The 288,358-nt window shown below is 37.8% G+C and overlaps 1 protein-coding gene and 1 pseudogene across 1 annotated transcript; one reads left to right on the top strand and one right to left on the bottom strand.

Annotated features, from left to right (window-relative positions):
• Positions 1–71,903: 71,903 nt before the first annotated feature.
• On the bottom strand, positions 71,904–260,894 carry LOC149167265 (WPP domain-associated protein-like). The gene is made up of 3 exons (XM_089430429.1): positions 260,891–260,894; positions 260,269–260,846; positions 71,904–72,086 (listed from the first exon to the last, which is right to left on the bottom strand). Exons 1-3 carry the CDS (start codon positions 260,892–260,894, stop codon positions 71,904–71,906), a joined length of 765 nt encoding a protein of 254 aa, XP_089286555.1.
• A 639-nt stretch (positions 260,895–261,533) lies between these two features.
• Positions 261,534–262,259, top strand: LOC149167264 (uncharacterized; annotated as a pseudogene).
• The last annotated feature ends 26,099 nt before the right edge of the window (positions 262,260–288,358 follow it).

Below are 288,358 nucleotides of genomic sequence, written 5' to 3'. Positions count from 1 at the left end.
TGTCCAACTGAAGTTTAACTGCTGATCTTGTAGGACAGTCATAACTACTGTTCCTGTAGAACAGTTATAACTGTTGTTCCTGTAGAACAACTGGCTGCTTCTAAGCTCGATGGGGAGATGGATTGGAGCTCGGAGCTATGGTGGGAATCACGAGGAAGGTCCCCAAGACCGTGGACATCCTCTCCTAAAAACCAGCAGTGCCACCTCATTGTCTCCTTGTCTCCTTTCTCGTTGTCTTTTCTCCCTTTTAATGCCAAAAACCTGAAAGCATCATGCATTAGTCACGTAGATAGAATGTCTACCCTTCTTCCTACAAACAACACGAATAAACCAAGAAATGAATGCATAAGCAATAAAAAATGAATGGTTTGAGCAGAGCAAGTAGGCCAAATGAGCCCAAATTGTACCAAAAATTGGGGCTCATCAGAGGCCGCAGCAAAACTGGAGGTCCTCTGAGAACTATCAATGGAAAACTTGTGCAAATCGCCAACTTCTTGGCAAGACTCTCAAGGCCAAGGCCTTGCTGTAATTTTTGATCTTTTTGTATAATAATAGAAGTAGTCAAATTCAGAAAAAAAAATAAAATAATAATAATAATAATAAATAAATAAATTATTCTTTACCCATAGGTTTCCTATTATTCTCCCAGCATTTTGTTGGGCATAATGTTGTCATTGACGACAACCAATGTCATGTTAAACGAAATATGATGTCTTGGATGTCAAATGAGGGAGATTGTTAGGCATCGCGTTGTGATGTCAAGAAGATATGATGACATGAATATTATTGATTTTTTGTTGAAGTTGCGATGATCAAATGAGTAGGTAGATAGTCTAGTTGGATAGTCCTCTGCAAGACCTTTCCATTGGTCTATTACACTTGGTCAAACTCCTCTAGAATGAGAATATAAGTTAGTTTGAAAGTAACATTGGAAAAAAGGATCAAAACACCAAATTTGTTAATACAACATAAAATTCATTAAATTTCATGCCTCGTTGCGATAGATATATTCACTCATATGAAATCGACGATTGTTGGTATGCAGACTTGTGTAATGTTAATGATGTTATCTTTGGCACAACTCCAACCAAATCTAGTGGTCATGGATGAATTTTCACACAAAAATGGAGGATTGTGTGTAGAATTGCATGACATTCATCAGAGGTTGTGCCCCTACAACGACTTCCATATGGATCTTCTCTAGCCAATGAAATGGTAACACGTGGCAGGTGTTAGGTGGACCTGTAACTAGATGCAGAATGGAATCCCCAATGAAGGAGATTGATGACATGGCCCCAATGGAGGAGATTGATCAATGCTACTTGATTGGTAGCACAGTGACAAGTGGCCGCATGAGATTGGTACATGGGTGACAACATGGACATACACATCACTAATAACGTGGTGGTACAATGGATGATGTGGAAGCATGGAAGGGTGCCATGTGGCCTATAGTATCAAAACTAGGTGACACATGGCACCACTTAGAGAATGCCACGTGTAATTAATGACATCATGCTAACATTAACACATGTTTGACTATGGACCCCTAATGACCAAGTCACATAGTATGGTCGTATGAAAGTTTGAAGGTCAACCCTATATCAACGTCGACCCCACACACATGTGTGTGTGTGTGTATGTGGTGCGATGGCATAGAATGCGATATGGATTTTTATTGCATTGTGTAACAAGTGAATGGTGTGCCCTCATGGTTTGAATGAGGAATTATAGTCCTAGGCAAGAGGAAGTCGTGAGGTTGATACTATATTATGGTTAATGTTGTTGTGGTCTAATGTTTCTCTCTGTTATAAGGTCTAGCTTATGGTTGGCGTTGTTGTGGTTTGACTTGGCTGGTGTAGTTTTGCATTGGTGTAACTCTCTGTTTCATGGTTGACACTATTATGGTTTGAATTGGCTCTCTATTGTGGTGTTTGGCTTATGGTTGGAACAACTTTGGTCAGACATAGATCTTTGTTGCATGGTTGGCATTGTTGTGGTTTTACATGGCTCTTTATTGTGAGATCTAACATATGGTTGGTATAAATTTTCTCTAACACAACCCTTTCCTACATGGTTGGCACTGTTGTGGCTTGGCATGGCTCTCTATCGCAAGGTATGAATTATGGTTGGAATAGTTGTGGTCTAGTGTAACACTCTTTTGCATGGTTGACATTATTGTGGTTTGACATGGTTTATGTTGCAAGGTGTTGTCATTCTGTATTTTTGATGTTGAGGGAGTAAACACATAGGACAACATCAAAACCACTTTGGAAGTTGGGATCTAACCCTGCCAGCTTTAGAGAGGGATCTCTCTGTAAAATTTAGCTACGATTGATGTGAATTTTAGGTTAGTTATTACTGTACTGATTGTTTTTATTGGACTGTTTGGTTGATTAAATTGCTATAATTCCATTGGGCTATGGAGTCTAAAGATTTAACTGGACCTGAATCAAATTTGAGAGGAGTTTCACAGGGAAAGCTAGGTTTCACTAGTTGGATCTTTCAGAATATTAAATGGATTATGGAACAACATAAATGTAAGATTTAGTAGAAACTAAGGAGCAAGGAAGAATTCCTTAATTTGGCTTTAGTAGAAAACATGTAAATTACTAATAGCCATAATAGGGTGTTCTATGTAACATATCCTATTCATCACAGTTTATGTTATGTAATTAAGATTTTAAAAAATAACAGAGAAAGAAAACAATGATCAAACACATAAACTAAAGAAAAACATCACCATTTGGTACACCACATGAATCCCGTGAAAATGTCTTTGTATTGTTGAAGTGTCCAACAACTGGGAAATTGCAATTTGCAAAGGAAAATTATATTCAACAATCAACATCTCTTACTTCAAATGATGAAGTATTTATAAAAATTCTAAACTAAAATATCTTGAAAAAATATCAAGATTTGTTACAAATATCTCAAACTGTATTACACAAATAGAACTAAAATATAGGAAATTCAAAACTAATGAATCTACTTGGCACTATCTTTGTGGATTTTTGGTGACAAAGAAGAGCAATTCGAATTTGATTGCAACTCTTATTGATGAGGTGGCATCCAAGTCACTAACTGTATTTTAGTTTTTTCCTCCTGAAATTATGAAAAATATGGTCTTGTAATCCTTTTGTATATCCCAAACCGTAATATATGTTAGAAAATTGAGAGAGATTTTTGTAAATGATGATGTTGGAAACTAAAACCTCTTTCAGTTTTTGAAAATTCCTTTCCACCTATTCGGAAACCACATTTGAAAACATTGGGTGAAAACATGAAAATATACTTGCAAAGATTCATCTGAATCTCCCAAAGAATGACAACTATTACAAAACTGAGAGATTTTTTTTCTGCATGAGGATGTTAGCAACAAAAACCTCTTTCTGATTTTGAAAATAAATTCTTACTGTTTGAAAACCATATTTGAAATTATTGTGTTGTATAGGGAAAAAACATAATTTAACTCACCATGAAACAGACATATGACATGGAGGCGGGAGGTGACATGGAGATGGGGGATAATGTGGAGGCACATGGTTGACGGACATATGATTAGGTGGCAGAATAGGAGTGGAAGATGAGGAAGGAAATTTCGGGTGGCCGTTAGCGTGGGGGTAATAGGCAGAGGATACATCGCAGTAGAGTGGAAGTGGGGGATGACGTAACCAAGAAGGTGGTTTGCGACAAGGAGTGGATACTGAATTTGAACATTGGTAGAGGCGGATTGTGGTATTAGTGAAGGAGGGTCTGAAATGTTTGAGGATCGGACACGTAGCTGTGGGACCCGGTGGGGAATACCTCATTTTCGGACCCCCCCGACAGTAAAGCTAGTATAGAGGGGGGGGGGGGGGGGGGGGGGGGGGGGTGGGCGAAAATGAATGTGCGCCATCGATCTAAAAGATATGAGGATCCATTGGTGGATAATTACCGCTCTTTTAACCATAGGCAACAAATCTCCTTTTGTCGTGATCAATATTTCAATAAATCAAAGCTATGGTACCAAAGCCTTATTACAATTTATTTAATCACATTTAAATGTTGTGATTAAATTAAATCTAAACACACCTAAATATTATCTAATGATGCATTTCGACTTGCAAGAATATATATATATATATATATATATATATATATATATATATATATATATATTTTTTTTTTTCTCAAGGTTTTGACCTTTTTTGGAAATAATTTACAACATGGAATATTATTTACAATATGAGATTTCTAAGATAAAATACTCAATCACCTTGAGATCCTATAAATTATAGGACCCTAACAGTGGCTCTAGCTGGGGATGGCACTCTCCATGTGAGGTGCCAAGAACACCATATAATAGTAGCCTAATCCATTGGGATGTTCCCAAGTATGTAACCTATTCTATCATTAAATCTCTGCGACTAAAAAACTCTCAAACTGAAATCAAAACCATTCTGCACACTAAAATCTAAAATATACATGGAACTGAAAGTTGTACTGCAATCTAAAACTGAAATTGACAAAATGCTTGAAAAAATATGCTCAGAGTGCTGATCTTATTTGCACATTGCTACCTACTCTACACTGTTGAAAATTATGTTGAATCAAATAATACAAAAATGCCAATGAATCTAGTCAAGTAGCTGTTAAAACAAGTGGGCCGCTTGATTGTTTGTAGCACAATCAAAAGGATAGCTTGACTTTTTGTCCATAAAATCAAAGCTATATAGTGGAATGACAACTGCTGTTGGATTTGGTCATGAAAACATGATTGAACACTTGAGCTAAAAATAACCTCCATGTAGTTTGTTATAGGATTAGTAAAGGCATGATTAATTAGTTTACCTTGCAGGCCTTCATTGACCAATTGAGCATGGAAGATTTCATCAGTTGTATTCTCAAGGTTAAACCCTGATTCCCACTATTCAGTTTCAATCTTGTACTCGAAAACATAATTCTCAGCAATCTGCAAATCAAAAGGCAATACAATCTCCTCTTGTTTTGGAGAAGGAAGATTTTCCAAGAATTGTTTAGGATCTTGGAAATTATAGGACTGAATCTGATAATCCAAAAGTTCAATATCCTTCTCAAATCTTTCAACAACTAACTCAAGAAAACAAACTTTACTTTCAAGATAAAATTTGCTTAATTTCAAACAACGAAACACGACCATTAAAAAATATTCATCAATTTGAAAATCGACTAATTCATCCCTGACTTCTTTTAAAACTTCACAAGACAGAGGATTTTCCACATAACCTGTCATCTTGTTTAGCAAGAAATATGATCAACTTGCAGTGGAGTCGCCATGAGTTTTCTACAAATATGGATTCTTTGACAGTGGAGTCACACTAAAAAATTTGAAGCTCTGGATACTTTGAATGTGGAGTCGCCAGGTGAATGATACAACCTTCTTGTGTCTGATCACTGTCCATTGATAGTAATCAGATTTGGAACTTGATACACTTTTCTCAGGAATTTGAAAGGTTCCTCCCCAGTATGGTCGACACTATGTTGTCGTTCTTTATTTTTGAGGTTGAGGGAGTAAACACATAGGACAGAATCAAATCCACTTTGGAAGATGGGATCTAGACCTGCCAGCTTCAAAAAGGGATCTCTTTGTAAAATTTAGCTATGATTGATGTGAATTTTAGGCTAGTTATTACTGTACTGATTGTTTTTTATTAGATTTTTTGGTTGATTAAATTGCTATAATTCCATTGGGCTATGGAGTCTAAATATTTAACTGGATCTGCAACAAATTTTAGAGGATTTTCACAAGGAAAACTAGGTTGCACTAATTGGATCTTTCATAATATTAAATGGATTATGGAACAACAGAAATGTAAGATTCAGTAGAAACTAAGGAACAATGAAGAATTCTTTAATTTGACTTCAGTAGAAAGCATGTAAATTACTAACAGCCATAATAGGTTGTTCTATGTATCATATCCTATTCATCACAATTTTTGTTATGTAATTAAGATTTTCAGAAATAACAGAGAAAGAAAACAATGATCAAACACATAAACTGAAGAAAAACATCACCATTTGGTACACAACATGAATCCTGCGAAAATGTCCTTGTATTATTGAAGCGTCTAGCAACTGGGAAATTACAATTTGCAAAGGAAAATTATATTCAACAATCAACATCTCTTACTTCAAATGATGAAGTATTTATAAAACTTCTAAACCAAAATATCTTGAAAAAATATCAAGATTTGTTACAAATATCTCAAACTGTATTACACAAATAGAATTGAAATATAGGACATTCAAAACTAATGAATCTACTTGGCACTATCTTTATGGATTGTTGGTGACAAAGAATAGCAATTCGAATTTGATTGCAACTCTTATTTGATGAGGTGGCATCCAAGTCACTAACTGTCTTTGAGCTTTTTCCTCCCGAAATTCTGAAAAATATGGTCTTGTAATCACTTTGTACATCCCAAACCATAATAGATGTTAGAAAAATGAGAGAGATTTTGTAAATGATGATGTTGGAAACAAAAACCTCTTTCATTTTTTGAAAATTTCTTTCCAACTGCTCGGAAAACGCATTTGAAAACTTTGGCTGAAAACGGGAAAATTCGAGAAAATATACCTGCAAAGATTCATCTGAATCTCCCAAACCATAATAGATGTTACAAAAATGAGAGAGGTTTTTGTGCATGAGAATGTTATAAGAAAAATGTCTTTTTGATTTTGAAAATTAATTCTCAGTTGTTTTTAAACCATATTTGAAATCACTGTGTTGTATAGGGAAAAAAACATAATTTAACTGACCATGAAACAAACATATGACGTGGAGGCGGGAGATAATATGGAGGTAAATGGTTGGCGAAAATATGATTAGGTGGCATAATAAGAGTAGAATATGAGGAGGTACATGGCGGGTAGACATTAGTGCGAGATTAATAGGCGGAGGATATGTGGCTGTAGACTAGAAGTGGGGGATGACGTAACCGGGAAGGCGACTTGCGGCAAGGAGTGGATACTGCTTTTGAAGGGGGGTAGAGGTGGATTTTTCGTATTAGTGAAGGGGGGTTAGAAATGTTTGAGGAACAAACACATTTTTGTGGGACCCAGTGGGGAATATCGCCTTTTCAAACCCCCCACCCTGATAGTAAAGCTATGATGGAGAGGGGGGGTCGAAAACGAATGTGCACTGTCGATCTAAAAGGTAGGAGGATCCCTCGGTGGATAACTATCACTCTCTTAACCATAAGCAACAAATATCCTTTTGTCGTGATCAATATTTCAATAAATCAAAGCTATGGTACCAAGGCCTTATTACAATTTATTTAATCACATTTAAATGATGTGATTAATTTAATCTAAACACACTTAATTATTCTCTAATGCCGCATTTCGACTTGCAAGCATATTTTTTTATTTTCTCAAGGTTTTGACATTTTTTGGAAATAATTTACAACATGGAATATTATTTACGATATGATATTTTTGAGATAAAATACTCAATCACCTTGAGATCCTATAAATTATAAGACCCTAACACAAGGTCTAATTTAAGTTTGGCGAAATTTATGCCTGACGTAGCTCTCTGTTGCATAGCTGGAATTGTTGTGGTTTGACATGGCTCTCTGTTGCAAGGTCCAACTTATGGTTGGTGCAATTTTGGTTTAACATAGATCTTTGTTGTGAGGTTTGTCAGTTGGCATTGTTGTACACGGTACTTTGGTGTGGCACACAGTTGCGAGATCGAGTCTCGTCTCTGCCTTTGGTTTCAGTTGTGTGGTTTGACTCATGATTAAAATAATTTTGTTCAGATGGATTGAAAATGAACATGGTAGAAAAGTTGGTATTGAGTCATGTTGTGCCTTAGGAGGTCACAAGTTCAAGTTCTATTGAGCTCACCAAAATCTTTTATATTTTTTTGGCCTTAAGAATGAATTCTATTGAAGCTTTTGACATGTTAGTGGAGTGCATTTTATCAAATGCATGCTAGAAAGAGCATTTTGTAGACAAAAAACTAGAAAGGTGCATCATGTTGAATTCTTAACTTTTATAATGTTTTATGGGTTATTTTGAACATCAAATTGATTTTTGGAAATGGGAAATGGCAGGGATTTTCTTATAATTTGAAAGGGGGACATGAAAAGTCATTAAGACAATTTTTTGAGGACAAGAAGTTGTATTTCCTTTATTTTTGTCAAAATGTTTCAGGGCGTATGAACATGTTTAGTCTTGGTACAAGAAATGAGGAAAAGGTGGTTGTTGATGATTGAAGAACTGGTTGAAGTTGCATTGAGATGATCATATTTGGAAGAGGTATTTATTTTGTTGAGCTTATGGATCTAGTGTGAAATATTGTGAAAGGTGATCCATTATGTTTTGGCGAAGAAGTTGGGTGCCTCCATTAGGTTGGAGCCAAAATCATGTTGGTTCCTTAATCAAGTTGGAGCCTACAACAAGTTGGTGCTTGAATATTTCATAGGTCGTTGCTTCAATCAATATGGAGCCTATAGAAATTTGGTGCTTCCATATGTAAGATGTTTTTGCCTCAATCAGGTTGGAGCCTACAACAAGTTGGGTCTTATATATTTCAGAGGTTGGTGCCTCAATTAGTTTGGAACCTATAGAAAGTTGGTGCTTGCATATTTTAGAGGTTAGTTCCTCAATCAGGTTGTAGCCTATAGCAAGTTGGTGCCTGCATATCTTTGGGGTTCGATGCCTCCAGCGGGTTGGTGACCACAAATCTATTTTTGGGTTTGGTGCCTACAATTGTTTTGGGGTTTGGCGCATCCAGTAAGTTGGTGCCTGCAAACTAATGTAATTCAATATTTAAGAATACAAAAAAATTAGTGGTTTTCTCTCGCAGGGGTTTCCACGTACACTCTGGTGTTTTCATGTTTTTATGTGATGATAATCTATATTTTTGGTTGTTATGTTTACATTTACGATCAATAGTAAAATTGTTTAAATTGGTTAAATTGGACATTACGTTGATTCACCCCCCCTCTCAGTGTAATCATTAGTCTAACAATTGGTATCAGAGTAGGTTCCTTTAGGAGAAATTAAACACTAGAAGGTTGATCACATGGAACATGGCCAATCTAGATATTCAAGCAAGCCTCCTTAGTTTGATGGACCAAACTATGATTTCTAGAAAATAAGAAAGGAAACTTGCATCATGTATTTGGGCACTGATGTATGGGATGTTGTTGAGAATGGTTTCCAATTACCGACAAGTCCTCCCTCTATTGCAACTTGTAATTTATCTATACATTTAATGCAATGACCAAAAATGCCATTTTAAGTGGTTTATCAGATATTGAATTTTTCAAAGTAATGCATTGCAAGTCAACCAAAGAACCATGAGACAAGCTCAAAAGTGTTATTAATAGGATGAAAAAATAAAGGAAGCAAAGTTTTAAACATACAGAGGTCAATTTTAAAGTTTAAAAATGGAAGAAGATGAAAATATTGTTTCATATTTCCTTCGAGTAGATGACGTTGTCAACTCTATAATAGGTCTCATTGAAATAGTCAAGGAAATTGATATTGTTTGTAAAATATTAAGATCACTTCCTTTAAGGTTTAATCCTAAAGTCTCAACCATTAAAGAGTTATCTGACATTCAAAAGTTAACATGGATACCCTCAATGGAACTCTTACTACATATGAACTAAGGGTAGAAAAGGAAAATACATGATATAAAGAATTCACATTCAAAGAAACCGAGGAAGGAAGGAAGCATGGGACTCGAGAAGACTCCAATCATGAATCAAATGAAGAGGAAGTCGAGTTTGTAACAAAACTAAAGAAGGGAACAAAAATTTCAAAGATAAGCTTCCATTTAAATTTTTTGAATGTGGAAGAATAGGACAATATGCTTCTAAATGTCCTTGTGCAAAAGTAACTAATAGTGATGATGAGGTAAAGTTCAAATCTACTAATTATAAGAGAAGATGAAATTCCAAAAGGAGAAGCTTATAATCCAAAGAAGACAGTGATTGTGAAAGCAATGAAGGCATGATTGATGATGGAAAAAGGGATTTTTCTCATAGATCAAGAAGAAATTGAAGCAAAAGTAGACTTTGAATGAGAACTCATAAATACCTTGGAAGAAATAAGATATATAAGAAATAAGGTACATCAATAATAACAACAATTGAAAAAATATAATGATAAAGATTGTGATGTAGATTGTGTCATCTCTCTCAAAATTGATCTGGAAGAAACTAAGAGTGTAAATGAGATTATGTCAAAGAGTTAACAAAAAAGGATGAACATTATGAAAAACTAGAAGAAGAAATTGGTCTTTTGAGAGAAGAATTAGAAAAGACCTTAGGTCAACTCAATCAAAACTTGAATCTCCTTAATTTTTTTGAGTCATTAGATCAAATCCTTAGCTACAAATACCCCCCCTCAAGAAAATAGGCCTCAGTTATTGGGAAAATCATGATACATCCAAAGATGAAGCTCCCTCAAGGGCACAAAATGGAGAACAACTTAAGAGATATGTTGATACATTCATAGGATCTAACAACAACACAATTCAAGCCTCCAGTTAAGTAAAGGATAAACCTAATCACCTTCACTTCATCATCTCAGGTGACACTTAGAAAGGAACCAGGAATCAACAAAATACAACTATCTGAGGCAAGCAAATAAACCAAGATGAGGGTGTAAGAATTGTTATAACACAAGATATTCTCAAGGGATATACAAGCAATAGTTGAATAGGAGTCGAAGATCATCAAAGAGATGAATCTCTTCAAAAGAAATTTTTTAGAGGAAATGCTTCATTAAGATAGCTCCATTTAGCCAGGTATCAAAATATATTTGCTGGTCATTGTTTCTCATGCACAGGATTTGGACATAAATCAAGGGATTGTAGAACCTATGCCATGAAATATTATATTAGACATAGAGGATATTATCAAAGTTCTAGGAACAAATATGTGGGCAATCAAATCAAAAGTTACAACCACAGATCATATGGGCCATTCCTACCAATATTCAAGCCCAATATAGAATGCTACAAATGCTACAATGAATGGCATATAACCTATGATTATAGGACTAATTTGAGATGGCTCAAGGAAGACGATTTCTCTATTATCCCAAGAGAGATCACAAAGGCATGGAAAATGAAATAGGGAGAACCAATGATAGATGTGGGCACTCAGATCTAATTCACTGAAAGATTCTTCAAGGATATGGATGGTTGAAATGAAACTTGAATAAGTAACAATACACAAGTTAGAAGCATATTTAAAAAATGAAGCCCATGCATAGGGGGAACAATTATTAGAAAGAGCATTGGAGCAGTCTAGGAAAGTCATATTGATATTAAGAATCTTGTGTTGGATCATGGTTTTGTGCAGGTGATATCTTCGATGTAAAAGGAATATTGACAGAGGTAGTATGATTGATGACACATGATAGGAATAATTCATATGAGAAGAATTTATCCTCAAGGGGAGAGATCATTCACATGGGGATAAAATCCAAAGGTAGATACAGGAGCAATTGTGCAACATTGGCTCAGAAATAGGAAGTTTCTAGACTAAAAACCATTTTAATTAGGTCTCTTTTGCATTGATTTAAAAGGGGGAGAGAAAGCAGACATTAACTAATGAAAAGGAAAGAATATTTTGGACCAACAACTTGACAAGGGGAACTAACTGCATTTCCATCAATGACCATGAAAGTCTAGTGGTGTTTCCATCAATGACAAAGGGGGAGATTGTTGGACATAGTGTTCTCATTATGACAACTTATGTCATGTCATTGATGTCAAAGGAAGTACAATGTCATGTCAAAGGTAGCAGATTGTTGGGAATAGTGTTGTGATGTCAAGAAGATATGATGACAGGAAGATTATTGATTTGTTGTTAAAGTTTTGATGTCAAATGATTATGTAGATAATTTGGTTGGATATTCCTCTCTGAGACCTTTCCAACAATATATTACACTTGGTCAAACTCCTCTGAAAAGAGAAGATAATTAATTTGAAAGTAACATTGGAAAAAATGATCAAAACACCAAATTGGTTAATAAAACACCAAATTCATTAAATTTTGTGCATCTTCAAGGTGGATTTGTTCATTTATATGCAATCGAAATTTGTTGGTGTGGAAACTTGTGTGATGTTTAGCGATGTTATCATATGTGCAAATCTAACCAAATCTAATGGTTATGGATGAATTTTGGCAAATGAATGGAGGATCATATGCAAACTTGCATGAAAATTATTAGAATTAACACCCCCACCTTGAATTACATTTGGAGCTTCTCTAACCAATGAAATCAAAATAGATAGCAGGTGTCAAGTCAAGTGGACCCTTTATCTGGATTCCAAATGGATCCCCTAGCGCAAGTGATTGATAACGTGGCCCTCCAATGTGGATGCACAGGTGGCGGAACTAGATTGGTCTTAGGTGGAAGCACTGTGACAAGTGGAAGCACAATCACAAGTGGAAAAATGAGATTGGTACATGGGTGATGACATGGATTTATACATCACTTATGATGTAGTAGTACGATGGATGATGTGGCATCACGACAGGGTTCCATGTGGCATGTCCAATCAATATTTTTTGATGGTTAGTAGGATCAAATATGGGTGACATTTGGCACCACTCAAAGAGTGCCATGTAGTATTGATGACATCATGCTCACATCAACACATATTTGACTATGGACCCCTAAGGATTGGGTCATAATGTATGGTCATATACAAGTTTAAAGTTCTGACCCATATCAACATTTTCCCCACACATGTATATATATATATATATATATATATATATATATATATATATATATATATATATATATATATATATATATATATATATATAGGGTGTGCCCTCATGGTTTGAATAAGGAATTATAGTCCCAAGAAGTAAGAAGTTGTGAGGTCAAGATTGTCCTATGGTTGAAATTGTTGTGGTCTGGCGTGGCTATTTGATATGAGGTTTGGCATATGGTTGGCACCGCTATGGTCTGACATAGCTCGCATAGTTTTAGTCTGATGTAGCTCTCTCTTGGATGGTTGGCACTATTATGGTTTAACATGGCTCTCTATTATGAGTACTAACTTATGGTTAGTATAGTTTTGGTCTGATGTAGCTCCTTGTAGCATGATTGGCATTGTTGTGGTTTGACATGCCTCTTTTTTGCGAAGTTTGACTTATGGTTGGTGTAGTTGTGGTTTGGCATAGCTCTTTCTTGCATGGTTGGAATTGTTGTGGTTTGACATGGCTCTTTGTTGCAAGGTTTGACTTATGGTTAACATAGTTTTGGTTGAACATAGCTATGTTAAATGGTTGCCATTGTCATGGTTTAACATGGCTATCTGTAACAAGGTTTGACTTATGGTTGGTGTAGTTTCATTCTAACATATCTCTTTGTTGCATGGTTGGCATTGTTGTGTTTTGACATGACTCTCTGTTACAAGGTCTGACTTATGGTTGGCACAGTTTTGGTTTAACGTAGATATATGTTGTGTGGTCAGTTGGTTGGTGTTGTTGTACATAGTACTATGGTGTGGAGCTCGGTTGCAGGTCGAGCCTCGCCCCTTCCTTTGTTTTCAGTTGTATGATTTGACTCGTGATTTTTTTATTTTTTTTTCCAGATGGATTGAACAAGGAACCCAACACCAGAGTTGGTATTGAGTCTTATTGCACCACGAGATGTCACAGGTTTGATTTTTATCGAACTCGTTGAAATATTATTTTTTTTGGCCTTAGGAGTGCACTCTATCGAACCTTTTGACAAACCGTCAGCGTACATTTTGTTGAACATGTGTTGGAAAAGTGGATTTTATATACAACAGACCAGAAAGGTATATTTTGTTGAACTGTTAACTTTATAATGTCTTATATGATATTTTAAGGGTCAAATTTATTTTTGAAAAGGGGAAAATGGCAATAATTTTCTCGTAATCTGAAATTGGGACATGAAAAGTCATGAAGAAAAATTCTTGAGGAAAAGAAGTTTGTATTTCCTTTATTATTGTCAAAATTTTCTAGGGCATATGAACAAGTTTAGTATTGGTACAAGAAATGAAGAAAAGATTGTTATTGATGATTGAAGAACTAGTTGAAGTTACATTAACATGATTAGGTTTGGAAGAGGTATTTATTGTGTTTAGCTTGTTGATCTAGTGTGAAACATTGTGAAAGGTGATCCATTATGTTTTAGTGAAGGAGGCGGGTGCCAGAATTAGGTTGGAGCCTACAACAAGTTGGTGCTTGCATATTTTAGAGCTTGGTGCCTCATTCAATTTGGAGCCTATAGCAAGTTGGTGCCTACATATTTTAGAGGTTGGTGCCTATTGATGGCCAAAATTACATCATCAACATTTTGGGAATCCACCTGGTCAAGGCCCCAGTTCGACCTTTTTGCGTAGAAATTGGTGGTTTCGACTAGTTTAAATGGGTTTCTGGTTACCCATTCAAAAAATAAATGTCGGTGAGGTGAATTGGGTGATAAAATGACTATAAAAGTGATATGTGAAAACTTAATTATTTAAAACTAAAATATAAACTCTCTATATTACCCAGGCATAAAAATCGCTTGTGCTAAAATGATAATATTGGTTCATAAATGAAGATCACTATAAATCAATATTAGAATAAATATTTGTATTATTGTTTTGATTAAATACTTAATCAAAAAAATATTAAGCTTTCCACACATGATAAATTGAAAATATTGTTTTTTGCAATTAACAGAGTTAATCCTGACACATCCAAAGTGGTAAAGGACAGAATTAATATAAAAAAATATAGAAACAATATAGAAATATTCTATAACAATTCTTTTAAAGAAAGAATGCAAACATATAAGATAGAAGTACCAGGTCAGATATCAATCTACTCATTTCCAAAATTGTAGTGGTTCAGATATATATTAAAAAAATAAAGTTGAGTGCAGTAGTGCAACAAAAGCTTAATTTTCATTAAAAAATAAAGAACTCCTCTCTCAAAGCATGAAATGGGTATTTATAAGATTTTTTTTAAAAAGAGAGGATATAAAACAGATCTTTAGGGGAAGCTTAACTAAATTTAACAAAATATGCATAAAAACAGATTTGTCATAACTAACCCGGCGTAGTTGAACTTGAACTAATGGTGCTTTACCAATGCTTATGGAGTTCGAGTAGCGGTACCACTTCTAGAGGAATTTGGGGCTTCATCAACATTTGATAGCTAATGATAGATTCTTTGAATTGTGGAAGAATTCGATCGGTGTTTTTTGTTAGTGATTTTAATAGAAACCAATGACTGTGGGGCTTTACCAAAAATCATCAATTGTCCTCCAAACTCACCTTTTTCAATTGTTCGATTTCCTTGGTAATATCCTTATGCTTTTGATCCAACGGCTCTTGTAATATCTACATATATGGCAAATAATCCTCAGGGAATTTTGAAATTTGATGGGCCTCAAGCAAGGAGTCATTCGCCGCATCTACTATGGGGCTAGAAATATCTCAGGCATCATTTAGAGAATTCTTAATTGCATGAATTCTCTCTTTCCAGCTTTTAAGAACAATCTTGGTTTGTCTTTCATCGATCTTTAACCCATCTAATGTTTTACCCTCCTCACTATTCTACCATTTTAAAAATCCTTTGAGTCAGTTAAAGTACCACCAAATTTGCATTGGATTTCCATTAAACTGAGCTCTTCAAAGAATAACTCTTGCCGCTTTCTGAGTTGACTGTTAAGCTCACGAGATTCATGCTTGAACTTATCTAGCTGAAATGAGCTAGCTTGTAGTTGTTTTAATTGCTTCCGAGATTCCTTAAGTTGACTTTCTTTTGCATTAATTTGTTCTGTATGTTGAATTTTCAATGAAGCTAGCTAATTTTGCAACTCTGTAATGGTAATATATTTTGATCTTAATTATGTATGCCATTGAAATTTGAGCTGCTATTTTTATTTTTCAAAATCTTCCCGCATATTAGCAATCTTCTCGTCCTTTTATTTGACTTGATTTCGTACTTAAAAGACTTTTTCAATTGTAGAAGAAACATTGGCACTGGTAAACTGACTTAACTTGCCTAGCTCATCTATGGAGTCAAGAGAGGATCCTTTCCAAACAACTTCAATATGTGTGACTTAAGAAGTTTTTCCATAAACTAAGGCCTAAGAATTCTCAATTTTCTTTCTTCTTCCTTCCTCCTTTTACAATTTCCTTGTGCTCTGGACTATAGAAAATATCTAGAGAAGGGATTTCTTCGATGTTAAGGAAAATTTCATAAGTGGGATGAGCTAGAATAACCTCTACATTTGTAGATGTTCTTGCATATTTCTCTTTATCCTTAGGAGTGTTCTGGATGGTAGTAGGATTACTCTGAATTATAGTCTTTTGAGGGACTATTTCAACTATTAATTCTACAAATTCTTGTTCCTCGGTATTCTGCTTTCCTTTTATAGTTCGATCAAAGTCATTCCATAATTTCTCCATCTCAAGATTGACTGTAGAAATTATACTCTTAAGCTCTGTTGAACTTGATGTTCCTATTTGCTAATGCTGAAACAAAATTTCTGGTTGTGTAGACGTTGATGTGGCCTTCTGAGTAGATATAGTTGTTGTTATGAAACCAGCTCAAGAAAAGATAGAAAAGATAGATCAACGCCTTAGAATTCAGCCTCTTCGAGGGGGCAACCTCCTTTACATTACATAAATGAACAATTCTTGGATGATTCAAATGAAAAAACCTCCTTTCTATATATAGGAGTCTAAGGAGTCACAATATAATCCAGCCAACCTAACAATAATAATATAAAGCCACAAAAATAACAATAGAGGAATTCTATGGGGCACATTAATAACAATATGGGGGCAATAAGGGCACAACAATATTAATAAGGGGTATAACTACAATAGTAATGGGGTAGTCACTAGTATTATAGGGACCCAACATGCCCCTCTCCTTCAAAAAAGTGTTGTCCTCAACGCTTGAGTAGTTCTAGATACTTCTGCATAAAATTCTCATCCTCCCATGTGGAATCTTCAGCGGATAAGTTCTTCCACTTGATAAGATACTCTGAAATTGATCAATTTCGTAGTTGTCGAGTTCTTGTTTCTGTGACTGCTTCTGGTTCCAATATAATTTTTCCTTCCTCGTCAAGTTCTGGAAATATTGTTTGAACTGGGAGCTTGTCGCCTATAACGTTCTTTAAACATGAAACATGGAAAACTAGGTGCAATAGAGAAGCTGCATGAAGCTCCAATTTGTATGCCATAGTACCAATCTTTTGCAACACCTTGTACGGACCATAATACTTTGGTGATAATTTATTATCCTTCTTAGCTTGCTTGAGGGACATTTGCTTATATGGTTGTAGCCGTAGGAATACCCAATCACCTACATCAAAACTTCTTTCACTGCGATGTTGATTTGCCTATTGTTTCATTCTATTTTGTGCCAACACGAGGTTATCCTTTAAGAGTTGGAGGACTTGTTGTTGATGTTTGATGTGATGTTCCATTGCCTGAACCTTAGAATTTTCTCTTAAATATGATGTGATGGATGGTGGTTGATACCCATAAAGTGCCATAAATGGGGTCATTCTTGTTGTTGTATGGAAGGAAGTGTTATACCACCATTCAGCCAGAGGCAACCATTTGACCCATTGTGTCTATTTACCAGATACAAAGCAACGAAGATATCCTTCCAAACATTTGTTTACTATCTCAGTTTTCCCATCAGATTGAGGATGATAAGATGAGCTATGAGCTAACTGAGTACCAAGACAAGAAAATAATTATGTCCAAAAATTTCCAGTGAAAATGGGATCTCTATCACTTACAATAATCTTTGGGTTTCCATGTAGCTTTTGAATTGTTTCCATAAATGTAGTAGAAACTGTACTGGCTTTAAATGGATGTGATAATGCACAAAAGTGTGCATACTTGGTAATTCTATCAACTACCACCATGATGATACTCTTTCCCTCAGACTTGGGTAAACCTATGACAAAATCCATTTGAAACCTCCTCCCATCGTTGGATTGGAATGGATAAATGTTGAAATAGACCCGGTGTCTTAATTGTTTCAACTTTATTTTGTTGGCAAACCAAACATTCCCCCACAAACTTTTGAATATCTGATTTAAGGCCATCCCAAAAAAATTCCTTCTTAACCCTGTAGTAAGTTTTTAAAAATCCTAAGTGCCCTCCTAAGGGAGAAGTGTGCAATTCCATAAGAATCTTTTGTTTTAGCTGGGAATTCTTACAGAGGTATAAGCGATATTTGTACCATAATGAATCATTTTTCCAGCTAAATGTATCAGACGTACTGGAATCTTGTTGTAACTTTTGAATAAGTGCCCACACTTCTTCGTCATTCTTCCATTCCTCCCTTGCTTCGTTTATCCAGTCTGGTTGGATAATAGAAATGGTGCACAACAATGCTTCCACATCCTCATCCTTTCTTGAGAGTGCATCTGCCACCACATTTTGCTTCCCTTTTTTGTAGATGATTTCAAAGTCATAACCCAACATCTTTGTGACCCACTTTTGTTTCTCTTCAGAGGATAATCTTTGTTCTAAAAAGTATTTAAGGCTATCATGATCCGTTTTTACCTTGAAGTGTCTTCCCATTAGGTAGGGTCGCCATTTCTTAAGTGCATGGAGTATTGCCAACATTTCCTTCTCATAAATAGTTTTTCTTAAAAACTTTCCCTTGATTGGACGAATTTAAAAAGCAATGGGTCTTTCATCTTGCATTAGAACAGCACCAATTCCATTTCCTGAAGCATCACATTCCACAATAAAGGTTTTTGTGAAGTCCGATGTAGCTAAGACCGGTGCTTGGCACATTGCCTCTTTAAGATGTTCAAAGGCCTTTGTTGCTTCCAGAGTCCATGAAAATGCATCTTTCTTCAATAATGCTGTTAGAGGTGCTGCTATTCTCCCATAATTCTTAACAAACTTGCGATAATACCCTGTCAACCTGAGAAATCCTCGCAGATGCTTTATGGATGTGGGATTTTCCATTCCTTAATGGATTTAATTTTGCTAGGGTCTACCTTAACTCCTTCATGAGATACAATATGACCCAGATGTTCCACCTCCTAGACTCCAAAGAAACATTTAGATCTTTTTGCATATAATTGTTTCTCCTCCAATAGTTGTAGCACCCTGTCAACATGTTCAACATGATCCTTCCAAGACTTGCTGTAGATTAGTATATCATCAAAAAATACTAACACAAATTTTCTAAGGAATGGTTTGAAAATTGAATTCATCAAACCTTGAAATGTTGAAGGTGCATTGGTAAGGCCAAAAGGCATGACCAAAAATTCATAATGACCCTCATGAGTTCTAAATACTGTTTTCGGAATGTCTTCAGTCTTCATTCTGATTTGATGATATCCTGAATGAAGATCCAACTTGGTGAAGTAAATTGATCCATGCAATTCATCCAGTAATTCATCAATGACAGGAATGGGGAACTTATCTTTAATAGTGAGCTTGTTGAGCTCCCTATAATCCGGACACATGCGCCATGATCCATCCTTCTTGTGCACCAATACTACTGGAGCAGAGAAAGAACTTTGACTCAGTTGAATTATACCAGCCTTTAGCATTTCTGCAACCATATGTTCAATTTCACTCTTTTGGACATAGGGATATCTGTACAGCCTGATGTTTGGAGGAACACTTCTTGGAATCAGATGAATAGCATGATCATGATCACGCATAGGTGGGAGACCTTTGGGAGTCTCAAATACCTTGGAATGATTGTCCAGGACTTTTTGGAGATCTGGAGAAATAGATGATTCCGATGTGGAAACATCTAGCGAACATAATTGTGCAATTACACCTCTTTGCTCCTTTTTTAGAAGCTTTGTCATACCATTAGAGCTGATTATCTTTCCTGGTTTCCCTGCAATACCCCTTAATTCAACTTCCTTTCCTTCCATAAAAAATTTGATGAAAAGTTCTTGAAAATTAAAAGCTATTGTACCCAAGGATTGTAGCCATTGGACTCCTAGTACAACATCAGCACCTCCCATTGGAATGGAAAGCATTGGGCTAGTCAATACATATTCTCCCATGGATAGCTTGATATTATGGCACTTTCCAGAGCAATTTATTGTTCCTCCATTTGCAATCATCACTTGACACCATGGTGCTGGATATAGGAAGCAATTCAATTCTTTTGCTACCTTACAATGAATAAAATTGTGGGTACTTCCTGAATCAATCAACACTATTACCTTTTTCTTCTTGATTTGTCCTTCTATCTTGATGGTTTGAGGAGTGGTAATTCCCGCCAATGCATTACAAGATATGGTCGGATTTATTTGTTCTTCATCTAGGCTTTGTTCTTGGAGTATATCCTCTTCTTTTGACCTTTCTTGCTCCTTTTCTTCTTCCTCTTCACAATCTATGTAGAATAATTTCTTCTCAGAACACTTATGACCTTTAGTGTATTTGCTATCACAACTGTAACAAAGCCCTTTTGCTCTTTTTTCTTCCAATTGTTGTGGTGTCAACCTTATAGGTTGTGGAAGACTAGGGGCAACAACACTTTCGTCTTTATAGTTGTGAGTGGTATGCTTCCTGGTTGCCATAATTTTGCTTTCCATTTTTCTTGCTAGCCTAAATGCCTTCTCTAATGAATTAGGTTCCCAAAGGCGAACATCATGTTGGATATTATCCTTTGAAGACCCTATGAACACATCAATCCTATGCTCCTCTGGAATATCTTTTACCCTTATGTTCAATTTTTGGAATTCCTCAATGCGCTCCATGATTGAACCCTTTTGTTTGAGACTTATCAATTGGCTAAAAAAATTGTTGCTTTTTGTATCCTCATAATGTGCTATCAATTCTTCCGTAAAAATTGCCCAAGTGATAAATTGTTTACGAGAGAAAAGCCATTGATACCATACAAATTGATTTGGTTCCAAATATAAAGTTGCCATACGTACCTTTTGTGTGTTTTGCACATTATTGAGATCGAAGAATTGCTCCATCTGTAATATCCATGTGGTGGGATCCTTGCCATCAAACTTCCTCATATCGATTTTTGGAATATGGTGGGTCTTCAATCCAACATTAGAGTCTATGGAATCATGATTAACATTTCTTTTGTTCACATCATGAGCTTCCTTTACAACCTTTTCACCATTAGTAAGTATTTCTTGTAGAAAATTTGTCAAATCTGTCTTCAAATCTGCCATGTCTGTCTTCAAATCTGCCATGTCTCTCTTCAAATATGTCTTCGAATCATCCATATTAGCTTCCATGCCCTTTATCTTAGATTCCACGCCATTTATCTTAGCTTCTATTAGCTTTTGTGAGCGTGACATTTGTTGCACTTGTTCTTGTAATTTTGATATATCATGTAGCATTTCTTCCTCTTCTTCATGAGTCATGCTAGAGCTTTCAGGTTCCTTACTAGGTGTTTGCATTTTCTTTCCTTGGGGCATCAGTTACCGATAATAATGCTTTACTATGCCCTTTGAATTCCTTCAAACCAAGCTTACGCAAAAATTTAAAAAAAAAAAACTACACACCTTTTCTCACTTTGTAGAAGCCTGATATTAAATCTGATGTATCTCTGTAATTTCAGATCCTCTAGTTCTGAAATTTCAACCTGTAGTAGCCTTCTGCGTCCTCTTTCTAATGCCACAAATCTGACCCAAATTGGATTCTCCAAGGAAGAGTTATGCGAAATCTCCCACAGTGACTTGATTATAGACTAGTTCAGTAGAGCGAACTTGTACAACGTGCCACGAGTCACCGTTTCAACTTTTGGATATGAAAAATGCATAAAAGAAACTACAGTCTGTCCTCTTTTTGTAACTTCTTACGAAATTTCAATCCGATCCACAAAGAGAAAGTTATGACGATTTTCCCCAGGTCACTTTTTTGGAATGTAATTTAGGAGTCTGCAAAAAGACCAACTTCCTCAGATCATATCTCCGCAAATGTAGCGCAAAAATATCTGAAATTTGGACCCAAGGTTCAGCGCGATTTCTTCTCAAATGGGTTTTTTTTTCAACTTCTGAAACGTCACAGAAGAAAAGTTATAGCGAAAATTCCACGATGACCTGTTTGGAGCAGCAAAACCCTAGAATCCAAAGCTCTGATACCAAATGTTATGAAACCAGCTCAAGAAAAGATAAAAAAGATAGATCAACGCCTTAGAATTCAGCATCTTTGAGGGGACAACCTCCTTTACATTACATAAATGAACAATTCTTGGACGATTCAAATGAAAAAACCTCCTTTCTATATATAGGAGTCTAAGGAGTCATAATATAATCCAGCCGACCTAACAATAATAATATAAATCCACAAAAATAACAATAGAGAGATTCTATGGGGCACAGTAATAACAATATAGGGGCAATAGGGGCACAACAATATTAATAAGGGGTATAACTACAATAGTAATGGGGTAATCACTAGTATTATAGGGACCCAACAGTTGTTCCCGTGTAGGAAGTGCTAGTGCATCCATAGGAAATGTTTCTAACCTCGAAATTCTGAAAACAGAGAATTGATCACATTCTTCTTGTGGTAATGTGTCCATCACCTTTTGAAATATTGAATTTAAAGAAGAGGCTTGAGCAAAGATATCATGAAATCTGTTCCGGTAAGGGCAACTACTTGCTTTGCTTATTTATTAGTGTCATATGCCTGGAAAGGCATAATAGCCAATTTGAGCTCTTATACAGGTGATATTTATTTCTATACATGTTGGTAGTTTTCCAGGGAAAAAATGCCAAATGATAATGGAAATTGAGTCCAAACCCTCTTGGAAATTGAGTCCAAACCCTCTTATTGCTTTCCCTCAAAGCTCTAGTTAGACTATGGTTGACCAGTTAATAGGCCACTTCCCTGCGAAGCAACTTATCTAGAATATAAAGTGGCAAAACGTGTGGTGCAACATAACTCCCCCAAGCCCAAATATAGGTATACAATTCCTCCCTAGACCAAGTTACAATCTTCCTCAAATTATCTATATCCTGTAAAGACAACCTTGGTGGTTTATTTTCATACACCAACTCATAAATATCAATTATTACCTACTGGCAAATTTGGTAAAACTGTTCAAAATAGTTGGTTTCCCATAGGGTATTATAGTAGAAATGAATGGGAAAATAATTAGAAACAGTCCATTTCCATCCCATTGAAGGGAAATCCAAAGCAAAACATTGGCAATCCATTATATATGCAGACATATAGAAATGGACAATTTTGTTTTCAGAGATAATGCGGGATTTGCAGAATGCAAGGATATGTTCCACTAAATTATCAGACAATGTATTAGCCCAGTCAAAAATGTCACCCTTTGAAGCGCCATCAATTTGGGAATCCAATCATCTGGGAATTTTAAGGAATTTGGCGATGCATATAGCCTACTCAACATAGCAACGACTTGATTTTAAGGGGTGGCAAGAGAAGCAATTGGGTACTCATTGTCAACCTCAATTTTATGATAGTTAGGGTTCCATCCCTAATCTTTAATTAAATATGTCGGTACTTTGTGCTTTTTGGTGAACTTCTCCACATACTGTTTGTCAAAATGATACAGTGAATTTGGAAGCTGATACATAACCTGAGGTCTTCTACCGCAAATGAACCAATAATTGAGCCCTTCCTAGTATGAATTTTCCTTTCTGTGACTATAACATCCTCAACCACCCATATTATCATGTGTGTATATGGCATGAGCCTCGACTTGGCAACAATTCTGTGCAAAAATGAATTCGCTACATCTTGTATAGTGACCTCAGAAGTAGGAGTTACATCATCTACTATTGGTGTTTTTACTGTGACTCAGAGCCCCTCATCCTCGAAAAACTTACAAATGTTTTCCCATGATGAATTTCTAGAATCCATAGTGCAAACTGTGTCAAAGAATAAACCTGCCTCTGACGATTTTTCATCTATTGTTTCTCTGTATGGGCCAGTCGTCTTAGGCACAAGAGTATTTCTTTTGGTTTAGCTTTATTCATTTCTTCCCTAGTATAATCTCTCAAATTTGCCTGTAGGAGTAAAATAGAGGTTTTAGCAGAGCAGAGTGGTTTATCACGGAAATAATTAATAATAACTGAAAATTAGGGTAAATCGGAGTTAAAAGTAAGATTAATTTTTTACTATTAATGTGCCATATTGGACCATTATTAACCATATTAATTAATTAAATGATCGATGGCAGGAAACCACGTGAAATTCCATGTGCAATAGCCACATCATATCCTGGATCTTAGATCCAGGAATTTCTTAAAATTTCATTTTTTGTGAAATCTCTGGGATTTCAAAACATTAAGGTCACAAGACTTATCTATAACAAGCAACTCTTGGAAAAGAGTGAAGTGGGTCCTAAATTCCCAGATCCTATAAGGTTTTCAAAATTTCAAAAATAAATAATTTCTGGGATTTCAAGATTCCAATTTATGCAGGGGTGAGATAAAAATCTTGCGGGATATTGTTTTAGTCAGAGAGCAGGTAGCGGGGACTTTTATTGATAATCCTGTATCTCGTATCCCATAAGGTTTTCAAAATTAATTCATATAGAGTTACATGATCCCAAGATTCCTTTGATTTTAAATGTTTTTCTATGTTTTTTCAAAGGTTTATTTGATTGGAAAAGGAGGTTAGAATTGTCCTATATCCATTTTATTCATCAAACAATAAACTCTAAAAATTTTGATAAACAATCTTATCACTAAGAGAAAATCAATCACTTAGAGAAAATTTTAAAAGGTCACTATTTTTTATTAAAGATAAAAACTAATGGGGGGTTGTTGTATGTTACAACAATGCCTCAATCAGGTTGTATCCTACAACAATTTTGTACTTACATAAATTTGGGGGTTGGTGCTCTAACAAGTTAGTTCTACAAATTTATTTTGGGGGTTGGTGCCACTAGTAGGATGGTCCCTACAAACTGATGTAATTAAATATTGAAGAAGATAAAAGATTTAGGTTTTTATCACTCATCTTAAATTTGATAGATTGGAGGTTTTGATCCCATTATAAAATCATTTAGAGAGGAAAACATATAGGCCTATTTCTTTATGATAAAAGTCCTCATAATTCTCTTTATCAACTGAAAATAAAAATTCCACGTATATCCTTCCAGACATAAAAATAACTCAAGGAGGCTCGTATGCTTCTCCCATGGTATTGAGTAACACATTTCCTTCAACTTGATTTCTAGTAAATCAAACCCTCAAAATCCAATTATAAATTAGGTGGGAAAAGGCGAACAATATGCTCTGATCTATTTTTAAAAGTTATGATTTCAAGGCCTCCAATGCTCATATAAAAATTCAATCCTTTTGTTCTTACTTCCTTAAGAGTACAATGGATCCATAATTTTTATTAGAAACGCCTGAAAGCTTGGACAATCATTCAAAAGGAATTATGAACTCAAGGATAATCCCTAGATAATAATTTTCAAGGGATTATACATTCATCACTAACAATCATAATTTCATGAGTTCTTTACTGTTCTTTTTAGCAAATCATTCTAGATGTTCTATGAAGACTCCTCACACTGAGTCTTCACTATCAAACTATGCCTTTTACTCTTAGATTTATAATTTTTCTAATTTGTTTATCCTCAAGTGACATATCAAGGACCATTTTATCATATTTATTGCAAGAAAAATCCTATGATTTAATACCATTTTAGAGTCTTCTATTTCAAGTTATCCATCATGGCTATTCAAGAGGCTAAGGGGTGGCATTCCCCTATCTTTTCAGCCACAAAATTTCCTTTCAAGAGGTCTATTACAACCCTACCATCAAATATATCAGAGGATTGATATTTATGATGAGTCTTAGGCTCAATAAATCCATTAAATATTATATACATACAAGCACACCTATGCATCAACAGAACAACCTTAAATTTTAACAAGCAATCATATATTTGTTACACAACCATAAACAAAATTTTCATTAATAAAATTTACATTGCAAAATTATTTTTCCAAAAGTACTTATCTAATTAATTTCAAAGGTTTCATGCAACTAATGAAAAGTGAACCATTTTCGACCCTTACTTGTCTACTCAAATCCTTTGCAATTGATTGCCCCCTAGCCAAACCATGAATCCATCAAGGAAAATTTCTACCATTCAATAAAAGGTAGAAGTATGTAGATCATTCTCCTTCATAACAAAAAATAAACAAGCTTTCCCTCCAAACCCCTATGAGACAAGAGCCTACTCAAACCATGGGTGGTTTATCAACTAGCTTGCACTCTACAAGGGATTCCCTTCATTTCCTCGGTGACCTACCTTATTAGTGCTTCCATGCATTGCCTAGAAAGCACCAAAAAATGCAATTGTTTATTGTAGCTCAATTTTATTATACTTGTGCTTGATCTTCTTAATCCAAAAATGGATTTGATGATCCCTCATGGTTCTACCATCAACCAAAAATGTTTTTGATATGATTTTTCATCCATATTTGGTCCCCAAACACATTCATGTGCATCCCACACTCTCTGCATGTGAATTTCATCTATTCTCTCTAGATTGGGATCTTGTGGGCCATATACACAAATTTGTTGGTTAAATCATAAAATTTTGGATGGGTACTTTGTCAACACCTTTGGTTCAAGTTTGTACAAATCCCAACTATAATCATAATTATGAGAAACTGGTATTTCAACTACCAATTCCCACCCAATCATTTCTAGAAATGGGCTAATTGGGCTTTTATATTTTTAGCTCAACAAAATAATTCTTTGCATGTGTTAGTTTAGAAAGTACAATTCCTACCATTTCCCCTTGTCAACTCCCACTCCTAGCTCATGGTAAGTGTAGGTGCTCCATCCATTCACTCAATTGTTTGGAATTTTTCATTAATAATAAACATAATTTCATCATTATGAGTTTAGCAAAATGTCCATGCCAATATTTCTCTTAGAAACACATGTCTTAATGATATTCATACTGTTGGGTTAATAAACAAGGTGTTACATGCTTATTAGGCCAAAGGCATAATTGAATCCTTTGAGTCACTAAAGTGATATAACATTGTCCCAATTAGTGATTCGCTCCAATGTCTAAATTGGGCCTTCCCCTTAATATTTGTGGTGCCACAAGATGCCAATTTCTCAATCATCTCCCTTTCCCACAAGCTCTTATTTCACATGTGTAAATATACCATTGAACCTTTTGCACATGTGAACCCTTTTTAAGTTTGATTGTAGTCAGTCCTTTCCAACACAAATCTCAAGATACAAGGAATCAATTTTAAAATCGGTCCTGACTTTTCAATTAGACCCTCACTAAGAAAACCTTTGGCTCAATTACTCAATTTGACCCTATTTCGAACTTGGGACATCATCAACAATGATAGTGATGATGAGCCTTGATTTTCTCTATTGGCCTTGATTTATTGACCATCCTCTCCATTGATTTTAAATTGTGCATGTGAGAAAAATTTAGTGAAGTTTGAGTTGGCTTATTCGAAGTATGTAGGTTACTTGTACTTGCATGTACACTTTATAGCATGAATTACCAATGCCATGTGCTCAATCCATCAAATTTTGAACTTGAGTAGTGAAATGATTCTTAAGAATAATTTAAATTGCACATATCATGAATTATGCTTTGATGTGAGTGCGAATATTTTCACAGTTAGACATATTGCTATAATACTATTTTGAGATCAGTTGTGTTTAGAGTTTTGAAATGTCTGATATCTCAAGTGGACACTCCATCCATCATCAAGGATGAAAGAAGATATAATGTTCAAAAATGAGTATCGAGAAAGGAATATAAAAGAGAAGTAAAAAATTTAATTGTTGAAAATATAAGGTGGTCAAATTTTGAGAGAATAATAAGAAACCTATTGGTAAATAATAAAAGATTGAAATAACTATTGTGAGAAAAATATAGATTTTTTAAGATGTTATGATAGAAAAATATAAAATAAATATTATTAAAATTAATGAATATAACAAAAAAATGATTATAATATTAAATTGAAGAATATTTTAATTCAAGAATTTACCAAGAAAGAATGTACAAAAAATGAAGATGGAAGATTTTATTTCTAATGATACAACCAAGTTGAGACTAGAGATGATGAGCAGGGAACAAAAATAATATAAAAGGTAAAAAGTGGGGGGAAGGAACAAATAAGAAAGGGGGTTACAATGAATGGGAATATTGTTCTATTGATATATTGGAATGGATTAAATAAGGACCAACCATGAAAGGAGAGGAGGGGCAATATTGAGAAGGAAACCAAAATAGTTTTAGCAGTCAAGACGATGCATAGAGGGCTTCCAAAGCTAGCTAAGTTTATAGCCATCTTCTTGAATAAAATTATCATGGTATTTATCAATTTTATACATAGGAAAAGTAGGTCATTCATTTAAAGCTTACTTGAAAGAGCATATCATGGACACAACCCATAACTGCATCTCCAAATATATTTTTGGAAAGCACTCTTTTAAATCAAATCATCTCATTTTCTTTGACCAAAATAAAATCTTAGCCTCCACTCCCTATTACACTTCATGTATCATTTGAGAATCTCTAGAAATTGAGAAACATCTACAAATTTTTAATTGATAAGATAGTTATAAACTTATCTAGTCTTGGAAGCTTGTCATTCACTAACTTGATTACTAAGCTTATTTGGTTTCCTTCTTGATATTATTCCCCCTATTATTTTGTTATTTAGTGCTTCTTTAATCAATTATAATGTGTAATTAAAATAATATTCTCAATCCTCCTAACACCTCCCGCTTGCGCGCTCCACAACAACCCACTTTCATATGTGTTTCTTTTCCCCTTCATTTTATCTTTTTTTTACTCCCCACTCATTTCCTATAGTCTCAACATAGTTGCATCATTAGAAAGAAAATATTCCATCTTGATTTTCATAAATACTTGCTTGGTAAATTATTTAGTTAAAATATTCTTCAATTTAAGATTATTATGTTAAATAACATTATTTTGAATATAATCATTATATTTTCTATTCATTTGTTTTAATAATATTTATTTTATCTTTGTCATATTAAATTATCATAGCATATATATATATATAGATATATTTCTCGCAATAACTATTTTAATATTTTATTTTTTACCCATAGGTTTCCTATTATTCTCCCATCATTTTGTTGGGCATAATGTTGTCATTGATGACAACCAATGTCATGTCATTGATGTCAAAGGAAGTAAAATGTCATGTCAAAGTAAGTACGATGTCTTGGATGCCATAGGAAGGAGGTTGTTGGGCATAGTGTTGTGATGTCAAGAAGATATGATGTCATGAATATTGAGTTTTTGTTGAAGTTGTGATGATCAAATGAGTATGTAGGTAGTTTGGTTATATATTCCTCTCTAAGATCTTGCCACTGGTAATATACTACACTTGGTCAAACTCCTTCGGAATGACAAAGTCAGTTTGAAACCAAAATTTTAATAAAACACCAAATTCATTAAAGTTCATGCATCTTTAGGGCAGATTTGTTCACTCATACACAATCAATAGTTGTTGGTATGAAAATGTGTGCAATGTTTAATGTTGTTATCTTCCACACAACTCCAGCCAAATCCATTGGTTATGGATGAATTTTCATAGACAAATGGAAGATTGTGTGCAAACTTGCACAACATTTTTCGAAGGTCACCCCCCTCCCTTGTGACTTTCATGTGGATCTTCTCTAGCCAATGAAATGGAAACACCTAGCAGGTGTTAGGTAATTATATGCCAAATGTAATTCCTACTGTAGGTGATTTATGACATTGACCTCTGACCTGGATGCACAGGTGGCAACATCGGATTGGTCATAGGTGGGAGCATAGTGACAAGTGGCAACATGATATTGGTACATGGGTGATGACATGGATGTAGACATCACTGATGATGTGGTAGCACAATAGGGTGCCATGTGGCATACCCAATCAACATTTTTAAATGGCCAATAGGATCAAATCTAGGTGACACATGGAACCACTCAGAAAGTGTCATATGGCATTGATGATGCCATGTTGATTTCAACACATGTTTGACTATGGACCCTAAGGATCGGGTCACATAGCATGTTTGTATGAAAGTTTGAAAGTCATCCCCACATCAAGATCAATCCTACTATTGTATATATATTTGATACGATGGCATGGAATGTGACATGGATTTTTGTTGCATTATGTAACAAGAGAAGAGTGTGCCCTCAAGGTTTAAATGAGGCATTACAATCCTAGGCAGAAAGAAGTCGCGAGGTCGAGAATGTCTTATGGTTAATGTTGTTGTGGTCTAACATGGCTTTCTATTATAAGGCCTAGCTTATGGTTGGTGCTATTTTGGTATGGTGTAGTTGGTGTAGTTTTTCTTTTACATAGCTCTTTTTTGCATGGTTGGCACTATTATGGTTTGATGTGGCTCTATGTTGCGAGGTATGACTTCTGGTTGGCATAAATTTGGTATGGCATAACTCTCTGTTGCATTGTTAGCACTATTTTGGATTGATATCGCTCTCTGTTGCAAGGTATGACTTATGGTTGGCGTAATTTTGGTCTGACATATCTCTCTGCATGGTTGGCATTGTTATGGTTTGACATGGCTCTCTATTGCAAATTCTGACTTATGGTTGGCGCAGTTTTGGTCCGACGTAGCTCTTTGTTGCATGGTTAGAACAGTGGTGGTTTGACATGGCTCTCTCTTGCAAGGTCTGTCTTATGGTTGGTGTATATTTGGCTCAACATAGATATTTTTTGCAAAGTTTTTTGGTTGTCATTGTTGTACATGGTATTCAGTTGCAAGGTTAAGTCTCACCTCTGCCTTTAGTCTAGATTGTATGGTTTGACTCATGATTAAAACATTTTTTTTTTTTCATATGGCTTGAATAAGGAACATGGAATCAAAGTTGGTATTGAGTCTTGTTATGCCACGAGAGGTCATGGGTTCGACTTTTGTAGGGCTCCCTAAAATAATTTTGTTTTTTTCCTTAAGAGTGAATTCTATTAAAACAATTTGGCAAATTCGCAGAGTGCATTTTGTCGAATGTGCGTTGGAAAAGTGAATATTCTAGGCAGTAGACAAAAAAAGTGCATTATGTTGAACTATTAACTTTTATAATGTTTTATGGGTAATTTTAAGGGTAAAATTAATTTTTGAAAAAGCCGAAATAACAAGAATTTTCTTGTAATTTGAAAGGGGGACATGAAAAGTCATGACATTTTTTAGGAAAAGAAGTTATATTTCCTTTATTGTTGTAAAAAAAAATTGGGGTAGATGAACAGGTTTAGTCTTGGTACAAGAAATGGAGAAAAGGTTGTTATCGGGGATTGAAGAACTACTTGAAGTTGTATTGATATTATCATATTTGGAAGAGGTATTGATTTTGTTGAGCTTGTGGATCCAACGTGAAATATTGTGAAATGTGATACATTATGTTTTGGTGAAGAAGGTGGGTTCCACAATCAGTTTGGATCCAACAACAAGTTAGTGCTTTCATATTTCATAGGTTGGTGTCTCAATCGGGTTGGAGCCTACAACAAGTTAGTGCTTACATATTTTATAGGTTGTTCCTTCCATCAGGTTGGAGCCTATAACAAGTTGGTGCTTGCATATTTCAAAGGTTGTTTCCTTAATCAAGTTGCAGCCTATAACAATTTGGTGTTTTCATATTTCAAAGATTGGTGCCTCAATCAGGTTGGATCCTATAGCCACGGGGGATTCACTTAGGGAACCTTTGACATATCGTGCGCATTAATGGCATATTAAACAATGCCCTTAATTTGACTACATATTGGAAAATCCCTCTAAAAATCACATTATTTAAACCCCCTACCAATATGAACTCAATACAACTTCCCAATTTAGAAAACCCCTACTTTCACTAGATATTGCAGGTATCCATTTTTTCGTTAACATTTTTTATACCCCTTTATATTTTTCATTAACTTTAAGCTCCATTTTTTATATTTTCCAATATAAAAAACTTTACCCCCTATATATCCCCCAATATATTATCTCATTTTTTCCTCAATATATATCCCCTAATATGAACCCATGTGGTATGATATTTCTCCGCACGTGAAGCCCCCGTGCCTATAACAATTTGGTGCTTGTATGCTTTAGATGTTAGATCCTTAATCAGGTTGTAGCCTACAATAAGTTGGTGCTTGCATATCCTTGGGGTTCAGTGCCTTCGACATGTTGGCGCTCACAAATCTATTTTGGGGGTTGGTGCCTACAAACTGATGTAATTAAAGATTGAAGAATATAAAATATTTGTGGTTTTCTCTCACAATTAGGGTTTCCATGTACATTTGTTATTTTCATGTTTTGATGTGATAATAGTCTTATTGATGCATTATAGTGTTTATAGTTATGATCAATTGTGACATTGTTTAAATTGATTAAATTGGCCATTATGTGGATTCCCCCCCCCCCCTAGTGTAATCATTACTCTAACAATTGGTATAATAGCAGGTTCCTTGAGGAACAATTAAACATTGGAAGTTTTATGATAAGGAACATGGCTAATCTTATATATTTAGGAAAGCCTCATTATTTTGATGGAATGAACTATACTTTCTGGAAAATAAGAATGGAAAGCTAAATAATGTCTTTGGGTACTTATGTATGGGCAGCTGTTGAGAATGGTTTCCAAGTCCCTGCAACTCCTCCCTCGAATGTAGCGCGTAAGGCTCTCTATACATTTAATGTAATGGCTAAAAATGGAATATTAAGTGGTCTATTAGATATTGAATTTATCAAAGTAATTCATTGCAAGTCAGCTAAAGAACTATGGTACAAGCTCAAGAGTTGTTATGAAAGGGATGAAAAATAAAGGAAGCCAAGTTGGAAACTTACAGAGGTCAGTTTGAAAGTTTGAAAATGGAAGAAGATGAAAATATTGCTTCATATTCCCTTCGATAAGATTGTATTATCAACTCTATGATAAGTCTTGGTGAAAGAATGAAGGAAGTTGATATTGTTTGTAAAATATTAATATCACTTCCTTCAAGGTTTAATCCTAAAGTCTCAACCATTGAAGATTTATTTGACATTCAAAAGTTAAACATGGATACCATTTACGGAACTCTTATTGTATATGAACTAAGGATGGAAAAGGAGAATACGTGATCCGAATAATCCACATTCAAAGTAGCCAAGGAAGGTAGCAAGCCAAATTTGTAAGAAAACTAAAGAAGGGAATTGGAAAGTTCAAAGATAACCTTCCATTTAAATGTTATGATTGTGGAAGAATAGGACAATATGCTTCTAAATGTCCTTATGCAAAAGTAAATAATAGTGATGATGAAGTAATGTTCAAATATAATGATTATAAAAGAAGACGAAATGCCAAAAGGAGAATCTTATACTCTAAAGAAGACAATGATTATGAAAAGAAGAAGAAATTGAAGTAGAAGTAGAATTTGAATGAGAACTCATATGTGCCTTGGAAGAAATAATATCTCTAGGAAAGAAAGTAGATCAACCAGAACAACAACTGCAAGAATATAAAAATAAATATTATGATGTAGATTATGTCGTCTCTCTCAAATTGAACTAGAAAAAAACTAGGAGGATAAAGGAAATTATGTCAAAATCGTTAACAGAAAAGGAAAAACATTGTGAAAAAATGGGAGAATAAATTGTTCTTTTGAGAGAAGAATTAGAAAAGGCCTCAGATCATCCCAATAAAAACTTGAAGCTACTTAAAGGTTCTAAGACATTAGATCGCATCCTCGGCCTAAAAATATCTCCCCTCATGAAAATAGGCCTCGATTATTAGGAAAATAGTGATAAATCCAAAGATGAATCTCCCTCAAGGACACCAAATGGAGAACAAATTAAGAGTTATGTTGCTAAATTCATAGGATCGAGTAAAACGATAATTGAAGACTCTAGTCAAGTAAAGGATCAGTCTAAGCACAATGACTTCAACATCTTAGGTGACACTCAGAAAGGAACTAGGAATTAGCAAGATACAACTAGCCCAAGCAAGGAAAGAAACCAGGATGAAGGCATATGAACCATTATAACATAAAAAATTATCAATGGATCTACAAGAAGTAGTTGAATAGGAGTAAAATATCAACAAAGTGATGAATCTCTTCCAAGGAATAACTTCAGAAGAAATGCTTCATCAGGATAGCTCCATTTAGCCAGGTATCAAAATATGTTTTTTGGCCATTGTTTCTCATGCACAAGATTTGGACATAAATCAAGGGATTGTAGAACCTATTCCATGAATGATTATATCAGACATAGAGGATATTATCAAACTTCCAAGAATAAATGTATGGGCAATCAAATCAGAAGTTACAAACACAAGTCATATGAGCCATTCCTACCAATATTCAAGCTCAATAAAGAATGCTACAAATTCCATAGTGAAGAGAATATAGCCCATGATTATAAGATTAACTTGAGATGGATCAAGGAAGAAGGTTTCTCTATTGTACCAAAAGAGATCACCAAGTTATGGAAAAGGAAATAGGAGTAAACAAGGATAGATCTAGTCAATAAGATCTAATCCATTGGTGAAAGCGTCTTCAAGGATATGGATGGTTGAAATGAAACTTGAAGAATAAATAATATGCAAGATAGAAGAATATTTAAGGAATGAATCCCATGCACAAGGGGAGAAGCTATCAAAAAGAGTAGTGGAGAAATATAGGAAAGTTGTATTGATATTGAGATTCTTGTGTTGGATCAAGGAATATTGCCAGGGGGTATAACTAAAGCCACATGATAGGAAGCATTCATAGGAGAACAATTTATGCTCAAGGAGAGAACTCATTCACAGGGGGAGTAGATCCAGAGGAAGATACAAGACCAATTGTACAACACTAGCTGGGAAATAAGAATTTTCTAGACCAATAACCATTTTCCCTTTTCTATTGACGTCAAAGGGGGAGAGAAACAAGACATTGATTAATGAAAAAGAAAGCAGATTTTGGACCAACAACGTGACAGTGGGAACTAAGTCCATTTCCATCAATGAAAAAGGGGGATATTGTTGGGCATAATGTTGTCATTGATGATAGCTAATGTCATGTCAAAGGAATTATAATGTCATGTTAAAGGAAGGAGATTGTTGGTCATAGTTTTATAATTTCAAGAAGATATGATGACATGAATATTATTGAGTTTTTGTTGAAGTTGTGATGATCAAATGAGTATGTAGATAGTATGGTTAGATAGTCCTCTTCAAGACCTTTCCAATGGTATATTACACTTGGTCAAAATCCTCTGGAATGAGAAGAGAAGTTATTTTGAAATTAACATTGGGAAAAAGGATCAAAACACCAAATTTGTTAATAACACACAAAATTCATTAAAATTTGTGCATCTTCAGGGTGGATCTGTTCACTCATACACAATCAAAATTTTTTAGCATGCAAACTTGTGTGATATTTAAATATTTTAATTTATGTGTAACTCCATCCAAATCTAATGTCTATGGATGAATTTTGGTGAATGAATAGAGGAACATTTGCAAATGTGCACAACGTTTATCGGACATCGTGCCCCGGTGATAACTTCCACGTGGATCTTCTCTAGCCAATGAAATGGTGACACATGAAAGGTTTTAGGTAGACACTTTAATTGGATGCCAAATGGATCCCCTAACATAGGTGATTGATGATGTGGCCCTCCAACGTGGATGCACAGGTGGTGGCACCATATTGGTCACAAGTGGCAGCACAATGACAAATGGTAGCAGGATATTGGCACATGGGTGATTACATGGACATATACGTCACTAATGATGTGGAAACACAACAGGGTGCCACATGGCACATCCAATTAGTATTTTGTGATGACCAATAGGATCAAAACTGTGTGACATATGGCACCACTCAGGATAACATCACCACATGTTTTACTATGGATCCCTAAGGATTGGGTCATATAGTATTTTCGTATGAAAGTTTGCAGGTCATCCACGTATCGATGATGGCCACGCACATGTATATATATTCGATCTGATGGCATGAAACATGATATGGATCTATTGTGTAAAAAGTGGAGGGTGTTCCCTCATGGTTTGAACAAGGCATTATAATCCCAAGCAACATGAAGTTGCTAGGTCAATATTGTCTTATGTTTTATGTTTTTGTGTTATGACATGGCTCTTTCTTATGAGGTATGGACTATGGTTGGTGTTATTGTGGTATGATGTAGCTAGTGCAGTTTTGGTCTAACATAGGTCTTTGTTGCATGATTAGCACCATTGTGGTTTTATGTGGCTCTCTATTGCGATGTATGACTTATGGTTAGTGCATTTTTAGTGTAATGTAGCTCTCTGTTGCATTATATTGTTATGGTTTGATGTGGTTCTATATTGCGAGGTTTGACTTATGGTTATTACATTTTTGGTCTGATGTAGCTCTCTATTGCATGATTGACACTATGTTGGTTTGACATGGCTCTCTGTTGTGAGGTATGACTTATGGTTGGTGTAGTTTTGGTTTGGTATAGCTCTTTGTTGCATGGTTAGCACTGTTGTGGTTTGACGTGGCTCTCTATTACAATGTTTGACTTATGGTTGGCATAGTATTGGTCTCATGTAGCTCTTTGTTGCATGGTTGACATTACTTTAGTTTGATGTGGCTCTCTATTGAAAGGTATGACTTATGAATGATGTATTATTGGTTTTACGCAACTCTTTGTTGTATGGTTGGCACTGTTGTGGTTTGACATGGCTCTTTGTTGCAAGGTTTAACTTATGGTTGACATAGTTTAGTTTAATGTTAATCTTGGTTTCAAGGTCTATTGGTTGGCGCTATTATACACAGTACCCTAGTGTGGCACTTGGTTTCGAGGTCAATACTCACCTCTACCTTTGATTTCATTTGTATGGTTTGACTCACAATTAAAACAATTTTTTTCAAATGGCTTGAACAAGGAACATGGCACCAGAGTTGCTATTGAGTCATGTTGAACCACATGAGGTCATGGGTACGAGTTTTTTCAAACATGTTGATTTTATTTTTGGACTTAAGAGTGCATTCTATCAATCCTTTTGAGAGGCTATTGGAGTGCATTTTGTTGAACATGCATTGAAAAAGTTCATTTTGCATACAGGGGATTGGACATTTGTATTTTGTTGAATTGTTAACTTTTATAATGTTTTATGGGTTATTTTAAGGGTCAAATTGACTTTTGAAAAGGGGGAAACTGCAAGAATTTTCTTGTAATCTGGAAGGGGGACATGAAAATTCATGAAGACAAGTTATTGAGGACAAGAAGTTGTATTTCCTTTATTGTTGTCAAAATGTTCTGGGGCATATGAACAAGTTTAGTCTTCGTACAAGAAATGAAGAAAAGGTTGTTATTGATGATTGAAGAACTTGTTGAAGATGGATTGATATGATCAAATTTGGAAGAGATGTTTATTGTGTTGAGCTTGTGGATCCAGTGTGAAAGATTGTGAAAGGTAGTCCTTTATGTTTTGGTGAAGGAGTGATCTGGACTTAAACAAGAACGCAACAAATTATAGAGATAACCATAAACACGAAGATGCAGTGGAAATAATACTTCATTTCATTAATGTAAAATAATGAAATATTCTTACAAACAGAAATGGAAATGAACTAGCTAGGGTGATGGTAGCTTATCTCTGAGAAGAGATGTGGCAGCTACATGCCTCTGAACTATGTTACAATGAAGCTCGAAGGCCTATTTATTGTTGAGAAACAATGGAAAATCCTAAACATCCAAAAACCTAACCCTATAAGATGAAACACCAAACTGTGGGCCCCGTTGGGATAAATTGGTACATCAACTTCCCGGGGTCGTAACTTTGGCATATGATCTTCGTTTGATGCGCACAATATCTCGTTAGAAAAATCTATCCGAGAACTAAAATTTTGGGAAGAGAGACATCAGTCTATGGACCCATGTTGCTCCCATTTTTTCCAAAAAAATTCGTTTAGGGCCTCAAAACGGCTCCCGAAGTTCAGGACCCGAAAAACTGCTAAAAATAGTAAACTGTGCTACAACTAAGGAAACTGAAAAGATGAAAGAAAGAATGGTGTGTTGAAAAGTGTGCAACAAGAAATGCTTGTTGAGATTGCAACAAGATGATGGAGCTTAGTGAAAAGAGTCGCCTTCACTAAGTGGGCCCACAGGCTATTTTTGGCGCAAGTCTATTTTTAGACTATGTCTATTTTTAGACATATGGATCATGTCTATGGATTGCAGGTTGTTGTTTATGGATGATTGGTCAAGTTGGGAAAAATAGATGGGCTTCTATTTTTGATCAAAGTGTGAGTGATCACAGTGTGAGTGATCAAAGTCTATTTTTAGACTGGCTGTCAAAAATAGAAAAGTCAAATATTATTGTCTCATAATAATATTTGGACTATAAACTTGATCTTATTCTCTTGGAGCACTTCAGTTTGAGCTACAGAGGTGGCACATGCAGCGGTCAAAAGGAAATACGCTTTTCTTATGAGTCAGTTGAGTTGTTGCATGCATGACTTCAGTTAGAACTCAAGTGAGTTGAGTTTAGTGGACTGGAGGTACAGTTGATGGAGTTGTGTTCAGTTTAGCTTTGTTAAACTAGTTGTATTTAGTCTAACTGATCAATAGACTAGAGATGAGTTGGGTGAATTAGTTATTAATTAATTCACAAGTTATTAACTCATAATGCAACTATAGAATACATCAGTTAACTCAGTTGCATGTCAGTGCATGTTCAGTTCAATAGGGACAGGTGGTAGAGAATCAGATTGTTATCAGTTGTGACTATAGTTGTGCACCAGATCTTGCACAATCAAGGGATTGAGTATGCCAATGAGTTTGCTCATGTATTTTCCCAGTATTGTAGCCTTTGCTCACGTCCAACAAAGTGTGAGTGATTATTTTGAGGTGAAATACGAGTTTGGGAAGTCATTCTCATCAGTTCTTGAGCAGGTATTGAGCTGGAGAGGCAGGCAAGCAGAGGAATAGATTTGGAGATCAGATCTGAGCTGTATTGTGTGTAACAGGTGGAGCTGGTACTGGATTGCTTGTGATAAGCATTGTACTTTGTAATGTTACATGATTCAATCAATATAATATACAAATAGTGTGGGGTTTTTAGCGAGATGCTTTCCGCGGGATACATACTGTGTTAATGAGTTTGATTGATGCTTCTATGTGCGCCTGTGAATGTTTCTGCTTCTGTAAATTGATGATCAACGTAGAGGAGATTATGTATTATACATGTTCTGCTTATAATTGTATGATCAGGATAATCTCTGTGAATATGTGTTAAATTATTCAAAATTTCTACATGGTATCAGAGCTGCTTGATTTGTAGAAGAGATTTTTAGAGGATATCAAGCGAGGATTGATCAACAGATCTACTATTCTGGAAGTGTTTACATTCTATTTCTTCAGGCAGAGTCTGTAATTGGGCCAGGTAGCCTCTGGATTCATCCTTCTTTTGGAAGGTGAGATATCCGGTGAATACCCATACAGTCGATCTCTGTACAAGAAATACTTTGTTCTCACGAATTCTAGATCAGAAGCAGTTGAGTTTTGAGCTGGTGGAATTCGAATTTAATTCCAAAGCAAGAGATAAAAACTCAGAAACATTCAGTGTGAGAATGGAGATAGTATGCCCCAGTATCTCACGAAGTTCACCCAATGCCGGGATGAGCTGGGAAGTATGGGGGTGATTGTTGGATGAGGATGGTGAGTCTAGCACTCCTTGACCTTCCTAAGAGTTGGCATAGCTACCAGGACTTGGTGAATGGAAGGGAGAAACTGCCAAATTGGGAACGACTATGGTCATATTTGATGCAGGAGGAGATTAGACGGAGCACCAGAGGCGGTTCTTCATCCATGCAGGATGAGGAGAACTGTGCCTTAGCGAGTAAGACGAAGAAGGGGAAGGGGAAGGTTTCTCTTTCCAAATCTTGTTCTTCCAATGATGGGAAGAAGGTTGACAAGGCGAAGGTGAGATGCTTTCGTTGTCATGAGTTGGGTCATTATGCTACTAATTGCCCAAAGAAGAAGTCAAAGAAGGGATCCGGGGAAGGATTTGAAGGTGAGGCAGCCTCACTTGCTTCACAGTTTGAGTTGGACTTCACACTCTTCGCATGCATGGTTTCATCCATGATGGGAAGTGGTTGGTTTCTTGACAGTGGAGCTTCTTTCCACATGACCGGTGACAAAAGTTTGTTCAGTACTTTGGAGGAGAAAGATCTCCAGATACTCATAGGGATGGGTAATGATGAGAAGTATAGTGTCTCAGGTGTAGGCACGGTTATTTTTTAGAGGGAGCATGGATCCCGCCTTACCTTGACCGATGTCAAGTATGTACCAGAACTGAAGAGAAACTTGGCGTCGATCACGATGCTGGAAGACAGAGGCTATGATGTAGTCTTCAGTAAGGGAAAGGTTTTCGTTAGACACATCATCACTAGACAGGTGAAGCAAATTGGTTCACGGGTCAAGAACCTGTATGCTCTTGAGGTTCAAGATGCATGCAAAGCTTTGAGCAGCGAGGCAACTGATGGAGACTTGGTGGTTGAGAGGGAGTGTATATTACCTCTCAACATGCAGAGCCAGAAGAAGTCTCAGACGATTGTGGAGGAGCCACGATTGGTGCAACAACTTCAGGAGGTTGTGGAGAAACCACAACAGGGGAAGCTGAGAGGAGATCGAGTAGAGACATCTACTCATCCAGAGACCTCCGGTAGGGGGAAACTTCGAGCCAGATGGGCTGAAGGATCGCATGCAGGCATACCTCCAGGTAGGAGGTGGGATGATGTGGATTGATTGTCCCAAGGAGGAGGGACAGGATCCTTGAGGTACCCAACCTCTTGGATGAGACCTTGCTACGGGAGCCCCGATGTGTAGTAGCAGGAAATGACTGATTAGGTAGAGACAGATGCGGATGGAGCGGCAGAGAGAGCGACAGTGCAGGGAATCCCAGGACAGCGCATAGCTAGCAGGCTGTAGCAATGCGAGAGGCACAAGTGTTTTGCACAGTGCTAAGTGGCACAGAGAGGTGTGCAATGGTGCGAGATGCATGGAGATGTTGCAGTAGCGCAGATGTTAGAGAGGGAGCACTTGTCAGCAGCAGGTAGAGCTTCAGCATCAGAGGATGTTTCTATCCCAACAGGGAGGTCAGTTGGGAGGTGCAGTGCGGATGCAATGCTGGGAGATAGAACCAGCAGCAGCACGGATGTAGTCAGAGATCAAAGTGACAGAGGCTAGAGCAGTCAGATACTGAAGAGCACAGAGATACAGAGTTTCAGTCGACAGAGGCAATAGCAGTCAGAGACTTTGATGACAGAGCAAGTGGACCGGCCAGATGTGTTGCATGGAGAACATTCCAGAGTTACAGGATCGGGTTTGAGAGGAAGCCTTTCTTGTTGAGAGGGAGTGTTGAAAAGTGTGCAACAAGAAATGCTTGTTGAGATTGCAACAAGATGATGGAGCTTAGTGAAAAGAGTCGCCTTCACTAAGTGGGCCCACAGGCTATTTTTGGCGCAAGTCTATTTTTAGACTATGTCTATTTTTAGACATATGGATCATGTCTATGGATTGCAGGTTGCTGTTTATGGATGATTGGTCAAGTTGGGAAAAATAGATGGACTTCTATTTTTGATCAAAGTGTGAGTGATAACAGTCTATTTTTAGACTGGCTGTCAAAAATAGAAAAGTCAAATATTATTGTCTCATAATAATATTTGGACTATAAACTTGATCTTATTCTCTTGGAGCACTTCAGTTTGAGCTACAGAGGTGGCACATGCAGCTGTTAGAAGGAAATACGCTTTTCTTATGAGTCAGTGGAGTTGTTGCATGCATGACTTCAATTAGAACTCAAGTGAGTTGAGTTTAGTGGACTGGAGGTACAGTTGATGGAGTTGTGTTCAGTTTAGCTTTGTTAAACTAGTTGTATTTAGTCTAACTGATCAATAGACTAGAGATGAGTTGGGTGAATTAGTTATTAATTAATTCACAAGTTATTAACTCATAATGCAACTATAGAATACATCAGTTAACTCAGTTGCATGTCAGTGCATGTTCAGTTCAATAGGGACAGGTGGTAGAGAATCAGATTGCTATCAGTTGTGACTATAGTTGTGCACCAGATCTTGCACAATCAAGGGATTGAGTATGCCAATGAGTTTGCTCACGTATTTTCCCAGTATTGTAGCCTTTGCTCATGTCCAACAAAGTGTGAGTGATTATTTTGAGGTGAAATACGAGTTTGGGAAGTCATTCTCATCAGTTCTTGAGCAGGTATTGAGCTGGAGAGGCAGGCAAGCAGCGGAATAGATTTGGAGATCAGATCTGAGCTGTATTGTGTGTAACAGGTGGAGCTGGTACTGGATTGCTTGTGATAAGCATTGTACTTTGTAATGTTACATGATTCAATCAATATAATATATAGATAGAGTGGGGTTTTTAGCGAGATGCTTTCCCCAGGATACATACTGTGTTAATGAGTTTGATTGATGCTTCTATGTGTGCCTGTGAATGTTTCTGCTTCTGTAAATTGATGATCAACGTAGAGGAGATTATGTATTATACATGTTCCACTTATAATTGTATGATCAGGATAATCTCTGTGAATATGTGTTAAATTATTCAAAATTTCTACATGGTATCAGAGCTGCTTGATTTGTAGAAGAGATTTTTACAGGATATCAAGCGAGGATTGATCATCAGATCTACTATTCTGGAAGTGTTTACATTCTATTTCTTCAGGCAGAGTCTGTAATCGGGCCAGGTAGCCTCTGGATTCATCCTTCTTTTGGAAGGTGAGATATCCGGTGAATACCCATACAGTCGATCTCTGTACAAGAAATACTTTGTTCTCACGAATTCTAGATCAGAAGCAGTTGAGTTTTGAGTTGGTGGAATTCGAATTTAATTCCAAAGCAAGAGATAAAAACTCAGAAACATTTAGTGTGAGAATGGAGACAGTATGCCCCAGTATCTCACGAAGTTCACCCAATGCCGGGATGAGCTGGGAAGTGTGGGGGTGACTGTCAGATGAGGATGGTGAGTCTAGCACTCCTTGACCTTCCTAAGAGTTGGCATAGTTACCAAGAAGGGAGAAACTGCCAAATTGGGAATGACTATGGTCGGATTTGATGCAGGAGGAGATTAGACGGAGCACCAGAGACGTTTCTTCATCCATGCAGGATGAGGAGAACTGTGCCTTAGCGAGTAAGGCGAAGAAGGGGAAGGGGAAGGTTTCTCTTTCCAAATCTTGTTCTTCCAATGATGGGAAGAAGGTTGACAAGGCGAAGGTGAGATGCTTTCGTTGTCATGAGTTGGGTCATTATGCTACTAACTGCCCAAAGAAGAAGTCCAAGAAGGGATCCGGGGAAGGATCTGAAGGTGAGGCAGCCTCACTTGCTTCACAGTTTGAGTTGGACTTCACACTCTTCACATGCATGGTTTCATCCATGATGGGAAGTGGTTGGTTTCTTGGCAGTGGAGCTTCTTTCCACATGACCGGTGACAAAAGTTTGTTCAGTACTTTGGAGGAGAAATATCTCCAGATACTCATAGGGATGGGTAATGATGAGAAGTATAGTGTCTCAGGTGTAGGCATGGTTATTTTTCAGAGGGAGCATGGAGCTCGCCTTACCTTGACCGATGTCAAGTATGTACCAGGACTGAAGAGAAACTTGGTGTCGATCGCGATGCTGGAAGACAGAGGCTATGATGTAGTCTTCAGTAAGGGAAAGGTTTTCCTTAGACACATCATCACTAGACAGGTGAAGCAAATTGGTTCACGGGTCAAGAACCTGTATGCTCTTGAGGTTCAAGATGCATGCAAAGCCTTGAGCAGCGAGGCAACTGATGGAGACTTGGTGGTTGAGAGGGAGTGTATATTACCTCTCAACATGCAGAGCCAGAAGAAGTCTCAGACGATTGTGGAGGAGCCACGATTGGTGCAACAGCTTCAGGAGGTTGTGGAGAAACCACAACAGGGGAAGCTGAGAGGAGATCGAGTAGAGACATCTACTCATCCAGAGACGTCCATTAGGGGGAAACTTCGAGCGAGATGGGCTGAAGGATCACATGCAGGCATACCTCCAGGTAGGAGGTGGGGTGATGTGGATTGATTGTCCCAAGGAGGAGGGGCAGGATCCTTGAGGTACCCAACCTCTTGGATGAGACCTTGCTACGGGAGCCCCGATGTGTAGTAGCAGGAACTGACTGATTGGGTAGAGACAGATTCAGATGGAGCGGCAGAGAGAGCGACAGTGTAGGGAATCCCATGACAACGCATAGCTAGCAGGCTGTAGCAATGCGAGAGGCACAAGTGTTTTGCACAGTGCTAAGTGGCACAGAGAGGTGTGCAATGGTGCGAGATGCATGGAGATGTTGCAGTAGCGTAGATGTCAGAGAGGGAGCACTTGTCAGCAGCAGGTAGAGCTTCAGCATCAGAGGATGTTTCTATCCCAACAGGGAGGTCAGTTGGGAGGTGCAGTGCGGATGCAATGCTGGGAGATAGAACCAGCAGCAGCACGGATGCAGTCAGAGATCAAAGTGACAGAGGCTAGAGTAGTCAGATACTGAAGAGAACAGAGATGCAGAGTTTCAGTCGACAGAGGCAATAGCAGTCAGAGACTTTGATGACAGAGAAAGTGGATCGGCCAGATGTGTTGCATGGAGAACATTCCAGAGTTACAAGATCAGGTTTGAGAGGAAGCCTTTCTTGTTGAGAGGGAGTGTTGAAAAGTGTGCAACAAGAAATGCTTGTTGAGATTGCAACAAGATGATGGAGCTTAGTGAAAAGAGTCGCCTTCACTAAGTGGGCCCACAGGCTATTTTTTGGCGCAAGTCTATTTTTAGACATATGGATCATGTCTATGGATTGCAGGTTACTGTTTATGGATGATTGGTCAAGTTGGGAAAAATAGATGGAATTCTATTTTTGATCAAAGTGTGAGTGATCACAGTGTGAGTGATCAAAGTCTATTTTTAGACTGGCTGTCAAAAATAGAAAAGTCAAATATTATTGTCTCATAATAATATTTGGACTATAAACTTGATCTTATTCTCTTGGAGCACTTCAGTTTGAGCTACAGAGGTGGCACATGCAGCTGTCAGAAGGAAATACACTTTTCTTATGAGTCAGTTGAGTTGTTGCATGCATGACTTCAGTTAGAACTCAAGTGAGTTGAGTTTAGTGGACTGGAGGTACAGTTGATGGAGTTGTGTTCAGTTTAGCTTTGTTAAACTAGTTGTATTTAGTCTAACTGATCAATAGACTAAAGATGAGTTGGGTGAATTAGTTATTAATTAATTCAAAAGTTATTAACTCATAATGCAACTATAGAATACATCAGTTAACTCAGTTGCATGTCAGTGCATGTTCAGTTCAATAGGGACAGGTGGTAGAGAATCAAATTGCTATCAGTTGTGACTATAGTTGTGCACCAGATCTTGCACAATCAAGGGATTGAGTATGCCAATGAGTTTGCTCACGTATTTTCCCAGTATTGTAGCCTTTGCTCACGTCCAACAAAGTGTGAGTGATTATTTTGAGGTGAAATACGAGTTTGGGAAGTCATTCTCATCAGTTCTTGAGCAGGTATTGAGCTGGAGAGGCAGGCAAGCAGCAGAATAGATTTGGAGATCAGACCTGAGCTGTATTGTGTGTAACAGGTGGAGCTGGTACTAGATTGCTTGTGATAAGAATTTTACTTTGTAATGTTACATGATTCAATCAATATAATATACAGATAGTGTGGGGTTTTTAGCGAGATGCTTTCCCCGGGATACATACTGTGTTAATGAGTTTGATTGATGCTTCTATGTGCGCCTGTGAATGTTTCTGCTTCTGTAAATTGATGATCAACGTAGAGGAGATTATGTATTATACATGTTCTGCTTATAATTGTATGATCAGGATAATCTCTGTGAATATGTGTTAAATTATTCAAAATTTCTACATGGTGGGGGTCCAAGCGGACTTGGCGGGTGGCCACCAATATCCACCCGGATCAAGGAAGTGCGTGCTCAAATAGGTTGGAGCCTACAACAAGTTGGTGCTTGCATATTTTAGAGGTTATTCCCGTAATCAAGTTGAAGCCTACAACAAGTTGGTGCTTTCATATTTCATAGGGTGGTGCCTCAATCAAGTTGGAGCCAAAAATTAATTAGTGCTTGCATATTTCAGAGGTTGGTGCCCCAATTAGGTTGGAACCTACAACCAGTTGGCACTTGCATATTTTAGAGTTTGGAGCCTCATTTAGTTTGCAGCCTACAAAAAGTTGGGACTTGCATATTTCAAAGGTTGGTGCCTCAATTAGATTGTATCCTACATCAAGTTGGTCCGTACATGTCTTTGGGGCTTGGTGGCTCTAGAAAATTGGTTCCTACAAATTTATTTTGGGGTTTGGTGCCTCTAGCAGGTTGGTGCTTGCAAACTAATGTAATTAAATATTAAAGAAGATAAAATATTTATGGTTTTCTTCCACGAGGGTTTCCAAGTACATGTGGTGTTTTATTGTGTTGATGTGGTGATGGTGTTTATTGATGCACTGTTATGTTTACAATTATGATCAATTATGAAATTGTTTAAATTGTTTAAATTGTACATGGGTGATGACATGGATGTAGACATCACTGATGATGTGGTAGTATAATGGATGATGTGGTAGCACAATAGGGTGCCATGTGGCATGCCCAATCAACATTTTTGAATGGCCAATAGGATCAAATCTTGGTGACACATGGAACAACTCAGAAAGTGTCATATGGCATTGATGATGCCATGTTGATTTCAACACATGTTTGACTATGGACCCTAAGGATCGGGTCACATAGCATGCTTGTATGAAAGTTTGAAAGTCGTCCCCACATCAAGATCAATCCTACTCTTGTATATATATTTAATACGATGGCATGGAATGTGACATGGATTTTTGTTGCATTATGTAACAAGAGAAGAGTGTGCCCTCATGGTTTAAATGAGGCATTACAATCCTAGGCAGAAAGAAGTCGCGAGGTCGAGAATGTCTTATGGTTAATGTTGTTGTGGTCTAACATGGCTCTCTATTATAAGGTCTAGCTTATGGTTGGTGCTATTTTGGTCTGGTGTAGTTGGTGTAGTTTTTCTTTTACATAGCTCTTTGTTGCATGGTTGGCACTATTATGGTTTGACATGGCTCTATGTTGTATGATTTCTAGTTGGCATAAATTTGGTATGGCATAGCTCTCTGTTGCATTGTTAGCACTATTTTGGATTGATATGGCTCTCTGTTGCAAGGTATGACTTATTGTTGGTGTAATTTTGGTCTGACATAGCTCTCTGCATGGTTGGCACTGTTATGGTTTGACATGGCTCTCTATTACAAATTCTGACTTATGGTTGGCGCAGTTTTGGTCCGACGTAGCTCTTTGTTGCATGGTTAGAACAGTGGTGGTTTGACATGGCTCTCTGTTGCAAGGTCTGTCTTATGGTTGGTGTATATTTGGCTCAACATAGATATTTTTTGCAAGGTTTTCTGGTTGTCATTGTTGTACATGGTATTCAGTTGCAAGGTTAAGTCTCACCTCTGTCTTTAGTCTAGATTGTATGGTTTGACTCATGATTAAAACATTTTTTTTTTTTCAAATGGCTTGAATAAGGAACATGGAATCAAAGTTGGTATTGAGTCTTGTTATGCCACGAGAGGTCATGGGTTCGACTTTTGTAGGGCTCCCTAAAATAACTTTGTTTTTTCCTTATCAGTGAATTCTATTAAAACAGTTTGACAAATTGGCAGAGTGCATTTTGTCGAATCTGCGTTGGAAAAGTGAATATTCTAGGCAGTAGACAAAAAAAGTGCATTATGTTGAACTATTAACTTTTATAATGTTTTATGGGTAATTTTGAGGGTAAAATTAATTTTTGAAAAAGCCGAAATAACAAGAATTTTCTTGTAATTTGAAAGGGGGACATGAAAAGTCATGACATTTTTTAGGAAAATAAGTTATATTTCCTTTATTGTTGTCAAAAAAATTTGGGGTAGATGAACAGGTTTAGTCTTGGTACAAGAAATGGAGAAAAGGTTGTTATCGGGGATTGAAGAACTACTTGAAGTTGTATTGATATTATCATATTTGGAAGAGGTATTGATTTTGTTGAGCTTGTGGATCCAACGTGAAATATTGTGAAATGTGATACATTATGTTTTGGTGAAGAAGGTGGGTTCCACAATCAGTTTGGATCCTACAACAAGTTAGTGCTTTCATATTTCATAGGTTGGTGCCTCAATCGGGTTGGAGCCTACAACAAGTTAGTGCTTACATATTTTATAGGTTGTTCCTTCCATCAACTTGGAGCCTATAACAAGTTGGTGCTTGCATATTTCAAAGGTTGTTTCCTTAATCAAGTTGCAGCCTATAACAATTTGGTGTTTTCATATTTCAAAGATTGGTGCCTCAATCAGGTTGGATCCTATAGCCACGGGGGATTCACTTAGTGAACCTTTGACATATCGTGCGCATTCATGGCATATTAAACAATGCCCTTAATTTGACTACATATTGGAAAATCCCTCTAAAAATCACATTATTTAAACCCCCTACCAATATGAACTCAATACAAATTCCCAATTTAGAAAACCCCTACTTTCACTAGATATTGCAGGTATCCATTTTTTCATTAACATTTTTTAAACCCCTTTATATTTTTCATTAACTTTAAGCTCCATTTTTTATATTTTCCAATATAAAAAACTTTACCCCCTATATATACCAATATATTGTCTCATTTTTTCCTCAATATATATCCCCTAATATGAACCCATGTGGTATGATATTTATCTGCACGTGAAGCCCCCGTGCCTATAACAATTTGGTGTTTGCATGCTTTAGATGTTAGATCCTTAATCAGGTTGTAGCCTACAATAAGTTCGTGCTTGCATATCCTCGGGGTTCAGTGCCTTCGACATGTTGGCGCTCGCAAATCTATTTTGGGGGTTGGTGCCTGCAAATTTATTTTGGGGTTTGGTGCCTACAAACTGATGTAATTAAAGATTGAAGAATATAAAATATTTGTGGTTTTCTCTCACAATTAGGGTTTCCATGTACATTTGTTATTTTCATGTTTTGATGTGATGATAGTCTTATTGATGCATTATAATGTTTATAGTTATGATCAGTGACATTGTTTAAATTAATTAAATTGGCCATTACGTGGATTCTGCCCCCCCACCCCCCCTAGTGTAATCATTACTCTAACAATTGGTATAATAGCAGGTTCCTTGAGGAAAAATTAAACATTGGAAGTTTTATGACAAGGAACATGGCTAATCTTATATATTTAGGAAAGCCTCCTTATTTTGATGGAATGAACTATACTTTCTGGAAAATAAGAATGGAAAGCTAAATAATGTATTTGGGTACTTATGTATGGGCAGCTGTTGAGAATGGTTTCCAAGTACCTGCAACTCCTCCCACTAATGTAGCTGGTAAAGCTCTCTATACATTTAATGCAATGGCAAAAAATGGCATATTAAGTGGTCTATTAGATATTGAATTTATCAAAGTGATGCATTGCAAGTCAACTAAAGAACTATGGGACAAGCTCAAAAGTTGTTATGAAAGGGATGAAAAATAAAGGAAGCCAAGTTGCAAACTTACAGAGGTCAGTTTGAAAGTTTGAAAATGGAAGAAGATGAAAATATTGCTTCATATTTCCTTCGATAAGATGGTATTATCAACTCTATCATAGGTCTTGGTGAAACAATCAAGGAAGTTGATATTGTTTGTAAAATATTAATATCACTTCCCTCAAGGTTTAATCCTAAAGTCTCAACCATTGAAGAGTTATTTGACATTCAAAAGTTAAACATGGATACCATTCATGGAACTCTTATTGCATATGAACTAAGGATGGAAAAGGAGAAGACGTGATCCGAATAATCCACATTCAAAGCAGCTAAGGAAGGTAGCAAGCCAAATTTGTAAGAAAACTAAAGAAGGGAATTGGAAAGTTCAAAGATAAGCTTCCATTTAAATGTTTTGAATGTGGAAGAATAGGACACTATGCTTCTAAATGTCCTTATGCAAAAGTAAATGATAGTGATGATGAAGTAAAATTCAAATATAATGATTATAAAAGAAGATGAAATGCCAAAAGGAGAAGCTTGTACTCTAAAGAAGACAATGATTATGAAAGTAAGAAGAAATTGAAGTAGAAGTAGACTTTGAATGAGAACTCATATGTGCCTTGGAAGAAATAATATCTCTAGGAAAGAAAGTAGATCAACCAGAACAACAACTGCAAGAATATAAAAATAAATATTATGATCTAGATTATGTCGTCTCTCTCAAATTGAACTAGAAAAAAACTAGGAGGATAAAGGAGATTATGTCAAAATCGTTAACAGAAAAGGAAAAACATTGTGAAAAAATGGGAGAATAAATTGTTCTTTTGAGAGAAGAATTAGAAAAGGCCTCAGATCATCCCAATAAAAACTTGAAGCTACTTAAAGGTTATAAGTCATTAGATCGCATCCTTGGCCTAAAAATATCTCCCTCATGAAAATAGGCCTCGATTCTTAGGAAAATAGTGATAAATCCAAAGATGAATCTCCCTCAAGGACACCAAATGGAGAACAAATTAAGAGTTATGTTGCTAAATTCATAGGATCGAGTAAAACGATAATTGAAGACTCTAGTCAAGTAAAGGATCAGTCTAAGCACAGTGACTTCAACATCTTAGGTGACACTCAGAAAGGAACTAGGAATTAGCAAGATACAACTAGCCCAAGCAAGGAAAGAAACCAGGATGAAGGCATATGAACCATTATAACATAAAACGTTATCAACGGATCTACAAGAAATAGTTGAATAGGAGTAAAATATCAACAAAGTGATGAATCTCTTCCAAGGAATAATTTCAGAAAAAATGCTTCATCAGGATAGCTCCATTTAGCCATGTATCAAAATATATATTTTTGGCCATTGTTTCTCATGCATAAGATTGGGACATAAATCAAGGGATTGTTGAACCTATTCCATCAATGATTATATCAGACATAGAGGATATTATCAAACTTCCAAGAATAAATGTATGGGAAATCAAATCAGAAGTTACAAACACAAGTCATATGAGCCATTCCTACCAATATTCAAGCTCAATAAAGAATGCTACAAATGCCATAGTGAAGAGAATATAGCCCATGATTATAAGATTAACTTGAGATGGATCAAGGAAGAAGGTTTCTCTATTGTACCAAAAGAGATCACCAAGGCATGGAAAAGGAAATAGAAATAAACAAGGATAGATCTAGTCAGTAAGATCTAATCCATTGGTGAAAGCATCTTCAAGGATATGGATGGTTGAAATGAAACTTGAAGAATAAATAATATGCAATATAGAAGAATATTTAAGGAATGAATCCCATGCACAAGGGGAGAAGCTATCAAAAAGAGTAGTGGAGAAATATAGGAAAGTTGTATTGAGATTGAGATTCTTGTGTTGGATCAAGGAATATTGACAGGGGGTATAACTAAAGCCACATGATAGGAAGCATTCATAGGAGAACAATTTATGCTCAAGGAGAGAACTCATTCACAGGGGGAGTATATCCAGAGGAAGATACAAGACCAATTGTACAACACTAGCTGGGAAATAAGAATTTCCTAGACCAATAACCATTTTCCCTTTTCTATTGACGTCAATGGGGGAGAGAAACAAGACATTGATTAATGAAAAAGAAAGCAGATTTTGGACCAACAACGTGACAGGGGGAACTAAGTCCATTTCCATCAATGAAAAAGGGGGATATTGTTGGGCATAATGTTGTCATTGATGATAGCTAATGTCATGTCAAAGGAATTATAATGTCATGTTAAAGGAAGGAGATTGTTGGTCATAGTTTTATAATTTCAAGAAGATATGATGACATGAATATTATTGAGTTTTTGTTGAAGTTGTGATGATCAAATGAGTATGTAGATAGTATGGTTAGATAGTCCTCTTCAAGACCTTTCCAATGGTATATTACACTTGGTCAAAATCCTCTGGAATGAGAAGAGAAGTTATTTTGAAATTAACATTGGGAAAAAGGATCAAAACACCAAATTTGTTAATAACACACAAAATTCGTTAAAATTTGTGCATCTTCAGGGTGGATCTGTTCACTCATACACAATCAAAATTTTTTAGCATGCAAACTTGTGTGATATTTAAATATTTTAATTTATGTGCAACTCCATCCAAATCTAATGTCTATGGATGAATTTTGGTGAATGAATAGAGGACCATTTGCAAATGTGCACAACGTTTATCGGACAACGTGCCCCGGTGATAACTTCCACATGGATCTTCTCTAGCCAATGAAATGGTGAAACATGAAAGGTTTTAGGTAGACACTTTAATTGGATGCCAAATGGATCCCCTAACATAGGTGATTGATGATGTGGCCCTCCAACGTGGATGCACAGGTGGTGGCACCATATTGGTCACAAGTGGCAGCACAATGACAAATGGTAGCAGGATATTGGCACATGGGTGATTACATGGACATATACATCACTAATGATGTGGAAACACAACAGGGTGCCACATGGCACTTCCAATTAGTATTTTGTGATGGCCAATAGGATCAAAACTGGGTGACATATGGCACCACTCAGGATAACATCACCACATGTTTTACTATGGACCCCTAAGGATTGGGTCATATAGTATTTTCATATGAAAGTTTGAAGGTCATCCACATATAGATGATGGCCACACACATGTATATATATCCAATCTGATGGCATGAAACATGATATGGATCTATTGTGTAAAAAGTGGAGGGTGTTCCCTCATGGTTTGAACAAGGCATTATAATCCCAAACAACATGAAGTTGCTAGGTCAATATTGTCTTATGTTTTATGTTTTTGTGTTATGACATGGCTCTTTCTTATGAGGTATGGATTATGGTTGGTGTTATTGTGGTATTATGTAGCTAGTGCAGTTTTGGTCTAACATAGGTCTTTGTTGCATGATTAGCACCATTGTGGTTTTATGTGGCTCTCTATTGCGATGTATGACTTATGGTTAGTGCATTTTTAGTGTAATGTAGCTCTCTGTTGCATTATTGGCATTGTTATGGTTTGATGTGGTTCTCTATTGCGAGGTTTGAATTATGGTCATTGTATTTTTGGTCTTATGTAGCTCTCTATTGCATGATTGACACTATTGTGGTTTGACATGGCTCTATGTTGTGAGGTATGACTTATGGTTGGTGTAGTTTTGGTTTGGTATAGCTCTTTGCTGCATGGTTAGCACTGTTGTGGTTTGATGTGGCTCTCTATTACAATGTCTGACTTATGGTTGGCATAGTATTGGTCTAATGTAGCTCTTTGTTGCATGGATGACATTACTTTAGTTTGATGTGGCTCTCTATTGAAAGGTATGACTTATGAATGATGTATTATTGGTTTTACGCAACTCTTTGTTGTATGGTTGGCACTGTTGTGGTTTGACATGGCTCTTTGTTGCAAGGTTTAACTTATGGTTGACATAGTTTAGTTTAATGTTAATCTTGGTTTCAAGGTCTATTGGTTGGCGCTATTATACACAGTACCCTAGTGTGGCACTCGGTTTCGAGGTCAATTCTCACCTCTGCCTTTGATTTCATTTGTATGGTTTGACTCACAATTAAAACAATTTTGTTCAAATGGCTTGAACAAGGAACATGGCACCAGAGTTGCTATTGAGTCATGTTGAACCACATGAGGTCATGGGTTCGAGTTTTTTCAAACTTGTTGATTTTATTTTTGGACTTAAGAGTGCATTATATCAATCCTTTTGAGAGGCTATTGGAGTGCATTTTGTCGAACATGCATTGAAAAAGTGCATTTTGCATACAGGGGATTGGAAATTTGTATTTTGTTGAATTGTTAACTTTTATAATGTTTTATGGGTTATTTTAAGGGTCAAATAGACTTTTGAAAAGGGGGAAACTGCAAGAATTTTCTTGTAATCTGGAAGGGGGACATGAAAATTCATGAAGACAAGTTATTGAGGACAAGAAGTTGTATTTATTGTTGTCAAAATGTTCTGGGGCATATGAACAAGTTTAGTCTTCGTACAAGAAATGAAGAAAAGGTTGTTATTGATGATTGAAGAACTTGTTGAGGATGCATTGATATGATCAAATTTGGAGGAGATGTTTATTGTGTTGAGCTTGTGGATCCAGTGTGAAAGATTGTGAAAGGTAGTCCTTTATGTTTTGGTGAAGGAGTGATCTGGACTTAAACAAGAACACAACAAATTAAAGAGATAACCATAAACACGAAGATGCAGTGGAAATAATACTTCATTTCATTAATGTAAAATACTGAAATATTCTTACAAACAGAAATGGAAATGAACCAGCTAGGGCGATGGTAGCTTATCTCTGAGAAGAGATGTGGCAGCTACATGCCTCTGAACTGTGTTACAATGAAGCTCGAAGGCCTATTTATTGTTGAGAAACAATGGAAAATCCTAAACATCCAAAAACCTAACCCTATAAGATGAAACACCAAACTGTGGGCTCCGTTGGGATAAATTGGTACATCAACTTCCCTGGGTCGTAACTTTGGCATATGATCTTCGTTTGATGCGCACAATATCTCGTTAGAAAAATCTATCCGAGAACTAAAATTTTGGGAAGAGGGACATCATTCTATGGACCCATGTTGCTCCCATTTTTCCCAAAAAACTTCGTTTAGGGCCTCAAAACGGCTCTGGAAGTTCAGGACCCAAAAAACTGCTAAAAATAGTAAACTGTGCTATAATTAAGGAAACTGAAAAGATGAAAGAAACAATGGTGGGGGTCCAAGTGGACTTGGCGGGTGGCCACCAATATCCACCCGGATCAAGGAAGTGCGTGCTCAAATAGGTTGGAGCCTACAACAAGTTGGTGCTTGCATATTTTAGAGGTTATTCCCTTAATCAAGTTGAAGCCTACAACAAGTTGGTGCTTTCATATTTCATAGGGTGGTGCCTCAATCAAGTTGGAGCCAACAATTAATTAGTGCTTGCATATTTCAGAGGTTGGTTCCCCAATTAGGTTGGAACCTACAACTAGTTGGCACTTGCATATTTTAGAGTTTGGAGCCTCATTTAGTTTGGAGCCTACAAAAAGTTGGGACTTGCATAATTCAAACTTTGGTGCCTCAATTAGATTGTATCCTACATCAATTTGGTCCGTACATGTCTTTGGGGCTTGGTGGCTCTAGAAAATTGGTTCCTAAAAATTTATTTTGGGGTTTGGTGCCTCTAGCAGGTTGGTGCTTGCAAACTAATGTAATTAAATATTAAAGAAGATAAAATATTTATGGTTTTCTTCCACAAGGGTTTCCAAGTACATGTGGTGTTTTATTGTGTTGATGTGGTGATGGTGTTTATTGATGCACTGTTATGTTTACAATTATGACCAATTATCAAAATTGTTTAAATTGGTCATCACACTAATTCACCACCACCCCCTGCCCCCATATCAGTGTATTCATTATTCTAACACATTTAATTGTTGTATATATTCTTTAATGGTTATATTCTTTTTACCTCTTTTTTATATTCCTTTTTCATCACTCATTTTTAACATTATAATTTTTTTTTTTTTGTCCTGGATGATGAATGGAGCGTCCATTCAAAACATTAGATGTTTCAAAAATTCGGACACAATTTATTTCCAAAAGTTCTTATAGCAATATGTTTTTATGGATAAGTACTATGCTCTGATAATTTAATGAACTTAATAATCCTCAAATCCATAAAAATCTAAAATGTTTCAATTCAAACATTCATGGGTATATGTTTGGTATCAATTGATCTTGCATGCCAGCCTCATCTCCCAAGGTTGACCCTGCATTAAGAGTTTGCATTAAATACCAAAGAATACATCCAAATTGATACAACATGTTCAAGTTAGGGTTTATATTCTTGAAATTTTGTAAACTTCCCTAATTCAAATGGATTTAGGGGGCTCTAGTGAATTTCGGTTAGTTTAACTTTCAAAGTTAACCTTGTATGATATTTTTGGATTTTCTGACATTTTGCAAGAACTTCTAAATAACCATCAAAGGATGCGGGAAAAGGAAAATAGGTCCTCAAGAAATATGGTTGTAGGTCAACCGTGAGAGGTGATTAAAGTACTAGAAGACCCCAAGGAAATAACACCAATTAGTGAGAAAGATGTTGAAGTGAATAGATAGAGAACAAAGTCTAAATTACAACATATCGATGAAGGAGAAGAAGAAGCAATGGGAAATCATGACACCACTTGAATGAACAAAATTAATTTACCATGAAAAAAATCCAACATGAAAAGGTCAATAAACAAAAATCCATAAACAAAATATATATGAAATAGTGAATAAAATTATGAATGAGTGATACGATTATAATTATTTACATAATAATATATATTCACATTAATGGGTCATGAGGTCAATAAGAAAGTATTTGTTGACCAATATTGGAGCCCTAATGCTACAATTAGGAGTGTCATGGAAGTGCCTTTGAATTGACATTGAGCCTCCTCAGTGACAGGCAATAGGTCTACCTATTATCCTAATTAAATAAAAATTAAACAAACAAAAATAAAAACCAAACACTTCTTTCTTGGTAAATTGTTCTAATCTATTATGCAACAACTTCTTATCATTCTCTATCTTCTTAATCTATGTGAGTAATCATTGATTATGAACCTTTAGGGATAAAATTTCTTTATTAGCCTCTAACTTATCAACTTTATTTTTATTTTTGCCTTATATTGTTTTTTATTTTGGTTAAAAAAAAACTTTGACTTTCAATTAATTTTGAAATTTTTAAACATATTCTATGAAGTTTATTAAAATTTTGAAAAAAAATTAAGATTGAACTTAATATTTTGAAAATTAAAAAATATTTTTTAATTTTTTAAAATGTAAATTATTTTTTCTAATTGGTTGATGACTATTTTTATGTGGTTTTAAATTGAATTGTCAACTATTAAAATTATACTAAAAAACAAAATATCTAAAAAAAGTTTCTATTTGCCAAGCATCATAATAATTTATGCTTTGCTACAATATCATGGGTCAATACTATGGCTTATCAATACCACAGCATAGTCTAACTTATCGACGAAATAGACTTTTTCACCGGAATCCGGTAAAACAATTTCAAGAAACAATGTGATCTTTTGTTGTTTAAAATGCATATTTGAATGCATGGATTCAACACTTGAAAAACCCCTTGGAGCACTCGAATTTTACAGATTAAACAACTTAAACTCAAGTTTTTAAAAATCTCTGCCGGATTTTGATTAAAATTAACCATAAAAATATCATGAAAAGGGCCATTTTGTCTATAAGCTAGATTACACCATCAATACCACATGCCCAAAAACCATTTGAAAATCAAAATATGTTTATTTTTATTTTAATTTAATTTTCTAACATTTTTTAAATTAAAACTTAATACTTACAATATAACAAGATTATTAACCATGGATATTTACCCCCATTTTACATCATGGGCCAATAACATGGCTTATCAATACCACTTGCCTAAAAACCATAACTCATTTCAAATCAAAATAATTTATACGTACCCAAAAAAGCCTTTGACTTTCAATAAGTTTTGAAATTATTATGTTAAATTATTATATTAATTTTTAATATTATATTAATTTATATGTGTGTGCGTGTGTGTATATATATATATATATATATATATATATATATATTTAAATTTATCAGTTACTTTTTGTATAAGAGGCATGCACTAAGCAACAACGTTGCATATGTCTCTAAATTATCAACTTTATTGTTAAATTCTTTTATTCTTTGGTGTCTCATCTTTTAACATTTTGTTTTCTTTAAGCAACATTTTCTTAAGGTTTCTTAAGTGGGGAATTTTCTTCATCATTTTCTAATAATTTGTTTTCTAAGAGTTTGATTCTCTTGTTCCAAATTCTAAATGTACTACTTTATATCATTTGACTTCTTGATTTGTGCAAATAGTTTTTATCTATGATCTTTTATGTGAGAAATTTCTTCATCTTTCTTCAATAATTTATTATCAAATTTCTTGTTGAGATGTTGATTTTCCTATTGTAGTTATAAAGTCCTTCATCTATATGATCAACTCATTATAGTTTTTCTTTTGGTGTCAAAATCATTTTCATATACTAAATCCTTAAAACATTTATTCTTATCATTCTCAATTTATAATTTTTTAATATTTTTAAGTAATACTTTAATTAATTTATATATAAATCTCAAACTTCTCTTGATTTTAGATAGAGGAGGAATGACCTGTTATAGAGTTTCTGTGAACCCATTGTGGTTCCTACATCGACTGCAAAAACCCTAGATCTTCACATTTACCTACTTTTACAGGCCTTCTAGGGTAAACATGAGCTCAGAGTCACTATGACATGACCTGACCTCCAAGTTCTAGTTATGGAAGTGGGGCCCACAATCTAGAAGCAAACCGACATCCCTCAGAAACTACATCACTCAGGAGCCTGTCAACCACCTCAGGGGATCAATCCTTCATCTGGAACTCTTTTTCACTAGCTTAGCTCCATAATCGCATGCTTGACCCTTCAAACATGTGGTTATGCCCCAACCCCACACACAAGCCCGTCTATCAGTGGTTATGACCCAAAATCCCTTGTTTTGTGCATGCAGTTGTGAGATCTATGCCACTTTTTAGGCTAACTTCCAGACCACTGCCCAAAACTACATGTAACTTTCTATAATCATAATTAATATGATAACAATGCTAATCATTCAAAACTTGAACAAGATCTTAACCTAGACATGCCAAGTACATGAGAGGAATTTCATCAAACATATGGTAAACATATAAGCTACATGTCATGAACGAATATATTATCATAAACTTATGAACTTCATCTAAGAATCACTAAGAAGGCTCAATTCTCTCTCAGGCTAACTACAACAACACTTGTTAGCCCATGCATTCATAAACCATTCAATAACTTATCAATTCATGATCAAGAGCCATAATTAGAGCACATCATAAAACCAAGCATATAACTATCATATAACCAGAATAAAAACCATGAAAAAACAACCATAGGATCACATCATAACCATTACATGTGCTCATAAATCATAATAAGGAAAATAACTTATATTAACATATCCAAAGTCCAACCAAGTTAGGGACTTCCATGTACCACCCGACCATAGAATGAGCTTAACCAAATCTTTCTTTCAACCAATCACCCTCGTGCCATATTCCAAGCATGAATGTGGGATCTCATGGGATAAACCAAGACATAATCAAACGGGGAATCCAGAGGTTAAACCACCTCTACCCTCAATCTACCGTGGTCTCACCTAAACTGGTCCCGAGATCATAAAACCAAACCAAGCTTGGATGCCTCATAATTCCTTCATCATACCTTGAGGAATTTTCCTGTCTCCACCCACCTATCGAGGGCTTCTTGGCGATCCGAAGCTCAACCAATAATGAATCCAATTACACCACGGCTATCTAGGAAATGACAAGGCAAGGCTGAAACCATTGTCAAGCCAGGAAAAACCCATGCCAATGACAGAAAATGAACCAAATAACCAAATGCATGTGCCATGAATTCAGGTCCTAGTAGGGAAATTACACATGCAACTTGTTGCCTACAAAATCGTCTTGTTGAATATATTGATCTAACTTTCTCCTTGTGCTCCCTTTCTTTCCTTTGTTTGTCCCTTGCCTACTTGTGTGCCTTTATCCAAATCCAATTGAATGCTAAATTGATTCAAGAATTCTCTAAGTGTGCAAGAGTGAATGAGAGAATGAACAAGAGCTCCACACCAAACTGTAAAAAAGATAGCAATTGTTTCTTTGATGCATTTTTATTATTGATGTCTCCTTTTTCTTCATTTTCCTTCATTTTTCCTCTAATTTCCCTTGCATGCAAATTTGTGTCTCTTCACCTTCCTTTTCTCCCATTTTCCTTTATTTTTCATAATTAAATGCCAATTATTGCCTCTTTTCCTTTGCAATTCCTTAGACATAATAAACCACAAGAGATGCCCACTATAATGTTTACCAAACATTCATCTTGGCATGTGTGTCCCATTGATCCGAACTTAAACAAGAACGCAACAAATTACTGATATAACCATAAATACAAAGATGCAGTAGAAATAACACTTCATTTCATTAATCTCAAATACTAAAATATGCTTACAAACAGAATGGAAATAAGATTAGCTCGAGCGATGGTAGATTATATCTAAGAAGAGATGTGGTGGCTACATGCCTCTGAACTGTGTTACAATGAGGCTCGAAGGCCTATTTATTATTAAGAAACAATGGAAAACCCTAAACATCCAAAAACCTAACCCTAGGAGTTGAAGCGTCAAAACTCTATGCCCCGTTTGGGTAAATTGGTACATCAAATTCCTAGGGTTGGAACTTTGGCATACGATCATCGTTTGACGTGCACAATACCTTGTTATAAAGATCTATCTGAGGACTACAACTTTCAAGTAACCAACATGGGTTAAACACCCATGTTAGCTTTGGTTTTCCCAAAAAAATGTCGTTTAGGGCCTCAAAACGGCTTCGGAAGTTGAGGACCCAAAAAACTGCCAAAAATAGTAAATTGTGCTACAATTAAGGGAACTGAAAAACTGAAAGGGACAGTGGTGGGGGTCCAGGTGGAATAGGTGGGTGGCCACCACATCCACCTAGATCAGTCCTCCCCCCTTAACAAGCAATGGTCCCCATTTCGTTGAGTGCCTCCATGCGATGGGGAAACTTCTACTGAACTTGGTCCCCGGTGAGCCACTTGCCTTGGTGTAGGAGTTGGCCATCTTTGACAACCTGATATAGTTGGATCTTCTGTTGGCGAGTGTTCTTGACCTGTGTGTCCATAATCTGATTAGTTGTGGCTTGTTCCATGTAGTTATGGTTTAACTCTGTTGGTGTGAGTTGTTCTGCAATGTCAGATGTGTCTAGTAATGGTGGGAAGTATGGTCGAAGGCAGTCCATATTGAACGTTGGGTGTAGGCTAAGGAATGGGGGAATGTTGAGATCAAAATAATTATCTCCCACAGCCTTGCTAATGGTGTAAGGACTATATTGGAGTGGTATGAGCTTTTGATGGGCTCCGGTAAAGCGTTCTTTCTTAAAATGCAACCAAACTTTGTCACCCACCTAAAACTTGTATAGCACTCTTTGTTGATCATGTTGTTTCTTGTACTTGGAATTTGACTTCTCCAAGATGTCATGAACCTGCTGGTAGATGTCTTGGATGCGTTCAATAAATTTGGTCACTTTATTAGCCTCAGAAAATACATGTGTGGATTTTTTCTGTGTAGTCCCATGGGGCATGGTGACATCAATCAGACACAATGGTTTAAATCCTAGACCCAGTTGAAAGGGACTGCGATCAGTCAAGCTATGGAGAGATCTATTATAGTTGTGATACACATAAGGAAGACTCTCATCCTAGGTTCGTGGATGCTTGGATTTGTACATGTGGAGTATGTGCACTATCATCCTATTGTCTACCTCCATCTAACCATCTGTCTTGGGATGGAAGGAAATCAACTTGGTCAGCTTGGTGTCCAATAGGGTCTAAGGGATTGACCAGAATGTGCTCAGGAATCTGCTATCCTGATATGATATAATGGTCTACAGGATCCAAAAATGTGCCCATAGTCATTCAAAGAAGAGTTTGGCAGTTTCCTCTGCTGTGATACTCTTCTTGTAGCCCACCAATATAGCCATCTTAGAAATTATGTCCATGACCACAAATACATAGTCATTACCATGATTGGTAGAATGGAGGCCAGACATATAGTCCATGGAAATGGATTCCCACAGCTAGCTGGGATTAGATAGAGGAGTGTACAAGCCTTGTTTATTAATGGTTGGCTTTGTGATTGCGTAAGTAGTGCAGGATATGATATATTTCCCAACATCTAGTCGAAGTTTGGGCCAATAAAAGTACTTTTGTAGTACAACCACAATTTTCTCCACACCATAGTGTCTTGCGAACCGACTATAGTGCATCTCCCAAATCAGCTTGGCACGCTCACTTGAAGGAACACATGTGTCCCAGGTAGCATAATAATGCGTCTTGGAGGTGGAAATCAGGAACTTTCTTTCCATCTACTAGCATCTGGTATGTTGAGGTGAACTCTGGACCATGTTTGTATAGTTTCGACCATCCAAAGATCTCATGGCCACAAGAGTTGAGAATAGTAATTAGTGTTGCAACTGGGGGTCGGCTGAGGCAGTCTGCAACATGATTGTTGCTGCCCTTTTTGTATTTAATTTTCAAGTGGAATTGTTGCAGATATGTAGACCACTTCTTATGGTGATCGTTCTGGAACTTCCCTTCTGTCTGTTTAAACTGAAGACATCAGTGATCATTTTGGATGACCGTCTCCTTCCCCAGAATTTAATGCTTCCATTGTCGGAAAGCCTGTACGATGGAATACATCTCTTTGTCATAGGTGGGGTACTTCTAAATTGTATCGGAAAGTGTCTCACTATGATAGGCCACTGAGTTCCCGTGTTGAGTGAGGACTGCACCAATAGCATAGTCTGAGGCATCTATCTCAATTTCAAATGGTTGTTGCAGGTCTGGCAGTGTGAGTACCGATGCAGAGCAGAGTTGGTGCTTCAACTCAACGAACACCTTCTGTTGGGACTCGGACCAAGAAAATTTTTCTTTTTCCCCACCCTTAGTAATATGACTAAAAGGCCAAGTGATATGGGGTAATCCCAACACGAACCTCTGATAAAAATTTGCAAGGCCCAAAAAGTTTCGAAGCTTCGTTAGAGTGGTAAGGGCTACCCAATCCAAAATGACTTGGATCTTAGTCGGATCCACATGCACACCATGTTCATCTATGATGTAACCCAAATATTGGTCCTGGCTCATGCCAAAGGTGCATTTCTCTAAGTTGGCACATAATTTGTGTTGTTGAAGGGTTTTAAGGACCTATCGAATGCATTGCAAGTGTTCTTTCCAACTCTTGTTGAAGATCAGGGTGTCGTCGAGATAAAAAACCACGAACGAGTTGGTGAAGGGCCGTAAGATGTCATCCATTAGCCTCATAAAATTAGTATGGAAATTTGTCAACTCGAAGGGCATAACCAACCATTCAAAAAGGCGTTCCTTGGATTTGAAGGAGGTTTTCCATACATCTCTAGGCTCTATTGGAACCAGGTGATAACTAGACTTCAGATTGATCTTGCTGAAATACTTGACCCCCTTGAGTTGGCCCAGAAGGATATCAATCCATGGGATTGGATACCTGTTCCTGATAGTGATTTTGTTTAGTGCCCGATAATCAATGCAGAGCCTCCAGGTCTGATCCTTCTTCTGTACAAGTACAATCCAGCTCCCACAAGGCAAGGAACTTGGCTGAATGTTCCCTTTTTGCAACAACTCCTGGATTTACCGTTTGATATCTTCATTTTCCATAATGGAGCGATGATAGATTGGCCCATTGGGTAGTGGTGCTCCCAGAGTCAGATAGATCGAATGCTTGACCTGACAATGCAAGGGTACCCGTGTGGGTGAGGAGAAGATGTCCTTGTATTCGTCCACGACCGTATCCACCTACTTCTACTGCATGGAGGAACCTTTCCCAGGGGCCATGGATGTGGCTACGATCTTCCCCTTAATTTGAGACCGTATAAGAAAGAAAACAAATTTACTAGTCTGGGAGATGATCTTACTGCATTGCTTAGTAGAGAACAAAGAGATGGCGATAGGCGAGGCTACCTTTGGCATCCTGTATAACTTACTACCTAAAGAAATAATAACATAATGGGGTCTAGACTCATATAAATCATGTCTCTTTCACAAGTATGGTTGTCCTAATAATGCATCACAAACTTCAAGAGGAGCAACATCACATAGTACCTCATCCGTGAAGGGCTTGATGTTGTAGAGAAGGCGACATTGCTCGCTGATGTGGAGATCTCGTCCTTGTTGAAACCACCCGATAGTGTACGGTTGCAGATGTGTTGTAGTTAGTAGGCCTAGTTGATTCATGACCTCTCCTAAAATGGGGTTCTTTTGTCTCTCGCTATCGACAATGAACTACATCAGAGAACCCTTCACCCACATCTGTGAGTGGAATAGGATTTACCCCTCCTCTGGATCTTTAGGCTCAATCTTCTGGATCTTGGTAGTGGCCACAGTGGCACTGGGCTCCACGCCAATGATCTCCTTCCCTTTTTCATTCCCCTTCTTGGGTTTTGACTCAGAGTTGAAACATTCGTATGACTCTGAAGCCTTCAACTCGACCACCAGTGACTGCTTGTCCTGACACTCACTTGTGTTTTGAGTGGAGCTCTTATGGAACTCACACCACTTTATTGTGTCCTTCTTTATCTTCATGGTGTTTTTCTTTTCTTACAGCCTCAAAGGGTTATCCTGGGTCGCCCTGCCTTGGGTTTTCCCTTTTCTTTATGGTTTGGGGGTGCCTTTCCCTTACTTCGAATTTTCATATAAAAAATGTCGTTTTTTTGTTTAAACTTCTGCTCAATCTTTACAACGTATCGATACGTCGTACCGAGTGAGGAGATTTCCAAGAACTCCATTTCATCCTAGATGTACATGTGTAGGTAGCCACGGTACTTGAGTACCAAATGTTTCTCATAATCCTTGATACCCAACTTCGTGTGAAGGGTATGAAAAACAATGGTAAACTCTAGCATATCTTGGTCCCTTTCCTGCCGTAGCGTTGTTCACTTTATGTATTTATCCTCATAGCTCTCAATAGGGTAATACTTCTTCTTGATGGCATCTCGGAACGAATTCCAAGTGGGTACAACTGAAAATGGTGAGGGTGTACTTTCATCCTTCTTCTCATAGTAGGTTTCCCACCAGTCCTTGACGTGGGGGGCAGCTTGGAGAAGTGCAAAAGTAATCTTTTTTCGGCTGGAAAAATCATGAACCGAAAAATATCCTTCTAACATATTTAACCATTTATCTACAACGCCTACATCTATCTGACCCTCAAATATGGGGATGTCAAAGTTAACATGTACCTTAAAGGGTGTGGCACTTCTAGAGTAGCTGCTGGAAGAAGATGTGTTGCCCTTGTGTATTTGCTGAAGGATATCGGTAAAGTTGTCCATCATCGCTTTCCTCTATCGCTCGAGGGATTCTTCGAGAAATATTTTGAAAGGATCTCCCACCCCCTCGCCTTTCTTCTCTTCTTCCATGGGAGGCCGTCGAGATTTGCGAGGTTTGTCTCGCAAAGGTTCGATCAGTTCAAGCCCTAACTCCTTATATCTCAACCTCGTTGGGGACATGCAAAGAAAAACAGAGAAAGAGAATAATGCTCTAATACCACTAAGCCAAAATTAAATAGGAAAACAACAAATTATAGATATAACCATAAATACAAAGATGCAGCAGAAATAACACTTCATTTCATTAATCTCAAATATTGAAATATTCTTACAAACAGTATGAAAATAATACGAGCTCGGGTGATGGTAGCTTATCTCTAAGAAGAGATGTGGCGGCTACATGCCTATGAACTATGTTACAATGAGGCTCGAAGGCCTATTTATTATTGAGAAATAATGGAAAACCCTAAACATCCAAAAACCTAACCCTAGGAGATGAAACGCCAATACTATGGGCCCCATTTGGGTAAATTAGTACATCAACTTCCCGGGGTCGTAACTTTGGCATACGATCTCCATTTGACACACACAATACCTCGTTAGAAATATCTATCTGAGGACTACAACTCCCGAGTGACCAACATCAAGTATTGACCCATGTTGACTCTGGTTTTCCCAAAAACCATCGTTTAGGGCCTCAAAACAGCTTCGAAAGTTCAAGACCCGAAAAACTATCAAAAATAGTAAACTATGCTACAATTAAGGAAACTGAAAAACTAAAAAAGATAGTGGTGGGGGTCCAAGTGGAATAGGCAGGTGGCCACCACATCCACCTAGATCACCCATGACCTTGGTCCTATTATTTTTGCCTTTAATATCCTTTATTACATGAAAATTTAACGTAGGTTGTTAAAAATCCCTCCCACTTGGGGAAACACCTCGTCGGTGTTTTATGACACTTAGGACAAGAAAACCACTGAAAATAAAAAAATATTTCCTATGGTGCTTTATAACACAGCTCGATGTAGTATTTACAATGAAAACTATATATATATATATATATATATATATATATATATATATATATATATATATATATATATATCTATATATATATATATATATATATATATATATATATATATATATATATATATATATATATATATATATATATATATGTATATATATATATATACAAAAAAACTCATTTGCCTCAATCAAAAAATTATGAAGGATACAAAGCCCGCATCTAATTAGCCATCTCCCATGTAGCTTCATCAAGTCCAAAGTTCTTCCATTGCAATTTAACTTGCTTAATTGCTCGTCGCTTTTTAGAGATTTATAACACAACTCATTACGGTATTTACAATGACAACCATATATATATATATATATATAGATATATAGATATATAGATACATATACAAAAAAACCCATTTGCCTCAATCAAAAAATGATGAAGGATATAAAGCCCACATCTAATCAGCCATCTCCCATGTAGCTTCATTAGGCCCAAAGTGCTTCCATTGCACTCCAACTTGCTTAATTGCTTAATTTCGGAGCATGAGTTGTTTCCAGTACAAAATTCACTATGGTTTTGGCTGGAACTATTCCTTTGGTTCCACTTGCAATACAAAACAATCAATCACATGATCAACATCCTGCACATATCTCTTAAGCAATGAAACATGGAAAACATCATGGAATTTCACTGTTGGCGGCAGTGCAAGTTTGTAGGACACTGGTCCAATCCTCTTAAGCATCTCCAAAGGCCCACAATATTGAGGTTCCAACTTGGCACATGACCCAATCCTCAAGGAATTCCTCTTGGTCTTAATGTGCAATTACACATGCTCCCCAACCTGAAACACCTTGAATGCCTTGTGTTGATCTGCATAATTCTCCTGTTTGTCCTATGATGCCTTTAGATTATGTATAATAACATGCATCTCCTTCTCCATATTAGCCAACATATGTGGTCCAATCAACACCTTGTTCACTGGATCACTCCAGCTGATAGGAGTATTACAACTCCGCCCATAAAGAACCTCAAATGGACTCATTTTCAAGGATTCGTAATACCCAGTATTATATGCAAACTCTATGAGTGGAAGATACTCCTCCCACTTCCTCTGGTGATGCATACCATGCATCCTCAATATGTCCTCAAGAATCTTATTAACCCTCTCTATCTATCCATCTTTCTGCGAATGATAAGTTGTACTGAAGGCTAACTCTGTCCTCAAACCTGCAAACAAATCCTTCAAAAACATGAAGTGAACTTGGCATATCTATCTAATATGATCTTCTTGGGAACACCATGCAACATCACTATCTCCCTAATTAAGATTTGAGCTACCTCACTAGCTGAATTAGTGGACTTTACTGCAATGAAGTGAGCTACCTTGCTCAACCTGTCAACCACAACCATGATGGAATCATGCTGTGTTGATTTCTTTAACAGACTTGTAATTAAATCCATGGAAGCGACCTCTCATTTCCATTTTGGAATACAATTAGGTTGTAATAGAATACTTGTGTTCTTACACTCAAATTTTACCTTCTAACAGTCAAATATATAGCAACAAACTCAACCACTTCCTTCTTCAAGTTTGACCAATGATAGAACTTCTTAATAGTTGTGAAAGTCTTATGATATCCCAAATGACCTAAATATGGCTTCACATGAAACTCCACAATAATCTTCTTCAATTCACTATTATTTGGCACATAAATCCTATTCTTGGATCCCAACAAGACATCTATCGTGAGGTGATACTCCTCATCCCTATCACCGTCACCCTGCTGCTGCAACCTCTGCTTCAGTTGTTGGTACCTCTCTTCATAATTCCTTGCCTACATGATCTACTCCTACAAGTTTATCCCATAAGAGCTCATAGATGAAATATCAATTACTTGCCCTCTCCTACTGAGAGTATTTGTAGCCTGATTCTCCTTACCCTTGATGTATTTGATCTCAAATTCAAACTCACCGACGATAGAAAACCATCTAGCTTATCTGGCATTCTGATTAGGTTGGTCAAACAAATACCTCAACCCACTGTGATCACTCATCAAAACAAACCTCCTTCTAGGGAGATAATGTCTCCATATCTTCAATGCATGAATAATAGATTCCAACTCAATACCATGAGTCACATAGTTTTACTCATGCCCATTCAACTTCCTTGACTCATAACATACCACATGTCCTTCCTACATCAAGACGCCAACAAGTCCTTTATTGCAAGCATATGTACACACCACAAACTCCTTTTGAAGATATACAATTCTCAAGACTAGAGCATTTGTAAGCAAATTCTTCAATTGCTCAAAACTATTTGCAGACTCCTTAGTTCATTCAAACTTCTTTCCTTTTCTCTACAAAGATGTGATAGGATAGCCAATCCTTGAGAAGTTCCTGATGAACCACTTGTAATAACCTGCTAGTCCCATGAATTATCTTACCTCATCCACATTCTTAGGATTTGGAAACTCCATGATAGCCTTAATATTTTCTAGATCCATTGTTATCCCCTCCTTGAAAACAACATGTCCCAAGTAATGAACCTTAGCCTAAAAGAAACTGAACTTGTTGAGCTTGGCATACAACTGATTCTCTCTCAACAATATTAACATTGTTTTCAGGTACTTTGCATGCTCCTCCTCATTTTTGGAGTATATCAATTTATCATCAACAAATACTATCACAAACTTGTCTAGGTAAGGACGTAACACATTGTTCATTAAACACATAAAGGTGGTTGGAGCATTAGTAAGACCAAAAGGAACCACCACAAACTCATAATTCCCATACCTGGTGCGGAATGAAACCTTGTAAATGTCTTCTTCTTTGATGTGCACCTGATGATATCCTGATCTCAAATCAATCTTTGACAATATTTTTGATCTCTTAAGCTAATCAAACAAATCATCAATTTGAAGCAATGGGTGCCTATTCTTGATTGCCACCTTATTCAGTTGCATGTAATCAATGCACAATCTGAAATTATCATCCTTTTTCTTTACAAACAACACCGGTGCACCCCAAGACGATACACTTGGCCTTATGTATCCATTGTCAAGCATTTCCTTAAGCTGCAACTTCAATTCCACCAACTCTAGAGTGCTCATCCTATAAGTTTCCTTTGATGTTGGTGTTTCTCTTGGTACTAACTCAATAGAGAAATCCACTTCCATATGAGGTCGTAACTCTGAATATCTACAGGAAACACATCTTGAAACTACTAGAAAACCAGGTACCTCTTCAGGACTTCATCATCCTCCACATCCTTCCCTTTGTCACTCGAAATATGCACTGCAAATAATACACACCCCTTCCTGCAACTTCGTTTAGCTTGCATAGTTTTAACCATTCTTAGTGATGTAGGATTCTTCTTTCCCTACAAGATTCAACTTTCTCCATCATCATCTAAACACTCAATAGCCTTCTCATAACACTATACCTTAGTCGTATGAGTGAACAACCAATCGATGCCCAAAAGCATGATATATGAACCCAAAGGAAGCACATTTAGATGTGTTGATGTAGGCATACCATTAAACTCAAATGTACAAGCTCTCACCCAATGATGAACTCTTCTCTTGGTCCCTGTTGTTATCACTCATAACTTTTCCCTAAAACTTTTCAGAAGAAGGAAAGGACCGAGGTAACCACAAACCAATCTTTTAAGTATAGGCTCTAGCCAACCTATGACTTAGAGAGGGCTCTCTCTTTATGATTTAGCTTTGTTTGTTGGGCTTTTAGGCTAGTTCTGAAGGTTCAGGGAGTTTCGATTTGTATTGAATGGTTGGATAGTGGAATCCTTAAAACAGATGGATAGATTGATGTCTTTGGACCATTGGGCTATGGAGTCAAAGGAGGGCAGCAAAACTAGAATTAACTCACTAAAGGGAGTGTTCAAAGGGTATGCTAGCAGAGTAAAGTGCAGGCCTTTAAGTCAGATGGGTGAAATGATCTTAACCAGGGTGAGAGAGCACTTAAGAATTCTCAGACCAGGATTAAAATGAGGAACAAAGGATAATCATGAATAGAGGGAAACTAAGAATCCCTTGTTATAGATTAAAGGGAGACTACCTAAACTAAGGAGCAATCAAGAATTCCTTAATTTAGATAATTAGCAGAAAAAATTAAAATGCATAATAGTTAAAACAGAGTGCAATGAAGCAAATTCTAAGATATCATTCCATATTATAGCATTTATATTTTAGATAATATTGTGGAAAAACTTTTAAAGAAAGATAACAACACAAGAGAAAATACTTGTCTACACTTCGCTCTACACATGAATCCAGTGAAATGTCTTGTCTTTATTCATTAATCCAGCTTGCTGGTCCAAACAGTGATACAATAGCTTACAATCTTTGATCAAAATGTCTATATAAATGTCTAAGAATCCACCCTGCATACTTTGAATGGTGAAGTATTTATACAAAAATTATTACAAAATATCTCAAAACAAACTTGAGATTTATTCTAGGAAATACAAATATCTTCTTGCAAGAAGATAGAGACAACTATTGAACTGTTTCACGTTGTCCCTTTTTTTGTGGTACTGTTGGCTTTTATGGTTGGATTTGTAGCCCTTTATGCTGGCTTTTTGTTTTGGTCTTTCACGTTGGAATCTTCTTTGACTTTTATCTTTTATTTGATACTCTTTGAACCTAATACTCTTTGACCCTATTGTCTTGTTTTCATCTATTTACTTGGATACTCTATTTTTACTATGCAGTGACTTTTTACTTTAAACTTCTCATAGTAAGTCAGTCATGCCTTCCCACCATTCTGCATCAGGTAATTTGACATTCATCATCCTTCGATATATCTCATCAGCGTCAGTATACTTGGAAAAATTGGGCTTGTTGATGAATAAGTGTTTTACCTCATGTTGGAGGAAAAATAGGTTTGTTTTCCTGTTGGCAGGGCTTTAATAGATGAAGTGCTAGCTTGTTCTTTAGCCAACTGCCTGAGCCTATTATCATAGTCCTACTGTGTCATAAGCTTGTCATTGATGACCAATGGACTGGGCAATCCTTTTTCCCTCAAAATTTGGAATTTGGCCATGAATCTATCAATGGCCACCTGCATGTTCTTGCACTTTTCCTCCAAGTTTAGCATTAGGTTCCTTTTGGAAAGAACCTTTCTTATTTCCAAAATAGTTTCAGTTCTGTCTTCTATATTTAGCTCCTGAAGCTCATATCTGTTTTTGCTGTTAAGGAAATGGATGAGTCTATTGGCATCCTCTGGCATGTCACCCAATTCCTCCTTGACTTTCTGAATAGCTACTATAGCTATCTTTATCAGTCCCGTCTGCTAAAAAGTAACTTGAATAGATGGCCAAATATCCTTGACGGAGTTAATGATATTGGCCCATAATAGTTCCTTGACCTATCCAAGGGGTTTCTCCAATGTCAAGTCTTTCTCCATAGTTTTGATTCTTTCATTCATCCTATTGGCCTTCTGAGTTTCTCCTTTTTGCATAAGTTGGGAAAGTTTGTAATCAATTTCTAAACTTGCCACCTTTTCCTTCAGTCTGTTCATTTCTGTAGTCTGAATTGACATCTCTTCCATGGCTCTGACTAGTTTTGTTTCTTTTTATCCTGATGCATCTGTTGCTAATGTAGACTCTATTGTGACTGGCCGTGCTGTAGCGGGTGGAGCTGTAGGTGCTAGTGTAGTTGCCAGTGTGGAAGGGACAATTGTAGACACTGTAGGGATGACGTTTGCAGAAGTTGATGCAATGTCAGTTTGTTTCATTTGGATTAAAATATCCAATTCTTTTTCTATTCCTTTAGCTGATCATTGAGTTTTAGGACCAAGTCCATCAACTCTTCATGTCTGGTTTAGCCCTCCAAAACTTCCAGCATTTGAGGACGTTGCATCTGGGGAATTTTCAATTGCTTATTCAGTGCAACAATATCCTTGTTCTTCTTCTTTATCAACTGCTCAGTAGCTTTTATATCTTTGGGATCATGTCCCAACTCAATAACCAAGTCTTCCAATAACTTAATCCTTGTATCCTTGGCCTGCAAGGAGGCCTTCTCCAACTAAAACTGTGCTGAGATGTTGTTTACTGAGTTTTGTAGCTGATGGCAGTGATGGCTTTACCTGTCAGGGTGGAGTATATCATTTCTAAAGTTTGTTTGTGCAATTCTATATGGTCTGTGGGATGAATATCTCTTGCCAACACATCAAAGTCAACCCTATTGCAATCTGATGAAGTCTTGGGCTGCTGTGTTGTAGGTTTGATAAAGGACATCTGCAGCTTTCCCTCCTTGATGTCAAAGGCTGACATCAACCTTGTTTGATTTATGTGAGTGAGCTTTAGGTATTGAGCATATGTTTAGGCTTTAAGCTTCTCATTCCTCATTTTGATTTTTTCATACTTATCCTTTATGTCTTGGTCTTTGTCAGCAAGCCTACTGAAGGAAGACACTTCCACACTAAGCTGCCTTTCCAACATCTGAGTCCGTGATGTGGAAGGCTCTTGTATGTCTTCAGATGGAGTTGTGGGCCTACTTCTGTCTACCTCTGTGTTGGTCACTTGTGCTGATCCTTCGTATATTCCTGTTCAGAGGCAGGATTGAGCCTTTGCCTCTTGCCTCATGGGGAGGTATCTTGGCAACTTATATGGTGCAAGCAGGCAACCATATATTCTGATTTCATTGTGGTTTTGGTAAAGGTACCAATCTCCCACTTTGGTTTTCTTGGAAAGTTAGAGGACTCTTTTTATCTCTGGACTTATCCTAGGCGGAGGATTTTGAGTGAGCATAGTCATGATTGGATACCCAAAAGAATCTATGAGGTCAGAGTATGTATAAGGTGATCTATACTCATGGAAAAGTGGGGTCCAAAAAATGACAGAGCTGGGCTGGCCCCTGGTGTCAAGCTTCTGGAGAGTAAAAGGAAACTTACCAGACTTATAATACAAAAATAGATGGTACAATATAGAGGAGTATTTGAATACTCTCTCATTGCCCATTCTTGTGAACTGCTCATGCATCCTATCAGCTATGAATTTGGCAAAGTCATATATGGTTGCAGGAGGTTGCTCTGGGGTATAAATGCACATGAAGGCAAGAATAAGTTCATCAATGTATTCACTGGTAGAGTAACCCAAAACACATGATATCATGGTTACAATGTACTGGCCCCATTGAGAGAAAATAGTTGATACATATGGAAGGGAGTCCTTAGGGATGTGTTTTTCCTCTCTAATGAAGGTTTGGAACAACTAGGTCAATATTGATGGGCTTAGCTTGGGGTACTCGTCCAACAGGTCTCCAATTGAAAGTGGGGTTAGGTTTGGCCCTAGTTAGAACTGCAACATTTCATTAATGGACTCAGCTATGATAGTGAATAGAACCTTATGGTCATGAGAGATTATGGCTCTATGGCTGGGGACGTAGCATGCATAACACATATGAACAATTTCAGGAAAGATATGAACTTGGGGGAACTGGTATTTGGGTAAATTGGACTCCCAGAGGCCAATATCATCTATATGGTTCATGTGTTTGTCTTTTCTTAAGCAATGAATTTTTAGCAGGAGCTCTATTGAAGTTGTGTCCTTGATTTGGAAATCCTTGTCAGCCAGGGGAAGATGGTCTAGGTCTAAGTGTGAAGTGATAATGGGTCTAATGTCCATGGCGATAGGGGCAGCCATTGTTCAATTCTTGTGGATTTGAAATAAGCCATGGGGGTTTACTATGAGGTTTTGAACATAAATTGGAAACTTCAAAGGGTTTGGACAGAGTTGTTTGTGATTTTAAGTAATTTTCAATTAATTGGACTTAACGAGAATATTAAACAAGTTGAATGTTTTCCATTTTGCATAGGGAATGGTATTCTATGGTGAAATACCTAGAAATTGGGCGAATTGGCTTCAAATTGATGGCTCTCAGTGGCTGCAGAGGTTTGTACGGTTCTAGTATGGATTGAAAGGTCAGCTGGGTTGTCTGCAGCGTCTTCTGGAGCGGACTTGGAAGTCTAGTGGTAAATTCGGCTTTGGCAGGGATTGCAATGGTTTATAGAGTTTACACAGAGAATGCACGGAAAAAAGGGTGAAAAAGGGCTTCATGTCCTTTTATAGAAAAAATGATTAATTTTGGCGAGTTCACTTTCGGATGAACAATTGACGGTTTTTCAGTTAAATGGTGAAAGCGGTTTTGGAGGGCCGTCGCACCTCTTTTGTGGTGCAGGCGGTGTTCAGGAGGGGTCACTCAATGCGATACAACACTTGACACATAGCATCTGCGAGGTTGGGAAAACCAATTTATCGGGTGTTTAACGTTCAGCCATTGGGTGCAGCCGATATAGATGTGCGCCGTTGGATGAGGGGGTTTGATGATCAGTGATAATCAGGTGGAAGAGCTGCACGGGGGAAATGAAAGGAGTTGATGGGGGGCCTAGGGATTTAATCATGCTAATTTGGGATTAGTTTAGGGATAAATCGAAGGTTTAAAATGATCGGGTCGGGCTTAATGAGGGATTAGGGAGTCGGGTGAGCTTAATACTGGGATTAACTTAAGTTTACCGGGATTAGGTAAACTAAGTAAGATTATATGAGGATATGGGTAATTTATATAGTTTTTATGAAAACTAAGGGTGGGGGTATTTACGTAAGGGAATTAATTTAATACAAGATAATGGGGATTTTGGGAAATTTATATTATAATATTAGAAATTAATATGAAATTGCAATGGCAGAGTGGGGTTTTCCTTAGTACAAGGGTAGATTAAACATTTGCGCACTTAGATTTATACTTAGGAAAAAGGGATTTTTTGTGGGTTTTTTGGTGAAATAGGATTTACACGGGGTTGATTCACTTTTCCTAGGTAAATGGTGTCAACCATAGGAAAGAGTGCTTTTATTAGGGAAATGTAGGGAGATGAATTTTTTATGAAGGGGATTCTAGCACTTATGCCCATAAGTCATCGAGCCGAGGGTCTGGTCCCTCCAAAAGTTAGAGAAATGCTCTAAGCCTCTTTGACTTAAAGGATTTGAGCACTAAGAACTTATTTGTGGGAAATTAGTAAGTAAAGGGGTGAAATGAATGAGGGGATTCTAAATAAACCAAGTTGTGAACCATTCTCTTTGCTTTGTTTACTGCCAATGAACATTTGAAGAATGCATTTAAACATGACATAAGTGCTTTTTTGTAATCATTTGATATTTCTGCAACCTTTCTACTACTTACCCATTTACTCATCCTACCGTTTTTTCTTCATTTTATTTGGATGCATTTAGGCTAGCAAACCCTTATCAATCCTTTTCTTTTACAAAGCAAACTATCTAATTCTAACCTTATAACATCCAAGGGCTCAAATTTAACTGATGAGCTCCTTTTATTTACTCTACCTATCTAATGATATGCCAAGGTTAAACTGTTTGGTCAGATTTTATTCTCCAACTATAAACATAAAATTCAAAGCATGGTATAATCAAGATTAAATAGTTTGATTACCATGGATTGTGGCATGAATAACAAGCTACACACAATCATTATTATGCATAAAAGTAAACAGTAGTGGCATTTTGACTTTCTCACTTTCATGGTCTCTTTTTGTTTTTTTGGGGTTCATATATTTTCATTTTTTGAGCTTTTCTTATTCTTTTTGTCCTTTGATTATTCTTTTAGGACATACCCTCTTTACATTTTTTAATTTTTTAATATGGAAAACATTTGCAGAAAGCAAAGGTATGTACAATATTACAAGGCTTAACCTTATTCATTCAAAACTATGACTCATATTGGTAGAGGAACCTAACACCTGTTATCAAGTGTTGCATAGATCTGAGGAATTCTTTGACCAACATCCACAAATGTTTGTGCCTCCTGAGCATTGTAGATGTCAGACCTACCACCCCAGTACAATGGAAAATCCTTCTTGTGATTCCACAAATCCAACACTGCAATGGTTCCCTATTGTTACCTTTATTCTGCTGCTCTCCAGACTGAGACTAGTTTCCTTTCTCAATTGCATTAAAATTCTTTTGAGGAGCCACATTTTATTTCTCACTTGCATCTTGAGATCTTCCCCACTTTTGAGGCCATTTTCCATTTTCCTTCTCATCCCCTTTCCATTCTTGGTTGTTTTTAGGCTTGTGCTTTGACTACTCATAGCAATAATTCAATTTCCTGATGGCTTCCTCTAATGACCGACGCTCATCAAACTCAATCTGATCCCTGAATGCTACTAGAAACTCATTGATAAACATTTGAATCTTAGCTTTCTCATCCTTGAGGTAAGGCACATACCTCAACAACTCCAGGAATCTACTAGTGTACTCATCATCTGTAATAGAAACCATCTTTATCTCATAGAACTCCTTGGCCCTATCATCATAGTATCTTTTGAACAAGTATATCTTCTTGAAAAGTATCTCAAACTCATCCCAAAAAATATCCTCTTCTCTAATGCTTCTGACATTCTTCACATCTTCCCACTAAATATCTTCTTTCCCTTTGAGACTGAAGGTATCTATCTTGTATTTCATGTTCTCTATGTAGCTATGCAATCTAAATAACTTCTTCATCCCAAGAAATTATGGTTATGCATCCTATGATTTCTTCATCTCTCCATCAAAAGTAAGAGGCTTAACTTTCTTAAAATCCTCTAGCAAGTACTCACTCCTCCTTTGGTGTTGCAGGTGATGACGATGACGTCTCTTGGAAGAAGATTAGAATAAAACCCATACATACCAGTCCTCATGTCAGGTGTATCCAAGAATATGCCACTCTTCACTATATCCTCCCTAACCAACTTGTGTCTCCTCTAAGACCTACTATCATATGCCCCATTAGTCTTCTCCTCCTATCCATGGTTGATCCCTATCTGTCCTTGATTCTACAAATCTGAAAGACTTTGTAGAATTACTGCGTTAACCTCTGCCTCCTTTTCTTGAGCTATAGCAAGAATTTCCTATGCCTCAATCATCCTGTTATTCTCTGCCTTGCAATTTTTGATTTATGTCCTTAAAATCCGCAGTGTATTTTCTATATAAGGAGAATACTCTTCTCCTTGTTGCTTAACTAACCTTTCCCATTCAACTAATTTCATATCAGTGTTGTAAGGAGAGTCACGTGAACTGTAGTCCACCATTTTTCTCTTCATCTCTAATCTTCTATTTCCTTCAATATGCCATGTTAGATAAACCAAATAGAAATAACAACCAAAATCGTACCTCAATGTATTTCAAGGGAGGCTATCTTGTCTGCACAATCAGTCCACATTAGCACAATATAGATCTATAATGTCATCAACATATCAACAGCATGCATGATAACATAAAACTACAATAATAACCATACGCATGATAACCATAACCATCACAATGCATGTTGTTATGCATGCATTTAGCCCATCCAGTCCAAGTGTTTGAACTTGGAAGCTATGATACCAATTTGTGGTATCAGATTTCACCAAAAGAGAACAAAACTTGCTCTAATAGCAATCGGTAACAACCCATCCTACATTTACCCTCTTTTACAGGCCTTCCAGGGTAAACATGAGTTGGGAGTCACTATGACATGACCTGACGTCCAAGTTATAGTTATGGAAGTGGGGCCCATAAACCAGAAGAAAACTGACATCCCTCAGAGACTACAAATCACTTAGTAGCCTACCAACCACCTTAGGTGATAAATCCCTGAGCTGGAACTCATTTTCAATGACATAGCTCCACAACCTCACCCTTGACACTTCATGCATGCGGTAATGAGGCCCCAACCATACACACAAGTATGTCTACTAGTAGTTATGACCCAAAATCCCCTTGTTCTATGCTTTTGGTCCTGAGATCTATGCCACTTTTTCAAGATAACCTCCAGACCACTACCCAGAATTACTTGTAACTTTATAGAATCATAATTAAGATGATAAAAATGCTAACCATTCAAAACTTGAACAAGATATTGACCTAAACATGACTAGTACATGATAGGAATTTTGTCAAACATATGGTAAACATATAATATACAGTTCACAAATGCATACTGATCATAAACTTCTGAACTTTGTTTGAGAATCACCAAGAAGGTTCAATGACCTCTCAAGCTAACTTCAACAACACTTGTTAGCGCATGCATTCAAAGACCATTCAATAACTTATCAAATCATGATCAAGAGCCATAGCTAGAGCACATCATAAAACCATGCATATAACCAACATATAACCAGCATATAATCAGAATAGAAACCATGAAAAATTAGTCATAAGATCACATAATAACTAGTACATGTGCTCATAAATCATATTAGGGAAAATAAATTATATTGACATATGAAAAATTAATAATTGCAACTTCTTCGCTTACTCTATGCTCCCCTTGAAGCTTTCTGAAACCCTAGGCTTCTATGGCTCCCACAGAGGGGGTCACTCTTCCTCCCCACCCCCCTCATCCTCCTTCCTCACCTGAATATGAATCATCGACCTTTCGAGTGCTAGGTTCTTCCATTCACAAATGCACAAGAATGTTTGATTCATAATAAAAAATTGTGAGGAGAAACGATGAGATCTACGACATTTATTTTCCAACAAGTGCTCGAAGAACTTCTTTGGCCTACTCTAAATGAGCCTTAATAAGGAAATTTACCAGAATGTGGCCATCTCCAAGGTCAATGCAAGCTTGGATCGACAAAACCTAGAAACCAAATATGAGATGTAACATAGCCCTGTATGCAGTGGGTAATGTATTTTTTCCCTTTTTGTTTGAATTTAAGGAAGAGCGAGATATAATATTTATAAATTGAACTTATTTCTTTGGATCTCTTGGAATCTACTTGAATAGATGGAATCTCGATTTTATCCTTGATGTGGACATTCCCATGGTGATACCAATCTAGGTCACACTTCCTTATCTCCCATTGTTCTGTTGGAGCGATGATTGCTTGAGTTAGTGGGAATGGGGTTGGAAAATATTTGGACAAAGCAGAACCCAAAGGTTCTTAGTTTGCCTCTGCAAATATATGTGTGGAGGTTGATTTAGAAAATGGTCTCCCAATGAAGATCAACTTAATCCTAGGTGAGTGGAAACACTGTCAAATCCCGGACTATGAGCAGATCTCGTTTAAGTGTCATTTTTGTCATGAATACGAGCATTTTGCTTGTGATTGCACAAAAGCTTCAAGAAACAAGGTCCTAGAGAAAAACCCTCCTCCTGAGGAGTCGTGGTAAACCCAAAGGAAAGGTGGGAACAAAGGGAAGGGTGCAACTAAAAAACCCAAGCCTTGAAGGGAAACAATTTGACATATACCTCTACAAATCCATTTAATGCCCTTCTAAATCAAGATCAGGATAATTCAAGGGATCACACTAAAAAAAGGAATGAGGAATATAAGGAGAAGGATTTTTTAATATCAAGACACCGAGGAAGGAGAAATTAATGAGAACGCGCCTCTCTAGCAACTCTCTAATCCCCGAATCCTGACACACACAAAAAAAGATCTAGTTAAACCAACCCCACCTGATGTCAATGTCGCAGAAGAAATTGTTGGCATAATAACTAGGCATATGGCCCAGAATCTAGTTTGGGATGATGAAGGAAGTAGCCACGAAGGAGAGAGTTCTAGAAAGAAGGGACAACCCAAGCATAAAGTAGTAAGAGAAAAGGAAGTGTAGGAGAACAAAAATGGGGAATCAACCAGTAATAACAAAAATCCTAAAAGGAAAAGGAGGCAAAACTTGTCAAGGAAATGAAGCGGGGACTATTTCTGAAAATCCCTCTTCCAAATGAAAGTTTTATCATGGAATATTAGGGGTTTGGGGGGCTCACAAAAACTCTAGCAATAAAATATATAGTGAAGCAAGAAGCACCGTGGTTTCTATTTCTTCAGGAAACAAAGCTAGAGGAAAAAACAATTTTCAAATCCGCAGAAGTATTCTTGAAAGGAAGCGTGGGAATGATTCAACAATCAAGAGGAGTTTTAGGATGGCTAGGTATATTATGGTTTGAACTGCACTTCTCCCTTAAGGATTTTCTAAAATATCTGTATTAAAATATGGTGTTTCTAGAGTCAAAACTCACAAGAGTTCGAATCCTTTTTATTAATATATACACCTCAGTTTTGTATAGTATGAAAGCAGAATTTTGGGACTCTTTAGATGATTTGAAAAGTAGATATCTGCACCTCAGTTGCATCCTGGGTGGAGACTTCAACACAACTTTGAGTGCTTCTGAAAAAAGAGGAGGAAGTATAGTGAGAGATCCATTTAGGTATCGTATGGAGGAATTAATGTTATACTGGGACCTAGTTGTTGTAGTGTTGAAAGTAGGAAAGTTTACATGGTCTAATAGAAGAACATGAAATAATCATATTGCAACTTGAATTAATAGATTCCTAATTCATAGCAGTTGACTGACAATTGACAAAAGGGTTGGAGTATCTCTCCTTTATTAAAGCACAAGGGGATTCAGATCATCCTCTGATTTCATTGCACTTGGATAAGGCTGAGAATGTTGGGCCCATTCCCTTTAGTTAAAACTTATATTGGATCCATGATGGATCTAATCTCACAATCTTGGAGGCTCCTAGTTCAAGGGTCTCCAAATTTTGTCTGGGAATCCAAATTGAGAAATGTTAAATCTAATCTTCTAAAATGGGTAAAGGAATCATATCATCCCCTTGGAGAGAAAAGAAAGGATCTTATCAAAACATTAGAATACCATTATAGAAAAATATGAAGTTAAACTAATAGAAGAATGACACTTGGAAAAAGAAAAGGAGTTAACGAGAAGCATTTACAAAGTGAGCAGACAGGAAGAACATCTATGGGGACTTGAATAAAGGAGTTTTTGGCTCAAGGAAGGTGACTCAAATACCTCATTCTTTCACAAGAAATAAAGGGCAAGGGAGCTAAGAAATCGAGTCAAGGAAATCACTTCAGAAGGGAAGGGAAAAATTACATCATTTGAGGACATAAAAAATAAGGCATTCCTCCTTTTCAAATCTCTATACAGTGCAAAATGTACCACTTTGGATAAACAAATGAATTTCTAAGAGATATCCCTACTATGATCTCTTCACTTTCAAATGCGCAACTTCTCGAGAAAATTGGTGAAGAAGTCTTGGAAGCAATCTGGGCTTTGGTCCCTGATAAGGCTCTAGGCACTGATGGATTTCCCATTTGTTTTTATCGAACATTTTGGCCCCTAATCAAAAGATATCTACTTTGGATGCTCAATAACTCAAGGGTGAAGAATAAATTTGGAGGAGGAACAAATTCATGTTTTCTTTCCCTTATCCCAAAAGAAACAAACCCTATTACTTTTGCTCACTTTTGTCCCATCTCCCTTTGTAATTATTCTTATAAAATATTGAGCAATATCATAGCTAATCATTTGAAAACCTTGCTTCCCCCTCTCATATTTGAAAATCAAGGAGGATTTATGTTGCATAGATATACCTTCAATAACATAATTTTGGTGCAGGAATCCATCCACTCAAGAAAAGAGGCATGAAAAGCGGGAATGATCATCAAACTAGACATGGAGAACATGTTTGACAAGGTAAATCAATGTTTCTTATTTCTTATTATGAAAAAAATGGGATTTTGTGAGGAATTCATTGATTGGATTAAGGCATGTATTAGGGATCCCTGGATAGCCCCTCCCATCAATGGTTGTCTGATTCCTTTCTTCTCTGCCTCTAGAGGCCTTTGCCAAGGATGCCTTCTTTCCTCTCTCTTGTGTATAATTTTATAAGAAAGTATAAGTAGAAATCTAGAGATAACTCGGCTCCATGGAAATTTGTTGGGGTTGAGTATTACTCATAATGTAAAAGAGATAAATCGCTCCTAGTTTGCATACAATACTCTATTACTGGGAGGTGCATCAAGAATTATTGTTGTTTGATTCAAGAAACTCTAGAAACCTATCTGATTTTATCGGGAGGTTTAATAAATAAAAATAAAATCCAACTTTTGGGATGGAACTGTTCTGAGGCAATTTTGTAGGAAATATCTTAAATCTTAGGCATACCTATGGTAAAGGACTGGAAATCATTTTCCTACCTAAGTGTTCCCATTTCGATAGTTCCTTTGGATGGATAAGATTGGGAGATTTTCCTCCAGAAAATTAAAAAAAAAGGATTTTGTCATGGGGGGCTCATTAGCTAGATGTTGTGAGAAATGAAATTATAATTAAGTCAGTGATATCTTCCCTTCCTTTGTACATTGGATTCAGGCTTCTTGCACCTAAGAGTGTAATCCAAAGCATAAGTAGCAAGATTCATAATTTTATATGGAAAGGATGGAAAAGTAATGAGGGATGCTTTCACTTAGTAAATTGGAATTTAGTTTTCCTACCAAAAAAATAGGGAGATTTGGCACATACAAGATCCTGAATACATGAATTTAGAAATGGGGGTCAAATTGGTGTGTCACCTCCTCTCTGAATCAAAAGAGTGGCAGAAAAGGACATTTACAAGGAAATATTTCCATAAAAATCACCTCTTCAAGCCAGAACTAGAAACATGGGAAGGCCAGGTTACTAAAATTTAGAAGTTATGCAAGGTAGTAGCTCCAATGGTCTTGGAGCATCTTGGGTGGCAGTAAGAAAATGGAAATTGTATTCATATATGGAAAAACAGGGTACCTTCAACTCAACTTCTGAATAGAGACGAGGAGCGTCATGGTATGGCTATCTGGATGGAAGAACAAGATCTTCACACCCTTGTTGATCTCTCAGTTTGGGATGAAGAAGGTAATTGAGCAAGTTGGTGCCAACTAGATTGTCCTCCTCATCTTTCTCAATTGTGGCTAGCATTACTTCAATCCTTGAACGAATATGCACTGGTCACTTCCTCTCGACTGGATAGAAGAATTTGGATAAGAGGCAAGAAATTGTACTACTCAGTAAAAGAAGGATATGAATCCCTTCTCAAAAAACACTCGCACCCTCAACCATCCAAAATATGGAATTTTATCTGGAACAAATACGGGCTTCCAAAGGTAAATATTTTTTACTGGGAAATGCTTCATGGAAAGATTTTAATAGTGGAGATTTTGAAGAAAAGAAAAACTCAAGGTCCCTCCAAGTGTGTTCTTTGCAAAGAAGTCAAAGAGGACATCATTCATTTGTTTTGTCTATGCTCTTTCTCTCTTGTTGTATGGAAAGTGGCTCTCCACCCTATTGGAAAAATCCAAGACATTCCATTAGGAAGGTTTGAAATGTTTTATAGATTGTATCTCAATATCCTCTGTGGTGTGGATCGGAATTGGTAATCATGAGATGTTGGAATTCTATTGAAAAATATTTACGTTGGGAAATCTTGATCACCGACAATCAAGTCATCTTCAATGATGAAAATTCGATTTTGAATTCGACGGCTCTGAAGGCCACTCAAATGTTGTTTGAAGTGATCTCCTCAAGAGGTTTCGATCCAAAAGAACTAGAAAATCTAACAAGTGTTGAAAAATAATAGCTTCAATTAGAAGGACCTCTAGGTCATGCTGGCAACTTCAACCCTAACAATACGAACCCCCCTTTCATCATTAGAATGAAAGGAGATCAATTTAGATAATGTTATCCCTCTTCAGGTAAGAATCTTATTTTATTTAATGAAGATTTGAAAGGTAATTTGGTGGAGCCACGAGTGGGAGGGGCCTCTTTTTTCCGTGATGGAGAAATAGAGATGACTATGAATCCCTATCCCTTTGGCAAGTAATGAAAATTGCAAAAGCAAAAGGAATTTTTCAACTTTGGGTAATTGGAGACTTAATCATCATCATTCAGAAATGCTGAAATTCCTCAAAAAAATCTTCAAATCTCTTCCCTCCCATCCTTCAGCGGATTGGGTCTATAACTAGATGGTTTGAAAACATTGAATTTTATCGTGTCAAGTGAGAAATCAATCAGATAGTGAATGCCCAAGAAAATAAAGGAGCTTCTCTTGACTAAGGAGTATTAATCCCTAATTCAGTGACCCCTTCTTTCCATCATATCCAATGAATAAATCACAAAGGAATGATCCACCATTGGTATTATTGAGTGGGGATATAAGGTAGGATAGATTAATAATGCAATGAGCTCATATCGAGATATGGGTGATTATAAAAAATCCCACATTATTTATGCAAGACAAAGGATTTTGTGTTTACACCCGAGAGCCAGGGTGGGAATGCATCATACAGATGGACAATAAGCAGATGATAGAGCAGGAATTAAATCCTCACTCTTATTTGCATATGGTAGGTATCTTGAGTGCATTGTATGTCATTACACCTCATGCGAGGGTGAGCAGATCAGTGGTTATAAAAATGGAAATTTTGGAATTGGGCATACAGAGCAGGGACATTGACATTCAATGCACTCCCCTCTGCATTAGTGGACACATTGTCTATGGTAAGAATTATATAAGTGGTAAGACGGTTGTGAAAACTACATTAAACATTTCCAGAGCCCTTTTCACCCATATCATGGTAGCTTCAATGAGGAATGGAAGTCTTCCTGCAACGAAGGAGAAAATGGATGGCATAAAATTGGAAATTTCCTCTCTGGTCACTAAGGCTAGTGAACAAATTATATCTGAAGTGTGGTCGCACTTCGCATTGGTTTCCAATCAATTGGATAATTTGTGTGAGGACATGATCCATCTGTAGCTCATGGGGGAGAACTTGGTCTCAAAGTGGAAACACTTTCAAAGAAGGTGGAAGGCAGTGAAGTGACTATTGATATGACCATTTTGAGTGTCCTCAAGGAATTTTTCAGCCTTTCTAAAGTTTGCCAGCGCAGTGCATTAGAAGCTCGAAAGAGAAAGGGACTATGGGAGAAACTGTTGACACGTAATCCTCAGCGGTTGGGTGTACTCGGAATGTGAACAATTATCAAGAAGATGAACTGATCAGTCACATTCATGTATATAAACAATAGTTACCTAATGAAATATATCAATCAGTTTTTTCTGCCAAGTCTGGAGTTACCCTGGCCTGACATGGTATCAGAGAACAGGTCCCAGGTTCTAAAAATAGTCGTAACTCCCTCTGTCCTGAGCACTGCCACTGTCTCTGTCCATAACTACGCTCTGTCCATAACGCTTGTCTCAGACCTGCTCCACCTGCGATTTAGCATTATTCATTGCCAGACCTGCTCCATCTGTGATTTTCCATATAATACGCTGCTCAATTTTCCATATAATAAGTTGCGCTGCTGATGGTGTCAGCTGCCTGAAGCTGACTCCAAAACCGTTCTGTTGGATGAATATCGTTGGTCCAGGCGCGTTCTAGCCTGACACATACACATGTTGTTTGGTCACACTCCTGCCACAGGGACATAATCTCCAGTCTCTGCATACCAATGTATATCTTCCTGTAGGCCGTAATATTGTTCAACTGGATTTTATCTCAGTTTCTTTTCACGGTCAAATGCCATTTCTCATGTTCAATTATTTTCCAGTGAAGCAAGTGGATTGAGCATGCAAAGAGTTATATGATTCGTTCCATTATCGTTAACGTTCCCTGTTGGTGCTCAACGCATTCTTCTGTTAGCTCTGGCTCTCCATTCACCTTTTATACTTTCTTATTTGCTAACCTTCTGCTCTAGAATTCTCTCTATTTTTTGGGTCTTAAAGGCCATTTTACTGAAGGCTGACAGTAACTGTAATACGGTTTTGTTCAAGTGAGATTCCATTCTGAAATTATTGCATTGTTTAAAATATAAATTTTGATGTCCAAACGTATATTTTCTCTGGCTTCTGCGCTCGTGCAAAAGTTGGATCAGGGATCAATGACAATGGAGGATTGATTGGTCTGCGAAGATGCCTGAAAACTTCTTTTACCTTTGAATGACCGAAGCTGGGACTCCACTGCGTGGGAATGTGAAAAGATTGATGCGTTGTTTTTGCTGATGAGCGGTGCTCCTCTTTGCTAAGATAATGGTGCTTGATTGATGCGTTGTTTTTCTGATACGTTGAAACATGGCTATCGTGCGGTGTTTTTTATTTGAGATAGAGTGCTGAATTAATGCGTGTTGCTGTGGCTATATTAAAGCAGTGATTTATATGTGCGCTAAAGCTGTGTGCTATATTGATCAGTATATATATATATATATGTATATATATATATATATATATATATGCGTTGTGGTTATCACACACACACACATATATATATATATATATATATATATATACTGGTTAAGATAACCACAACGTGCATATATATATATATATATATATATATATATATATATATATATGGTTTTCATTTGAATGAGTTATGAACTGAGTTTGTAGATATGGAATATAGTGGATACATTATCCTCGGAGGGATTTGAAGAAACAGTACATAAAAGTATTTGAAATCTGTTGCCTTTTTGAATACTACTTCACTGTATATCAGCAGAAGTTTTTTTTTTTATCAACAGAAGTTTTTTATCAGCAGAGACATTTTTTTACAGAATGCATTCAATCATCTCTATGGTAGGGATAGTTCTCACTGGCAAGGAGAACTATCCTGAATGGTCCCAGATGGTAAAACACACCCTCATCTACAATGAGTTGTGGAAGGGAGTGTGTGTCGGAGAAGGAGACAATGACCCAGTACAACCTACATCAGACAAAGAGCTCGTCATTTGGGAAAACAAGAACAGCAAAGCCTATGCATTAATCGCAGCATCTGTAAATGAAGAAGTAAGTCGCCATATTTCATCATATTCAACTTCCTTTGAAGCTTTACAAAAGCTGAAAGAATTTTATGACTCACATTCTGCACTTGAAGTTGTTCAGCTCATGATTAAACTCTTCACTCTTGAACTAAAAAATAATGATCCTCTTGCTCTTGCATCTGAAGTAAAATCCATAATGCATGATATCAAATCCACTAAGGTTGAGCTGGATATCCCTCTTATTGCTTTTCTCAAGGCTCTCTATCCTACTTACTCCAATTATCTTGAGTCTTTACAAGCAAATGGAAATCTTAAAGATATAACCTTTGACTCTCTTGTGAAAAAGTTCGCTGAAAGAGAGAAAGCCTTTGGAAAGAAGACAGTCCCTGAATCTTATGAAGAGACTGTTTTCCTTGCTCATAAAGAAAAGCATCCTGCTTAATATTCTACAAGAGGAAGAGGTGGACGAAGAGGAAGAGGAAGATACTTCAGAGGCGGGGGGGCAGACATTCTCAAGCAGAAAAAGCAGATCTGCATTGCATTCGCTGCAAACGAAATGGATCACATGATGCTTCTACATGCAAGCTACCATGGGACAAAATTAAGCAGAAAAGAAACCAGCAGAAAGGTAAAACTGAAGATACAGACAAAGGTAAAGCACCTGAATCCGCTCACTATATTGAGGCACAATGTAACATTGGAGTAAATGAAGATTTGTTTAATGCTTCACTTGCTTCTTCGAAAAATGATTGGTTGCTTGATTCAGGAGCAACCTGTCATATGACTCATAGGAAAGATTTTTTTGAAGATTTCATTGACAATGTTGATGGAGCAGTATACTTTGCAGATCAGTCAAAAATCAAGCCATCAGGGCTTGGCACAATCAGGCTTAAACTGCCTGGTCTTCCAGACTTTCTTCTGGATCATGTTCTATATCTCCCATAGCTCAAGAGAAACTTGTTGTCCTTGGTCCACATCCGCCAGCAAGGTCACTCCATTCATATGTTTGATAGCAAGCTTGAGGTAAGAAAAGCATCTGATCACTCACTTGTCATGAGGGGAATAGAAGAAGAAAGGCTTCTCAAACTGCAAGGAACCTCTGCTCATGCGCAACATTTCTCATATATTTCTCATCATGAAGAAGGTACACTTCCATCAAGTTTATTATGGCATGCTAGATTTGGACATTTAAACTATGACAGTCTCCGTTTATTGAAGAAAAATGGTGTTGCTGGTTTGCCTACAATTCCTATAAAACATAAGCAATGTGATGCTTGCATTCTAGGAAAGAATAGCAAACAGTCTTTTCATGATTCACATTCAAGAGCACATAGGAAGCTTGAACTCATTCATTCAGATTTATGTGGTCCAATGCCTGTTCCTTCTGCAAATGGAAATAAATATATCATGACATTTATTGATGATTACACCAGAATGTGTTGGGTTTATTTATTGAAGAACAAATCTGATGCTTTTCAAACATTCAAGAATTTTCATAAATGGATTGAAAATGATGCACAATCTCATATTGGGTCTATTCGCACTGATAATGGAAAAGAATATACATCAAATGAATTTGACAACTATCTTCGCCAACATGGAATCAAACATCAAACAACTGTACCTTATAATCCCCAACAGAATGGTGTAGCAGAAAGAATGAATAGAACAATCTTGAATATGGTACGATCCATGCTTTTCTTAAAAAATGTAAAGATAATGTTTTGGGATGATGTTGTTCTATGTGCTGCATATATAAAGAATAGATGTCCATCTAGTGCTATAAGAAACAAGACTCCTTATGAATTGTGGTATGGACATGTTCCTTCGGTAAAACATCTCAGGATCTTTAGTTCCACCTGTTATGCTTTAATACCAAAGGTACATAGAAACAAACTTGGTGCTAGAAGTCGTAAGTGTATCTTCCTGGGGTATTCAAACACCGCTAAAGCATACCGTCTCTATGATGAAGCAAATAAAAAGTTTGTTGTATCTAGAGATGTCATTTTTCTTGAATCATCCAAATCTGACAATGTTGTTGAGCGACAACTTGATCGCTTGGATAGATTCACAAAAACGAAATCATTTCAAGAGTTTGATAATCAGATTCCACATCTTGAAGGGGGGATTCCTATACTAGATCAACATGTGGAATCTTCTTCTGAAGAACAATCTCCCCTGCATGAAAATCCAACACCGGATGATCCTTTAAGTGATGTAATTGATAGAATTGGGAGACTCAATCTTGATTCAGTCCCAACTCAATCAACAGAGCAGCCTGGACCATCTCAAAAAGGTCCCCCAAAGTGGCTGACAAAGACACTTGAAAGTGTTCATCCTGATGAAATTGGAAAAACAGGAACCAGAAATTCAAACCGACAAAATGGAGGTGATGTAGATGACTCTAATTCACCTGTTGATATGGATGTTACATATGATTGTGAATTGAACTTGTCTACAGATTTTGAACCAACTTCCTTCAAAGAAGCTGCTTCTCATGATGAATGGAAAGAAGCGATGAAAAAGGAGTATGATGCCCTCATAAAGAATGGCACTTGGAAGCTGGTTGACCCTCCATTTGGAACCAAACCAATTGGCTGCAAGTGGGTCTACAAGAACAAGTACAAAGCTGATGGCTCACTTGACAAGCACAAAGCTAGGCTTGTGGCAAAAGTTTTTGCACAGAAGGAAGGGGTCGATTATGAGGAAACTTTTTCCCCCACAGCAAAATGGGCCACCATCCGGACACTCTTTGCACTAGCTGCTCAGAACGGTTGGAAAGTCCATCAAATGGATGTAAAAACTGCATTCTTGAATGGAGATCTAAAAGAGAATGTTTTTATGTCCCAGCCTGAAGGATTTGCTGTGAAAGGACATGAACATAAAGTATGAAAACTTGTGAAGTCCTTGTATGGCCTCAAACAAGCACCACGAACCTGGTATGAAAAACTAATAGAGCATCTTCTGAAACTTAACTTCAATCATTTTGATCTTGATGATGCAACTTTATTTGTCAAGAAAGTTGGAAAAACAGTTGTATATCTTGTGGTATATGTAGATGATATTTTAATGACCGGGAACAATGAAAGCTATATTGCATCCATAAAGAAGGAATTAGGAAAAAGTTTTGAAATGACTGATTTGGGCTATGTTCATTATTATCTTGGCATTGAAGTAACCCAACATCCAAAATCCATATTTCTTTCTCAAAAGAAATACATTGGAGATTTGTTAAACAGATTTGGCATGACAGAGTGCAATCCTCTTTCTACTCCAATGGAACAAAACTTAAAGCTCACATCTATTGAAGGAAAGGAATTTGAGGATGCAACAAAGTATAGACAGCTTGTAGGAAGTCTCATCTACCTCACTACTACCAGACCAGACATTTCATTTGTTGTTGGAATCCTCTCCAGGTTTATGCAAAAGCCGTGTGAGGGACATTGGTCTGCTGCAAAAAGAGTTCTAAGGTACTTGAAGGGAACTCAAGACCTTGGAATCAAGTATACACAGGTGGACGACTTCAACTTGATTGGATACTCTGATTCAGACTTCGATGGAGACAAAGAAACTGGGGTATCTACTTCAGGATATGCTATGAGTCTTGGATCAGGAGCTGTCTCCTAGAGATCACGCAAACAATTAGTTCCAGCAGATTCCACAACAGAAGCAGAATACGTGGCAGTAGCTAAAGCAACGAAAGAAATTGTGTGGCTCACGAAAATTCTTGAAGATTTGCAGGTAAAACAAGTACAATCAACTCCACTCATGATTGATGACACCTTTGCAATAAAGTTGGCCAAGAACCCAAAGTTCCATGATCGTACTAAGCACATCAATACTAAATATTATCTGATCCGACATCATGTTGAGGCCAAAACAATCCATCTCCGTCATTGTTCCACAAATGAGCAAATTGCAGACATCTTCACCAAAGCGCTTGGAAGAGAAAAGCTTGAAAGATTCAGAACGATGCTTGGACTCACCAACATCCCTTCCGATTAAGGGGGGGGGAATTGTTGACACCTAATCCTCAGCGGTTGGGTGTACTCGGAATGTGAACAGTCATCAAGAAGATGAACTGATCAGTCACATTCATGTATATAAACAATAGTTACCTGATGAAATATATCAATCAGTTTTTTCTGCCAAGTCTGGAGTTACCCTGGCCTGACAGAAACATTAGCGCCTCTCCTTTAGATTGAAATGGATAAAAATGAACCAGCTGACATCCCAAAAAATTCAGATATGGGAAGCGGGTAGTTTATAGTTTTATCTATTCGTAATATTGAATGTTTTTGTTTCATGTAGAAATCAATGCTGTTTCTTTGGAGGATATATAATATTAATGATGTAAAAAATCTCATAAAATCAAGGCAGGGTAGGTATAGAATAAGAATTGATCAATTTGGGAAATTTGATGAAGAAAAACATATTCTGGATGTAAAAAGGAGTTGGCCTATTTTCCAGTTTTATTAATAGAAACCTACCCGTTTCTTTTGAAAAAAAATATCTGCCAAAGTCAGCCAAGTCAGGGACTTCCACGTACCACCTAACCATAGATTGAGTTAAACCAAATCTTCCCTTCATGAAATCACCCCCATGCTATATTCCAAGGATGAATGTGGGATCTCATGGGATAAACCAAGACATAATCAAACAGGGAACCTATAGGTTAAACCACCTCCACCCTCAAGCTATTGCAATTTCACCTAAACCAGTCCCGAGATCACAAAACCAAACCAAGCTTGGATGCCTCATAATTCTTTCACCATACCTTGAGGAATTTTCTTGTCTCCACCCACCTGTCAAAGGCTTCCCATAGAAAACCATCTCCACCCACAACCCTTGGGATTTTCTCGAGACCACCTCACCTGGTTCCAAAATCGTCCAGAAATCCAAAGCTCAACCAAGAATGAATTGTTGAGAAATGTCCACAAGAAATTCCAATTTAATTTGTCCTTAAATTAAACTGAGAATTAAGATCATATTTTATTATCGTAGCCACCTGTAAATAGTTAATTAAGTTTAATTAACTTAATTAGCTTAGGAATTTTGAGTTGGATGTCTTTCTGTGGTCATGTATATGTTCTCCCTAAGTTTTAGGGGTCCAGTATGAGTTTAAATTGAGTTGGATATTAGATCACTCAGATTAATGAGTTAAGTTTAGTTAAATTAGTTCTAAATTGTTTTTGGAACTAATAGAGGACTAACAGTTAGTTGGTGCACTAATGCATCCACAAGTGCTACTCCAGTTAACTAAAGATTCGCTCATGAGAAACTCATGCATGTCAGTTCAGAGAAAGACCCAATTGAGACTAGAGTGCAGGGACAATGTATTATCAGTGGTACTATTTACTGGAGTGTAAATATCATACATGCATCAGAGATTGATCCTATGTTTGGATTGTGCAGCTTTGGAAGCATGAATTCCCTTTAAATACAGGTTATTTATCCCAGGAATTACGCAAGATATTAGGAGCTTGGAGAGTTGCAAAATTGGCTAAGTGTTGGCCAAGAGCTAGCTTGTGAGCTAAGAGAGTTGAGCATACTTGTGCAGAATTGTTCTAGTGAGAACAAGCTTTGTATCTTCACTCACATTTATGATTAATTCAGTACAAATAGGTGGGGTTTTGAGTAGTGGCTTTCCTTAGGAAAACTTATTTTTTTATGTGTGATTGACTTATCTTCTTCTTGTTCATATTGTTTTCATCGATCTATTGGCTTCCGCTGGTTGAAAGTAGAAGTAGATTCTTGTCTTTTGTTTTAGTACATTGCATGAGCTTATGAATCTATAAGATTTTCTACATGATATTGGAGCTGAGAATAGTATACTAGAGGAGATTTCAAAGTTTTGAGTTTTGGGTTACATGTGAAATTTAAATTTGCAATACATACTTTAGGATCGGCAGATGGTGTTCTATTGTTTGCAGCTCAAGTATGCCTTGGAAAGAAACTCGAATTTTATAGCCCGGAGGGATAGAATGGAGGTTGTGCTGGAGGATAATGGCTTGAAGGAATTCGTTGATCAAGAAATTCCTAAGCCAATAGCATCAGATGTAGAGAATTTTGTCGAATGGAAGAAGTGTGTGGCGAAGATGAGGCAGATAATCCTTGAGGGAGTTCGAGACCACATTATCTCAAGTCTCCATGGAAAGGAAACTTCGTATGCTATGTGGAAATAATTGATCGACTTGTATCAGAATAACAGTGACCAAAGGAAATTGGCACTGAAGGACAAACTTTCAAAAATCAAAATCGAGAAAGGCAAGACTATAACAAAATACTTAACCAAGTTCCCTCAATGTCATGATGAACTTGGAAGTGTTGGAATCACAGTTGCTGAGGATGATATGGTGAGTCTTGCTATTATAGGAATCCCAAATAGTTGGCATAGTTATCAGGACTCTGTCAATGGTTGTGAGAAGCTACCAGATTGGGAATAACTGTGGTTGGATTTGATGCAGGAGAAGATCAGGAGGAACACCAGGGATGGCTCTTCATCAAAGACTGATGATGAAGAGAATTGTGCCTTAACGATTAAGGCGAAGAAGGGGAAATGGAAAGCTTCCCATTCCAAATTGGATTCTTATCATGGAGGTAAGAAGAAATACATGACGAAAGTTAAGTGATTTCATTGTCCTGAGTTGGGCCATTTTTCTACAAATTTCCCACTCAAGACGTCCAAGAAGAAGTCCTCAGGAGGAGCAGTACGTGAGGCTTTGGCCTCTCAATTTGAATTGGAATTTTCCCTGATTACATGCATGGTGTCATCAATGATGGGAAATGTATGGTACTTAGACAGTGGAGCTTCATTCCACATCACTGGCGAAAAAGAGTTATTCAGTGACCTAGAGGAGAAAGATCTCCATATGCATATTGAGATGGGTGACAATGGGAAGTATAGTGTTACTGGATTGGGAATGATTACTTTTTAGAGGGAGCATGGGGCTCCACTCACCTTGAAGAATGTTATGTACGCGCTCGGGCTGAAGAAGAACTTGGTATCCATTTCCATGCTTGAGGATAGAGGCTATGATGTGATCTTCTCGAAAGGAAAGGTTTTCCTTCCAAACATAGCCATGGGTTAGGTAAAGGATATAGGGATTTGGGTGAAGAATCTTTATAAGCTGGAGCTAGAGGAGTGTGCTACTTTGACCAAAAAAGAAGAAAAGTTGCAGATTCGAGATGTTGGTGAGTTTTGGCACAGGTGATTAGGCCACTTGCATCATGGGGCTTTGAAGATATTGCAACAGATCTCTATCAATCTTCCCAAAAGTGTGCTTGATCAAGTTGATACATGTAAGGGGTGCACTTTGGGAAAATACACCAAATATTTCTTTCACGATAGAGACAGTCGAGCAGAGGCTATTCTAGAGTGAGTCCATTCAAATGTGTGTGGACAATTCTTGATAGCATCCACAGCCAAACACAGGTATTATGTTATATTTGTTGATGACTTTTCTCGTAAATGTTGGATATTTTTCATGTAGAAAAAGGATCAAACCTTCACAAAGTTCTGTGACTTTAAAGCATTGGTGTTGGGATAGGATCCCTGGGGTCATTTTGGTAAATTTTGTAATATATTTTTGTAACAAATATAAAGTCTCCATGAAATGTGGAAGAGGAGCACGAAGCTAGTATGAGTCAAAGGGGATTTAGTCCCTTGGATAGGTAAGTGATAGAGTGGTTTTGAGACCCGCCCATGGTTCGCGGACCATGGTATTGTAAGAAAAATGCTATATATAGATGAGTTAGCGAGTCTAAAGAAGTAACTTTTGGAGAAGAACCATTGTAAGGGAAAGGTGCTAAGGCAGGAAAGGTTTGTTTCCTATAGTTAGGCAAACGGGGAAGGCTCCTGCAGCTAAGTGCACAGAGACCTTGGTAAGTTCGCAAGCTGAGTATGCAGGAAAAAGAAGTCTGTATTTGAACGATTATACTTAAAAAAGACTGTTTTGAGACAATTATGATGCATATGTGCCTTATTTATGTATCGTCGATCTTTGTTATGATTTATACGAATTAATGCTTATTTACTGCATGAAACTAGTAGATCTATAATATTTATGCATGATAAGTATAATTAGGAAAATTCGCGAAGAACTGGAAGTTGTTTAAAGAGAATTACAGTAATTATATGTTCGTAAGGGTTAGAGGTGCGCAAAGGTAGATCTAAGCCATAAGGATTGCAAGAACCCATCACACATGCCTCTTGATGTAGAAACCTGGTTGTGTCATCCCCCAATATTGCTTCAGGTGAGACTGCATCCTGCGCTACGCAGGTTGTTTCTGAAAGGGCCAGTAATTAGGATTTTATTGGTTGACACAGATAAATATGAACTTGGGTTAGGCCCCATCAAGCCAACAAATGGTTTCATTTCTAGGACCGAGTTCTGTCTAAGGAATGTGTGATGTCGAATAAGTGGTTCCCTACTAATAAAGAAATTGAAAATTGGCTTGATTGGAAGTTGTACATGCTTTTAGCTCAGGAGAACAGAAACCCACACAGACGAGATTGAAGCCTTCTTTTGTTTTTTTCCTTGCGAACTACATGAGTGGCTATCCAGATTAGCAGATAGTTAGGGTAGGTGGAGGCTTAACAGTCCTATTGTGTGGACCCCAGAGCTGGTGAAGCGCTTGGAAGCTTCAGAAAATAACATCATGTCAGTCGTTGACCACTGGATTGATCGTATATTGGGAGGATTCATTACTGATCTCACGATCAATACAACCATCAGCTATAGCGAAGCAGAGTGCAGGTTTTTCAAGGGACCAAGAGGTAAGTATTTAAATCTTTGAAAACCTGGATTAAGATGTTGTTGTGGAGAAACAGATTATGCCATTACATTGATTTTTGGGACTACGCAAAGTGGGAAACATTTCAAAAGAAATGGAGAATCAGGATTTGAATACAATTCATTATTAGGATCTTCTTATAGTGACGACGAAGGAACTGTTCTAAGAACACCGCGAAGCACACTGCAAATAGTAAGCCAGGGTATCCCGGGGATACCCCATCCATCCACTCCACCACCACCTCCACCTCCGCCTCATACACCTACACCTCCACCTCTGCCTCATACACCTACACCTCCACCTCCACCTCCACATCAACAATTCAACATGGCGAACACGATGAAGATGTTGATCTTTAAATGGGTAGGAAGCGAAGACCCCGAACAACTTTGGTTCGTTGCAGATGCTGTGTGGAACACACATTAGATTACTGACAATAATATGAAGATAGCGCAACTGGTCACAATGCTACATGAAAGGGCATTGACGTGGTATATCAAGTTCTGTACGGATCAACCCGACGTGATGATGGCAGAGACTCAACAGGAACTAAACAATGAGTTTGAAAAGCATAAGTCTTAGGCGCATCCTGTAACAGAATTTAAGGAACTACAACATCAAATAAATGAGTCTGAATGGGACTTCGATCAGAGGCTAAAGTGCTTGATCCAGAAGGCTAATATGAAGATCACAGATGATCAACATAGAGACCGGTATATCGCTTCACTATTTCCTCATCTGAGATTTACATTATCACAGCAGAAGATAGGGACACAAAAAGAGTCTGTGGAGATTGTGATGAGGTTGGAAGCCTCACCAGTACAGTATACAAACATTGGAGTGCAACAAATTGAGTCGTAGCTAGCAAGCCTGCACATGGAATTACAAAAACCTGAAGATAAGGAAGCTCAGTCTGAGGTGCGCACAGAAGTATGGTTCATAAAATGTAAAGACAAGGGACATGATAAGGATTACTGCTCTATTTATCAGAATTACCTAATTGGAGGAGGTCTTGTTCCTTTTAAGCCTGAGAACATTGCAAGACCGAGCACAGGAGTACCCTTATGGTGCGCTATCTTCCAGATAGACGGAACCACACAACTGACCATTGTCACCTCTTGCAAAAGTTTGTGCAGACTCCGCAACAATTATTTTGTACCTTCTACAAGTCAGTTGGACATGATGAGAGAAAATACTGAAGCTACAAATTAATGATGGAGTGGACCCCTATGTATCAGATGCAGGAAGAAAATCGGCACCAGGACCAGGGCACAGGTGCAGTGCATGGAGGATTCCAAGGCCACGGAAGAGGAAGAGGAGGAGGGGTTGGACGAGGTCGTGGACAAGTTATTTGCTACAATTGTGGACAAGCATGTCACTTTGCGCGCAACTACCAGAACCCAACGCATCCATCCTGTCAGTATTGCAGATAGTTTGATCATGTCATAGAAGATTGTCTGGTGCTGATAGCAAAGATGCAAGAGAAAAAGACGTCAACATCCCACGCAAAACATACATATGATGAGGGCAAAGCCTTGCGAAGAGGACCATGGCATCAATATAGTGAAGCGAAGTGGTATTGCCATAGGATAAGATAAAGGAAAGCAACCAAAAACTGAAGGCTGGGTTGCAAGGTTGCCAAAAAAGAGGTTGGATTTGATTTCAACAAGGCTAAAGAAAATTTTATGGAGGCCAAGAATAACTTCATTGAGGCTTCTACATCAGGAATTCAGGAGAAACTGAGTGACAATAGTGAAGTGTAGGACGTGGATCCCTTGCTACTAGCTACTTTTTTGGAAACCTGTATGAAGTTGTTGTGAGATCGAAAGCTAGTGGAAGGGCTCTATGAGCTAATCGACAATTGTACAGGTAAAATAAAGACTCCTCCCGAACAACATGCTGTGAGGAAACTGGGTAAACATAAGAAGCAGACAGGGCATGAAATGAGGTTGACCGTGCATATTGGAGAATACAAAATGGATCAAGTCATCCTGAATCTAGGATATTATGCGAATGTGCTTCCAAAGAAAACGTGGGAAAGGATGGGGAGACTTGCGCTACAATGGTCTCCTATACATCGACGTATGGCCAATCAACAAAAGATCATTCCTATGGGGCACCCCAAGGAATTGAAATCGTGGATGACAACAATCCTTACCCTATGTTATTGGGGATTGATTGGGCCTTCGACATGGATGCCATAATTAACTTAAAGAAGCAAAGGATGACATTTGAAAGGAAGGCGTTACGAGTTATCGTACCACTAAATCCGGCTGAGAGAGCACACTACACTGAACCAGTCTGCGACTATGAAGAGGACAACGATTTGGACCAAATATATAAGATTACTGTGTGCGATGAATATTGGATCAATCACGTTGCAGATTGGTGAATTACATGGGATAAAGATAGCTCATGTACTTTAGATTCAGATGAAGAACTCGAGGATTGGTAGAATGGGTTGCATGAAGTTTCAACAATGCGCTGCAATATGATGAAAAAATCTTCCTCGTTATGATGGCTTGGATGATGTTAGTTTATTTCTAGATAAGTTTGAAACGGAAGTTCCAGAAGAGCATCGGTTCCAGGATCTTGATCTAGTGTTGCATGCTACGCCTACCCGTTGGTGGGGTACGCATAAGGATAGCTTTTATGACTGGAAAGAGTACACGTGAATGATGAAGCTAAGGTTCGAGTACGTGAATACCCATGTGACAGAGAAATATTCAGGAAAGGATGATCCACGCGAGAATTTGGCGCGATGGACTAAAGCATGGGGGGAGGAACGTCAACTAGAATGGGTACATATGTTTTGTCACACCCTAGATACTATTCCAATGAATTGGTATTTGGAAATAGAGCTACGCCATGGGACGGATGAGTGGGATATCCTGAGGGAAAGTTTCTTGTTAAATTTCAGTTTTGAGGATGGATTTGCCTACATTGATGAAGCGCTCTAAGAAATGAAGGTTGTCATCTTCAGAACGCCAAAGGAGCCAGTAGAATGGGTTCAACCGGACTGGAATACATAGCTGCACCATGCGTTGGAATTCTACAGCATGACTATAGAGGCCGAAGAAGAGGATCCACGAAATATCAACATTCCAGAGACCAGGCAAGTAAACATTGGATCTGACGTGCAACCTAAGTTTGAAAAGATAGGCGATTATTAGGATGAAGATACAGTCGATAAAGTTGCAAAACTACTACATGAATATTAGGACTTGTTTCCTACCAAGTTCTTGGATTTGAAGAGAATATTAGGGCATCTCGTTGTGATGAAGACCACTCTAAAGCCTTATGTGAAGCCTGTGAAACATAAACCCTACCGTCTAAATCCCAAGTATAAGGAGAAGGTGCAGAAAGAGCTAGATAAAATGTTGGAGGTTGGAATCATTGAGCCAGTGGAAGAATCTGGCTGGGTGAGCCCTATGGTTGTTTAGGAGAAGAAGCAACAAGATGAAATCAGGATATGTGTAGATCTACAAAATCTCAATGATGCGTGCATTCATGACCCATTTCTAACACCATTTACATATGACTTTTTGGAGAATGTTGGAGGGCAGGAAGCCTATTTTTTCACTGATGGGTTCTCAGGGTACCATCAGATTAAGATCGTACCGGAAGATTGCAACAAGAATACCTTTGCAATGAAGTGGGGATGCTTCCATTTCATAGTGATACCATTCAAACTAAAGGCAAATGAAGCGAACCCCTAGCTCACACAAATCAAGGATGTGGGTGTCAACCTCGCGGCACTGCCTATCCAGACCCTCCATGAATTACATCAAGGAGTATTCGATGAGCTCAGGGTTAGGGACCAGTGTGTACTAATAGTAATCAATGAAGTGAAGACGAAAAATGAACAAATATTCATAGAAAAGGTGAAATCACTGAAATAAAAGGAAGAACTGGCTATGCGCAACCAGAACGTGGAGGCAACCATTACACAGGCATGTAATGCACTGCCAGAACTCAACATTCCTGAAGATGCAGCCTCAGCAACAAAGATTCAAAAGTTGGTTGCCACAGTCTGGGAATCAAAGGAGGAAATTGGCCAAGTCTGATTTGAGTTACAGATATACATCTCCGAACTATAGTTAAAGTTGCAGCCAACCACTCCGCCGAAAGTTCGAGAGCTGTGTGGAGCAGCCATCAAAGAGGGAATGGCCACTTTAAGTGCAACATTCAAGGACTGAACAAATCTCATTGGGCAGGCAATGGAACTATGGATGTCTATGTAGGAGGACCCAACTCTGCAGAAAATTAGTACAGATATCCAGAAGAAGCAGCAAAAATTTGACCAACTCAGGGTGACTTCATGCACTTTGGTGCTAGTCCAGTGCTTCACTCGATTAATGGAAGGAAAACAATTGCAAACATAGATTGAGGAGCTACAAATAAAAGAGGCCATATTGAAGGCCAGGACACATCCATGGATAGAGGAAGCTAGCTAGCTCACTCCATCAGTTCAGGAAAAATTGAATACCATCCAACAGACACAAAGGACGATGGGCGTCGTGGTGGAAGGCCATACTACAAAGAAGCTGGTAGAGGAAGTACAACAAGTTGCGGTGCAGGGTACTGTTGATTTTCAGGTGCTAAAGTTGGAGCTATATGAACTCTAGAACAAGATTGTTGCGCCAGTCGAGTGACTTGTGGGCAAGTCACCCAATTTATGTTGGGGAATTGTTGGGATAGGGTCCCTAGGGTCATTTTGGTCAAGTTTTGGTAAATTTTGTAATATATTTTTCTAAAAAATATAAATTCTATGTGAAATATAGAAGCGAAGTGCAAAGCTAGCATGAGTCAAAGGGGCTTTAGTCCCTTGGGTGGGTAAGTGATAGAGTGGTTTTGAGACCCGCCCATGGTCCACAAACCATGGTATTGTAAGAAAAATGCTATATATAGATGAGTCCTAACGAGTCTAAAGAAGTGACTTTTCAAGAAGAATCATTATAAGGGCAAGCTGTTAAGGTAGGAAAGGTCTGTTTCATGTACTTAGGCGAAAGGAGAAGGCTCCTACAATTGAGTGTGTGGAGAACTTGGTAAGTCCACAGACTGAGTACACGAGCCCCTACAGCTGAGTGCGCAGGAAAAATAAGTATGTATTTGAAATATTATATTTAACAAATATTGTTTTGAGCTAATTATGATGAATTTGTGCCTTTTTTATTACTTCTATAAAGTTTATGTATCTTCGCTTTGTGTTATGATTTATATGAATTAATGATTATTTATTGCACGAAAATAGTAGATCTGTAATATACATGCATGATAAGTATAATTAGAAACCTTCGTGAAGATATGGAAGTTGTTTAAAGAGAATTGTGGTAATTATATGTCCGGAAGGGTTAGAAGTGCGTGAAGGTAGATCTGAGCAATAAGGACTGCAAGAACCCATCATACAAGCCTTTGGATGCAGAAACCTGGTTCTATCATTCCCCAATACTACTTCGGGTGAGATTGTAGCCTGTGCTATGCAGGTCATTACCGAAAGGGCCGGCAATTAGGGTTTTGTTGGTTGGTGCAAATAAAGCTAAACATAGCTTAGGCCCCATCAAGCCAACAATTGGTGGAGAAAGAGTGGGGAAAGAAGGTTAAATCTCTACAAAGTGATAATGATGGTGATTATGTCTCAAACGAGTTTAAGAACTTTTATGCAACGGAAGGTATTAAATGGGAGTTGACAGCACCCCATAACCCTAAGTAGAATGGGGTGGCCGAGAGGAAGAACATAAGTGTAGTAGGGACATCGAGGGTGATGTTGCATGATCAAGGCCTACCACTACACTTGTGGGCTGAGGTATGCAACACAACGGTTTATGTTCAGAACCATAGCCCACATTGGACACTTGAGATGAAGACACCAGAGGAGGCTTATTCTGGTAAGAGGCCGGATGTTGGTCACTTCAGGATTTTTGGGTCATAGGTATATTTCCATGTGGCCAAAGATGCACAGAAGAATCTTGAGCCAACAACAGAGTTGGCAATATTTGTGGGGTACATTGATACACCTCACAACTATCGGGTGTACTTGTTGACCAACATGATGACAATGGTTCACAGGGATGTCATATTTGATGAGGAATAAACCATTCGAGTTTCCCTTAAGAGGGATCTTGAGATACATGTGGATGAGGAGCTTTTAGCTCCTAAGATTGAGGAGCCTCAGATTGATGTGGAGAAACCGCATGCAGAGGATCCAGGAGTGGAGAAATCCATTCAGGCAGAGTCTTCCAGAGAGGGAAGAAAGCGCACCAGAGAGGTTGACATATTGTTGGATGATGCATGGGAGAATGTGGAAGCACCCACTTCTCAGCACAGGAAAAGGAGGTCACCTAAGAGGTACATTGGATACATGGCTCTTATGGGTGAATGTGTTGTGATAGAGCCATCTTCCTTTAAGGAAGAAGTGCATAAATTGGTTTGGGTTGATGCCATGGTGGAGGAGTATGACTCCATAGTTCATAACAGTGTTCGAGATGTGGTTTTGAGACCGAAGGACAAGTCAGTGGTGAGATCTCATTGGATTTACAAGGTAAGTCAAGCTACAGATGGTAGTGTGGAGAAGCATAAGGCTAGATTTGTGACACGTGGCTTTTCACAGGTAGAGGGGATTGACTATCATGAAACCTTTTCTCCTGTTGCAAGGTACTCATCAATCAGATCTATATTAGCACTATCAGCATAGATGGGTTGGAAGATGCATCATATTGATGTGAAGACAACCTTCCTTAATGGCATGATTAAGGAAGAGGTGTACATAGAACAACTTGAATGTTTTGAAACCTTTGCCCATGAGTCGCATGTGTGCCAGCTCAAGAGAGAATTGTATGGGCTAAAGCAAGCACCTCGTGCTTGGTACACCATGATAGATAGATACTTCACTGGGTTGGGCTTCACGAAGAGTGAAGCAGATGTGAACCACATAGTGGTGGAAGGTAAACTATTGATCATTGTACTTTGTGTTGATGATCTCATACTGATAGGTGATGATCAGTTGATCAAGTCTTTCAAGGAGGACCTTGCAAGAGAGTTTGAGATGAAGGACATGGGGATCATGCATTACTTTCTTGGCATCGAGGTATGGAGGGGAGATGGGGATTTTTTTATGTCTCAAGGAAAGTATGCCAACAAGATACTCAGGAGATTCCACATCGAGAGTAGAAAATCCATGGAGACTCCTGTAGAAGGTAATTGGAGGAAGGAGGATGCTACTTTAGGGGAAGTAGTGGAAGCTACTATTTATAGGCAGCTTGTGGGTTCACTCATGTACTTGGTGAACACACGTCCAAATATTTGCTATGCAGTTAACCATCGTAGTCAAGCGATAGCTAGGCCTACCAAGTTGTATTGGAAGGCGTCAAGGCATGTGTTGAGATACCTCAGGGGAACTTCTCAATATGGATTATGGTACATACGTAAGAGGGAGTAAAGCTTCAAGGCTTCACCAATGTAGCTTGGGCTGGGAGTCCATCCAACAGGAAGAGCACATCAAGAGGGATCTTCAGTATTGGGTCAACGACAGTTTCTTGGTACAACAGGAAATAGAGGTCGGTTGCACTCAGTTCGGAAGAGGCAGAGTACATGGCTACGAGTCAAGCAGCATGTGAGGCCATCTGAATGAGGAGGATCCTGGTTGGTTTTTTTGGTGAGCAGATGGATCAACTTGTGATTTACTGTGATAATTAGAGTTGTATCAAACTCTCTGAAAATCCAGTTTTTCATGATTGGCCCAAGCATATTGATATCCGATATCATCATTTCAGATATTGTGTATTGAGGTGGATTATGTTGTTACAGTACATTCCCACAAATGAGCAAGATTCTGAAATTTTGAAAAAGGCATAGTCAAGATGTAAATTCGAGTTTCACAGAGATAGGATCAGGGTAGCTAATAATTCCTTTCTTGTTGAGAGGGGGTGTTGAGAAATGGCAACAAGAAATTCCAGTTTAATTTTTCCTTGAATTAAACTGAGAATTAAAATCGAATTCTATTTTCATAGAAACTTGTAAATTGATAATTAAGTTTAATTAACTTCTTTAGCTTAGTGATTTTGAGTTGGAAGTCGTTATGTAGTCATGTATATGCTCTCCCTAAGTTTTAGGGGTCCAGTATGAGTTTAAATTGAGTTGGAAATTATATCACTTAGTTTACTGAGATAAGTTCAATTAAATTAGTTATAAATTATTTTTGGAACTAATAGAGGACTAACAGTAAGTTGGTGCACTAATGCATCCACTTGTGCTACTCCAGTTAACTGAGGATTCCTTCATGAGAAACTCATGCATGTCAGTTCAGAGAAATACCTAGTTAATACTAGAGTACAGGGACAGTGTACTATCATTGGTATTATTTACTGGAGTGTAAATATCATGCATGCATCAAAGATTGATCCTATGTTTGGATTGTGCAGTTTTGGAAGCATGAATTCCCTTTAAATACGGGTTATTCATCCTAGGAATTACACAGGATATTAGGAGCTTGGAGAGCTACATAATTGGAAAAGTGTTGGCCAGTAGCTAGCTTGGGAGCTAAGAGAGTTGAGCATGCTTGTGCGGAATTGTTCTAGTGAGAACAAGCTTTGTATCTTCACTCATATTTCTGATTAATACAATATAGATAGGTGGGATTTGAGCAGTGGCTTTCCCTAGGAAAAATTATTGTGTTATGTGTCATTGATTTATCTTCTTCTTGTTCATATGTTGTCATCAATCTATTGACTTCTTCTAGTTGAAAGTAGAAGTAGATTCTTGTCTTTTTCTTTAGTACATTGCATGAGATTATGAATCTACAGGATTTTCTACATGAATCCCATCACACCATGGCTATCTAGGAAATGGAAAAAAAAGGTTGAAACCATTGTTAATTCAGGAAAAACACATGTCAACGATAGAAAATGAACCAATAAACCAAATGCATGTGTGATGCATTCATATCCCAGCATGGAAGTTACACATGCAACCAATTACCTGCAAAATCTTCCTATTGAATTTGTTGATCCAACTTTCCCCTTATGCTCCCTTGATTTCCTTTTCTTGTTACTTGATTGCTTGTGTTCCTTTCTCCAGTGAATGTTAAAGCGCTCTAAAATTTATCCAAGTGTAAAGAGTAAATGAGAGAATTGACAAGAGCTCAAATCCAAACTGTCAAAAAACTAGCAATTGTTTCTTTGATGCCTTTTCATTATTGATGTCTCCTTTTTCTTCATTTTCCTTCATTTTTCCTCTAATTTCCCTTACATGCAAATATGTGTCTCTTCACATTCCTTTTCTCATATTTTCCTTTATTTTTCATAGTGAAATGCCAATTATTTCCTCTTTTCATTTTCCAATCCTTTGCCAATTTCCTTAGCCATAATAAACTACAAGTGATGCCCACTATAATTTTTACCCAACATTTAGCTTGGAATACATGTCCCATGACCTTGGTCCTATTCATTTTTCCTTTAATATACTTTATTACATTAAATTTAACCCGAGGTTGTTACATCTTCCTTCAATGGAAAACCTGGATGGGGGGCCTCCCCCTCCTCCTTCGGAGGCCGATGAAGCTTATGCCTTCCAAGCATTGGTCGCTTCTCTTCCCAAGTGCATGGATCTTCTGAGGCGAAGTCAAAGTTCGTGAATGAGAATGATGAAGCCTGACATATTTCCCTATCTATGGGAGAACAAAGAACCTTGTTGGCCAATTCAAAGTGTGCACTGATAGGAAAATTTACAATAATGTGGTCCTCACCTAGATCTATGGAGGTATGGATTGAAAAAACTTGGAAATATAAGATGAATGGGAACATAGCTCATTGTGCAATGGGTAAGGGTTTCTTTGCCTTTCTATTCGAGCTCAAAGAGGATATAGATGTGATTTTTTGAAATGGGCCATTTTTCTTCAGATCTCATGGAATGTGCTTGAATAAGTGAACTCTTGAATTCAATCTTGATGAATACATCCCTACTACCATTCCAGTCTAGGTTAAGCGGCCTCATCTACCTCTCTCTTGTCAGAGCAATGAATACCTTTGTGCCATTAGGAACAAGGTAGGAAAATACGTTGACAAAGCAAAACCAAAGTGTTCGTAATTTTCTCGTGTAAAGATCTCTATGGAAGTAGACATTGAGAAAGGGCTCTTGGCTAAGATTAACCTAACCCTTGGAGATTTGAAGCATATGAATATCTTGGGCTATGAATAGATCTCGTTTAAATGATGGCATTGTCACAAATATGGTCACTTCACATGGGATTGCTCCAAGGTCCCAAGAAATAAAGGTCCTAAACAACTTAACATGTACAATGGAAAACATAGAGGAATTGAGGGAGGGGACCAACTCACAAAACCCTAGGCTAATCAAGGTATTAATACATTTAATACCTCCATAAACCCTTTCAATGTTCTTAGGAATCTAGATGAAGTAATCCTAGCAGATCCAAATCCTCTTAAGAAAGTTGAAGACCGAGAGAATGAAGAAGATTATAAGGATTCAGAAGCAGGTGAGATCAATGAGGAAGCTCCTCCTCAAAAGACTCCCAAGACACGATGAAGAATAAGCTCTCCGTAAACATCTAAAGGTCCTTGTCAGCCACAAAATCCTCTTTCCAATGAAGTAGAGGAAATTGTGGGGGTTATCGCCCATTATATGGCCCATAATCTCTCATGGGTAGACAAAGGAAGTAGCTACGAGATAGAAAGAACCAAGAAAAAAAGACGGCCAAAACAAAAGATTGCAAGGGAGAGAGAGCAGAACAAAATAAAAAGCTTTGGAATTAACCCATAATCACTAAAAAGGAGGAAAAGGATGAGAGGGAGCTAAAGTGGGGTCTCTCAATACCATACTTCTAAATGAAAATATTATCTTGGAATATCAAGGGTTTTGGGAGCCCTACAAAATTCCTCGCTGTAAAACATATGGTGAAAAAATAAATCGCTTGGATTCTTTATCTTGAAGAAACCAAGTTGGATGAAAAATAAGTTTTCAAAGCAGCAAATCTATTATGGAATGGAAGTTCAAGGTTGGTTCAATATTCAAGGGGCGATTCAGGAGGATTGTTCATCTTTTGGTCAAATAAACATTTTTCCCTTGTGGAAAGCTAAAATATCAATTTTAGATCATGGCTCTCATGGAATTCAAAGATACAATGGAGTGTATTCCATTTATTAATATTTATGCCCCTGTTACATACAACGCAAAGGCATAATTCTGGGATTCTCTAGAACAAATTAAAAGCAAATATTTTCATTAGAATTGTGTTATTGGAGGAGAATTCAATACCATTTTGAGTTTTTCTGGAAAAAGAGCAGGAAATATTATTTTATACCCCTTTAGATATAAAAAGGAGGACTTAATTTTGATTGGGATCTATTCGATGTAATCCCAAAGGTTGGAAAGTACACCTAGTCGAATCAGAGATCGGGGGACAATCATCTTCCACCTGCATTGATAGATTCTTAATTCATAGTAGTTAGATTTTCAAAGGGCTAGATTGTCTCAGCCATAAAGTCTCAAGTATATTTTGACCATCATCCAATAATATTGCATCTGGAAAATACGCAAAATATTGGTCCAATTCCTTTCCACTTTAATGCAGCTTGGATCCAAGAAGATGGAGTGGTTGATCTGATCAAGCAAGCTTGGATCTCTCCAGTGAAGGGATCCTAGTTATTTTTTTGGGAAATTAAGCTATGAAATGTTAAAAAATCCCTTAGAAAGTGGTTGAAGGACCCATATCAACCTCCTCGTCAGACGAGGCAAGTTATGGTTCAACAGTTAAAATACCATGACCAATCAATTAAAGAGGATCTAGTTGAGGAAAGGCATTTGTAGAAGGAAAGAGAGTTAACTCGACATATATTCTCAGTAAGTAGGCCGAAATAAAATATTTGGCACCTAAAATTGTGTAGTTTATGGTTGAAGGCAAGAGACTCAAACACCTCCTTCTTCCATAAGTAGGCAAAGGTGAGGGAATCAAGAAATAGAGTAAAGTATATTACACTATAGGTAGACCGAGAGTCAATTCTTTTGAAGACATTAAGAAGGAGGCATACATTCATTATCAATCATTATATATTGCAGATCAGATCCCCCTAGATTAAGCAAATGAATTTCTTGGGTTCATTCCTAATGTGATCTCACCTCTCTTAAATCAAAATCTCATTAAGGAGATTGATGAGGATGAAGTTTTTGAAGCAATTTGTTCTCTTGATTCAGAAAAGGTTTCAGGCACTGGTGGTTTCTCAGTCATCTTATTTCAATTGTTTTGGCCCTTAATGAAAAAGGATCTTCTTAGAATGTTGAATCACTCATAGATAAAAAATAAATTGGGAGGAGGAACCAATTCCTCCTTCTTATCCCTCATTCCAGAGGAGTCGAACCCTGCCAACTTTTCTCGCTTCTGCCCAATCTCTCTTTGAAACTCCACCTACAAGATATTAAAAAAAATTATTGTTAATCGATTGAATTTTTTTTCCCACTTTCATCTCTTACAATCAAGGTGGATTCATGTAGCAGTGAAACATTCTTGATAACATCATTTTGGTATGGGAAGCTATTCATTCCAGTAAAGAAGGTGAAGAAGGCATGGTCATCAAGCTTGACATGTCTAGTGCATTTGACCGAGAGAGAGAGAGAGAGATACGCAGTAGTGAAACATTCTTGATAACATCATTTTGGTATGGGAAGCTATTCATTCTAGTAAAGAAGAAGGCAAAGAAGGCATGGTCATCAAGCTAGACATGTCTAATGCATTTGACCGGGTGTGAGAGAGAGAGAGAGAGAGAGAGAGAGAGAGAGAGAGAGAGAGCAGTGAAACATTCTTTATAACATCATTTTGGTATGGGAAGCTATTCATTCTAGTAAAGAAGAAGGTGAAGAAGGCATGGTCATCAAGCTAGACATGTCTAGTGCATTTGACCGGGTGTGTGTGTGTGTGTGTGTGAGAGAGAGAGAGAGAGAGAGAGAAACATTATTGATAACATCATTTTGGTATGGGAAGCTATTCATTCTAGTAAAGAAGAAGGTGAAGAAGGCATGGTCATCAGGCTAGACATGTCTAGTGCATTTAACCGGGAGAGAGAGAGAGAGAGAGAGAGAGAGAGAGAGAGAGAGAGAGAGAGAGAGAGAGAAACATTCTTGATAACGTCATTTTGGTATGGGAAGCTATTCATTCTAGTAAAGAAGAAGGTGAAGAAGGCATGGTCATCAAGCTAGACATGTCTAGTGCATTTGACCGGGTAAGAGAGAGAGAGAGAGAGAGAGAGAGAGAGGGTTTGAATTTTTTTTTCCCACTTTCATCTCTTACAATCAAGGGGGATTCACGCAGTAGTGAAACATTCTTGATAACATCATTTTGGTATGGGAAGCTAAAGAAGAAGGTGAAGAAGGCATGGTCATCAAGCTAGACATGTCTAGTGCATTTGACTGGGTGAGAGAGAGAGAGTGAGAGAGAAGGCATGGTCATCAAGCTAGACATGTCTAGTGCATTTGACCGGGTGAGAGAGAGAGAGAGAGAGAGAGAGAGAGAGAGAGAGAGGGTTTGGGCTCCTTGCTCCTAAGAACATATGGGGGAGAGAGAGAGAGAGAGAGGGTTTGGGCTCCTTGCCCCTAAGAACATTATTCAAAATATAGGTAGCATGATCAGAATTTTTTTATGGCAGGGGGGAAAAGAATGAGATCCACTGTCATTTGGTCAATTGGAACATTGTGAGATTTCCAAAGAGATTAGGAGGATTAGCAATAAAAGATCCTGAATATATGAACTTAACCTTGGGTGCAAATTTGGTCTGATGACTCTTGTCTGACTCAAAAGAGTGGTGGAAGAAAGAATTCATTAGAAAATACTTTCATAATAATAGGTTGGTTAGACCGAATAAAGAATATTTGGAAGGAAAGGGCACCAAGATTTGGAAGTTATGTAAATTTGTAGCAGCTGTTGTACTGGACCATCTAGGATGGAAGACAGGGAACAGAAGATGCATTCATCTCTAGAAAGGTTGAGTTCTAACTTCTCTTATGGATAATGAAAATCAAGGCGTTCAAGAGCCTTCATCAGGGATGGAAGAGCAGGGTCTTAATATTTTGGTAGATATATTAGTATGGAATGATGTCGACTCATGGAGGGGTTGGATTTGTACCAAATGCTTACCCCAACTTTCCCAATATTGGCTTGTTTTGATTAGATAATTAAAAGGCTATGCTCCAGTGGCCTCCCATCATCTGGATTGTCGAATATAGTTGGGAGGTAAGAAGTCCTATTACACAGTTAAAGAATGGTATGATTCTTTACTTAAACAACTCCCAAACCCTCCCTTTTCTCGGATATGGGGCAAGATTTCAAACAAGGTTGGACTGCCAAAGTTCAACAATTTTGTTGGGACTTGGTGCATGGGAAAATATTAACTATTGAAAATAAAAATACAAGGTCCCTCACAATGTGCTCTTTGTGTTATGGATGAGGAAGATATTAAACATGTATTATGTTAGTTCTCCTTCACAACCAAATCTTGGAAACTTGCTTTGCAGCCAATTTCTCAAATCCAAAGTATTCCCTGGAATTGGTCTAACATGTTTGTAAACTTGATATCTCAGTATCCTATACATCATAGATCTGATTCAGTTTTAAGTCGATGTTGGGTGTCCATTCCCAAACACTTATGTTAGTCAGTGTGGCTACCTCGAAATCAGGAAATATTTAATAATGTTGATATGATCCCAAATTCATTTGCTTTGAAATCATCTCAACTTCTTTTCTAAGTTATATCTTCTAGGAGGTATGATCTGTTTGAGTTGGAAAATCTCTCAAAAGAAGAAAAAGAGTGGTTCAAGTTAGATAGACTATTTGATCATGTTGGTAGCTTCATGTCTCGCAACATAAATCCTTCCTTTTTTATAAGAATGATAGGGGAACAGTTTAAAGAATGGTGCAGAACCTTAGGAAAGTATGATATCTTCTTTTATGGAGCATTGAAAGGAAATATGGGGGATGTAGGAGTGGTAGGGGTTCTATATCACCCCGATGGAGAAAAAGAGAGGAAATTTGCATGCGGAATAGGTATAGCACAAAACGATCAAGTTGAGGCCTTAGCTCTATGGAAAATATTGAAGATAACATCTTTAAGGGGACTCCAACAAATAAGTGTGATTGGTGATTCAATGATTGTCATTAAAAAATGTCATAAAGTTAAAGAACAGAAGGAATAATATTTGCCTCACATCTTCCATTGAATCTGGTTTCTAATGAAGGAATTTGGCATCTTCCATGTTAAGATGGAAAACAACCAGCCTATTAATGAACAAGCTAATAAAGGTGAAAATATTGATCAAGGGGTGACGATCATGGACCACGAGGATCCATTCGTATGCCACATTCCATGAATAATATAAAAACTTGGATAAGGTCATTTAAGGATTCGAATGATCTAGAATTAAGGTCTGACAGACCACTATTGGATTTTATTAATTACAAGGCACAAATGGGTTTCCTCAGGCGACGACCTATTGTTGTGAAGTCACAACCCCCCCTAGTTTTAATTTTCTATCTTTATAATAATAATGGGGACCATTTTGGCAAAGGATCGATATGTTAAAATAACATGGAGAACATAAAGTGGGGTAACTAATGGCAAAGAGGATGCAGGAACAGCTAGCGCGCCCACGACCTGACACGGGGTAGACCATCCGGATGTACACCTAGGGCCTAAGTGCAGACGCAGATCGAATTTCATTGCACTCTTGGTTGTAACCTGCCTGGGAACCCCGTTACTCTCCCCATCCAGCTTACCCCCGGCGACTTGAGCTTGTGAATGCAGTTTTAGGGTATTACGTTTGTAGGGTTTCAGTTCAGCCTATGTCGGTTACTCCGTTCACAACGACAGCTGGCGTAAACACCGGAGCAACATGGAGGGCAACCTAATAGACTATTTGGAGGACCCCCTCGAGGGCATCTCCATCCTCGATAGACCATCTAACAACGATGTGCTCTTTCCCTTCAGCAGTGAGCTCTTGGTGGTAATTTCCCCTCTTCCATCGCTTTCGGGATAGCCCAGCTCTATGATCGACCTTCCGGAGCTACCTGTGACTTGGACATCTCTCTCTGCACCTTCCCTGATGCCATCCTCCCATCTCACTGACCTCGACCCCTCCACATCTGTACAAGCGGTTGACTCCTCTGACCTATCCTCTCTCCATCCCCCTGTGGCTATTCACTACCCTCCTCATTCCCCACTCAATGAAGCCCTCCCTTCGCATTCCTTCCCTCCCCTAGAGACGGCCTAGCCATTTGGAAGCTACACCGTCGTTCCCCCCCTCCTTGGCTCCTACCCGTCTGAATTTGAACAGTTGCCTCCAATCCCTAACCCTAACCCTAACCCTAATCCACCAAACCCTCGCCCTGAAGATCACCGTGAACAAGCGAAGATTGCAGAGCTATCCTAGGGAAAGAATCAAAGGTGTGTTAAGCCTAAGACACAAGACATTTTCATTGACTAGGAAGAGGATTTCCAGTGGTAGGACACCATGGATATGGCAGTGATGGTCCTGGTAGGCAGAGTCAGAGGAAGGATCTACTCTGCAGCTACACTGAAACAATGGGTAGCTAAAATATGGGGCGATCACTTAGCAGGCCTACCTATTGTCCAAACCTTTGTCCACGGCTAGTTTGCTCTCAGGTTTGTGCGAGTTGACCACACAAACTGGGTTCTATCATCCTACTGGCACATCGAACAAGCTCCGGTCATGCTAAGGAGATGGAGCCCGTTGTTCGACCCAGACAGAGAACAACTCGGGGCAAGGCCAGTCTGGGTTAGACTACCTAGTCTGCCCCTGCACTTCTGGACTGAAGAAATCTTCAAAATAATTGGAAATACCCTAGGAATTTACCTGTATTATGACAGATCCTACCTTTCCACAAGAGTCATGACCTATGCGAGACTGTTGGTGCACCTAGATATCAGAGGAGGCTTACAAGAAAAAGTTACCCTTCGCTGTAGAAATTATGATTGGACACAGATCCTGGACTATGAAGGGGTTCCCTTGTGCTGCAAACAATGTCATAAAGTTGGACATCTCTACAAGGACTGCCCTCTCCTCACAAAAAATAAGTCAGGGTCCACAGGGAAACCCACATTTGTTGAGGGAACACAGATGTGGAAGGAACAATCGAATGAAGTTGATATGATCAACACTGAGCCAGATGCATCCAGACCTAACCCAAATACATTGAAGAAGTGTGGTGTTTAAAATGCAACAAGATGATGGAGCTTAGTGAAAAGAAGTCACCTTCACTAAGTGGGCCTGCATGCTATTTTTGGCGCAAAGTCTATTTTTAGACTATGTCTATTTTCAGACATATGGATCATGGTCTATGAGTTGCCGGATGCTATTTTTGGATGATTGGTCATGTTGGTAAAAATAGATGGACTTCTATTTTTAGACATATGGGCGGTGTCTATTTTTAGACTACTAGGCTAAAAATAGAACAGTCGAATATTATTAGCTCTTAATAATATTTGGACTATAAACATTATCTTATCCTCTTGGAGCACTTCAGTTCGAGCTACGGATGTGGCACATGCAGCTGCCAGAAGGAAATATGCTTTTCTTATGGGTCAGTTGAGCTATTGCATGATGGACTTCAGTTAGAACTCAAGTGATTGAGTTTGGTGGAGTTGAATGAGGAGTTTATGGAGTTGTGTTCAGTTTGACTTAGTTGAACTAGTTGTATTTAGTCTAACTGCAGAATACACTAGTGATGAGTGATGTGAATTAATTCACTAATTATTAACTCATAAATCAACTAAAGAATACATCAGTTAACTCAGTGCATGGACAGTTCAGTGGAGACAAGTGTTAGAGGTGGGTGAAAGAGTGAGACTGCTATCAGTTGTGACTATAGCTGTGCATGAGATTTGCACAATCAATGATTGAGATTGCCAATGAGGATTGCGTAGTACAACAAAAGGTAATTTGAACTTGAATCATTCCTATTCTCACATTGGATTGCGCAGTAGAGGCAGGCAGATAGCAGAGGAGATTTGAAGCTCTGACTTGATTCAGATCTGATCCAGTTTGTGTGTAGCAGGTGGAGATAGTACTGAGTACTTGTGAGGAGTATTGTACTATGTATTGTTACATGTTCTCTATCATTATAATATACAGATAGTTGGGGGTTTTCAGCTGTATGCTTTCCCCAGTACATACTGTGTTAATGTGCGCATGCGATTGATGTTTCATTGTTTTTAATTCCGCAAAATTGATGATCAATGTAGAGGAGGTTATGTATTATGCATGCATTCCGCAATAGTGTATAATCAGGATAATCTATGTGAATAAGTGTTATATTGTTCAAAATTTATACATGGTATCAGAGCCAAGTTGATCATCAGATCTATTATTCAGAAAGTGTTTACATTTTATTACTTCAGGCAGAGTCTGTAATCGGGCCAGGTAGCCTCTGGATTCATCCTTCTTTTGGAAGGTGAGATATCCGGTAAAATCCCATACAGTCAATCTCTGTATGAGAAATACTTTGTTCTCACGAATTTTAGATCAAAAGCGGTTGAGTTTTGAGTTGGTGGAATTCGAATTTGCAGCAGTGTTTTCTTGGTGTCGAAGTTGAAATGTCTTTCAACGGATTGTGATTGGAGTATGCCCTTGAAGGCAGCTCGAATTATATTGCATGGAAAGAAAGGATGGAGGCAGTGTTAGATGACAATGGGTTGAAGGATTTCATAGATGCTGAGGTCCTAAAGCCTACTGACGCTGCTCACGTTGAGGTTTGGCAAAAGAAGACAACAAAGTGTCAAAGGATTCTGTTGGAGGGTGTGAAGGATCACATTGTATCCAGCCTGCATGGAAAGGCTTCTCCATACTTGATGTGGAAAGCGTTGACAGATTTATTCCAAAGCAAGAGTGACCAGAGGAAGTTGGCGCTCAAGGATAAACTCAGAAACATTAAGTGTGAGAATGGAGACAGTATGCCCAAGTATCTCACGAAGTTCGCCCAATGTCGGGATGAGCTAGGAAGTGTGGGGGTGACTGTTGATGATGAGGACTTGGTGAGCTTGGATCTCCTTGGTCTTCTGAAGAGTTGGCATTCCTATCAAGACTCTGTCAATGGTCCAGAGAAATTGCCAGGATGGGAGAGACTTTGGTCTGATCTTGTGCAAGAGGAGATCAGGCGGAATACCAGGGACGAATCTTCTTCAAAGGCATCTGATGAAGAAAATTGCACTTTGGCTGCCAAAGCAAAGAAGGGGAAGGAGAAGGGTTCTCTTTCTGAATCCAGTTCTTCCAATGATGGGAAGAAGGTTGACAAATCGAAAGTGTGATGCTTTCGTTTTCATGAGGTGGGCCATTATGCTTCAAATTGTCCATGGTGGAAATCCAAGAAGGGATCCGGGGAAGGATCTGAAGGTGAGGCGCTTGCTTCACAGTTTGAGTTGGATTTCAGACTCTTTGCATGCATGGTTTCATCCATGGTGGGAAGTGGTTGGTTTCTTGACAGTGGAGCTTCTTTCCACATGACCGGTGACAAGAGTTTGTTCAATACTTTGGACGAGAAAGATCTCCAGATACTCATAGCGATGGGTAATGATGAGAAGTATAGTGTCTCAGGTGTAGGCATGGTTATTTTTCAGAGGGAGCATGGAGCTCGCCTTACCTTGACCGATGTCAAGTATGTACCAGGACTGAATAGAAACTTGGTGTCGATCGCGATGCTGGAAGACAGAGGCTATGATGTAGTCTTCAGTAAGGGAAAGGTTTTCCTTGGACACATCATCACTAGACAGGTGAAGCAGATTGGTTCACGGGTCAAGAACTTGTATGCTCTTGAGGTTCAAGATGCATGCAAAGCCTTGAGCAGCGAGGCAACTAATGGAGACTTGGTGGTTGAGAGGGAGCGTATATTACCTCTCAAGATGCAGAGCCAGAAGAAGTCTCAGACGATTGTGGAGGAGCCACAATTGGTGCAGCAGCTTCAGGAGGTTGTGGAGCAGCCCCAACAAGGGAAGCTGAGAGGAGATCGAGTAGAGACATCTACTCATGCAAAGACCTCCAGTAGGCGGAAACTTCGAGCCAGGTGGGCTGAGGGATCACATGCAGCCATACCTCCAGGTAGGAGGTGGGGCGATATAGAGTGATCATCCCAAGGAGGAGGGGCAGGATCCTTGAGGTACCCAACCTCTTAGATGAGAACTTGCTACGGGAGCCCCGATGTGGAGTAGCAGGAATTGACTGATTGATTAGAGACATATTTGCATGGAGTGGCAGAGAGAGTGACAGTGCAGGGAATCCCAGGACAACGCATAGCTAGCAGGTTGCAGCAATGCGAGAGGCACAAGTGTTTTGCACAGTGCTAGGTGGCACAGAGAGGTGTGCAATGGTGCAAGACGCATGGAGATGTTGCAGTAGCGCAGATGTTAGAGAGGGAGCACTTCTCAACAATAGGTAGAGCTTTAGCATCAGAGTATCTTCCTAGCCCAACGGAGTGGTCAGTTGGGAGTGTTTTTGTTCCAAGTGTTGTTGGAGCAAGTGGACCGGGAAAATGTGTTGCATGCAGAACATTCCAGAGTTGCAGGATCGGGGTTGCAGATAATCCATATCTTGTTGAGAGGGAGTGTTGAAAATGAAACAAGATGATGGAGCTTAGTGAAAAGGAGTCACCTTCACTAAGTGGGCTCGCAGGCTATTTTTGGTGCAAAGTCTATTTTTAGACTATGTCTATTTTTAGACATATGGATCATGGTCTATGAGTTGCAAGATGCTATTTGTGGATGATTGGTCATGTTGGTAAAAATAGATGGACTTCTATTTTTAGACATATGGGCGGAGTCTAGTTTTAGACTGCCAAGCTAAAAATAGAACAGTTGAATATTATTAACTCTTAATAATATTTGGACTATAAACATTATCTTATCCTCTTGGAGCACTTCAGTTCGAGCTACGGATGTGGCACATGCAACTGCCAGAAGGAAATACGCTTTTCTTATGGGTCAGTTGAGCTATTGCATGATGGAATTCAGTTAGAACTCAAGTGATTGAGTTTGGTGGAGTTGATTGAGGAGTTGATGGAGTTGTGTTCAGTTTGACTTAGTTGAACTAGTTGTATTTAGTCTAACTGCAGAATACACTAGTGATGAGTGATGTGAATTAATTCACTAATTATTAACTCATAAATCAACTAAAGAATACATCAGTTAACTCAGTGCATGGACAGTTCAGTGGAGACAAGTGTTAGAGGTGGGTGAAAGAGTCAGACTGCTATCAGTTGTGACTATAGCTGTGCATGAGATTTGCACAATCAATGATTGAGATTGACAATGAGGATTGCATAGTACAACAAAAGGTAATTCGAATTTGAATCATTCCTATTCTCACATTGGATTGCGCAGTAGAGGCAGGTAGACAGCAAAGGAGATTTGACGCTGTGACTTGATTCAGATCTGAGCTAGTTTGTGTGTAGCAAGTGGAGATAGTACTGAGTACTTGTGAGGAGTATTGTACTATGTATTGTTACATGTTCTCTATCATTAGAATATACAGATAGTTGGGGGTTTTCAGTTGTATGCTTTCCCTAGTACATACTGTGTTAATGTGCACATCCGATTGATGTTTCATTGTTTTTAATTCCGCAAAATTGATGATCAACGTAGAGGAGGTTATGTATTATGCATGCATTCCGCAATAGTGTATAATCAGGATAATCTATGTGAATAAGTGTTTACATTTTATTTCTTCAAGCAGAGTCCGTAATCGGGCTAGGTAGCCTCTGGATTCATACTTATTTTGGAAGGTGAGATATCCGGTAAAATCCCATACAATCAATCTCTGTATGAGAAATACTTTGTTCTCACGAATTATAGATCAGAAGCGGTTGAGTTTTGAGCTGGTGGAATTCGAATTTGTAGCAGTGTTTTCTTGGTGTCGAAGTTGAAATGTCTTTCAACGGATTGAGATTGGATTATGCCCTTGAAGGCAGCTCGAATTATATTGCATGGAAAGAAAGGATGGAGGCGGTGTTAGATGACAATGGGTTGAAGGATTTCATAGATGTTGAGGTCCCAAAGCCTACTGATGCTGCTCACGTTTAGGTTTGGCAAAAGAAGATAGCAAAGTGTCAAAGGATTCTGTTGGAGGGCGTGAAGGATCACATTGTATCTAGCCTACATGGAAAGGCTTCTCCATACTTGATGTGGAAAGTGTTGACAGATTTATTCCAAAGCAAGAGCGACCAGAGGAAGTTGGCACTCAAGGATAAACTCAGAAACATTAAGTGTGAGAATAGAGACAGTATGCCCAAGTATCTCACGAAGTTCACCCAATGCCGAGATGAGCTAGGAAGTGTGGGGGTGACTGTCGATGATGAGTACTTGGTGAGCTTAGCTCTCCTTGGTCTTCCGAAGAGTTGGCATTCCTATCAGGACTTTGTCAATGGTTGGGAGAAATTTCCAGCATGGGAGAGACTTTGGTCTGATCTTGTGCAAGAGGAGATCAGGTGGAATACCAAGGACGGATCTTCTTCAAAGGTATCTGATGAAGAAAATTGCGCTTTGGCTGACAAAGCAAAGAAGGGGAAGGAGAAGGGTTCTCTTTCCGAATCCAGTTCTTCCAATGATGGGAAGAAGGTTGACAAATCGAAAGTGTGATGCTTTCGTTGTCATGAGGTGGGCCATTATGCTTCAAATTGTCCATGGAGGAAATCTAAGAAGGGATCCGGGGAAGGATCTAAAGGTGAGGCGCTTGCTTCACAGTTTGAGTTGGATTTCACACTCTTTGCATGCATGGTTTCATCCATGGTGGGAAGTGGTTGGTTTCTTGACAGTGGAGCTTCTTTCCACATGACCGGTGACAAGAGTTTGTTCAATACTTTGGAGGAGAAAGATCTCCAAATACTCATAGCGATGGGTAATGATGAGAAGTATAGTGTCTTAGGTGTAGGCACGGTTATTTTTCAGAGGGAGCATGGAGCTCGCCTTACCTTGACCGATGTCAAGTATGTACCAGGACTGAAGAGAAACTTGGTGTCAATAGCGATGCTGGAAGATAGAGGCTATGATGTAGTCTTCAGTAAGGGAAAGGTTTTCCTTGGACACATCATCACTAGATAGGTGAAGCAGATTGGTTCACGGGTCAAGAACCTATATGCTCTTGAGGTTCAAGATGCATGCAAAGCCTTGAACAACGAGGCAACTAATGGAGACTTGGTGGTTGAGAGGGAGCATATATTACCTCTCAAGATGCAGAGCCAGAAGAAGTCTCAAACGATTGTGGAGGAGCCACGATTGGTGTAGCAGCTTCAGGAGGTTGTGGAGCAGCCACAATAAGGGAAGCTGAGAGGAGATCGAGTAGAGAAATCTACTCATGAAGAGACCTCCAGTAGGGGGAAACTTCAAGCCAAGTGGGCTGAGGGATCACATGCAGCCATACCTCCAAGTAGGAGGTGGGGCGATATAGAGTGATCGTCCCAAGGAGGAGGGGTAGGATCCTTGAGGTACCCAACCTCTTGGATGAAACCTTGCTACGGGAGCCCCAATGTGGAGTAGCAGGAACTGACTGATTGAGTAGATAAAAATGCGGATGGAGCGGCAGAGAGAGCGACAGTGCAGGGAATCCCAGGACAACGCATAGCTAGCAGGCTGCAGCAATGTGAGAGGCACAAGTGTTTTTCACAGTGCTAGGTGGCACAGAGAGGTGTGCAATGGTGCGAGATGCATGGAGATGTTGCAGTAGCGCAGATGTCAGAGAGGGAGCACTTGTCAACAGCAGGTAGAGCTTCAGCATCAGAGTATGTTCCTAGCCCAACAGAGTGGTCAGTTGGGAGTGTTTTTGTTCCAAGTGTTGTTAGAGCAAGTGGACCGGGCAAATGTGTTGCATGCAGAACATTCCAGAGTTGCAAGATTGGGGTTCCAGATAATCCATATCTTGTTGAGAGGGAGTGTTTAAAATGCAACAATATGATGGAGCTTAGTGAAAAGAAGTCACCTTCACTAAGTGGGTCCGCAGACTATTTTTGGTGCAAAGTCTATTTTTAGACATATGGATCATGGTCTATGAGTTTCAGGATGCTATTTGTGGATGATTGGTCATGTTGGTAAAAATAGATGGACTTCTATTTTTATACATATGGGCGGAGTCTATTTTTAGACTGCCAGGCTAAAAATAGAACAGTCGAATATTATTAGCTCTTAGTAATATTTGAACTATAAACATTATCTTATCCTCTTGGAACACTTTAGTTCGAGCTACGGATGTGGCACATGCAACTTCCAGAAGGAGATACGCTTTTCTTATGGGTCAGTTGAGCTATTGCATGATGGACTTCAGTTAGAACTCAAGTGATTGAGTTTGGTGGAGTTGATTGAGGAGTTGATGGAGTTGTGTTCAATTTGACTTAGTTGAAGTAGTTGTATTTAGTCTAACTGCAGAATACACTAGTGATGAGTGATGTGAATTAATTCACTAATTATTAACTCATAAATCAACTAAAGAATACATCAGTTAACTCAGTGCATGGACAGTTCAGTGGAGACAAGTGTTAGAGGTGGGTGAAAGAGTGAGACTGCTATCAGTTGTGATTATAGCTGTGCATGAGATTTGTACAATCAATGATTGAGATTGCCAATGAGGATTGCGTAGTACAACAAAAGGGAATTCGAACTTGAATCATTCCTATTCTCACACTGGATTGCGCAGTAGAGGTAGGCAGACAGCGGAGGAGATTTGAACCTGTGACTTGAATAAGATTTGAGCTAGTTTGTGTGTAGCAGGTGGAGATAGTATTGAGTACTTGTGAGGAGTATTGTACTATGTATTCTTACATGTTCTCTATCATTATAATATATAGATAGTTGGGGGTTTTCAGCTGTATGCTTTCCCCAGTACATACTGTGTTAATGTGCACATGCGATTGATGTTTCATTGTTTTTAATTCCGCAAAATTGATGATCAACATAGAGGAGGTTATGTATTATGCATGCATTCCGCAATAGTGTATAATCAGGATAATCTCTGTGAATAAGTGTTATATTATTCAAAATTTCTACACACGGGGCTGCACCCCTTCGACCACCTTCACCTCGACTGATCAGATCCAAGGTGGCCGCTGGCAAAGCGCTTTCTTCATGTATGTCTTGTCCTTCCTTATTCTCTGCATCCATTAAATTTTCATCTGGTCCTCTGCATCTTGGGACAATCCCTAATTCTACTCTCTGCTCAAACCTCTGGATCAGCCCCCTCATTTCTCAGTTGGATCCCCATCCCCTTGTTGAGCCTCCATCCAATCCCCCAGCGCATGAGATCTCCATCCCTAGGATTGCCCCTGAACCTCATCGCTACCATCTCCGCTCTCACACCTGAGAATCTATGATGGATGCCATTGGCCTTTGCATTTCTTCATTCCCCTCTGCCATGAAGCCCACCTGTGGTAGACTGTCCTCTTTGTCCAAAGAAAAACAGAAGGCGGGGTTAGAAGTGGTTTCTAGGAAACAACTTTCTCTAGATAGGGTCCTTAGAGCATAGAGCCCTCCTCCGGTGTTCCCCCCATGAAGGAAATTTCCTTCAACTGCAGATGGATAGTTAGTCCTGACAAAAAACTAGCACTGAGTAGACTCCTTCGAAAGGAGCCAGGTGATTTAGTTCTTCTTCAAGAAACCTTGGGTGCAGCTGCTATCATAACACCTCTTCTGGATTCCATGCTCCGTGGTTGGCAATTCCATGCCTTGGATGTAAATGGACGATCAGGAGGCATAGCCCTAGGTTACAACCCTCGCTCTATTAAACTTTTGGGAGCTTTGGGAGGCATAGGGTTCTTAGGGGCTGACATATACTCGTCAGAGCTGGGTTCGAAATTAGAATGTTGAACATTTATGGACCCTGCCACCATAGAGAGATCTTCTGGGAAAGGCTACTGGGAACCAACATTTTACAAGCATACAATCTTATCATAAGGGGAGATCTAAATTTTTCCCTAGGTTTCTCCAAATCCTGGGGTCTACAAGCACAGGTTGACCCCCTAGCGGGATATTTTGAGCAGCTCCTCGACTCTCATCAACTCATTGATATCCCTGTGGCAAAACTAACCCCAACTTGGAGCAACAAAATAATTGGGGAGGCCAGTCTTGTAAGGAGACTAGACCGTTTCCTCATCAAGGAATATCTATTGGAGCAAGGGTATACTTATCACCAGTGGGTAGGATCCGGTGGACTCTCATACCATTTGCCTATTCATCTTGAAATTTGTGGCATCATTAACAAACCTAGAGGCCCCTTCAAATTCAACTCCTCATGGTTGAATGACATCTCTTACACCAGTCTTGTGAAAGACTTTTGGAAGACCCACCCACCGTACAGGAACAAACACATCATTGAGGGATTCGTGGCCAATCTAAAGGAACTAAAGAATATTTCCAAGATCTAGGCACACAATAAGAGATCTGATGAAGAACATCGGGTGAATGAAATTGAAAAAGAGATAGCCAACCTTGAGGAAAATAGTAAAGGCACCTTCCCTTTTCCCGAGCTCAGGGACAAGCTTGTGGAGCAAACAACTCTAAGAGGGAAAATTTTCAAGGACAAAGAGGAAACATGGCGACTGAGAAGTCAGACTATTTGGATGAGAGAAGGGGATGAAAATACAAAGTTTTACCATAAATTCGCAAACGGAAGAAGGGATTATAACACCATTTGGAACCTAACAAATGATCAAGGAGTTGTGGTTGACACTTTCCCCCAGCTGACCTCATTGGCCACCACACACTTTAAGCAAGTCTACCAGAACCCTCCTAATTCTACCCTTGCTGAGGTCATTAGAGTAGCACAATTGTTCCCTCGTTTTACTGATATGGAGGAAGCCAAGAACCTCAATAAGGAAGTTACCATGGGGGAGCTTGAGGCCACTCTAAAATGGTTCAAAAGGGATAAAAGCCCGAGTCCAGACGGTTGGTCAGTCGAATTCTACCTGGCTTTCTTTGAGGTTCTAGGGAATGATCTACTCAAGGTCATAGAGGAATTCAGGTTATCCAGGAGCATGCATGGGGCCATAAACACCACCTTCATAGCCCTCATTCCCAAGACTGACAACCCCTCATCCTATAGTGATTTTTGTCCTATCTCCCTTTGTAACTCTCTTTATAAAATCATTTCCAAATCATAGCCAATTGAATCCGCCCCATCCTATCTACCCACATCTCCCCTGAACAATTTGCTTTCATAAAAGATAGACAAATTCACGAAGCTATCAGACAAATTCATGAAGCTATCAGATCAGCTTAGGATAAGGTAAGCTGTTTATATCTCAGAATGCTCCTTACCCATCTAGGCTTTTCTATTGGACTTATCAAATGGATTATGTGTTGCATCACCAATGTATCCTTCAGTGTTCTAGTCAATGGAGCTGCCTCACCCTTATTTGGCTCTGAAAGGGACCTTAGACAAGGATGCCCCCTGTCGCCTTTGCTCTTTATCCTTGTCATGGAAGTCCTTAGTAAACTGATCAAGGACATGCATCACATAGGTAGAATCTATGGTATCAAAATAACGGAGGATTGTACTATAACTCACCTTCTCTTTGTGGATGATGTTCTTATGTTTCTAAACGAGGGAATAGGTGATCTCACTACCATCCAAAACACTATCAACCTCTTCAAATCGGCTATAGGCACGGCCATCAACAATTCTAAATCCACTATAACTGTCTCTGAATGCTCACCCCATGAAATAAACTTTGCATTACAAAGTTTTCCTTTCACTCTGAATCACATAGACGAGGGCCCTAGATATTTGGGATACAGATTGAAACCGCATGGATACAAGATTGCAGACTCGATATGGCTAATTACCAAGCTGGAGAAAAGACTCCATATCTAGTACCACAAATATCTCTCCAGACCCGGCCGGATAGTGCTCATCAAAGCAGTTCTTGAGGCCACCTCAGTCTACTGGATGTCCCTTGCATGGATACCTAGAAGCATCCTCAATAGAATACAGAACCTCTGTAGCAGATTCCTTTGGAAAGGTAATCAACCTAGGAGAATATTTTCTTGGGCAAGATGGGACCTCCTATCTATAGCCAAGAAATGGGGTGGATGGGGCATAAAAAAATTGGAGGACTTTCCCACTGCGCTAGTGGCCAAGCAAGGGTGGAATCTACTTACCTCCACCAGTCTCTGGACCAAAATTGTTGCTACAAAATATATCACCCCACTCAGGCCATTGGAGTGGCTGAGACAGCCTAGCTAGAACAAATCAGGGATATCTAATATTTGGAAAGCAGTTTTGAATGCACTACCCCTTATACGGGATGGACTAACTTGGATAATATCTTATGGGGATTATGTCCAAATTGGCCGAGCCCCTTGGATAGGATGCGGTAATGCACATCAGCTCCCCCTGGACCTACTACAGATCCTCACTGAGAAAGGAACCACGCATATAAATCATGCAGCGGACCCGGAGAAATCATCCTTCCTCCATCAAGCATGGAAGATAGCCCGTAGCTTTCTCCTCCCCCGATAATGGCATCAAGCATGGAACTCCTACACTTCTGCCCTATAGGAATCCCAGCTCAGGCTCAGAGAAGGGGAGGATGAGATAATATGGGCCATTGCCAAGAGTGGTTGCAACTCCGAAGAAGAGGGGTACCTACTATTAGCAAATAACCACAAGCCACAACTCATTGAATCATGGTGGAAAGACATGTGGAAACTAGAAGAACCTCCCCGCACTAGACTACTCCTGTGGTCTATTTTAAAAAACAAGGTGCCAACTGGGGAAAATTTGAATAAGAGAGGGCAATATGGCCCATTTTGGTGTTGCTTCTGCAAGAACAATTCCAAATATTTGGATCATCTTTTTATGTCCTGTTCAATCACTATCGGCCTATGGACCTCCACTCTTACCCACCTTCACCTGCCTATGATCTGGGGGGAACATACTACCAAGGATGCTTGGGCAAATTGGTGGACATCTACTACATCGCCCAAAACTAGAAACCTCCCCCTTCTCATCTGTTGGGAAATCTGGATAGCCAGAAATCGCTACATCTTTTGTGACACCGCCCCTCATTGGACTTCCATCTCAGCCAGAATTATAGCCGACTACAACTCTCTCCTTGAGGACTTGGCCACCACACCTCCCAAGAATATCATCCCTGAATCCATAGATCACTCAAAGGCCTGGGCATATTTTGATGGCTCTGCACAAGCTACATGATGTAGTGGTGGGGCTATACTACAAATCTCGGAAAACCATTATTATCGTATTCAAATGGGACCTGGAAATGGCACCAATAGCTTTGCTGAACTCTCCACGGCATACTACCTAATCAAATTTGCTAGAGAGAAAGACTGTCATAATCTGCAAATCTTCGGTGATTCCAAAATTGTTTGGGACTGGATAAACAAAACCAAAACCTGCCACACATTCACATTGGGACATATATTGGCAGAAATTCATAGATGCATCTCACATTTTGACAGTTTTTTTTGTCATCACATCTATAGGGAATGAAAGACCATCGTTGACCAACTTTCCAAAATGGCAGTGATCAAGCCACGCAAAATCTGGTTGATACAGGGGCAGTGGGGAGAAGAACATTTCCAGTACTACCACCGGCCGTATATAGACCATGCAGACCAGGCTCAATATGAGCCTGAACTTATGAAAAACAAGTCTCTCTTATTTGTCTATTTTGAACTATGTATATACATAACAATACATGTTTTTAGGAATACTCCTTACGCAGAGTATGTTTAAATTTTGACTCAATTATGCAGTACTATTTAAAACACTTTCTCCCTGCGTGGAGATCTTATTTTGTATATCATATTTTGGGATCTAAAAATTTTGAACTGGCACACAGACACATCTTATGCATATGCACTTTGCATCTACAACATCTAATTTTCTTATATTAATGAAAATTACGATTTTTCCAAGCGGAACAAAAAAATAATGGGGACCATTTTTGTAAATTTTGGCTAAATCGTCTTTTAATATTTTATTTTGGTTAAGTGTGCGTCAATTTTGTGAGATTTTTGTTTTCTTTTGATTTCTTCATTGTGTTCAATTTCTTGTGGTATTTCCATTTCTTCTCGTTTCATCTCATTTGGACTCAAGGTTTGCAAATGGCGCTTATCTGAAGTTTGGTGATTTTTACCACCTGGACTAAAAATGTACAAAATGTATATTATTTTAATTTTTGTAAATTAACTAGTTTTAATTGTAAATACTGTTTTTCTTAATTTTCAATTAATTATTCTTTTTACTAACTCTTCTACAGAACCACCGCAGCTGAGATTATATAATAACCAAAATAATAATTCATATAATTAAGTCATCAAATCTTAGAAGTTAATTTAAATTTCAATTCTTAAAACCCCAAGATCCCAAAACTTATTAACAAAAGTGGTTGTAGTTTTTTATGAGATCAAAAATTATATTACAAAATGGTTATAGTTTATATATGAAAAAGCTAAATTCCACCTCCATGTGGGCCTCACCTCGCCTCCTTATCATGGACCTCACCTCACCTCCTTATCTCAGGCCATCTTCCCATTTCGGAGCTTCCACATTTCATAACTCCCTCCCTCATCTCCTCCTTATCACTCCACTCCTTCTTGGGACATCAAAACCTCTTCATTTCGTAACATTAACTCCTTGTGCCTAAAATTTCCACCTCCGAAATTCTTCTCCCGAAATTACTCTACCTCCTTATATCTCCCTTACTCCTCGAGACCTTGACACTTATATTTTCGTAACTCCTATTTCAAAACCTTATGAAATCCATACTCTCGAAATTCTTATATCCCTTCTCCTTATAACTCCCTCTTTAATTCCCTTATTTCTCCCACTTTGATTCACCAAGGCCCATTTTAATGGAGCACCCTCCCACTAATCCATTGCTATGTACTTTCATGAGATTTTTATTAATATATTAAATTAATTTGTGTTTTTAATTAGTTTAATTAATTATAATTTAATTTAATTTTAATAATTCTAATTAATTTGTACATATTTAATTAGCTTAATAATTTTAATTAATTAATATTTAATTAAGAATTATTAATTTAAATTTAAATTAAATTTTTTAAATAAAAATGTATTTTTTCATAATTCTGGCAGTTTTGACAACCCGGTTTTGGAGAGGCATATCTCAAAATTTACTTGGCCAGATGAAGATCGTAATAGCTCATTGGAAATCTAAGATTGCGGAGAATAATCTTAGAATGATAAGTTTAGTATATTTAATAGTTTAATGACCAAAAAAATCAGCAGATAACAAGGTGACGATTTTGCAACAGCGATTGGTTTTTCCTAATTTGATTTGGGAAAATTTCATTAGCTTGGGAAAACTGCTACAATCAATTCATTCCCCAGAAATACTCGAAGGCTAATCAAATCCATTTGAAGAAATCATAGCATGGAAAATCTTTAGATTTTATTTATTTTAATCTACCAATTTCATGAGAGTTTGTTTTTTCTGATTTCTAATATGCAATTTAACTTATTTTTATTTTGGTTTTGATTGGTTTGTAGCAGGAGATCAGTTGGAGAAGTTTAGATATGAGGTATTTTGGAGCAATGAAAAGAGACCAACAAAGAGAAAAATGGGAAATTTGCAGCTCTAATTCAGGATTTGGAAAACTACTCTCAACAGTTCTTCATTGTTGGAGATTCTTGTAATTATTAAATATTGGATTTAAGGAAGAAAGGGTTCCTCTTCTCTACAACTAGAGGCTTTGAAAGCACTATTTTATAGGAGATTATAGTTGTAGGTGAGGGGAAAACTTCAAATCTGAGGTATTAGGGGAAAATTCTATAATTTTTCTTGCTATGCATTTGCACTTTTGTAGCGTGTTGTTAGTTGAATTATAGAGAGTCAAAGCATTTTGAGTTCTGAAAGAGAAGATTATTTTGCACTACTGTAAGCAATTTTTTCAAGGAGTTAAAGCTTCTCATGGACTGCAAAATTGTAATGAGGTTCTGGTATGATTTTAATAATTTTTCATTTCAATGCATGATTGTCTGAAATGCGAGTTAATCTATTATTGTCAGCAATTCTCTAATTGATTTTAATTTATGTTCTAAATAGTGTATTGCATTCTAATATTGAGCATTATTGTCGTATCGATTGTTTTATGCTATTGAAGTTTTGTAGGAGCTATCTTTGAGGTGCTAAACAAAATTATAATTAATATGAATCCATTGAAATAGGAATGTGTTGAGCAGAAACTATTTATTGTTTAAATACATTCCCATTTTGATTTCCCTTTCATTTTGAATGAACTACTTCTTTAACTAATGAAAAACATATAATGAATTAAATTATTATATAAACAGCCATTTCCCCTTGGTTAGTTAGTTTATTTTCTCTCAAATTGAGAGAAGGCTATATTTTTTTGATTCGAGATAGGATTAGCTTATTTGCTTGAATTCTAGAGTATATTTGCATCTAGATTTAATTGTGCATTCTAGAAGTCTCCTTATGCAAGGGAAAACTTTAGGTGTGGCTTGGTTGAGCCCTTAAGTCAGCTTAAGGATTTGTGTGATTGCATGTGCACAGCAAGAGGGCATATCTGATTACTCTTTTTCTGTTGGTGAGTAATAGATAAACCACATGCTAACAGGGAGAGAGAAGGGGTAACTGAACTCAGTTGAACCAGTTGGAGTCATTACACAAATGGATAAGAGTCTGATTTGGGACTTTGATTAGGTGGCATTCCATGATGTTGATGAGGTCATTTTTGACCATCAACATTTTTGGCACTAGAAGGAGGGCATACATTATATTGTTTCTATAGAGATTTTTTGTTATAAAGTTTTATCTTATTTCAATGGCTCCTTTTAAGCGACCACTTTGGAGTTTCTTTACTGGAATTCCACTTGCTTCAACTCTAATTCAGGTAGTAAAACTCTTGTCAAAGACGAAGTTCAATGGTAAGAAAAATGCCTCTGCTTATGAACATGTTCTTCAATTTATTTTAAATTGTAATAATTTTGATATTGATGAAAGTGTCATGTGTAGGATGTTTACTCTCACTTTGACAGGAATGGAAAAAAACTGGTGTAAATCTCTACCATTTTCCTCCATTCGCACTTGGGATGAATTCATAATAACTTTCCTACATGATTTTTAGGATTACAACTACGAACAGATATATGATCAGCTTGAAACACTTCATTGATTTGAAGGTGAGCCTTTAGATGACTTTCTCATTCTATTCAAATCAATTTATTTTCAATTTTAGTCTGAATATTTTCTTCCTGAGTTTCAATTAACATGATGGTTTAGAAAACTAGTTTCTCTTCCTTGCATTGCTAATCCATATGAGACAATTTCAAGTTTTGATGAATCTTCTTCAACTTCTATTAACATGATTGAAAATTCCGATATGGAGGTGCATGCTAATCATGATGAAGTTGCATCGACCATGTATGATAAATTCTTATATTTAGTGCACACTTATTATAACATTAATAATGACTTTGATGCACTCTCACGTGTTAATGAATCACAATCACAAATCTTGGGAGAATTTGACGATCAATTGCAAGAATATACCAACAACAACAAACTTGAAGAAATAACTCCCACAGAATCTGAAATCAACATGAAATCAAATCAGAAAATCAGCTAATAAATCAGCAAGCACAAGAGAAAATTGAAGATTCCAACAATATGCAATTCACTACAAAATTTTCTGAATTTTATCATGTTAATCAAATACAAAATTCAAGACATCAAAATAACAATCTTCAAGAATACGTAAGAAGCCAAATGAATGGTCAAGAATCCGAAATTTACAATGGAAAAAATGCAAAAGAGTCTGCAAATAGACATATTTTCAGGTTCATTGCTTCTAACTTTCATTTCTCCCTTTATCCTCATATTTTACTGATAGAAATTCATCTTCATTTTGCATTAATGTTATTCCATGAAATAGAGAGGCTGATATAAATGAATTGCCATTTAGTTTTTGTCAAGATAAAGATACATTCATTGATCATTCTTCCGAGATTGATGACAATGTGATCAATACTCCTTGTTTTGATGCATTGTATGGGAATGAAGAGAATTATAGTGAATGTCATGAAGCATTTTGATGATTACTTTGACATTGAGGATGTTGATTTGTCTTACTCCTCATGATCAAATTCCAATCATATTTGAAAATGAAGAAAACTCGAATTCAGAAATTATTCAAATAAATTCTCATTTTCAAACATTTAATCATTCTAATAATTTCAACATTCAAAAGTCCGTCCCAATTTATGATTCTTATTATGATCAAGTTCTTGCTCCTATTCATAGTCTTGACCATTTCCCTCTTTCACAAGATGTTGTCTATGATCATTCTAATTGTATTACCTTGGCTACTGCTTGTGAAAAGGAAGTTGTTTCAAATCAATCCTAATTATTATGTAACTTTAATTGTAACAATAGTGTGAATTGTAAGTTTATTTCATTATTTTTCCATCATTTATTTTGGTTGATTTTAGATTTGTTTTATGCTTGCATTTTTCAGATTTTAGATGTCATTTGCTGGCATATTTGTAACAACCCTGGTTAAAAAAACTCATGTAAAATATATAAACACCACGGATGATGGGACACGTATTCCAAGTTGAATGTTGGGCAAGACATCCTAGGAGGTGTTCATTTGGTTGCTTATGGATAAGGAAATTAGCAAAGGCAATTGCATTTTTGGCACATTTATTTATGAAAATAAAGGAAATTAGGAGAAAATGAAGGTGAAAGGTCACAGGTTGCATGTGAGGAGGAAAATGAAGGAAAATAATGGAAAATGAAGAAAATGGAGGCCTCATTAATAAAAATGCTTCTGAGGATCAGTGGGAAAGCTCTTAGTCAGTGTTAAGCTTTTGCTTTGGTTATGCACGGGATTGAGAAAGGCAAAGAAGGCAAGAGGAAGGAAGGAGCAGGATTAAGCAGTTACAGCAGGATTCATTGCAGGTATCAATTTACATATGTATTTTCCTTGCTAGATTTGGCATGCATGGTATTGCATGTGGTTATTTTGTTGTTATGGTGTGGGTTTTTCCAGGTGTAACGGTGTTTTTAGCCTAGCCTTGCCATTTTCGGATAGCCATGGTGTGATGGGGTTCTCATGTTTAGGTTGAGCCGGATTGCCGGATGGATTCAAAGTTGAGTGGGGTGGATCTCTGAATGATAGAGCAAGTGGTCCCTGAACCGGACTGTGGATCACAGTAAAGCCACTAGCCTAGTGGCCCCTGAGCCAGACTGTGGGTTGCAGTAAATCCATTATTGTTTTGCCTCGGTGGGCCTCGGAATCCTTGTCGGTGAATGAAAATATATACGGTAAAGCCAAGAGGTGGATTTATCTCTGTTGGGCCTAGTAATCCTGGGTTTGGGATATGCAATAGATCCTGGAGAGCGACTCTTGGTTTAGGGCCTAATGATCTGAGTTTGGATTTTTGTAAAGCCTGAGAGACTAGGAGATAGGAAAATTCCTCACAGTGTAGGTCGAGAATCCAGTGGTATCCATGCTTGTTTGGCCTAGTGATCAGGTGGAGATCACGATAAAGCTTGTTATGATGTTTTCATTATGTTGGCCTAGTGATCCAGAATGGATTACCGTAAAGCCTGGTTTCTATTGATGAGGGTGAGGTGGTTTAGCCTCCGTATGCCCTGGTTTGTTCTTTTGTTTTGAGTCCCACAATCATGCTTGGAATATGGCATGGGTGAATGGCTGAAGAGAGATTTGGCTCAGCCATTCTATAGTCTGGTGGAATGTGGAAGTCCCATCCTGAGTTTGGTTTTTGCATCATTAATGAAATTTATTTCTCCTTGTATTTCTATGAGAATTTTGATGGATTATATGTGGTCTATATGGCTATAATTTCATGAGTATTTATATTTTTATTATGTTGGTTATATATATGTTTTATGACAGCAACTATGTATGACTCTTATCATGCTTCTACTTGTAAGTGAATGAATAAGGTATCTATGACCTAATGGATGGAATGGAAGTTAATGTGTTGAGGCATAAATGCTTCATGATGAATCTCAAATAAGTATGAGACCCCTATGATTGGATCTGTTATTTACACATGTATATTACATATTCGTGATATGTTTGACAAAATGTCTGTCATGGCTAGTAGGGGTCGAGCCAAGGTCTTAAACAAGTAATTTCTTTAGTACTGTCATTTCCATGTTATTTTACTATTATGAAGGTATCATGAAGTTCTAGAGAGTGACCTGCGCTCTGGGCCTGAAAATGTGGCTCAAATCCCGGGGACGCTAGCACAGAACTGGAAAAATGAGTCTTTGGGTGCTGGCAGGCAAGCATATGAGAGTGACTCTGGGTTTTTGGATGTTTTCATGCCTATAAAATGAGAGCAACTGAGTCTTAAGTTGGTCAAAACTTCAGTGGGACCCAAGGGTAAGTTGCCTGAAGTGTTGGATTAGTTCTTGAGGGTCCTGAAGCTGATGTTGAATGTTTGTTTGTTATGTTCCATGAGTTCCACTTCCTTAAGGTCACATAGGAGGTCTAATCCAATCATAGTAGCCTCTCATAGCATGCTTACCTTGACTGGATGGTTGCTTGGGTAGACGTGGGAGGAGGGTGGTTACAGAGTGGTATCAGAGCATGGTTCACCCCTTGGACTGGATGGGCGATGTATGTTGGTCATGCATGCATGTGAGTTGCATGTGTCTCTCCTACACTTGCATTCCATGTGCTTGTTGCATTGCATAATGTTGATCATGGTTGTAGTAAAGTGGTCATGGGGAACTTGATGTTGATTTTGTGGAATGCATCATCATGAGTATATGACTGGTTACATATTGTTATATTTTGCTTACATGTTGTTATATGTCGCTTGATAACATCCTTGTATGGTAGGTTGCATTCTTGTTTGCTTGATTACATGTATCAGTCTTGTAGGTTGGTTACAAGAATTGATCGCTTATACTTGAGTACATACGTTCATGTGTATGTGTATTTGATTATGCATTTCTTATGCATTTTGATGGTTGCATGTGGAAATAAATACAATGGATTAATTGATGTTGTCATGCATGAGGTCATGGTTTTTGAAGTTGTTATGGTCATGCATTGATGACTAGACTCTAGCTAGAATGAGGTGTATATGGTTTGGTACTCATATGTTATATTTCTATATGTAGTTGTTATGTATGTCTAGTCTTGGTTATGGTTATGCATGAATAGTAGGTAAAGCATGACTTGTGAAGTCATCGTATGAAATTTAGGCCATCATGATGCTACTGGTTGTTATGATGCTAATGTGTTGGCTGAGATAGAGCAGGAGATGCAGATCATCATAATGAGGTTGCAGCATTAGACTTTGGGAAAAGAGCAGATCGTCATACAGGTTTGCATGTTGGGCATGCAGGTAAGTAAGTTAAGGATTGTTACATGAATTAGGATTATATACATTAGGTTTATGTACATGTCTTTTGATGTTATTGTCAGACTAAGAGGTAACTTCTCAAATCAGAACTCATATTATTCATTCAGGTTGTTCATTAGTATATACAAGAGGGAGTGATTGTTCGCTTCATCTCCCGATGACTCTGTATCTTCTCTATTATTTATTTAAATTAATTATAGTTGTACACCCAATCCCTTTTATTAGGTGTCAACATCCCCCCCCCAATCTGAAGGGATGTTGGTGAGTCCAAGCATCATTTTGAATCTTTCAAGCTTTTCTCTTCCAAGTGCTTTGGTGAAGATATCTGCAATTTGCTCATTAGTGGAACAATGGCGGAGATGGATTGTTTTGGCCTCAACATGATGTCAAATCAGATGATATTTAGTATTGATGTTCTTTGTTCGATCATGGAACTTTGGGTTCTTGGCCAAATTTATTGCAGAGGTATTGTCAATCATGAGTGGCGATTGTATTTGTTTTACCTGCAAATCTTCAAAAAATTTCTTGAGCCACACAATTTCTTTTCTTGCCTCAGCTGCTGCCACATATTCTGCCTCTATTGTGGAATTTGTTGGAACTAATTGTTTGCGTGATCTCTAGGAGACAGCTCCTGATCCAAGACTCATAGCATAACCTAAAGTAGAAACCCCATTTTATTTGTCTCCATTGAAGTCTGAATCAGAGTATCCAATCAAGATGAAGTCGCCCACCTGTGTATACTTGATTCCAAAGTCTTGAGTTCCCTTCAAGTACTTTAGAACTCTTTTTGCAGCAGACCAATGTCCCTCACAAGGCTTTTGCATAAATCTGGAGAGGATTCCAACAACAAATGAAATGTCTGGTCTAGTAGTAGTTAGGTAGTTGAGACTTCGTACAAGCTGTCTATACTTTGTTGCATCCTCAAATTCTTTTCCTTGAATGGAAGTGAGCTTTAAGTTTTGTTCCATTGGAGTAGTCATAGGATTGCATTCATTCATGCCAAATCTGTTCAAGAGAACTCCAATGTACTTTTTTTGAGAAAGGAATATGGACTTCGGATGTTGAGTTACTTCAATACCAAGATAGTAATGAACATAGCCAAAATCAGTCATTTCAAAACCTTTCTTCAATGTCTTCTTTATGGATGCAATGTAGCTTTCATTATTCCCTGTCATCAAAAGATCATCTACATATACCACAAGATATACAACTGTTTTGGCAACTTTCTTGACAAACAAAGTTGCATCATCAAGATCATAATGTTTGAAATTGAGTTTCAAAAGATGCTTAGTCAGTTTTTCATACCAGGCTCGTGGTGCTTGTTTGAGGCCATACAAGGATTTCAAAAGTTTGCATACCTTATGTTCATGTCCTTTCACAGCAAATCCTTTAGGCTGGGACATAAAAACGTTTTCTTTTAGATCTCCATTCAAGAAAGCATCTTTTACATCCATTTGATGGACTTTCCAACTGTTCTAAGCTGCTAAGGCAAAGAGTGTCCGGATGGTAGCCCATTTTGCTGTGGGGGAAAAAGTTTCCTCATAATTGACCCCTTCCTTCTATGCAAAACCTTTTGCCACAAGCCTAGCTTTGTGCTTGTCAAGTGAGCCATCAGCTTTATACTTATTCTTGTATACCCACTTGCAGCCAATTGGTTTAGTTCCCAATGGAGGATCAACCAGCTTCCAAGTTCCATTCTTTGTTAGGGCATCATACTGCTTTTGCATTGCTTCTCTCCATTCATCATGAGAAGCAGCTTCTTTGAAGGAAGTTGGTTCAAAATCTGTAGACAAATTGAATTCACAATCATAAGAAACATCCATATCAACAAGTGAATCAGAGTCATCTACATTACCTCCATTTGTTCGGTTTGAATTTCTAGTTCCTGTCTTTCCAACCTCACCAGGATGAACACTTTCAAGTGTCTCTGTTAGCCACTTTGGGGGGACCTTTCTCAAATGGTCCAGGCTGCTCCGTTGATTGAGATGGGATTGAATCAAGATTGAGTCTCCCAATTCTGTCAATCACATCACTCAAAGTATCATCCGTTTTTGGAGTTTCATGTAGGGGAGAGAGTGTTTCAGAAGAAGATTCCACATATTGATCTAGTATAGGAATCCCCCCTTCAAGATGTGGAATCTGATTATCAAATTCTTTAAATGATTTTGCATTTGTGAGTCTATCTAAGCGATCAAGTTGACTTTCAACAACATTGTTAGTTTTGGATGATTCAAGAAAGATTACATCTCTAGATACAACAAACTTTTTGTTGACTTCATCATAGAGACGGTATGCTTTGGAGGTGTTTGAATACCCTAGGAAGATACACTCACGACTTCTTGCACCAAGTTTGTTTCTATGTACCTTTGGTATTAAGGCATAACAGGTGGAACCAAAGACCCTGAGATGCTTTACCGAAGGAATGTGCCCATACCACATTTCATATGGAGTCTTGTTTCTGATAGCATTAGATGGACATCTATTCTTTATATATACAACACATAAAACTGCATCAGCCCAAAACATCATTTTTACATTTTTGAAGAACAGCATGGAGTGTACCATATTTAAGATTGTCCTATTCATTCTTTCAGCTAAACCATTCTGTTGGGGATTATAAGGCACGTTTGTTTGATGTTTGATCCCATGTTGGCGAAGATAGTTTTCAAATTCATTTGAAGTGTATTCTTTTCCATTATCAGTGCGAATAGAGCCAATATGAGATTGTGCATCATTTTCAATCCATGTATGAAAGTTCTTGAATGTTTTAAAAGCATCATATTTGTTCTTCAATAAATAAACCCAACACATTCTGGTGTAGTAATCAATAAATGTCATCATATATTTATTTCCATTTGCAGAAGGAACAGGCATTGGACCACATAAATCTGAATGAATGAGTTCAAGTTTTCTATGTGCTCTGGAGTGTGAATCATGAAAGGATTGTTTGCTATGCTTTCCTAAAATGCAAGCATCACATTGCTTAAGCTTCCTAGGAATTGTAGGCAAACCAGTAACACCATTTTTCTTCAACAAGCGGAGGTTGTCATAGGTCAAATGTCCAAATCTAGCATGTCATAATAAACTTGATGGAAGTGTACCTTATTCAAAATGAGAATTGTATGAGAAATTTTGTGCATGAGCAGAGGTACCCTGCAGCTTGAGACGCCTTTCTTCTTCTATCCCTGTCATGACAAGTGAGTGGTCAGATGCTTTTCTCACCTCAAGCTTGCCATCAAACATATGAATGGAGGGACCTTGATGGCAGATTTGGACCAAGGACAGCAAGTTTCTCCTCAACTTTGGGAGATATAGAACATGATGCAGAAGAAAGTCTGGAAGACCAAGCAATTTAAGCTTGATTGTGCCAAGCCATGATGGCTTAGTTTTGATTCGTTTGAAAAGTATACTGCTCCATCAACATTGTCAGTAAATTCTTCAAAAAAATCTTTTCTATAAGTCATGTGGCAAGTTGCTCCTAAATTAAGCAACTAATCATTTTTCGAAGAAGCAAGTGAAGCATTAAATAAGTCTTCATTTAATCCAATATACATTGTGCCACAACATTATGAGCAGATTCAGGTGCTTTACCTTTGTCTGTGTCATTAGCTTTACCTTTGGGTTGGTTTCTTTGCTGCTCAATTTTGTCCCAAGGTAACTTGCATGTGGAGGCATCATGTGATCCATTTCTTTTGCAACGTATGCAGTGAAAATATGACTTTTCTCCTTTAGAGTGTTTGCCCCCCTGCCTCTGAAATATCTTCCTCCTCCTCTTCGACCACCTCTTCCTCTGGAAGAATCTTGGGCAAGATTCTTTTCTTTATGAGCAAGGCACACAGCCTCTTCAAAAGATTCAGGGGTTGTCTTCTTTCCAAAAGCTTTCTCTCTTTCAACAAATTTTTTCACAAGAGAGTCAAAGGTAATATCTTTAAGATTTCCATTTGCTTGCAATGACTCAAGATAATTTGAGTAAGTAAGATGAAGTGCCTTGAGAAAAGCGATCAGAGGAATATCCAATTCAACCTTAGTGGCTTTGATATCATGCATTATAGATTTTACTTCAGATGCAAGAGCAAGAGGATCATTATTTCGTAATTAAAGGGTGAAGAGTTTAATCATGAGTTGAACAACTTCAAGTGCAAAGTGTGAGTCATAGAGTTCCTTCACCTTTTGTAAGGCTTCGAATGCATTTGAAAATGGCAAAATATGTCGACTCACCTCTTCACTTACAGATGTTGCAATCAATGCATAGGCTTTGCTGTTCTTATTTTCCCAAATGGCGAGCTCCTTGTCTGAGGTAGGTTGGACTGGCGCTTCGTCTCCTTCTCCAATACATACTCCTTTCCATAGCTCATTAAAAATGAGAGTGTGTTGGATTTTCCTCGACCATTCAGGATAATTCTCCTTGCCAGTGAGAACTATTCCCACAATAGATATGATTGAATGCATATCGTTATACCAACAACATTCAACCTGGTATCGCCTTCTTTCACCCGTATACTAGAGTTTGACATTTAAGAGATGAACGACGGAGATGAGCAGAGGAGATGAACGAAGAAGATGAGCAGAGGAGATGAATGGAGGAGGGTCGTCGATGGTAAGCAATCAACGGTTATCGCAAGCAAAATAAGTCGGGGCAATAACCACAACTAAAGGTGGATTTCGGGTTACAAGTGGGATTTCGGGCGAATAAAAAATGGTAAGTGGTATTGAGAGGGGAGCGCTTGATTCCATTGAGGGGTTGACACGTAGTGACTAGGGGAGAGAGAAAAACCACTCATATTGAGTGGGTAACTCTCGTGCAACTAATGCACCCGAAATCTCTATAAACCATCAGATTTGGAGGTTGCGATCAATAGTGGAGATTAAAAGGCACTTTTTGGGCGGTTAACCGCCATGCAAGTGGTCCCCTCCGAAATCAATGTCAACCGTCGGATTTGGAGGTTGAGATCAACAGTGGAGAATGAGCCAGATAAAGTGAAACCTTGGGAACTGTGTCCAAGTGGGTTTAATGAAGGATATGATCGCATCACAAACATGTAGCAGTATTGATTGGGGAAAGAGATTTGCGATATGCGATTAAAAAGCGGACTTGACGATTTATATATGGGTTTATAATACTTGAGATCTAGCTCAAGGGAATACGGAAAAGGATATATGTGAATACGAAAAAAGATATATGGTTTTTCAATGCAAAAGGGTATATATACCATACTCAGAGCAAGAGGAAATCCAAGTCATTACAACACCTTCGACAAATGTATTAAACGAAAAATGAACGAAAGCTCTCCTTCGGATTCAATGCACCATTCGACACAACAACAATGAATGAGATTTTACAGGGTTATGACAGAAATGTCAGCTTGCAAAATATGCAAAACAAAGGCAAAACAGAATAGCAGTTACAAATTAAAAGGAAGCCAAAAAATGGTGCCTGCTCTGATACCATGTGAGACCAGGAGATAACTCCTCAAATCAGAACTCATATTATTCATTTAGGTTTTTCATTATTATATACAAGAGGGAGTGACTGTTCGGTTCATCTCTCGATGACTCTCTATCTTCTCTATTATTTATTTACATTAATTATAGTTGTACACCCAATCCCTCTGATTAGGTGTCAACAGTTATGGTTATGTACATGATAGATGATATTTGATTAGCATAGTCATATGCACATGAGTCAGATGGTTAATAATGATGGTAACCTATGGTTGTATGCATTGTTATTGTTGTTTTATGTTAGATAACTTGATGATTAGGTTAATGTTGTTGATGAGAATGATATATAGCTTATTGTTATTATATTCTATTAACTTGATGATTAGGGTTATTTCATTGAGATCTTGATGTTGTAATTTGGATTCGCCTATGTCGATGGTTATGGTTACGAATTCAGGTATGAGCCAATATTTTTGTGATATGGTGTTGTACTAATCCAGATTGACATTGAATATGTGTGAATGACAATTGTGTATGAGTTATGATGTAAACATGTTAGCTAGTGACTCTTTTGGATATCATGATCGTTTTATGTTTGGGTTAATAAATTGTGAAGATATATCATGTTAATATGGATTGACTGTGCAGACAAGATTACCTCCCCTAAGATACATTTAGGTATGAACTTGTTTATGTCATCTATCTTGTTTGACTGTTTGATTATGACATCTATTTGATGTTTGAGTGTTTGATGCCTAGTTGATTTATTTAACATGGTATGTTTGCAAGTTGCTTGAATGTTTGGTGAATTTCATAATATGAGTATGTGTTCCAATGATCTTGTTCTAAGATGATTATACTAAAAAATGTGTTGAGACAGTTGATATGTACTTGAATGTAGTTGACAGTTGTAGCACTATGTCTAATGACTATGAGTTGACTATGGGTTATGACATGTTTGTTTGTAAAACTTGATTTCAAATTGATAGATAAGATTGTTTTGATATTTGGAACATGTGGTTGACATGTGTGAGCAGTTGCAGGAAACATGCTTGGTATTAGCGTGACAAGGTAATAATTGATGTGTTTATATAATTAACAGTTGGGTAATGTGACAACACATAGTAATCCTTGATTCCAACAAAGCAAAAAGGTAAAAATAAGGAATTAGACAATAATTCCTTTAGCTATGTTTGGAAACCCTAATTCCAAACGAATGAGTGCTTTGTACACAGGAAGTCTTCTTAACCTTGATTTGTTTAAAATTATGTGGATATGTGCTATATTCATGGACATGTATTTAATAGGTATATTAGCTAGTCTCTAGTTACAGGTGGATTTGTCAAGGGAATTGGAGTCCCTTGAGAGATGGCATGGACATGTTCAACTACAAGGTAACGTGCTTGGAACAACAAGATAAGGTATCTGGTGTATGGTTATATTTATTTATGCATTGATAGTTATTTGTTTATGGAGGTATGATGCAGGGGATTGCATGGCAAAGAAATTGCCATGAAATCTTGAAGAAGGCTCGGGTTGAGCTTTCCTTGGAAGCACTAGGAACCACGGGGATTGAGTCATGGTGTTTGTTGTCAGTCTTGTGCTTTTGGTATTTTGTGATTTGTTGTTCTTGATTAGCAGCTTTGTTTATGTCTAGTGTATGGCCATACCACTTTGTTTGCGGAGTCATGTTGTTATTGGTTTTCATGGTTTTCTTCTTGTCTATTTCTTATGTTTGCATTTTAAGTTTTTAGCCTTGGGAATTGGTTGAGAAAGAGGAAAGTTAATGGAGCTCAGGGAGAGGTATGTGGTACCTGAAAGGTAATGTAAGATTCAAATGAAGATTTGTGCATAAGTAAGTGCAATGGAAGGTAAGACTGTGACAGTCGGTTAGACTGGTTTGGTCCATTGGTGTAAATGGACAGTGGCAGGATAGTCATGAGAAAGATAACAGGAAAGGTGAAGTAAATGGATATGAGGTGTCAAATTCCTTGGCTATGTTGGGAATGATTGTTCTAAATATTGTGCATGCTATGAAAAAATAAGGAAGTTCTCTTATCCTTGACCTTATGTAATTATGTTGGGATCATGATTATGTTGATGTCTATATGCGTATACATGTATATATGTATGTCGTTGACTGGCTAGATCATTATTATTTTATGTTGATTTTTATATGCATGTAAGTGTATGTATGCATGTCGTTGCCTGACATGATCATAATTGTTTATGCTAATGCTTGTAGATTTGTATGTATCTATGTATCTGTATCACTGTCTGATAAGGTCATCAGGAATCGTTGTTGTGGAGGAATGATTGCTTACACAGGAAAATGACATGAAGAGGTTCCTGGTCTTACGAGGAATCAATTAGGAAGAGTAGTCATGACAAATATATGAGGTCAATATCATGTGGATATGAATTGATATTGTATGCTTGTATTATGCCTATGTTTATGTTATGACAGGTAACATTGAGGGATGCATCAGTGAAATGAAAGTAGTGTGGTCTACGACATGTTGGGACAAGCATGGATAAGACACTGGAAGCAAGGTTTCTTGGTAGAGACAGTGTGCTTTTGGATGTGAGGTACTATTTTTGTGCATATGTTGTATATGTTGTACATGTTGCATATGTGATGTTGTGTGCATGCAGTGTTGTATGTATATAGTGTGTGTACATGTTGTTATGCAATGATTATGTACAAGGTGGTACAGATAGTGTTGTGTGCATACGGTGCTTTGCACATGTTGGATATGCAGTGTTATGTATAGGTGGTGTTTCTTGCATGTTGTACATGTGGCGCTATGCACATATCATGTTGTGTGCATGATTGTAAAAGTGGTGTTGTGCTCATGTTATGATGTGTACATGTTGTACAATTGGCGTTATGTGTAAGTGTTGTTGTGTACATGTCGTGCATGTGGCGTTGTGTACATGTGGTGTCGCATACCTGTCATATGTGTGGTATTGTGTACATGGGGTATTGTGTACACGTTGTATAGTGGTGCAGTGTACATGAGGCATTGTGTACATGTTGTGCAAGTGGTGCTTTGTACCTGTGGTACTGGTGTACATGTGGGATTGAGTGCATGTCGTACATGATGTGTTGCAGGCATATGGTACTATGTATGTGCATTGTGTAGTCATGGTATCGTGACATATGCATTCATTGTGTTGCACTCTATATAAGTGTTTGTGTTGTATTGTACACCGGGTGTAGGTGTATGTTTTTTATGTCAATTGTAGGTTCATGTATTGCATGGTGTTGTACGCAGTGTGTGATTGTATGTGTGTGATGCACACTACGTGTACGTGCACATGGTTTAGGAGAAGGCACTAGGTGTTTGTCCAGCATGGCAACCAATCTGGAGTGCGTACGAAATAAAGACAAAGGTAGAAGCTAAGGATTGATGAAAGGATAAGTATCAGCATTTTATTTCAATTTTATCATGCATGTGATTTATGATTGTGGTATATCATGATTATATGTGATCTATGATTCTAGTTTATGATGGTTACATGTGATTTATGATTTTGATCTATGATGGTTGTGTTTTGAGCTAACCAGATGTGATATGTTTATACATGATTCTTTGGTCAAAGATGTTAGTTTGACTTGTTGTGACAGGAAGTGAACAAGATTACAAGTATACCTTATTGGCGAGCTACCAATGAGGTATGATTTGATGTTATTTCAATTTATTTGAATCTAATGGAAGTTATGTGCTTGGTGCAGGAAGCACGGAAATGCCCGGTTGAGTGGTTGAATTCGACTACAAGAATTAGAAGTAGCATTGAAAGAAATTGGAACATGTAGCAGTATGCCGGTAAATCACTTCAAGAGTAGGACCATTAGGACACTGGTACCCAATAGTGTCCATTGATTTCCATGAGCACGCTATGACCGGTATGATGGTTTTGAGGCAGGTATATGCCTTGGTTATTTGATCTTCCGATGTGAGGAATCCTTTCCAAGAGATGGATCGCCTAGGCTAGGGGATGCGGGGGAACTTAGAAGATGAGTGACTGCACGGAAGGGGGTGACCAGATTTCCCGAGGGACTGTGTAGTAGAGAAGGGAAGGTCACGGATATGTTTGTTTTGGTAATTAGCATTACCAAATGGAATCAAATGCACATTGGGAGTGCGCCCTAGAACATTGAGTCGGTAACTGTTCACTGAGGGGACAAGTGGCGCAGGATTGTAGCGCTGGACATTAGATGCAGATTTGACTTTGCAGTGGATTCTGGACTTCCAGGGAAGGAGGTGAATCCTAGTATTACTTTGAGGGTGGAGGTGTGAGCCTCTGGATTCCCTTGTTACGGATGCAAGCATCATATCATTTTATTTGTCAGTTTAGAAAATGTACATATGTGTATATGTGGTTTTTGTAAATATTGTAATGAGCTATGTTATAAAGGTATGTTGTCATGTTGTCATGATGTTTTTCTTTTGTGTATGCCATTCATTGTAAATACTGCAACGAGTTGTGTTATAAAGCACCATGGGAAGTATGTTTTTTTTTTCAACAGCCTTGTGGTTATAGGTGTTGTTGAACACCGAGGACGGTGTTCCCCCAAGGGTGAGGGTTTTGTAACAACTCTGGTTAAAAAACTCATGTAAAATATATAAACACCATGGATGATGAGACACATATTCCAAGCTGAATGTTGGTCAAGACACCCTAGGGGGTGTTCATTTGGTTGTTTATGGATAAGGAAATTGGCAAAGGCAATGGAATTTTTGGCACATTTATTTATGAAAATAAAGGAAATTAGGAGAAGAGGAAGGTGAAAGGTCACAGGTTGCATGTGAGGAGGAAAATGAAGGAAAATAATGGAAAATGAGAAAAATAGAAGCCAAATTAATAAAAAGTCTTATCAGGATAAGTGGTAAAGCTCTTAGTTAGTGTTAAGATTTTTCTTTAGTTATGCATGGGATTGAGAGAGGAAGAAAACGCAAGAGGAAGGAAGGAGAAAGCAAGGAAGAATAGGATCAAGTAGCTACAGCGGGATTCCTTGCAGGTATCAATTTTCATGTGTATTTTCCTTGCTATATTTGGCATGCATGGTATTACATGTGGTTCTTTTGTTGTTATGGCATGGGTTTTTTCAGGTGTAACAATGTTTTCAACCTAGCCTTGCCATTTCCAAATAGTCATGGCGTGATGGGGTTCTCATGTTTTGGTTGAGCTAGATTATTGAATGGATTCAAAGCTAAGTGGGGTGGATCTTCGAATTATAGATCACACGGCCTAGTTGTTATATGGAATTTGCATCTATAGATAAACACATTTTCCCTAGGTGGGTAGCTACACCTAGAACAATAGAAAGAAAGTAGTTTAACCTTTTCCTATAGTAAATAGATGAGATGAAGGAACTTACTTATAGTCTTTCACTTCCTTAATCCCCTTTGAATTGTTCCCGTCGCTCCCACTTGAACTAAATTCGCTCAATTGGTACCTGTATCAAAAGAAACATAAACAACAAACGATCAAAGAATACTTGATCTATCTACTATAAACCAATGGAATTGAAGACATTTAAACACATAATCATCATAGATATGAACAAGAATATGAGAAAAGGGGTAAACTCTTTATTAATGTAGAAGGAATGGTTTCACCCAATACAGTTCAATCCTGTGCCACTCCTCCAACTTCAGTCCAACCCTCACCACATCAAAAGCACACCAATCCAGCAACATAACATTACTTGACATGAACTTAATTCTCAAACCAACAGAATTTCCTTACAAAATTCAGATTCTAGCCCCCTAATCACTATGATGAGTGCTCAATTTATAGGAAATGGAGGTGGTTTTCTCATAAATGAGGGTATTTAATGGCCTTCCAAACTTGGAGTTAGTTTCCATGGAGCAAGGGATGAGAGGATAAGAGGTTAATGGATGCTTAGCCTATCTAATTTCGAGCTCATAGGAGGAGATAAGAGATGGGATCCTTCTAGAATGATCTAGAAGCAAGGAATATTCCTATAACCCTATGCAAATTTCGCTCAATCTCGCCCAGCGTAGGTCAAAGAGGGCCTAAGTGCACTACAGTGCAGGCTAGAATGGGCTTGCCTACTCTGTAGTGCACCCCTGACCAAGGTTGCGCTAATGTCCCAAGGAGGCATTTCAACAAGGATTCAGGCTAGGAAACTTTCATGGAAGGAAGCATTCAATGAGATGACTTGTCTAGGGAATGTAACAATTGAATTAGGGTTTAATGAGCCCTAATTGTACTAATCTGAATGCCAGGAGTGATGTGCCCAAATAGACCTGTAACATTTGCCCGCTAAAGCATGAAGTTGAAAATGATAATGTCGAGTGATATGATTTACGATGTGACGGAGAGGATCTGAAGCAGACAGTGACCTGCATCGATTACAATACATAATATCATGATATTTTGAATTTTTCATGAATTGTTGAGGGAAGGCATACCCATACTCAACATATAAACTTTTCATTACATGTACATAGATAGTCATCTACAGATATAGACCCATGATAGGATGACCATCTGTGTAAAGCCATTGTACAAATGATTTAGTACTCTCCTGAAATCGTAGCCCGGATGGATGAAACTAGATCTGGGGTCTTCTATCTCGTCCAATCGTTTGCTCAAGTACGAGTCTAACCATGTGAATATGTGATCTGAAGTTGAACATGGGAAGACACCATCTGATTATTAGCCAATGATGTAAGTCGTTAACAGACGTGAGAGAGATCACAGATAATGATAATGATTCTCAAGGTACTACAGTACATTCTGCATGATGTGAATAAATGTTTTGATGTCGAACATCATACAAAGTCTTTCATTCAAAGGCCAGTGATGTCAACCTGTCGCCGGAAGCGAGAAACTTGACATTGATGTATGCAAGCCTCAAGGTGTTATAGACATATTTGGGCACTGCAACCCCAATCACATATGTTAATAAACCAAGGGATCTTAAACCCATAAAAGTGTTGTTTCATACCCTAAAGGATCAAGGTCAACTAATTACATCATTTCCCAAAAGTTCTCCCTGAAAGACTGCTCAGAACTAGTCAAAATTGGACCATACAGACTGCTCCATGCTGAGGGTGTGATGCATCTCACCTGTAGCACACAAAGGGTGCGATGCATACTGAAAAGCCCTTCTATAAGGTGTGATGAGTGAGAGTAGACAAATGGCAGAGCTAGGTGGAAACTCAAATAATCTTCTAGAAACTGCTCATATGACACTTGTCTCTCTGAATTCGCCCAGGGATGAGTAAGAGATCATGAAATCTCCAAGTGGAACCAAGAACTATCAGTGAAATGACACTAATCAAAATCCCAGAAGCTGACTCACTCCCCTGCAAACATCTATATATGGATCCCTCATCCTAGAGATCCAGAGGCTGGAATTTTGTAATTTGTAAGGAAGTGCTATTGGTTTCTCTTTGAGGCATTGTATTGTTGGGTGATCTAACTTTTCATGAGGTGAAGAGGGCTTTCATGCTGGGAGGATGGTGCTAGATCAGACAGCTGGGTTGTAATCCTCTCTTCTACTACTTCTATCAATAAAGCTATTTGAGTTTTCCTCCATATACTTGTATATTTCTGAATCTTGTATTTGTGTATGCATTTGTATGGTTAATGTACATCTGATTCTACATTGTTTATGGTTATAGATCTCTATGCTTTGATGGTATTTTGTTGCTTTGACTCTACAGGTGTTCTTTGAAGCGAGACAAGTGAGAAAGGAGTGGCAAAGCTCTATCAAAGGAGAGAGGAAACAAGAAAGGAGCCAAGCGAAAGGCGGAGGTTGGTACTCTCTACTTCTCTCTCATCTATCTCTCATAAAGGAAAACACAAGTTACTTTGAATTGTTTGTTTCTAAGATAGCTACCCATCTTAGCGGGACTAGCAGCACTGGATGGACACTAGTTTTCCTGGAAACAAAATGGCGACTCCACTAGGGAACGAATATTTTGTTTGTTTGTTACTGTTGTTTGCTTTATAAACTACAGACGGAGCCTGAAGTTAAGCTAGCTAACCTTCGAACTGATTTTTCTATGCAACTACAAAGTAGATCAAGGCTGCTTCAGTCAATCTCCGGGTTGGTTGATGAACTGAACATATGACTTGCAAACATCCTAAGTGCCCTGGTGGTAGCTCAATAACCACATTAGATCAACCCTTATACTTTGTGTTTACCATTTAGCATAAGCTCAGCCTAAATCCCTGAACTTAGCTGCAAACTGTGGGTGAAAAGCAAGCTCAGTCTCATCCCTGGACCATCGCACTATCTCTCATTAGTAGTCTGGATGCATCACACCTCTCGTGTGCTGCAGGTGAGATGCATCCTTGTTTTCCTTAAGGACAGGTGCGATGATTGAATGAGACTGTTTCTGCCTCCAGATTTTGGTTTTTTCTTCATTATTTTCAGCTCTATTAAGTAGTTTTGTTGTCTATGATCAGTATATCACTGTTGAAACCTTCTTCCTTCACATTATTCAGCCTCCATTGATAAGGAATTATGAATTTTTTTTTATGTATTTTTCATCATTTACAGTCCTCTTTTGCAAACAGTAGCTTAATCAAACTGTCGTATTTTGATTCAAAAGTGTCGCAATTGTCGTTTTCAGTCAAGGGAAAGAGTGTCGTAAAGTATTCCTCTTTTAGATAGTTGATTACACTTTTTCCATTGAATTTGATTTTAATTATCAATTCTTTGAAGTGTCGAAAACAGTTTTCCATTCGAAAGAGAAAGTGTCGTCTTAGTCTTCCTTTTGTTTTTGAAAAGAAATTGTTAAAGTGTCGCTTTGAAGAAAAGTAGTTCAAATTTGTACTTAGTTTTCTTTTTGTCATTCTCACATTAAGGGAACTGAAAAACAAATACATTCATGTGCATTTGCATTTAGACTGCATGTGGAAATTGATTTAGGGAAAGTGCATTTAGTGTGTGCTCTCTACTCTATGTTGAAAGAATCATATTTTTCTTTCCTTAGTAGCTAGGATTTTCATTGTTAAAAGAAAATAAATGACTATTTATCATTTTAGATTGTATATTTAGGAGTTGTACATCTACATCACACAGTGAACCTTGAAAGGAAAACTTCTTAAGAAATATCAACTATAAAATAAACCTCAATGAACATAAAAACACTTTGGAACCTAGTGCACAACATCTAGAAGTTTTGCCTAGAGACGTATTCCGACGTCGTAAAGCCTGGTAACTATCATTTTCATCGTAGGTTGGGTGATTCATCCTCTTTGATACGACAACTGCCAGTACGGACTTATGCTCCCATGTACCATCAAGTATATATTGGGATACCACAATAGGCTGATATCCTTTATCCTTAGGAAGTCATGTCTGCCGCCCTATTGATCGCAATGCACTGAACACAGCATTCGGGAAGATTGATTGCCGTACGTAAAGTCCTCGGTAATTTCTCTATAATTTACCACCGATGTGTATATTGAATTTTTGCGATTGGTGTGGTAATCCCTCAGTTTAGATTTCCATAGTAGTCACTTTCATTCCTTTTCAGAGTCCTTAAAAAAAAGATCCATCTGAGCATTTATCACTTCAGGCTCATTAAAAATCGAAGGCGACTAGAGTCATCTTTAGCTTTTTCTCGACTCTTAAAAATTGAAAAAGAAAGTTTTGTGAAAGCATCATAAAATTCATTTAATTTAGAATAACATCATTGTTCCCTCATTAGTCTTAGGTTGAGAAAATGGAGTCCACAAATCAAGGATTTCCCCTTATGGGGGAATCCTAGTCCTTTCTCCTCTTGGGGAGATGTTGGTGCTCCACACATGGCTACATTGTCCCTTTCAGGACTCACAATTGGCCTGCCAGTATGGCTATTCTCAACCTCTGTTGTTCAGAACACCGTAAATCCTCAACAATCAAATCAGCAACCAAATGACACTGAAGTTTCTCCCCCACCTTCCACTTCGTTTGTTTCTCCCTCTCCTTCTTCTTCTTTTCTTTGTGAAACTAGTAACACTAAAAACCAAGTAACTGAGAAGAAGAATAAAGGGAAGGAGAAGAAGAAGAAGAAGAAGAAACCAATGGCGAAAGGGGGCAACCATGCATCGTCTAGCGAAAATCCACACACTGCACCATCCAAACCCAAATCTCCGTGTGTCATTTGCAAAGGAGACCACTATCATTGAGATTGTCCCTGCATGCTGCGGATCTTGAGAGACTAGTCTCCCCGCTTGCACAATCCGATGTCTTCAACCTCTGTCGATCATGTTGAGAGTACACCGTCAACTAGTGAAAATGAAGTCAATGGGAAAAAAGGAAGATTTAAGTTTCCTTGTAGGTTGTGTGAAGGCAATCATGCCCTCCACCATTGCCCTTTCCTAGACGAAGCTAAAAGAGTCTTGGATAACCATCCTGCTTCACCGTAGTGACTTCCTCCTAGATACAAGAAACTCTTGCCAAGTCCATCACTAGTTGAAAATCCGACGAACACACCTCTGTTGTCGGTTGAAACACCCATCATTGGAGATAAACTGTCTGACTCCACACCAGACCAAAGTCAACAGGTCGAGACAACAGTTGACCCAGTTTTGTCTTCAGAAGGTCCACCTTCAGATGATACACTCTCCGAAGAGAATGAGAATGACACCGTTCAAATTCTTTTTGTTAACACAAAATCCGATGCACAGGGAGGTAATCGACCCGTTCCTCTACCACAGGAAGGAAGTTCCTCAGTTCAAGAGATTCATCTGGTCGTATATTTGGTCCCTCCTCCAAGCAATCTAGTCATTTCCTTTGATTGGACTCTACTAGCGAGACCCCGCCTACCATCTAATGTACCATTCCAAATCATAGTACAAGCTTACAAAATGATCATGGTTGGTACTATCATAGATGAAGGGGCTTCTATGAGTATCCTTTCTTCAACTGCTTGGAAAGCACTTGGTTTGCCATCGCTTCTACCTGAGATTCAAAATCTTTCAGGCTTCAATAAGGGAACCAGTCAACCGTTAGGGATCCTTCCAAATTTTCCTATAACTTTAAGAAGAAAAATCGTTCATCTGAATCTGATGGTAGTCCAAGGGTCTCTAGATTACAATCTACTCCTTGGACGTGACTACATTTTTAGCATGGGAGCTATTGTTTCCTCACTCTTTCGGGTGATGTGTTTCCCGTATGAAGGCAGAATGGTCCAACTCGTTGAACAACTTTCATTCCCCAGTTCAAACACTACTACTAGTCAAATTCCATCCCTAAATGGTCTTTTTGCACAAGGAATGTCTCGTCAACTTCCAGTCCGTCCACCTGATGATCATGAGTGATTCGGTGAATGTGACTAAACCCAAGGGGCATGCGCCCTGGTCTGCTTCGGCAAGAAAACCCCAGATATAAGGTAGGTTTCCTCATAGGATATATGACCAATCTGACACACCCGTCCATTTAGGAAAATGGGATCAGTCTGGAATAAGATTTCCTCGTCAAAGGTTATGTGATTGGAAGCTCCCACCATTCACCTTTGTCTATTTCGATGGACAAAGCCAAGGAAGTGTTTTGGCTACTACGTGGACAAAACAACCTTGCTTTAATGCAAGAACTTCCATATGGTAACTTGGAAACTCTACTTCTCTTTATACTGGGGGCATGCAAACCTTTTTTACGCAAGTGAAAAGCGACCAGCGTAACTCTAACCCCGTAGTTTTACTAACTTCAACTGCTTAAGTTAGGTGATTGGTCTGATCCACCATTCACCTTTGTCGGGACCAGCGGCGACGACAAAGTAAAGGAAATGTTTCCCATCGAGAAACTATCCTACCTAACCTTAGTAGTTCATTAACCCTTAGGACAGTAGTTGGTCGTTCCTAGCTTGCATACAAAAGGATCAGAGCAAAGTTTCACATGGGGCAAGCTCCCTAAAAAAATGAACCTACTAATGAGAGACATCCTTACTATACGACTGGAATGAGTAAGTTTACGCGAAGTTCAAGCTCGTTAAAAAATAAACCTAGCAATAAGCTTATGTTCCCCCAGAATTCAAGCTCATTAAAAAATGAACCCACCTTCGGTAAATAACCTTTGTGATTGCATAGCTATCAGCTTTTGAGCCTTGGTCGTGTTCTTACCATCACCTCCACTCTTTTTTAGCCGATCATACGCCTCCACTTGATTGTTTACCCTTTTGAGGAATAGCTATGACGAGTGATTCTATTAGCCACCTTCTTTACACTGCCATGATTGAAAAATTCCAAACCTTACCTGGAACCAGTTGCTATCCGAAAACATCACTCGTTCCTCAAAAATAAGTCTCCTTAAGCTCTTTTTAGACTCGTAAAATATGGAAATATTGGCGAGCAATTGGCCTCTCCAGCTTGTTAAAGTCATTGGAAGTGCCATCCCTCCTCTATATTTTAATCTTTTTGGACCTGAGGAATCATTACACAAAAATATCGAGCGCTTGTCTTTTTCGGCTTGCTAAAGTGATCGGAAAAGTCATCCCTTTCGTATTATTTTATACTTTTTTGGACTTAAGGGATTATACTATGAAAAAGGACTACTGGAGTTTCCTTTCCGTCTCTTTTCAGACTCTCTAAAACTAAAAAGGACCGAGTTATCTTTGTCATTAAACTCGTTAAAACAATAGCGACAAATTTGTCTGTACAGACAAGAGCGAGTTTCACTGTCGCTAGGCTCACTAAAACATAGCAACAGGTTTGCCCGAAAAAGGGGTACTGGTCATCAATGACTGGGGAAAAAGGGAATAAAACTTGAAGAACTTCATTGGTAGCAGGTCGCTCTTAAACATGACACTTTCACTCCATCACCATGATTGAGTCGGGTTGGGTTATTCCGTTGATTGGTCGTATAACCATTGGTCCTCTGTGCCATCCATTTTGGGGTTAACGCTACCAATCCATTCCAGTGTCGCCGATATGTTCAAGAGAAGTCGCTCAGAGAATTCACCAACCCAGCTAATGCCTCATCTATTGCAATACCTTCACGCTCCATTCTTTCATGACCGCCACCCTGAACCTTTTATCATTAGATCGTTTTCACCTCCACAAAATCAATTGCTTTGTTCCGTGTCGTAGATGTGGGATTCATTAAGGCCCTCCTACGATAGGTCACTTCTTGTCAACATCAGATCATTATCCAAGAAGTTGACTTAGGAACATCCCTTTCAATGCTTTGAAGCTCGCATGCCTCAATGGCAAGTTTCTCACTTCCGGCAACAGGTTTATATCAATGGCCTTCGACCGAAAGATTTTGCGTGGTGTTCGACATCGACTCATGTATTCACACCACGTGAATTGTACTATAGTACCTTGAGGGTCATTATCACTATCGGTGATTCCTCTCACACCTGTTAACAGCTTAGATCATTGGCTGGTAATCAGGTGATGTCTTTCCATGTTCGACATCAGAACATCTTTTCACATGGATCGACTTGTACTTCGGGCGAAGATTGAATGAGTTTGATGACCCCGGATCTAGTTTCATCCATCTGAGCTGCGATATATTCAGGAAAATAAAGACATCAACTTTACACCATAGCTGCACAAATAATCATCCAAGCTAAGGGATGATGGCTCTACCAGAATCATCAGTCTGCCACACGGACGGTTGTCTGTCCTATGTACATGAAAATGAATTTATAAAGCTGAGCATGGGAATGCTCACCTCAGCTAGATCATGAAAATATTATGAAGATAATTTATTGTATTATATCTTATTACAGGTCACCTTCCAGTGCGAAAAACCTCAAATCCTCATGATAAAGCATTTCACCCGACATCAGAAGATTTACGACCTCATGCTTTAGGGGGCAACTGTTATAGACATATTTGGGCACTGCAACCCCAATCACATATGTTAATAAACCAAGGGATCTCAAACCCCTAAAAGTGTTGTTTCATAACCTAAAGGATCAAGGTCAACTGATTACATCATTTACTAGAAGTTCTCCCTGAAAAACTGCTCAAAACTGGTCAAAACTGGACCATACAGACTGCTCCATGCTAAGGGTGTGATGAATCTCACCTAAAGCACACAAAGGGTGTGATGCATACTGAAAATCCCTTCTGTAGGGTGCGATGAGCGAGAGCAGACAAATGGTAGAGGTAATTTGCTAGGTGGAAACTCAAAGAATCTTCTAGAAACTGCTCATATGACACTTGCCTCTCTGAATTCGCCCAGGGATGAGTAATAGATCATGAAATCTCTAAGTGGAACCAAGAACTATCAGTGAAATGACATTAATAAAAATCCCAGAAGCTGACTCACTCCCCTGCAAACATCTATATATGGATCCCTCGTCCTAGAGATCCAGAGGTTGGAATTTTGTAATTTGTAAGGAAGTGTTGTTGGTTTCTCTTTGAGACATTGTATTGTTGGGTGATCTATCTTTTCATGAGGTGAAGAGGGTTGTCATGCTGGGAGGATGGCGCTGGATCAGACAGTTGGGTTGTAATCCTCTCTTCTACTACTTCTATCAATAAAGCTATTTGAGTTTTCCTCCATATACTTGTATATTTCTGAATCTTGTATTTGTGTATGCATTTGTATGGTTAATGTACATCTAATTCTACAGTGTTTATGGTTATAGATCTCTATGCTTTGATGGTATTTTGCTGCTTTGACTCTACAGGTGTTCTTTGAAGCGGGACAAGTGAGAAAGGAGTGGCGAAGCTCTATCAAAGGAGAGAGGAAACAAGCAAGGAGCCAAGCGAAAGACGGAGCTTGGTACTCTCTGCTTCTCTCTCATCTATCTCTCATAAAGGAAAACACAAGTTACTTTGAATTGTTTGTTTCTAAGATAGCTACCCGTCTTAGTGGGACTAGCAGCTCTGAATGGACACTAGTTTTCTCGAAAACACAAGGTACTGGAAGGGTTTTTCTAAGTCAACTTCATGGATAATGTGTTGATGTAGACAAGAAGGGACTCGTCACAAGAGGGCCTTGATGTATCCCCCATCAACGACACAAAACGAGTGTAATGATTTTGGATATGGAATTTGACTGACGACACAAGGTTCAGGAATGGCAGTCATGAAAATGAAGGTTTACGAGTATTGCAAATGATGAATTTACTGAGTGACTTCTCTTGAACACGTCGGCGACACTGAATGAATTGGCAGCATTGACCCAAAACCAAAGTGATGGATGGTGTGATAGACCATATGTGTGATAACCATCAAGCAGATAACCCAACCCAAATAGTCACAGAGATGAAGTGAAAGTGTCATGTTGAAGAGAGACTTTCTACCATAAAGTGATTTACCCCTTTTCCCATTTTCCCCAGTCATTGCTAACCAGTAACTCTTTATTTTTTAAAAAGCTTTAGGAGGATAACATATGCTTGTAGTATAATTCCACCCTTTGGGTGAATCCATTGCTATGTGATGTTTTAACAAGTCTGGCGAAGGTGAAACTCGATCTTGTCATGATGGAAAAGTTTGTCACTATTTGATGTTTTAATGAGTTTAACGACAATGAGAACTTGGTCCTTTTCATGTTTAGAGAGTTTGAAAAGGGAAAAAAAGAAAAATCCACAAGTTATTTTTCATAAGTTTGTCTCTCAAGTCCGAAAAAGTGTAAAATAATACAAGAGAGAACCTATTGACCATGTTCGATCAATGTATTCCTTTTTCATAAATAATCTATCTCAATCCAGAAAAGGGTTAAACTTATACTGAGTAGATGTCATTTCCAATCCGTTAACAAGCTGAAAAGGACAAGCGCTCAACAATCTTTTCATATTTCGAGAGTCTGAAAAGAGCTTAAAGAGGACTCCACTTAGAGGAATGAGTGGTGTCTACAACTAGTTTCGGTGATGTTGGAACTTCACAAAACATGCTGATTTATATGAAGAGAGTGGCTAATAAGACCACTCATTGCAACTGTTCCTCAAAAAGGGTAAAACAACCAAGTGAAAGTGTATGATCAGCCAAGCAGATGGTGATGATGGAAGGAGAAAAACCAAGGCTCATATGACGTAAGAGGCTGATAGAATGGCAATCACGAGGGTTACAATGGAGATGGATTCATTTTTACACAAGCTTGAACCGTAGGGAACTATGGTTGGATTCAGTTTCATGTTTACACAAGCTTGAAACGAAAAAAATATGCTTGGATTCAGTTTCATTTTTACACAAGAAGGAAATGAAAAAACTATGCTTTAGATTGGTTTACATGCCCCCAGCATGATGACTCGATTCTAGGTGCATACCCCCCAAGCTTCATTACATTCACCTAAGTAGACTACTCGTGGCTATCAGGTGGATGGAATGAAGGTTCATTTACAAGATCAAGTGAAACTTGACAAGGATTTTATGAGATCTAATCAAAGACTCGAATTGGAACTTTCCTCCAAGGGACCTTGTTTCATTTTTTAATGAGCTTGACACAAGACAAGGAACTCTGCTCAGATTCCTTGTTTCATTTTTAACGAGCTTGACACAAGACAAGGAACTATGCTCTGGGGCCTGTTTCATTTTTTAATGAGGTTGACACAGTAAAAGAACTATCGTCATATTCCTTGTTTCATTTTTTAACGAGCTTGACACAAGACAAGGAACTATGCCCATAGACCCTTGTTTCATTTTTTAACGAGGTTGACACAAGACCAGGAACTATCCTCATACCCTTTGTTTCATTTTTTAACAAGGTTGACACAAGACTAGGAACTATCCTCATATTCCTTGTTCATGACCCATAAGAGGTCATGACTTCTAAGAGGTTCTCATCAGATGGGAGAACAATGCTCTAGAATGGATACGTAGCAAGGAATCCATCAGAGAGATCTGGTTCCAATGCCCCCAGTACATAATGCACAACATCACGGAATTGATCATCAATTGATGTAGGCATGGAACGGGTTGCCACATAATTCACGTGTGGCGAGGAAGACACCATTGGGACAAAAGGACCATTTAGGGAAGATGGTTGACTGGAAGCCATATTTGGACTAGGAAATGAAAGATGGTCAGTGATGACAAATTTGCCTTCATGCAGGAAACACATCACTCAAAAGAGTGTTGAAACAATAGCTCCCAAGTCATAAACATAGTCGCGCCCAAGAAGTAAATTGTAATCTAAAGGGCCTAGGGCAACCATCAAATTGAGATAAACAATTTTTCCTCCCAAAGTAATAGGCAACTGAGGAAGGATCCCTAATGATTGACTGGTTCCTCTATTAAAAGCCAACAGATTCTGGGTAATAGGCACAAGTGGCGGTGAACCGAGCACCTGGCAAGTAGTGGAGGAAAGGATACTCACAGATGCACCTTCATCTATAATAGTGCCAAATACAATCATATTATAAACCTATACTATGATCTGGAAAGGCACATAAGAAGGAAGATGGCATCCTACCAGTCGATTCCAATCAAAGGAAGTGAACAGACTACTTGGAAGGGGTGTTGTAAGAACAGGATAATTACCCCCTTGAGTTACGAGAATGGGAGGATTTTCCTCCTGTCTTGATGGAACAGGCATGTTGCCTCCAAGCTCATTGGAATCTGAAGAAATGAAAAGAACCTAAGTGGTATCATACTCATTCTCTACGAGAAAGGTACGATTAACTGAAGACGAAATCAGGTCAATTGTTTCCTTGACCTATGATTGGTCAGGTATAGACTCATGGGATTCACATTCATAGAGAGTGGGTTTGACCGATGATTGATTTGGGTCAGTCGCTTCATCAACTAGTGAAGGATTAAGGGAGAGTCTCTTGTAACCAGATGGAAGTCGTTGCGAAGAAGCAGGACGGTTATCCAACACTTTTTGGGCTTCATCGAGATAGGGACAAAGGTGAATGGGTTGATTCCCTTTGCATAACCTACAGGGAAACTTAACTTTACCCTTCTTTCCATGAACTTTACTACCACTAGTTGATGGTGTATCACCAGCATAATCTCCAGAAATTGATGGCACAGGATGATGTGAACGAGAAGACCATTCTTCTAAGATCTAACGAATACTAGAACAATTTTGAAGAAGATGGTCTCACGTACAAAGTTTGCAAGGATATCGAAGTTTCTGACACTTACCAGACGGTTTCTCATCAGAAGTTGCATTCGAATAAATGGTTGCTTGGTTGGCCCCCTGCTAAATTTTCTTCTTCTTCTTATTCTTTCCTTTCTTCTTCTTCTTATCCACCTGGTTGCTAGTGTCAATACTTTCACCAAGTGAAGAGGGAGAAGGGGAGGAAGAAACAACCGACGAAGAAGGTAAAGGGTCAACTTTAGGATCAATTAGAGGTTGATTTTGTCTAGTTGTATGAATATTCAGGTTCGGGGCCAAGGAGGTTGAGAACAACCATACTAGCAAGTCGATGGTAAGTCCCGGAAGGGACAATGTAGCCATATAAGGAGCACCAATATTTCCGAAAGGAGGAAAAGTACTAGGATTCCCATCAAAAGGAATTCCTTAGTCGGTGGACTCCGAAGTTGTTGCCATATGTCTCAACCTAATATCAACTAAGGAGTGACGTGGAGGATGTTATCCACGGTCAATTAAGTTTATTTTAATCAAAATAACATAACAAAACAAAATGGGGATAATCTAGGTAAAAAGATTACCAAGTAATTGTGAACTGCAATATACTGCCTCAGTGAACCAAGGACTTAACATACATGCAGGAAATCTCCTCGAATGTATTTTCAGTGTATCACAGTATACAAGGTGGCCGACTTGATTACCTATGGATGGATAGAAATCTAATGTAGTCCTCCCATATATACATGAAAGTACATGGAGGCCCAATCCGTGTTAGCATGATCTAATGCGAAACCGCACAGTGAGAGCATTCGTTTATACTTTTCGTACTATAACACCACCCTATAAACCTGAAAGTACCTGGATGAGCTACAATATAATTACATACATGGAATGAGGTATCGCACTCGGAATGTATCACAAATAATTAACAGCAACTGCTATGTTTAACGACGTCCGAACACGTCTCTAGCCTAGACCTCTAAATGTTATGCGTTAAGTTACAACGCTCCATTAGGTTAATTGAGATAAATTTTAAGTTGATCTTCTTAAGAATTTGCCTTTCAAGGTTCACCATGTGATGTATGTTTGCAATTCCTAGATTGCAACTAATATGAGAAAGATTCTTTCATTCAATTAAGAATGAAAACCATAACTAGTAAGGGATAGAGGAATCAGATCTTTGACAAAGAGCAAAGAGCATACCTAATGCAATTTCCCTAGCTATTCCTATCAAGCATTCACAAACTACAATATGCAAAATGCAAGTTTTTCTTTTTAGTCCCTTTAGTGTTTGGATGAACAAAAAGGAACTAGATGCACAAACAATAAATTAATACTTTTCGCAAGAAACGAAGACTTTACGACAGTTTCTTTTTCAAAGAAATGAAGACTTTATGACACTTCCTTTTCAGAAAAGACTAATCGATTATAAGCTAACTTTGACAATGAATTGATAATGATAAAGAATTTTTTTATGCTAATGGAAAAACCTGTGAGCAATTTATGAAACCAACGTTTCGGACTAGCTAGGTGAGTCCATCATCAGGGCAATGAGATTTGTATTTTGAGAAGAGAGAGTTGAGAAAATTATGAAGCTATTAATACATGAATAGAAAGATATCTGCTAGCTTATAATGTCGACCTGCTTGATTTACACTTATTAATTAATTAATTAATTAATTTATAGATTTTTTTTTATATTTATTATTATTATTTTTATTTATTATTATTATTATTATTATTTATTTATTTATTTTGTTTTTATTTGTTTATTTATTTTATTTTTATTATTATTATTTTATTTATTTATTTATTTATTATTTTTATTTTTTTAATTAATTTATTTATTATTATAATTATTATTTATATCCTCTCTTTTTATTTCTTTATTTATTTATTTATTTCTTTTTCTTTTTCCTTCTTCTCTTTAATACAATTAAATCATTATTCTTATTATTAGTTATTTTATTATTGTTATACATATTATCATTGCTAATAATATCATCCTTATTATTATTATTATTATTATTATTATATTAAAATATTATAAATTATTATTCCTATTATAATTATTATTCTTATTCTTTATGATTATTAAAATTGTTATTATAAAGATATTATAATTTTATATATATTATTCTTTATGATTATTAAAATTGTTATTATAAAGATATTATATATTATATATATATATATATATATATATATATATATATATATATATTTAAATTATGTGATATGTTATATGAATGAGTTATTTGTTCTTAAATAGTTTAAATTAAAGAAATTATTATTTGCATTTATTTATTTAATTATTTATTTAAATTTTGAATTGTCAAATGGTGTAATTAGTATTCCTATTATAATTATTATTCTTATTCTTTTATGATTATTAAAATTGTAATTATAAAGATATTATAATAACAATTTTAATTATTATTGTAATTATATTGTATTATTATTCCTATTATTATTGTAATTAATTTTGAATTGTCAAATGTTGTAATTATTATTCCTATTATAATTATTATTCTTATTCTTTATGATTATTAAAATTGTTATTACAAAGATATTATAATAACAATTTTAATTATTACTGTAATTATTATTGTAATTAATATTATGATTATTTTTCCTATTAAAATTATTATTCTTATTTTTTATGATTATTAAAATTGTTATTATAAAGATATTATAATAACAGTTTTAATTATTATTGTAATTATTATTGTAATTAATTTTGAATTGTCAAGTGTTGTAATTATTATTCCTATTATAATTATTATTCTTATTTTTTATGATTATTAAAATTGTTATTATAAAGATCTTATAATTATATATATATATATATATATATTATATATAATGTTATTTAAATTATGTGAAATGTTATATAAATGAGTTATTTGTTCTGAAATAGTTTAAATTGTAGAAATTATTATTTGCATTTATTTATTTAATTGATTATTTAAATTATGAATTGTCAAATGTTATCAAAAGGGAGTATTAGATTAGTTTAAAGTTTTTTTCATTTTATTTAATAAGGGTTTCCAGGTACTACTTAGTTTAAGACCGTCATCCCTATTCATATTATTGGAGGATTTCTCAATTTCAATTGCCTCTTTAACTCTTCTTTTTAAATAATGGTCTTCCTTATGGATTAATTTAGCTTGTTCCATACAAATATAGTGAGAAGAGGAACAAGCGTGCTCTGCTAGACCTGATTTATCCGACCTATTTCTAGTAATATCATTAATGTGTTCTTTTAATCTTACTCCAAAGGATCTCCCTGTTTCACCTATATAAACTTTACCGCAAGAACAGGGAATCGAGTAAACTCCTTTGTGATATTTTGGGTCTATTGAGTCCTTAGCAGACTCAAGCATGTTTTTTATGGTGTTAGGGGGCGTGAAAGAAGTCACTTAAGAAATGCTAAACAATCAAGACCAAAGTAGGGCTAGAAGAAGAAATACAAATTGATTTTAGAACCATAGAAAACATTGATCATTCATCAAACAAAAACATAAGAAACTATGGAAAAATCAAGCCAAAGGTGGGTTTTTTAGCCTAAGAGGGATCAACGCAGGCTAGGATGGGAGACAATGCGCTGTAGAGTATTGTCTCTAAGCCAAGGGTGCACTGTAGTGCACTGTCCCCTGACCAAGACTGTGATGGTGCTAGAGCGTCAAATCAAGAGACATTCAAGCACACTTTTTGACCAAAAACACTTCAAAATGACTGAAATAAAATCAATGAAGTCAAGCAAAGTCTACTAGGATGTAATATGATGAGGGTAAGCCACTAGGAATTCCAGTCATTCCCCATTGGAGTCACCAATTTTTTATATGGAATTTGCATCTATGGATAAACACATTTTCCCTAGGTGGGTAGCTACACCTAGAACAACAGAAAGAAAGTAGTTTAACATTTTATTATAGTAAATAAATGAGATGAAGGAACTTACTTGTAGTCTTTCACTTCCTTAATCCCCTTTGAATTGTTCCCTTCGCTCCCACTTGAACTAAATCTGCTCAATTGGTACATGTATCAACAGAAACAGAAAGAACGAATAATCAAAGCATACATGATCTATCTACTGTAAACCAATGGAATCGAAGACATTGAAACACATAATCATCATAGATATGAACAACAATATGAGAAAAGGAATAAACTTTTTATTAATGTAGAAGGAAGATTTTCGCCCAATATAGTTCGATCATGTGCCACTCCTCCAGCGTCAGTCCAACCCTCGCTACATCAAAAGCACACCAATCCAACAGCATAACATTGCTTGACATGAAATCAATTCTCAAACCAATAGAATTTCCTTACAAACTTTAGATTCTAGCCCCCTGATCACTATGATAAGTGTTCAATTTATAGGAAATGAAGGTGGTTTTGTCATAAATGAGGGTATTGAATGGCCTTCCAGACTTGGAGTTATTTTCCATGGAGCAAGGGATGAGAGGATAGGAGGTTAATGGATCCTTATCCTATCCAATTTCGAGCTCATATGAGGAGATATGAGATGGGATCCTTCTAGAATGATCTAGAATCAAGGAATATTCCCAGAACCCTGTGCAAATTTCGCTCAATCTCACCCAGCGCAGGTCAAAGAGTGCCTAAGTGCACTGCAATGCAGGCCAGAATGGGGCTGCCTACTCTGCAGTGCAATTACTCCTGACCAACACTGCGTTGGTGTCCCAAGGAGGCATTTCAGCAAGGCTTCAGGCTAGGAAACTTTCATGGAAGGAAGCGTTCAATGAGATGACTTGTCTAAGGCCTATAACAACTGAATTAGTGTTTGGTGAGCCCTAATTGTACAGATCTAAATGTCGAGAGTGATATACCCAAATAGACCTGTAACTAGTCGTCCTTGAACCAGACTGTGGATCACGATAAAGCCACTGGCCTAGTAACCCCTGAGCCAGACTATGGGTTACGGTAAAGACAGGATTGTGTTGCCTCAGTGGGCCTAGGAATCCTTGTCGGTGAATGGCAGGATATATGGTAAAGCCAAGAGGTGGATTGCTCTCCGTTGGACCTAGTAATCCCAAGTTTGGGATATGCGGTAAAGCCTGGAGAGTGGGTCTTGGTTTAGGGCATAGTGATCCAGGTTTGGATTGCGATAAAGCCTGAGAGACTAGGAGATAAGAAAATTCCTCATGGTGTAGGTGGATAACTCTAGTGGAATCCATGCTTGTTTGGCCCAGTGATGGGGTGGAGATCACGATAAAGCCTGTTATGATGTGTTCATTGTGTTGGCCTAGTGATCCAGGATAGATTACAGTAAAGCCTGGTTTCTATTGATGAGGGTGAGGTGGTTTAGCCTCGGTATTCCCTGGTTGGTTCTTTTGGTTTGACACCCACAATCATTCTTGGAATATGGCACGAGGATGACTGGCTAAAGAGAGATTTGTCTTAACCATTCTATGGTCGGGTGGAACGTGGAAGTCCCATCTTGGGTTTGGTTTTGCATCATTAATGAAAGTTTATTTCTCCTTATATTTCTATGAGCATTTTGATGGATTATATGTGGTCTATATGGTTGTACTTTCATGAGTATTTCTATTATTATTATGTTGGTTATATATATGTTTTGTGACAGCAGCTATGTATGGATCTCATCATGTTTCTACTTGTAAGTGAATAAATAAGGTAGCTATGACCTAATGGATGAAATGGTAGTTAATGTGTTGAGGCATCAATGCTTCATGGTGAATCTCGGATAAGTATGAGACCCCTATGCTCAAATATGTTATTTACACCTCTAGATTACATATTTGTGATATGTTTGACGAAATGCCTGTCATGGCTAGTAGGGGTCTAGTCAAGGTCTTAAACAAGTATTTTCTTTGGTACTACCATTTCCATCTTATTTTACTGTTCTGAAGGTATCATGAAGTTCTCTGCAACGACCTGGGCTCTAGGCCTAAAAAAGTGGCTCAAATCTAGGGGAGGTTGGCACAGAACGGGAAAAATGAGTCTCTGGACACTGGAAAGCAAGCATGTGAGAGATATTTTGGGTTTCTGGATGTTATCATGCCTATAGCATGAGAGCGAATGAGTCTTAAGTTGGTCAAAACTTTAGCGGGACCTAAGGGCAAGTTGTCTTAAGTGTTGGATTGGTTCCTGAGGGTCCTGAAGTTGATGTTGAATGTATGTGTGTTATGTTTCCATCAATTCCACTTCCTTAAGGTCACTTAGGAGGTCAAATCCAATCATCGTAGCCTCTCGTCGCATGTTTACCCCAGCTAGCCGGTTGCTTGGGTAGATGTGGGAGGAGGTTTGTTACAATATTGACCAACTAAATATCCAAAATTTTCAATGTGCATTGCTATAATGTGAAAATAAACCACAAGATATAGATCGTGATCATCAAGAGCTTTTGATCTTCCAATTCCATAGGATGGCCATATCTTATCATCTTACTTTTCCTTGTAGAGTGCATTTTCTACATGAATCATCGCTTTTGAGTTTACTGATCCAATATGTCTAGCCTATTAATTTAACCAATGATATTTTAGTAGATTCATTAAGCTTCCATCTAAATTTCATTGATACGATTGGAAGTTGTTTGGAATATTTAGTTCTACTGAAGATCGCTAATGACTTGTTTTATGTACATAACACTAATGTTTGTTGAACCTCTCTTTCAATTAACCTCTTACATTCTCTATCAACTACCCATCCATATTTTTATGATCCCACAGAGATTTGGTTGGAGGAAAATATACAAGAGTTGATTGCAAATAAGCTTCTTTTTGTAATATGTTAGCAATAAGTGTACATACTGCATTCAGATTTATTTTTGTTGGTTTAATTATAATTGTATTTTCTTTATTGATATTTGACATGTGCATACATGTTGGAAATAAATTGTTGGAATGGTTATATTGGAAGTATGATTTCATCTAATTTTGGTCTTCTCTTTAGATTAGGATTAGTAATAGATTATTTTATATTTATATTCCTTTCCTGTTTGTATTTATTTCAATATTGCATATTTTTCAATAAGATAGTAATGAAGCCTATGCATTTACCTTAATATTCACTTGACTTTCGGTAAAGAGTGGCTCAGAACATATTTACCATCTAATATTTCTAGATCATATTTATGTTTATAGTGCACTTTTTTATCTTGCTCCATTACAACTAGGCACTTTTGAAATAATGATTTCTCAAGCATTGCTAAATTATCCCATTCACCACTTTTGTTCCTCAATATGAAGTGGATATAAATCAATAGCTCATTACTTAGTAGTTAATTTAAATTAAATAAGTAGATGATGTTGGAACATATACAAAATCGAAGATAATTAATGGGAGAATATCAATATTTATAAGGTAAACTTACAATTAGACTCTTCTAGGTATGCATAGACATGTTCATATTCATCTATTGTTAATTTTATCTTTTTCATAGTTTACTTCTTCTTCTTTTTTGCTTCTTTTGCAGGTCTTCATTAGCTTGATTTGGAGATTTAATTTTTTTTTTTTAGAAAATTTTATTAGCTTTAGAAATAAAAAAGAAACTAGCATATTTAAAGTCACAAACATGTTTAAGGGAGTATCTTCTTTCTCATAAGAAACACTTTTGATTTTTTCTTTGCATTAATGCTTCTTATTTTTCTTTACAAATACATAAGGGGAGTCAATAAACATTTTTCATTTTCTCCTTTATGCAGCTAAAACAGAATGTTGGACTCTTTCTTTTTCAAAATTGTTTCTCACATTTTAAATGTTAAAATTAATCAAAGAGCCTACAAGCAAAGGAAAATGGAAAAATATTGCAACAGTTATAAAATGATACTATCCAGGATTTTACCTCTACCCATTCTGAATCTTACATCGACCGAGTTGATTTGAGCCTCTACATTGCACTCATTCATCTTACATTAAGCTTAGTCACATTTATTCCTCCCAAGATTATTTAGATTCTTTATCTTGTAAATATCAGAATCTCGGTCATTTTATTTTCATTTCATTTTTAAGAGAATAACCTTTCCGAGATGTTTCCCTCGAGACTTCAGACCTTCAGGATTATCAGATTCTCGAGTCTTTATTATATCATAAGTACTTTTATTTTTTGAGATTTATCATTAGAGAACTCAGTACCTCAGAACCTCAGAAACATATTTATCGAAAACATTTTTAAATGTATTCCGAGATTTTTAGCCCGAGATCCACATGGCCTTTTCCTTAATTGTCACGCTCATTATGCTTGATTAATAAAATGGTCCCCACTTCATTGTCTTTGCTCAGACCTCATGATCTTGGAATATCATAAGATGATTTAAATCACAAAATGGTTTCTGATGTTTCCGATACATGATTCTATTCCTCCTTGCATATTTATTGATCTTGGATTCCTTTTCTCGAAAACTTATTTAAAAAACTTAAGAGATTTCTCTTCCCATATTCCCATTTCCCTTTATACTGAGCTCTCTCAATACCTTGAAAGCTTTGGATATCAGATTAATGTAATCTCGTAGGCCTCTGGTTAACTCATTCATTATTTGAAAATCTAGCTTATTTGTCATAACCACATGGAGTCCTCTCTTTATTTTATTCAATCCTAACTTCCATGTTACCTTGATATTCGAGAACTTGGATGTATTTTCAATTGTAATTTCATCAAACCCAAGCATTCATTTCTCAGGATGACTAAGTGACTTCAAGGATATTCATTCTTCATGATGTGTGCACAAGGATCTTATTGTTGTGGCTTCATTGGACATACATCCTTGCATGTATATTTGGGCCTCTTTTTACTCTTCACGTCAATCTTCCTGGCTAATGAAAAGTTCATCACCAGTGCATTGCTCAAGTTTTTGTCTTTGTCTCACTATTGAATGCTCATCTCATCATCCCGTTCATTTTTAGTGTGCATCCTTGTTTTCTTTTCAAGGCATTCTTGAACAGCGATTTTAACAATACAACCAATTGGTAAGAAAATTTGGAACACACAAAGGTAATGGATTGTGGTGAAGGTAAATTCTAAGTGTGGACACAAACAACTCCTCTAGCTCGAGAGAGGGTCTAGCCACAAATAAGACATTCTATGGAATGTTTCCTTATGTTATAACCAATTAAGAGGGCCTACCTATTAGTACGCTTATCCCGTTTGGTGATGAACTTGCTTGCTCGCTCCAGCTAACTCTTGTTTCCTTCTTCGAGCACCTAAAACAAGTAAACAACAACAAAAAACAACCGTGATAATAGAAAAATTGTATTCAACCTACTTAACAAGTCAAGAAACATTAAGCCATAAACATGTGAGATGACATATTATGTAGGAAATCAATCGATAGTTGCATATATATTAAATCAAGAAGAGATTACAACCGTTGTCTTGACGTTGTTGTTCTCCTTCAACAAATCCAGGTTCCCACACACTTCCATTAGCATTCCATGATGGCCTCAACAATGGTAGTTTTAAGGCTCTTCCATTTAGTCTTCACACTAAACCAAATTCACACTTCTCCCTCACACACAACTAGAGAGCTACAACTATGAATAACTTGTTGATTACTCCAAAATAAAAACTTCAACCAGGGCCTAATTAGAACTACAAGTTAGCTTGTGCTTTGGAAAAAGAGAGGTTTATATAACTTGGATGAAGGGGAGATGGTTCCTCTTCTCATGGGAGAAGGCCTTACCTCTTGGATTAGTTCCATCCTAATAGGGGAAAGGATCCCAAACTTACCTCCTTGACTCCATCCAGCCTAACCATTTACCAGACTTCTGTTACGAAGCTTCTAGAGCTGGAAACTTCGGCTCCTTATTTAAAAAACTTTCCAAAAGAGGACTGGTGTGACTGGAAAAAGGCTCAATAACTTTGGTCAGTGCTAGGGACAGTTGTAGTCCCTGCATATTGGCACAAGGAGGACATGGGTCATTAGCGTCGATCTTGCAAAGTGGGAAAAACAGAAGATTTTTGGAAAATGATGCAAAAGGGAATTGTTCTGCTCATGAAGAGGGACACAATGGGAGTTTCTTCATGAAGGGAAAGCATGTAGCGTTCACTATAGATGTCCTCCAGGATCATGGAACGGGGAGCATAGGGACAGTGACAAAATGTTGTGTAACAGATGCCCCCTAAAGCGTGAAGGCTGAACTAGGTGAGGGCTGAAATGCTTTATGAATCAATGTAGGGAACTAGAGTCTACTGTCGAAAAACCTACAAGAAAGTATAGATACATATACATAACTAAAAACTCTATCAAATGATACATGAAGCACGGCATGGACACAACAATACATAGAATGATCATGTAAATGGATCCAGGTATGGGCACAACCATCCGATAAAGAAGATCATATCGAAACCAAGGTATGGTCACAACCATCCAATAATGAGAAGGATCACATATGACAACTCATGGTATGGTCGCAGCCACCCATCTGAAAGAGACATTCATATCATCACAATCATGTCACACTGCCTTGCAACTCAGACTTTTTTAATCTGAGCACAAGATCTTGCGCTCCAACATGACCCGATCAAAGTACAGATTCTAACATGTGAATAGATGTGTTGATGTCGAACATGCTAGAAAATCGCTTGATTAATAGTCAATGATGTAAATTGTTAACAAGCGTGAGATAAGCCACCAATAATGACAATGGTTCTCAAGGTACTATTAGCACAACTCACAGAATGTGAATAAAGTAACTAAAGTCGAACACTCGTGAAATCACCCGATTGAAGCCAATGATGTGAACCTGTCTTCGAGTGAAAAGAACTTGCCATTAGGGCATGCAAGCTCTAAGGTACTGGAAGCTAGTCTCCCGGTCAACTTCTTGGATAATGAGCTGAAGTCGATAGGAAGTGACCATGTTGAAGGAGGGCCATGATGTATCCCACATCATTGACATGAGACAAAGGGATGAAAAGTGATTTTGGATGATACAGAGAATCAAGGGTAAGTCTAACTGTAGAAGGAAAACTCTGGAACATATCGACGATACGACTCAGAGTTTGGCAGCTTTCGGATCCATAGGATCGATGGTCATGATGATGTGGCAGAGACCAAATGGAAGGCAAAAAAGAATGGCCCAAACCAGGAAGATTGAACATGAAGTGAGTATATCCCAACCCAACACGAAGCAAAAAGTGTCATATTCAAGAGTAAGTTGCAGACACAATTGATAGAATTTCTAAATTTTCCCCTGCCATTGCTGGCAGGTAGCCCAGTTATTTTTTATCGCAAGCTTGAAGGGGATAGCATATGCTTGCACTGTAAGTTCATCCTTCGCACAGATCCGACCTAGTAATTTTAATGAGCCTTAGGAAGGAGATGCTCATGTTCGTCATGGTGATGAATCCGATGTCGTTTAATATTTTTATGAGTCCGACAAAGGTGTAACTCGGTATCTTTTTCATGTTTAGAGAGTTTGAAAAAGATACAGAAAAGAAAACTCCACAATGGTCCCTTTTTGTACATTTGTGTCTCTCGAGCCCGAAAAGGTAGAAAACGATACTTGAGAGAACTGCTTGACCATTTCAGTTAAGGAGTACCATTTTCGTAAATATTGCATCCCATCTCGAAAAAGGGGTAAACGTATACTAGGTGCACGACATTTCACAGCCTTTAACAAATTCAAAACGACAAGAGCTCGACAATAGTTTCATGTTTAAAGAGTCAGAAAAGAGCTTGAAAGTAGACCCCCCATTTTTATTCTCTTTTACGAGTCAAAAAGGGAAAAATACTCGGTGATCTTTTCATCTTGTAAGAGTCAGAAAAGAGCTTAAAGGTGACTCGTCCTGGAGGAACGAGTGGTATAAAGGGTAGCAACTGGTTCCGACAATGGAGGCACTGCTCAAAACACGTAATGGTCAAGTGGTTGGCTAATAAAACCACTTATTGCTGCAGTTCCTCAGGAAATAAAAAAACAACCAAGTGAAAGCATGTGATTGGCCAAAGAGATGCTGGCAATGGAATAAAACAACCAAGGCTCATATAGTAGAAATCAGCTGATTAAAATGACAATCACGAGATGTAAATCGGGCATGGGTTCATTTTTACACAAGCTTGAACCATGGAGAACTCTTCTTGGATTTAGTTTCATTTTTACACAAGTTTGAAATGAAAAACTATGCTTGAGATAAGTTTTCATGCCCCCACCATAATGACTCAATTCGAGGTACATGCCCCCCAAACTTCATTTCATTCAACTAGGTGAATGGAATGAAGGTTCACTTTCGATATCCAGGAAAGATTCGACTAGGATTTTACGAGATCTGAATCAAAGAATCGATTTTGAAAAGGGGGTTGTTTCATTTTTTAACGAGGTTGATGATCTGATGAGATCTTAGCTAATTATTAAGATATTACAGACTCATGTGCATGGATTTTCCCACATTACTTAGTGTAATGGATCGATAAGATTGTGAATAACATAGACAAGGAAGCAGTTAGAGAAACATAATAGACAAATACACATAAACACAGCAAGTTTAATATTGAGTTCACCCAAAACTCTTGGGCTACATCTCCTGGTCCAGCCTTTAGTGGTGACCTCTCTATTATGTCTTCAAGAGCAGAGTTTTACAAAGTGTGAGCTCAAGTTGAGTCTCAACACAACAGATACAATAGCAAGAGTTTTCTTGAATCCCTCAAGTCTCTCTGAGTACACATACTCGCTCTCTGTCTCTGTTTTCTCTTTGTCTCAGCACTACTTGTCTCTGTTTTCTATCAGTGTGTGGCTTTAAAGCCAATCAGCGATGTCTGTTCGTTTCCCCTTCTTGGGCTCTTTGGCTCCCAACCTCTGTCCGCTTGAATCCCCTTCCGAGCATTAGCAATCATTTCATAATGTCTTCAGGGAAGGTGGCCACCTGTTCTACAACGAAAGGGACCATCGGGCCTTTGAAATCCCCAAAAATAGGGTTCTCTGTTTACATAGAGAAATACACTAAAAACACAGGAAAATTTACCAAACTATCATTTATCAGACTTCAAATATCCTTAAATCTGCTCTATACTCCTACCGGGTCCACCTTTATATCGCTTATCGCATCTCCACCGTTGATCTGAGTGATCTAGATCCAACGGTTGAGATTCATTTCAGGTGGCTCATGTGTACGGGGGTTAACCACCTGAAAAGGGTGGTTTTCTCTCTTTGGTGCCTGGCCACGTGGTAGCCAGTGTATGGGTTCGAGCGGAGCCCGACCAAAACCACTTACCGCCTACGACCCACCCGAAATCCCGCTCATTCCATGGTTTCCCTTTGTATTTGAAAAATATATTAAAACATTGAAAATCCCGCAAAATGGCTCATATCAGACTTGAAATAATATACAACTGCATTAATAAAGCCTTTCAGGTGCAGTTTCATCGCATTGGCATATTTCCTTTGTATTTCATTCATTTTAGCATATATGCGAAATACACAGGAAAATGTTGTTTTCTGGATCCCGAAATATACAAAATATCATTTGTAACCTTGTCAGGTCTGGCTATCGCAAGTCGCGTTTGTTATTGGCCCCGCTCTTTTGTAATGCTCTAGTGCAATATTGTGATGCGATATATATCGCAATCGCACAACGCATAGTCCCTAGGCCGTTGTAAGCGCTCCCTTGTAATATGCCTATGCGATATGGCAGGTTAACCTGGGCTATCGATCTGCGTGCTTAATCGATGGTCCTCGTTGAGCCCGTTGATTTCTATTGCAACATTTATATGGTCACTTCTGATAGCCTCCGCCTGCCTTCACTGATTACAATATGCCGTTCGGATTTGGACCGTTGATTGGCCAAACCCGACGGCTCCTGTGCAAAGTTGTTTAAACCGCCAATACTCTATTTTTTTGGTCATTTCTTCATGTTTTTCACTCCTGATAGTGTTATCTGCCATTTCTAAGAGTTCTTCTTTTGTGATAGTTTTGATATCTAGAAGAATTTGAAGACTTAAAGGGTTTTCTAGGATCCATTTGGATCACGCCTTCCCACTGAAAAAGCTTTTGGACCACCAAAAGTTGGTTTTTAAGCATCAATCAAGTGAGGATATAGCTTCCTCACTTTTCCAATCTCTATCCATCTTGCGCTGCTTGGTTTTGAACCCTTGAGTCTCATTCTTAGGTACTCAACATCCCCTCTACGTGTAGTTCTCACCTTCCTATCTAGAACTATATCTTCCTGCAACATTCAGGCAACAAATCATCAATAGAAGGCAACTGACTTTTCTCTTCAGGATTTTCAATCAATGAAGGTTCAAACAATCTCAAGTTCTCTATATTAACTACTGAATAGATGTGCATGCAAGCTAGCAAATCAAGGCAAAAAGTGTTCTCACCAATTTTCTCAAGTATCTTAAAAGGCCCATACCTTATTGGCTTCATCTTCTTACCTTCACCTTGCATTCTATCTTTGTTGATGTACAGCCAGACTTGATCACCAACTTGGAAGCTATGCTCAATTCGATGCTTATCATGCCTTTCCTTTTACTTGGCCTGGCTTCTTTCCAGTTGTTCCTGCACTACCTGGTGAATTTCTTGGATCTGTTCAATGAACTTGGTTGCTTTGTCCACATCACTGTGTCCATCAACTACTATGTCTTTACTAAAGACAAAATCCAAGGGAGACCTTGGTGTAAAACCAAAACAAGTCTCAAAAGGAGATCTCTATGTAGAAGAGTGTTTAGCACAGTTGTAAGCATGTTGCACATAACATAAATGTTCATCCCAAAGCTTGGGATGCTTGTTGCAATAGCCCTTGAGCAACTGGATTACTTTCATGTTGACCACCTCTGTTTGGCCATCTGTTTGTGGATGAAAGGATGTGCTCTTCTTTAGTCTGGTGTCCATCAGTTCCCAAAGACTTGACCAAAACTTCCCAACAAATCGGGAATCTCGATCAGATACAATGGAAGTGGGTGACCCAAAATGAACCCATACATGCTGAAAGAACAACTTTGTTGTTTGTTCAGTTGTAATCTGCTTGTTACAAGGTATTAAAATACACATTTTGTTGAACCTGTCCACAATAACATATAAATAGTCATGACCTTTTCTAGATTTTGGCAATCCCCCAACAAATTCCATGGAAATACTTTCCTCGGGATGAGAAGAAACTGGAAGTGGAGTGCACAAGCCTAGTTTTCTATTGTTGGGCTTGCTTTTAGCACACATGTTACACCCTTTAATATATCTAGAAACTATTTCATGCATTCTTGGCCAATAACAGAACCTTTGCAGCTGTGTAACTGTTTTACTTACACCAAAATGACCTAAGATTAGAGAAGTATGTGCTTCTTGGATTATGTTAACTCTTTTAGTTTGAGGAATTCATAAATTTCCCAAATGATATAAGATTTGGTCCTTAACATGATAATCCAATTCTTCTACCTGTTTTCCATGACTTAAAGTTGCATATACATCTTTAAAATCTACATTTTGAGCATATTATTCAATGTAGCTTTCATGCAATACTAAGTTATGTTTAAGTATAGTAGATGCATTTATGATTGGTCTTGATAACATATCTGCAACTTTATTGTGTATGCCCTTCTTATATCTGATGACAAGATGAAACTGTTGTAGAAAACCCATCCACCTATAATGTCTTGATTGTTTCAATTTAGTTTGTGAGTGAAAATATTGAAGCGGTTGATGATCTGTATGTATAATTGTTTCTTTGCCCAATAGGTAATGTTTCCAATTTTTCACACTCTGCATTAATGCATACAATTCTTTATCATATGTGGGATAATTAACTACTGCAGAATTAAATGTCTCAGAATGATAATATGGGTTTACCGTGTTGCATCAACACTACTCCCATGGCATATTCACTGGCATCTGTTTCAATCTAAAATGGTCTTTTTCTCGCAATGCTAGTACTGGTGATGTACTATTTTTTTCTTTCAAGGTGTCGAAAGCTTTCTGCTATTTGCCTCCCCATTGAAACACCTTGCTCAATCCTGTTAAAGCATGTAAGGGAGCTGCAATCAAGGAAGATTTAGCAATAAACTTTCTCCAATATTGTGCTGCTCCTAGGAAACTCCTAACTTTTGTAGCAGATTTGGGTTTAGGCCAGTTCATAATGACTTCAACCTTAGAGGGATCTAACTTCAATTCACCACCCCCTACAATATGACCCAAATAATTTAAAGATGTTTTTCCAAATTCACATTTTGATAACTTCACATAGAGATTTTCTTTTTTCAAAACATCTAGAGTTTGTTTTACATGCTTCAAATGTTCTTCCCATGTTTTATTGAAAACAAGAATGTCATCTAAATATACAATTACAAAATCATCAATAAAAGGTAGGATTACATCATTCATAACTCTCATGAAAGTGGCAGGAGCATTAGTTAAGCCAAAAGGCATAACCAGCCATTCATACAACCCTCGCTTTGTTTTGAAAGCAGTCTTCCATGCATCTTGTTCTGTTACTCTGACCTGATGATAGCCACTACGCAAGTCCAACTGGAAAAGTAAAAAAATTCTTTCAGTTGATCTAATAGATCATCAATGCGAGGAAGAGGATTACGATTCTTGATCGTTATTTTATTCAGTGCTCTGTAATCAATGCACATCCTCCATGAACCATCTTTCTTTCTCACCAACACAATTGGAGATCCACATGGTGATGTGCTTGGTTTTATGAACCCTTTATCGAGCATCTCCTGTACCTGCTTCTTGATCTCTACACTCTAAAGCCAATAACCTATACATTCCAATGTTAGGCAATGGAGCATCTTGCTGCAAATGAATATCATGTACTATTTCCCTTTTGGGTGGTAGACCTTTAGGTTCTTGAAATAAGATATCATATTCTGAAACAACTTTTTCTAAATCAGCTTTCTGTTTAGCATCACAACCTTCAAATACATTGGTTTTATCAGGGTTCTTTTCCTTTACAACCATTAGTAAAAATTGCTTGCATGAATTTACAATTCTTTTCATCTGCCCTGAGTTAATGACAGTGTAGTTATTTTGAGCTGATGAGCTCTTACAATATATTCTATTCCATCTTTTATGAGTTGATACTTATTTTCAGTTCTATAGAAAATGGATTTTCTATCATACAAGTAAGGACTTCCTAAAACAACACCACATATATCCAAGGGAACTATATCTAACTCAACCTCATCTACAAAATTTGACCCAATAGCAAACCTAAGTTTACATTGTCTAGTCACTTGTAGCTTTGCTTTATCACATACCCAACCTAATGGATATGGCTTCTTATGAGGTGTTGTTTGTAAGCCAAACTTCTTTACAATTGTTTCAGAAATCAAGTTTATTTTTGAACCACTATCAAATAAAGTATCAATCTTTTGGTGCTTGGAAATAACTCTAATATGAAAATGCTCATGTCTTTTCCTATCATTATGTTCATTATCAATAGATTGTGTAGAATTACTTGTAGATGCTTCAGAATTTTTACCTTTTATGCCTGTGGTTGTGACTGTTGTTTCATCACCTGACTCTGACCCCAAGTCTTTTTGAATAGCAGCACCAATATTCTTCTTCTTACCACCGAACTTCTTGGGTTTCAGCTCCAGATGCTAAGACCAGCAGTGTTCATCATCGTGTCCATCCTTCTTGCAATGAGTGCATGAAGGTTTGTCTTTCTGTACAATGTTTGCTTTCCTCTCCTTCCATTTCTGCTTCCTCTTTTCCGTGTTCTTGCTTGCAGTGGGTTTTGATGATCCCCAGTCTCTAGGTTCACATTCTTGCCTCTAGCCTCTAGATGTGTAGCCTGAACTAATACCTCATCTATGCTAGTAGGGTTAAACATGAGAATGGCGTGCCTCAAATAGCTATGCATACCACCTATATACTTCAACAAAGTTTCAGGTGAGTCTAGAGAAATGCCTAGAATTAAAGCTCTTTTTCTAAATTCTTGGGTATAGCTTTGTACACTTTGCCCCTTTAATTGGTGAAGAGTTTGCCAACTCATCATAGTTTGTTGCATATAAGCTAGTGGATAGAATTTTTTTTTAATGGCGGAAATAAATTCACTCCAGGTAGAGAGAATTTTACCATGCTTCTTCAAATTAGCTTGTGTCCTCCCTTCCCACCACACTAGGGTAGTTCCTCCAAGGTGAAGGCTAGCCAACTGAACTTTTCTCCTTTCTAAATTGATGTTCTGCACCCTGCAATACACATCAATCTGTCTAATCTAGTTATCTATCTTTTCTGCATTTAATTATCCATCATAGATTGGAAAATCAAACTTTACATCTAATTTAATCAAAGATGTTTTCTTCTTTTTATTTTCAGGGCTAGAAGGATGTGTTGATGGAGGAGGATCTTCCCCTTTCCCTTTGCTTTCTGAATGGGCAAATAGAAGAGGTTCCTCTACTCCTTTTCCTGTTTAAGATAATGAAGGGCTTTCACCTCGGCCTTTCTTAAATTCTCGATACATTTCTTCCACCATGGATCTCATGGTCATGAAACTGTCCATGAACTGAGGTTCTGATCCCAATGGAATCTCTTCTGCCATTTTCCTCCGAGGATAGACTCTTCCAATTTCTGGATTAGTCTCAACAAGCTCTCCTTCTCCTAGTTTGATCTTTAACCTAGTTAGCATTAAACAATCCAGCACAAGCTTGTCTAAACTTACCAAACCTAAAGCTCTAATACCACTTGATCTGATAATGAGATCTTAGACAATTATTAAGATATTATAGACTCATGTGCATCGTTTTTCCTACATTACTTAGTGCAATGGATCGATAAGATTGTGAATAACATAGACAAGGAAGAAGTTAGAGAAACATAATAGACAAACACACATAAACACAGCAAGTTTAATATGGAGTTCACCCAAAACTCTTGGGCTATGTCTCCTAGTCCAGCCTTCAGTGGTGACCTCTCTATTATGTCTTCAAGAGCAGAGTTTTACAAAGTGCGAGCTCAAGTTGAGTCTCAACACAACAGATACAATAGCAAGAGTTTTCTTGAATCCCTCAAGTCTCTCTAAGTACACAGACTCGCTCTCTGTCTCTATTTTCTCTCTGTCTCAACACTACTTGTCTCTGTCTTCTGTCAGTCTGTGGCTTTAAAGCTAATTAGCATTATCTGTTCGTTTCCCCTTCACGAGCTCTCTAGCTCCTGGCCTCTATCTGCTCGAATCCCCTTCTGAGTGTTAGCAATCATGTCATAACGTCTTTAGGGAAGGTGGCCACTTGTTCTCCAATGGAAGGGACCATCGAGCCTTTGAAATCCCCAAAAATAGCGTTCTCTGTTTACACAGAGAAATATGTTAAAAACGCAGAAAAATTCACCAAACTGTTGTTTATCGGACTTCAAATATCCTTAAATTCACTCGATACTCCTATCGATTCCACCTTTATATCACTTATCACATCTCCATCGTTGATCTGAGTGATACAGATCCAACGGTTGAGATTCATTTCGGGTGGCTCATGCATAAGGGGGTTACCACCTAAAAAGGGTGGTTTTTCTCTCTCCGATGCCTAGCTATGTGGCATCCAGTGTATGGGCTCGAGCAGAGCCCAACCAAAACCACTTACCGCCTACGGCCCACCCAAAATCCCACTCGTTTCGTGGTTTCCCTTTGTATTTGAAAAATATATTAAAACATTGAAAATCCCACAAAATGGCTCATATCAAACTTGAAATAATATACAACTGCATTAATAAACCCTTTCGGGTATGGTTTCATCTCATCGGCGCATTTCCTTTGTATTTCATTCATTTTAGCGAAAATGCAAAATACACAGGAAAATGTTGTTTTCTAGATCTCAAAATATATAAAATATCATTTGTGACCTTATCGGGTCTGGCTATCACAAGTCGCGTTTGTTATCGGCCCCGCTCCTTTGTAATGCTCTGACGTGATATTGCGATGTGATACATATCGCAATCGCACATCGCATAGTCCCCGGGCCATTGTAAGTGCTCCCTTTTAATCTGTCAATGCAATATGGTAGGTTAACATGGGCCGTCAATCTGCGCGCTTGATCAATGGTCCTCGTTGACCCCGCTGATCACTATCACAACATTTATATGGTCGCCTCTGATAGCCTCCTTATGCCTTAGCCGATTGCGATATGTCGATCGGATCTGAACCGTTGATCGACCAGATCCAACGGCTCCTGTGCAAATTTGTTTAAACCGTCGATACTCTGTTTTTTTTGTCATTTCTTCGTGTTATTCACTCCTGATAGTGTTATCCACCATTTCTAATAGTTCTTATTTTTCGATAGTTTTGATATCTAGAAGACTTTGAAGACTTAGAGGGTTTTCTAGGATCCATTTGGATCATTTGATATAGGAACAAACTATCCTCAGACATCTTGATTCATTTTTTAACGAGCTTGCCGCAAGACAAGGAACTATGCTCATCCCTTGTTTCATTTTTTAACGAGGTTAACAGAAGACCAAGAACTATCCTCATCACATCTATTCATGAACCATACGAGAACATGGCTCCTAAGAGGTCTTCACTAGACAGAAGAACCACGCTCTGGGAGGAATACATATCAATTGGTACCATAGACAGATCGGGTTCTAATGCCCCCAGTACATAATGTACTATACCATCTGTGTGATCATCAACATATGTGGAGATAGAATGGGTAGCCACATAATTGACCTGTGTCGAGGAAGGTACTGCTTGCAAACAAGAGCCGAGAAGGGACGATGGTTGCAAAGGAGGCACCTGGTGACCAATGAACAACAGTTGATCAATAGTCACAATTCTCCCTTCATGCGGAAAACAAACCACACAGAAAAGTGAAGAAACAAGAGCTCCCATGACATAAACATAGTCACATCCAAGGAGAAGATTGAAATCTAAGGGACCTTGGACTACCATCGCGTCTATATAGACGGTCCTTCCTCCCAAAGTAATAGGGAACTTCGGAAGGATCCCTAAGGGCTTACTGGTTCCTCCGTTGAAAGCCAATAGATTCTGGGTGACAGGCACAAGCTATGGGGAACCCAAAGCCTACCAAGTAGTAGAAGACATGATGCTAACAGATGCACCTTCTTCTAATATAGTGCCATCTACTACCATATTATAGGCTTTTACTATGATCTGGAAAGGCACATAAGATGGAAGGCGGAAAGCAGTCAATTGACTCTAATCAAAGGAGACGATAGAACTACTCGGTGGCAGTATCATATGATTTCCTCCATGCTTTGTAGGAATAGTAGAAGGACTCTCCTGAACAACCAAGATGGGAAGGTCACTCTTCGTTTCATGAGAATATGAGGAGACGAGAAGAACGTGAGAAGTATGATCACCACTCTCTTCTGGAACAGAGTGATCAACTGGTGGCGGGACTAAGTCGACACTCTTTTCAACCAATGGTTGGTCGAGAACAGACACATGAGAGTCTCGTTGAGGAAGAGCAGGATGAACAAGAGATAGATCCAAGTCAATCTCTTTACCAACCAGGAGAGGATTAGAGGAAAGCTTCTGATAACCAATAGGAAGTTGGGGTTGAGGAGCTGCTATGTTTTCCAAAACTTTGGAAGCTTTATCCATAAGAGGACAAAGGTGAAGAAGATGCTCTCCTTCACATAACCTACATGGGAATCTAACCTTCCCTTTCTTCTTAGCATTGTTAATTGAAGGTGTAGCATTGATATGATCTCCAGAGGTTGACGGGGATGGTCGATTCAGGTCTTGAGACCATGCCTCTAAGACTCTAGGGACGCCAGGACTGTCTCAAAGGAGATGGTCATCCTTACACAGCTTGCAAGGGAATCTAACCTTCCATGGAGGATTGAAAGGTTTGTTGACAGGAAGTGTGTTTAGAGCAATAGCTGCATGGATGGGCTCTCCTTTATCTGACATTCTATGGAAGATTTCCTTATGTTAGAACCAATTAATAGGGCCTACCTCTTAGTACGCTTATCCCATTTAGTGATGAACTTGCTTGCTCACACCAACTTTCCCTTTTCCTTCTTCAAGCACCTTAAGCAAGTAAACAAAAGCAAACAACAACCGTGATAATCGACAAATTGTATTCAAACTACTTAACAAGTCAAGAAACATTAAGACGTAAACATGTGAGATGACATATTATGTAGGAAATCAATTGATAGTTAAATATATATTAAATCAAGAAGAGATTACAATCATTGTCTTGGCATTGCTATTCTCCTCCGACAAATCCGGGTTCCCACACTTCTGTTAGCATTCTATGATGGCCTCAACAATGGTAGTTTTAAGGCTCTTGCCTTTAGTCTTCACACTAAACCAAATTCACACTTCTCCCTCACGCACAACTAGAGAGCTACAACTATGAATAACTTGTTGATTACTCCAAAATCAAAACTTTAACCAGGCCCTAATTAGAACTACAAGCTAGCTTGCATTTGGGAAAAAGAGAGGTTTATAGAGCTTGGATGGAGGGGAGATGGTTCCTCTTCTCATGGGAGAAGGCCTTATCTCTTGGATTAGTTCCATCCTAATAGGGGAAAGGATCCCAAACTGACCTCCTCGACTCCATCTGGCCTAACCATTTATCAGACTTCCATTACGAAGCTTCTAGAGTTGGAAGCTTCGGCTCCTTATTTAGAAAACTTTCCAAAAGAGAACCAGCGTGACTAGAAAAAGGCTCAGCCGCTCCGGTCAGCGCTCAGGATATTTGTAATCCCTGCATATCGGTGCGAGGAGGACATGGGTCATTAGCGTCGGTCTTGTAAACTGGGAAAAATAGAAGATTTGGGAAAAATGAAGCAAAAGAGAATTGTTTTGCTCATGAAGAGGGACACAATGGGTATTTCTTCATGAAGGGAAAGCATGTAGGTTTCACTGTAGAGGTCCTCTAGGATCATGGAATAGGGAGCACAGGGACAGTGACAAAATGTTGCGTAACATGGATCATGCTCAATTTATGTTTGAATTCTCTTATGGTTTTCTTATTTTTGATATACCACTCCATATTTATTATACAAAGTTCAAGTCCTCTGCATATACACATAAGAGTGACATAGGTTGGGACTTGATCTTGATTTTTGAGAGTTTATGTAAACCTTGGAGTTGACATGAAATATGAAATACAAAGAGAACAGTTGCCACTGTAACTCATAGAGAAGCACATTTTCATTTTCATTTTTGATGAATTTTATTTACTTCAAATTCCTTGAGCATGAATCATTTGTTTTCTTAGCTTTACTTCTCTCTTTAGTTTAGATTGAATAAGTAATGTTTTTTTCCAATGAAAACTTCAAAGAATGCAAATTATTTATGCTTTTAATTCCAAATCAAAAGAAGAGGTTATCTTTTGTTGGAGAAAATCGTCATTTTTTAGGTAATTTTTAACAAAAATATTCAAATGATAAGTTTCATATACCCACTTTCATCCATTTCCATTTCTTTACATTTTTGTTTCAGCTTTGTTTTTAGTTTTGTTGATCTTAAACTCTGTTTTGCAAGTCTTCACGAACTTTTTCAGACCTCTGCCAGCTCATATTTGACACTCATTTTTTGTTGTTGTTTGCTTTTGAGTTTTGGACGAGCAGTAATAATGTTTATCAAGTCAACTAAATTGGGGAGTGTTTGAAATTTTTTCACAAGCATTGATTTTATTAGAAAATTGTTAATATGTTCTTATGAAACCAGAAAAAATTGCAAAGGGAAAAAACTTCTCTTTTGGCTTAATTTCACCTCATCATTGTTATTCACTTTACAGTTTAAGGGCCTAATTGCTTATAACTCAATTTTGACGGTGTTGGACCCGCCAACATGTAAGGGGATCTCCCCGGTAATAGGTCCCAATTAGACCTCATACGTTTGGTGTAGGAGTCCCAGCAGTGGGTCGTACGGTAATGCCTTTACCGCAATTTCGCATGGAGACAAGTAAGATAACTCTGTTGGTAGCAAGGGTGTGACAGCTGTAGTGAGCCAAGGAAGGTGCATGATAGGTTCTAGCACATGGGATTGAGATGAGTGTGCCCCTTGGAAACCTGTGATAGCACGCAGTTAAGAAGGGAACACATGAGCAAAGATGAATTACAACATCGAAGGCAAGTTAGCTAGCAATCCAAAGTGATGGTTAAACCAACAACACATTTCATAAAGATTCATACATACATACACAGATAGCTATACATGCATGCATAAGTAAACATATACATATATCATTTAGAGTAAACCAGATAGCATAGAATACAATACAACATATGCATAAAACGTGTTGGCTCTTGTTATATTAAGAAGTGTAAGTTCCAGTCATATAGTACATCCATGTCCAACCACTAGTTCTGACAGCGGAATGTTACAGCCACAACCACTTGCTCCTCCAAAGAGATCTACTAGCTTTGCGCAATGGAGAAGCTAAGGCTCATTACAATACTGTCCGAGCTCTCCCCAAGATAGTCTTATCGGAATCTTAGCTAACCAAAAGCCTTTACAATGAGTTATGAGTTTCTATTTATAGCAAAGGGTATGGTGACCCTTAACATTCCCCTTTGTGACAATTCATCTACCCTCATGACGCTTCATCTACTCTATGAATCTTACATCCAACTATCGACACTTGAACTTCCACTTGACAAGATGTTACATTTCAATGCACATGTGCCCATGTGAGACAAAATGGCTTGAGCAAGCCATGCAAGACGTCACTGACACTCAGTCTGTTGTGGTGAGACCAACACTTTGACATGCTTGTGATGGTGAAGGTGGTGAGTTGATGCCAATATTGGTTGTCCGTGATGGGGTACATGCGCTCCATGGCGACATCTTGTTGAAGAGAACTCTTGCCTCTGTTGCATCCGAGTGCATTGGTGTGGCTCCTCCATCCAACTCGTCTGCTAACATGTGCATGGTCTTCTTGGGTGCAGCTGAACTGGCAACACACTGATGCATAGTGTTCGTATTGATCTTCCAGTGTGTGCTAGTGGTCATGCACTTTAACTGTCAACTATATGTTCAACCCCAGTTGGACTTGCTTCTTGTCTTTGACTTGGTGAGTGAGCTAAATGGGTGGGATCGCATGCATGCACAAAATGAATGCATTCTTCTGAATTCCATTGCATGCGATCAACAACATTGCTCACTGACTTGTGACATAACTATGTGACTGATCGTGAAGGTTGCAAAATTTCTGCTAGGAGGTTGGGAGACTGACTACCAAGACTTCACAAGGCATAGTCCAGGCTATTAGGAGGCTGACAGATTGTTGGAACTGCACAATGCATAGTCCAACCTGGCTGCTGACTGTTGGAATTGCGCAATGCGCAATCTTAGCTGGCAATGGTTGCAGGCTCAATGACTGCATTGCGCAATTTTCTGAGCCCGCAGTCGATGTCCCTCATAATTTCACAATGTAAGACTAGAGGATAGTCACTGGGTAGAAATGAAAATTTCCTAAGAGGAAGATAGAGCCTTCCCTCTCAGGATTGCGCAATGCTATCTTGGTGAGGCAGAGTCCGGGCCAAGGCTGCCCAGACCTGCTGACGAGCAACTGAAAGTGGATGTGAAAGTGAATGCATGGCTATGTTGAGTGTAAGCATAAGTCAATGATCATGCATGAAAATAGTAAATGAAAGATTCAGAAAATGGAACAACATGTATGTGGGTGCGGCGAGTCACCAAATCGGCGACCATTCGTGAAAATTAGTTTCATGCATGCAACAGCAGTGAGATGTTAACGAAAAGTGAAACAGTGCTAGTACAAGCTAGTATGTATCAAAATGACAGCAAGTGCTCACTAAAATCAAGGAGACAATATTCATATGAAGCGAAACACAAAAAGCGCCAGAAATCCAACATAAGACATGAAAAGCAGGCTTACTCCAAAACAACTGAGTTGAATGTGCAAACGACTCCTAGATGCAACGTGGGATGTTAAAGCTACAAGGTTGGTGTGAGGAATGAGCTCTACAGTGTCCAGTTCATGAGTTTTGATCAAATCGACGATGTGACGCGCATGCCACAAATTTAGGAAGAGCGACACTTAGTGGGAGGTTTCTCAAATGATCCTTGCATGAAACCTCCAGCTGTTGAAAGTAGATCCCCGAACCAAGGGATGCCTTTGCATGCTGCCTTGGGAGAAGCAGCCCTTGCATGCAAGTCAGTTTCACTCAATTGCTGGGAAAAAATGTGCATTTCTAGAAGGGATCTGGGTTGCCTGCCTAGGAGATTTGCGCAATTTATGGGTAGAGCAAATGGCTACTGCCCAGGATTGCACAATTCCTAGGCTGAGCAGCCCTGTTGGGAGGAATTGCGCAATTTTCTGGATGAAGCCTAACTGGCAGATTTGCGCAATTCTAGAGACCAGCAGGCTACCAGACATAATTGCACAATTTTTGGAGGGAAGGTTGGTTTCCCTCCATAATTGTGCAATTTCTTGAGGGAGATGCTCAGCCTACAGTAGTACCAAGTCCGGAGGAACAACCTGTGAGGGGAATGCAACAAGATCTGATGGACAGGCTGTCATTCTACAAGAAAATCATTGAATCTTGTGTGCTTAACGAAGCAAGACATGCTACTGTGAAAGGTTGGTAGGGAGGCTCTAAAATGATGCTAAGGAAAAATTTTGGAGGGTGGGTGTAGCTGCTACAACACTTGGTGACACATTGGTAGAACTCCAGCTCTTTGAATGGACCTTGTTTGTGAAAAGCAAGTCTAACACCTTCGGAAGTATTGTTCAGTTCTCAGTTCATCTTGGTTTCCACACCTGCTTGATTGTAAGATGTAGTATTTGCCAAGCTCTTGGTTGATTGATACACATTCCAAGTCAATTCAACATAGTTTTTTCGATTGGGGTTGAGGGGTATATTTGTGCACAAGCAGTATAGTCATCAGAGTCTTAGTTTCATCACTGGTGTTGCTCCGCTGCCAGCAGGCTTGGACAGTACCCCGGCAGAGTCACATAGTAACACAAGCATGGCCCCACTACCATTGAGCCTGGTCAATACCCCAGCAGAGTTACTTGCATCACCTCTCTGTGCAGGAATCCTTTCTCTTCTTTTGCCTTATCCATTTTGATTTTTTTCAAACTTTTTTCACTTTTTCATTTTTTCATTTTCCTAACTGTGCATAGCACTTATTCATTTCAGAGGCAGAAGTAGGATCCCTACTTATTGAGAACAGAAGCGTTTGTTCCTGCAGAGAAGTAGTTTATTATACCTCTAACTTGCCTGTTAAGGTTTTTCCCCTCACCTTAGTCTACTTGACTGAGCCGACAAAGGTTAATCCAAAAACAACCGACTAGAGTAGGTGACACTAGGTAGCGCGTAAGCATTGTGTTTTCACCAAGGTTCATTTCAAACAGTACATTTTCCATCGACGTATCATGGACTAAAAGTAACAAGTTCTTCATACAGAGGCACGATGATAAATAATAAGTAGTGATAGCTGCACAAGGCCTCTTGTACTTTACCCAGCTTGTTTCAAGAGTCGTGCATGGTTTCATGCGAAACTAACCTATGAACAAAACAAGAAAACAAACAAACAACAAAGCAAAGTAGAAGCAAAAGCAAAAGAGAAAGGAAAGTGAGTAAGAAAACAAGCAAGCAAGCACAAACACATAAAGAAAGAAGCAAACATACATGCAAGCAAAAAACTCAAAAGAAAACACTACTCCTACTCCTAAGCTAACAGTGCATGGGTCGTCTCACGTGAATTGATACTTCCAATGCAGCCACCGACACATTGGTAGACCCATGTTGGTGAATGCATGGTTCATAAACAAGACAGTTGTGCAAACCAACAAACAAGAAAGATGTAACAGTGAAGACAAACTCACTCGGAGCTTACAAGCGTCCATGGAAAAAAAATGAGTGAAAATGCATGACATGCAGTTTGTGGACATACCATGATGTTGTGTGGCACTACATGTAGAATTTAAGTGTACGCACACTCTTGACTGTGATATGCAAGCATACGTGAGGAAGGTAGACCACTTATGTTGCATAAGTGTGTTTGCTAAGTAAGATTCCTCCAATGCATGAGCAATGGGATCGTGTAGTTCGAGTGGAGGAAGTGAAATCTGAGTGTTAGATTGATCTTCAATGTATACAGATGAGTGATGAGGAGCCTTGCATGTTTGAACAATTTCCTGATCAGAAGTGAAACCAACCTCAGGACAGCGAGGGCCTGACATAACCATCAACTCGGGCTGAAGTGCCTCAACAATTTGGGGGCTTTCGTCTTCGTTGATAGATGGATCATCATAGACCAATGGCTTAGATGGATTAACAAAGAGTGAATCAACATCATGATTGGATGATGAGGTGAAGAGATCATGAAAACTAAGATCAGAAAATGCAGGATGTTGGTCGGCATCCTCATGATTTGATGAATTGCACAGAGGGGTAGATGAGAAGAAAGAATGTTCATCCTCTGTGGTTCCAGAGATGATAGATGAAAAATCAGGTGGGTGTTCAAAGAAGGATCAGTCCTCTCCATTTTCAGATGATGGACTGACATCTGGTGTGTCCTACGAATAATAAACAATGGGTGCTTCTATGGATGGAGATACACATGAAAAATCAATGATGGCAGGATCCCCAAGGAGGTAAGGAAAAAACAGAAGAGGTACAGACAGACAGGGATGGTCCTCTACTACCGGTGGATGTTCATTCTCCCAATCATGCTCTTCATGAATGCCATCACATGTTGGTTGTGCAACACCAACTCTGTCAATATATCGATCCTCGTTCAAAATAGGTGTAGAGTCTAAAACGAAAGAACACAAGACAGTGTCATCTAGAGGATTATCATAGTTCAAATATGGAGGTTGAGTTACAAAATACATGTGATGAGGTATGGATCTCACAACCAAATCTGCGCAAAAATTGGAAGGAGCGATGTTGGGAGGAATCTATGATGGTTGAACAGATGTGTGTGCATGTTCGCCCACATCACTCTGCAATGGTGGAGTTGTTTGATGAGGGGACGGAGGACAGTCACTTGTGACAGTGACTGTGTCTGTCTATGATTGTGCAGCTCCATCAACGAAGTATGCGGAGCGGGGTTTAAGCTTGAACTTCTTCTTGGGATAGATTGGACAAAGTAGTATTTGAATGTGTCCATGAGATACTGAAATTTCATCTGACTTTTTGGGGCTTCAAACATGAATACACGGAAGTGGTCTGAAAACTCCATAGGTGATTCGTGCGGGGCCTTCCGTTGTTTTAACAACTTTTTATCAAACACTTCAGGATCAATGTGGTGGAAAACATATTCGATTAGATCGTTGAACTTCTTGAATGAGTGCACGGAGTTATGAGGTAGTGTTCCACACCATTATGATAAGTTGTCGCGAAGTGTGTGTGCGAGCAGCGAACAGACCTCTATTTCATCAAAACCTTCCATGCCCTACATAAGTGCATCGAAGTCATCTAAGTGATCAAGCTAGGCCACTTCGCCTTCACCATCATATGTCAGTTGTGACAAGTGATCCTATAACTCCCTCTCGACGTGAAAGATATGTTCGTTGGACAAACATTTCGGAGGGCGAACTATAACAAACTCCATGATAGATGTGCGAAGATTTAAAACAGATGATGAGGGCTCAGCTTGTCATCTAGCCCTCCTTCTAGCGCCAAAATGTTGACGGTGCTGGACCCGCCAACATGTAAGGGGATCTCCCCGGTAAGAAGTCCCAATTAGACCTTAGACCATTTGGTGTAGGAGTCCCAGCAGTGGGTCGTACGGTAATGCCTTGACTGCGATTTCACATAGAGGCAAGTAAGATAACTCTGTTGGTAGCAAGGGTGTGACAGCTGTAGTGAGCCAAGGAAGGTGCATGAGAGGTTCTAACACATGAGGGTTGAGATGAGTGTGCCCCTTGGAAACCTATGATAGCACGCAGTTAAGAAGGGAACACACGAGCAAAGATGCATCACAACATGGAAGGCAAGTTAGCTAGAAATCCAAAGTGATGGTTAAACCAATAGCACATTTCAGAAAAAATTCATACATACATACACAGATATCTATACATGCATGCGTAAGTAAATGGATACATATATCATTTAGAGTAAACCAGATAGCATAGAATACAATACAACATATGCATGAAAATTGGCTTTTGTTATATTAAGAAGTGTAAGTTCCAGTCATACAATACATCCATGTCCAACCACTAGTTCTAACAATGGAATGTTACAGCCACAACCCCCTGCTCCTCCAAAGAGATGTACTAGCTCTGCGCAGTGGAGAAGACAAGGCTCGTTACAATACTGTCCAAGCTCTCCCCAAGATAGTCTTATCGGAAGCATGGCTGACCAAAAGCCTTTACAATGAGTTATGAGGTTCTATTTATAGCAAAGGATAGGGTGACCTTTGACATTCCCCTTTGTGACAATTCATCTACCCTCATGACTCTTCATCTACTCTATGATTGTTACATCCAACTATCGACACTTGAACTTCCACTTGACAAGACATTACATGACAATGCACATGTGCCCATGTGAGACAAAATGGCTTGAGAAAGCCATGCAAGACATCACTAACACCCGGTCCGTTGTGGTGAGACCAACTCTTTGACATGCTTGTGATGGTGAAGGTGGTGAGCTGATGCCAATTTTGGTCATTCGTGATGGGGTGCACACACTCCAGGTGACATCTTGTTGAAGCGAACTCTTGCCTCTGTTGCATCCGGGTGCATTAGTGTGGCTCCTCCATCCAACTTGTCTGCTAACATGCACATGATCTTCTTGGGTGCAGCCGAATCGACAACACACTGATGCATAGTGTCCATGTTGATCTTCCAGTGTGTGTTGGTGGTCATGCGCATCAAATCTCAACTACATTTCAACCCCAGTTGGAATTTCTTCTTGTCCTTGCCTCGATGAGTGTGCTTAATGGGTGGGATCACATGCGTGCACACAATGATATGCATGTTGCTGAATTCCATTTCATGCAATCAACAGCACTACTCACCATGTCTGCTCTGTGTCAGCTGTTAGGATGGATCTTTAACTTGTACGGGCATAATTTCATCCATGAGTGCATGTTGCACCGGTTGTTGTACATGTTCCTGCTACAACTTATTCTCTCATCTACGCAGCTCTTGTTCTTCCTTGAGTTGCTACTTCAGCACATGCAACTCCTTCTCTATTCCGTTCTCTATTTTCATGCAATCTTCATGTCGTGTCGTCACCTCATCGCTTGAGTCTCCAAAGTTGCTTTCATCACAAGTGGATCTGCTTGAGCTTGCAACTTTGTCCCGCCTCTGTGTTGTCAACAACCTTCCTCTTGCGTTTGTTGCATCCAATATGTTGCCTTCAGCTGCTTTTCATGGTGTTGCTTGCTATGATGTTGCTGCCAAACAACTTGATGTCTTCGTGTGTAGGCAAGTTCATAGACACTTGATCGATTTCATCCCCAAGTGTGCTCAGAACAGTGTCTTCGACTATGCTCTCCTAGAAACCATTGTACCTGTACTGTTGAGAGGCAGATGAACACCTGCAATACCTGGAGACATGGCAACACTCATGGAAAGAAATTTGTCAGTCGAAAACCGAAATGAACTTAAGAACTGACTTGCGACATACCTGTGTGCCTGATTATGAAGATTGCACAATTTCTATTGGGAGGTTGGTAGACTGACTACCAAGACTATGCAAGGCACAATCCGAGTTGTCAGGTTGTCTGACTGCTGGAACTGCGCAATGCACAATCCAACCTGGTTGTTGACTGCTAGAATTGCGCAATGCGCAATCTCAGCTAGCAATGGTTGTAGGCTGAGTGACTGCAGTGTGCAATTTTTTGAGCCCGCAGTCACTGTAACTCAAAATTGTGCAACGCAATATTGGAGGACAATCACTAGGCAAAAATGTGCATTTCCTGAGAGGAAGATAGAGCCTTCCCTCTTAGGATTACACAATGTTGTCTTGGTGAGGCAGAGTCCAGGCCAGGGCTACCCAGACCCGCCAACGGGCAACTGAAAGCGAATGTGAATGTGAATGCACGGTGATGCCAAGTGTAAGCATAAGTGAATGATCGTGCATGCAAATAGTGAATGAAAGATTCAGAAAATGAAACAACATGCATGAGGGTGAGGCGAGTCACCGAATCGGCAACCATTCGTGACAAACAGTTTCATGCGTGTGACAGCAGTGAGATGTTAATGAAAACTGAAACGATGCTAGTACAAGCTATTATGTATCAAAATGACAGCAAGCACTCACTAAAATAAAGCATACAACATTAATACGAATCGAAACACAAAAAGCGCCAAAAATGCAACACAAGACATGAAAAGTGGGCTTACCCCAAAATAGCTAAGCTGAATGTGCCGATGACTCCTGGATGCAACGTGGGATGTTAGAGATGCAAGGTCGATGTGAGGAATGAGCTCTGTAGCATTGGTTCATGATTTTTTATCAAATCGACGATGTGACACGCATTCCACAAATCTAGGAAGAGCAACACTTGGTGGGAGGTTTCTAAAATGATCCTTGCATGCTACCTCCAGTTTCTGAAAGTAGATCCCTGAACCAAGGGATGCCTTTGCATGCTGCCTTTGGAGAAGCAGCCCATGCATGCAGGTCAGTTTTTCTCGGTCCTGGAGGGAACCGGTCAACTTAGCTACGCATGCAACACTCTGCTCAACTGTTGGGAGAAAATGCGCATTTTGTGAAGGGAGCTGGGCTGGATGCCCAAGATATTTGTGCAATTTCTTGGTAGAGAAGCTAACTGTTTCCCAGTATTGCGCAATTCCTAGGTTGAGTAGCCTTGCTAGGAGGAATTGCGCAATTTTCTGGATGAAGCCTCACTAGCAGATTTGCACAATTCTAGAGCCCAATAGGCTGCCAAATAGGATTGTGCAATTTATGAAGGGAAGGTTGGTTTCCCTCCAGAATTGCGCAATTTCTTGAGGGAGTTGCTCAGCCTGCAGCAGGACCAAGTTCAGAGGAATAGTCTGTGAGGGGAATGCAACAAGCTTTGATGGACAGGTTGTCATTCTGCAAGAAAATCACTGAAGTTTATGTGCTTGACGAAGCAAGACATGCTACTGTGAAAGGTTGGTAGGGAGGCTCCAAAACGAAGCTAAGGAAAAATTTTGGAGGGTGGTTGTAGCCGCTACAACATTCAACAAGATAAATTTATTAAAATATTAACATCGGACGAACACACATGCTAGTCTTATTTTACTTTTGAGATATTTTTATAATTAATCTTGGTGGGGTTGTCTTTTAATTTGGACTTTTCTTTCATTTTTTTCCTTTCCTAATTTGACATTTTTGGAGTATGATGAGTTCATTTCTCGCTTCAGTTTGGATTTATTTTTCCTTTTGTTGTTGATTATGGACTGGTTTTCTTGATATTCCCAATATTGATGTAAAAGGAATTTTTCTTACCCAACATTGGTTGGAAGATATCAGAAATTTATACTCTGTCTATTTCAATGGGTTTCATTTACCTTAAATGGATATCTTCATGGAATTTAAAGCCCTCTTACCTTAAATATTTTCCATGGAGGAACATGCATTCTTTCGAAGAAATGTAGTTCATATTTTCAAGGAAAGAATTGACCTTGAGTTTTACTCAATGGATCCATCCCATCCCTCCACTTTATAAAACCCTATGAATAAACAGTCACGGGGAATGATATGGAGTCAACATTATGGAAGAATTATATCCATTTTCTTAAGTCTCTTTTGCCATCCCACCCTTTTCACTTAGGGACACCATAAACTTAGGTCACAAATGTGCTTATCAAAAGGGTGATCAAAAGAGGAAGCATGGGAAATACAAGTAAACCTGTCGGGGCTATGGACTCTTGTTGGCAGCTGGACCATGCTTGTATGGCATTAAAAGACAACTTTGTTGGAGTACTGACTAGACTTACTGGCAGCGAAGCAATGTCAGAGACCATTCATATCAATGGATATATGCTTTATAAAAAAACTCCCTATATGTACCTTCTTCTATCACTCATATGAGGTAATCTTAAATATTAAATATTCCCCAAAACTCGGATTCATGACTTTAGACTCATTTTGCTTTGAGTAATTATCTTTTTGAACCTATGTTGCTTGATTTATTAATATGGGACCCATGGGAAATGTTTTACTGTCTAACGGTTTAATAGAGTTCCTCACTTTTAACCTTTGGTAAAATTAAACTCATTATTTTTTAACAAGAGTTAATACGTTCTTCCCCATGTGTCGTTATTATTATGGTGAAATCATAACCCAACTATTTTTAACTTATTACTTTTATAATAATAAAGGGGACCATTTTCGTAAATTTTGGCTAAATCGTCTTTTAATATTTTCTTTTGGTTAAGTGTGCGATAATTTTGTGAGATTTACATTTTCTTCGGATTTCTATTCTAATTGCTTCATTGCATTCGATTTCTTACTGGCTTTCCATCGGTTCTCATTTCATTTCATTTGGACTCACGGTTTGCGAATGGCGCTTATCCGAAGTTTGATGATTTTTATCGCCTTGGCTAAAAATGTACAAAATGTATCCTCACAGTTTAATAGAGTTCCTCACTTTTAATCTTTGGTAAATCAAACTCATTATTTTTTAACCAAAGATAACTCGTTCTTCCCCATGTGCAGTCATTGTTGTGGTGAAATCATAGACTATTTTTAACTTATAACCTTTATAATAATAAAGGGGACCATTTTCGTAAATTTTGGCTAAATCGTCTTTTAATATTTTCTTTTGGTTAAGTGTGCGACAATTTTGTGAGATTTCCATTTTCTTCATATTTCTATTCTAATTGCTTCATTGTGTTCGATTTCTTACTAGCTTTCCATTGGTTCTCGTTTCATCTCATTTGGACTCACAGTTTGCAAATCACACTTATTAAAAGTTTGATGATTTTTATTACCTTATATATTATTTAAATTTTTGTAAATTAATTAGTTTTAATTGTAAATATTTTTTTATTAATTTCAATTAATTATTATTTTTACCAATTGTTTTAGAAAACCACCGCTGTCGAGATTGTATAATCGCCAAAATAATAATTCATATAATTAAATCTTTGGATCTCGCAAATTAATTTAAATTTCAATTATTAAAACCTCGAGATCCCAAAACTTATTAATAAAAATAGTTGTAGTTTTTCATGAGATTGGGAATTATATTACAAAGTGGTTATAATTTATACATGAGAAAAAAAAGTCCCACCGCCACGTAATCCTCACCTCACCTCACCTTCTTATCTCGAACCCTCTTCCCAGTTGGGAGCTTCCACATTTCCTGACTCCCTTTTTAATTTATCTCTGAAACCCTCGTCTCCCAAGCCCCGAGACCTCCTCATCACTCCACTCTTCAAGAGATCGGAACCTCTTCATTTCATAACATTAACTCCTTATGGCTCTCGAAACGGCCACCTCTAAAATTCTCCTCCTGAAATTACTCCACCTCCTTATACCTCCCTCACTCCTCGGGACCTTGGCACTTATCTTTTCGTAACTACTATTCCAAAACCTTATGAAATCCATACTTCCGAAATTCTTATATCCCTTCTCCTTATAACTCCCTCCTTAATTCCCTTATGTCTCCCACCTTGACTCACCAAGGCCCATTTTAATATGGACCCAACAACCACTAATCCATTGGCATGTATTTTCATGAGATTTTTATTAATTAATTAAATTAAATTATTTTAATTAAATTAATTTGTATTTTTAGTTGGTTTAATTAATATTTTGTAATTATAATTTAATTTTAATGATGGTAATTAATTTGTATATATTAAATTAGTGCAATAATTTTAATTAATTAATAGTTAAATAAGAATTATTAATTTAATTTAAAATTAAAATTTTTGATTAAAAATGCCTAATTTTGGTTTACGTATCCATTTTTCTAGAATTATGGCAGTTTTGACATCCTGTCTTTGGAGAGGCATATCTCAAGATTTACTTGGGCAAATGAAGGTCACAATAGTTCGTTGAAAAGTTAAAGCTATGGAGAATAATCTTGGAATGGTAAGTTTAGCAGATTTAATCATTTAATGACCCAAAACTTCAACAGAAGACAAAGTGACGAATTTGCAGCAACAAATGATTTTTCCTAATTTGATTTGGGCAAATTTCATTGGCTTGGGAAAACTGTTACAACTAATTCATTCCCCGTAAATACTCAAAGGCTAATTAAATTCATTTGAAGCAATCATAGCATGGAATTTTTTTGGATTTTATTTATTATAGGAATTTACAGGGTAAGTTCCTCAGAAAGAACACTAGAGGACACTGCTCACAAACAGATCACAGATCAATACACCAGTATTCTTGACGTGGTTAAAACCCTCAAAGAGGGAAACGGTTTACGGCTTGAGCCAACGCGACCACTTCAAGCAATTTATTAATAAAAGAATGAAAATTTATGTAAGCTTCTCTCATGAACGGTTAATCTACAAATGACCCTCCATGCTCTTCAAATAGAGATCATGGACCAATCGGGTGTTAAGCCACGGATCAAGTGTCGGTAATACCGAGAAGAGAATGAGCTGTCGGATCACTTCATGTCTAGAACATATCGTGATTGTCGGATTGTAAGTTACAAAAGTACATAGTAAAGAAACACACTTTACCTAACTCTACACTAGACCAATTTATACTTAACTATTTCCTATGTGTTGGAATATCCTAACATCCCCCCTTAAGAACAACTTGGGATAGAATTAAAGGATGTATAAATATGACACAATAGGAGAAGGAAGGAGGCACTAGAGCCTATCTCCCCTTAGTGACAACTTCCTGAACTCCAACCATAAATCGAAGTTTAGTAAACTTCGCCTCTGTGAGAGCCTTTATAAAGATGTTTGCAACTTGATCATCTGTTGAAAAATATTGCACTTCAAGAACATGGTCATGAATGGTCTTTCTGATGAAGTGCATGTGCAGTTCAATGTCTTTGTTGCGTTAATGTTGGACTGGATCTTTGCATCAGATTTGAGAACAAGGAAAGGGGTTCCTCTTCTAACACATAGTTACTAATCAAACGGGAACTATTACCTCAAAATGGGTACTCTAGCCTAAAAACCCCCAAAAACCATGAAAAAACAACTCAAAAATGAAAATTGTTTATGCCAGAACGATGTTTTTTTAGGGTAAATTTTCAACATTTTTTTTAATGGAAGTAAAAACCATTTTTGTTTTGAAAAATGGATGAAAAAAATACGCTTAAAAAAAATGTTTATTTTGGAATAACAAAAAAAAAATCGGGTTATAATTTTGACATTTTTTAGCAATGGAATTAAAGATAAAATATCCGGACTTTGAAAAACTGTAAAATTCCAACAATTCTCGGACATGATGTTAAAGATAAAATATCATATCTCAAATCCTGATAATTCCAACAATTTCCATCCATGTTGTTAAAGATAAAATATCTTGACTCTAAAAAACCTTGAAATTGTAATTGTTTTCAACCATAGCATTAAAGATAAAATATCATAACTTAGAAAAACATTAAAATCTTGACAATTTTTCAACCATGCAATTAAAACCAAAGATTATGACTACAAAAAAATCTCAAGTTTTCAAAATATTTCAAGCATGACATTATGGAAAATATTTATGACAAAAAAAAATTTAAATGAACACCCAAGAGTAATTTATTCTTTAAATGCTAAATATATAGCGATTTTAAAATCTTAGCCTAAGACAACTCGATACATTGCAACAAAAATTTAAAAATCAACTATCAAATTGACACGCGGTGTAGGTGAACTCGACCTATTGTAATGAAAACTTGAAAACCAACCATAAAATTGATACATTGTGAGAGCAGACTCGATCCACTATAATCAAAATTTGAAAATCAACTATCAAATTGACCATAATAGAATTGGGTTGCTAGACAAGCATCAACACAAACCTTGTAGAAAAAAAAAAAAAAAAAAACAAAAACAAAAAACAAAAAACAAAAATAAATAAATAAATAAATCTATAAAGAAATAAAAATGAAAAATGCAAAAGAAAACAAAAATTCAAATATTGAAAAAAAAAAAAAAAAACTAATAAAAAAAAACACAAAAATAATAAAAACAACACAAAATTTAAATATTGAAAAAATAAATAAAAACAATAAAAAAACACAAAAAATAATACCAAAAAAAAAATTCAAATATTGAAAAAAAAAAACAAAAAAAATCAAATATTATAAAAAATTAAAAATAGTAAAAATAACACAAAAATAATACAAAAGAAACGAAAAATTCAAATATAAAAAAATAAAAACAACAACAACATAATTGTTTTTTAAAAATAATAACAAGAAATAAAGCATTAAAAAACACTTTAAAACATGACAAAAAAATCAACTAAAAAAAACTATAAAATGTAAAAAATAAAATAAAATTAACTTATAAATATAAAAAAGTTAATATATATATATATATATATATATATATATATATATCATAAAATAATTAAAAAAATAAAAATACACATAATTTAATTAAAAAATAAATAAATTAACAAACTAAAAATAAAAAACATTTTTTAAAAATACATAACTAAAAAATTATATATATATATATATATATATATATATATATATATCAAAATAAAACAATTAAAAAAAAAAAAAAAAAATAAACAAATAAAATATTAATAATTAAAAAAAAAAAAAAATCGACCACAAGCGGGGTTGGTTGCGGGTGCAGGCAGGGAGGCGGTTGCATGCAGCACACTTCCCTGCCTGGGCCCGTGGCCAACCACGCCTAGGGGCTGGTAGGCCGATACCAGGAATAGTAATAAATTATGCTTACTTATAAGCATAGTAGTACTAAATTATGCTTACTTATAACATAAAACCTTAATAGAAGAATGGAGAAGTATTTGGAACATAATTGCACTTTATTGTGAAACTACACACATGGAAGTTAGTCCTTCCAAGTCAATTTTGTTAACTAATGGAGTTTCTCGTAGTCTAATTTTAAACTTGAAATATATTCTTCCTTTTGAGTTTTTTCCTTTAGATGAGGAAATAAAATATCTTAACTAACATTTCAAGGATAATAGTTATCAATTTGTTGATTAGCTCTAGATGGTAAAAAAAGTGAATTGTCGAATCAATTGTTGGTACAACTGATGGCTCTCTTTAGGTGGTTGATTGATCCTGGTAAAATCAATTTTGGAAGCAATCTCAGTCTATTGGTTTCTCTAGCTAGTGCACCAAGGAAAATTTTGAATATAATTAAAAGTTTATGTTTCCATTTTCTTTAGAAAGGTAAAAGACATAAGAGGATGCATTTAGCTAGCTAGAATTAGATTGTCACTTTGAAGAAATTGAGAGGATGAGGGCTCAAAAACATTTTCATTTTGCAAAAGCGTTAGTTTCCAAAAATCTTTGGAGGAGTATGTTTGATGCAGACAAATGGGGAACTCTGATACGAGACGAGAACTGGAAGACTCAAAAAGTCAAAGAATGGGTTTGATCAGAGTAAAATTCTTGGAAGGGAGGGTTAAATATTTGGAAGGAGTTGGTGTCAATGTTTGACATAATTAAAAAAGAAATTTTTTGCCAAGTAGGAGATGGAAGCAAAATAGACTTAAGCAAGGATATGTGGATAGGAGGTTATGGTATGAAAAGAATTTCTTTGAATCTAGGAATGGCATTAAAGTACATAGGAATTTCTTTTATTTCTAAAGAAGTTAATCCTGGAGCCAATGAGATGTCTCTAAGTCCTTGGAAATTAGCTAATGATCTCGACCTCTCAAGGAATATCGCATGGGAGTGGACACAATTTGTCAACAAAGTCATTGATCAAACGAGAACTATTAACTCAAAATGAGAACTCTAGCCAAAAAACCCCAAAAAAACATGAAAAACAGTCCAAAAACGAAAAGTGTTGATGTTGCATCAACACTCTATTTTTTCGGGGTAAAATTTTCAACCTTTTTTAAAAATGGCAGTGAAAACCAATTTTTTTGTGCAAAAAACACCTTGAAATTAAAAGTGTTGATGCTAGAATAACATCTTTTTTTTGTTAAATCTTCAACCTTTTTTTAATAATGACACTAAAGATAAAATATAACGACTCTGAAAAACCTTAAAAATCCAATGATTTTCAGGAATGACATTAAAGATAAAATATCACGTCTTTGAAAGCCTTAAAATTCCAATGATTTTTAGACATGGCATTAAAGGTAAAATATCATGTCTCTGAAAAGCCTTAAAATTCCAACAATTTTCAACCATGGTGTTGGAAAAAAAATACTTATAATTGTTTTCAACCATAGCATTAAAGATAAAATATCATTACTTAGAAAAGCCTTAAAATTTTGGCAATTTTTCAACCATGGAATTAGAACGAAAGATAGTGACTTCAAAAAACCTTAAGTTTTCAAAATATTTCAACCATGGCATCATGGGAGAATTTTATGACTAAAAAAACTTTAAAAATGAACACCTAAATGAAAGAGTCATTATACCAAGGGTAAATTCTTTTTTAAATGTTAAAAGTATAGCGATTTTAAAACCTTAGCCTAAGACAACTTGACACATTGCAACAAAAAATTAAAAATCAACCATCAAATTGACATGCAGTGTAGGTAAACTTGATCCATTGAAATGAAAACTTAATGATTAACCATGAAATTGACACATTCTGGGAGGGGACTCGATACAATACAACAAAAAATTTAAAATCAACTATCAAATTGACCCATAATGGGATCGGGTTGCTAGTCGATGATCGACACAGACATTAAAAACAAAACAAAGAAAGAAAATAATAAATAAATAAATATGAAAATTACAAAAGAAAACAAAAATCTAAACATTAAAAATAAATAAAAATTAAAACAAAAACACACAAAATTAAAATAATAATAACAAGTAAATAAAAATATATATTAAAACATAAAAAATTAAAAAACTTGATCCAAAAAAACAATAAAACATAAAATAATAATAATAATAATAATAATAAAAAGAATAAGAAAAGAGTAAAAAAAACAAAATTAACTTATAAAATATAAAAAAATTAAAAAATATAAATATATAAACAAGAAAATTTTCAAAAAAAACATAATTCAAAAAAAAAATTCAAAAATTAACCCAAAAACAAAAAAAAAATACCTAATTCGATAATTTAAAAAAAAATCAAAAAAAAAAAAAACATTAAAATAAATAAATAATACACTTATAAAAAATTAAAAAATCGGCCTTGCCGCCTTGATTTTTTTATTTACTTTTTAAATGTCTTTTTTTTAATGTGTTTTTTAATTTATTTTAATGTTTTTTTCCATTTATTTTTTTAATGTGTTTTTCTTTAAAAAAATGTTTTAATGTTTTTATTATTTTCTATGTTTTTTATTTTCAATGTATTTTTTAATTTAATTGTTTTTGTTTTTATTTTTTATGTTTTAATATTTTAAAGATTTTTTTTAATATTTTTTATTGTATGGTTTTTTTTACATTTTTCTTGTTATTTTTACTTAAAATTTTATGTGGATCATTTATTTTCGCAAAAAAAAACACATACATACACACTTCAAATGTCATCATCTTTGGATATAAAATTTCATAAATTTTGTTATTTTTCCAACTTATTTTATTCAATTATTGCACAAAAATATTTTATTTAACATGTCATTTTTAGCGAAAATATCTTGAAATGCATATTTTTTTAATTATATCTATATGCACAATGTGTTTTTTTTTGTTTGAGTGCTTAGAATTATTATTTTTTGTGACCATTATTTTATGTATTGAAGTATTAATTAACAATATATAAATATATAAAAAATCATAACCTCAAAACACTAATGTTATTATTTTTTTTAAACTTTGCAAAGAAAAAAAAATCATTATAAAAAAGCATTGTATAGAAAAACAAAAAACACATGTTCGGGAAACCTTTAAAAAACAAACATCTTAGGACGAAAAACAATAAGAAGAATAAGACAACTTGAAAAATAGTTAAATAATTAACATTTTAAAAAAATGTGCATACTTAGAACATAAGAAAATTTAAAGTGCCAGAAATATGCCTTAAAAAATATTGATGTTTTTCAAAATCTACATGAAAATCGCCAACATTTGAAAAAGGGGTTGATATTGCATCAACACTTTTCAAAATCAGCATGAAAATCACTAACATTCTAAAAAAAAAGTTCATACTTGATACATAAGAAAATTTAAAGTGTAAAAAATATGCTTAAAAAAAGGTGTATTCTGAATTAGCACTTTTCAAAATCGAACGATTTTTTTCTACCTCAAAAAAATAGGTACTCAGTAATGTTCTCATTTGATCAGTAGTTGCATTTATCTTGTCGCTTACACAAAATGGCATTAGTCTGAGCAGATACCTAGACAAACACATGTGGAAAATGAACAAAAATTTCAGGGTGGTGACTGTGAAACTAGCTTATGAAGTGATGGTGACTCAAGAAGTAGAGCCAAACCTCTTTCAATGGTATAAAGTTATTTGGAAGTGGTGTTTTCCTTTAGATATATGCCTCTTTCTATGTTTGGCGCTCAATAACAAGATCCTCACATAGGATAATCTCTAGAGGTGTAGTTGGGAAGGGCCTACAAGATTCCCACTTTACTATGATAATCAAGAGTTAGTGACACACCTATTCGTGGATTGTGTTTTATTGTAGGCAATGTGTAGAATGATTTTTTTTGAAGAGTGACGCAGGGTTACCCCTGCGTATACCCACAGTATGAATATAAATGCATCCACTCATTAGTCCCTGGTATTTAACTCCCTAAGGAGTCCAATCTTTAAACATCAATGGTTAAGGCCCCTTTATCAGCTCCTTTATATCGAAACACAATCACCTTGCTTTTAACCCTCTATCGGAACTTTATAACCACATAGCCTAAGCCTTAGGCAAAATCCTTCCTATCGGGACTTTTAAACCCTCATAATCTTTATATAACCCGTATATATAAACTTTCCCTTTTATTATTTGATTACATGTATATTTAACCCACAAAGGCTTTATCGACGCTATTTCCCTTATAACTCATTTACAAAGGAAAATATGTTGGAAATAATACTGAGAGGGGGGGTGAATCAGTATTATCAAGTCAAATATTCCCCTTTTCAACTCCAAATAATATACGCTACTTTAGTTAATTAAACCCGCGTATATACTCAACTATGTAGAAGGAAACCCGCGCATATAATGCAAACTTATAATTTACTTTATCTTTCAAATGTTGATCGTTAATATGTGTATCAGAATTAAAAAACCAGTAACTAGAAACAGTAAAACGGAGCAGAAGACAATCACACACAAGAACACAAGATATAAGGTGGAAACCCAATGTGGGTGAAAACCACCTGCTGCAATTCGTCTCTATCTTCTTTTAATTAGAAACTTCTTTTTACAATGTACTGGTGCAGTCCTTTACCAATACGCACGCTGCAACCTGTAGAGAGTTACAACCCTCTCTCATTCTCCAGCTTCTCCTGAAGGGAGCTACAACCCCCTTAGCTCTTGTACTAGCCAAGATACTAGTACATAGGTGCTGGCCTACAGAAGGCTACAACCTTCTCTTTCTTCCAAGGACCACGTTTCATAAATTTTCAGAATGGATCCATGAACATCAAACAATCATAAACAATTTCTGCATCAAACAACCTCCTTTTCACCAATTAGAACTGAATCAAGTAGATACTTCTCTGACAGTTGTACCCAAAACACAATAACAGTAACCACACACCAAATTCTAAACCCAAAACATTGCAGCAATAAACAGAAGCAGCTAGATCACAACTCAAAAGATATACGCTACTTCAATAACCTGGAACCTGCGTGCATACACTTCTGTCTTTAGAGAAACCTGCATATATGTTGTTTTCATTCACTGAACAAGCGTGTATATGCGCCTTCGCTTCACTGAACTTGCGTATAGATCTATAAATGATAATTCATTCTTTTCAAACATTCAAACATTAGTTAACCCAGATTACCAGATTTATAGATCAAGCATGCACCACATATAACAGATCAAAATCATATAAAGATACTATCATTCAAGCCTTAAGATTATGACCCATCAATAGAACTTATCCTTCTTTGTGCGCTAAGGTTGCTCCTTCATTCAGATCCAGATCTACACCATAACCCCAATCACCAATATTTCAGATCTAACACTTATTAGATATTCAATTAATTCAGATGGATCTTTGCCAAATGATCTCCTTCCTCTTTTATAGTCTTAGGCCTTCCACAATACCACGGTCCAAAACCATAATAACACAATACCACGGACCCAATACTTGGGATCGGCACTTCTGACGAGATACCATGGTCCAAAACCATAAGTTCAAATACCAAGGACTAACTACCACGGACCAAAAGTAAGTTCTCCAACATATACGCGCTTTTCCTTGCGTGAAAGTGCGTGTGTATGCATACGCATCTTTGTAACGTCTAACCCACGTGTATACGCGCCTTAGTCTGGGTGAACCTACGTATATGTCTTTTCCTTCATTCTGAAAGCCTGAACTGAGATTTGTCACCAGAGAGAGTTGCCATCAAGGACAACACCTATGCCATAGCTCCAAACCTGTGCCATAATGCCAACAATCTCCCCCTTTGGACTTGATGGCAACCCCAAGATCCTCAAAGTCATTCTCCCCCTTTGTCATCAAGAGAAAAGGGTTGTGCTCTCCCTGAGTACATGCTGAAATCTCTGCCCTGTTGTGCTGACCATGCTCCCCCTAATTGTAGGCAAGATCTGCAAAAAGATGTTCTTCAAGAAGAACCATGACTTATACATCATAAAAGACCTTCCTATCACCAAAAGACTCAATACATACATCCATCACCCAACCAAGTGGGGATACATCAGAAATTTACATATGTCAACCAAGTACATTACATATTCATCCCAGGCATAGTGGGGAAACCAAAATAGGCCGTTACATGACCTTGACACCATAAAAGAGATACATGACATAGAGACGAAATATCTAGAGCAAGACTTATGAAAGTCACCAATAACTGATAGCAGCAGCATCTGTCAATCACCATTCAGATCAGCAACCAAGATTTCCTTCTGTTCTCCCTCTGCCTTTGTTCCACCTGAACTCAACAACAACTAAGAACTAGAACCAAAAGCTTCTAAGATAATGCCAACAATGCATCATTAGAAGTTTATCTGCTCCCCCTGAACCTGTGCCGGATGGTCTCTGTCAGACCCATATCAGAATATCTTCAACTAGGGCCTGTCCCTACTGATATCCATCAAACCTCCATATACGCGACTGTCTCTGCACAAACCGGCGTATGTACATGGATCCTCCTCAGGAAACTCGCGTACACCCATTTTTCTCTGAAACAGACAAGATTTAACAGCAAGATGATGCATCAACTACTCCCAGCTTCTGTCTGAGGTATTCAAAAGTTTCCCTGGGCAGTGGTTTAGTGAGAATATCAGCAACTTGTTCCTTAGAAGGAACATACTCCAATTTGACCTTTTGTTCCAACACTTGTTCCCGGAGAAAGTGATACTTGATCGGTATGTGCTTGGTCTTTGAATGCATGACTGGGTTCTTTGAAATGCTGATTGCACTTGTATTATCACATAAGATGGAGATAGGTGGTGTACAAGTGATTTGAAAATCTTGCAAGGTCTGCATCATCCAAAGGAGTTGAGTGCAGCAAGATGCAGCAGCCACATATTCCGCTTCAGCTGTAGATAAAGCAATCAAACTCTGTTTCTTGTTGAACCAAGATACTAATCTGGAACCCATAAAGAATGCACCACCACTTGTGCCATTCCTGTCATCCACGCTTCCGACCCAATCTGCATCTGTATAAGCATGAAGAGTGAGATCTGTATCTCTAGGATACCATAAGCCATAGTTTTGAGTTCCTTGAAGATACTTGAAATTCTCTTCACTGCCTGAAGATGGGTTTCCTTAGGATTTGTTTGAAATCTTCCAACTGTTCCTACTGCATGCATGATGTCTGGTCGGGTACTCGTCAAATAAAGTAGACTTCCAATCATGGATCTATAAGTTGGTTGATGCACTGCTGCTGATTCATCATTTGCACTGAGGCTGCATCCTGTAACCATAGGAGTACATACTGGTTTTGAATCTTCCATGCCATACTTCTTCAAAATCTGCTTAAGGTACTTGGTTTGAGACAAAAAGATACCGCCTTCATTTTGTTGGATTTGTAGACCAAGAAAATATGTTAGCTCTCCAAGTAATGACATTTCGAATTCTTTCTACATCACCAAGGCAAAGTTTTGACTCATAGTTTCTTCATTGCTGCCAAAGATAATATCATCTACATACACAACAAGTATTAGCAATTTGTCATTTTCAATTTTTATATAAAGATTGCTATCTACTGATCCCTTTGAAAAGCCTTGTTGATGAAGATATTTGTCCAAACGATAGTACCAAGCCCTTGGAGCCTTTTTAAGACCATAAAGAGCCTTTTTTAGTCTGCATACAAGATTTGGATCATTCCCAAGAATGAAACCATATGGTTGCTCAATGTACACCTCTTCTTCTAAGTCTCCATTCAGAAAGGCTGATTTCACGTCCATTTGAAATACTTTGAATTTCTGAAAGCTTGAGAGAGCAAGAAACATTTGGATGGCCTCAAGTCTAGCAACGGGAGAAAAAGCTTCTTCAAAGTCTATTCCTTCTTGTTGAGCATACCCTTTACAAACAAGTCTGGCCTTGTTTCTAATCACTTCCCCATTTTCATTCATCTTGTTTTTAAAGATCCATTTTGTCCCTATGACATTCTTATCTTTTGGTCTAGGAACCAGCTCCCAAGTGTTATTCTTTTCGATCTGCTCAAGTTCTTCATCCATTGCCTTGAGCCAGCATTCATCTTTGCATGCCTCTTTTACATTTTTTGGTTCAGTGGAGGAGAGCAAAGCCAAATAGCTTGAGGCTTCTGCAATTGTTCTTCTTATTTGTATACCTGCCTCTTTCTGCCCCAGAATTTGAGATTCTGGATGATTCTTCTGAACGTACCTGGATGGAGTCTTCTCTTCTATCCTTATCTGTTCCTCTGGTGCCTCTAGAGGTTCTTATTCATCATCAGTCTGATTTGAAGGATGTTCTTCATCCTCTTCGATATTTTCATAATTTACTTGCCTAGGAATGTTTCCTTCTTCATCAACCACTACATCAATGCTATCAACTATTCTTCCAAGTCTTTTGTTGTAACACTTATATGCTTTGCTGTGAGGAGAATAACCAAGGAGAATGCCTTCATCTGCTCTAGGTTCAAACTTGCCAAGATGTTCATCATTATTCTTAATATAGCATTTGCTTCCAAAGATTTTGAAATGTTTTACCGAAGGAGTCTCACCATACCAGAGCTCATGAGGAGTTTGAGTGTTGTTCACACGGACATTTGTTTTGTTAAGAATAACAATCGCAGCAAATGCAGCTTCACCCCAGAAGGTTGCAGGAGTTCCAGACTCATCAAGCATAGCACGAGCCATTTGTTGAACCGTTTTATTCATCCTTTCCACTACTCCATTTTGCTGAGGAGTCCTAGCTGTAGAGAATTCCCTTCTTATTCCATGTTCTTCACAAAAATCGAAAAATTCATTTGAGGTAAACTCCCCACCTCTATCAGACCTGAGGCACTTAATTTTGTGATTTGATTCGTTTTCAACCAAGGCTTTGAAAGATTTGAATTTTTCGAAGGCTTCGTCTTTGTGCTTCATAAGTCCTATCCAAACCATCCTGGAGAAGTCGTCAATGAATAATATAAAGTATTCTTCTCCTCGAGGTGACCTTTTCCTAGATGGACCACATACATCTGTATGGACTAGTTCAAGAGGCCTGCTAGCTCTATCAAACCTGAGGCACTTAATTTTGTGATTTGATTCGTTTTCAACCAAGGCTTTGAAAGATTTGAATTTTTCGAAGGCTTCGTCTTTGTACTTCATAAGTCCTATCCAAACCATCCTGGAGAAGTCGTCAATGAATAATATAAAGTATTCTTCTCCTCGAGGTGACCTTTTCCTACATGGACCACATACATCTGTATGGACTAGTTCAAGAGGCCTGCTAGCTGATCCTTCCTTCTCAGGGAAGTTAGTTCTGGTTTGCTTACCAAACTGACATGATTTGCATATTGTATTGTCTGGAATTCTAATATCTGGAAGACCACGAACTGCCTGGTATTTGCATGCTTTCCTTATCTGTGAAAAGCTTAGATGCCCCAACCTCCGGTGCCATAACCAGTGTTCATCAGTCTTGCTCAAATAACATTGTTGTTGTCCTTCTTCAAATATGTATAAATTATTTGGAGTTCTTATGCCTTTGATCACTGTTTTTCCTGTATCAAGATCACGAACACTACATCCATTTGATCGAAATATTACCTCAGTGCCTTGATCGCACATCTGACTGACACTCAGTAGATTATGCTTCAAGCCACCAACATACAAAACATTTCCAGCCTTGAATTTTTCTTTCAACTGAACAGTGCCTTTTCCTTTTATGACTGCAGGGGCATCATTTCCAAAAGAAACTTTCTTTCCCTTTTCTAAAGCACTATATGATTGAAGTTTTTCTTTATCACCTGTCATATGCTTCGAACATCCACTATCGATGTACCATTGATTTTCCTGTCCTTCTGCATATAAAGCTATCCCACATCTTTCTGGTTGCGGTTCCTTCATTCTCCATGTTCTAGCATTTGAGGTTTGTTCCTTTTGAGTTGTCTTCCGAAACCTGCTCCTACATTCAAAATCTTCATGACCAAAGTTATTACAAATAGAACATTCAATTTCACTTTCAAGGGCGGAAAAGTTGTTATAGGTCCTTTTCGTGATTCCAGTCATACCTATTTGTTTTTGAGCTTCTCTAGTCATGATTGTCTTATAGGCAACACATTGAGCTACTTTGTGACCAAAGTTATGGCAAGAGAAACATTGTCCATTGAAGAAACTCCTGCGATTATCAAATCTATCAACCAACCGATTGTAGTTTCTACTGACATCCATTCTTGAGGCAAATTGGGAAGATTTTACTTGTGGCTGGTTGTGGCTTCTGTTTGTCCTTAAGGTGGATTGCCCCTGATTTTCTTGATAGTCTTTGTTCGTTCTTGAGGTAAACTGTCCCTGATTTACCTGATGATTTCTATTAGGCCTTTTCTCGCTCCTCCTTGCTGCATCAAGATAACTTTTGGAGGTGGATGCTTGAGATGCTTCTCCATTATATCCCAGACCTGTCTTGATTAGTGGAGAATGCTGCACATTGATAATTTCATCCAGAGTTTCAGATCCTTTAACAAATTTAAGATTAAGAGCTTTTGTTTTCTCAATCTCTTTTCTAAGACCAACAATTTCACATTCCAATTTTTCGTGATGTTTTTCCCTTTCAGCCAGTTGACATTGTAGAGAATCAATAATCACATTTTTCTCTTCTAAACAAATTTTGAGATTAGAAATATCTTCATAAAGACCTTCTTCATCTATAACATCCATGTAATCATCATCTGCAAAAGCCATTAAAAGTTTATAATTATTACCTTGTTCATCTTCTTCACTATTTGAAAGTCCATCACTATCTTCATGAGTGTAATAACTTTTCTTATTTGCATTTTGTTTCTTGTTCCATCTAACAGGTTCCTTCCCCTTGTCAATCTTATCCTTATGAGGACATTTGGCAGCATAGTGATCGACTCTTCCACAAGCAAAGCATTTGAAAGGTAACTTACCTCGGAATCGTCCAGCACCCCGTTGAAGGTTTTTGACAAAATTTGATTCTTCTTCTTCTTCTAACACATGTCCTGACTCATAGTAATCTCCTTTGCCTGAAGCCTTGAAGGAAGCTTCTCTCCTGTCCGATGGTCCTCCTTTCCTCATTTCATAAGCAGTCAGAATTCTGTGCAGCTGTGACATAGTAAGGTTTCGTAGATTCTCCTTTTCTTCTATTGCTGAAACTTTAGATTCAAACCTAGGGGACAAAGATCTTAGAACCTTTTCAACCACAACAACCTCTTTTATTTCTTCACCCAGATTTTTCATACAATTAACAATCTCATCTACACGAAGGAAATAGTTAGCCACACTTTCATCGTTGTGCATTCTGAGATTTTCATACTGAATTCTGAGGGTTTGAAGTTTTGCTCGTTTTACCTGATCATCTCCTTCATAGCTCAGAACAATCTTGTCCCATATTTCTTTTGCGGATTTATACTGCATAACCTTCACGAATTTTGATTGAGATAAACATCCTAATAGAGTATTGATAGCCTTTGCATTTGTTTCATATTTCTTCTTCTCAGCTGGATCTGTAGGAGTTTCTGATGGAAAAGTGTACCCTGTATCTATGATATCCCAGACTTCTGTACCAAGAGATTGAAGATAGGCAGTAAATCTTACCTTCCAATATACAAAGTTTGTCCCATCAAAGATTGGTGGCCTGATGGATGCTTCTCTCTCGTAGTTGCTCATGATGATGGATCTTCCTTCAAGCGATCAAGCTTCTTCAGAAGGACCTGCTCTGATACCAATTGTTGGAAATAATACTGAGAGGGGGGGTGAATCAGTATTATCAAGTCAAATATTCCCTTTTTCAACTCCAGATAATATACGCTACTTCAGTTAATTAAACCCGCGTATATACACAACTATGTAGAAGGAAACCCGTGTATACAATCCAAACTTATAATTTACTTTATCTTTTAGATGTTGATTGTTAATCTGTGTATAAAAATTAAATAACCAGTAACCAGAAACAGTAAAACAGAGCAGAAGACAATCACACACAAGAACACAAGATATAAGGTGGAAACCCAATGTGGGTGAAAACCACCTGCTGCAATTCGTCTCTATCTTCTTTTAATTAGAAACTTCTTTTTACAATGTACTGGTGCAGTCCTTTACCAATACGCACGCTGCAACCTACAAAGAGCTACAACCCTCTCTCGTTCTCCAGCTTCTCCTGGAAGGGAGCTACAACCCCCTTAGCTCTTGTACTAGCCAAGATACTAGTACGTAGGTGCTGGCCTACAGAAGGCTACAACCTTCTCTTTCTTCCAGGGACCACATTTCATAAATTTTCAGACTGGATCCATGAACATCAAACAATCATAAACAATTTCTGCATCAAACAACCTCCTTTTCACCAATTAGAACTAAATCAAGTAGATACTTCTCTGATAGTTGTACCCAAAACACAGTAATAGTAACCACACACCAAATTCTGAACCCAAAACACTGCAGCAATAAACAGAAGTAGCTAGATCACAACTCAAAATATATACGCTACTTCAATAACTTGGAACCTACGTGCATACGCTTCTGTCTTTGGAGAAACCTGTGTATACGTTGTTTTCATTCACTGAACAAGCGTGTATACGCGCCTTCGCTTCACTGAACCTGCGTATAGATCTATAAAGGATAATTCATTCTTTTCAAACATTCAGACATTAGTTAACCCAGATTACCAGATTTATAGATCAAGCATGCGCCACATATAACAGATCAAAATCATACAAAGATACTATCATTCAAGCCTTAAGATTATGACCCATCAATAGAACTTATCCTTTTTTGTGCGCTAAGGTTGCTCCTTCATTCAGATCCAGATCTGCACCATAACCCCAATCACCAATATTTCAGATCTAGCACTTATTAGATATTTAATTAATTCAGATGGATCTTTGCCAAATGATCTCCTTCCTCTTTTATAGTCTTAGGCCTTTCACAATACCAAGGTCCAAAACCATAATAACACAATATCACGGACCCAATATTTGGAATCAGCACTTCTGATGAGATACCATGGTCCAAAACCATAGGTTCAAATACCAAGGACTAACTACCATGGACCAAAAGTAAGTTCTCCAACATATACGCGCTTTTCCTTGCATGAAAGTGCATGTATATGCATACGCATCTTTGTAACATCTAACCCGCGTGTATACGTGCCTTAGTCTGGGTGAACCTGCGTATATGTCTTTTCCTTCATTCTGAAAGCCTGAATTGAAATCTATCACCAGAGAGAGTTGCCATCAAGGACAACACCTGTGCCATAGCTCCAAACCTGTGCCATAATGCCAACAAAATACGCACAAAAACATACCTTTCCGTCTTTCGTACGATCTCTGCACATTTATCGAGAAATGCCTTTATTGCAATCGGGGATCACAATTACCATAGTCACACCGCATACATGCTCTATCACCGTCCGACTCCGATATGTGACCATCAGAACGCTTAAATCCCACTTTTACATTAAAAGACTCTCCTACATCACTTTTCCAAATACAAAGGAAAATCATTAAACTTCCGCCCAAACCATATAAGCCAGACTTCAAACTTTATAACCCGCATCTATATTTTTATCGGGTCCACCCTTCCGTATCAAACTTTCGCTACATTGTTCCTCCTCCTATTTCTAATCGTCGATGCCTCTGATCAAATCTTGATTGTCCATTGTATCCTTCGATCCAATGGCTGAGATTACGCCCGATCAACGAAATTAATCATTGATCCTCTGCTGTCCATTTACTCGCGCCATATTTAATGGCTCACAAAGATATCGGCTGAGCAACGTGCACGAGGATTAACTACCTGATAAGTGGTTTCCTCTCTCCTCCTTGCTACCACATGTCTTTCACTTAATGGAATCGGTGCTCGTCCTTCAATACCGCTTATGGTTTTGGAGGCCGCCCGAAATCTGCTTTTATTGTTTAAAAACCATCGATGCAATATTTCTCCATCTCCTCTGCAATTCTATCTTGGTCATTGATCTTCAAGATCTGACAGCTACTATGTATCGCTCCTTCACTTTGTATTTGTCTCTTTACTTGGTTTTTACACTGTTTCTCAGTGTTTCCTGTGGGTTTCGGCTTTCTTCAACGCTCTGGTCTCTCGGTGTTTTTAACTACGCACTCCCTCCTAAACTTGAATTTGATCATTGTAATGGATTCAATACCCCATTATGGTCCTCCTCTTCATGTATTTCTCTGTATGTTTACCTCGACCGTGCCTACATACTTATATATATGTAACTCTCTAATTTACTTTAATTTATCATTCAAATCTCGACACACAGTTATATGGGCTTGGAATTTAAACCTTTGTATTGATAACCAAATAATTACACAGTTTCTCTAACTTCGGCCTGATTCTTCTTTACAGTGGCCTCTGATTTACAAATTTCCCGTAGGCTTACAAACACAACCTATCTAGCCTCTCCAAACTCTCTAATTCTAACCTCTATCTTTGCCTTTTAGGCTTACATTTATACAAAGGATTCTAAAACCAATTTCTGGTTTAGATCCATAAACTCCTCGACCAAATTCCTAAAATCTCTTTCAAATCAGAAAAATCATGAACTGGCTCCTATTCTAGGATTTACAATCAATTCTCAATCCTTTCATCACTCAACTATCCTAAATCTCTCATGTTCTCCTATATTCAAGAACATTTACAATAAATCCTCACAATGTTCAATTAATTGATATTCTCATTAAAATCACTCAAAACATTAAATAATTACATAAATCCAATACTTAGGAGACCAACTTCCTTGAAACACAAGACCCCCCTATTTCCACTAGAATACAATGATAATGTTGAGCTAGATGCTTCTTCATGAAAGAGCCATGTACAAGGACCATATCATTAGGGGAATGTCTTACAGAGTGGAATAAAACCCCAATATTGGAGCATATTTCTATACTTTTAGGATTGGTCCTTTGGAAAATATGGTTACACCATAATAGAACCATCTTTGATAATATGATCCCAAGTATTCAAAACATTAAATAATTACATAAATCCAATACTTAGGAGACCAACTTCCTTGAAACACAAGACCCCCCTATTTCCACTAGAATACAATGATAATGTTGAGCTAGATGCTTCTTCATGAAAGAGCCATGTACAAGGACGTGGTCAGGTATATCATTAGGGGAATGTCTTACAGAGTGGAATAAAACCCCAATATTGGAGCATATTTCTATACTTTTAGGATTGGTCCTTTGGAAAATATGGTTACACCATAATAGAACCATCTTTGATAATATGATCCCAAGTATTCAATACGTTGTGCACAAATAAATATTTAGCAATGAACTCAACACAAAAGGTTTAAAGAAGAAATCAGAATTCCTATTGGTCATAAGATAGATAATTTGAAGGCTTAGGCCTTCTTTGATGGAGCCAAAAGTCATGTTAGGGATGTATGTGGAGAGGGAGATGCATTTCACCTAAACAACAATCACATTTTCCTTCTAAGCTTAGGGATGTGGCCTAGAACTAATAATAAAGTAGAATTAATTGGGTTTGGCTCATCCTTCACTTTGCAATATCCAAGTAAGTGAAGTTATTACATATATTTTGTGATTCTTGAGTGGTTATTGATTGGTTCTTGGGGATCGACACATTATGCAATCTAGCCTTGAATCCTTAGCAACAAAGAATTTGTCAATTACAGGAATTTTTCAAGGAGCTGGAGGTATCACATATCCATAGGGAACACAACGGTGAGGTGGACAAAAGATCAAAGGACACATTACTCTAGCTTGTAGGTCATTTAGTGATTACAGATAAAGTCGTTGATGTATTAGGATGAATACCAACAACATTTTCTGAAATGATTCTATTATAATTGTTGGAACCTTACAAGCCTTTTTATTTAATTGTTTATGTTCTAGATTAGTAGAATTCCATAGCTATTAACACACTTGTTTGAGAAAATATATTTAAAGAATGATTTGTATACTTTAATTCCTATAAAATAGCAAGTATACAATTTTTCAAAAAAAAACAAACGGTTCTATGACAAAGGCCAATATAACAACATAACCCTCATTCCTCGCAATGTAATAAGTTACAATGTTTTTGCCATTATTCATCTATTCATCTTGTTATCCCTACTACGGGAAAAGATAACACATTCGATATTTCTATGACAAAGGCCAATATAACAACATAACCCTTATTCCTCGCAATGAAATAAGTTATAATTTTTTTGCCATTATTCATCTATTCATCTTATTATCCCTACCGCAGGAAAAGATAACACATTTGATATGTTGTTGACTTTAAATTACTTTCAGGTTTGACTAAAAATTAAATTACTAACCCTAAAGTGAACATTAGAAAAATAATTGAAGTTATTTTTTTTAAATAGTTTATTTTATTTATCATGGATTTCATTGGCTTTCATTTAGTCCTCTTATTTCCAAGTGATTTCTCCTCCTCCTCGGGCACGATGGACTGTTGTACAACACAACCTCTAATTAATATTATATAGAGTGGAACTAGAGATGTTATGGTGGTGGAGTCGATGGGTTCATCATATTCCCTCCTACGAGCCTACCAGATCTCTGGAACAAGTACTGCCACCATAACCAAATCAAGTAACAGGAAATCTAATAAATGAATGGCTCCAATCACCAAGTATGAATTATTATCCTCTCTGTGATATTTATAAAAAATGTAACATGGTTGTAAATATTTTTTGGATTCCATTGTATGATGACATATATACATATATATTGAAGAGTCCTCTTACCCGCAAGAGTTGACCTTCAGATAATAAAATAACTATATAGAGTTGAGTGGCTTTCACGTAAAACCTTAAAAGTTGTGGTGGAGACTTTGTCTCTAAGGAATTTTAAACATTGTCTTTGTTATATATATATATATATATATATATATATATATATATATATATATATATATATATATATATATATAGAATCCTCTTGCCCACTAGAGCCGACCTTCAGATAACAAAATATATAACCGAGTAGCTTTCACGTAAAACCTTAAAATATGTGATGGAGACTTTGTCTCTTAGGATTTTTAAACACTTCCTTTGTTTTATTTTATTTTTTCATTAAAATAGAAATGAAATATATAATTGGAATTGAAATTAAGAAAGAGAATGTAATGCACACAACCCTTTCTCTTTGATTGAAGGAATGGGGTGTAAAAATATTATTTACTCTCCCTGCTGCAACTGTCTTCAGTTTGGCGCTTTCTACCACCATTGGAATCAATCCTATCGGTTTCCTAGAGTCGCCGGTTGACCATCGACTATGCCCACAGCCACTTAGGCTGTTAAACATTCCGCAGGATGAGTTTCCTTTACAACTTGTTCGAAACCAATGGCCTTGTTCTCCATGCAACGACCAAAGGCTAGGGCTAAGCCCGAAACCTCCCAACCTCTTCGTACTTATTTAGATCCTTGGTCTGCTTCTACATGAAATGATTGAGGGTTAGCGCTTCTCTTGTAGCCTTCTATCCCAGTGCAATAAATGTTTGCCCCATACATGACCGGCAGGGTTAAACCAACGGATCAACATGTCCTATGGGGACTACCCATCCTCACCTTCATTGGTCACATCCCTGCCACATGGTTTCCCGTCAATCCTTCATGTCTCGGTGCCTCATCTTCCAAAGCATTCCTTAGCTACACCCACTTACCTCTGCCAGGGAATTCCTATCAAGTTAGGCTGTCAAATGGGTCCACCCACCAACCAATCAACTTCCTATTAGGGCGAGTTGTCTCTGACAGATCCCATGTCATCTCAACACTTAGCCAACCCGACGATCCTACCAGTGCAGTGTTGAATTCTTTTAGGTTCAGGCCAGCGGGATGACATCTCCTAGGCTACGTGTTGGTTTGTGACTGGTGACATGTGTCACTCGAATTTGGCCCAAGTGGCCAACCAAAACATCGAGTATGCCTACTACGTGTCCCCCGTACAACCACGTCACGCTGACATCACGTATCGACATCTACTTTTCTGAGGCATTCAAACATTTCCATGTGTCCCTCTAGAAGAGAGAGAAAGGTCCTTCAACCCTTTACTTTTCATCGATTCCCTTTTTTATTTGAAAACCATCAAGCTTTGAAAACATCTCCACCACTACCCCTAAGCGATTTGTGGGTTTAGAGGTGTGCACCCGGAACAACTCCCAGTCGTTGATCTATACGGTCAACAATGTAGCAGAACCGTTTTTGGAACCCCAGGTACTAAAATGGTTACCAACTCGAGGCCCACAAGAATGATACTGAATGGCCCGGCTCCCATCTCTCTGTGTTTCCACTTTTTCCTCCCTTTACATTCCTTCAGGATGAACCTGATGGGGTAATGTGTTATGTGGGGTATGCCCGGTGCGTTCCCATTGGTGTATGCCTTCCTACATGGCCCGACACTCACATCCCATCATTTAACCATGTGCCCCCCTTTTTATCACACTGGGTTATTGCCTTTAGGCTATCACAATCGGGTGGGCTCTACGCGCTCTGTTCCTTCCTAACACTTACCTCTTGGGCATCATTTGAAATGTTCCAGGGTGTACCCATCAGGATGACGTCATCCATGTATCCTTTGCCTATGTATTTAGTGATGTCTCGAGCTTAAGTGAGTTGTGGTCCAACCCGCGCACCAATGGTAACACCGTTGGGCACACATAATTTGTTGTATCATCCTTCCCTACTCATTCTGCTCCTATAAACCTTCGTAGCTTATCGAATGCTCCAGCTTGGAGCTACAGGATGACCTGTCAATGGGGCCACCTTTTACCAATCTCGTATCTTTCGGGTTGGCGTGGGTGCTAGCTTATCTCGACTAGTTTCCTCCCAGTTATTTCTCACTACTCCCTCTGGTGTCCCCCTGAGGTAAACCTTCCAGGACACATCAACACTCCTCTCAACGAATCACGCACAAGGAGAATTTGTCTCCTCCAATAGGGAGCCAGTCCTCCTAGGGTTCCAATCCACAGCGGACTAAGCTTATCCAATTGATTTTATAAGGTTGGAGCTTCACTCTTATTAATTGCAACATATCCATGTCCCTCACCAGTCTGCTATGGCCCACTCAGGGGATTTTGGCATTGCCTCAAGCGATAAAGTACAAGGGGATCTTTGCAATCACCCCAAGGACAAGCTCGACTACTACACAATCTCATCCAAACTAATCTTTCCAACTATGCCTCTAATTTAGAGGTCTGGTAGACCTCCAGATTAAGTTCAAGCTTCGATGCCGACTCTAATGGTTTACTAGTAGGCTCTAGGGTGCCACCCCTCCTGAGCTTGGGTGATAGTTTCATCAATGGGTTTAAGCCTCTGGGCCTTCCTTGCCTGTAGGTAGGGAAATCCTCGCATGGCGGCACAGGTTCTTTGATGCCCATTAATTATCCCAGGCTTAGAGTGAGCTTCCAAGAGGTTTCCACCTCTCCTGCTACATTCCAACAATACCAGAATCTATGTCAAGCATACAAGTGGCTCGACAATGTCATTCTAGGGTTTCTGGGGCATTTGGCTACTCACAAGGACAGACAATTCTCATCACTAAACTCCCTGTGGTGGTAATGGTGGTTGATGTAAGTGCAAGGTTGGAGGACATTTAGGTAAGGCTTTTGGGCGCTCTGCTCCAGGGGTAATCCTCCACCGCATTGAAAACAAGCTTTCCTTATGGCACATTGTCTTGTAACACATAAAATAATGGATGTAAAAAAATGCAGACCCTACTACGCAAGGGGTATCCCATGAATTCTTTGTATTGATAAAAAAGGTCTTCTAACCACCATTATTTTTAAGTTTATTTCTGATTTCTCATGACTCTAGCCACGACCTGTGATGAAGTCTAGTCTTTCTCTTATTAAGTTACGTATGTTTTTCTTCCCGCACAGTTAAACATATATGCAGATTAAGACTCAACTTAACATTATGGCATAGACCTTAGAATTATGTGGTTGTTATATTCATGTATATTTTCCTTGCATCAGCTGCTATGAGCCTACTATCAGCAATTATCACTCACATTTTCTTCACATACAATCATATATTCGACATATATACATAAGTAACATGTTTCCAAAGAGATGCATTACAGATGTGAGTAACAATGGCACAAAACACAATCCTTAATACATAATCATTAATAATGCAATCTGATTCATTAAAGGAAATAAACAAGAATGCACATATTACTCATACTTAAGCTTGTAGGGAAACTGAGTCTGGGACTAGGACTCTCCACCTAACCGTAGATAGCTACAACCACTTTCACTTGCAATTTTCACCCCCGAGCCACATTCCAGATTCTAAGGGGGAATGCTTTCTTCTAGGACTGCACACCAACTATCAGCTGACACAAAGACTCCAGAGGACCTCTTCCTCAATCCCACTAGCCAATGGATTTTTTCTTTTCCAGCACAGGGAGTCTAGAGTGTTTTAGAGAATTTGGTATCTATGGATAAATACTAATTCCCTAGATAAGTAGCCATATCTAGAACAACAGTTTAAAGCACTTTATCCTTTTCCTATAAGAAATAGATAAGACAAAGAAGATGAGAAGACCTACTTGTAGTTTTGCTTTCCTCTTGTCTCCTTTGTATCGATCATGTCGCTCCTTCCCGTACTTAACATGCTTGAGAAGTACCTGTAAACATCAACAGAAGACAAAGAACCAATCAAAGCAAAAGATCTATTGAATACAAGTAAATGGAATCATATACATTTCACACATATAAGCATCATATGACAATACAAACATATGGGAGAAAGGTTCAAATACTTTATTGAATAGAAGAAGGAATTACAACCATCAAGTCTGATTCGAAGTCACTCCTCCAGCTTCGATTCCATCCACATCACATCATAAGCATGACAATACGGCAGCATAACGACACTTACAATAGTCTTAATTCTCAAACTAACATTATCTCCTTACAATCCATCAAAGTCAAGCCCCTGATCAATTAGATGAGTGGTTAATTTATAGGGAGATGAAGGAGGTTTTGTCATAAATGGTGGTATTGAATGGCCTTCCATACTTAGAATTAGTTACATGGAGGAAGGGATGAGAGGATAGGATGAATCTTAACTCATTCCTCATCCATTTTCAAGCTCATAGGAGTTGATAAGTGAGGGAACCTTCTAGATGATTCCAAAAGATAAGAATATTCCCCAGTCCCTACATGAATTTCGCTCAAACTCGCCCATCGCAGGTGAAAGGAAGCCTAAGTGCTCTGCAGAGAACCCTGGCATGGACTTAACTGCTCTGCGGCGCACCCTTACATGGGCCTACCTTTGTTGGTCCCTTTAGAGGTCATTTCAGGATGTCTTCATGTCATGAAACTGTATGGGAAGGAGGCATTCAAAAGGGTGACTTGTTTAGGGCATGTAGCAACTAAAATTAGGGTTTGATGAGCCCTAAAACACTGATCTAGATTATCGAGTGATGTGCCCAAATGGATCTGTAACAACTGCCCCCTAAAGCATGAAGTCGGAAAAATGCCAATGTCGAATGAAGTGCTTTACAATGTGATGAGAAGGTTTCGAAGTGGAAGGTGACCTGCATCAATTACAATACATATATCATGATATTTTGATTTTTACATGAATTGTTGAGGGAAGGCATACCCATGCTCAGCTTATAAACTTTCATTACATGTACATGAATAGTCGTCTACAGATATAGACCCATGATTGGAATGACCATCAATGTAAAGCCATTGTACATATTATTTAGTACTCCTGAAATCGCAGCCCGGATGGATGAAACTAGATTCGGGCTTTTCTATCTCGTTCAATCATTCGCTCAAGTACGAGCTAACCATGTGAATATGTGATCTGAAGTCGAACATGGGAAGACACTATCTAATTACCAGCTAATGATGTAAGTTGTTAACATACGCGAGAGAAATCATCGATAATGATAATGATCCTCAAGGTACTGCAGTACATTCTGCATGGTGTGAATGGATGATTTGATGTCGAACACTATACAAAGTCTTTAGGTTGAAGGCCATTGATGTCAACCTATCGCCAAAAGTGAGAAACTTTCCATTAATGTATGCAAGCCTCGAGGTACTGGAAGGGTGTTTCTAAGTCAACTTCTTGGATAATGAGCTGGTGTCGACAAGAAGCGACTTGTCACAGGAGGGCCTTGATGTATTGTTAAAATTGGAAACTAGGGCCAAATTCCATGTGGATCACCTTATTTATGGCTTCTGATGTTTTACCTAGATTCCTCTCATCGAGAGGTGTAGGATTGATCTAAATATCATTCGATTCCGATAAGTATTTATGGAGATATGAATTTATTTTGATTATGGACAAATTGTCAAGGTCAGCCAACAAACTTATGTAGGCTTAGAAGCCCAACAGTCATGTCTATTCAACCTCAATGTTTGCATATAAATACAAGGAGCATTCTCCTCATTTGGACAATTCAATTCACTCATCTTCCCTCTCTCTCACACATGTGGCTGAACGGAAGACGTCTTAGGGCAAAGAAGACATAGAAAAAAGGGCGCTAGGGCAACAGGTCATATCTTTGACCAGCGTTGACCAAGCGTTGACCTTCCAGAAGTGCGGATTGGGTGTGGTTGCCTCTCCTAGGCAGGCAGCAATTTTTGGCATGAAAATCGAGGGGATCTGACCTCTGGTTTGACCGGTATAGACTGCCCTAGTTTAGGGCTGCAAGTTGACTTCAAAAATCTGCAAATTGACTGAACTTTTGGGGCTATTCAAGGGTTGTTTCTTCAAGTTGTTCGAGGACAATTTGGCCGGAAATTGACCAAATATTTTAGAGCTCAATTTCAACTAGTTTGACCAAGTTTGACTTTTCTGATCTAGGGTTTGCTATTGCTGATATAAAATTACAGAATTCAGATTTTGTACTATTTCTCTCTGTTGAACTATTGAAGATAAAATAAGATTTGATCAAAGGGTTTCCCGCATTGGGGTTTGTCCCTAGCTAGCCGCCAAATCTTGTGTCTCTTGTCTTGGCTTGTTTTCTGTTGATCATTTATGTTCTATCTGCACTTTACTTAATGTATATGTGATTGCTAATATGTGGCTAATAAGAAGAAAAATAAGTAAACTGCTCTAAGCATAGAACCTACCATAATTTAACATGGTATTAGAGCTGAGGTGAAGACAAAGCTCAATCAAGACCAAGAGAAATCATAGAAGAGAAGGTTGGCAAGGCTATCTTCAAGAAATCATGGGGTCCTCAACACACTTCCCTGCTGAAGACAAACTCCGTGAGAAATCTAACTATCACAGATGGAAGATGTCTCTCGATCTAACATTAGAAGAGCAGGAAGTGTTGGACCATGTGAGAGGCGGGATTGTTGAGCCTCCATCAAATGCATCCGTTGCTGCTAGGAACAAATGGACCAAGGGAGAAGTCAAAGCAAGGAAGATCATCCGGGACTCTATCGACAAGCGCTTGGTGGCCTATGTTTCCGAGCTGAACACCTCCAAGGAAATCTACGATAGATTGGTGAGTTTATTTAAAGTTAATGATGCAAATCAAGTCTTGTTTCTTAGAAATAAGCTGAAGGAAATTAAGAAGGGAAAAGATGAGAGTATGCAAGCATATTTCTTAAGGATCACCGAGATCAAGAACGATCTCCTATCCCTTGGGGAAGTAATTCCTGACAGGGAAATTACACTCACAACTCTTGGAGGACTGCCATCTGAATGGTATATATTCAGGACAACTCTTATCAACAATAACGTAATTCTTGGATTTGAGGAATTAATGGGCAGATGCATTCAAGAAGAAACAAGGATGGAAGAGCAATAAATGCCCATACTTAAAGGTCATCCCTTTGCCTTTTCTTCTCGTACTAAAAGAAGAAACAATTCTGGGGCTAAATTCAAAGGAAGGCTGGACCAAAGGGTGGAAGAAAAGGACGATGTTACAATTGCAATAAAATGGGTCACTATGCAAGGGAGTGCCCCGATAAAAGGGACTCACACTGGGACGATGATCAAAATCCCTGTCAAGGAAATCAAAAGAATGGCAGGTCAAATGGCAGAGGTAAAAGAAGTGCCGGAAATCAAGGAAGAGGACAACCATTCAAGAAGGAAAGAAATTCTAGGTATGAATCTAACACTATTAACAATAAGCAAGATGAATATTATCTACCAACAGCTCTATCTACTACTGCTCCCCTAGACTCACTGGGAAATTAGCTGATTGATAGTGGTGCCTCAAGGCACTTCACTGGTTACAAAGAAGCTCTCTATAATCTGGTAGAGAAGGGAACCAACCTGGAAATTGTTCTTGGAGATAACTCAAAATATCCCGTGAAAGGCGTAGGAAATGTCACTCTTCAATTGAATCAGGGTAATACCATTCACTTACAAGATGTATTATATGTACCTGATCTCAAAAAGAACCTGGTGTCCATTTCGGCAATGGAAGACAAAGGCTACAAGGTGGCTTTCAGCAATGGCAAGGTACGTGTATGGAAAAAGAACTTTAAAGATGCTTTTACTCTTGGGTTTCGAGTTGATTCATTATATCAGGTCGGAGGAAGTCCACTGGGTGTCACGTCTTGTGACACATCTCTTCAGTTCGAACTATGGCATCAGAGGTTTGCTCACCTTCATGATAAATCTCTACCCGATGTAAGAAAAATGGTGACCGAGATGCCCAAATTCATATTAGAGCAAGAAGGTGTATGTCCAAGATGTGCCGAAGGAAAACTCAAAAGGGGACCATTCCCCTCAAGCCAAAGCAAGACCTCCGATATATTGCAGTTGGTTCACTCAAACATATTCAGTATGATGCCTATGAACTCCTTGGGAGGATATTTATATTACCTCACTTTTATAGATGATTATTCTCACAAGACTTGGATATACTTCTTGAAAAAGAAGGATGAAGTGTTCTCCTAGTTTCGACACTTCAAAGCCTTGATCGAGAATCCGAAAAGAAGATCAAGACGTTAAGGACTGATAATGGGATTGAATATGAATCCAATGAGTTCCATGACTTTTGCAAAGAGGCTGGCATTAAGAGGGAGACTACTACACCATATAATCCTGAGCAGAATGGTGTGGCGGAAAGGAAGAAGTGTACAATTGTGGAAGTTGTTCGTGCTATGCCCCATGATCAAAGACTTCCGAAGTTTCTATGGGCCGAAGCTGCAAATACCGCCGTATATGTACAAAAACGATGCCCTCATCAAGCATTGGGTTCCAAGACTCCCGAAGAAATGTTCACCAGTAAGAAACCTGACGTATCTCATTTTAGAATTTTTGAAAGCCTTGTATATTTTCATGCGCAAAAAGAGAAAAGGAATAAATTGGGTGCATCTGGAAAGAAAGGAATCTTCGTGGGCTATAGCGAAAATACTAAGGGCTATAGAAGCTATGTAGCTGGTCAAAGGGAAGTCAAGATTAGTCATGATTTCACCTTTGATGAAGATATGACTCTTAGCAAAGTAAACAATCTTCCTACTTTAAGGGGATCTAAAGATGCTAATACCAGAGAACTGAAGGAAAAGGAAGATAAGACGATGCCCGATGTGGAAGAACCTATGGATCCTATTGATCCTCCTTCGCAAGAGCCTTCCTCTTCTAGGAAGAGGCCTTCATGGCTTAGAAGGACACTTAATGATGTTGAAGGACACATTGCACCCAGAGGAACCTTTCGCAAAAGTAAGAAACCAAACAGGTATCAAGGATACCTAACCATCATGAGCACGATCATCCAAAATGAGCCTTCGTCATTCACAGATGCCATCAAGCATCAAGTATGGAAGGATGCTATGACTGAGGAATATGAGTCCATTATGAAAAATGATGTTTGGGATGTGGTCCCCAGACCCCATAACAAAGCAGTTGTCACTTCAAAATGGCTTTATAAGATAAAGCATGCAGTTGATGGAAGTGCGAAAAAGTATAAGGCTCATTTTGTTGCTCGTGGCTTCTCCCAGAAGGAAGGTATAGACTATGATGAGATATTTGCACCTATTGCCCGATATACCACCATCCGCTCGATCATAGCACTTGCTGCTTCGCAAGGATGGAACCTACATCAGATGGATGTCAAGACTGCGTTCTTACATGGTTCAATCAAAGAGGAGGTCTATGTGGAGCAATCCGAAGGATTTGATATTTATGATCAAGAATCTCATGTGTGCAGGTTGAAGAAGGACCTCTATGGGCTAAAGCAAGCACCCCCGAGCATGGTATGAGAAGATCGATAGCTACTTGATGAAGCTGGGATTCACTAGGAGTGAAGCCAACCCTAACCTTTACTTTAAGGTTATAGATGACAAGCCTCTCATACTAGTGCTATATGTTGATGACCTCTTTCTAACAAGTGCAGACCCTCTCATTCACGAATATAAGAGGGAGCTTTCTTCTCAGTTTGAGATGAAAGACCTAGGACTTATGCACTATTTCCAAGGACTGGAAGTATGGCAGAAACCAGGGAAGATTTTCCTATCTCAAGGAAAATATGTGGTGAAGATATTGGAGAGATTCGGCATGGTGGACTGCAAGCCCGTAACTACCTCGATGGAGAGCTTGACTTCAATAAGTTAAGCGGTAGTGCTGCCAGACCTGTTTTATTAAATGCTACCAAGTATCATCAACTCGTCAGAGCATTAATGTTCTTGGTGAACTCCCGTCCGGATATATGCTTTGCAGTCAACACATTGAGTCAACATATGGTTGAGCCTCACCACTCACATTGGATTGGTGCCAAGAATCTGTTGAGATATCTTCGTGGCACAATCACTCATGGGTTGAGATACACTGTCGGAGATGTGAAACTTTCTTGGGTATACTGATGCTGATTGAGCAAGGAGTGTGGTGGACTGAAAGAGCACTTTCGAGTGTTGTTTCTGTTTGGGATCTGCCTCGATATCTTGGATGAGTAGGAAGCAGAAGTTGGTGGCTTTGAGCACCACTGAGGCAGAGTACATTGCTGCTAGCATGGCCTTCTGTGAGGTAGTCTAGTTGTGAAAGCTCTTCAGTGAGCTGTTTGGATTTACAATGGATATTACCGTGATTTTGTGTGACAACCAAAGTGGGATCTGTTTATCAGAGAATCCTATATTTCATGATCACTCCAAGCATATTGATATCAGGTACCACTATATTCGAGATATGGTCCAACAAGGAGCAATAAGGCTTCAACATATCGGTACAGATGAATAGGTCACCAACATTTTGATAAAGCCCCTAGGAAAGGTCAAATTCCTAACTTTCCGAGAACATCTTGGTGTCATTTAGAGACCCTCTTATGAGGGTCGAGTATGATGTATTGAGCTCTGGGAGCTCTAGGGGGCGTGGGGTACTCCTTGGAGTGACATGTGACCACAGGGAAACTCACCATCCCCTGGTGGTGCACTATGTACTGGGTAAAGGTTCAACCTTCCCTGTGACACCTTGTGGCGACAGTAGAACAGGATGATTAGTTCTCCTATGGGCCAGGATGATTCGTTCTCTGTGGTGACTATGGAAAAGGATGATTAGTTCTCCGTGGCATCCAGTGGATAGGAAGATTCGTTCTCCTGTGGACAGGATGATTAGTTCTCCGGTCGAGGCATCCTACCCATGCAGTCTGGGACTCATGGGAAGTACCTCTCATTTGATCAATGAGCAAGGAAATGAGGATAGGGACCATAGTAGTACTATCGATGGACGCATCGTTGTATCTATCGTACTCCCTATGATAGGATGACCTCCATTGATCTGGGCTCAATGATACTGATCTGGGATCAGTGAGAGTGGTTCACACTCTGAGACTGACTTCGGGTCAGTGGAGGATGGTATGATACATCCTCGATCATTTCTTCTTCTTCATAGTTTGAGCAGAGCAGTTCAAAGTGAGGTCAAGCTGTACAGGACAGTGCATTTAATGGATGGATAGCAACGACGGTCTGACGGATTGCAAATGAAGTTCTCCCTAGTTGAGAGGGAGTGTTACAAAGTTCGACTAGGGCCAAACTCCATGTGGATCACCTTATTTATGGCTTCTGATATTTTCCCTAGGTTCCTCTCATCAAGAGGTGTAGGATTGATCTAAATATCATCCAATTCCGATAAGTATTTATGGAGATATGAATTTATTTTGATTATGGACAAATTGCCAAGGTTGGCCAGCAAACTTATGTAGGCTCAGAAGCCCAACAGTCATGTCTATTCAACCTCAATGTTTGCATATAAATACAAGGAGCATTCTCCTCATTTGGACAATTCAATTCACTCATCTTCTCTCTCTCTCTCACATGTGTGGCTGAAAGGAAGACGTCATAGGGCAAAGAAGATGCAGAAAGAAGGACGCTAGGGCAGCAGGTCATCCCTTTGACCAATGTTGACCAAGCGTTGACCTTCCAGAAGTGCAGCTTGGGTGTGGTTTCCTCTCCTAGGTAGGCCACAATTTTTGGCATGAAAATCGAGGTGATCTGACCTCTGGTTTGACTGGTATTGACTGCTCTAGTTTAGGGTTGCAAGTTGACTTCAAAAATCTGAAAATTGACTTAACTTTTGGGGTTGTTCAAGGGTTGTTTCTTCAGGCTGTTCGAGGAAAAGTTGACTGTAAATTGACTAAATATTTTAGAGGTCAATTTCAGCTAGTTTGACCAAGTTTGACTTTGTTGATCTAGGGTTTATTGCTACTAATATAAAATTACAGAATTCAGATTTTGTACTATTTCTCTCTGCTGAACTATTGAAGATAAAAGAAGATTTGATCATAGGGTGTCCCCGCATTGGGGTTTGTCACTGGCTAGCCGCTGCATCTTGTGTCTCTTGTCTTGGCTTGTTTTCTATTGATCATTTAATGTTCTATCTGCACTTTACTTAATGTATATGTGATTGCTAATCTATGGCTAATAAGAAGAAAAATAAGTAAACTGCTCTAAGCATAGAACATACCATAATTTAACATGTATCCCACAACAAACGACACGAAATGAGTGTAATGATTTTGGAAATGGAATTTGACTGACGACACAAGGTTCAGGAATGACGGTCATGAAAATTGAAGGTTTATGAGTATTGCAAAGGATGAATTTTAACTGAATGACTTATCTTGAACATATCGGCGACACTAAATGAATTGGAAACACTGACCCAAAACCAAAGTAATGGATGGTGTGATAGACCATAAGTATGATAACCATCAAGCAGATAACCCAATCCAAATAGTCTGAATGAATTGGCAGCATTGACCCAAAACCAAAAGTGATGGATGGTGTGATATACCATAGGTATGATAACCGTCAAGCAGATAACCCAACCCAAATAGTCAAGGAGATAAAGTGAAAGTGTCATGTTCAAGAGCGACCTACTACCATAAAGTGGTTTACCCCTTTTTCCATTTTCCCCGGTCATTGTTGACCAGTACCTCTTTATTTTTTATCAAGCTTGAGGAGGATAACATATGCTTGTTGTGTAATTCCACCCTTTGGGTGAATCGATCGCTATGTGATGTTTTAATGAGTCTAGCGAAGGTGAAACTCGGTCTTGTCTAGATGGACAAGTTTGTCGCTATTTGATGTTTTAACGAGTTTAACGACAAAGATAACTTGGTCCTTTTCATGTTTAGAGAGTTTGAAAAGGAACGAAAAGAAAAATCCACAAGTCCTTTTTCGTAGATTTGTCTCTCAAGCCCGAAAAAGCATAAAACAATACGAGAGAGAACCTATTGAACATGTTCGATCAACGTATTCCTTTTTCGTAAGTAATCTATCTTAGTTTGGAAAAGGGTTAAACTTATACTGAGTGGATGTCTTTTCCAATCCGTTAACAAGCTGAAAAGGACAAGTGCTCGGCAATCTTTTCATATTTCGAGAGTTTGAAAAGAGCTTAAAGAGGACTCCACTTTGAGGAATGAGTGGTGCCTAGGATAGCAATTGATTCTAGTGATGTTGGAACTTCTCAAAACATGTTGATTTATGTGAAGAGGTTCGCTAATAAGACCACTTATTGCAACTATTCCTCAAAAAGGGTAAAACAACCAAGTGAAAGCGTATGATCAGCCAATTAGATAGTGATGATGGAAGGAGAAAAACCAAGGCTTAACTGATGGAAGAGGTTGATAGAATGGTAATCACGAGGGTTAAAATGGAAATGGGTTCATTTTACACAAGCTTGAACCATAGGGAACTATGCTTGGATTCAATTTCATGTTTACACAAGCTTGAAACAAAAAAAACTATGCTTGGATTCAGTTTCATTTTTAGACAAGCTTGAAATGAAGAACTATGCTTGAATTCAGTTTCATTTTTACAAAAGCTTGAAACAAAGAACTATGCTGGAATTCAGTTTCATTTTTAGACAAGATTGAAATGAAGAACTATGCTTGAATTCAATTTCATTTTTACACAAGCTTGAAATGAAGAACTATGCTTGAGATTGGTTTACATGCCCCCAGCATAATGAAAGGGAGAGTCTTCTGTAACCAGATGGAAGTCACTGTGGTGAAGTAGGACGGTTATCCAGCAGCTTTTTGGCTTCGTCCAGATAGGGACAAAGGTGAATGGGGTGATTCCCTTCACATAACCTACAGGGAAACTTAACTTTACCACTAGGTGCATGCCCCTCAAGGTGGATGGAATGAAGGTTCATATACGAGATCAAGTGAAAGAATCGACTGGGATTTTACGAGATCTAATCAAAGACTCAAATTGGAACTTTGCTCCAGGGTTCCTTGTTTCATTTTTTAACAAGCTTGACACAACAAAAGGAACTCTGCTCCTACCCTTAGTTTCATTTTTTAACAAGCTTGACACAAGACAAGGAACTCTACTCGTACCCTTAGTTTCATTTTTAAATGAGCTTGACACAATACAAGGAACTATGCTCAAATTCCTTGTTTCATTTTTTAATGAGCTTGACACAAGACAAGGAACTATGCTCATGGGAGTTTCATTTTTTAATGATGTTGACACAGTAAAAGAACTATCCTCATATTCCTTGTTTCATTTTTAACGAGGTTGACACAAGACAAGGAACTATCCTCGTGACCTTTGTTTCATTTTTTAATGAGCTTGACACAAGACAAGGAACTATCCTCATTGGTTTAATTTTTTAACGAGGTTGACACAAGACAAGGAACTATCCTCGTATCCTTGGTTCATTTTTTAACGAGGTTGACACAAGACAAGGAACTATCCTCATGGACCTATTTCATTTTTTTAATGAGGTTGACATAGTAAAAGAACTATCCTCATGTTCCTTGTTTCATTTTTTAATGACATTGACACAAGACAAGGAACTATGCTCATATTCCTGATCACGACTCATAAGAGTTCATGACTTCCAAGAGGTTCTCGTCAGATGGGAGAACAATGCTCTGGAAGGGATCCGTAGCAAGGAATCTGAGATCTGGTTCCAATTCCCCTAGTACATAATGTACAACATCACTGAATTGATCGTCAGTTGATGTAGGCATGGAATGGGTTGCCACATAATTAACCCGTGGCGGGGATGATACCATTGGTACAAAAGGACCACCTATGGAAGATGGTTGACTGGAAGCCATATTTGGACCGGGAAATGAAAGTTGGTTAATGGTGACAATTATGCCTTCATGTGGGAAACAAATCACTCGAAAGAGTGTTGAAAAAATAGCTCCCATGTCATAAACATAGTCGCGCCCAAGAAGTAAATTGTAATCTAAAGGGCCTGGGACTACCAACACATTGAGATAAACAATTTTCCTCCCAAAGTAATAGGAAATTGAGGAAGGATCCCTAATGGTTGACTAGTTCCTCTGTTAAAAGCCAACAGATTTTGGGTAACAGGCACAAGCGGCGGCGAACCAAGCGCTTTCCAACCAGTGGAGGAAAGGATACTCACAGATGCACCTTCATCTATAATAGTGCCAGATACAGTCATATTACAAACCTGTACTATGATCTGGAAAGGCACATAAGAAGGAAGATGAAATCCTGCCAGTCGATTCCAATCAAAGGAAGTGACCAGACTACTTGGAGGGGGTACCGTAAGAACGGGATAATTATCCCCTTGAGTTATGAGAATGGGAGGATTTTCCTCCTATCTTGATGGAATAGGAGGGTTGCCTCCAATCTCATTGGAATCTGAAGAAACAAAAAGAACCTGAGTGGTATCATACTCACTCTCTATGGGAAAGGTACAATTAACTAAAGGTGAAATCGGGTCAATTGTTTCCTTGACCTGTTGACTTGGGTCAGGTATAGACTCGTATGATTCACTTTCAGAGAGAGTGCTTTTGACCGGTTAGTCAATTCATCAACTAGTGAAGGATTAATGGAGAGTCTCCTATAACCAGATGGAAATCATTGCGGAGAAGCAGGACAGTTATCCAACACTTTTTTTGCTTCATCCATATAGGATAAAGGTGAATGGGGTGATTCCCTTCATATAACCTACTGGGACACTTAACTTTTCCCTTCTTTCCATGAACTTTACTACCACTAGTTGATGGTGTGTCACCAACATGATATCCAGAAGTTGATGACACAAGATGATGTGAACGGGAAGAACATTCTTCTAATATCTAAGGAAAACCAGAACAATTTTGAAGAAGATGGTCTCCCGCAAAAAGTTTGCATGGATAGCGAAATTTTTGAGGCTTGATGGATGGTTTCTCATCAGATGTTGCATTCAAAGCAATGGTTGCTTGGTTGCCCCTCTGCTGAATTTTCTTCTTCTCCTCCTTCTTCCCTTTCTTCTTCTTCTTAGCCACCGGGTTACTAGTACCAATACTTTCACCAGGGGAAGAGGAAGAAGGGGAGGAAGAAACAACTGAGGAAGAAGGCAAAGGGTCAAATTTAGGATCAACTGGAGGTTGGTTTTGTCCAATTGGAGGAGTACTCGATTGCGGAGAAATCATGATATTTTGAACCAAGGAAGTTGAAAACAACCATACTAGTAAGCCAATGGTAAATCCTGGTAGGGATAATGTAGCCATATAAGGAGCACCAATATTTCTGAAAGGAGGAAAAGAACTAGGATTCCCATCAAAAGGAATTCCTTGATCAGTGGACTCCAGATTTGTCGCCAAATGTCTCAACCTAAGATCAACTAAGGAGCGAGCATGGAGGATGTTATCCGCCGTCAATTAATTTTATTTTAATCAAAGCAACATAACAAAACAAAAGAGGGATAATCTAGGAAAAAGGTTTACCAAGCAACTGTGAACTGCAGAATACCACCTGGCAAACCGAGAAGTATAAGCAGCCAATCTCCTTGAATGTTATGTTTGGTGTATCACAGTGTACAAGGTGGTTGACTCAGTTACCTAAGGATGGATAGAAACCTATTTTGTCCTCCCATATATACCTGAAAGTACATGGAGGCCCAATCCGTATTAGCATTGTCTAATGCAAAACCACACAGTGAGAGATTTCCCATATACTTTACGTATTGTAACACCGCCCTATATACCCGAAGGTACGTGGACGAGCTACAATATACTCACATAAGTGGAATGAGGTATCACACTCAGGACGTACTGTAGACAAGTTAGCGACCGTTGCTATGTTTTACCACACCGAAACACGTCTCTAGCCTAGAACCTCTAAATGCTATTCGTTAGGTGACAATGCTCCATGAGGTAAATTCAGATAAATTTTAAGTTGATCTTCTTTAGAATTTTCCTTTCAAGGTTCACCAAGTGATTTATGTTTGCAATTCCTAAAATGAAACTAATATGATAAGCATTATTTTCCTTCAATTGAACAATGAAAACCTTAACTAGTAGGGATAGAGAAATCAAATCTTTGACAAAAAACAAAGAGCACATCTAATGCAATTTCCCTAACTATTCCTTTCAAGCATTCACAAACTACAATATGAATGATGCAAGTTTTTCTTTTCAAATCCCTTAATGTTATGATGAACAAAAAGGAAACTAACGCACATACAATCAATCAATATTTTTATAAAAACGACGACTTTACGATAGTTCAGTTTCGAAGAAAAAGAAGACTTTTACAACATTTTCTTTCGAACAAAGATTAATTGAATATAATCTAACTTTGATGATGGATCGATAATGACAAAGAAAACATTTAAGAAACATTGATAAATCAAGTCAAAGTAGGGATGGAAAGAGGAAATACAATTTGATTTCAAAGACATACTACAATCATTGATCTTTCAACAAGCATAAACAGAAGGAAATTTTATAGAAAAAACCAATCCAAAGGTGAAAATTTTCCCTAAGGTGGATCAGCGCAGGTCAAAAAGGACCTAAGTACACTGCAGAGCACTGTCTATCACTCAAGGGTGCTCTACAGAGCACTGTCCCCTGACCAAGCCTGCGTTGATTCCTGAGAGGCCACTCAAGAGTCATCTAACCTCAATTTTTTGACCAAATAACACTTCAACAAGGCTGAAATACAATCAATGAAAGGAAGTAAGGTCTGCTAGAGTGTCCTAAGATGTGGATAATCTACTTGGAACGATGATCGTTCCCCAGTGGAGTCGCCAATTTGTTTTGGATAATTTGTTATCTACGGATAACTACTAATTCCCTAGATAAGTAGCCATATCTAGAACAACAGTTTAAAGCACTTTAGCCTTTTCTTATAAGCAATAGATAAGACAAAGAAGATGAGAAGACCTAATTTTAGTTTCACTTTCCTCTTTTCTCCTTTTTATCGATCCTGTCGCTCCTTCCCATACTTAACATGCTTGAGAAGTACATGTAAACATCAACAAAAGACAAAGAACCGACCAAAGTAAAATATCTATTGAATACAAGTAAATGGAATCAAATACATTTCACACATATAAGCATCATATGAGAATACAAACATATGGGATAAAGGTTCAAATACTTTATTGAATAGAAGAAGAAATTACAACCATCAAGTCTGATTCGAAGTCACTCCTCTAGCTTTGATTCCATCCACATCACATCATAAGCATGACAATCTGACAGCATAACGACACTTACAATAGTCTTCATTCTCAAACTAACATTATCTCCTTACAATCCATCAAATTCCAGCCCCTGATCACTTAGATGATTGGTCAATTTATAGGGAGATGAAGGAGGTCTTGTCATAAATGGTGGTATTGAATGGCCTTCCATACTTAGAATTAGTTCCATGGAGGAAGGGATGAGAGGATAGGATGCATATTAACTCATTCCTCATCCATTTTCGAGCTCATAGGAGTTGATAAGTGAGGGAACCTTCTATATGAATCTAAAAGATAAGAATATTCCCCTAACCCTATGTGAATTTCGCTCAAACTCACCCAACACAGGTGAAAGGAAGCCTAAGTTCTCTACAAAGCACCTTGGCATGGACTTAACTACTCTGCAGTGCACCCTTACATGGGCCTACCTGCACTGGTCCCTTTAGAGGTCATTTCAGGATGTCTTCATGTCATGAAACTGTCTAGGAAGGAGGCATTAAAAATGGTGACTTGTTTAGGGAATTTTTCAACTGAAATTATGGTTTGATGAGCCCTAAAACACTGATCTAGATTATGGGAGTGATGTGCCCAAATGGATTTCTAACATAGAGGTGCCCCACCTCACCGCAAGTGCATTCCCAATGATTCACCTCCTCCTAGGGAGTCCGTTAACAAGGCACTATCCAACTTCCTTTGCTCCAGTATTTCATTGCTTCTGCTTCAAGAAGTCCTCTTCCCAAGTTGTTACAAGGCTCCAAAGTAGTTATCTCAACCCACAACCTCCAAGGGACCCAATCTATTGCAAGACCCAAGAGATTACATCCCATCCCACAGCCTCCAGGGACCCAAGTTGTTACAAGGCTCCACAGACCTCTGTCTCAACCCACAGCCTCCAAGGGCCCAATTTGTTATAGGGATCTAGGGATCCTATCTCAACCCACAGCCTCTAGGGACCCCAAGTTGTCACAAGGCTCCAGATACTAGAACTCAGCCCATAGTCTCCAGGGACAAAAAACCCTTCCCCTTCTCTTCTCTTCTCTTCAAGTTGCTCGTTGAAAGTTTCTGTTGGAGGCCTGATCTCAAAATTTTCTCGATATACCTCCAAAATAAGGTCTCTTCCCTTGCCAGAAGAATCTGAATGGGTCTCCTCCTCAAGGGCCGAAGTCTCTCTCCTCAAATTCTTCCTCTGGTTTGAATGCCTTTCCCTTATTGTTCGAACTCTTTCTTTTTGATCTCCCTTCTTTGAGTGCTCTCACTGGTTTTAATGCCTTATTCTCTTGTTCTAGTGTTTCTGAAATCATGCCCCCTTTCAATGTTCCATTTCCTCTCTTTCTTGTTTTTCTACAATTTTTCCCACCTCAATTACGGTTTCATCCTTACTGTTTCTGCAGCCTTCATAAATTCCTGCCCTCTTGCTTGTTGTGCTTCCTCAAGCAAGCATGGACCTGAGTACTTTTCTCAACTCATTTAATTACAAGAACCAGTTCATTAACTTCCTGCACCATCCATCCTTCAATGGATGTCCTCAAACTCAAGTTTCTTCTTTGCACAAGAAACCATCACATCTGAAACAACAATTTTCCTCTCCCAACTCTAGAATCTGTGTCCCTTGACTTAGACCCATTTTTTTCTTTTAATTTATACATTGAAAATTATTTACATCAGATTTAAAATGTGGCTCATACGAGACCCTTGGGTTGGGTTCTTACAGTCCCCTCCCCCTTGAGGGAACGTCGCCCTCGATGTTCATTTACACATATATAATTCCAAAATAAAGGTAATACACATACTATTTCATGGATATTTATACACACATATCTATACAGTATTTACAATTATATACACTTGCTTCAATCATCAAACAAGGATAATTAACTTTCATTGAATCATTCATTTTCCTTGTGGCCTCCTCTAGACCAAAGTGCTTCCACTACACCTTGACATTCTCTATGGATCGATTCTGAAGCATGAGACTCCTCTGGTCTAGAATGTACATTGGCTCTAGTTGGAACTCTCCCTTTGGTTCCACCTGTAGCACAAACCAATCAATCACATGATTAGAATCCTATACGTACCTTTTAAGTAAAGAAACACGAAAAACATCATGAACTCTAATTGTTGGAGGTAATGTCATTCCATATGCTATTGGTCCAAACCTATCAAATATTTCAAATGGTCCACAATATCATGGTACCAAATTGACACATGTCCCCATCCTTAGGGAACTTTTCTTAGGTTTAATACTTAGGTAGATATGTTCTCCAACTTGGAACTCTTTGTGTGCCCTGTGCTTATTTGCATAGCTTTTCTATATATCTTGTGCCACTTTCAGATTTTTCTTTATGATCTATACTTGTTGCTCCATATCCTTAAGCATATCAGGTCCTACATGAACTTTGTTAACTGGATCACTCCATATAATTGGAGTATTGCAGCTCCTACCATACAATGCCTCAAAGGGGCTCATCTTTATGGACTCTTGGTGTCCATTATTGTATGCAAATTCCACAGGTGGAAGATATTCTTCCCATTCCTTGCGATAATGCATCACGCACATCCTTAACATGTCTTCTAGGATCCCATTGGTCCTCTCTATCTGACCATCTATTTATGGATGATAGGTTGTACTAAATGCTAATTTGGTTCCCAATCCTACAAACAATTCCTTTCAAAACCTAGAAGTGAATATAGCATCTCTGTCTAGCACAATATTCTTTGGAATTCCATGTAGCATCACAATCTACTTTATGAAAAAAATTTCTATATCACCAGCAGAGTTGGTGGATTTGACTACCACAAAAATTTGTTAAGTTTATCCACCACTACCATGATTGCATCATGTTGCTTAGATGTTTTGGGAAATCCTGTAATGAAATCCATTGAAATTACCTTCCATTTCCATTCCATAATTGGGATAGGCTGCAACAATCCTACCGAATGCTTGCATTCAACCTTTATTTGCTGGCATTCTATGCATATTGCCATGAAATTTTCCACTTATTTCTTCATATTTGACTAGTGGTAACACTTTTTAATGGTTGTGAGAGTCTTTTGATACCCTGGGTGGCCTAAATAAGGTGTATCATGGAATTCCTTCATTATTATCCTTTTTACTTCATCACTTTTAGGCACATAGATTCTACCTTTGAACCTGACTAAGTTGTCCTCTGTGAGGTGATACCCTTCATCCTCGCCGCTTTGCTACAACTTTTCTTTCATTTGTTGGTATTTCTTATCCTGCAATCCAATGTTTTTTATTATTTCTTCTATATTTGTTTCATACAAATTTACCATCGCCAAGTGATTTACTTGGATTCTTCTACTCAAGGCATTAGCAACCTTGTTTTCCTTACCTTTTGTGTAATTAATCTCAAAATCTAGTTCGTTGAGTGTGGCCAGCCATCTCTCTTGCCTAACATTCAACTTTGGCTCTCCAAACCAATATTTTAGTCCACTATGGTTTGACATGAGCATCAATTTTCTGCCAAGGAGGTAGTGCCTCCACATTTTTAGCACATGAACTATGGCAACCAGTTCTAAATCATGTGTCACATAATTTTCCTCATGTTGATTCAACTTTCTAGATTCATAGCACACTACTTTCCCTTTTTGCATTAAGACCCCACCAAGTCCTTTTTTACATGCATTTGTGCACACCACGAAATCCTTGTCAGGATATGTGATTCTGAGCATTGGCGCACTAGTGAGTAATTGTTTTAACTCCTCACATATTTTTTCACATTGTGCAGTCCACTTAAATCTTCTCCCTGTCTTCTGCAAGGTTATAATGGGATGATCGATTTTGGAGAAATTATGAATAAATCTCTTGTGGTATCCCACCAATCCCATGAATGATCTAACATCATCCACGTTCTTTGGAGTTGGTCATTCCCTTATGGCTTTGATCTTTTTAGGGTCAACTGATACACCTTCCTCAGAGACGATGTGCCCTAGGTAGTGTATCTATGACCGGAAGAAGTCACACTTACTGATTTTTGCATAGATTTTGTGCTCTCTCAACAGTTGTAACACTGCATCCAAGTGTTTCTTGTGTTCTTATTTTATTCTTGAGTAAAATAACATGTCATCAACAAATACTATGACAAATTTGTCCAAGTAAGGATGCAACACTCTATTCATGAGGCACATGAATGAGGTACAGGCATTGGTAAGACCAAAGGGTACCACTACGAATTTGTAGTGCCCATATCTTGTCCTGAAAACAATTTTATGAATATATTCTTCCTTCATTCTCACTTGATGGTAGCCTGGCCTAAAGTCTATTTTGGAGAAAATTGTTGCTCCTCACAGCTGGTCAAAGAGATCATTGATCCTTGGTAGTGGGTACCTATTCTTAATGGTTACCTTATTTAGATGTTTGTAATAAATGCAGAATCTAAGGGTTCCATATTTCTTCTTTACATATAATACGGGTGCTCCCCAAGGAGACACACTTCCTTCTGTAACCTTTGTCAAATGTTTCCTTCAACTGTAATTTGAGCTCAACCAACTCTAGGGTGCTCATTCTATATGGAGCCTTGGATGATGGTGTTGCTCTTGGCACCAGTTCGATAGAGAAATCTATCTCTCTATGAGGAGGTAGTCCAGGAACTTCCACTGGGAAAACATCTGCAAACTGTTGCAAAATAGGGTACCCTTGAAGTAGTTCAGCTTCCTTATCATCTGGTTCTTTGCTAGCTTCCTCATTCTGAAAACTTTTACTACAACCAACATGCATATTTTCCTGTTGTTGTGTTTGTCTTGCATGGTAATGATCAACCTCACTAATATGGGTTTCCTCTTGCCTTGCAACACTCTTTTTGTTCCTTGTTCATCCAATCATTCTATTTCTTTCTCATAGAAATCTACCTTGGTTTGGTGCAAGTACAACCAATCCATGCCCAATAACAAGTCATACCCACCCAATGGTAACACATTCAAGTGGGTTTTCGTGGGCATGCCACTGAGCTCAATTGCACATGACCTTACCCAATGGTTGATTCTTCTCCTTGTGCTTGTTTCCAATTGAACCAACCAAGGTTCTTGATGCAATTCCTTGGCTAATTCGCACTTCTCAACAAGTTCTCGGCTGATATAACTATAGTTGGAACCTGGATCAATCAAAATGGAAATTACTTATTGTTGTAGCTTACCTTCCATATTAATGATGGATGCCTAGTGATCTACTTGGTGATTGTCAAATGTTGCATAAACTATTGGCATACTCCGAGCTACCTCACCCACTGTACTTTCCTCCTAAGTGGTGTAAATATTTGGTCCAACGTTCTGCTTTCATGGAAAGTCTCTCCTCCTACGGTATCCACCATAGGTCCAATACTTAATGTTGATTTGGGGTAGCATCATATGTGCTCTAGCCACGAAATTTGGTGGAGAGGTTGGGGCACATGAGATCTCCAATACCTAGAAAGGGTTTGGGCAGATTCTAAACAGATCAAGAGATATTAAAATAATTAATATTTTTAATGGAGTCCCTAAGTCTAAACTTAGGGAAAATAAAATATTAATGTGTATTAATATGAATTTGTGTTAGAGTAGTCCAAAAGACATGGATCAAGCCAGATCTAATCTTAGGTGTTGATTAGGGACTTAATCTTGGTCGTTGAGATGTCAACAGAAAAAATATAAGAGGAGGCTTGAGGGTCACTTAGAGAATACACCAGAGTGATCACTCATTCTATTCTCTAGAGCGGGGTTTACTAAGAGAGATAGAATTAGTGATCGGGAGAGCAGTTGAGGGGCATTGAGTACAGAGAGGCAAATATAGTGTCGGGAGAGCAACAGAGCAGCCAAAGAGATTGATGCAGGAGCATCCAGTGCTCACGCAAGGCCACGCAGAGGCAGCTAAGTGTTGCGCAGAGCACCAGAGAGGCCAGCGTAGCTGACGCAGAGGCTTAGAGAGTTGATGCAAGGCATCCTAGGGCTGACGTAGGCCAAGTTAGGTTGACACAGGGCTAGCGCTGGACCAGGAGAGGCTAACACAGTCTATGTTGGGCAGACGTTGGGGTTTTTGGGGTAGATTGGTGCTGAGTAGCTGCTAGAAGGATTATCTGGGGTTTCAGCCAGTAGATTTGTCAAAAACGAAGAGGTATTACTGCCAAGGAAATTCTTTGTTGGGTAGGCCAGTTTCAGCACCCAGATTGTACTCTTATATTTCTTAATACGAAAACCCTCAGATAGCTGCACCAATTTCCCACTTTGGGTTTTTCTGGGGACATTGGTCCAAAAATAATGGTGTCATATGGTGTGTTTTTTTATGTTTCTTTTTAGTTGCTGATCTGTAAAATGTTGAGCATGCACTAGTGTTTATTTTCAGTATTTACATTGTAAATAACTTGTTAAGGAAAATAACAAGTAGGTAGGAATAAATCAAATAAAGTGCATGGAGGGTTTCTAAATAAGTAAACTTAGAAACTTCAACACTTAAGTGGATCCCGGTCTTCAAATTTAGGTTATACTTATGTTGGCTGATGCACATTTTTCTTAACAGCAACATTAGGCTTTGGTTGAAAATGTTGTGCCTAAGTTGGGTACTTCACTTCGCTCCTTCCTTGATTTCTCTTGGGCCTGTTATTATTGAGCCCAACGTTTCTCTTGATCTTCCAGTTACTCTTAATTTCAGCCCTGCACTTTGCTTGTTCGTAGCAGTGCCCTAATTTCTTTATGGCACCCTTCAAGGTTTTGGGTTCCAGCAATTCGATCTTATCTCTAAATTCCATAGGAAGTTCGTTGATAAACCTTCGAATCTTGGCCTTCTCATCGTTGAGATATGGCACATACCTCCACACCTCCAGAAATTTGGTGACATACTCATTACTAGTTAATTGTCCCATTTTGAGTTCATAAAACTATTTTGTTTTGTTATCATAGTATCGTTCAAACAGGTATTTCTCTCTAAAGAGATTCTCAAACTCTTCCCAGGTTAAATCCTCCTCAATGATGGCCCTAGCATTCTTCAAGTCTTCCCACCATATGTCAGCTTTTCCTTTCATATTGTATGTAGCAACTCTAGCCTTCGTATTCTCGGAATAGTCATGTATTCTAAAAAAATTCTTCATTCCTAGTAGCCATGCTTTTGCATCCTTTTCTTTCTTCATGTCCCCATCAAATGTAAGTGGTTTTTCGTTCTTAAATTACTTAGGAATATTCTCCCTTTATTTGCTTGTTGAATGACGGTGATGGCGAGAATGGTAATGTCTTTGGGCATCAGGTTTAGAGGGTTTTCTTGAATACTACACCTATGTGCTAGTTCCTCCTCTTGGAGTGCTAAAAAGTTAACCTTCAGGAAAAATGTCCTCACTTCCTTGCCTGTGCCTTTTCCTAGATATACCACCATCTCCTCTGTTAGTGTTTTCTTTTGTTTCTTGAAGGATTTTCTATCTCTACGACTTTCCCTCCTCTCATATTGCCTTTGCCTCTACCAATCTGAGAGACTTTGCATGATAACTACATTAATCTTTTCTTTTATTTCTTGGGCTATTTCAAGCCTCTCATTACCGGCCTTAAAGCTTCTCACCTCACCCCTTAAACTTCTCAAGATATCCATCCAGTTTGGGGAATGATTCTCTCCCCCTTGGCCAACTAATCTCTCTTCTTCATTAGCTTTGACCCTATCACTTCTATGTTGTGACTGATCGAAACTGTATTCAACCATTCTCGTATTCATCACTGTGACTTATTTTGTTTAATGTTGCTTGTGATGTGTTTTCAATCACACACATCATTAGCTATTTCAAAATAATCATGCATACTCGGGATCAAGATTTTACGATGAAGATTCTACTGTGACAAAACAACCATGTTAGTGTGTCAATTACATTTACAAATCATATGCATCAATCATTTAGTCCCTTCAACATGATAATCAAACTAACAACCTAAACATGACAAAAACAATCAGCAAATTCACAATTTACAACCATCAAAGACACAAAACAAATATAGTCCTATTCTCAGACAATTTTCAATAATACTGGTTTGTCTTTATTTTCCACAACCTGTAATCAAGAAAGAAATTTGACTTTTAGCACTTAGATAATTAATTTTCTTCATTTCATTTCTCTTCTTTTTTTTGTTATCATCACTTGATCGTGATGAAAGCCCATCCAGTCTAGTTTTGAACCTGGATAGCTCTGATACCACTTTGTAACTCACCCAACCCCTTCAATTTTATCAATGTAATGGGGTGTAAAAAAATTATTTCCTCTCCCTATAGCAGTTGTCTTCGGTTTGGCCCTTTCTTCCACCATTGGAATCAATCCTAGCGGCTTCCCAGAGTCACTGGGTGACCATCGGCTAAGCCCATAGGCCCTTATCCTATTCAACCCTCTGCGGATTGAGTTTCCTTTAGGAATTTTTTAGCATCAGTAACCTTGTTCTCCATGAAATGACCAAAGGTTAGGGCTAAGCCTGAAACCTCCCAGCCTATTCATACTTATTTGTGCCCCCGGTCTGCTTCTATGTGAAGTGACCGAGGGTTAGCACTTATCCCATAGTATTTTATGTTAGCGCAATAAATTTGTGTCCCATAAATTTCCGCTTAGGTAATATCATCGAGTCAAAGTGTCTTGGGGGGACCACCCATCCTCACCTTCATTGGTCATAGCCCTGCGACACAGTTTGTTGTCAATCCTCTATGTCCTTGCTGTGATGACCCAATTATGGGTCCTCTAACTACTACTACACTCATTCAAATAAATTTTGCTAATTTTCATAACAAGGAAAATTTCAGGTTTAATAAACTTCATAATCATGAACATAAATTAATTTAATATACAACATGTATAACTTGTAACAATTTATCTGCAACATGTATAACTTGTAATAATTTACATAACTAAAATAAATGACTGATAATACCTATTCCAATAGCTTAGTTGAGATGCTCTTGAGCTCCATGCTCCTCTTGACTACCCGACTAGATTTGCCTCCCAGCCAACTAGGAAGTAATTCCTAGCCCAGGGAACCTCCACAAGTTCCCTAGCCCTCCGAGCCCAAGTCCAACCAGATGTAGTGTGTCCAAGTTTAACAAACACTCTCCAGATCCAAGTTTGATCTCCCTCCTCTTTCTCCACATCCCTCCTCCAAAAAAAAATCCTCCCAACAGAACCAAACCAAAACCAAGACCAAGGATCCCCCTCTCCTCTGATCATCCTTCCCCTTTTATGCCTCCTCCTCCCATCCACCTCAACCATCTATCATTAATGTCATGACTACCCCCTCATCCTTTCATTTGACTTTTCTTACCATATCTTCTCCCAAGTAAATTTGAGAGGACATTTTGGGGATAAGATATGGATATTTAATTTGGAAATTAATTGGGGAAGACCATATCTTCTCCCAAGTAGATTTGAGAGGACATTTTGGGGATAAGATATGGATATTTAATTTGGAAATTAATTGGGGAAGACCATATCTTCTCCCAAGTAAATTTGAGAGGACATTTTGGGGATATGGATATTTAAATTGGAATAATGGAAGGAGACCATATCCTATCCAAGATTAAATTTGAGAAGACAAGTTGGGAATTGAATAATAACAATAATAAATTTTATATCAGTAAATAAAAATTACAGTTTCCCAAATGTAGGTATTTACCAATATTTCTTGATAATTATAAGTCAATATTTTCAGGTAATTTAAACACTAATAAAATTTGCATGATAAGATTAAGTGGGGCATTACATACACCCCTCCTTCAAAAAAACTTCGTCCTGAAGTTAGAGTGAAAAGATAAAAGGAGTTTGAAAGCAATTTGACAATAAGGCATAACAAAATAGAGAGAGAGCTATAGTAGTAAAATTTAATAAGTTAGGCAATGATACCACTTCCAATCAAGAGTCTCCAACTAATATATATCCTCTTATCCATCCTAACCTACTTCCATTCCCACCCTATCCATCCTCTGCTGTTATATACTGTGGCATCGGCTATACCAATCTAACCACTAATAAAACCAATATGGCGGAAGTGTCGACTATATCGACCTAACTTCCCCAACAGGCAATTGGAAATCATCATTACACATCCAGGGGAGCATGTCCATCACTGCCCTCCCACGATTCCAGGTTTGGAGGTTACACGATGGGAAATACCTCCACCCCTCCATACAAGTAGGGTCAACACCAACTAGAAATCGTCATCACACATCTAGGGGAGCATGTCCATCACTGCCCTCCCACGATTCCAGGTTTGGAGGTTACACGGTGGGAAATACCTTCACCCCTCCTTAAAACTAGGGTCAACACCCTAGTATGGACCACACTATAGCGTTGGCTAGACTTGTCATCGAATAATCCACTCAGGTAGTCTTTCCACCTGTCATTTACATTTTACCCATGTCATAAGAGTGCATATCAAGTAGATACCAAATGTAATAGAACAATGTACATCATACCTTTCCTCATTGGATGTCTCAACCTTCCCCATGGAAGAGTAGCTCTTGGTTATCATATAATTCTTTCCAATCTGCAGGTTATTTCTCATCCATGCATATATATAACAACAAAATAGATATATATACGTGATCTTAAACATCATATTATTAAGTCTAGTATCCACATGTCAATTTTGTAGTTCATACTGGAAATAAATCTTACATTAGATAAATCATAATTTCACTAAGTCATTCATTGGATAAATCATATCCACTTAAGCCATACATGAAAAAACAATAACTCTGATAAGTCATGCACTAGATAAATCATAACCAAGTAAGTCATACATTAGGTCATACATTTCAATCATCGAAACCTAATCCATCTAATGATTTATATAATTTGTTTCACTTGTCCAACTAAATGCATCAATATTACATAGCATTCATAAATAAATAACATGGAACTGCAAATAGAACCTTATCATATGTAGCTATCTAAGTCAAAATGGACATCATAAATGGTCAAAAGTGAGGGGTAATTGTGACATATAGTCTTTTCATCCTCCCGGGTAGCATATCTTTGGTTATACTTGTCCCATTGTATCTTAACTTGGTCCACCAAGTGATCCCTGATCTATCGAACCCTATGGTATAATATGCATATTGGTTTGATCATTATGGTTCCCATGTCTAAGACCTATAATTCCCTCTAGTTGAGTTTGTGGGATTCACCATAAACATAATGTTATAGGACAAATACATAAAAACATCATGAGTTTTATGCAAGGGGGGTGGTAGTACAAGACAATAGGACACTGGTCAAATTTTCTCTTTGATTCTAAAAGGTCCTATAATCGAGGTGGTAACTTCATACCTTTCTCAAACTGAATAGTGTTAGGAATAACAAAAAAAAGAAAAATAAAAACTCGGTCCCCCACTTTAAAACTTCGATCGGTACTATGTGCATCAACATAACTCTTTTTCCTATCTTGTGCTTCCTTTAAACTTTGTTGAATCTATCTTACCTATTCCTCCATTTTGAAACAATCCTATCGTGACTATTACTGTGTCTTCCATCCTTTCGTCGACTCAATGGTATCCTGCATGGCCTCCCATATAGAGCTTGATAAGGAGGCATCCTGATTGAATTGTGGTAATTGTTGTTATAGGAAAATTTTACCAATGGTAAGTACCTTTTCCACCGAGTCTAATTATCCATGACATACATTATAGGCATATATTCTATAACCCGATTTACTCTTTCAGTCTTTCCATCTATTTATAGACGATATGCAGTGCTAAGGTTTAACTAAGTCCCCAACACTAACTGCAAACTTGTCCAAAATGTATATGTAAAGTGAGAGTCCCTATCAAAATGATCTTTGTGGGTAACCCATGTAGCTAGATAACTTCACCTATAAATACTCAAGCCAAAATGGGAGCAGTCTCTTAGACAAGGTAGTTAGCCACCTAGAGATACCAAATACATGGCCAAAATAGAATATGTTAAGGTTGTTTCTCCAAGAAGAGAGCAACTCATCCTTCAAGAGTAATCCATAAAAATATATTTGCAAATAATGGTCATGACCACCTTTACAAGTGGAGTGACTTCAAATAATATGCCAAGGTAATTAGAGTCTTGTAGACAAACAATGTAACTCCTCCAAATGGAAATAGTATAGAGGTTAGGGAATTACCTCCCATGATCAACCAAATTGGCCATAAATAGTAATCCCATAGAAACATGTGTTGTTTAGTCAATTTAGTGTCCTAAATTGCTACATAAATTATCAATCCGGGTGTTGTAAAATAATTAAGTGTAGTGCACTATACGTGCTAGGTAACCCTTTCTTACCTCACTATTTTCAAGTTTATGTTGTTTTGGGGTTTTGTTCTTTTGACCTCCTAGAGTTCTGCAATATAATTGAAATCTTAATCTACTGCTGAAGTGAGAGTCTAAAAGTGCTTTTTAGGTCAACTTTGGAAGTGGAGTTTTCAAAACAAGAAGACGAAGACAAAGCTTATTTTCTTGCTATTGTAATGGTTTCCAAAATATGAGCTTAAAAGACTCTTAAAATTGCTATCTACAAAATTAAAACTTGAATGAGAAAATGGAAGTGTGGCTATCTATATCAAACTGAGAATGAAGTACTGGAAGAAAAACTACTTTTGTTGTCTATTCTACTTGCAAAATTAAAGTCTAATGAACTACTGCAATTAAAATAAAACTGAGACTAACATGAAACTAATGAATAGCAAGTAATCTCATTTATAAACATAACACTTCGCCAATTAGCTTGAAAATCAATCATCAACTAAAGGCTCCAGAAATATTAGCTTATAACATGAGTGACTATATTAAGAAAGAAAAGTTACTGAACATGAAGAAAATCTCATTCATAAACTCCATATTTCACCAATTAATTTGAGGGTGAACCATCAACTAAAGGTTACAAAAACATGCACTTATGTAATGAGTGACTATCCTAAAAAATATAAAACAACTTGAATTTGAAAACTAAAGAACAACAGAAGAAGTGAGTTTAAAAATGGTACTTTTTACAATCTCAAAACTACAACTAAGAAGCTCGAGCATAAACAAATTTAAAGAACTACTGCTACTTTGAAATGCATCTATCAGGGTTAGTAAAAACAAGTGAAAAGTTGTAATATATATATATCTATATATATATATATATATATATATATATATATATATATATATATATAATGTTAAAACGATTATGGACATAAACAAAACACAAGAAATATACAGCTGAACAAAAGAAAACACAAATATAAATACACAGAAATGAAAAAGGAACCTCAACCACACAGGGGCCCTCTACACGACCTTGGACTAGTAATGCAAATTTACTTCACACTCTCAGGTAGCCATATAAGAAAACAGATTTTTTGTATTATAAAAACAGAGGACTATATGTCTCTTGATTACAAATGGAAATCACACTGCTTCAGCAGTAAAAACATTAACCAGTTCTGCGTTTCAATGCTAGAATTTATAAGAAAAATTCATAACTGTTTCTAAGAGGAAAATCTTCTAAGGTAGACACGTGAATAGGTCATGCATCCGAGGATTTAGCCTTCCAGTTGGCATAAACAGTAAATCTCTACATAGTGGGTGTTGGATTTGGTTATGCAGGTGGAAAAACGAATCCTCGGCTTCAGGAACATGCCTCGGACTCAATTATGTGCCAAAACAGAGTTCTGACTGTTGTAGAACTTCTCCGTTGACTCCCCTTTGACCGAGGTCTTTTCCCTCAAATCTGATCAAATGAATAGGACTTTATCCATGTGTTGACATTTCCTGAGCTACCCATGTGGCTCGTTCCTCTTCTTGACACCTGTAACCTGCAAAAGTATGAAGATGGCTGCGGAATTGCCAGTTAGCTGCGGAAAGTGGCTAAATTCCATAGCTAAAAAACAAAACCTTATCCAAATAACGCACATAAAAATATAATTTGAAAATCACTAAAATGTACTCCTGGAATCAATATGCAATGACTTTTAATGGTTTAGGATGCACTGGCATGGGAAAACAGAGGAAGAAGGGTGAAGAAATTGCTTGAAAAAGAGGCAGTTTTGGGGCTCAACATACCCCCACTGTGAAGCTGTTGCATGTCCTCATGCAACCAAAATTGTAACAATCCTTCTTCTACTGCATCTGCTCTGAAACCACTGTTATAACATCCAACCTTTTCTTGTTTTTCCTTGCTGCCACTACCATTCTAGGCTTTCTCATAAGGAATCTATATTTAAGGTTGATGAGGGCCCTGCTTAGCTTCCCATTTTTCTTCTTCAATTTTCTATTTTTCTTATGCCATAATCCTAAATGAAGCATGGTATTGTCATGAATGATTTTTTCCAGCTTGTTTTGCTCTTTCAAAGTTTCATTTTCCTTCTGAATATGCCTATTTAAGACCTCTAATTCATAAATTTCTTGCTTTAGTGAGTGAATCAGAGTTTCCTATGATGTAACTGGCTGGTTAGATGAAGTCCCCTATTCTGTTGTTGTGTTCTTCTACTTCAATGATTCAATATAATCATAGATCTGCTACTGAGCTTGGTCAATCTCTGGAGATGCTTTTCTTGGACTACTTTCAAAGTCTAGTTGAGGAGAAGGAGAATATTGTGGACTTTGCTCAAATGAGGTGTTATCTGGTGATTGAGTTGGAGTCTCCCCTCCCAAGTCTATGAATTGAGCTTCTTTTATTTGTGTTTTCTTCATTTTTCCTTTAAGCCTAGAGCTTCTTCTTAGACTTTGTGAGTCTGTATTCTCTTTTTCTATGACCTGTCTCCTCTTCCCTTTTGCTTTTGCTTCCTTGGACTGTTCTTTAATGTGGACTAATTTTTCAGAGAGCAATTGTTCCTCTTCTGATGAAGTCTCAGGAGTTTGATAGTTTTCCTCAACTTTTCTTTTTCCTCTCTGTTTTGTTTGCTTCATGATCTCAGTTAGAGTTTCAGAGAGCGATTCTTCCTCACTGTTTTCTTTTGTTGAACTGGTAGGAGTATCTTGAATTGTTAGAGTTGTTCTTCTCCTCCTACTCTTCTTTATTGAACTCCCTTTAGGTAACTCAGGTGGATCCTGGAAAAAGTTCCTAATCAGGAAGTTTTCCCATGTGTCTCCTATATCCTTCAACTGATTTTCAACTAAGATTTTTATGAGACCATGGTGGTAAAGGTGAGGTTCTATATCTTCTATCTTCTTTGGAACAATGGTAGACATCTTTCTTAAGCTATTCAACAGAAAGTAAGGGAGATTGATGGTCTCATTTTCCAAAAAATTCATCAACAACATTATGTGATACATGTACATAGAGCCATATCTACCCTCACACGTGATAAATTTCTGAATAATCAAGAGAAAACTACTCCATTTATCCTTTAATGCTGAGATAGAAATTCCTCTTTTGAAAATTGAGATATCCATACCTAGGTTTCGGAGAATAACTCTCCAAGCCTTTTCATCGAAGTCCTTATTTTTGAACCACCTTTCTCCATCTTTTGGAAGTTCGGTTGCAGCTGTAATAGAAGATTCAGTCACTGAGAACCTTATATCACAAATTCCCACTTCTACTCCATTAAAAGATCTTGCAAATGTTTTGGTGACTTCCTTGTGATGGCCATTGAATTTCTTGATAAACTTCAGCCAGCCAGCCTTCTTCAATGTCCCCTTCAACTAAGGGTATCCCTCCATAAACTTGACTCCTATGGGCTCTGTCCTTACAATGAGATCCATTCTGCTTTTCTACTTCTGTAAATGGTGGTTATATGGGAACAAAATGGTTATAGGGACGGAAATGGAAGAAAACTGTAGAGAAAAACGATGGATATGGAACTGGAAAAAACGATGGGTATGAGGCTGAATTATGGAGGGTGGTGGAGTAGAAAGATCGTATACATAGGAACATTGTGGAGGCTGTAGGGTCTGGTGCACACAGACTGCGTGGAGGCAGAGTATTATTGATGCACAGAACTGAAAAACTGAATGAAGTCTGAGTGCTTTGCGTTCATAAGAAGGTTGTGGGAGTAAGAAAACAAAAAACTTGGTGGGTGAAAGAGTCGTATTCAACTGAGTTACGTTCACATAATTAGCCGTTTAAACAGGTGGAGTAAGGATGTACGATGAAGTACGAGTTAAAGTCGGAGGCAAATCATGAGACTGTTAAGGATTAAATTGAAGGGCATGGTGGAGTTATGACAACAATCAAATCACATTACGACATGTTAAGGAGTAGTGATTATTCAAACTATACAACTTATGCTTTTATAGTGCTATTTGAAATGGGTTTTATTCTCACCTTTGGAATCATACCTTTTGCATTTGCTAACCTTTGATTGTTTGCTTTTGTAGGTGCTTTAGGTGCTGATGTCTTCAAAAGATTTCTCCTTCAACACCTGCATCTGGCTTTTTAGTTTTTTTATTTTTGGCTAATAGTCCAACTGTTATTGCAGAGTAACAGGATCAGCTGCGTATTTAGAATAGCTACGGAATCAGGAAACAACTGCGGAATTGGAAAACAACTGCAGAATGTAACACAGTGAATGAAATATGACTTGATGAAAAATAGAAAATGACTATATGGATGAAATATGGCAGAGTGGATATGAATAAATACTGAAGAAAAGTTTATTGATGGAATGTGGTGGTGAAATGGAGTGAAATTTGCAGAAATGAAATGGAATGGAATAGAACAAACCAGGAATAAAATGAAAGACCTTCTTCTCTCTCTTTTTTTTTTGGAAAATATAGGGTGTCAGAGTCTTCTGATTTTCACCCTGTATTTTCTGTATAAGAATGCTAATCAGTGATTGGTTTTCAAGCTTATACATTTTTTTTTAATGATGAAAAGAACAAAGACTAAGTTTGTGGAGAAGAATGATTCTTCTTTACCAACTTCATTTTAGAATTACTTTGAAAGATCTTGATAAACTCCTCCTTTGAGATTGGCTTCTGATAAATCTTCAATCTATGACCATTCACAAGGAGAGGAGTTTGATTCTCATCTATGGTTCTGATTCTTACTACTCCATTACTGAAAACTTTTTCAATCTCATATGGCCCAAGCCAATGAGTTTGAAATTTACCTTGAAAATCCTTTAACTTTGAATCAAATAGCAATGCCCAATCTCCTTCTTGAAACCTTTTGTCCTTGATGTACTTGTCATACCACTTAGCTCTATGTTGCTGAACTAGACCAGTCCTTTGAACTAGTTCTTGTCTAATTTCATCAAGTTCATTCAACTACACCAGTCCAGCTTTTGAGCTTCTGACAGATCCATCCCCAACTTCACTGCCATCTTGAAAGTTTTAACTTGGAACTCAATGGGGAACAGAACTTGCTTTCCATAAACAAGTTCATAAGGTGTATGTCCCGTTGTATTCCTCCATCTAGTTCTGTAGGCCCACAATGCTTCAAGAAGCCTTTCTGCCCAATCTCTTCTATGTAGATGCACAATCTTGGTGATGATTCCTTCAATCACTTTATTTGTGGACTCCACTTGACCATTTGCTTGTGGATGATAGGGAGTGGATTTCCTATGCTTGATCTTGTACTCTTCCATAAGCTTCTCCATCATTCTGGATTTGAATTGAGCTCCCTAATCTGTCACAGTTTCTCTTGGAACACCAAAGCAAGTAAAAATATCCTCAAAAAGAAAAGTAACTACTATCTTTTCGTTAGCAAAAAGTGATGCTTTGGCTTCTACCCATTTGGTGACATAATTAGTACATACCAATATATACTTTTTCTGCTTGGATGGACAATTAATAGGTCTAATAAAGTCTAAAGCCCATTTTTCAAAGGGTTCGATAAGTACCTGAGGTTGTAATGGCATCTCATTTGAGGGAGCAGGTTTCCCTACCCTTTGGTAGTTGTCGCACATTCTAACATATTCTTTTGCATCTTTGAAGATAGACAGCCAATAATATCCTAAAGAAAGGATTTTATAGGCTGTCCTCCTGTCAGCAAAGTGTCCACCACACGGCTCATCATGACATGCTTTAAGAATATCAAGCATTTCATCTTCCCTAGCACATCTTTTGATCACAAAATCTGGCCCTGTTTTATACAATTCATTAGAGATCCATGAATATCTTGAATTATTTTGAATAATCCTTCTTTTCTCTCTAGGAAATAAATGTGAAGGTAACTTCCCTGTAACCAAATAGTTAGCAATATCTGCAAACCAAGGAGTTTGAGTAGTTACTCCAAATAAGTATTCATCAGGAAACATATCCTCAACCGAAGAGTCTTATTTGATATTCTGAATCCTGGACAAGAAATCAACAACTGTGTTTTGTTTTCTAGGTCTTTCTAGCACAATAATATTGAATTCTTACAAAAGTAAAAGCCATCTTGTAACTTTGCCATTAGTAGTAGGTTTATTCATCAAATATCTAATTTCAGAGTGATAAATATGAACAAAATTTTCATAGCTTGTTATATAATGTCTAAACTTGTTAATTGCATGAACAACAGCTAAGAACTCGTTTTCAGTCACAGTATAATTCAACTCTGTGAGAGTCAAATTATTGCTTGTATAGTAAATGGCATAAGGAATCAAGTCTTTTTGTCCCAGTATAGCTCCTAGAGTTGTATCTGAAGCATCTGTAGAAATATGGAAAGGAAGTTTCAAGTTTGGTCCTCTTAAGATAGGTGCTTCAGATATTTTTGTTTTCAAGGCTTCAAATGCTAATTAGCAATCAGGATTCCACTTGAATTCACAATCTTTTGTAAGCAATTTTAAGAGTGGAGATGTTATTTTAGTAAAGTTTTCTATGAATCTTCTGTAATATCCTGTAAATCCTAGAAAACTTCTAACATCTTTTTGGCAATTTGGAATTGGTAACCTAGAGATGACTTCAACTTTAGATTTGTCTACTTTAATCCCATCTCTTGAAATGTGATGTCCTAAAACAATACCTTCCATAAACATCATAAAGCATTTTTCATGGCTTAATGAAAGGTTTATTTCTTTACATCTTTTAAGGACTTTTTCCAAATTTTCCAAGGCTTCTTCAAATGTGTTACCATAGATTGTAAAATTATCCATATATACCTCTACACAATCATGTATTAGATCAGAAAAAATTCCTAGTACTGCTCTTTGGAATGTTGCGAGTGCATTACATAATCCAAAAGGAAGCACTCAGTAGGCAAAAGTTCCCCATGGACAAGTAAATGTGGTCTTATCCTGATCTTCAGGTGCTATGTGAATTTTATTATAACGACCAAAACCATCCAAAAATGAAAAGTACTTTTTACCTGCTAATGTATCTAATACCTGATCTATAAAGGGCAAGGGAAAGTGATCCTTCAAGGTTGCTTTATTCAATTCTCTATAATCAATGCACACCCTCCATTTACCGTTCTTTTTAGGCACTATTACCAAGGGAGAAACCCATTGGCTATCTGAAATTGGGTAAATGAAGTTTACATTGAGTAGTTTTTGGAGCTCTTCTTTCAAAATCTCCCTAAGGTTTGGATTCATCCTTCTCTGAGATTGTTTGATTGGTCTACTGTTTTCCTCAATATAGATATGATGGATACAATTCTTAGGGTCAATACCTTTCATATCAATATACTCCCATGCAAATGCAGTAATGTTTTTGTAAGATTTTGGTTAGCTCCTCTTGTTGTAATTTCTCCAAGTTTTTGTTTATATTCACTGTTCTACCTGGAAAAATTTCAATTGCAGAGCTTCCAAACTCTTCCATAGAATAAAGAGACATTTCCTAGATGACAAGTATTCAATATTAGAATTTAACTGAAATTGAGCATGATCATATTCTGAAGATGTTTCAAAATTTTCTAATGTGTTCAAAATTTGACTATCCTCACTAATTTCTGATATAGTAAAGATAGGCTGTATAACATCTTCATCATCAGCCCATTCTTTGTCATCTATTTCTGTAATTGCTTTTGTTGGAGGATACAAAGTAAATTTCTTTCTTGAACTACCATCAGAAATGTACATGTCACCAGATCTACAACTAATAAAAGCATCAGTTGTGGCCAGCCAAGGTCTTCCCAAGATGAGTGGGTGTCCTCCTAGATTATTCTTGGGAGTTAAAATCATGAAATCCACAGGATATTCCCAAGAATCTAAGGAGACTGAAATGTCCTCTAGCACACCATCTGGTTTGATTACTGATCTATCTGCAAGTTGCAATAAGGTAGGTGTGTAAAGAAGATTAGGAAGTTTAAGCTATTCCATAGTCTGTCTACTCATAATGTTTATAGTTGCCCCTAAGTCAATCAATGTATTTGGAATTTCAATCCCATTTATGTGTGTTTTGACAATTGGACTTCTTGGATCTACATATTTCTGCATGGTAATCTTTTCCATCATAATATATGCTATTTTTCCTACCAGGTGAATTCTTTTTGTGTCTCTTGGTTTTCTACCTGGTCTTTTGATACTCAACTCCTTTATTGTTTTTTCTAGAATAGGAATTTCTCTAATGGCTTGTAACAAGGGAATCTTGATACAGACATTCTTTAATTCATCTAGGAAATCATAATTCGGCAACAAGATCTGTTTTTCCACTCCTCTATCAATTTGTAATCTCTCAGGAAAAGGAGGTGTGGAAGCAGATGCAGGTTGTTCAACTATAGGAGTTGTGTTTATTAATTCTTTTTCTTTTTCTTTTTGAATGTTTGGGTTTTGAAGGGATGTCTCCTCAAAACTTTTATTGACTTTCAGAGAGTCCTCCTCATAAGCATCTTGCTCTTGAATATCTATAGAAGGTTTTTCCTTTTCTAAAATCCTACCAGATCTAAGTTGAACATCATTAAGATCTAGAGGAACAATCATGTAAGTAGGAAATTGTCGTCCTTCTACCATGTAAGCATTCTGAGGGCTTTTATTATTGGGGTTTGGTAATGGTTGGGCTGGTGGCTGATTTTGCTTTTGTTGAAATGGAAGTAAGAGTTGAGGATTTTGACTTTGTTGAAGAGGTTGTTGTTGTGGAAATGGCAATGAAAGGTGAGGGCTTTGATTTGGAAGTTGTGGTTGTTGATTTTGTGGGGGAGGATAGCTCTGATAAGATGGAGGATATTGATAATATTGAGCAAATCTCCCATAAGGATTTTGTACCCCTTGTACCCATGGTTGATATTGATACTGATTTTGAGGTTAAGACCAAAGTTGTTGCCAAGAATTCTAGTTTGGTGGGGGCTGAAAATTCATTGGATTGTTAAATCCTTGATTTTGTGGCCCTTGGAAAGGTCTTATTGTAACAAAACAAAGAGTTTCTACAGAATTTGGGACTACTTCCTCTTGAAAGGAAGCCTTAAGACCTGGGATTGAAGGACAATCCTTGGTCTCATGACTTTCTGAACAAATCATACAAGTTTCTACAATTTTTTGCATCTAAGGGGCATTCCCTTAGAGCATGTTTCTTCCTGCATTTTGGACAAAAGATGGCTAAAGCATCAGCTTCTGTTTTCTTCTTGTTTTGGATTTTGACTGTGTCTAGCTGCTCACTAAGGCTCCCTAAAATATTAGTTTTGAACCCATCAAGCATATTGCCAATTTCTGCCCTACTTACAATTCCAGTTGCAGATTTGTTTGCTCTAATAAGAGAAGGATCTCTAGGTCCTTTCCAAGTTTTAGATTTCCCTCTTGAGAGATGGACACATAGTTCTGTTATGTCACTCAATGGAATTTGAGAGATGTCTCCCTTCCCCGTCATGTTTAAGATATCTATCCATTCATCTCTAATGTCTTTCAACAAAAGAGCTTTCAAGGTCTCTTCCTAAATTATTCATTTTTTCTCTTTTCAAATTGTAGTTAAACCTCTCAAGTAGATCCTCTAAGTTTTCATCTTCCTTTTGCATCATTTTGAATACCTCATCCTTATGATTGGTAGGCATACAATAATCCAAGTATCTATCCAAAAATGCCTGCCTCATATCCTTCCAAGTCCTATTGGATTGAATGACTAATCCCATAAACCATTTTAGAGCAGCCCCTTTTAGTATTGAAGGGAACAATTTGAGCTTTTGAGAGTCTTCTAGATAGTCATAAGCTTGGCATAAGACTTCAAACTCAAACAAAAATGTTTCAAGATCCTCACTTCTCAACCCATAAAAGTTTGGGAGGACGGATGGTGAAATGTTTTTCATTGTTGTATGTGTTTCCTCATCTACTATAGGGAATCCAAATGAGTTATCTCCTTCCCTATTTCCTCTACCTCCTCCATTGCTACCTCTCCCTCCTCCATTGTTTCCTCTACCTCTACCTCTACCCCCTCCTCCAAATAGTGAAAATTCTCCATCTTGCTCTGATTCTGCCATGATAGTTTCCTCAGAATCTTCTGGTTCTTCTATCAATGGTTGATGAGAGAGAGTTTCTATTTCTTCTTCTTCTCTAGGTATTCCTACTTCATCAACTACAATAGGCTCCCCTATAGAGGTTAAAAAGGGTTCCTCTCCTAGATCTAGTTTAGTATATGAAGTGGGAGAATCTTCTAATTGAGTTGCTGCCCCTTGAATTCCAGGAATCCTAAGGCTAGGAGTATGAGTCTGGGATGGAGATGTGTCGTTTCTAGTCCTTGGTGGAGTAGTTGCAGTTGTGAAAATCGAACTTCTGCCCCTAGCTATAAATCTACCCCTAGAATCTCTTTCTCTATGCATTTCATTTTTTTATTTTGTTGTTTTTTTTTTTTTTTTTTAGTTGGAATAACAATTCTTTTTTTGATCCTCCAGATCACACAAAGTGCAAGAGGAGAGCATACTCGAGAAATTATTAATTTTTTTTATGAATGTAAGAGATAGGCTACCTAGTTACGCTTCCCCAGCAACGGCGCCAAAATGTTTATTCAATTTAGTGTCCTAAATTGCTACATAAATTATCAATCCGAGTGTCATAAACTAATGAAGTGTAGTGCACTATATGTGCTACATAACCCTTTCTTACCTCACTATTTTCAAGTTTATGTTATTTTTGGGTTTTGTTCTTTTGACCTCCTAGAGTTCTGCAATATAATTGAAATCTTAATCTACTGCTGAAGTGAGAGTCTAAAAGTGCTTTTTAGGTCAAGTTTGGAAGTGGAGTTTCCAAAACAAGAAGACGAAGACAAAGCTTATTTTCTTGCTATTGTAATGGTTTCCAAAATGTGAGCTTAAAAGACTCTTAAAACTGTTATCTACAAAATTAAAACTTGGATGATAAAATGGAAGTGCACCTATCTATATCAAACTGAGAATGAAGTAATGGAAGCAAAACTACTTCTGCTATCTATTCTACTTGCAAAATTAAAGTCTAATGAACTACTGCAATTAAAATAAAACTGAGACTGACTTTACACTAATGAACAGTAAGTAATCTCATTTATAAACATAACACTTTGCCAATTAGCTTGAAAATCAATCATCAACTAAAGGCTCCAGAAATATTAGCTTATAACATGAGTGACTATATTAAGAAAGAAAAGGTACTGAACATCGAGAAAATCTCATTCATAAACTCCATATTTCACCAATCAATTTGAGGGTGAACCATCAACTAAAGGTTACGGAAACATGCACTTATGTAATGAGTGACTATCTTAAAAAAACATAAAACAACTTGAATTTGAAAACTAAAGAACAACAGAAGAAGTGAGTTTAAAAATGCTACTTGATACAATTTCAAAACTACAACTAAGAAGCTCGAGCATAAACAAATTTAAAGAACTACTGCTACTCTGAAATGCATCAATCAGGGTTAGTAAAAACAAGTGACAAGCTGTAATATATATACAATGTTAAAATGATTATGGACATAAACAAAACACAAGAAATATACAACTGAACGAAAGAAAACACAAATATAAATACACATAAATGAAAAAGGAACCTCAACCACGCAGGGGCCCTCTACACAGCCTTGGACTAGCAACGCAAATTTACTTCACAGTCTTAGGTAGCCATATAAGAAAACAGAGTTTTTGTATTATAAAAATAAAGGACTATATGTCTCTCGATTACAAACGGAAATCACACTACTTAAACAATAAAAACATTAACCAGTTCTGTGTTTCAACGCTGGAATTTATTAGAAAAATTCATAAATGTTTCTAAGAGGAAAATCTTCTACGGTAGACACGTGAGCAGGTCATGCATCTGATGATTTAGCCTTCCAGTTGGCATAAACAGTAAATCTCTTCATAGTGGGTGTTGGATTTGGTTATGCGGGTGGCAAAACAAATCCTTAGCTTCAGGAATAGGCCTTGGACTCAATTGCATGCCAAAATAGAGTTCTAACTGCTGTAGAACTTCTCCGTTGACTCCCCTTTGACCGGGGTCTTTTCCCTCGAATCTGATCAAATGAATAGGACTCTATCCATGTGTTGACATTTCCTGAGCTACCCATGTGGCTCGTTCCTCTTCTCGACACCTGTAACCTACAAAAGTATGAAGATGGCCGCGGAATTGCCAGTTAGCTGTGGAAAGTGGCTACATTCCATAGATGAAAAACAAAATCTTATCCAAATAACACACATAATAATATAATTTGAAAATCACCAAAATGTACTCTTGGAATCAACATGCAATCACTTTTGATGGTTTAGGATGCACTGGCATGGGAAAATAGAGGAAGAAGAGTGAAGAAATTGCTTGAAAAAGAGGCAGTTTTGGGGCTCAACACGTGCCACAATTGTACATAAAGTTGTTATAACCTCCTCAAAGAAGTGGGGTGTCCTCAATCAATGTGCCAAAGTGGTTAAATGCACATGTACCAACACCTCCCCTTCAAGGAATATGATAAATAGTTCACCCTAAGAGATTGTGTAATGAGGCTAGGACACTCTCCAATATAGTAATAAAGGATCTTCCCAAACCAGGAGAAACTATATGATACAATGTGAAAATAACATACCAAGTGACCAAAACCATGGGTGTCTATGTAGAAGACCACCCAAGCAAGGTCTGAATGCCTCCAAATGCATGAGAAGATGTTGGAAATAATACTGGGGGGGGGGGGGGGGTGAATCAGTATTAGCAACTTAACAATATTTCATTTCCATAAACAAATTTATATACGCTACTTCTGTTAATGCAACTTGCGTATATACGCAACTGTGTTTAGAGCAACCAGCGTATACCTTGTAAACTTATTATTTCGTCGGTTGATCCTTAATCTGTGTATCAGAACCATATAAGCAGTAACAGGTACAGTAAAAAACAGAGCAGACAATCACACACAAGAACACAAGATATAAGGTGGAAACCCAATGTGGGTGAAAACCACCTGCTACAATTTGTCTCTATCTTCTTTAAATAAGAAACTTCTTTTTATAGTATTTCTGTATTGGTGCAGTCTTATACCAGTACGCAAGCTTCTACCTGCAGAAGGCTACAACCTTCCCTCGTTCTCCAGCTTCTCCTGGAAGGGAGCTACAACCCCCTTAGCTCTTGTACTAACTGATGTACTAGTATGTAGGTGCTGACCTACAGAAGGCTACAACCTTCTCTTTTCTTCCAGGGACCACGTTTCATAAATTTTTTCAGATTGGATCCATCAATAGCATCAAAATATATCTGCATCAATGAATCTCCCTTGCACTTAACCAAAACAGAATCAAATAATCACTTCTCTGAATGTTGTAACCAGAATACAATAACACTACCAGAACCCAACCAGAACCTAGAACACTACAACAGTAAACAGAAGTAGCTAAAACATATTATATGATATGTACGCTACTTCAATGGGCCTAACCTACGTACGCTATTATATTAAGGCAAACCTGTGTATACGCTGTTATATTAAGGCAAACCTATGTATATGCTATTTTGAATTGTTGAACCAGCATGTATATGCGCTTTTGCTATACTGAACCTGCGTACAGATTCGTAAAAGTTGATTTAACCTTTACAACTATTCAGACATCAGTTATACCCAGATCATTAGATTTATAGATTACGACATGCACCAATTATTCAGATAAAAGATCAAAACCACATAAAGATACTTCTCTTCAAGCTTTAAGATCTTGACCCATCAATAGAACTTATTCTTCTTCAAGCGCTCAGGTTCCTCCTTGATTCAGATCCAGCGATGCCCCATAACCCAATGACCAATGTTCTAGATCTTATTCTTCATAAGATATTCAATACTTGAGTGCCTTTGCCTAATGATCTCCTCCTCCTTTTATAGTCTTAGGCCTTACTCAATACCATGGTCCAAAACCACTTAGAAGCAATACCTTGGACTAAATACCTAGGGTCAACACTTCGGTCAAGATACCTTGAATCAATACCACGGGTCAAAATACCAAGGACCAAATACCATGGACCAAAACCAATTTTTCCCACATGTACATGATTTTCCTTGCGTGAAAGTGCGTGCATACGCATATGCGCCTTTGGGTCGTATATCCCGTGTGTATACGCGTATTGGTTAAGTGGAACCTGCGTATATCTCTTTTTCCTTCATTCTGAGAACCTGAACTGTGATCTGTCATCTGAGTGAGTTGCCATCAAGGACAACACCTGTGTCATAGTGCCAAACCTGTGTCATAATGCCAACAGAAGATGCCAAATAAGGGAAGTGATTTCCTCTATCAAGAAAATAACTAATCACAACATGCCACATCATAGCCAAACTATAAATATCCATTGGCATTCTTCTAACAAACCACAACCACTTTTCCATGTCATCAAGACATCCACCAAAAGGGACATCAATTATGCAACAAAGGGTGGGTGAAAAACAATTGTTGAAAATCTAAAAGAGAGAATATTGAATTTGGAGTTTATTATGAGCACAATCTGAATTTGACTTGGTGCCCTCTCCTCTAAGTAGAGTGCTTCTTTTAGCAGAGGTTTTTATTTCCCACAAAGGTGTAGTTTAAAGGTCACTCTTTTATGCCATTATGGCAGAGCCTAATGAAAAACAAAATGCAGGAACAACAACTGGGGAAAGGCTCCTTCATATCGAAGCTTTGGAAGCCATTTCTTCCACAATCGTACAAAAACCATAACAATGAATATAGGCCTTTATGTCATGATTTCTTAACCCTATGGGAAAAATCTCTTTGGAATTCTACATATAGAAACTAACAATGATTTGAACGGACCTTTTCAATAGACCATTGCTAACCTTATCCTTCTAAGGCACCTCGACCAAATCTTGAAATTTTTTTAAACTTTTAAAGGGGCCACAGTTCTAAGATTCACTCTCTACCAAGAGCCACAGGCTTGCATCTATTAGACTAGTACAAGACATATTGTAATTTAGGTTTTCCTTGCTGTCCTTGGCAACAATTTCATTAACCTTCGGTAGTTGAACAGTGAAATTTATCTAGGGTATCCACAAAACAGTGACATGGTGCACAAATGAGTTTGTGCTACGAGAATTATCTATTGTAGACAAGGCAATCCCTCTACTAAATTCTGATGAGTCTTAACACTGTTTATAAATTCCTTGAAGTCTTACACCCTGCTTTATGACAGGAAATTTTATGAATCCTCATTTTCTACAACTATGAGCTTAGTTTTGATTAAATTGTATAATTTTTTCCTAGTGAATTCATCATATTAATCACGTTAATAATATCAGCTGGCCAGGCTTATCTTGTGGCATCTTCAATGAGTTTGTACAACTATCTCATTCTCTTTCCTCTTTAGATTGCATCATTTTCTAATGTATGCAATCTTCCTCTAGTGGACAATAGTTTTCTATAGTGTTAGATATGAATCATTTTTGTATATACAGTGTATACCTTTTTTATATTCAAAACCTTTGTGATGCTTCCCATTTTTGTTTCTAGACTGCAACAACAAGTAACTGTACACAAAGTTCTGCTACTGTAACAGAATCATAGTTTCAAAAATCCATGCAAACAATGTCAACAATACAAAGGAATTAAGACAGTCAAGAAACATTCTACCATTCACAACCTAATGATATCTAAAGAACAACCCTTTTTGGGTCAGAAAATACTGCAGCGATAAATTAACAAGAAGTAGCATGTATTAGATAAAATTTATTGGCAAGGTTCTACACTCATCTTGCACCCTAATCTACATTGAAAGTATTTCATTGTCAACCATGCTGTAAAAAAAACAAACCATCGTTTTAGTATCACTAAAGCTTGTTATATATCCCTGTAAATTCAAATTGCTTTTCTACGATACAGCATACATTATAGCTTGACTAATACATTAGCAATGAAAATATAAAACAAGTTTTTTCATTGAACTCAATACGAAAACTCATCACCCACCTTAGATGATGTTCGAATATGCATAATTTCACAGTATTAGATATTGATTATCAACATTCATGACTGCCACAGGATACAGAAATAACACGATTTAACAATGAAAAACTTTCAGCAACATAATATCCTAACTAATAAAATATCAATGAAGATATAAAGCAACTTTTTTTTTTCATTCAACTCAATACGAAAATTCACTGCCCACCTTAGATGATGTTCGAATATGCATAATTTCACAGTAATAGAGACTAATAACATTTGAATTATCAAATCTCTGTTGGTTACCAGATCTACAATCAATATAAACATTCATGACGGACGCAGGATGCAGAAATAGCACGATTGAACAAGGAAAACTTTAAACATACATAACACCCTCATTAAATGATTATCAATGAAGCTATAAAACAAGATTTTTCATTAAACTCAATACGAAAATTCATTGCCCATCTTAGTTGATGTTCGAATATGCATAATTTCAGAGTGATAGTGACTAATAGTGACGGGATCAAAAGTGAATATCAACATTCATGACTTCCACAGCAATAATTTTTAGCAACGAGGCTTACAACAAATTTTTATTTTCATTTTTTTTTGTGAACTTGTGATTTCGACATCTTCATGGTACTCATAGCTTCAAAGTATTCATATATCTATAGAACTTCCAACAAAATATATCCATGTAAAGGGACAGGCAATCATTTGTATTCCATTTCAGAAGTAAAATTTTGGTGAAAGTTATTTGAAAACACTAAACACTAACAAATCCTAAATTTCAGACAACCCTAGAAACCCTAAATTCAAAAATTTAAGAAAAAGTACCAGAAATTGCAAAAACAAATGGCATCCAAATCACATTATTTTGCACCCATTAACAAAATTTTGCAAGCTATCACGCATAAACATTTAACCGACTGAATTTTTAAACATACCAAAGTTCTTTATCACATACAATTATAATGATATAATACCAAAGTTCAAAGATTCCATGGTTTATTTTGGGGACAAAGAGAAGACTTTGAGTTTAGCTCTGAAGGAAAAATAAGATCACAAGCAGTGAATTATTTTGAGGGAGAAACAGCTAGAAGAGAAGGAAAATGAATAAACAAAGTAGCAAGATTTGTTGCAGCAATCCCTGAAAGGATGCCAAGAGATAAAGGAACAAAATAGTCTTCTTGAAACTCTAACACGGCAAAAGAGAGAGCCTTGAATTTATTGACAAACGAACAGGAGGAGCTGAAGAAGAAAGTTGTTTTGCTAAAGGGAGTTGTTCAAGAAAATAAAAATTGTACAAGTGCAGCCTCAAATGATTTGGAAGAAGCAGGGAAGGAGAAAATGATGCTTGAGGAAACTATTAGAGATAGGGAAAGAACCTTAGATCAAGTTATCTACAAAATTGCTTCCTTCTTAGGAATGGTCAGCAATAGTTGCTAATAGAATGAAAGTTGAAGCAGGTAGCGAAAAAAATTAGCTAGGTGTGGCAAGCACTCGTGACAAGCCCTTTGATTAATGTCTGCTAACTAGGACAATAAACCCGACCTAATACAAGCAACACTAGTGATCTAATAAAGGTATCAGAAGCCCAAAACAGAGCCAAACTGTACCAGCTAAAGGATGCAGGTAAACTCTAAAATAGTTCTTCCAATCCTTGAGGAAAAGGCATACCTGCAAATGGTATATAATATCACTATAAAGGTTGTTACAGTAGCATATGTCTATGTTCATTACTTTCTGGAACATTCTCATATTCATATTGCACAAGTACTCTACCAAATCAATGGGGGTGCTATCTTACAGAAGCACCTCCATAATTGTATAACTGTTAAACATTCAACTGTTAGGAATGATGTTAAACATGAATAGCATCATCATCAGATGGAGCACTTTATCTTTCCTAGAAGTAGTACAGACCAATGATGAAGTCAAATCTCAAAACAGAAAATTATATTTCACTTTAAACAATCTTAATATTCATATCAATTTAAATAAATCACTAACCTGCCTAATTAGAATGATTAAATTGATTAACAAACTTATCAATACTGATAGTAACAAAGGAAATTTCAGCCATTCATATGCCCCTAAAGGATCCAAATACTTCTTGGTTGTCTAAGTATAAAGAAAAACTCAATTCCTAGAAGTTTTGTCATTCAATGCCAACAAGTTTCCTAAAAGTGGGTAATTTTGTTCTCTCAAGTCTTTCCCTTCATTTCTGGTTAGTATACCACACACCACAAGAGCAGCCTTGAACTATTTCACTGAAAGATTCCCTTGTCATTTTAGATATTAACTTGAAATATTTATGCTATAAGATAATGACAAGAAAATCCCAGTGGTTACATATGTACTCTTACCCCTGGATAATGTTGCAATACAGGTGCATAGTGGTTAAGTACAATATACACTTTCCCCAACAAGCTTAAAACATTTTCAACCTCATCTCCCAACAAATCCACCTCTTCCTCAGCTTTCTGGAGATGGAAATATCTTTTGTCACACATTTTCATGTAGTGTGACTCCCTTACTGCAAACGAATTGACTAGCCCACTAAGTGTGACCAGTTGCCGCTCAACTTCTTTCAACCTTAGGAAGTTGTGATGGATTTTTTCCAATGTTGTTTCTTCAAACTTCAAAGATGCATCCATGACATTCCTAATATACCTTGCTAATTGCATTTCACTCTGCTTTTGATTCATTTCTAAGTCTGTTATGCAATCCTCAAGCTTTTGCACCTTTGCCTCAAAGAACTCTTTTTGTTTCTCTTTTTCCTTTATATGCATCAATGCCCACTCAAGTGATACTTCCTTTTGTTCAAGACATTCTTTTAGTAGAACTTTTTCATTTGTCTGATTTTCAATTTCTTTTTTAGCAAAGGTCAAGGCAATATCTTTCTCTGCAATGACTCTCTCAAGTTCCATTCTTTTTTTTCTTCCTCATTTAGAAAACGTTTGGAGAACATTTTCCTCACATACTCACCCATGTATATTGAACGTTGCAAAGCAAAGTGCTTGAACAACAATGCCGGTTCATACAAGCTTTTAAGATAACACTCCAGATAAGTTGGAAGAATGATCTGTGTATTTACCTTGTTCTTATTAGTAATATAGGAAGGGGAAAAGTGGCTTACATATTTTTTTTTGGTTTCAATAAATATATTAACTACGGATATCTCAAAGCTCTGTTGTTGCAGGCAGATGGGATGATGTAGCAAAGGTCAGAACAATGGTGAGAGGCAGGGGCTTGATAAAAAAAAAAGATGCAGTTGTATTGAAGTCAATACTAGGAACCATGTGTTCTTTGGAGGAGACTGATTGCACCCTAAGCGTCAGAAACATACCTTGAATTTCATGGTTTCATTTCGCTAACGCAAAAGTGGCAAAACGTCTAGGTTTATTCCACTGTCTATATACTCCAGACAGAACCAAGTTTATATAACATCTAATAGAAAGGAATAAACTAGAAACAAAACAATCAAAGGCTTCATAGAACATCGCCAAATGGAACATAAACTATATAGCATCTGTCACAAGGGAATAAACAAGAACCAAAACAATCAAATATTTCATAGCACACCAGATTTTTGAGACGAGCTTTGAGAGGAGATTCGTCAGAAAGAAACATGCCAAAGCAGAAGACGGGAGCCAGAAAGAAGGCAGAGAATCAGAGGGCGAGGCAGAAGGCCATTTCCCAACAACAATTCCAGATTGATTTGGGCAAACATCCATGCAATGCTCTCTATACTTGCGATTTTTTCCACCACCCCCAGAAGAACAGGGCCTTCTGCTACTTCTATGGCTCCGTTCCTAAAATCCCTTCCTGTGCTCAATGTAGCAAGACCAAATGTATGGCAGCTGGATCTGACTGCATCGTTCGTCATCCTGGCTGCAATGTCACAAGAATGAACATGGTTGGCAGCATATGTGATTTCTGTGAAGCATTCATATGCCATTCCAAACGTTGCCTCACAACTCATTGATGTACATGTCCTCTAACTGATGCAACATGTGTTGAATGTGAACGGACTCTTTGGGATCATGGTGGGAGGATGTTCCGATGTTTTTCATGTGATCAATGGTTGTGTGAGGATGATCAGTTTGAGCATCAAGCTTCCTGCCAACAGCTTGATAGTGAGACTTTTCATTGCTTGTCTTGCAATCGTCTTGGAATATATACATGCTTGCGTTGCAAGATTTGCTTCTGTGATGATCATGTGAAAAGTGTCACTAATGCAACCAGGAAAGGAGAGGGACTATCATGTAAGAATTGTGGTTATGCTTTGAGAGAGACAAAATATCTGAGTGTTTCTGTTCGAAAACACAAGTTTGGATGCCAGTTGTTTAGTTAATGTTGCTTGTGCAACTATTGGAAAACACAGCTATAATAGAATTGACTCGTACAGAGTTTCTTTAAGCATTTAAGGCTTTAAATAAAATTTGTTGATTGGTTTGGGCGCTTTCCAACCATTTTACAAGGGTGTAAAGGAGGATTAGGACCAATACGGTATGGTATCTACAGTTTACTAAAGCAAAGATGTCAATAGGGGCTGAGTTGATTGGTAAAGCAGGGTGTTGTTATTTTCTCCACCACGGTTCAAATCACCCCAATAGCATGTTTCCCTTGTGAACCAGTACACCTATATAACCAGACCTGTTATTGTGGTTGGGGTAAGGTGTAGGTCCTAAGCACTTGGCAAAATAGATACCCCTACTCACGGCTGCTTAGATGAAGGAGGGCCACTGTTAGTCCTCAGATTTGAAACCGGCTCTGATACCACGTGTGATGACCCAACTATAGGTCCTCTAACTACTACTACACTCATTCAAATAAATTTCGCTAATTCTCATAACAAGGAAAATTTCAGGTTTAATAAAGATCATAATCATGAACATAAATTAATTTAATCTACAACATGTATAACTTGTAACAATTTATCTGCAACACGTATAACTTGTAATAATTTACATAACTAAAATAAATGACTGATAATACATGTTCCAATAGCTTAGTTGAGATTCTCCTGAGCTCCATGCTCCTCTTGACTACTCGACTGGATTTGTCTCCCAGCCAACTAGGAAGTAATTCCTAGCCTAGGGAACCTCCCTAGCCCTTCGAGCCCAAGTCCAACCAAATATAGTGTTTCCAAGTTTAATAAACACTCTCCAGATCCAAGTTTGATCTCCCTCCTCTTTATCCACATCCCTCCTCCAAAACAAAATCCTCCAAACAGAACCAAACCAAAACAAAGACCAAGGATCCCCCTCTCCTCTCATCATCCTTCCCCTTTTATGCCTCCTCCTCCCATCCACCTCAACCACCTATCATTAATGTCGTGACTACCCCCTCATCCTTTCATTTGACTTTTCTTACCATATCTTCTCCCAAGTAAATTTGAGAGGACATTTTGGGGATAGGATATGGATATTTAATTTGGAAATTAAATGGGGAAGACCATATCTTTTTCCAAGTAGATTTGAGAGGACATTTTGGGGATAAAATATGGATATTTAATTTGGAAATTAATTGGGGAATACCATATCTTCTCCCAAGTATATTTGAGAGGAAATTTTTGGGATAAGATATGGATATTTAATTTGGAAATTAATTGGGGAAGACCATATCTTCTCCCAAGTAAATTTGAGAGGAAATTTTGGGGGTATGTATATTTAAATTGGAATAATGGAAGGAGATCATATCCTATCCAAGACTAAATTTGAGAAGACAAGTTGGGAATTGAATAATAACAATAATAAATTTCCTATCAGTAAATAAAAATTACAGTTTCCCAAATGTAGGTATTTACCAATATTTCTTGATAATTATAAGTCAATATTTTCAGGTAATTTAAACACTAATAAAATTTGCATGATAAGATTAAGTGGGGCATTACACTTGCGCCTCATCTTTCGGTGCATTCCTTAGTTGCACCTCATCTTCCGGTGCATTCCTTAGTTTCACCCACTTACCTTCGTCGGGGAATTCGTGTCAGGTCAGGCTGTCAAGTGGGACTACCCAATACGCTCACCAACCAATTAACTTCCCATCGGGGTAGGTTGTCTCTGACAGCTCCCATGTCATCCTGATGCTTAATCATCCCGATGATCCTTCCAGTGCATTGTTGAATTCTTTTGGGTTCAAGCCAGCGGGATTACTTCACGTTGACGTCTCCTAGGCTAGGTGTTGGCCTGTGACTGGTGACAAGTGTCACTCGAATTTGGCCCATTTGGCTAACCAAAACGTCGAGTCTGCTTGCTACGTGTCCCCCGTACAACCATGTCACACTAACGTCACCTACCGTCCTCTTCTCCCATGAGCCATTCAAATGCTACCATGTTTCCCTCTGGAAGAGAGATAAAAGTCATCTGACCCTTTTCTTTTCATCAATTCCCTTTGTTATTTGAAAATCACCGAGTTCCAAAAATGGTTCTGGCACCACCCCTAAGTGGTTTGTGGGTTTAGATTCGTGCCCCCAGAATAGCTCTCATCCATCGATCTACGCACTCAACAGTGTAAGAGAATCGCTTCCAATACACCAAGACCTAACACGACTACCAAATTGAGGCCCACCAGAACGTTGCCACGTGACCCGGTGCCCATCTCCTGACATTTCCACTTTTACCTCCCTTTACATTCCTCCGTGATGAACCTGGTGGGGTGGCGTGTTATGTCGGGTTTGTCCAGTGTGTTTCCTATGGTGCATGCTTTCCTACATGGCCTAGTACTCACATACCAACATTTAACCATGTGTGCCCCTTTTAATCACGTCAGGTGAGTGTCACTAGGCTATCACACTCAGGTGGGATCCACCTGCTCTGTTCCTTCCCAGCACTTACCACTGGTGCCTCATTTGAAATGTTTCATGGTGTACCTACCACGTGTTAGGGTCCTATAATAATAGGATTCACAATTGTGAATTGGCTATGGTTAGTCTTGTAATATTGTACATACTTTTTCTTTTTGCAAAATGTTTTCCCATATTATTGAAATTAAAAAATGTAAAGAGGGTATGTCCTAAAAGAATAATCAAAGGACAAAAAGAAAGAAAAAGTAAAAAATATGAACCCCAAAAGAGATAAAAATAGATCATAAAAGTGTGCAAATCCAAATGCCACTCCTTTTACTTTACTTTGTAAAATAAGATTGTGTGCAGCTTGGCAAAAATGCCACAATCCATGGTGGTCAAATAGGTTAACCTTGACTCATTCACGCTTTAAATTTCATGTTGATAGATGGAGAATAAAGATCTAGCCAAACTATTTAATCTTTGCATATCAGTAGTTAGGTAGAGAATAATAATGAGGTCATCAATTTAATCCGAGCCATTGGAAGTTATAAGGTTAGAATTAGATAGTTTTCTTATCAAAAGAAAAAGAAATAAAGGGTCAGCAAGCTCAAATGCACCCAATGAATGAAGAGAAAATGCTAGGGTAAATAAAGGGTAGGTTGAAGAAGTTTTGCAAGTGCACAAGGTTGTTGAGCCAAAACCACATTCATCATGCCTAATCCTATGTTTCATGTGCAGAGGGAATTGTGAAAGAGAAAGGATATTCACTCAAGCTTATTTACTAATTTCCCTTCATTATCCCTTCATTACTTGTAAAAACCCTTTCCCCCTCATTTTAACCTTTTTTCCCCTGGTGTCACACATTTTCCTAGATATTACCCTTCAAAAATCATCCCCCCTTCCTAAAATCCCTTTCCCTAGTGTGAAGCACATTCCCATCATAAATAACACTTTCCCCCCTTATTAATTTCCCTTTTCCCCTTAAAAACCCACAAAAACCCCTTTTATCCTAAGTTATTTACTATACCCCGCTTTATACATATAAAGTCCCCCACGTCATAATTCCCCGACACCCTTTAACTCACCAAACCTTGGTGTATAGTTAAAAAACCTATGCATATAACCCATGGTCCCCACCTTTATTAACCATTTGCTTATAGTAAAAATTTCATCATTATTTGTTGATTAATTACAATTCATTGTAATTAAACCCTGAGCCCTGACAATCACATCCCAACTCTGTCTGTGCAACTTCACTGTGTGATATCCCTTCGATCTCCCACCTCCAAATCCAACAGCGCACAACCATATCGCGCGGATTCATCGTTTGACAGTTAACGGCCCGAGAGCACGCGAGATACACAGTTTTGGCTGAGCACTGTTTGGCTACGTGGAGGCACCAGGTTATATCGCGTGTTCGCGAAAAATACCACCCTCCATCTAAAAGCGGTGCGATATGGCCTAAAACCACCTCCCCGCCTAAAACCAAAACTGCCCACTGTTCATTCACCAATACTCGCACCAAAATGTAACCGATATTGGTTAAAAGGCTGAAAACCCCCATTTACTCTTTTTGCTCATTTTCATTGTAAACCTTTGTTAACCAAATCTGACACCCTGAACCTCTGCGCAACCAATTTAACCACCTTTTGCCACCCGAAGACGCTGCAGACACCAAATTGAAGCAGCAAATTGACAATTGAAGCCTCAGAAGCCTCTGTTGCCACCATAGAACCCCATTTGTTCACCAAACCATCAAATTTCCAAGTATTCTTGATAGAACCAGAATGGCCCTTTAATTTGAGTTATACACAATAATTATTAAAGGGTTAATTAATTAAATTAATTAAAGAACCTTCCTAAATTGAAGAAAATATTACTGTGCACCTAAACGCCTTTTTTACATATTGTTATTACCCTCCCCACTGTTCCAGAGCTCCTGGCCTTACTCTTAAAGCCACAGAAAGAGTAATTAAGTTCAATATACCAAAATTATGGCTTCCCAAACCTCTTTGTATGTAAGACCTCTACAAACCCCTCACCTGGATATTGACCACCTTCCATTAGCCGACAGAGAATTTCAAATCAAGGACACTGCTTCCCCTACCCACCTACTGAAACTCCATTGTTGGAGTAAAGACAAGTTTTTGAACCGGAATGATGACATTCACCAATGGAAGCCAAATTTACCTAAGTATTTGTTCCCACAGGTACACCTATTCCCAGAAATCATCCACTTCTTCCAAGCTTGTTATGTCCCTAGTCAAAGATCCATAGTCACCCATGACCAACAGGTTTTATTCACCATTATAGCAAAATCAATAAATCAAATGCTACAGATCCAGCCAGGGGAAAATGAGACCCCACTTTCCATTGAAGGTTTACTTGAACTCTACATAAAGCTATACCTTCCCAAGAGGGCTCAGATTTTTCAAACTTTCATTGTAGAGGAGTCTCATACTCCAATAGATAGTCCTTCATATGCTGCCACCATTTTTTCTGAAAGAGATAGACAATTTATAACCATGCTCTCTTGCATTCTAGGGTACACCATTGATGAACATGTGGATGAGGTTGTTCTTGCTTTCCTTTCTATATTTTTCCCAGGAAAGCCTCTGGCTACAGTTTAAAACTTTTCTCAATTTATAGCAGATAGAATCCATGAATAGTTTATCAAATTACCAAATGAGAGAGTATTTAAATACTCTTCAGTTTTGTTTCACATGTTCCTATATTATCAGTCAGACAAACTCCCAGTTAGCATCCAAAAGTTAGACACCAAAGGCAATCCAAGATCTGTCATCTTTTGGACACCATTGATCCAGAGATATTCCACTATTTTTTCTTATAAAGACTTCATTGATTCATTTTTCCATCCAGTTATGAGCATGCTAACCAGTAGCTATCAGCCCATAATAAGTGAGGAGATTAAGAGAGTTTTACATTTGGCCAAGAACAATAGAGTGGGAGGCTGGTATCTATACCAGGACCACATAGAAATCAAAATATATGGATGCCAACTCACTTCCTACAAGTTGCCCAAATACCTCCCCATGAGGATATTTGCATTAGAGTATTTCAGACAAATCATAAACTCTGATGAAGTCAATTTCCTGTCAGCTAGGAAGAAGACCCAGTTTAAAATGAAAAACCAATTGGGCCCTTTTATTTGTAATAATAGGGAAGCTGGACCAGAAGCAGACAAAATTTTACAGCAGATGAACTTCAAGAGTAGTTTTATGTGGCAGTATGATCCTAATGGAGTCATAAATAAACCAAGGTTCAAATTCAAATTGAGTCCTTTCATACATGAGCCTAGGCCAGACATTGAGAGATTTTCCAACCAGTCAGAATGGTTGGAAAACACTTTGATAGATATGGAGAATATTGTAGTAGATGTGGAGAATACTTTGATAGATGTGGAAAAGCATATTGATACTAGTTCCTTTCTGTAGGTTCCAACCCTAGAAGAACAGATGAATATTACTCCCATTTTACAGACTCCAACCAATGAGGAAAAAAATGTGAAGAGAACCAGGGAAGAAGGTTCTAGCTCAGGGATGGATACTACAGATGACGGGTTTGAGATCAGTTACAAGAAGAGGCCCAAGCTTAATCCTGTAACTAAGCAAGAAGACACCATTGGGACAGTAGAAATCATTGACACTGACACAATGGTTGGAAGGAGTAAAGACCCAGCAATTTCAGAGGAAACTCACCAGCCTTCTACTTCAAACACTCAACTTATTGAAAAAAAACTCAGCATTGAAGTCTCTTCATCCAGCAAGCCTGTGGATAAAGAGAAAGATATTAAAGAGAAGTACAAGGAAATTAAGTTGAGGAATGAGGCATTGAAGGCTAAAACTTATGCCCGGTACTTCAAGCAAACACCTGCCAATCAAAATAGATTAATGTCAGCCTTTGACATTAAGACTAGGAAGATGCAAATGACATTCATGCAGCCTACAGTCCAGCAGCCCAAATCATCAACAGATTATAGGAAGACTGAATTTGAAGTTTTGGCTAGGGATGTTCACCCTATAGACCAAATTGAATTCCACGAGCAGGCAGGTGAGATGATTTATTCCACCATAAAAAATAAAGCAATGATTGTGCACAAACTCCAAATCTCAAGGGATAATATCACAGCACAATATAATTTAGAAAAGGCATCCTCACAGACCAAAGGCAGTAGGATCAAGTCACTGGAAGACTTAGTGATTGAGCTTGGGTATAATCCCAATGATGTCAAGGCTGCAAAGAAATTGATAAAGAAGAAAAATGAGGATATTGTTGCTTTAAAGAAACAATTAAAGCTACCTCATTTAGAGCATCCATAGACCAAGGAGGTCCTTGAAAGCCAAACTCAGTAGGAGGAGATGATGGATCTCATTCTCCAATTAAATGATCAATTGAAAGAAATGGAGAAGGAGTTGGACAACTTAATACAACTGAAACAGGCCAGCCTTGAGACAGCCACTGCCACTGCCATTCCCATAGTGACTACAGCAGTTCCATCAACCTTGGCAGCTTCATTGGCCCCACAGCTCCATTGGCTACAGCACTTCCAGCTGCAACAATATCTACATCAGCAACAAGTTCAACAACAGCAGCAGCTCAGCCAAGTGATGAGGCAAGCAAACTGGTCAAAGCCATGGAGGACATGTCCATTTAGACCATAGAGATAAATAAACTAAAAGAACAAATAACAAGTCTAGAGGATGAGAAGAAACTGGTACAGATTATGTACAAGAACGAAGTACAGAAATAAAACAGGTTAATTGAAAGAATGAAGAATTTGAAGAAAGAGTTAACATTAAAGGAGCCACTTGCCCAAGCTAAAGAACAGCTATGGGCCAATATCATTGACTCTGTCAATGATATTTGGCCATCTATACAAGTCATCTTTGAACAAAATGATTTAGTCAAAGAGACTACGTAAGCAATTCAGAGAGTTAACGCTGAACTTGGAGACATGCCAGAAGAATCCACTAGGATAATCCAATTCCTTAACTCTAAAAATAAATATGAATTGCAGGAACTAGACATAGCTGATAGGACTAGCACCATACTAGAGGTGAAGAAAGTGCTCACCAAGAGGAACTTAAATATGAACCTTGAGGACAAATGCCAAACCATGGAACTGGCTATAGACAGGTTCACGGTTAAGTTTTATGCTTTGAGGCAGAAAGGTCTACCAAATCCCTTGGTGATAAATGACAGATTGATGCCACATGAAGACTACAACATGAAAATCAGAGAAGTGGCAAGAGATCAAGCCAATAATTCATCCATGAAAGGGATGCCTACAGGAAAGGTTTTGTACCAGACATTTGAGAACCTATTTTACCTCCAGCATTTAGAAAAAGGCCTTTTTGTGAACAGACCCACCTTTGCAAAGTACACAGAATCAGATGAAATCTACAGAAAAATGGTAAATATCAAATTACCATATGCAGAGACTTGGGAGAAATTAAATGACTTACTGTAAAAATGCAAGGTAAAAGTGAAAACAGAGTAGTAAAATAAAAGCAGAAGGTCAGCTCAGATGAAAGACTATCGAGTGAAAGAGTATCGGTTAAAAGGCAAAGTGAAAATAACAATCAGCGTGGAAGACAAACAGAAAATGAGAAAAGGCTGCAAAATATTTGATAGCACAGCCTAATAAACAGGGATAGATTGTAGCAGTTGAATATCTATCTCTATCTTCTTGCATGAAGATATTTCTTTTTCCTATATTAATTCCCAAGACAATTTGGGATATTTTGTAATAAATTTTATAAATACTTCATAATTCAAAGTACAGAGTGTGGATTGCTAGACATTTATATAGTTGTATTGATCTGTTACCTGAGGGTTCATTGTACCAATTTTTCAAGTCAACAGCCTGGACTGAGTAATAAAGAAATTTCATTATAGGATTCATGTGTTGGGCCACTTCAATGAAGTATTTTCTCTTTGTCAAATTGTTATTTTCTTAAGTGTTTCACAAACTTGCATGTTATCTAAATTTGAATGAATTAACTAGAATTGTATTACAGAATTTGTTTAAGTACACTTTGCCTTGAACAGTTAAACATTTTAATGTTTTCTTCTGATATCCAGATTAGGGAATCCTTCATTTCTCCTTAGTTTCGATTGACCCCTACCATTTCACTCATTATCCAGTTTAAGGAACCCTTAATTTCTCCTTGGATCCAATTTAAAACAACTTCATCATCCAGCCTTAAGATCTAAATTTACTCAGCTACCTTGCCCTGTAAACACTATCTTTAGAACTTGATCCAATATTGTTTTCTTGACACTTGACCCCATAGCCCAATGGTAAAAGACATCCCTCTATCCATCTAAGTCAGTGATTCCACCACCAAATCTAAATCAAAACCCAAGTACAATCTTAACTAACCTAAAATCAATTAACTAAACAAAGTTAAATCATAAAGAGAGAGCCCTCTATGAGCATTAGGAAGGCCAGATCCTAATCTCCAAAGTAGGTTTGTGGTTACCTCTATCATTTCTTTCACAACAACTCTAGAGAAATTTTGGAGTGATAACACTGGGATGGCATCATCCCTGTCTCCTTTTCCTTTGTCTTTAGTGATGTCTGAGGCTTATGTGGGTTGTGGGCTAACCCACCCACCAATGGTCACACTGCAGGCACACGTAATATGTCGTGCCATCCCTCCCTACTCATCCCGCTCCTATCAACCTGCGCACCTTAGAGAATTCTTCGGCTTGGAGCTAACGGGATGGCCTGTCAATGGGGCTAAATTTGACCAATCACATAGTTTAGGGGCTATCATGGCTGCCAACTTCTCCCAAATGGTTTCCTCCTATCTATTTCTCACTACTCCCTTCGACGTCCCTCTAGGGTAAACCTTCCAGGCCACGTCGAGCTTTTCTCTTCTACACTGTAGATTTTTACTTGTAGATTCAACCACTTATGTGATATGCTAAAACACAAGATAAGAATCTACTCTACTCTTCAATGGAAACCAAAATTGATTGATGAAAACAATAAGTAGAAAAGGAAGAATTTCAATCGTACATAACACAATATTTCTTTGGGGAAAGCAACTGCTAAAAACCCTAATTATCAATATTTCATTAACCAGGAGATCTGAGAAGAAAATACAATGCTTCTTCAACCCGAACAATTCCTGCACAAGTGCAATCTATCTCTCTGCCTCACAAGCCAGATCAAGCCAACACTTAGCCAATTCTACTACCTTCAAAGCCCCTAATTCCTTGTGCAATACCTAAGAGAATTAGCCCATATTTAATTGGGAAATTCCCCACCCATGACTGTGCAATCCATCCATAGGCCCTCAATTGATTGCATGCACCATTTATACAACTCGGAAAATTATACAACTGATAGTACATTGTCCCCGAACTCTAATCTCAACTAGGTCTTCCTCTGAACTAACATGCATGATTTATTTATGAGTGAATCTTAAGTTAACTATTTTGGAAGTGAAGATGCACTGGTGCTCGTACCCACTACTAGACCTCCTACTAGTTCCTCCAATAGTCAGAACTAGTTTAACTGACTATAACTCAGTTAGACTGAGTTAATTAATTACAACTCAAAATAACTCAACTTGGGCCCCTAAAATTTAGGGATCACTCTACATGACTCTAGATAGAATTCCAACTCGAATTTATTAATCCAACTAAGTCAAATTAAGTTAGTTAACTATTACAAGTTGTTATGAGGATAGAATTTCGATTTAATTCCTAATTAAATTCAAGGAAAAATTAAATTAGAATTTCTTGTTTCTATTTTTAACACTCCCTCTCAACAAGAAAGGGATTATCTGCTACCTTGATCCTACCTTTTTGAAACTCGAATTTGCATCATGACAAATCATTTGTCAGAATATCTGCATCCTGCTCCTCTATTGGAATGTACTCCAACAACATAATTCTCCTCTGCACACATTCTCAAATATGATGATATCAGATGTCAATATGCTTGGACCGATCATGAAAAGTTGGATTCTCAAAGAGTTTGATACAACTTTGATTGTCACAGTAAATCGCAGTTGGATCCATCTACTTACCAAACAATCCAACCAGAATCTTCCTCATCTAGATAGCCTCACAAGTTGCTTGACTAGCAACCATGTACTATGCTTCTACTGAACTTAGTGCAACTGATCTTTGTTTCATGTTGTACCAAGAAACAATTTTTGACCCAATATTGAAGATCCCACCTGATGTGCTCTTCCTATCAAATGGACTCCCTGCCCAATATTCATCGGTGAAGCCTTGAAGCTTCACTCCCTCCATCTATCTGTACTAAATACCATACTGAGAAGTGCCTCTGAGGTATCTCAATACATGTTTGGTTTCCTTCGAGTACATCTTGGTCGACTTAACCATCTCTTGACTAAGCTAGTTAACTTCATAACACATGTTTGTTCGTGTGCTCACCAAATACATGAGTGAACCCACAAGCTGCCTGTAAATAATAGCCTCCACTACTTCAGTGGAAGTAGCATCCTCCTTCCTCCAGTTACCTACTAGAGGATTCTCCATGGTTTTACTTCTCTCCATGTGGAACCTTTTGAGTATTTCATTGGCATACTTGCCCGAAGAGACAAAAGGTTCCTGATCACCCTGCCATACTTCCATACCCATAAAGTAGTGCATGAGCCCCAAGTCCTTCATTTCAAAATTTCTTACAAGATCCTCTTTGCAAGACTTGATCAAATTATCATCACTCGTCACAATCAAATCGTCGACATATAAAACAATAATCAACAATTTACCTTCAACCACAATATGGTAAAGGTTCGCATTTGCTTGACTTTTGGTGAATCCTAACTCGGTGAAATAGTTATCGATCTTGGTGTACCAAGCACAGCGTGCTTGTTTCATTCCATACAGTGCTCGCTTGAGTTGGCACACATGCGACTCTCTGTTGAAGGTCTCAAATATTTCAAGTTTCTAAATATACACCACTTCCTCAATCATTCCATTGAGAAATGTTTTCTTTACATCCGTCTGATGTATATTCCATCCCATCTACGTTGACAGTGCTAGAATGGATATGATTGATGAGTACCTTGTAATAGGAGCAAAAGTCTCATCATAATCAATCCCCTCCACTTGATAAAACCTCTGGCCATAGACCTGGCCTTGTGTTTCTCCACACTACCCTTTTGCTGCTTGCTTTACCTTATAAATCCATCTAGAACTCACCACTGACTTGCCTACCGGTCTTGGGACCACATCCTAAACATTGTTCTTGACAATGGAGTCATACTCCTCAACCATGGCATCAACCCAAACTAGTTGTTACACTGCTTCCTCAAAAGAGGATGGCTCAATCTCTACACATCCGCTTAGCATAGCCATGTAGCCAATGTCCCTCTCTGGTGACCTCCTCTACCTACGTTGTGATGTGGTGCTCCCGAATTCTCTCTAGCACCATTCAATAACCTGTCAGCCTCTCTGGTGCGCTTTCTCCCATCTCTGGAAGACTCTATAAGAGTGTGTGTCTCCACTTCCTGCTCCTCTGCATGTGGTTGCTCCACATATTCCTGAGGTTTCTCCTTAGGAGCTAAAAACTCCTCAACCACATGTAGTTGAAGCTCCCTCTCAAGGGAACATCTCATGGCCTTCTTTTCATCGAATTTTAAATCTCTGCGAACTAATATCATCATGTTGGTTGGCAGGTACACCCGATAGTTGTGAGGTGTATAAGTGTAACCCACAAATATGCCCAAATCAGTTGTTGGCTCAAGAATATTTTTTGCATCTTTCGTTACATGGCAGTAGACTAATGAACCAAAAATCCTAAAGTGTGCCACATCTGGTTTCTTCCCTAAAAAGGCCTCTTCTAGTGTACTCATCTCGAGAATTCGATGAGGGCTTCTGTTATGTAAATAAACAATTCTGTTGCATGCTTCAGGCACAAGTGTAATGGTAGGCCTCAATCATGCAACATCATTTGTATCGTTCCCACAATACTCTTCTTCTTCATTTCAGTGACCCCATTCTATTGTGGGTTATGAGGTGCTATCAACTCTCATCGAATGCCTTTGACACATACTCTCCACCATTATCACTCCTAAGAGTTTTAAATTCATAAAACTTTGCAACCTCCTCTATCCTCCAACATGGCCACATATACCAAGTTCTTCTTCAAACCAGGAACATACATAACATATCACAAAGTGAGGGGAGAACCTGACTCCCTCTGAAAGGTAACTGTACTGATCTCGGCAATGTTATACCTCCCATCATCACCCATCTTGATATGCATCTAGAGATCCTCCTCCTCCAATTTACTGAAGATCTCTTTGCTACCAGTCATGTGGAAAGAAGCTCCACTATCCAGGTACCACACAATACCCATCATCGATGAACCATACAAGTGATGAGGGTAAATTCCAATTCGAATTGTGAAGCAAGAGCCTCACTTGCCACTCCTCCTGAAGGCTTCTTACCGGCCTTCTTGAGCGAGCACTTTATGGAAAAATGTCCTAGCTCATGACATTGAAAGAATTTGAATTTATACATGTCCTTCTTCTTGCCACCCTTACAAGAATCCAATTTGGAATGGGACAACTTCCCCTTCCCTTTCTTTTCCTTACTAGCTAAGGCACAATTCTCCTCATCATCATGATTTGATGAGGATTTGTCTCTGGTGTTCTGCTGAATCTCTTCTTGTACCAAGTCAGACCACAACCACTCCCACTCTAGTGGCTTCTCCCTCCCATTAATAGAGTCCCGGTAAATGTGTCAGCTCTTGGGAATTCCTAGAAGTGTTAGGCTCACCATATCGTCTTTGGAAACAATGACACTTCCAAGCTCATCCCAACTTCGGAATTGAGTCACCCTTCTCCATCTTGATCTTTATGAGTTTGCCCTTCAGTGCCAACTTCCTATGGTCACTAGTATTTTGAAATAGGTTTGTCAATACCTTCCACATTTCAAATGGAGTTTCCTTATCGTGGAGATTCGATACGATGTGATCTTTAACTCCTTCTAGGTTAATCCTTCTTACTTTTTCCACACACTTTCTCCATTCAGCCAGATCTTTAGCATCTGATGTTGGACGCTTTGGAGTATCATGATCTATGAATTCTTTTAGCCCATTGTCTTCCAACACTGCCTCCATCATGTCCTTCCAAGCTATGTAATTCAAGTTTCCCTCCAGGGCATACTCAAGTCTCAAACCGTAGAATGACATATTGTTGACTCTGAAGTATGAATTGCAAATTCGATTTCACCTACACCACAAAATCGAATTCTACTTTTCTATATTTTCTTCAACTCCAATACCATGTAGATTTTCACTTATAGATTCAACAAATTATGTGATATGCTAAAACATAAGACAAGAATCTACTCTACTCTTCAACGGAAACCAAAATTGATCGATGAAAACAATAAGCAAAAAAGGAAGAATTTCAATCGCACATAACACAATATTTCTCTGGGGAAAGCAACTGTTAAAAACTCTGACTATATATATTGCATTAACTAGAAGAACTTAGAAGAAAATACAATGCTTGTTCAACCCGAACAAGTCCTGCACAAGTACAATCTATCTCTCTACCTCAAAAGCCAACTCAAGCCAACACTTAGCCAATTTTTTTGTCTTCCAAGCCCCTACTTCCTTGCGCAATTCCTGAGAGAATTAGCCCATATTTAACTGGGAAATTATTCACCCATAATTGCACAATCCATCCATAGGCCCTCAATTGATTCATGCACCATTTGTACAACTCAGAAAATTATACAATTGATAGTACACTGTCAATGAACTCTAATCTCAACTGGGTCTTCCTCTGAACTGACATGCATGAGTTATTTATGAGTGAATCTTTAGTTAACTAGTGTGGCAATGAAGATGCACTAGTACCTGTCCCCACTATTAGACCTCCTACTAGTTCCTCGAACAATTAGAACTAGTTTAACTGAATATAACTCAGTTAGACTGAGTTAATTAATTACAACTCAAAATAACTCAACTTGGGCCCCGAAAATTTAAGGATCACTCTACATGACTCTAGATAGACTTCCAACTAGAATTTACTGAGCCAACTATTAAAATTAACTTAGTTAACTATTACAAGTTTTTATGAGAATATAATTTCGATTTAATTGATGAATTAAATTAGGATTTCTTGTTGCTATTTTTAACATGCACCACAACATATCCACGTCCCTCACCAGTCTGTTATGGCCCAGTCAGGGGACTTCGATGTTACCTCAAGCGATGAAGTAGAAAGGGATCTTTGTGATTTCCCCAAGGACAAGCTCAACTACATCACAGTCTCCCCCGAACCAATATTTCCAACTATGGCTCTGCTTCAAAGGTTTGGCAGACCTCCAAATCAAGTTCAAGCTTCGATGTTGACGGTAAGGGTTTACTAGCATGTTCCAGGGTGCTACCCCTCCTGAGCTTGGGTGATAGCTTCATTAATGGGTTTCTAGCCCATGGGCCTTCCTTGCTTGTGGGTAGGGAATTCCTCACATGGCATCACAAGCGCTCTGGAACCCATTACTTATCATGGGCTTGGCGTGAGCCTCTAAGAGGTTTCCACCTCTCCTGCTACACGCCAATAGTTCCAGAATCCATTTCAAGCCTACAAGTGGCACGTAGATGCCATTCTAGGTTTGTCGGGGCATTTGGCTACTCACAAAGATACATAGCCCTCATCGCAAAAATCCTTGTGGCAGGAATGGTGGCTGCTGCAAGTGCAAGGTTATAGGCCATTTAGGTAAGGCTTATGGGCGCTTTGGCCTAAGGGTAATCCTCCACCGCATTGAAAATGAGCTTGCCTTATTTCGCAATGGCTTGTAACCCAACAAATAATGGATGTAAACAAATGCAAACCCTGCTACGCATTGGGTCTCCCATGAAAATTTCTTTGTATCAACAAAAAGGGTCTTTCAAACCTGTTATCCTCCACAATATCCCAAGGATGAGAAGGGAGATCGAAGGAGGTAACATCAAACCACTTAGGGTTCAATAGCTAGCCCAGCTAAACCATAGAGGGATCTCTCTATGAATTCACAGCCAATGATGATTGGAATGGGAAAAGATATTAGGCTAGATATGTTCAGCTCTAGGGTTTTGAAAATTTTAGGGTTTTCCTGGATCAGGAAGGAAAATTAGGGAACTAGGTCAAAAGATCAAAGGGTTAAGCTACAAGAGATATAAAGAAGCAAGGTAGTTATGCCTTTGTGATACTTTGGGGTTTTTTTGATGTAGTGTAGGGTGGAAATGCAGAGATCAAAATGAGCATGGAAAGCATGAATTCATTTATCAGAAGACAAGAGACATAAACATGAAATTCCTAACAAAACATAACTTAAAACTAAGAATTATGTTTATAACCTTTAAGGAAAATCATAATCATGGAAGGAGAATGCAATTATCATTCATATAAGAGAATAACAGAGAGGAAAAATTATCACAAACTCACAACACAATAATTCCTGAAGAATAGCTGCAATTGTCCTTTGAATTTCTACAAAATTGATGAAGTACAAGCTCCAAGAGTTCTACTCACCGACATCCAACATGTTCTATGACTAAAAAATAGATACATATAGACCAAAACCATTTTCCCCTATCTCAAGGTCGAATCCTTTAGTTTAGGAACTGATTACATGAGGTGTTCAACAAAACCTTAATGTTTAGGGAAGTTAAAACAAATCCTCCATCTAAACTTTGACTGAACTACCCTCATAAATGAGGCCTAAAATTACATGAAAATAACCTAACAATATTATTTACTTTTCATTACATAATTATTACACCAAAGACAAGTAATTACATCATAAAAACTTGAATCTAATTGATAAAACTAAGAAACAATAGTTACAGGAAAAAGCACAACATGGCTACTAGAAAGCACAGCGTGGCTGCTTGAAATTAGTTTGTGGAGTGTCCTTTGCCTTTGAAAACACTATGAAAGTGGCTTTATGATGAGTGAGAGCTCTTTGCTGACGAAATTAGTGAGAGAAATGAATTGGTGTGGTCTTTTATAGCTTGTAAAAGTCAAATTCTTCATAGTGGTAGGGTGGCCCACCATGTGTTTTTCACTTTTCTTTGAAAACTATGTATATTTGGAATATTTGAATGAATCTTTAGAGCATTAGAACTTATTACATGATATTTGAAATAAATTACATTTTGAAACAAAAACTTTTAGAGCAAATTCCCTATCACTACTCCTTCATTTGCCGGATTTATGAATGAAATGGCAGATTTTGATGACTTTAACCCTAATGACCTAATGGTGACAATGAGCTAAATGAGGACCATGATGATATGACTGAGATGATGATGAATACCTTTCATTAATGGCACATCCAACTGAGTGATGGAAATGACTGGAACATGAAAATTTGTAAAGAAACAGTAATAGACCTAGACACACTAGCCAGTGACCAAATTTTTATTTTGAAAACCTAATGAAATGATAATAATTTGACTTGAGACCCTAACACAAACCTTGTAAGAGAATATTTGATCACTGGTGACTGGAAAGACTGACAGGCACTAACATTGGCTCCATCTAGGGATGGAAGCTCCTTTAGGAGGTGTCAAGAACATCGTAGACCAGGTAGCCTTATCCATTGGGCATGGAGTCAAAACACAAAGACCAAACTCAAAACTGAAAACTGACTGACTAACTGATTTCGACAAATAAAAAAAAACAAACTAAATCTTTCAAACCAGCAGCTAGTCAAAGAAGCCTTATGGCCTTCTCCTCATGCTTCAAGCTCCCATGATAGCCACTTCACGCTCTAACAGGAAAGTAACTCGTATGTACAATGATAATGAAAATTTCTAGAAATTTCTGAAGTAAGGTAGTGCGTGAGAAGCCTACCACTGATTGTTCCTCCTGAATAATCTTGTCCATTCATTTCTTCCAGCAAATAAGATTCCTTGCCTCTCAAATTTGAGATTTTGTACGATCCTTTCCACAGATTTTCAAACTTACGGTGCTTTCCATTTTCTTCATTCTGTGCATCCCAACGAAGAACTACATCTCCCATGTTGAAATTATCTTCTTTAGTCTTGCAGTCATAAATCTTCTTTATTCTTTCTTGAAGTTTAGAAGTATTCTGAAATACTTCCTCCCTAGTTTGTTGTAGGTGAATCATCTTATTTATTCTTCGTTGCACATCATTTGACTTGTTGCCCACTTCCTGCAAAATATTCATGACCGGGATAGCAAGAGATGAAGGAAAAACAATATCAACCCTGTACACCAACTGAAAAGGTGACATGCCTATAGATTTCTTATTACTTACTATGTCTGCCCATAAATCATTGATAATATTTTTATGCCAGTTCTTCTTGTTAACCTCCAACACCTTCTTGATTATGTTGATCAATGATTTATTGGAAGATTCATCCAGCCCATTCCCTTGTGGGTAATAAGCAGTTGAATGCCCCAATGTGATATGATACTTTTCACATAATTCCACCATCTTTTTTGACTTAAAAGCAGTAGAATTATCAGTGATTATCTTCTACAGGAAGCCAAATCTTGACAAAATATTAGATTCAATAAACTAAATGACTATAGAATTAGTAGCTTGCCTAGTTGGGATCGCTTCAATCCATTTCGTGAAGTAATCTGTAGTTGTTAGGATCCATTTGTGATGGGATGACGATGAAGGATGGATCTCCCCAAAAAAATCAAGACCCCAGTGCTGGAATGGCCCAGACTGAAACGGGTTGTAATGGCAATGGTAACAATTTCCTTTTCCCCTAAAAAACCTGACATTCATGACATCTCATCACAGTTTTATACACATCAGCAAAAAGAGTCAGCCAATAAAAACCAGCCCTCAAAATCTTGTTGGTTGTAGTTTTCCAGAATGGGTTGCCACCACAATCTCCCTTGTGGAAGTCACTCATCACATATTTTTCTTTAGTTTCAACAAAACAATTCAACAACACACCACCCAGATCTTTTCAAAATAAGACACCATCAAGAATATAGTATTTTGAAGCTTTCAATTTCAATTATCTACTCCTACTTCTTAGCACTTCCAATGGAGGATTTAAATGTTGCAATACATAGACAATGTCACAGTACCAAGGAGGTGAAGTAAACATTTTTGATACCTGTACCTATGAGTCTTCTGCTTCTTCTTCAGAGAGGGCAGCAATTAGATTGATATCCAATGCATGCAAGTTATATTCAGCCATGATCTTTGCCAAACCTTGTCCCTTGATCAACTTTGTTGGTTTTATCTCCAAATAATATTCTAACATCATTGTGATCCATTCCCCACCTACCTTTTGGATCTATCTGCATAAGAACTTCCTTCACTACTGCAATTGGAACATAAGCTAGAATGTGTGAATGTAGAATATATACCTGAAAGTCCTTTAGAGCTTTCACCAAGGCTAAATCTTGCTTCTCAATAATGTTATACTTTAACACTGCATCTCTTATAGTTCGACTAAAAAAAGCTATGGGTTGTTCATTTTTTGGTCCCTCTTCTGTAGTAGGACAGTAGCTAAAGTATGGTTGGAAGCAAATGAAAATATAATAAAATCTGAAATATAATCAAGACTGATCAAGGTGGGAGAATTAGACAATGAAAATTTAACTGGATTGAATTATTTCTTAGCATCTTCTGACCATCTTGCCTCACTATCTTTCTTCAGCATATTAGTCACCTCTCTCAAGTGTTTAACAAGGTTGGGGATGAAACTCCTCAAAAAGTTGATTTTTCCATTAAAATACTGAATCTCTGTTTTGTTTCTTGGAAAATCTAACTGGTGGATTGCTTCAACTCTTACAAGGTTGATGATGATACCTTCTCTGGAAATAATGTGACCCAGTAGTTTACCCTCCTCCATGGAAAATAAGCTCTTCTTTGGATTCAGCAAAATGTCGAATTTTTTGCATCTTTGAAAAACAATTCTTAGATGATGCAAGTGCTCGTCATCAGATTTTTAAAAAACTATGATATCATCCAAATAAATAACCAGAAATACATCATTTTTGTTGGCAAAAGCAATGCACATTGCTCGCTGAAATGTGGCCCCTGCATTCTTCAATCCAAACAGCATCTTGGCGTACATAAAAGTAACCCATGGTGTCGTAAAGGCTATTTTCAATTGATCATCTTCATTCACCAAAATTTGGTTGTAACCCGAGTATCCATCAAGAAGTGACATCTTGGAAGACCAAACTACCCTCTACAAAATATGGTCCATATTTGGAAGAGGATAATTGTCCTTCAAGGACACTTTGTTCAAATTCCTGAAATCAATACAAAGATGAATCTCCCCCATCTTCTTCCTTACCGGAACAATATTTGACATCCATTCATAAAAACGAATAAGAACTATGATGCCTTATTTGTAAAGTCTATTTACCTCTTTCTCAATGGATGGAAACCATTTGGGATTAATCCTCCTCAGCTTCTAGTGGAATGGCTTCTGATCAGGCTTGACTGGTATAGTATGTTGGGTGATGTTTTTATCATACAACTTTAGATCTGATTAGTCCCAAGCAAAATACATTAGAAAATTCTGCCATTAAAGCAATGAACTTACTTTTCACCTCAGGGGATAGAAACTTTGACAATTTTACCATCTTGGGCTTGTCAGTTGTACCAATATTTATATCTTCAACACATTTTTCTGTGGGGACCATTGTGGGCTTTTTTGTGACATCATCACGATCAAATAACTCTTCCGAAGGCACAAGACCTCGTGGAATGTTATTATCTTTCAACTACAACTTTTAACCTCGAAAACCTCAATTTCCTGATCATTCTCGTCATATGCATCATCAATATGGGACTGTAAGAATTCATCCTCCATCTACAGAAAATTATTAATTTTTTTATCATCCCAAGACACCTACCAATATCTCATATTGTCAGGGACACCTAGACGATGCTTGACATGAATTGAAAACTTCTTATTTGAGTGGATAGGAATCTTATACATAGTTGTTGTGGTGGTAAGGGAATCAACCATAAAAATATGACTTCTAGGATTCAAAGATAATGTATGTTCTAAAAAAGTTTTAAGAATATCAAGGACAACATTTTGATAAGCTCGCATCCTTGGATGCTTAGCCTGGTACTCCCTTTTTACCTATTTAATCACTGACTCGGAGTCACCATAAACTGAAATTTTCTTTGCTCCCAACTTTTTGAGAATTTTAAGCCCAACAATCAATGCTTCGTACTCTGCCTCATTATTTGAGAAATTAAAAGCCAAATTATATGAACTTAATCTCACATTTTGAGGGACTTTACCTAACTAATGCAAGGGACCATGAACCCACATGCCAATCCCGGCTCCTTATTTTCCCAATGCTCCATCAACTTGCAGGGTCCAAATACCATCTTCTTCACCTAAAAACTGAAATTTGGAGGGTTGATCTGTCTGAATTTTTGGAGGATGACTCACTGTCTCAACAATCTGTGTTTCTGGCATTGATTCAATAATCCTTTCAAGTGAGCTTTCCGGCTACAAATAGCCTACATCCTTTTTTCCTTTTTCTGCAATCAAATCTTCCTGTACACTACTTATAACTTTTGAACCTTCTGAAATTTCAACAATCTAACAATCTTCATCTACTGGACTCATATAACTCTACAAAATTAAAGAATCTAGGTCGATATGTACATCATGGATTGGGTGATTATTAAGTCTCTCTTCGCTACTAATCATGAATTTCATCTTTTTCTCTCGGTACAGTTTTCTAAGCTGCCCAAATACTAGTATAGTAGCATATGATAAATCATGTTGTAGGGTGCCTTTCAACTTTTCTCCCCAACACCATGAGAGCACATGCCAAACCGTGGAGGTATATCAGCGACAACCACATCCATCAACACATTCTTGGCTGGAATTTGGTCTAGTGACACTACCAAGTCTTCGATAAGAAAGAGGCATTTCACACTTCCCAAATCAAATGAATAGAGGTCATGGTATGGTCGGGTGATATCTAATCCCAGTTTGTCCATAATGGCTTAAGGCATAAGGTTGTGTGAGGCCTTAGAATCTAACATGGCATTATGGAGGATAAACTCATGGAGTTTCAGACTAAGGTAGAAAGGTGGGACTTCACTATCTTATGGACTTCCCTCTACAGCTGGACTAAATAGAATTATAGGCTCATCATTGGCAACATTAACCATATCTGACATCTAATCTACCCTTAACATCTTAGCAATATGAGACTTGTATTTATCATTCTTGACTAGTTCAGTTAGAGGAATCGAAACTTTCAACTTAGAAATTTCATTCTCTAAACTAAACAAATTAGATTGCTTGTCTACCTCTTTTGAAGTGGTGTCCTTCTTTTCAAGTTGTCCTTTGGTTTGAGACTCCTTTCTCTGACCTTCACTTTGAGCCTCCTTATCCTTCCTTACATTGTTGGTAGAAGCTTCATTGGTCTTGTCCCGACTTAGAATAACAATCTCCTTTTCTCTGTTTTGATCTGCAGGGGTTGTTTCTTTGTCTTGTGCATCTCTCTAAGAATTTTTCCTTTTCTGATTTAATGTAACAGGCACATTCCTGCTCCTCAAATTGTACTACTTCTGCAAATGGCTGAGAGCATTCTGATTTGGTATTTTTCGGTCTGCACTACCCATGAATCATCATTTGCAAGGACAACCTCTTGATCACTTGGTGCAAGAGACTCTTGAGAGAACTGATCTTCCTCAGTTAGAAAAATAAGTAGTTGATCTTCCTCAAAGAAATGGTTTGCTTTAGCAATCGCTTCTTCATATTCTTTTGGGCCTTGAGTGTAATTTTGTTGACATAGAGTTCTGACTTATCCCTGAGGATCCTGATTTTTCTACTCGTTCTGCTTATTTCTAAATTGTGATTGTTGTTGTCCCCTATAATTTCGATTCCTTATTGAAGGAACCTCTTGTCGATCTGCAATGTTCATTGTGTCCATCATTCTTTCCATTGTCTTTATAAGAGTGTCAATTTTACCATCAAAAGAAGAGGCGGACTCCTCCTTAATGGTAAATTTCTTCTCTGGTTTTAATTTGGACTTCTTGATCTGTAAATTAGCCTCCACACTCACTGCATTTTTTTGCATTTCTTCTAAAGTGGCAGGATCTCTTTCCTTAAACTGATAAGCCATGTCTGGGTCAAAGGCATCAGGATAGTGGAGGAGTGCTAAATCAGGGGGAGGTTTCATGTCATTAGGGATTGAATTATACACCAGATTGAATCTTGTTGTGAACTCATGCACTGACTCATTCAGATTTATCTTCATGGAATTGTATTCAACCAAAATCTGTAATGGATTCTTCTTTTCTTGCCACCAGGCTAAGAACAACTCTATCAGACGCTAAGAGTTGTTGATGGAACCAGCTACCAAACTACGAAACCACTTCTTAACATCTCCGGAAAATCTTTGTGCTATAATTCTCATTTTAGCATCTTCATCATCAACCTCTTCAAGATCGATGAAATCCACTAGTTTGTCAACATGTTTTTGAGCTGTGATTTCTGAATTTCCATCAAAAAGAGGAAGTCTTTGGCCATAGTTTTGAGGTAGGGCAGCAAGTTGACCAGACAATGCTAAAGGGGCAAACCTTTCCATGACTGCGGGATGAAGTTGTATGGGAACTACAATGGGTTGTGTTGATGGAGGTAGTGGTGGATTAACAATAATAGATGTGGTGGTTGATGTATTCAATGGTATGGTAGAGGATGTAGCAGCAGACAAAATTTCAAGTTGATATTGAATGTAGGCCTTTTCAGTGGTGATCTGAAGTTGGTCAGCTAGGCTTTGGAGCTTATCAAAGTTGGACCAAATCTCGTGATCAGTTTTAGAAAACAAAGATTTAGAAGAAGGTTTAGTAAACAAAGATTTAGAAGGAGGCAAGTAAGAATCAAACTTAATAGGGTCAAATACTACCTCTGAAAGGAAAGATTCAAACTTTGATCAGAAAAGAGATAACTCAAATTGGATATCAAAAGAAATATCTTCAGCAGTAAACAATTGATCAGGCAAAGAAGTAGTTCTTACCAATTTACGAGCTCCACTTTCAGGAAGAGGAGATTTGAGTTTCCTTAGCAGTTTCTCTGGATCATCAACAACAAGAGGTGGATTTGGGTCAGGGTTTGACCTCGTGTGTCTTTTAGGATCCAAAATTTATCACCTTAATTTGATGTCATCTAAATCAGCCTTCTGTGAGTACTGGAACCTATCACCCACAGGACTAGTCTTGAATGCACTTGTAGAATTAATCCCAAGAATAATATATCAGTCATCTCCTGAGCAACGACGCCAAAATGTTATCCTCCACAATATCCCAAGGCTGAGAAGGGAGATCGAAGGAGGTAACCTCAAACCACTTAGGGTTCAGCAGTTAACCCTGTTAAACCAGAGAGGGATCTCTCTATGAATTCATAGCCAATGATGATTCGAATGGGAAAAGATGTTAGGATAGATATGTTTAGCTCTAGGGTTTTGAAAATTTTAGGGTTTTCCTGGATCAGGAGGGAAAATCAAGGAACTAGGTCAAAAGATCAAAGGGTTCAGTTGCAAGAGATATAAAGGAGCAGGGTAGTTATGCCTTTGTGATACTTTGGGGTTTTTTCGATGTAGTGTAGGGTGGAAATGCAGAGATCAAAATGAGCATGGAAAGCATGAATTCATTTATCAGAAGACAAGAGACATAAACATGAAATTCCTAACAAAACAAAGCTTAAAACTAAGAATTTTGTTTATAACCTTTAAGGAAAATCATTGAAAAGCATAAGCATGGAAAGAGAATGGAATTATCATTCATATAAGACTATAATAGAGAGAAAACATTATCACAAACTCACAACACAAGAATTCTCAAATAATAGTTGTAGTTGTCCTTTGAATTTCTACAAAAGTGATGAAGTACAAGCTCCAAGAGTTCTACTCACTGATGTCCAACCTATTCTATGATTGAAAACTAGATACATATAGACCAAAACTGTTTTCTCCTCTCTCAAGGTCGAATCCTTCAGTTTAGGAACTGAGTACATGAGGTGTTCAACAAAACCCTAATGTCTAGGGAGGTTAAAACAAATCCTCCATTTAAAATCTGACTAAATCGCACTAATAAATGAGGCCTAAACTGACATGAAAACAACCTAACAAGCTTATTTACTTTCATTACATCATTATTACACCAATGACAAGTAACTACATCATAAAAACTTGAATATAACCAATAAAACTGAGAAACAGTAGTTGCAGGAAAAAGCGCAGCGTGGCTGCTTGAAATCAGTTTATGGAGTGTTCTTTGCCTTTGAAAGTGATGTGAAAGTGGCTTGCTGATGAGTGAGAAATATTTTCTAACGAAATGAGTGAGAGAAATGAATTGGTGTTGTCATTTATAGCTTGTAAAAGTCAAATTCTTCATAGTGGTAGGGTGGACCACCATGTGTTTTTCACTTTGCTTTGAAGAATATGTATCTTTGGAACATTTGAATGCAACTTTAGAGCATTAGAACTTATTACATGATATTTGAAATAAATTAAATTTTGAAACAAAAACTTTCAGAGCAGATTCCCTATTACACTCCTTCATTTGTCGAATTTATGAATGAAATGGAATATTTTTATGACTTTAACCCTAATGACCTAATGGTGACACTGAGCTTAATGAGGACCATGATGATATGACTGAGATGATGATGATGAACTTTCATTGATGGCACATCCAACTAAGTGATGGAAATGACCGGAACGTGAAAATTTGTAAAGAAGAAGTAATAGACCTAAACACACTAGCTAGTGACCAAATTTTTATTTTGAAAACCTAATGAAATGATAAAAATTTGACTTGAGACCCTAACACAAACCTTGTAAGAGCATATTTGATCACTGTGGCTGGCAGGACTGACAGGCACTAACAGAACCCACCATTATTTTTAACTTTATTTCCGAGTTCTCATGACTCTATCCATGACCTGTGATGAGGTTTGATCTTTCTCTTATCAAGTTATGTGTGTGTTTCTTCCCACACCGTTAAATATATATGCAGATTAAGACTCAGCTTAACATTATGGCTTAGGCCTTAGCATTATGTGGTTTTTATATAAAAATATATTTTCCTTACATCAGGTGCTCTAAGCCTACTATGAGCAATTTTCACTCACATTTTCTTCAGATCCAACACATATACAATCATATATTTGGCATATATACATAAGTAACATGTTTCCACAAAGATGCATTACAAGTGCAAGTAACAATGGAAAAAAACAAAATCCTTAATACAGAACCATCAACAATGCAATGTGATTCATTAAAGAAAGTAAACAAGCATGGACAAAATACTCAACTTTAAGCTTGCAGGGCAACTAAGTCTAGGACTAGGACTCTCCACCCAACCGTTCATAACTACAACCACTTTTACTTATAGTTGTTACCCCCCAGCCAGATTCCATATTCTGAGGGGGAATGCTTTATTTTTGGAATTCACACCAAAAATCCTCAATCCCACCAGCCAATGGCTCATTTCTTTTCCATCACAGCGAGTCGAGAGGTTCCTCACCTCAGCCCAAGTGCATTCATAGTGATGCACGCCCTCCTAGGGATTTCATGATCTGAACTTAAACAATAACACAAAAAATTACAAATATAACCATAAACATATAGATGCAACAAAAATAACACTTCATTTCACTAATA

This window comes from Pinus tabuliformis, chromosome 5_1 (genome assembly GCF_031772625.1).
Source record: "Pinus tabuliformis cultivar Carrire ecotype Pingquan chromosome 5_1, CPIR1, whole genome shotgun sequence".
NCBI classification, from domain to species: domain Eukaryota; kingdom Viridiplantae; phylum Streptophyta; class Pinopsida; order Pinales; family Pinaceae; genus Pinus; species Pinus tabuliformis.
The sequence above is the reverse complement of the archived record's forward strand: the minus strand, read 5'-3'. Positions and strand labels throughout refer to the sequence as shown.

Coding starts and splice junctions, on each gene's coding strand:
- LOC149167265 (XM_089430429.1), bottom strand. Junction 72,087..260,268: donor TATTGCAACATTATCCAGGG/GTAAGAGTACAT, acceptor GCCTCCTTGCAG/GCCAAGGATACAAGGATTAA.